Genomic DNA, 288,358 nt, shown 5'->3' with positions numbered 1-288,358 from the left:
GAGAAGGAAAACCTCTTTTCTTCTCTTTGTGAGATGCGCTTGGCTTATTTTCTTCTTCTTCTTCCCCCTTTGGAATGGGGGATGGGGGTGTTACTTAAAAAAAAAAAAAAATGATCCATGGAAGCCCCTGCCTTACCTTAAGAAATCGAGCCAGCCATCATGAATGATGGACGGATCCAGCTGCAGAGAGAGGAAGTTCTCATTGACTGTCCTGACTGGGTTCTTGGTGCTCACATCAAGTAGAATCAGGGTCTTTTCCTTCAAACCTGGAGCTCTGTCTACAGGCAAGGGTCTCCTGTCTCCAGCTTGGGAGGAAAGGGAGAGATGGAGCAACAGAGCCAAGAAGAGAGCCACCGGGGCTAGGCACGAGGGGGGGCGGGAGTTGCTAGAGGGCATGGCTTCAGGGAAGGCACAGAGCACCCTCATTAAATCCCTCTGATTTAAACCTCTCTTCCTACAGGGTCTCACTGGTGACTAATTGTCCTTATCTAAAGTGTGTGTCTGTCTGCCTCCCCCCCCCCCCGTTTTTTTTCCTTTCCTTTTTTCCCCCCTCTCTTGCTCTCTTTCTCTCTCTCTCTCTTTTTTTTTCAGTGTTTTGGTGCTGGTGGAGCGAACTCACGCCCCTAGCCAGCCTTCTCAGCGACTCGTGCCAAGAGTACTCGTTCACCAGCACCGCCCCTTTAAGAGATTTCAACTGCAGACATTTTTTAACTTTTTAAAGGTAAGGGGGTGGAGGGGGGAGGCGGGAAGTAGGAGGAAGGGGTGGCGTTGTACCCTCCTGATTTAACCCTCTAGGGTCAGGAAGCGGAGAGATGGATGGAAACTGTGTGGTTGTAACGTTTTGGGTACGGGGCGGGACGTCTTGGTTTTACTTCCCTCCCAGGGAGGCTCTGGGGAGGGCGGTTCTAGCTTCCATCCCGACAGGAAAGCCCCAGCGCCAGCCCTGGGCGCGCTGGAGTAAAGATTGCGCGCTCGCCGTGCGCCTGTTTCTCCGGACAGCATTTCATCCGCGCTGGGCCCTTTCCTTTTGGTTGAGGCAGCCACAGCTAGAGTGGTTAAGTTGCAAAGGGGGTCCTGCGGTAGCGATGGTGATTCCTGCCAGAGCATAGAGTGTACTTCATGGACACAAGTATGGACCTCTGCGACGTGCTGGGCAGCCACACAGAAGCATCCTCTGACCTCGTTAGGAAAAACAGTGGCCAGAAGGAATACAAAGAATGACCAGGTCAAAGGGCTTATCCGCCGGTAGGGGCAAAGGGCCCAGGCTGCGCATGGCTCCGTTCTGACTGCAGCCAAGGAGAAAGTGTCTTGGGGACTTCAATATACGCTGACTTAGTTCAAGTCAAAGCCACTTGGTCGGTGCTTGGATATTATGGGCGGGGCTTCGCCCATCTGAGCCAAGGCTTGGCCACTCCGCTGCACAAGCCCATTTAGACTTGCCCTTCCAGTCCCTCCAGTCCCTCGACCACGGGCATCCCTCCTGCATGGAAGTGCGCCTTTATGGTGTGGGAAAGGAACAGAGTAACACAGCAGGGTTTTCAAACTCGGCCAGGAGTCACAGTGTCCGACCAGACATATTCCCTGGATGCTCCAGAACAGCCAGGAGCCTCATGGTACACCACTGGCCCTAGCTCACAGACCCTGACCCACACCTCTCAGGCAGAGCCACGGGTCCCATACCCAAGCACAGGGTGAAAAGGCCCAGTTGGCTGTAGTGACATGGTTGGGCCCCACTTTCAACTTCTTTCTAGAACAAAATGGGCCTTCTACTTGGTAGATGAAGATCACTATTCTACCCACAATGGGTATTCATTAGCATCCCAGGGCCTCCAGACATCAAACAGGCAAAATTCTAAAATGCAGATTCCCCAAATGTGGATGTGCAAATGGCAGTCTCAGAGACCACAAAAACTGAAATGGCAACCTGTCTCCCCTTCTTTCCCCCCAGACAGGATTCAGGAATCTGAAAAGGGCTGGAATATATGACCTTCAGCTGAGGTTCCCTGAGGAGATTCTTTCAAACCAAGCAACAAAGAAATACAGAGGTTAGGTTGGGTTAAACTGGGAAGTGCCATGAAGACCTCATAGAAGTAGACCGGCATAAAATAAGGCCAAAGGAGAAAGAAAATCCAAGGCATATTATTTAAAGATGATTTTAAAAACCAAGATGTTACGCCGAACTATTACAAGTAGGCTTCGGCCCTTAAGGCCTGCCTGCTTCTTTTGGTTCCTGAAAATTTCTAACACAACTAAATCCTTTAAAATATGTATGGTTTTGGGGCGCCTTGGTGGCTCAGTCAGTTGAGTGTCCGACTTTGGCTCAGGTCGTGATCTCACAGTTGATGGCTTCAAGTCCCATGTCTGGCTCTATGCTGACAGCTCAGAGCCTGGAGCCTGCTTCAGATTCTGTGTCTCTCTATCTCTGCCCCTCCCCTGATCATGCTCTGTCTCTCTCTGTCTCAAAAATAAAATAAACATTAAAAAAAATTTTTTAAAGATATGTATGTGTTTCTTGTGTGTGGGTGTATGGTATGGTGTAAGTTCCAGTAAAAATTATTGTAATTTTAAGATGTGTACTGAGTACCTCCTTAAGATGGTGACAGCGTGGAGCAGATTTTTATTTATCTTTGTATCTCAAGACCCAGACATTTAGCAGGCACTCAATAAATGTCTATGAAATAAATTAATGGTAAATCAAATCATGCTCAACACACTAAAATCATGTACTGCTTTCAGGAAGAAATAAATAAGAAAATAATATGACTTTTACTTGTCACAGTACCTTTGTTTTAGGTTTCTGTTCAGTAATTTGTTTTCCCAGTTATTAGTATTTTCTGGTCAACTCCTTTAGGAAATACTTATCTTACAAATTCAGAAGCCATTAGTTTATTTGCTATACTCAGAATTAAAACCAATTCTTTATGTTTAACAAGGAGTCAGATTTTCCAAGGGCCAAAACACACCCTGGCTTACAAGTGAATGTACTTTTAGAAACCACATTCATTGGGACCAGAGGACAACCACATAAATGAAACAGATCACTCACCTACTAGATGTGTATAATTAACGTACCTTTCAAAAATATGTACTCTTGGGGCTCAGGATGAACTTGGGATCAATGAGAAACTGCTTAATTATTAACTTTATCCATGATTTTTGCTTACTTACCCAACTATTCTATAATTGTTTGGTGTCCTAGTTACTTTAACCACTATTTAACGTTCTCATCAGAACCTGTATGTAGTACAAAAATCAAAACCAACAAAACCGTGATTTTTTAAAAAAAATTCCTGATGAAAACCGTCTTCTTTAGCCATTGAAATTCTAGTCATATACAGCCTCAGGACATCAAGGCAAAGAAAGCAATTCAATAACATTTAAGGAGTTCCAGATAGCCCTGGTTGACTCCAAGATGACCTGATTGTTTGGTCCTTTGGTCTAGTGTGGATAAAGATCTTCACAGGGCTACACTTTCCAAAAAGCCTCCCTTCCCCATATCATGGTTTTTGTCTTACTTTCCATCTAATCCTAAATTATATGCTGTAAGTAGCTCATCATTAATCTGTATATTAGATTGGTTTCTACCTTAGTTTCTAGGTGCTGAGTGGCAACCACCTGTACCTCTGTTCTGTCTTAAATTGTAATTTCCTAGGGGACAAGAATTGGGCCTCAGTATAAAATATGAATTACTGTGAACTAGATGCATCTCCTTGGAAATGCTCTTCCTGATGTTACTGAATGGTCCTCATAGATAAATTCCTTTGATATCTAGGAGTCTAGGTTCCCAAACCTTTAAAAAAATCTTGAAGATTAATTTGTTCAGTGATTTCTAGACTGTTTCAAAATAAATATTAGTGGAGAAGAACTGACATATATTTGCCAACTTTTTATTTTGTCTAGCAAGGACCTAAAAAAATCTATCAACTATTTATCACTATTACTTCCCAAAAGAAAAAAAAAACATTTAACAGCCAAAAAAAAAGTTGAAATGGTATTTCAAAAATAAAAAGCAAGTGTTTAAACTGAATAAATTTAGCTTCATGAAAAATCACTACAGTATTTTTGTCATTTCATCTCAGACCAATAGAGATATGCCAGTGACCAATATGGTACCAGGACTAATGACTGGGACTAATGCTATACCCTGTGTTTATGGCCAAATTCTACTTTATAGTATACAGTATTGCTGCAAGATGTGCATGCTTTTTAATGATGGTCATCTTTACTACGGTAATTTCCACCCATTTTTCCTATGCTTTTTTCAGCCTCTCACAAACTCACTGACTCTAAATGCCACCTCCCTTTCTATTAAATATTCAGAGCTATAGTTATGTCTATACTCATTTTCCCCTTCTGGAAGAACTATACCTAGATTTCAAATAACGAAAAAATTCTTGCCACAGTAACTGCGACTGAGAAGCACTCTGAAGTTATAGCAGCCAATCTGCTGTCTCATCATTGCCTGTAGACTTGTTCATGATGACTTATTTATTCAGCTCTTGTGGTCACACCAGGGTACCCAGAATTATACACATGCTATCTTAATCTTCTCAAAAAACTCTGAGAGGCAGATATAATTCATTATTATACATAGTTTACATATGAGAAAATTGACTCAGAGATATTAAGCAACTTCTCATGACGCTGCCAGTAAGTAGTAGCAAGAATTGAAACCTAGGGCTACCTGACTTCAAAGCCTATGTCTGTGTTCCTAACCAACACATTCTACTGTAAGTGGCTAAAATGTTGCATACCCTTTAACAACTTGTTAATATACGGTGGAAAAAACCTTGGACTAAGAGTTGGAAGACCTGAGTTTAAGTCCTGACTTTGCCAGACCCTAGCTTTGTGACCTTGAGTAAAATTTTTAACTGTTATGTCAGCTGCCTACCCTGTAAAACTAATATAATACCCTAGAGTAAGAGGCAAATAAGGTTATATATGGAGAAAATGTTTTATGAATTCCAAAATATTATACAATTGTGCTATCGGTTTCTTGTTATCTCTTACTCCCTTTCCCCCATACTTGCCACAAATACATCCCCTTAATTGATCACTGAGGCAAGAATTAAGATATATATAAAGAACTTAGTGATAAAGTTGAAACAAAAGGTCAACTCTAATAATGATGTCAATAAATGCAGAAATAAAACAAGTACATACCACACAGTTTAACCACGCAGACACTTCTGCCTGTGACTAGCATCTGAAAAAGGAAAAAAAAGAAGTTTTACATGCCTTCTTCGTTTTTTCACCAGGACAGAAGAAAGCAAAGGAGTGGACAAAGAACAGTGCTAGGGAATAACAAAAGCTGTCTCTGTCATGCTTAGAGGAACAAGGGATAACAATACTTTCTCCACATGGAAAGTTGAAAAGGAATTTCAACACTATGATTGCTCTACCTCATTATATACATAAACTCATAACCATAAATGTAAATGACTCTAAAGAGTTCAGTTCAAAATCCCTTAGCATGTTTGGGGGTAGGGATGACAGTTATTTGAGGAACTGCTATAGGTGGAAAACCAAGTAACAGAAAAATAGATTAAGTTTATTCATGTCCTTAGTCACATTCACATGATGGTAAAACAACCATCCTAGGCCATTTTGCCTTTTGTACATTCAGATTAGTCCTGAAAAGCATCATGTTTTACTGGAAATTGCATGGGCTTTGGAGTTCAATAGACTTTGATTAAACCCAGTTTACAATTTACTCTCTGCTCTCACATGAGAGTAAATTGTGAACTGGGTTTCACAATTTATTGTAAACAAGTTGAACAAGTCATTTACTCTTGCTGAGCCCCAATTTCCCCATCTACAAAATATACTTCCCTCCACGTGTGCTCTGAGAATTAAATGAGGTAAATGTCTTTAGTTGTTGGCATATAGTTACTATTCAACTGTCATTTTCACTGGTTGGGTTTCATGGTAGAGATAAATATAATCTGCATATATAAGGTGGGAAGAAATTTATATACTGAAACCAAAGGTTTTGAAATAATTAATAACTTATAGGTATACCTTCTATTTTATGCTTATAGCACAAATAGGACAAGCTTTATCCTCATAACTCAGGTAAGGAAATACAGAGTCAAAAGGTTTAAAATGCTGTTTCTTGAAGAATCTGAGGTGAAAGCCAGTTCTACTGACTGATAATTAGACTATGCTTTTGGCATGTTTGTTACTGAAAATACCCGAGAACTTTACATATAATGTCCCAGGACAAAAATTCGGATTGCCTTTCACATATTCTGTGACTTCACTAACTATAAGTTGTTTATACATACCTTCAAACAACTATAATTTGCCTGCAGTTTCCACTATACCACTTTCCTAGTCAGACAATTCTAAGAATTAATGCGAAAGATAATTTCTAAGAAGCTGAAATATATAAATCTTATTTATTTATCTCAATATATCTCCTATTTTAGTATCTACATTGAGAAGTGGAAACTGTAATAAGACATTTGCATGGAACACAGGTGTGCTTGTTGACCCCCCAAAGAGCAACTAACCGCAATTGCATTATCTTCTGTTCTCTAGGCTAATGGCACACTTTGACCTTTTTAAATACCCTAATGTGTTTAGTTCATAATGAGAGTTAAACAAATACTGGCAATAGAAAGCCTACCACAGGTTCAGTCTACTCATCAATTATCAAAATCAGTTGATAGACTATTTATATATACAACTGAATATTTTACCTCTGCCCATATTAACATCTAGATCCCTAACTCTTTGAAGTAGTTTTGTTGCCATATAAGCAATCCAAGTTCTTCCTTGGTTCAAAATCAATTATGCTAAACCTTACCAACATTAACTCTCACCAAATTTTCTGATTCTTCTAGTTCTTTTGGTCACCTAGAGACAATGATGTGCTGTAACTTTTAGAAAGTATGCTTCATTTCCATCAGACATTTAAATGTTACATTTCTGTCTTGATTTTCTGAAGCCTAACCAACACAGTACTGTGTTTAAATACTTTTATGTTTTTCCTTTTGAGGAAGAAATAAAAATAATTTTATAGTCTAGGGTCAATGACATTCATCTGTGGCTGCACACTAAAATCACCTAGGAGCTTTTTAAAAATAATCATGCCTGGGTGCACTCACAGATATTCTGATAACTGATTTGGTGTGGGGGCCTCAGCATATCCTGGATCCATTGCTATACAACTCTATTTGGTTTCTAGTTTCAGCAAGCAAATTAATTAATTAATCTTAGGGAGAGAGGGGCAGAGGGAGAGGGAGAGAGAGGATCCCAAGCAGGCTCCATGCCCACCACAAGCATATAGGTCTCAATCTCATGACCCTGAGATCATGACCTAAGCTGAAATCTAGAGTTGGACGCCTAACCTACTGAGTCACCCAGGTGCCCCGAGAGAACAAATTTAGATGGCAAGGGATATCATGTTATTTCAATCTATTTGATTCTTAGGTTTCAGGTAATAAGGAGCAAGAGTTATCTCAAAAAAATTATCAGAATCTACTCTGTTCCAAGTTCAGACAATGAAAGTCAGATAGTGAGAGACCATCCTCAAAGGAGGAAAATTATGCAAGTAAACACCATTTATCCTATTAGCTTTAATAGATTCTCAAATAATTGTTCCTTTATTCAAGAAATGTTTTCCCTTAAAAAAATGTTTTCCCTTTACACCATCAGATTGGCAAAATGTAAATACTGGATAACACTAATTGTGGATGTGGGGAGATTTTGCAAGGAGAATGCAACCTTCTTGCACCCCAATGAGAGTTCAAATGGGTTGGGCCATTCTAAAGAGTGATCTGGCAATATTTAATGAAATTACATATGTATATTCCCTAAGACCCAGCAATCCCACGATGGGCATAAATTACCCAACCACCTCACAAAAGACTCACAAAGGACTTGAACAAGGGTGGTCAGTAAAGCACTGATTTTAATACAGAGGAATTAGAGGCACCTAGATGTCCATCACAAGGGAAACGGACAGATGAAATGATGAGGGTAGCAGTTATAAACAATGAACTGAATGTACACACAAGAACATGGATGGGCTTTAAAAAGAATGATAAGAACAAAAAACCCAGGATATAATAGCATAATAACATTAGTACAAATTAAACACACACACAAATATATGTTACAAGGATACAAAAATATCAAAGGACATACATCAAACACATTTGATGCCTATAAGGTAATCATTCAAAGGAACAAAATAAAACAAAAGGCTTTGCATGGACCAACGTTAAACACTTTCCTGCATTCAAGGTAATACTTAACCAATTTTCTGGGGAATGAAAGGGAGAAATATTGAGTGCTGACTATAGGCTAGGTAGTGTGTCTTTCCCCCACCTTTGGGGTCCAAAGAATATCCTTGCCCTTGGAAATCTCACAGTCTAGCTGGGAAAATCAACAGGTTAACAAAAATCCATTTGATAAGTGCTACGGTAGAATTTGGTGAAAACTGCTGTGGTGAAAACTGCCATATATATATATATATATATATATATATATATATATATATATATATGTCTGTTACTTGATACATATGTAATTTTCATCACAATGATGATAAATATATCATACTTTAATGAGTTAGTCTTTTTTTTTTTTTTTTTTTTTTTTTCTTATTTTTAACCTGTCTTCTAGGTTTTCTCCTATATTTCTGCTTTGGTAATGGCGAAGGGTTGCCAGTAGTAGAAATGTTGGAGTGCCATCTGCTGGTGGAAATGTTTTAAATTCCCCATCTATCTCCCAATCCATTTTCAAAAAACAAAACTATCACATATATCATAGGATATCTGGGCTTGAAGGAAACTTAGAGATCATCTATCTCAGGTGCCTGGTTTTAGAGAGGGGCAAATATCTCCTTACAAGATCGCATCTAATTTAAGGGAAATGCATACATATGTACAAACTCTCACACAACCTCTTCTGTCACCACTGCAACAGCTTCACAGAACTCTATAGTAAAGACTCACAAAGCTAAACTATCTAAAATTTCCCAGATAAACATATAAAAGAGGGGTCCATAGACATGTTTAGATATTCATACGAGCTCATTTCCCAGGAGAACAATCTTCAGAAGGCAGCTTACTGCAGTGCTAAACAAGCGATCTTAGCTTTACTATTTATTAAGAAGCTGTAAGAAAGTTCGTTAACTTCCCTGAATCTCAATCTCTTTATATGTAAAATAGGAATAGTGATCTAATTTACAGAGTTACCATAATAATTTGTGGGAGTACATGTAAAAATAAAATGCCTAGCAAAGTCACAGAAATATTTAATGGCTAAATAAGCCTCTAATACTAATTTAAACATGCTTTCTTAATCCATCCTCAATGATGTTAGCTCTTCCTCTGATTTATATTTGATATTTATATTTAATATAAATAATTTGCCAGCTCTAAGAAATTCCATACAATTAATTCCCATAAAAATGTAAACGGAAGGCAAAATGTGTTTTAATAGTTCATTGTACATCTGGTCAGATCATACTTCTGCTCTAAGGCCTTTCTATTCAAAGTGTGGTCCACAGATCCAGCAGCGTCAACATAACAAATGCAGAATCTCAGGCTCCCTCCCAATCTACATTTTAACAATTCTTCAAGTGATTACAATTCTGATTTAAAGTCTGAGAAGCATTACTTTAGGGGACAGCAGATAGAACCTGAGCTCCGTTATTTCAGAAGAGGTTTCCAGAACTAGCTGCTCTGCTCCTCTTGGCTAAATTTATCTATGTCTTAGTAATTAAGTACTGAAATGTTTTCAGTTCCTTAAAACTACTCTTTGCATAACACATAGCACTTAACATCACAACCCATGGAAAGAAGGGAGAAAGGAAAATGCAATATTACTGTGTCATTAAAATGATGTTCCAAAGCCAAAGAAGATAGAAATTGACAGGGTAAATACTACAAGGAATGAAGTTGCAGGGTTTCTGTTACTGATGATGAAAAAGCAATTGTAAAATATGGAACAGATCAGTCCGAAACATCATGCAAATTAATGTCCACAGATGTGTCTATGCATCTTTGTGAGAGTAATGATAGATGAAGCAGCAATGTCAAATCTAGCAACAGCCAGCACCAGCTAGGGAAACAACTCCCAGTTGCTGGGAAGTCTGGAAGTTCAGGTGATGGAAAAGCATTAACTTCATGAATACAAAATTGGGCATGGCCCACCTGAGCTTTTAATCAGATTCTCTTAAAAACAAGTACTGTGTTACTCTGTCCTGTGAGACAAAGCAGTTATCAAATATTTATTTAGTATCCACTCTGTGCAAGGCATGATGGAATCAAAACAAAGTCACACTATCAAAGGGAAAGAATAGGCACACAGTAGCATGCACAGAGGTAAACAGGCAAAAACTGTTTTTGCCAGATGAAGATTTAATATGAAAGACTCAATATGAAAATAAAGCTGATGTCAATGTAATCCCTTCATCATTTCAAGTCTGAAATCCATCTACCCACCCATGTAGATAAATAATAATATATAAAATAAGTAACTTTCTTGAGCACTTATTAAGTACCAGGAACTGTGCAAAGTGTTTTAATGCATTATCTCATTTCATCTTTACAATAAAACTAATAGGCAGGTTCTCCTAGCCTTATTTTAAGAGGGAAAAAACTGAAGTTTAGAGAGAGTAAACTGCTGGAAGTAACTAGTAAGATGTAGCTGGGGGATTCAAATCTAGGTCTGTCATTCCAGAAGCTAAACTTTTTTTTTTCCTAGAGAGAGAGAAAGAGCACACAAGCAAGTGGGGAAGAGGGGCAGAGAGAGAGAGAGAGAGAGAGAGAGAGAGAGAGAGAGAATCTCAAGCAGGCTCCACACCCAGCATGGAGCCCAATGTGGAGCTTGATCCCACAACCCTGGTTAATTACTCAGATATTCTAAACCAGTCTATGTCACATATAAGTAGGGTAGGACCATATATTTAGAGTTAATAAACACTTAAATCAATATAGTTTATCTTTTAACTTTCTCTCCTCAATCTAAATGGCACCCCCCCTTCTGTATCACGGAGGATACAGTCTGAAGAAAACATATTTTATTTTTCAGCAATATTGATCATTTGATTTTCTCTACAGAGTTTGAATTTGCTATACAATGTATAGTAATGTATAAAAACTAAATCTATGCCCATAATTATGTGTACGTTTACTGAGCATATTCTGAATAGAGAGTAAGGCATACAGAATATGGCTCCCAAAGCCACAGAAATCCCTTAATTCATATGCACACGTTCTGATTTATGTTCATTCATTCTCCCTCTTTCTCTCTCACACATGCACGCACGGACACACACACACACACATGAGCGCACATACACACACGGCAAAGAGTAGCAGGCATATTTAAAAACAGTACAGACAACCAGGAAGATTTTGTATAATCCAACTTGTGGGTAGGTTCAAGGATCCATGGGAAGTCTGAAGGGCCTGAAGCACTCTGGGCCCTGTGAACTCAAAAAACCGACTACCCAAAACTCCCTTCCATAAACAAACCCCATAATAAGGAGAAACGTTTGGGAAAAGAATCTACATGGTACAGCATATAGATAATTGAGGTAAAGGAAAAAGAAAACTCAGATAAAATTAGAGGAAGGGGAACAAAACCAGGATATCTCCAAAAGCAATAGGCCATACTTTTTAACCCTACACACACACACACACACACACACACACACACACACACAGGAGCTCTATGGCTATGAAGCTAGAAAAGCTCTCCTAATCCACCTCTCCTTTCTAAAAGTTCAGGCAAACTAATTATGCATAAAAATGAGCAAAAAAAAAAAAAAAAAAGAAGAATCACAATCAACATCATGCAAAAATATTGTAAGAAAAAAGAGAACAAAGGTTGAATAACCTCTTTAGAAATAATAAAATTATTCCAGAAAAGACATGCCCATAAAAACTACAACCTAATATTTCAAATCACAGTGAAGAGAATTAAGAAAATGGTAGAAGATATAGAAGAAAAGCATATATCACAAATAGAAAAACTCTATAAAATGGAATGACAGAACTCAGGAAAGAATCAAAAATAAAAGAAAAACATCATTTTATAAATAAAGAACAAGAGGGGCGCCTGGGTGGCGCAGTCGGTTAAGCGTCCGACTTCAGCCAGGTCACGATCTCGCGGTCCGTGAGTTCGAGCCCCGCGTCAGGCTCTGGGCTGATGGCTCAGAGCCTGGAGCCTGATTCCAATTCTGTGTCTCCCTCTCTCTCTGCCCCTCCCCCGTTCATGCTCTGTCTCTCTCTGTCCCAAAAATAAATAAAAACCATTGAAAAAAAAAAAATTTTTTTTTAAAAATAAATAAAGAACAAGAGAAATGAAAGGATAAATAAATATAAAAGATACTGCCTTAAGGAGGGAGGTGGATTGAGAGATGGGTGAAACAGATAAAGGGGATTAAAAGTACACTTATCATAGAGGTGCCTGGGTGGCTCAGTCAGTTAAGTGTCTGACTTTGGCTCAGGTCACGATCTCATGTTTCATGAGTTCAAGCCCCACATTGGGCTCTCTGCTGACAGCTCAGAGCCTGGAGCCTGCTTCAAATTCTGTGTCTCCCTCTCTCTGTTCCTCTTCTGCTCACACTCAGTTCGTCTCTCTCCTTCTCTCTCACTTTCTCTCTCAAAATAAACATTAAAAAAAATTTTAAGTACACTTATCTTTACGAACACTGAGAAATGTATAGAATTGTTGAATTATTACACTGTACACCTGAAACTAATACAACTCTATGTTAATTATACTTCAGTAAAAAAAATGTTTAAGGAAACATTCAATTTTAAAAGATAATGAGATAAAAAAAGAGAAAAAGATAAAAAATTTTTAAAAGAATTTCAGAGAAAGTGACAAACACAGAAATAGATACAGGGAGAAAAGATCTAACAAATGTATAATAGGAGATCCTGAAGAAGAAAACCAAAGCAGAACAAAATAAACATGAAAAACCATTATTCAATAAAACTTGCCTGGAAAAAAAAAAAACTACATATTGAAAGGACACTGTGTATCAAGAATGATCAATACCTAGACATACTCTAGTAAAATACTTGATAAAAAAGTAAAGAAAATATCTTGGCTCAATAAAGCTAGGAGAAAAAAAGATAATACTCTTTGGTCATAGGTAAAAAGATCAAATTACTAATAAGGGAAAGGAAATCAATTTTATTGTCAATTTTCAACAGCAACTCTTTATGCTGGGAGACAATAACAGTATAGGTAAGATCTTCAAGGATAGAAAATAGTAGCCAAAGATTCTATATCAAGCCAAACTGACTTTTAAGTGATGCACAGAAAAACTGTTAGGGACACATAAGAACTCAAGGAGTATTGTTCTCCTGAGGCCTTCCAGAGAAATCTATTAAAGATTTAGATTTTAGTTATCTAAATCTATTTAGATAACTCAAACAACTGGAGAGAAATCTACGTTAAGAACTATATTAACAATGTATTTATGTATAGAACTAAGACTAAATGATAGCTGTAAGGGAGAGAATATAGCAGGCAATGGCTATACGGTCTAACAATGTAGATTCAGTAAAACCATCCAAAACATGGGAAATGATGAAAAAAGTAGAATAACTTTGCTGATTAACTGGAAGTAAAAGTTATTACTTCTAATCAGATGCTGGGGGAGAAGAAATGGGGAAGGGAAGAAGTTATCTGGCTAATTTTAATACTGATTCACACAGAAAGCTGACAGACAAAAATCAAAGTACAAGTGGACTAAGATATTATGTGGAGATATTAAACTTATAATTAGCTTGTTTTACTGATCTGACTTGGAACCATATAGATATGTTAATTAATTATAAACGAAAAAATTTCTAAAGCAGCCCTTAAAAATTGAATATAAAAGGAAACAAATCAACCTGAATGTATACCCATGTGGGGGAATAATTATACACAGAGGAACCATTTTAAGTGACTTCAAAGCCTGGTAATTTATACATCTCTAATAGTAATAATTTTTGGTGGTAGTGTTGGTATTATTATTCTTAGATGGTTATGTGTGTAATGTGAAATAAAGCAAATTAACTTTTATGTAATATTCTATTTTATACTATCATATCTAGCATTCTTGAGAACCAACCAGAGCTCTCAGCATTGAAGGAAAGAAAACTGGAAAAACAGGTAAATAAGATGAGTTTAAGTTAAAATCCTATAGTAGCAAATTTGAATTGGAAGTATACTAAGAATTCAAAATGTATTTTATCCTTAAAAAAATTATATTTCCTGGTTCCACCCACTAGAAGTGGGTAGAAACATAGCCTAGAAACAATGACCAACCTAGCAGCAATGAGCACCCTTAATGCACAAATTTCTCTACCATGCAGAATCACAGACCCTTGGGAAAAGAACACTGCAAAAAGAGAAACGATCATATGTGATGTGCCTCCTGATGGAAGAACATAGCATCATCCATGAAGAAGTCTTGAAGGGAGAAAAAAGAACCTGGATTTCAAATGCCACTACCAGTTTACAGGAAATTACAAAGAGCAAAGGAATACATTAAACATCAAGGAAATGCAAACAGGAAAATCCAAACATGGAGAAGTTCTCAGGACAAATGATCTATTTTCTTCCACAAAAAAAAAAAAAAAAAAAAAACTGCAAGGGGTAAGAGGACCTCTTTAGATTAAGAGAGACTTAAAAAATATAGCACCTAATGACAACATGATTCAAATAAAATGAAAAAAATTCAGAGTATTTATCAGACAATTGGAAATTTGGTTATATAATGATATTAAGGACTCGATGTTAATTCTTTTATGTGATATGATTCTGTAAGTGATATAACTACATAGTTATAGTTATGTTTTTTAAAAAAAATTTTTTTAGTTTATTTTTGAGAGAGAGAGACAGAGACAGAGCATGAGCAGGGGAGGGGCAGAAAGAGGGAGACACAGAATCCAAAGCAGGTTCCAGGCTCTGGGCTATCAGCACAGAGCCCCCACATGCAGGGCTCAAACTCATGAGCCGTGAGATCATGACCTGAGCCAAAGTCAGACACAACCGACTGAGCCACCCAGGTGCCCCAATAGTTATGTTTTTTAAAAATGACCTTCTCTTTTAGAGATATGTGATGAAATATTTATGAAAATGTCCTCAAGCCCTGAGCCTGGGTGGAGAAGCCCTAGAAGAGCAAATGCTTACAAGTAAGATTAAATAATAACTATAACAAGGTGATATCAGGGGTAATCAGTTAGGGTTTGAATCATCTGATCACCTGTATCTGGTTTTAAAAGAATAATTAAAATTCCCTTTAACATCAATTCTAACCTTCACTGCTAGGCTCCCATACCCCCATATTCATACCCCAACTTGCCCTTCATTCTTTCCTTAAACTCTTCCCATTATGAAAGTTCCCTTTAAGCAAAAACTAGAGCATCAAAGATGAAACAGAACTCAGGTTGTCATGGTAATGTTTAAAAAGCAAGAAAAAGTCCTCAGTTAATGATGCATCCTAAAGTATTTATAAGTGGAATTACATGTTGGGATTTGCTTTAAAATACTCTATAAAAAAGCAGAGAGAGGGAAGATAGCTGAAAAAAAGTTCTCAAAATGTTGTAATTATTGTATCTAGATGATAATACATGGGGTTCATTATATAATCCTATTTATATATAGTCTTTTGGGAACTCTCCACGATAAAGGGGCTTTTTTTAAGTTAAAATATATATATATATGGCCTGAGAATGCTCCTTCTCCCTCTGTCTTTAGCCCAAATGTAATGACTGTAAAGCAAGTTAAAGATATATGTTTAACAAATTATAGACAAGGAAAACAGAACCTAAGAAAATAGTGCTCTAAATCTAGGCACTAAAATCTGGAAGAATCAGATGCAAGACATAAAGCCACCTCTAAGAAAAGGACTGATTTCCAAGAGAAACAAAGGATGTAAGTCTTCTCTCCTGAAGTCACATGATATAGATCTTTAGCAGGGCACATATAAAATGGGCAATAGGACAGATAGGGGGATGGATGGATGGATGAATGGATGGATGGATGGATGGATGGATGGATGGACAAACAGGGGGACTCATAGATAAATAAAGGATCCAGTAACTGATGGACCCTCTTAAAAAAATGAATGGTACAGAGAAAGGGAGTGGCCATTAGCAATGGTGACAAAAAAGGAAGCCATGACACCCTGGCTAGTGAGGATATGTGCACGATCTCTGATACCAGGAACATGATTTCTAAAATCCAATCTGAAGCAAGCCCATATAGAAAATAAAGGCTCTTAAATATGGAGAACAAACAGAGGGTTACTGGAGGGGTTGTGGGAGGGGGGATGGGCTAAATGGGTAAGGGGCATTAAGGAATCCACTCCTGAAATCATTGTTGCACTATATGCTAAGTTGGATGTAAATTTAAAAAAAAAAGGAAAATTTAGATTAAAATATCATTTTCACACCTCAAAAAAAAGATATATCCACATCCTAATCCCCAGAATTTATAACTCTTACCTTATATGGTAAAAGACTAAATGCTGCCTTATTTGAAAAAAAGATCTTTGCAGATATAATTAAGTTACTTAAATTACAGGGCCTGAAATGAGGATGTGATTCAGGATTATCTGGATGGACCCTAAATCCAAGGACAAGTATCCTTATAAGAAACAGAAGACAGAGACACAGAGGAAAAGACCATACAAAAACATAGGCAGAGATTGGAGTTCTGCAGCCACACACCAAGAAATACCTGGATCCACCTTCAGAAAGGAAAGATTCTCCCCTAAAGACTTCAGAAGAAGCACAGACCTGGGGTGCCTGAGTGGCTCAGTCGGTTGGGCGACAGACTTTGGCTCAGGTCATGATCTCGTAGTTTGTGAGTTTGAGCCCCACCTTGGGCTCTGTGCTGACAGCTCAGAGCCTGGAGCCTGCTTCAGATTCTGCGTCTCCCTCTCTCTCTGCCCCTCTCCTGCTCACATTCTGTCTCTCTCTGTCTCTCAATAACAAATAAATATTAAAAAAAAAAAAAAAAAAAAAAGAAGAAGAAGAAGCACAGACCTCATGACACTTGATTTTGGATTTATGGCCTCCAGAACCATGAGAGAATAAATTTCTATTATTTTTTTTTTTTAATTTTTTTTTTTCAACGTTTTTTTATTTATTTTTGGGACAGAGAGAGACAGAGCATGAACGGGGGAGGGTCAGAGAGAGAGGGAGACACAGAATCGGAAACAGGCTCCAGGTTCCGAGCCATCAGCCCAGAGCCTGACGCGGGGCTCGAACTCACGGACCGCGAGATCGTGACCTGGCTGAAGTCGGACGCTTAACCGACTGCGCCACCCAGGCGCCCCAGAAATTGTTTTTTTTTTTTTCAACGTTTTTTATTTTTATTTTTGGGACAGAGAGAGACAGAGCATGAACGGGGGAGGGTCAGAGAGAGAGGGAGACACAGAATCGGAAACAGGCTCCAGGCTCCGAGCCATCAGCCCAGAGCCTGACGCGGGGCTCGAACTCACGGACCGCGAGATCGTGACCTGGCTGAAGTCGGACGCTTAACCGACTGCGCCACCCAGGCGCCCCTAAATTTCTATTATTTAACAGAAAGAAAGAAAGAAAGAAAGAAAGGAAGAAAGGAAGAAAGGAAGGAAGGAAGGAAGGAAGGAAGGAAGGAAGGAAGGAAGGAAGGAAGAAAGGAAGGAAGGAAGGAAGGAAGGAAGGAAGGAAGGAAGGAAGAAAGAAAGAAAGAAAAGAAAGAAAAGAAAGAAAAGAAAGAAAAGAAAGGCAAATAAATCACTAACCAATTTGGGGTCTTGTATACAACTTCTCTGATACCATTCATATAAATAAGGAATAGCTAAATGTCTGTTAACAGTGTGAGGCAAGAAGTCCAAGGAGACAGAACAGAAACTAAGAACCTGGAGCTCCCAAACTATAATCTATCAATCAATGGACACAGAGACAAAAAGGGGCCTTTTAGCTCCTGCATCAGAATTGCCTTAGCAAGAGATAACATCTCTGGGGCAGCTCAATGTTTTCAGAGCTTCCCATTCTGTCTGAGATCACTTCTCAGGAGGCTAAATGCAGTTTAATGACATTCTCTAACAGGGATGGTACGACAGCTGTTTGAAAAACATTTTTTTTTCTCAATTTCCAGAGAGAAAACTGGAGAAAGTCCTTATGGAATATAAAGTCAAACCACACAACCCTCAGCTGGGAAACAGACTTCATAGAATCTCACTTACATGGATATAACTTTTTAAACTAGAACAAAATTCTGCAAGAGTACTCACTTCTGGTCTACTTCTCATTCAAAAAATAAATCATTTAATTATTAGAACTGCAGGGACCTTAGAAATAATTTAATTCAGTCCTTCATTTTCACAGATGTGGAAACTTAGGCTCTTGCAGGGCCAGAGGGGAAAAGTCATATAGCAAGTCGGTGACTGAGTTAGATCTAGAATCCAGTTCTTCTAAAACCCAGTATTATGGCTCTTGGAGAACTGGACTACTTTTGAGTTCAACTTCTAATTTTTCCTATCAGGATAAAGACAAGCTAAGGTGAAATCTTTAAAGTTTATCTTACTGTTTGCAGTGAACTCTTTTTGTTATCATTTCCCCTTAGTGTATCCTGTTCTCTCTATAAATGGTCATGTAGATGCCATGAGCCAAAGGGAACTTTCTGGATACCTATGCCTTAGTACCCTAAGGGTAGGTGACCATATAATTTATCATCCAACCTGGGATACTTCTGAGACCTACAGAGTTATTACTAATAAGTACACAATGACCAAGATATAAACTGGACTCCCCAGGACAACTGGAACATATGGTCACCCTACTGAAGTGTTACCTGCTTTGCTTGTCTAGGCCATAAAGGATCCAGAGTCAGCCCTCTACCTTCCTTCCTTATTTAATCCTGACTCATCTTACTGAATACTCCTTCCTCCCCACCTTCATTTCCCCACCTCCATTCCTAGGAGTCCTAGGAGTCCCCATCCTGGGGATATATAAAGCCCATTCACTTTGAATCATCCCTTTTTCCAGCTATAGTATCCTCTTCTTCATCCCCTCTTTCCCCCAAAAAGATGACTATAGTATAGCCCCTTGGACAGCCAACATCATCCCGGGCACTAGCCCAACCAGGTTCCTCAGGCCAGAATATCGAGGACATGGGACTATAAGAGAACCCTTCTAATGGGAGTGAAGGGAAGAGTCTGTTATAGGAGAGTATTTACGTGTATGTGTGTGATGTGAAATCCTGGTAATGATAATAATGATTAAAAGTGCATGGTATCATTGGGGCGCCTGGGTGGCTCAGTCAGTTAAGCATCTGACTTTGGTTCAGGTCATGATCTCACGGTTTGTGAGTTCGAGCCCCGCATCAGGCTCTGTGCTGACAGCTTGGAGCCTGCTTCGGACTCTGTTTCTTCCTCTCTCTCTGCCCCCCACCAGCTCGCTCTCTCGCTCTCTCTCTCTCTCTCTCTGTCAAAAATAAATAAACAGTAAAAAGAAAATTTTTTTAAAAGTGCATGGTATCATTGAACATATATATATATGAAAAAAACAGGAAACTGAGATACTAAAAATTTGATTTTATTATAATCTTTTGTGATGATAGTTTTTATCTCCAAAACAATAGCATCTAATTCATCTTATTATCACACTTAGTACTTTACCTACAATAAGTGCCCAATAAATGTTAGTTGCAAAATGAATAAAACTAAGTTTGTGCTATTTTATCACATATATATAACAATATTACTACTTATAATAATAATTATAGTAGCTTTATTGACTAACACCTATAATGAACCAGACACTATGCTGTGCTTCATATACATTTTCTCTACTAATGCCTACTTTCTCCACAACCCAAGAACTGTTCTATGTATCAATAAATGTCTTTATTTCATTAGCATATAAAACCCTACAGAAAAGTATTAAAATTTCATAGTTGGGTACTTGCTTAGTATGATTATCCAGTCATACTTTTTAAAGGAATTTTGCTTCCAGCCCAGGGTTTTTCACTACATATTAATCCCTTTAATATGTATCAGTCTCAAAGAGCGTATTAGCCCCTTCTCCTGTGCTCTCACCTGGGCATTCATAGCCTCATCCAAATTATATCTAATGCTCTTTTATGTATTCTAGAGTTTTTTTTAAAAATCTGTGTTTCTTTTTAATCTGTGCTTAGAGTCTTGAAAATCCCATAACCGGCAAGGAATATAACTATTAGTAACAGCAGACAAGAAACAATATTGAGTTCTATTCTCTGCAGGGGTTATTAAATCAGTGACAGTGACACATGTACACAGAGAGGCAACTTCATTCTTTTCAACCCACAGGGGTACCATTTAGTTCAAGGGAAGTGCCCTAGTACAACAAATCAAATGCCAGCAAATGACATGGGTACTGAAAAGAATACTGTAATATAAAAATATTATCCTACTATAACAGTGGGAAGTATTTATAACTTTAAAATAAAGCAAAACAATAATGACTGCAACCACCTGCATTATTTTCAGATTACATGTTAGGAACAGAAATACTAAAACACCCAAGTAATAACCTTTAAGTTACCCAAAGTCACAACCTTTAAGTTACCAGTCAAATTCTGAAAGCATGAGACAAAGAGTAGAAAATGGATAGTGACTGTCACCTGGTAGGATTTTTATCTAATTACACAGAAAATATTTAAAGCAAACATGGTAGAAAACTGCTGGGACTAAATTTATTCTCCATTCAAACCAAGATATTCCCCAGGGAGTGGAAAGAGAAATAGTATATAATTCCATGTTATGGAATTATAAAGTACACACACATTACAGACACTCAGGGCTTAGAAAGTAACTTGAATTAAAAAATAAGAAGAATATGTTGTGACTAAGAGAAAAACAATTTTACTAGGATCCTGCAAGAAAGCAAACCCCAACTTTACACCAGTGAAATGTTTCTATACTTCTCTTCAGATAATCTGCTGGTCTACTTTTAAAATCATGGGTGCACTAATCCAAACCTGCAAATATTAGGATTCGTTTTTCTTATTCCTACAGAGACAAAACCTACCTCTATGGGATGTCTTAATAAATATGTTTCCATTTACCTATTGTTGACCCAAAAAACTAAATCAAGGAAAAGGGTACTTAGCAAATAGCACAATAAACATTCAGAACAAATAATGTGCATACTAGACAGCATTCAGTACCATATAAATTAATTACAGAAAATAATTAGAACACTAAGAATCAAAGATATTAAAAATCAAACCATTTCATTTTGTCCATCTAATAGAGTAAAATAAAATATTAATACCCAGGATATAACTAATTTTTGCCAAATCTATGACAAGTGAATACTTTCATCTATTTCTAGTGGAATAATAAAATGATATAACCTTTCTAGGGAACAATTTGGCAATATATATCAAACGCCTTAAAAATATTGTTATTTATTGGGGCGCCTGGGTGGCGCAGTCGGTTAAGCGTCCGACTTCAGCCAGGTCACGATCTCGCGATCCGTGAGTTCGAGCCCCGCGTCAGGCTCTGGGCTGATGGCTCGGAGCCTGGAGCCTGTTTCCGATTCTGTGTCTCCCTCTCTCTCTGCCCCTCCCCCGTTCATGCTCTGTCTCTCTCTGTCCCAAAAATAAATAAAAAACGTTGAAAAAAAAAATTAAAAAAAAAAAAAAAAAAAAAAAAAAAATATTGTTATTTATTAAGGTAATATTTCCAGTTAGGAAGTCATGCTAAGGAAATAATTAGAATGATACACAAGAAGCTGTGTACAAATATTAGTGCAGAGCATTATTTAAAGTTGGTAAGGACCTAAATGTCTAACACTGTGTATAAACTGTTGTTCAAGTAACATTTTCTCTCATTAATATAAAACTGCTAACACCCTAGCCCCCTAACACTAACCCTTAACTCCAATCTTAATCTCTAACCTCTCATCCTAATCATAAACCCTAGTCCAAGCCCTAACCTTATCCCCTAACCTTAAATTGAAGCCTCTGGAGAGTTCTCTAAACTTACTAGGCACATACCCTCATCCTGGCCCAAATCCTAACCCTAACCTTGGCCATAAACATTCACCCTAAATATGAGAAGCAAACAATAAATAAATGTTTAACAATAAAAGTATAGTTAAATGACTCATGGTGCAATGTAATATTAGAGTCTATCCTCACAAAGTGTTCTGCCCAGGCAGGCCATATCTGGAGGGACAAGGATAAGTTAGAGAGCTTCTGAGGAGAGAATTCAGGTGGTAGACACCTAAATACAACACCTTTAAAAGTCAGTCAAAGAAAGGCCCTAAGGGACTTCTTTGCTGGAAAAGGACTACAAAAGAGAGGCTTCAGATATTGAAAGGATAGAAAAGTGGTCTCCAAACTTTTTGACTTTTGACTTTTAATAGATCAAACATATATTATTAACTTATTAATTATATATATTATATATATTTACTATGACACACTAAAAATACACACAAATATAAATCAAAAACATAGATCATCTCATTCATTCCCTTGAGACACTTGCATCCCACTTTGAGAAAAATCAAAAAGAAGCTGAAGTACTTTGTTGTGTTTTGCTATAGAGAGCAAAGACCAAAAGGTAAAAAGCATAGGAAAATACAATTTGGGCTCAATCTAAGAAAAATCTACCAAGGACAGCTGTTCAACAAAAATGGAATGGATGCCATATGTGGTAATAAGTTAAGCCTCACTGGATGAAACCATGAAAAGACAGAATAATGGAAGGGGGTTGATTATTCATCAAGTGAGATCTCTATAAGCCCTTCCACCACTGAGGGTACTCTAGACACCACCCTGCCCTCCATGTTTGTAAGAAGGCATTTAATAGAAATCCTTAGCATTTGTGCACCCTGGTAGTTTTTGGAATAGTTAGCTGACTCTTAATAGTAGAAATGCCATATGCACAAGATAATATAAATTCTTGAATTCCTAATAAGGGGATGAAAACTTCAAGATGTCTATTACATAATGCAATTTAATATGTGTACACCTCACTTTATGAAAAACTAATATGTAAAACTCAAAACTTATTAGGGACAGCAAAACCATAACACCTTGACAATGAATATATGTAAAGCAATATGTATCTCAGAAAAAAAAGTTTGAAAGGTATACTTGGCTATTTCTGGGTTTACTTTTCTTTTATTTTTTTCAATGTTTTATTTTTGAGAAAGAGAGAGAGTACAAGTGGTGAAGGGGCAGAGAGAGGAAGACACAGGATCCGAAGCAGGCTCCAGGCTCTGAGCTGTCAGCACAGAGCCCGAAATGGGGCTCAAACTCATGAACCATGAGATCATGACCTGAGCCAGAAGTTGGACAGTTACCAACTGAGCCACTCAGGCGCCCCTCTGGGTTTACTTTACTAAATTTCCAAAACATTCTATAATAAACACATGTTACTTATGTAATGAGAAAAAAACATTACTTGAAGAAATAAAATTTAAACTACAAGGTTAAAGAAGGGTAATTAGGAACTTCCAAAATGCAAATTTTATTAACATTATCATTATTACTTTATATAAGTTCAAATAAAAAGTCTAGCAGAAATAGTGCTGTCAATGCCAATAACAACTGATGTTTAATAAGTAACTTAGTATTATGGTTGTTTCCAAATGTATAAGTTAGGTGAAAATGCCACTACATTAGTAAAAATTATGAAAGTCAGTAACCCTCACTTATACCCCTTTGGGAGGTAAAGCCCTCAACAGAAAATAAAAGGCAATTACAAAATAAAATTGATGCATTCCTTTTCATCCACCTCTAAAATAAAATTAAATAAATAAATAAATAACTTTGTATTATTTCTTATACTTACTACTTTCAGTATATCAAAATCTGTGAGGAAAAAAGATTAGAGGTCATTTTATTTAAAAAGAGAGAGAGAGACATTACCAAAGATTACACCATGAGATTATTTTAAATGCTTCAGAATGCATTTAAAGGTTTTGGAATCTGACAGATTTAAATTCAAATCCCAGTTTTGCCATAAACTAGCTGTTTGAGAGTGTGCTCGTTACTTAAACTCTCTGATCTCTAGTTTCTTCACTTATAAATGGCTTCACTTCACTTATAAATGGCCATGGTTGGGGCGCCTGGGTGGCTCAGTCGGTTGAGCGGCCGACTTCGGCTCAGGTCATGATCTCGCGGTCCGTGAGTTCGAGCCCCGCGTCGGGCTCTGTGCTGACAGCTCAGAGCCTGAAGCCCGTTTCGGATTCTGTGTCTCCCTCTCTCTGACCCTCCCCCGTTCATGCTCTGTCTCTCTCTGTCTCAAAAATAAATAAACGTTAAAAAAAATTTTTTTTAAATAAATAAATAAAAAAAAAATAAATGGCAATGGTAAGGAGGACGAGAAAGTGAAGGAGGGTTACAACTATCTTCATGGGACTGTTTTAAGAAACTATCCAAGTAAAATGCTTAACAAAATTACTGGCATATAGTAGATGTTAGCCACAAAAATATTAATTTTTTTGTTGTTGTTGAGAGAGAGAGAAAAAGAGACAGGATCCAAAGCAGGCTTCACACTGACAGCAGAGGGCCCGATGCAGGAGTCGAACTCATGAACTGTGAGATCATGACCTGAGCTGAAGGCAGATGCTTAACCAACTGAACCACCCAGGTACCCCAGCCACAAAAAAAAGTTAAAAAACAATTGCTCCAATTATCCATCTGTTACATACCTGTAAGTATACTTTAAGGATACTTTGTAGAATTAATTTTCAGTTGAGAACCTCTTATAACTGACTATAAGACAACTAGTGTTTTTCAAACTTTAATAGGCATACAAATCACCTGGGGATCTTGTTAAACTACAGATTCTGATTCAATAGGTCTATAAGTGCCTAAGATGATGCAGTTCTTACAAATTACCAAGTGATGCTGATGGTGCTGGTCCACCCACTATAATTTAAATAGTAAGACAATGGATTATATTAAACTTGCAAAGCTATTCCCCCAGTTATTAAAAAGTTAGCAGGCGGATCAGCAGTACTGATCTAGTATAGTAAATGTAGAATGGTCCTTGAAGTCTGTTTTAACTAGGAACTGCATTCAGCTACTTCTGACATGTGGGTGTTCTCTCTCTCTTTCATTAAACATAAGGTCTGAAGGTAGGCAGTCCAGGACTGTTACAGTAGCACCACATTATCATTAGGGTCTCAGACTCCTACTTTTCTACTCCACTATCCTTAGCATTGGCATGTAGCTTCCATTCTCAAGGCTCCTTCATGTTCACAGAATAGGTGCTGGAATCCATGTGATAACATCTAATTTCTAGACAGGAACAAGGAAGATGAGAAGAGGAGCCCAGCTGAGTCATTCCTGGAAGGCTCATCCAACCATTTCCCATTTATTTCTCATGGCCACTCCTAGCTGAAAAGAAGATTGATAAATAGTCTTTTGCTGCCTCAAATAAAATTGGGATTCTGTTTATATGAAAGAGGAGAGGATGAATATTGAGTAGGCAAATTGGCATTCACCACCAGAGAATTCAACAAATCCAGGTTTAAATCCCAGATCTACCACACTAAGTCTGCGATCTTAGGCAAATTACTTGCACTTTCTGACCTTCTATATCTTCAGCAGTAAAAATTAGTATAAAAATAACTACTTCATAAAGTTGGTAAGGAGATTAAATGAGTTAAAGTATGGGGGTGCCTGGGTAGCTCAGTCAGTTGAGAGTCCAACTCTTGATTTCAGCTGAGGTCATGATCCCAGGGTAGTGGGATCAAGCCCCACATCAGGCTCCACACTGAGCATGGAGCCTGCTTAAGATTCTTTTTTCTTCTCTCTCTCTCTCTCTCTCTCTCCCCCCCCCCCCGCCCCTCTCCCCTGTTCATGTTCTCTCTCGCTCTCTAAAATAAAAATAATAATAAATGAGTTAAAGTATGTAAGTAAAAGTAGCTGTTACACAGAAGTGTTAAATAAATGAAAGATTCAAATTATTTCTTTACTGAAAGTACCAAGTGTATATTCTGCAGTGGAGGACACGAGTAGTAGTGAAATGTTTAAAAGGAGTTATATTCTAGACACATATTTCCCTTTTTAAAAATGCCTGTTTTGGGACACCTGGGGGGGTCAGACAGTTAAGCATCCAACTCTTGATTTCAGCTCAGGTCATGATCTTACCATCATTAGATCAAGCCAAGCATCCAGCTCTGCGCTGGGCATAGAGCCTGCTTGAGATTCTCTCTCTCCCTTTCTCTCTGCCTATCCCCAACTTGCACTCTCTCATGCACTATTTCTCTCTCAAAATAAATATTCTTTTAAATTCCTGTTTTGATTCTAGACTTCAAAATGCCAAAGGTAACTGATTACATCATCAAAATCACAATTTGTAAAAAACATTATTTCCCTCCTAGTCACTGAACTCACAAACTCCCTGGATCTTCATTTATCTTCAGAAAAAAAGAAGTCTCATTTCCAAAACCCTGTTGTTCTTTTTCGATAGATGACAGAAGCAATTAGGAAGAAGGAAAAAATGGCTTTTTTCATGAAAAGTTTGTATTGTTCTTTACTGATACCACAGAAAGTGATGGCATGTAAATGAGCTATCTCAGAGAAATGCTACAAGCAAATTACATACAGAAAGTCAGGATGAAGCTGGATTTTTAGACCAAGAACATCCTCTCTGATAAAGAACATGTTGGCACTGGAAAAACAGAGGTGAAAGAATTACAGTTTTCAATAAAAATTGAGGCTTTTATTCTTTACTGAAGGAGGAGTCCACTTAGGTAAAAGAGATTCCTAAATTGTAAATAAAACCCAGGTTCCAATGTCCTATACTGTAACTAAAAGACTAACTTTCCTTTGTCAAATACTATAGTTCATCAGAATACTCAATAAACCAATTTTTGAGTGATAGATTTTGGCAAGTTCTAAATTCAATGCATGAAGGAACTTCATAAGTAAATACGAATGCCCAATGTACACAAGACAGAAGCATTTAATAACTTCCATCTTTGTCCCATATGGGCCTTCCCAGGACTCCTTTCATTATGGAAAATCAAGCTATGACAAACAAAACCCATGAGAGACATAAAATGTCTTCCTCTCACCTCAGAGACTGGCAAGTCACCAGGGGAGGCAGACTATATAAATTCTGTATTTGCATATCGCTGTCAGGAACTCCACTGAGTAAATACAACATACGTGACTTTCTTGAAAAATCCCATACTCTACATATGAAAATTCACATTGCCACATATTTTTAAATTGATGTCAGAGGAGACCCAGAGGTCCTCTAAGCAGCATATCCTTTAGAGACTGCTTCCAGCAACCTAAAAATGAGGCAGACTGGGGTTATGCACAGAGCCTGTGACTACAAGTCCAGGAGAATTGGATTCTTGACTAGTTTTGCCATTAATTGTTGAATGACCCTGACAAGTCTCTTCAGCTTTCTAGATCAGAAGTTCTTCAAAGTCCCTTTTAATTCCTTGATAAGCAAGAAACAGATTGTGTAAGACCCTGTAGGTCATGGTAAAGAGTATGGACTTTATTCTCCATGTACCAGAAAGTCATTGAAGGATTTTTAACAGAAGAATTACAAAATCCTATACACATTTTTAATAAGTTTATGATGGCTGTGGTGTGGAGAGAGGATCGTAGTGAGATAAGAATGCAAGCAAGGAGATGAGTGGGACACATGATAAATTACTGGGCCTGGACTAAAGTAGTAGCAGTAAAGATGCCAAGAAGTGAACTGAAATGAGATCTATTTTGAAAGTAGAGCCAAGAATACTGGTTGATGGAGTGAGGAAACAAGAGAATAACACTACTTAACCTCATAAGGTTGTTATAAGGATTAATATTTTAAATGGCTTAACATTGTGCTTATCTTTGTTCAACAAACAGTGGCTGCCATTATTATTATTTTATTTTATATCTCTACAGAGCCAAGCATTGTAATTTGCAAATATTAAGTATCTAATAAATTGTTGCTTAAAAAATGAACACATGGGGCGCCTGGGTGGCTCAGTTGGTTAAGCTTCCGACTTCAGCTCAGGTCATGATCTCACAGTTCACAGGTTCGAGCCCCATGTCAGGCTCTATGCTCACAGCTTGGAGCCTAAAGCCTGCTTTGGATTCTGTGTCTCCCTCTCTCTCTCTCTCTCTGCCCCTCCCCTGCTCTCTCACTCTCTCTCTCTCTCAAAATAAATAAATATTTAAAAAAAATTTTTTTTAAATGAACACTTAAATGACTTCACCTTTTTCAAGAATGATCTACTTTCCTTGAAGACTATTTAATATGTGATAACCTAGCTCTCTCATCTTGGTACCGAATCATATAATGTGCATGCATTCAAAAAGTACATTTAACTATTAAGTATTAAAACCATGATTTCATTTCCTCCAAAATTTGAAGCCTGTGGAGGAACTAAGGAATCAAAAGCATGTATGATACACAGCAAACAAATAGCTAAATGGCAGAAGTAGGCCCTTCTTTAAATGTGAATGGACTAAACTTTTCCATTAAGAGGCAGAAACTGGCAGAATGGATTTTTTTAAATGACCCATTTCAATATTGTCCATTACAGACTAATTTTATTTTATTTTTTTCCTTTTTATTAATTTAGAGAAAGAGAGCGTGCATGAGTTGGGGAAGAGGAGCAGAGAGAGAGACAGACAGACAGACAGAGACAGAGACAGAGACAGAGAATCTTAAGCACACTGAGCATGGAGCCCAACATGGGGCTTGATCCCACCCTAGGATCATGACCTGAGCCGAAATCAAGAGTCAGACACTCAAATCGCTTCTCGGCCTTTTGGCTAAGGTCAAGTGAAGAGTCAGACACTCAAGTGACTGAGCCACTCAGGCACCCCAACAGACTCATTTTAGATACAAAGACATAAATGGTTGAAATAAAGGATGGAAAACTATATTCCATGCAAATAGTAACCAAAAGGAAACAGAAGTAGCTCTACCACTATTAGACAAAAATATACTTTAAACCAAAATATATTACAAAAGACAAAAAAATACACTATATATTAATAAAAGGTTCAATACAGCAAGAAGATATAACAATTATAAACTTACATGCACCTAATGACAGACCATCAAAATATATAAAGTGAAAACTATAGAACTGAAGGGAGAAATAAACAGTTTTATAATAACAGTTGCAAACTTTAATACTCCACTCACAATGATGGATAGAACAATCATACAAAAGTAAAGAAACAGGGGACTTAAATAATACAAAACCAACAACAACAGACACACACATGACACTCCACCAAACAACAGCATACACATTCTTCTAAGTACATATAGAACATTTCTAGGATAAACTATCTGTTAGGCCACATTTCAATAGATTAAAAAATATAAATGTAATACAAAGTTTCTTCTCTAACCACAAAAGGATGACATCAGAAATCAATAACATAAAGAAAACTGCAAAAATCACTTATTGTTGGAAATTAACAAACTATTAAACAACTGATGGAACAAAGAAGAAATCGCAAGGGAAAATAGAAAATATTTAGAAATGAATGAAAATGAAAACACATTTTACCAAAACTTAGGGAATACAGCAAAAGCAGTGCAAGGATGGAAATTTATAGCTACAAATGTTAACATTAAAAACAAGAAAGGTGGCACTGGAACAAAAATAGACACATAGATAAAAAATACAGAACAGAGATCCCAGAAATAAACTCACACTCATATGGTCAATTAAACTTCGACAAAGGAGGCAAGAATATGCAATGAGAAAAAGACAGTCTGTTCAACAAATGGTGTTGGGAAAACTGGACAGCTATATGCAAAAGAATGAAACTGGACCACTTTCTTACACCAGACACAAAAATAAACTCAAAATGCATTAAAGTGAGACCTTAATGTGAGACCTAAACGTGAGGCCTGAAACCATAAAATCTTAGAAGAAAGCACAGGCAGTAATTTGTCTGACATTGGCCATGGCAACATTTTTTTAGATATGTCTCCTAAGGTAAGGGAAACAAAAGTAAAAATAAACTATTGGGACTACATCAAAATAAAAAGTTTCTGCATAGCAAAGGAATCCATCAGCACAACTAAAAGACCACCTACTGAATGGGAGAAGATATTGGCAAATGACATATCTGATAAATGATTAATATCCAAAATACATGAAGAATTTATACAACTCAACACCAAAAAAACAAATAATCCAATTAAAAATGGGCAGAAGACATGAACAGATAGTTCTCCAAAGAAGACATACAAATGGCCAACAGACATGAAAACACGCTCAACATCAGTACTGATCAGGAGAATGCAAATCAGATCCACAATGACGTATCACCTCACATCTTCCAGAATGACTAGAATCAAAAACACAAGAAACAACAAATGTTAGCAAGGACATGGAGAAAAAGGAACCCTTGTGGCAGACAAAAAAGGAACTCCTGTGCATTGTTGGTGGGAATGTAAACTGGTGTGGCCACTGTGGAAAACAGTATAGAGATTCCTCAAAAAATTAAAAATAGAAACCACCATATTATCCAGTAATTCCACTATAGGGTATTTACCCAAAGAACAGGAAAACACTAATTCAAAAAGATGTATGCACACCTATGTTTATTGCAGCATTTATAATATTCAAATTATGGAAGTAGCCCAAGTCCATCAATAGATGAATGGATAAAGAAGATGTGGCACGCACACACACACACACACACCGCACGCACCCACATGCAATGGAATATTATTCAGCCATAAAAAAGAATGAAATCTTGCCATTTGCAACAACGTGAATGAATCTAGGAGTATAATGCTAAGTTAAATAAGTCAATCAGAGAAATACAAATAGCATATGATTTCATTCATATGAATGAATGTGCTTTACATATGGAATATAAAAAACAAAGCAAATGAACAAAGAAAAGAGACAAGAAAGAAAGAAAGAAAGAAAGAAAGAAAGAAAGGAAGGAAGAGACTCAACTATTACAGAGAAAAAACTGATGGTTATCAAAGAGGAGGTGGGTGGGGCAATGGCTGAAATAGGTGAAGGGGATTTAGAGTAAAGTTACCACAATTAGCACTGAGTAATTTATTCAATTGTTGAGTCACTATATTGTACACCTGAAACTAATATAACACTGTATGTTAATTATGCTAGAATTAAAAAAATTAAAACACAAATACAAAAAACAAGAAAGATCTCAAATCAACAACCTAACTTTACAACTTAAGGAAATAGAAAAAGAAGAAACTAAACTCAAAGCTACCAGAAAGAAAGACATTATAAAGGTTAGAGCAGATATAAATGAAACAGAGAACAGAAAAACAATAGAAAATATGAACGCAACAAAAAGTTAATTAGAAAAAAGAGATAAGAATGAAAGTGGGGACATTATTCTACAGAAATAATAAGGATTATAAAAGAGTACTATGAGCAACTGTGTGCCAAAAAATTGAATAACTTAGATGAAATGGCCAAATTCCTAGAAACACAAAACCTACCAAGACTAAATTACAAAGAAAAAGACAATCTAAATAGACCTATAACTAATTGAACTAATAAGAAAAAAAATCTTCAAAAAAATAAAAAGCCCTGGAACTGATAGTTTCACTGGATTCCACCAAACATTTAAAAAAAGAACTAATAAAAATCATTCTCAAGCTTTCCCAAAAAATTAAAAAAGAGGGAACACATTCTAACTCACTTGAAGTTATCATGATCTGATACCAAAGCCAGACAAAGATATTACAAGAAAACTACAGACTAATATCCCATATGAATAGTTATGTCAAAATCCTCAACAAAATACTAGCAAACAGAATTCAACAGCATATCAAAAAGATTATACACCATTACCAAGTGGTATTTTTTTTCCTGGAATGCAAGGATAGCTCAACATATGAAAATCAATGTAATATGATCAATGAAATGATGGCGAAAAAACAAAGAATTATCCCAATTGAAGCAGAAAAAGCATTTGAAAAATTCAATACCTTTTCATGATAAAAAAAAAAAAGTCAACAAAATAAAAATAGAAGGAAGCTACCTTCACATAATAAAAAGCCATAGATGAAAAACCCACAGCAAGCGTAATACTCAATAGTGAAAGACTGAAAGCTTTTCCTCTAAAATTAGGAAAAAGTCAAGGAGGCTCACCTTCACCACTTCTATTCAACATAATAATACAAGTTCTGGCCAAAGTTATTAGGCAAGAAAAAGAAATAAAAGGCATCCAAATTGGAAAAGAAGAAGTAAAATTATCGCTGCTTACAGATAACATGATCTTATATGTAGAAAATCCTAAAAACTCCACAAAAAAAATGTTAGAACTAATAAATTAATCCAGCAAACTAGCAGGATACAAAGTCAACACACAAAAATTAATTGCATCTCCAAACACAAACAATGAACGATCTGGAAAGGAAATTACAAAAACAATTACATTTACAAGAGCATCAAAAAGAATAAAATACTTAGGAATTAACTTAACCAAGGAGGTGAAAGTCTTGTACAACAAAAATTACAAAACACTGCTAAGAGATATTAAGGAAGACATGATAGAAACACATCCCATTTTCCCATGAATTGGAATACTTAATATTGTTAAAATGTGAATGTTCCCCAAAGCAATCAACAGATTCAATGAAATCTCTATCAAAAATACCAATGACGTTTTTTGCAAAACTAGACAACCTCATTCATAAATTTTTTTGGAATCTCAAAGGACCCCAAATAGCCAAACAATATTGAAAAAGAACAAATCTGGAGGATTCACATTTCCCGATTCCAAAACCTACTATAAAACTACAGTAATCATAACAGTGTTGTACTGGCATAGACAGATATATAAACCAAGGGAATAGAATAGACAGCCCAGAAATAAACCCTCATATGTAAGGTCAAATGATTTTTGACAATGGTGCCAAGACCATTCAATAGTGAAAGGGTCTAATAGTGAAAGGGTCTTTTCGTCTAATGGTGCTGGGAAAGCTGAACATCCACATGTAAAAGAATGAAGTTGGACATTTACCTAACACCATATACAAAAATTAACTTAAAATGGATCAAGGACCTAAATGCAAGACCTAAAACAAAACTCTTAAAAGAAAATATAGGATGAAAGCTTCCCAACACTAGATTTGGCAATAATTTCTTGTCTATGACAAGGCATAGCCAACCAAAGAAAAACAGACAAATTGAACTTCATGAAAATTTTAAAAATTTGTACATCAAGAGACATTATCCACAGAGTAAAAAGGCAACTCACACAGTGGGAGAAAATATTTGCAAATCACATGCAGATCTTCCTTGACTTACAATGCGGTTATGTCCTGATAAACCAATCATAAATTGAAAATGTCATAACTCAAAAATGCATTTAATACACCTCAACCTGCCACACATCATACCTTAGCCACCCTTCCTTAAACATGCTCAGAACACTTACATTAGCCTACAACTGGTAAAAATAATCTAATACAAAATCTATTTTATAATGAAGTGTTAACCATTTCATGTAATTTATTGAATACTATATACTGAAAGTGAAAAACAGAATGGTTATATGGGTACAGAATGGTTTTAAGTGTATCAGTTGTTTACCCTTATGACTGCATGGCTGACTGGGAGCTATAGTTCACTGTCAATGCCCAGCATCATGACAGAGTGTCACACGACATATCACTAGCCTGGGAAAAGATCCAAATTCAAAATTTAAAATATGGGTTCTCCTGAAAGTGTACAATTTTCACACTATAATAAAGTCCAAAAGTCATAAGTCAAACAATCATAAGTAGGGGATCATCTGTATCTAATAAGGGATTAATATCTAGAATATATAGACAATATCTAAAACTCAACAACAAAAAAAACAACCCAATTCAAAAATGGGCAAAGGAGTTGAACAAACATTTTCTCCAAAGAAGATATACATATGGCCAATAAGCACATGAAAATATGCTCAGCATCACTAGTCATTAGAGAAATACAAATCAAAAGTATAGTAAGATAGATATTGCCTCATAACCATTAGAAGAACTAATATCAAAAACCAGGAAACAAGTGTTGGTGAAGATGTAGAGAAATTGGAACTCTTTTGCACTATTGGAGGGAATTTTAAATGGCACAGGGAATTTAAAATGGTACAGTTATGGAAAACAGTTATGGAGTTTTGTCAAAAACTTAAAAATAGAATGGTCATATGACCCAACAATTCCACTTCTGGGTATACATACAAAATAATCAAAAGCAGGATCTCAAAGAGATATTTGTACACCCATGTTCATAGCAGCATCATTCACAATAGCTAAAATATGGGAGCAATCCTAGTGTCCATTGGTGAATGGCTAAGTAAAATGTGGTCTATATACACAATGGAATATTATTGAACCTTAAAAAGGAGGAAATTCTATAATATCTTTCAACACGGATGAATATTGAGGACATTATGCTAAGTGAAATAAGTCAGTCACAAAAGGACAAATATTGTATAAAGTACTAAAAGAAGTCAAAATCATCAAGACAGAAAGTTGAATGGTGGTTTCCAGGTGCAGGGAGAGGGGATAATGGGGAGTTATTGTCTAATAGGTATAGAGTTTCAGATTTACAAGATTAAAAAGTTATGGGCACGATGGTGGTGATGGCTATACAATAGGGTGAATGTATTTAATACCACTGAACTGTACACTTAAAAATAGTTAAGATGGTAAATTTTATGTTATGTATATTTTAACACAATAAAAAAATAAAGGAAAAGCAATTGGTGAACAACCAAAAATAATTAGAGCTAAAGCGAATCCCTGAGGAACTCCTTTCTTATCAGTATTCTGCTTCCAGAGGAAGAAAGAATAACAAGTAGGATTAAAGAGTAAGAGACTTTACAATGTTGATGTTAGACTAATAGACACAAAGTCACAAAGGGTGAGTGAACAAATAAAGGTCCCATCCTGAATTCACAATGGTGTGATCTTCATTTGTTTCTCATTTCTTCCCTCTCTTGTTAATGGTTGGAGAATTACTAAATGTTAGTGCCAAAAGGAACTCTAGAAATTATCCTATCTCCTTGGTTTTTTCAAATGAAGACCTGAGATTCTGAGAAGAGATTTCCCCCCAATTACATTCTTAGTAAGAACTAGGAATGGCACCATCATCCAGATCTTCAGACTCTCCGTGGCTTTGTGCTCACATTCTCTCTCTTTTCTCTCTTGTTCTCACTCCCATTCACTTATTTTGTTGTAATAGATAATGGCCTGTAGAGAGTTCCAATCTGCCAAGTAAAACACACTGTAGTGAGCCCCACTGAGAAAGGCCTGTGCAGGTGTCTGGGCAGAGAGAGAGGAAAGCTAGATCTTCCTCCCAGCCATTGGCAGGCTCCATTCCCCTCCAGTAAACTTTAATTGAAATTTGCAAAGATGAAAAACTAGCAAGAAACAAGAGGGAACCAACTAAATGGCTTTTGAGGGAATAAATAAAAGCTTGTCAGAACCACATACCATGTTGGTTTAAAGATGCCCAAGAATTTAGACAGACAGGGAGAGAGGAAAGAGAGAAGAAAGGAGAGAAAAGGAAAGGGAATAGCCAGACACATCACACTGGAAATGTTTGAAAACCAGCTGGGAACTGGCTAATAACAGAGGAAGTAAACATCTGGGACGTTTCCATCAGAAAGCATTATTGTGTTCATTCATCTAATAAACATGTTCCAAATGCCTACTATGCGTGTAACACTCTACTAAGCCTATGGGGAGGTACTCAAAACATTAAAATGCAGTGGTGAATCGTCAGAAGGTTTTAATCTAGTTGGAAGGGAAGACATGATTAAACAAGCATTCAAGGAGTGTTATCATGCGCTTGGCGCAGTGCTAGATGCTAGGCATTACAGAGATGAAAGAGGCATTTCCACACTCAGAATTTGCATTCTAGAGTGGTTTTGCCCAACAGAAGTATAACGAGGGCCACAAATATGAGTCACATATGTAATTTTAAATTCTCTAGTAGTCCTACTAAAAAAGGTAAAAAGAAAAAGGTAAAATTAATTTTACTATATTTCATAGAGCTCAATATATCTAAAATATCACTTAAACATATAATTAATACAAAATTAATGAGATATTTTATGTTTCATAATTTTTATACTAAGTCTGAAATCCAATGTTTATTTTACACTTACAGCACATCTTGATTCAATCTAGGCATATTTCAAGTGCTCAAAAGCAACATGTGGCTAGTAGCTACCTTATCGGAGAGTAGGGCTCTAGAGCAATACTTCTCAAACTTCTTTGATAAACCTAAATATCTCACACACCTCTTAAGTTTCTGATATATATCCGTCTGCTCCCACCTCACTCTAACCCCTTGTTCAAGGAGAAATTCCTTCTCCATTTTCACCTCTCCTTTTCTATCCCCACTCACTTGGTAATCTCTGCTTTGCCAGCTAGCACAGGGGGCCAGAAGTTTCATGCTTTTCCAAGGTACATGTGACCCACTATCTGTAAAGTATAATAAGCAGCTACCTGAAATGCAGCTACCGGTCTCCCTACCCCACCACCACACACACATACCATGCCTATTTGAGAATCACCATTAAATCTAAAGGGCACACAGATGTAAAATAGTGTCATTATATGAAGCAAATAGGAAAAAAAGCAAACGTGAATTCAGCAAAGTCATAGGATACAAAATCAATGTACAGAAATTGGTTGCATTTCTATACACCAACAATGAAGCAGCAGAAAGAGATATCAAGGAATTGATCCCATTTACAATTGCACCTGAACCATAAGATACCTAGGAATAAACCTAACCAAAGAGGTAAAAGACCTATATGCTGAAAACTATAGAACATTTATGCAAGAAATTGAAGACGCAAAGAAATGGGAAAATATTCCATGCTCATGTGTTGGAAGAATAAATCGTTACAATGTCTATACTACCCAAAGCAATCTACACATTTTTTGAAATCGCTATCAAAATATCATCCTTCACACCAGCATCAGCATCCTTCACAGAGGTAGAACAAACAATCCTAAAATTAGTATGGAATGAGAAAAGACCCAAAATAGCCAAAGTAGTGTTGAGAAAGAAAACCAAAGCTGGAGGCATCATAATTCCGGACTTTAAACTGTATTACGAAGCTGAAATTATCAAGACAGTATAGTACTGGCACAAAAACAGACACATAGATCAATGGAACAGATAGAGAACCCAGAAATGTATCCAACCCAAAATATGTGGCCAACTAATCTTCAACAAAGCAAGAAAGAGTTATCTAATGGGAAAAGGACAGTCTCTTCAGCAAACGGTGTTAGGAAAACTGGACAGAGACATGCAGAAGAATGAAACTGGGCCACTTTCTTACACCAGACACAAAAAAATTAAAAATGGATGAAAGACCTAAATGTGAGACAGGAAACCATCTAAATCCTAGAGGAGAATACAGGCAGCAACCTCTTTGACCTCAGCCATAGCAACTTCTTACTAGACACATCTCCAGAGGTAAAGAAAACAAAAGCAAAAATGAACTATTGGGACTTCATCAAGATAAAAAGCTTCTGAACAGCAAAGGAGACAATCAACAAAACTGAAAGGCAACCAACAAAATGGGAGAAGATATCTGCAAATGACATACCAGATAAAGGACTAGTATCCAAAATCTTATAAAGAACTTACCAAACTCAACACCCAAAAAATAAATAATCCAGTGAAGAAATGGGCAGAAGACACGAAGAGACATTTCTCCAAAGAAGACATCCAGATGGCTAACAAACACATGAAAAGATGCTCAACATCACTCACCATCAGGGAAATACAAATCAAAACCACAATGAGATATCACCTCACACCTGTCAAAATGGCTAAAATTAACAATCCAGGAAACAAAAGATGTTGGCAAGAATGCAGAGAAAGGGGAATCTTTATGCACTGTTGGTGGGAATGCAAACTGGTGCAGCCACTCTAGAAAATGGTATGGAGGTTCCTTAAAAAGTTAAAAATAGAACTACCCTACAACCCAGCAATTATACTACTAGGTATTTATCCAAAGGATCCAAAAATGCTGATTTGAAGGGGCACATATACTCCAGTGTTTATAGCAGTGCTATCAACTATAGCCAAACTATGGAAAGACTCCAAATTTCCATTGACTGATGAATGGATAAAGATTTGGTATATTTATACAATGGAATACTACTAGGCAATGAAAAAGAATGACGTTTTGCCATTTGCAACAATATGGATGGAACTGGAGGGTATTATGCTAAGTGAAATAAATCAGTCAGAGAAAGACAGGTATCATATGATTTCACTCACATGTGGAATTTGAGAAACTCAACAGATGAACATAGGGGAAGCAAAGGAAAAATAAGATAAAAACAGAGAGGGAGGCAAACCATGGAGACTCTTAAATACAAAGAACAAACTGAGGGTTGCTGGAAGGGAGATAAGTGTGGAGATGGGCTAAATGGGTGATAGGCATTAAGGCACTTGTTGGGTTGAGCGCTGGGTGTTATATGTAAGTGATGAATCACTAAATTCTATTCCTGAAACCAATACTACGCCATATGTTAACTAACTTGAATTTAAATGAAATCTTGGGGAAAAAAATAAAAAATAAAAACCATATGTTTAAGGGAAAACATAATAAAATAAGACAGTTTAAATCTATGGAAGATCTTCTCAACAAGTAGTTTCTGGGAACAGAACTCTAATAATCCTGCTTGAGTCAGTCTATTCAAACTCATAAATGACTGACAGCAGATAAAACTCATAAATAACTGACAGCAGATCAAACCATGATCTAAAAGAGTGCAAGGGGTGCCTGGGTGGTTCAGTCGTTTAAGTGTCTGACTCTTGATCTCAGTTCAAATCTTGATCTCAGGGGCATGAGTTCAAGTCTATGTTGGGCTCTGCACTGGGCATGAAGCCTACTTAAAAAAAAAATTAAGTAGTGAGAAATGCATTAAAAACACTGGACCACAGAATGGCAGAATAAGAAAAACTGTAATGAAATTAAATCTGTTCACAATAGGGTCTAATATATTCCAGACTCCACCAGACCATTTGAGCCCACTAAAGACACAAAGAAAAGCCCATCATCGTCCCTTACACAGTCCCTTACTTTCTCTGAGCTGTTTTTCACTGGTAAAATGCCAGACTGACCTCACAAGATGAGTATAAAGAAAGTGCACATGACATGAAAATGCTTTATAAGTGTTGGTGATCTGACTATAAAGACTGCTATTGTTCCTTTCTTTGATCTCCAAGGTGAAAGAGTAAAACTGAAAAAAAAAGGAGTATAGAGGGGAGGTTTATAACATCAAAGTTCCTAATAATTTCATAGCTTTACCTATGGCCATCCCAGATAATATTTAAGGATTAGAAGATAAACATGGGTGTCTGAAGACACAGAAAAGTCCAGTTTAGAATTCAACTTTCACAGGTACCACATTCTACTTCATAACTTCAAGGACTGTGAAAACATTTTTCACTTTCTCAACATCCTCTCTGACAGAGCACAGTAAAGAACCTTAGCAAATCTTTGCTCTCCTTTATCCTGGTGTCCCACCAAAGTTCATTTCTCCACTGAGAAGTTTGTTTAAAATAATGCTATCCTAGGCTGATGGAATTAAAACCCAAAGCTTAATCCAGATCCGATTTAAAATACTCTGCTTCCAAGAAGCTAACACCTAAATTTATATGGGGTAATAAGGATTTTCAAAAAGGTGGGTCAATTGAGAACAGCAGATAGGAAGTGTGGTATGAGCACATGCAAACTGCAGGACATCACAAAGCATGGTATACAGTTTCCAAGGGCTCATGACTACCTGGAAAGTCTGAGGTATAGGCCAGGTACCATCTGCTAGCTAAAGTGGGAAATTACAAGAAAATATCCAAAATATTTACCCTCAACCCTGCCTGATTAACTGCTACTTAATCTTTAGGTTATCATCTTAGACAACACTACTTAGAAAGTGTTCTCTGACTCCCCAAATCTAATTTCTTTAACCCTGGCTCAGGTAGCCCTTACTCCCCTAAACATGTCACAACACTTATCACACTGCCTGTTTAATCACTTTCTAGTTTACAGGACTTCAAAGGTTACTCACATAGCCCTCCAAAAGACTTTATAAAAATATGGATGTCTCAACACTTATGTTTTCATGTAGAATGGAGTAGTCTGAAGCATGTAAATGTTACTACTTAACAACTAAAACTTGGATAAATTTTTTAAAATGACATATTTAAAAGTATCATATTTAAAAGTATTTAAAAGTAAAAAGCTGATAAGGCAACAAGGAATATCAAGATCAAAATTCCAGAGAGCAAAGAACCATTCAGAGGTGATCTAAAGGTCTATGAAGTTTGGGGAGGCATTTCCCATTTTGGGGCACAGACTAATGGCTGAGATCTGAAATTGGGCCAAATACAGGAATATAGGACAAAGAAATGAGCAAAATTATTGACAGCTGCTTGGGCTGAGGTGATAAAAATGAAGATTTGAGAAATGCAAATACAAGGCCAGTTTCTTCTTCAAGGTATTTTCTGAATTCTGAATTCAGCCAAAACATTCAAAAAGCACAGTGTAATTTCCTAGACCACCCATGCTCTCAATGAAAAGCTATGAAGGACTATGTCTTAGGAACAAAGAAAACAAATGTAGGCTAGATCTGACCAAGGCTGCAAACCAGTCTTGACCTAAATAAGTTCACAACTGGATTAAGTTGATAAGACACCCATTCTATCTTCTTAGAATCTGACCTCTCTAATGAATGATACTGTCACTCTGAAACCTCTAAAGTTGTTGGTGTGTTGGGGTGTGTGTGTGTGTGTGTGTGTGTGTGTGTGTGAGCTGTAGGTGTATTTTTTAATTAAAACATCTGACATTTAAACAAAAATTACTAAGAATATGAAAACAGAACCACTTGACTGATAACCAATAAAAGCAGATATGAGAGCACACAAGGACTTTAAATGATTGATATATTAAAGAAAATTAGGTTAATTGTGGACAAAAGAGATGAAAGAGATAAAAAATTTCAACAAAGAAGTAGAATTTATATAAAAATCAAATGGACATTCTAAAATGGAAAATAAAAATCTGAAAATAAGATACATGAAATTAAGAACTCAACAGATGTGTTTAAAAATAGATTGAGCTATCAGAAGACAGGAAATGAACTCAAAGGGAAATCAATAGAAAATATCCAAACTGGAGCACAAACAAACAGACTGCTGGTGATGGTAGAGGAGAGAGAGAATGTGAAGAGAAAGAGAACAAACAGAGCGCAGGGACATGTGGGGCGCAGCCAAAAGATCTAACATACATGTAGAGTTCCAAAAGAAGGAGAGAAAAAGCAATATCTGAAGAGATAATGATGGAGGATTTTCTAAAATTGATCAAAGATCCACTGGAATAAAACATTTGACTCTGGGGCTGTTTTCAGGCGCTACCCCTCCCTTTTACCTTCTTGCTAGTCAGTAAGAGTGACAAGTCTTATGGGCGAGTCAGTAAGAGTTCTCCTTTGGCACTGGCAGGAAGTTCAAATCACACAAGCCCTGGCCCATGTGTAACTACTCTCACCCCATCCCTGCCTTATTTCAACAATAAAAGCTAAAGCCAGTGTCTCTTCATTCTCTCACGCCATTCTGGGACCTGCCTGCTCTGCTCTCTTCCAGAAAGCCTCATTATGAAAATAATAAATCGTTTTCTATCCTCGTATTCATGCACATAAAACCAGTCTCAACCTCTGAATGAAATTTTTGGTGGAGAGGGTTGACCCTGACCCCTAAAGGGTACTCATAACAAAATTGGTGTTGTGAGCAGGATGTTAAGATGATGACCACTGACGCTGGAGGCGGGGGGGGGGAGAGATTGGGGCAGCTTTCTTCTCTTGCTTTAGCTCTGCTGTTTGCTAGTGAACATGAACTTCAAGCTGCTGCCTGCTAGAGAACTTGCACTTAGAGTTCCGTTGTGCTGTTTTATACTGCATTTTCTGATGCCTACTAAGCTTCTATTTGATATTTAACTGACTTAAGTTGAGAGTTTCAATAATTGACATCTAGAAACATCTAGGAATAATAATTGACATCTAGGAATATGGGAGTGGGTCCCTCCTTAAAGTACCCCAGGATCATATGTCTTGACCAGGACCTATCACCGTGTCTCACACTGAATTGTATCTCAATTCTAGCATAAGCCATCATGAATACTAGACTCAGGAAAATGACTCTTACCCTATTGCCAATGGTTGTGTATCTCAAACAACTGTTAGTCACTACTCTATAGAACACTCAGAGGAAAAAAAAAAACGGTATACTGTGCAATACATAGCTGACATCATCACTTGTGTGAAAAGTCATAATTACCATGTAGCACGCTAAGGTCGACTCTCCTAAGAGCACCAGCACCCTATGCCTTAAATATCTCTGAGTCTGCTGGTGCCAGCTGCGCCTGTTTCCCACCCCCCCAAAAAATCCTGACCCTCAGATTTATGGAGAAAACACTCATAGGACCCCCATGGCACAGCCAAGGAGTTAATTCTAACTTGAGTTAAGCCCAGTATCCTTCAACCAACCAAACTACCATTGCCATGGGGTAGGCCCCTAATCCTGATGGTTACGGATTTGAGAATCTCCTGAAAAATAAAGTTACAAAGACAAGCTTAGTAAAGATAACTCCCACACCAGCAATATATCTGGCAAACCACACATACATGGTTACAGAGGGCAGAAACAAAATTCTGGAACAGAAGTTCACACTTTAATCCAAGTGAAAATTCAAAATTTGCTAAAAACAACAAAAAGAAAAACAGAGTGCCAATTGATGGAGTGTCTGGGTGGCTCAGTCAGTTAAGCCTCCAACTTCAGCTCAGGTCATGATCTCACAGTTCATGAATCCAGCCCTGCGTCAGGCTCTGTGCTGACAGCACAAAGCCTAGACCTGCTTCAAGTTCTGTGTCTCCCTCTCTCTCTCTCTCTCTCTCTCTCTCTCTCTGCCCTTCCCCCACTCACGCTCTGTCTCTCTGTCTCTCTGTCTCTCTGTCTCTCTCTCTCAAAAAAATAAACATTTAAAAAAAGGAGTGCCAATTGGCTTTTGTGCCTCTATAACACAGGTTCTGAATTAACATTAACATTTGCTGAAATATACCAATTGGCAAATCTGTGTGGTATAATTGATACTGAGGCTCAAATTACACTTAAACCTGCCAATCCCACTAAATTTAAATGGGATACTCCTAGGGGACTTATGAAAAATAAAATAGAAGACAAAAGGACAAACAAGTATGCCTTCCTTCCTGATACTGCCAAAAGCTATTAATCCTCTCAGCACCTACAGTGTTAAAAAAGCTTAACATTTTTTAGGCCTTTGGAGGTTCTAGAAGCAACATATTTCTCACTAACAAATTTTACTTAAGCCTACTTGCGCTATTGATCACACACTGGCTCACTTAAATAGAGCTCCCTCCAACAAAAGGCTCTAGAATCTGTCCAAATTCCAGTATAACAGAGCCTGTACTGTAGTGGTGTATTAGTTTTCTACTGCTGCTGTAATAAATTACCACAAACTTGGTGGCTTAAAATAACACAAATCTATTATCTTAGAATTCTGTAAGTCAGAAACTCAACACAGCTCTCACTAGGCTAAAACAAGCGGTAAGTATAGCTACATTTCTTTCTGGAGGCGCTGAGAAGTATTCATTTACTTCTCTTTTGCAGCTTCTGGAAGCTGCCTACATTCTTTAGCCCATGGAACCTTTCTCTGTATTCAAAATCAGCAATATTGCACCTCTTTGACCATTCTTCCACAATCAAGTCTCCCCTGAGACAGAGGACAGTCAAAAAGGTCCTCTACTTTTAAGGAGTCTTGTGATTAGACTGAACCTTGCCAGATAACCCAAGATAATCTCCCTATATCAATTAAGTCTCTAACTTAATTATACCTGCAAAGTCCCTTTTGCCATGTAAAGTATTCCAGAGATTAGAACATGGACATCTTTGGAGCCATTATTCTGCCTACCACAAAAATGCTTTAGCAACCTCCTCTCATAGATCCTAGAGCCCAGGACCAATCATGATAGCCATAAACTGTCCGTGAGTTTTCAATGCAAGAAACTGCTCTCCTCAACCCCACACTACACACTATTAGGCAATTATTGGCTCATTGCTGGGCTCTTCTGGAAACAGAGACTCTCACAGACCCTAACCTAGTTACTCCCCATACCCAGCTGCTCATTATGCCATTGGTCATGGAAGTAGCACCCACAAATTCAGCATGACCAGTGAGGCCCCCTTGCTAAAATGGAAATAGTACCTACAAGTTAGAAACAAATCTGAGCCCTGTGGCATACCCCATTTGCTGGAGTTGGTAGCCTCTCCTGTTCTAAGTCCCTTGACAATGCCACATTGCTGGAAAAGGTCACTTATCTCCCAGATGCCTGGGGAGCCCCTTGGGATCAAACAAGTGAACAGCGAAGAGAGCTCATATACTTTACAGACAGCAGACCACCATCACACATGATGGAGTTTAATGGACAACTACTGCTTTTCATCCCTTACTAGCACATCACTAATAAAAAGGATACAACCCAAAGGTCAGCAAACTTGGCCAAACTTCAGGCAATGTTATCACTGGATGCCCTAGTCACAATTTGCCCCTTTTACCCATTTTTACAGACTCTTGGTCACTGCAAATGGTACAAGAAAACAATTTCTTATCCAAGAGTGCCCCATTTGAGGTAAAGAACTCTCAGAATCTCATGCCTTACTGATACCCAAAATATGTATCAAAATCGCTCATATCTCTTCACATCCTAATGCCACACTGCAAGACACACTACAAGGTCTCACTAAGACACTTTTTATTCCCTTTGGTGTTCCAAACATTATTTACAGTGACTAGGACACACAATTCAATTCTCAAAATACACAATACTGGGCTCTTGAACTCAAGAACTGTAACTCCCTTACCAGCCACAGGCTGCAGGGCTCAAAAAAATGCCACACGGCTTAAACAAGTTCAAATTCAATCAAATGAAACATGGAACATCTCAGTTGTCAAATATCAGAGTTGAATTATAATAAAGAGTCTGACTCCAATTTTTGACATTTGACTACTAATGGCTTTCAAACCCCATATCTGAGAAAGCTGATAACAATGTAGATGAACTCCTTCCTTTGGTACAGATGGAAATTTAAAATACACAAGCCCGGGCCCACATATTAAAAAACCTTACTCTAGCTCAACCCCTAACCACAATAAAAGCCAAAGCCAGTCACCTCTCCTGGTTCTTACAAGTCATTTTTGGACCTATTGGGAGCCTAGCCCTGCTTTCCCTAAAAAGCCTCCTAGATCCCAATTAAAATCCTAGCCAGTTTTTTTTTTTAAATATAATAAACAAACTGATTCTAAAATGTATAAGAAAATGCAAAGGACCAACAACAGCCAAGGCAATCTTGAAAAAAATAAAATAAAATGATTGAATTACCAGAAAACAAGGCCCATTATAAAAGCTCCTGGGTGGCTCAGTCAGTTAAGCGGCCAACTTCAGCTCAGGTCTCATGGTTTGAGTCTGAGCCCCACATTGGGCTCTGTGCTGACAGCTCAGAGCCTGGAGTCTGCTTCAGATTCTGTGTCGCCCTCTCTCTCTGCCCTTCCCCCACTTGTGTTCATTCTCTCTCTCTCTCTCTCTCTCTCAAAAAAAAAAAATTTTTTTTTAATTTTTTTTTAAAAACTCTAAGAATTAAGACATTGGTGCAAGGATAAACAAAAACTAATATAACAATACATGCTACAATGTGGATAAAAGCAGAAAACATTTGCTAAGTGAAAGAAGCCAATCACAAAAAGTAACAGTCTATAATTCAATTTAGGGGCGCCTGGGTAGCTCTTGATTTCAGCTCAGATCATGATCTCATGGTTCATGGGATTGAGCCCCATGCTTGGGATATTCTCTCTATCTCTCTCTCTCTCTCTCTCTCTCTATCTCTTTTTCTCTCTCAAAATAAATAATTAAACTTTATTTTAAAAAAAGGAAAAGTGAATTGGATATCCATATAGAAATAAAAATAACCTTGACCTCTAACACCTAAAAATCAATTCCAGATGGATTATAGACCTAATTGTGAAAAGTCAAACAATAAAGCTTTCAAGAAAAAGAACACAGGAAAACATCTTCATAATCTTCGTGTAGACCAAGATTTCTTAAATAAGACACAAAAGTGTTAACCATAAAGAAAAAAATGGTAAACTGGATTATTTTAGGAATAAGAACTTGTGCTTATTAACAGACATCATTAAGAGTGCAATAACACAAAAAGAAGATATAACAAACTCTTACAAATAAAAAACAAAAACTCAACTTTAAAATAAACAAAAAGCAACATATAAAAAAAGGCTATCAACACATGGAAATCAATGTAATAAATCATATACACATAATAAAGGAGAGTAACCACATGACAATCTCAGTAAATACAGAGAAAACATATAACAAATTCCAACACTCTTGCATAATTAAAGCACTCAACAAACTAGAAATAAAAGGGGATTTCATCAACATGATAAAGGGCACCTACATAAAACCCACCGCTAACATAATATTTAATGGAGACAGTCTGAAAGTTTTCTCCCTAAACCAGAAACAAGACAAAAATATCTCTTCTCATCACTTCTATTCAACATTTTACTGGAGGTTTTAACCTACACAGAGCAATTATGAAAGAAAAAGAATTTAAAAGCATCCAGATTGGAAAAGAAATAAAATGATCTCCATTCATGATGACATTATCACACACACATACACATACACACACACACACACACACACACACACACACACACAGAGGAAATCCTAAGAAATCCACCAAAAACAATTAGAACTAATAAACAATTTCAGTAATGTTGCAGGATACAAGATCGACACATAAAAATAAATTGTGTTTCTATACATTTACAATGAGCCCCTAAAAATGAAATTAAGAAAACAATTCCATCTACAGTAGCATTAACAAGAATAATATGCCTAGGAATAAATTAACAAAAGAAGTACAAAATTTGTACACTGAAAACTATAAAACATTATTGAAGGAAACTGTAGAAGTCCTAAATAAATGGAAGAACATCACCTGTTCCACCATCTGTGGATTGAAAAACTTCATATTGTTAAGCTGGCAATACTCTCCAAATTGATCTACAGATTCAACACAACCTATACCAAAATCCCAGCTGTCTTTTTCTCAAAACTTGTTTTCAGTACCCAGACTGACCAAAACAACCTTGAAAAAGAACAAAGTTGGAAGACTAATGCTTCCAGACATTAAAATTTAATGCAAAGCTACAATAATAAAGTGTAATACTGGTGTAAGGACAGATACAGACCAACAAAACAGACTGAGAATCCAAAAATAAACCCTTACATAGATAGTCAGCTGATTTTCAACAATGGCGCCAAGACCATTCAATGGGGAAAAGTCTCTTAAACAAATGTTGGGACAACTGGATATCCACATGCAAAAGAGTGAAGTTGGGCCCTTACCTGATGCCCTATACAAAAATTATCTCAAAAAGGATCAAATACCTAAATGTAAGAATTGAAACTATAAAAGTCATAAGAGAAAACATTGGTAGAAACCTTCATAACTTTGAATTAGGCAATGGTTTCTTAGACATGACACTAAAAGCCCAAGTGACAAAAGAAAAATTAGATAAATCAGTTTTCATCAAAATAAAATACCTGTGCTTCAAAGAACACCACCAAGAAAGTGACAAGACAGGGGCTCCTGGGTGGCTCAGTCCGTTAAGCGTCCAACTTCAGCTCAGATCATGATCCCACAGTTCACAAGCTCCAGCTCTGCATCGGGCTCTGTGCTTCCAGCTCAGAGCCTGGAGCCTGCATTGGATTCTGTGTGTGTGTGTGTGTGTGTGTGTGTGTGTGTGTGTGTCCCTCCCCCGCTGTACTCGGTCTCCCAAAAATAAACTAAAAAAAAAAAAAAACATTAAAAAAAAGAGTATGGGAGAAAATATTGCAAATCACATATCAGATAAGGACTTGTATCTAGAATGTATAAAGAAATCTGACAATAAAAAGATGGACAAGGGTGCTTGGGTGGCTCAGTCAGTTAAGCAGCTGACTTCAGCTCAGGTCATGATCTCACTGTTCGTGAGTTTGAGTCCTGTGTCGGGCTCTGTGCTGACAGCTCAGATCCAGGTGGGATTCTGTGTCTCCCTCTCTCTCTGCCCCTTCCCTGCTCACACACTCTGTCTGTCTGTCTCTCTCTCTCTCTCAAAAATACATAAACATTTAAAAAATTGTTTTAAAGATGGACAATTCAAATAAAAAGTGGCCAGAGAATTTAAACAGACATTTCTCCAAGGAATATATACAATTGGCTAATAAGCCAAAAAGAAAAAATGCCCAACATCATTAGTCACTAAGGAAACATAAATCAAAATCTCAGTGAAACACCATTTCCCACCCACTAGGGTGGCCATAATGAAAAAAGACAGACAATAACAAACGATAGTGAGGATATGAAGAAATTGGAACCCTTATATATTCCTGGTAGGATTGTGGAATGATTCACCTGCTTTGGGAAACAGTCTGGCAGTCCCCTCAAAATGTTAAACATAAAGCTACCATATGATCCAGCAATTCTACTCCTAGGTATATATACCCAAGAGAATTAAAAGCATACATCCACACAAAAACTTATACATGAATGTTAATAGCAGCATTATTCATAATAGCCAAACTGGAATCAATCCAAATGCCCAATCCATTGACAAATGGGTAAACAAAATGGAATATTAGCTGGCCATAAAAAGGAATGAAGAAGTGACATGTTACAACATGGATGAACTTTGAGAACATTATCTTAAGTGAAAGAAGCCAGACACAAAAGAACGCATATTCTATGATTCCACCTATATGAAATGTTAAGAAAAGGCAGATCTGTAGAGACAGAAAGTAGATTAGTGGTTGCCAGAGTCTAGGAGCAGAAGGAATGGAGAGTAATTGTTAATGGGTATGGTTTGTTTTTTTGGTGTTGGGGGGGGGTGATAAAATGTTATGAAATTAGGTAGTGGTGACGGTTACACAACTCTGTGAATACACTAATGACACAGAACTGTTACTTTAATTTTTTTAAATTTTATTTTCAAGAGAAAAAGTGCAAGCAGGGGAGAGGGACAGAAAGAGAATCTTAAAAAGACTCCATGCCCAGTGTGAAGCCCGACAATGGGCTCAATCTCACAACCCTGGGATCATAACCTGAGCCAAAATCAAAGTCAGCAAACCAACTGAGCCACCCAGGTGCCCCTGAATTCTTATTTTAAAAGGATGAATTTTATGGTATATGGATTATATCTCAAATTGTTATTTTTAAAATGAGCAAAGTACTTTAAAAGGCATTTCACCAAAGAGTACATTTAAATGGGCAACACCTGAAAAGATGCTCAACTTCAGCCATCAAGGATATGTGATTTAAAACCACAATGAAATATTACTACACATTGACTGGAATGGCTAAAATGAAAAGAACAGAAAATACCCAGTGTTGGTAAGGATACAGAGTAAGGATCAGTATTTTGTAACCTATTTTTGTAAATAAAGTTTTTTTGGAAAGCAGCCATGCTTATTCTTTTATGTATTGCCTGCAGCTTTTTTCATGCTACAATGACAGAGCTGAGTATTTGTCACAAGTCCATATGGCCTATAAACCCTAAAATATTTACTAGCTGACTCTTTCATACCTGGCCCCAAACCTTGATGCAGAGCAACCAGAACACTCTTACATTTCTACTGGGAGTGTAAATCAGTGCAATCACTCTGGAAAACTGTTTGGCATTATCTACTAAAATTAAACATTTGCATATATTATATACCCTATGTATTCGTTTTCTGTTGCTGCTGTTACAAATTATCATACCCTTGATTGTTTAAAACAGAAATTAATTCTCTCACAGTTCTGGAGGCCAGAAGTCCAAAATCAAGGTATCACCTACTGTGACCCTAAGACTCAAAGTATTAAAAAATTTATTTTTAATGACACTGTCATTACAATTACTAGTGGTACCCAATTGAGCAAAACAGCATAAACAAAATTTATACAGCTATTAAGCTTAAGAAAATTTTTACTGGCATGATATATCTTAGATGAAATGTGGCTTTTGCTTTATAAATCTAAGCACTTACTGATAGTCAATGTACAAAATCAATTACCTTCCTTTTTTAAATTTATTTTTAAATATGAGCTCTGAGAAAGCTTGTTCACATAAATAATAGGAATAGTAATCATTTTCTTATGACAACATCACATAACTCTTTGATCTCCTCTAGAGTTATATGCCAAATCCCAGTGATCTCTTATTAAAAATTACTTTTAATTATCTATCAATTAACAAGTATAGAAGGTGCTCCTTCAATTGTGTTTTAAGAAAGAACTGGAATGGCACAAAAACAGATACATAGACCAATGGAATAGAATAGAAACTCCAGAACTAGACCCACAAACGTATGGCCAACTAATCTTTGACAAAGCAGGAAAGAACATCCAATGGAAAAAAGACAGTCTCTTTAACAAATGGTGCTGGGAGAACTGGGCAGCAACATGCAGAAGAATGAAACTAGACCACTTTCTTACACCATTCACAAAAATAAACTCAAAATGGATAAAGGACCTGAATGTGAGACAGGAAACCATCAAAACCCTAGAGGAGAAAGCAGGAAAAGACCTCTCTGACCTCAGCCGTAGCAATCTCTTACTCCACACATCCCCAAAGTCAAGGGAATTAAAAGCAAAAATGAATTACTGGGACCTTATGAAGATAAAAAGCTTCTGCACAGCAAAGGAAACAACCAACAAAACTAAAAGGCAACCAACGGAATGGGAAAAGATATTTGCAAATGACATATCGGACAAAAGGCTAGTATCCAAAATCTATAAAGAGCTCACCAAACTCCACACCTGAAAAACAAATAACCCAGTGAAGAAATGGGCAGAAAACATGAATAGACACTTCTCTAAAGAAGACATCCGGATGGCCAACAGGCACATGAAAAGATGCTCAACGTCGCTCCTCATCAGGGAAATACAAATCAAAACCACACTCAGATATCACCTCACGCCAGTCAGAGTGGCCAAAATGAACAAATCAGGAGACTATAGATGCTGGAGAGGATGTGGAGAAACGGGAACCCTCTTGCACTGTTGTTGGGAATGCAAATTGGTGCAGCCACTCTGGAAAACAGTGTGCAGGTTCCTCAGAAAATTAAAAATAGACCTACCCTATGACCCAGCAATAGCACTGATAGGAATTTACCCAAGGGATACAGGAGTATTGATGCATAGAGGCACTTGTACCCCAATGTTTATAGCAGCACTCTCAACAATAGCCAAATTATGGAAAGAACCTCAATGTCCATCAACTGATGAATGGATAAAGAAATTGTGGTTTATATACACAATGGAGTACTACAGGGCAATGAGAAAGAACGAAATATGGCCCTTTGTAGCAACGTGGATGGAACTGGAGAGTGTGATGCTAAGTGAAATAAGCCATACAGAGAAAGACAGATACCCTATGTTTTCACTTTTATGTGGATCCTGAGAAACTTAACAGAAACCCATGGGGGAGGGGAAGGGAAAAAAAAAAAAAAAAGAGGTTAGAGTGGGAGAGAGCCAAAGCATAACTCTTAAAAACTGAGAACAAACTGAAGGTTGATGGGGTTGGGAGGGAGGGAAGGGTGGGTGATGGGTATTGAGGAGGGCACCTTTTGGGATGAGCACTGGGTGTTGTATGGAAACCATTTTGACAATAAATTTCATATATTAAAAAAAAAAAGAAAGAACTGGAAACCACCTAAATTGTAAAAGTACAATGGTTTGGGTCATTCATTTCCTAAAGATCAGCACCAATTTTCCTTCTATGCACTATAGTAAGATTAGGAATGGATGAGAAATATGCAAAGGAAACCAATTATATTGAATTATATTTATCAAAACATTTTTTAAATTAGTGGCATAGTATTAAATGTTTCAATGTTAATGCAATGAATAAAAGGTCAGGTTGCCAGTCAAATAACTCATATAACTTCACTGTAATAAGCAAAAATATTTCTCAGTACCCACAATGTGAAGGACAACATCTGTGATTTCTATGGTCAAATGTACAAGTACCGTTACTACCATGGGATTTCTACTAATGACATAGTCACAGGCACTGCTAATACTTCTGTGGTTTACAATTTCATAATTGATGAAAATGCAAAAGTTGATTTAGATTGATGTTAAACAAAATAAAGATGTGATTTTCTTTTCATCCTAGTTCACGAATCACCAAAATTCTGGGCTAACGCCTGGGAAAATGTAAGTGATGGAAGTGGGAGCGATGAGGCAACCAAGCAAGGGAAGGAGTGACAAGTGAGGAGGGGAAGAGAAGGAGGGCAAGCAAGAAAAATATATACCTAAATCTCTGGACTCAGGCTAAGCAAATAAGCTTGGATATTCACTCCCAGTGCTATAGTTATTTCTCTGGTGATTTCATATCAACATCGTAAGACAGAATTAGGTTGTTCAGTGGAGTCCTACCTACTCACCTCTTCCTCAGTTCCACAGTCACCCAAATGCAGCAACTTTAAGTCCAAATACAACCAGTATTTTCTGCGGTCTTCCTTTAAGGTGACTATAAATCTGATCCGGTTAAGGCCACACCCCAAATCTTGTGCTTTCAGTCCCCACCCGCCTTATTAACAGGGACTCCATATGTTGACGGGATACACGCTTCTCTCCTAGTCCCTCTAGAGTCCTCTAAAGCGGGCGGTGCTCACCTGTCCACTGGTCACCACCTGCCGCTCCCTGACCTCGGGTCCCTCGGCCGCGTCCGGGGGTCAGGTCCGTCAGCCTCTTGCGTCCACCGGCCCCGGGGCTCTTCTCCACTGTTGGTCTCCTGGGTCCCTCTTGTTTGGAAAGCAGAGCTTTCCCGCGCTTGCCAATCCTGATTTCCAGCTTAATGCCCTCCCCTCCGCCCTCGCGGGGCACACGACGACCTCCACCGAGGGCAGACCCGCTCTTCTTCCCTGGAAGGGATTTTTCCTGTCAGGGACTCCAGTCAGGCGGCCACCATTCTTCCGCAGGCTCTGTCGGGTCCAGTCCGGTGTCCTCGGCCCCACGAAAGACAAGCGCAGAGGTGAACACGTGTTGGGAGGTCACTGCACATTCGAAGACCTAAGAAAAGTTCCCGAACTTTCTATGACCCCGGGGAAGCTGCCAACAGGATCATTCAGGGCTGCGGAGGAGGTATTGCGGGCGCTTCTTCGTTGGTGACAAGGTATCGCGATGTTACGGGCCGGGCCGTGAGGTGGGTCCTGGCTGAGAAGTAGCCGTCCTCCCGGGGCTCACAGACGCCCCCTAGGGAAGGTGTGGCCGCACCTAGCCAAAATACCTTTACAGCGGCAAAAAAGGCCGTTGAGGGGAAGCACTAGGAGCAAAGCGGTGCCGCTTCCACCCACCCCAGGCCTCCGTTTGTCTCTGTCTCACCTGAGCATCTCTGCTGCCTTTGAGTTCTTTCCAGGTTGTGCTTTGATTCACCCCCACAAGAGAGCCTAACAGGAAAATAACTCTAGTATTACCTTACCGACCCCCAGTGTTAAGCATATAAAAATGTCCACAATAAGAGAATACCCTTTACAGGAATTGTAAACCTTCTGTTCATTATACAAGTATGTTCCCAGTGCTTACTATGTGGTAGGCCTTGGGGATGTAATGACCCATAAGATAATCACAGTCCTTGAAATCACAGAAACTAAATTCTTGTCAAGGAAGTAAATACACTAGCCATTATAATATAATGAACAAATTGTATGTCAAGGGAAGAAAGGGGATTTAAAGGAATGTAAGGCAGGGACTTCTGACCCAGACTTCAGGAATTATGTAAAGCTGTATGTAAGATAGGGAAACTTCTAAGCTGAGATCTGAAGGGTAAATAAAGGAGGAGTTTTCCAAGTCAAGAAAAGTAGAGAAGATTCCAAGCAGAGGCAACAGAATGTAGCAAAATATAAAGATAAGAAAATTAGTTCATGGGAGATGATAAAAGAGGTTCATTATGGTTGACTGTTGGGACAATGCAAGGAAACAATTAGGAATATTGGTCCTGGGAAGTCAGTTATCTGGGTTCAAATTCCAGTTCTGTCACTTAGCACTACTGAGAAGTAGAATGATGAAACAAAGAGAAAGCTGTCCACAGAGGACTTTGATAAGCCATGTTAAAGGCTCTGTATTTTATCCTAAAACCAATAGAGAACCATTGGAGGCAGGAGTTGATGTAATCATATTTCTGTTTTATACATACACACATACATCTCTTCCCAAACAAAAGCTGAAAGAATTTATCACTACTAGACTTTCCTTACAAGAACTGGAGGGAGAACTCCATAAAAAGAAAGGAGTTCTTCAAGCTGAAGCAAAAATATACTAATTAGTAACCAGAAAACATATGAAAGCTTGAAATTCATGGTAAAGGTAAATATATAGTCAAATTTACAATACTCTAATGCTGGAATGATGGTGTAAAAATTGCTTTGTATTCTAGTGTAAAGACGAAAAGACTAAAGTGTTAAAAATAACTATAGCTGAATATTCTTGTAGTGGATATCCAACATAAAAAGTTGTATTGTGACATTTACAATATACAATATGTGTGTGGGAGGACAAGTAAATATGTAGAGCTTTTTTATGCAATTTATCTTAAGATGATGGATTAAAATAGACCATTATAAGATGTATTATGAAAGTCTCATAGTAAGCACAAAGCAAAACCTACAGTAACTACACTAGATATAAAGAGAAAAGAATCAAAGCATACTACTACAAAAAAAAAAAAATTACCAATCACAAAGGAAAACAGCAAAGGAGGAAGAAAGGAACAGGTGGACTACAAAACAAACAGGAAGCAACTGACAAAATGGCAATAATAAGTCTTTATCTAGCAGTAATTTTTCCAAATGTAAATGGATTAAATTCTCCAATCAAAAGACACAGAAAGAGGCTGAATGGATTAAACAAACAGACCAAACTATATGCTGCCTACAAAAGACTCACTTTAACTTTAAGGACAAACATAGGCTGAAGGTGAAGTAGTGGAAAAAGATATGCCATGGAATTTAAGAAAGAAAACAGAAGAACATATGGGAAAGGGGGGAATAGAAGAGAGAGACACAAACTACAAGAGACTCTTAATGATAGAGAACAAACTGAGGGTTGATGGAGGGAGGTTGGTGGGAGATGGGCTAGATGGGGCATGGTATTTAGAAGGGCACTTGTTGTGATGAGCTCTGGGGTTGTATGTCACTGATGAATCACTGAATTCTACTTCTGATACGAATATTGCACTGTATATTAACTAATGAAAATAATTTTTTAAAAATCAAAAAAAGAAAAAGAAAAAGATATGCCATGCAAACAGAAACTAAAAGAGAAAAGGGGCGGCTATACAAAAGCTGGAGAGGGGATGGAGGAATTGAAGTAAGGTGATAAAAAGGTATAAATTTCCAGTTACAAGATAAATACTAGGGATGTAATGTACAGCATGATGACTACAGTCAATACTGTTATATGACATATATAAAAGTTGTTAAGAGAGCACATCCTAAGAGATCTCATCACAAGGAAAAAAATTCTTTTTTTTCTTTTCCTCCCTACTTTTTTAAATTTCTCTTTTTATTGTGTCTATATGAGATGATGGATGTGAACTAAGCTTACTGCAGTCATCATTTCACAATATATGTAAATCAAACCATTATTCTGTTATACCCTACACTTACAGTGATGTATGTCAATTATATCTGAGATAGAATTTATTTATTTAATAATATTTCAAATATATTTTTCATGGAAATATAAAAACAATCAACAAATTCATATGGAACCACAAAATACCCATATAACCAAACTATCTTGAAAAAAAACAAAGCTGAAGTCATCACACTCCCTGATTTCAAAGAATATTACAAAGATACAGTAATTAAAACAGTAAGGTACTAGCATAAACAAAGGCACATGCACAAATGGAACAGGATGGAGAGTCCAGAAATAAACCTACACATCGACAGTCAACTATTCTTTGACAAGAACACACAATGGGGAAAGGATAGTGTCTTCAATAAATGGTGTTGGGAAAACTGCACAGCCACATGCAAAAGAATGAAACTTACCCCCTATCTTACACCACTTAGCAAAACACAAGCAAACAAAAAACAAAACAAAAAAACCTCAAAGTGGATTAAAGGCTTAAATGTAAGACCTGAAACCTTAAATTTCCTAGAAGAAAATGTATTGGGATAGCTTCTTGATACTGGTATTAGCAATGATTTTTTGGGATGTGATACCAAAAGCATATGCAACAAAAGCTAAAATAAACAAGTGAAACAATGTCAAACTGAAAAGTTTCTGTACAGCAAAGGAAATTATAAAATTAAAAGGCAACCTACATAATGAGAGAAAATATTTATAAACTATATATCTGATAAAGGGTTAATATTCAAAATATATAAGGAACTCATACAACTCAATAGCAGAAAAACTATCCAATTTTTAAATGGGCAAAGAATCTGAATGAACATTTTTCCAAAGAAGATGTACAAATGGACAATAGATACATGAGAAGTTGCTCAGCATCACTAATCATTAGGAAAATGAAAATCAAAACCACAAGACATCACCTCATACCTGTTAGGATGGCAATTATCAAAAAGAGAAGAGATAACAAGTGTCAGTGAAGATGTAGAGAAAGGGAACCCTTATGCACTGTTGGTGGAATAGTCATTATGGAAAGTGGTATGGTGGCGCCTGGGTGGATCAGTCAGTTAAGCCTCCAACTTCAGCTCATGACAGGATCTCATGGTTCCTGAGTTTAAGCCCTGTGTTGAGCTCTGTGCTGACAGCTCAGAGTCTGGAGCCTGCTTCAGATTCTGTGTCTCCCTCTGTCTCTGCCCTTCTACTGCTCATGTTCTCTCTCTCTCAAAAATAAACAAACATTAAATAAATAAATAAATAAATAAATAAATAAATAATTTTTTAAAAAGTAAATTGTATGAAGACTCCTCAAAAAAAAAAAAAAAAAAAAAAAGAGCAAGAGAGAGAATGACTGTATGATCCAGCAATCCTACTTTCAGATATTTATCTGAAGAGAACAAAAAAATTTATTTGAAAAGATATATGCACCCCTATGCTCATTGCAGCATTATTCATAATAGCCAATTTATGGAAACAACCTGAGTGTCCAGGTAAACGGATAAAGAAAATGTGATATACACACACACAATGGATTCCACCTTTTTTATTATTCCACCTTTAAAAAACAAGGAAGGAAACCCTTCCATTTGCAACAGCATGGATGAACCTGGAATACATTATGCTAAGTGAAATAAGCCAGATGGAGAAAGACAAATACTGTATGATCTCACTTATATGTGAAATTAAAAAAAAAAGTCAATCTCATAGAAACAGAATAGAATTGTGGCTTCCAGGGATTGGGAAAAGGGAGGAACGGGGAGACGTAGATCAAACTTTCAGTTATAAAATGAATAAGTTCTGAGTATCTAACATACAACATGGTCTCTATAGTTAATAATACAGTATTTTATACTTGAAATTTGCTGAGAATAAATTTTCAGTGTTCTCATTGCACACACACAAAAAGAGTTAACTGTGTGAGATGACAGATATGTTAATTAACTTGTTCCTGGTCATCATTCCACAATGTATATGTATATCAAACCATCACATTGTACATTTAAATGTATACAATTTTATCTGTCAGTCTTATCTTAACAGTAAGAAAACGAGATTTTAAAAAGACTTAAATAGGTCCCTCACCACAGAAAATACACAGTTGACAAACAAGCATATGAAAAGATGCTCCACATCATATATGTTTAGGGAAATGCAGATTAAAGCTACAAAGAGACACTACCACATACCTATCAGAATGACCAAAATCCAAAACACTGACAGCACCAAATGCTAGAAAGGATGTGTAGCAACAGGAAATCTCATCCATTGCTGGGTGGGGAGGTAAAGTGGTACTGCCACCTCAGAAGACAGTTTTGGTAGTTTCTTACAAAGCTTACCCCTTATCATATGACCCAACAATTGCTCTTCTTAGTGTTTACTAGGTTGTCCTAATAGGGGGGAAAGATGATAAACGAGTAAGTAAAGAAATATAATTACAGATTGAGATAGTGCTATAAACTGGATGGTGGTGTGGGGACGGAGACTTTAGATAACATGTTTATGAAAGGAAGAAAGATGAGAAGGAATCAATAGTGCAAGAAGCTGGAGGAATGAACAGCAAATGCAAAGAACATGATCTTGGAAAGTTCTAGAAACAGCAAGGACGCCAGTGTGGCTGAAGATTGGTAAGCTCAAGGGAGAGTGGTAGAAGCCAAGATTTAGGCAAACGTCATATTCAGCAGAACAATGTGGGCCCTGTTAAAAAGTTAGGTTTATTCTAAATGCCATGGGAATCCACTGAAGGGTTTTCATCAAGAGAATAATAATCAGATCTATGTTTTGAGAGGACCCTTTCTAGACCTCTGTGAAATGCATAACCCAAGAGCAACCTGCCCAGCCAACAAAATTTTAGCACAGCCCAGGAACTTAAATGTCACCGAAAGTCATCTCCAAATTTCCTCCCTGCTCCAATGATCAACGGTTCTATGCTGAAATTACAGTGAAAAGAACTTCTGATTTCTCAGCAACACAATTTAAGTATAGAGTTTCATTATTCCTCTTTCCCTCTGTGACGTTGTGTCATGTCAAATAAATGCTTTTAATTGTTCCTGTCTCTTGCCTCCAAATTCCCAAATGCTAACCAACAATTTTCCACTAATGAAGTGTCCAAAACTAAAAACAGCATCCCAGGTGCTATCTCACCAGGGCCAAACAGAAAGAAGCATTATCTCCCTGCTTTGTAACAAGAGGCCAGTGTCATATTTTTCTCGCAATATTATACAACAGACATATATCTAATTTGCCATTTAGCATCACCCTTGGGCCTATTACAGCCATTACTACTTTCCAGGTGTTGCCCTCCCCATGAAAAATTTTCTTTCCAATTACTTCTCCCCAGATGCCTCTACCTGAAATTTTTCCAAGTTGAGTGTCATTCTCTTTGCCATATTGCTAATGTTTTACATAATTTCTTTGGCTTTCCTGGTGTTTGCAGCATATCCTCTTTTAGGGTCATCTGCAAATTTCATTAACATGTTTGTGGACAGGATGTAGCTAGAAGGAATTGTTGAGGGATCCATCTTCTGTTCCTTTATTAGTCAGGAACTACTTCTAGAAATGGAGAAGGACCCCCTTCATCAAAAGTAGAAATCACTTCTGTTCTTGTCTTATACACACACACAGGTCACCTGCGTACACACAGACATACACACACGCATATACACACACTTAAAATTGTTCTCAAGTCTCTAAACTTCTTATAAAAATAACTTTTTGCCAAGGTATAGAACAATACCTCTGTATTGGGGTCCCTACATGAGGATCATGGACATGATGCTGCTGAGGTTCCCATGAACCCTCTATAACTGTAATCACAACATATTCACATTATTGTGTCTTTGAGTACATGTGCAGTTTTCTAGGGAAAAGGCCCATAGCTTTCATTAAAAATTCACAGGAATGCGTAAATCCAAAAAAGATTAAGAACCACTTCTTTGTATCACTTTTTCTCCAGAAGTGAGCCAACAGATCAGCTGTGTTGGAATCACATGAGATGCTTGTTAAAATGCAGATTCTTGATCCACAGAATCAAAATGGAAATAGGAGGGGTGCCTGGGTGGGTGGTTCAGTTGGTTGGGCATCTGACTTTGGCTCAGGTCATGATCTCCCAGTTTGTGGGTTCGAGCCCCGCATCAGGCTCTGTGCTGACAGCTTAGAGCCTGGAGCCTGCTTCGGATTCTGTATCTCCCTCTCTCTCTCTCTCTGTCCCTCCCCCACTCGTGCTCTGTCTCTCTCTGTCTCTCAAAAATAAATAAATGTAAAAAAAATAAAAAATTCAAAATGGAAATAGGAATGTGCATTTTTATTAAATATAAATAATTTTGAATCAAAAATGGATGTTAATAGTACTAAATTTAAAAGATCAAAAGGAAAAAGTCTCTCTCCTGTCCATTTCCCAGCTAACCAGTTTCTCTTGAGAGAGGCAACCACAGTTACCAGTTTCCTATGTATTCTTCTAGAATCTGTTTAAACAAAAACAAACCTCCCAGGTGATTTTTACGATTATTATGCCAAATAAAATTAGAGAAACATTGCTCTATAAAAAATTATGTTTTCAGGGGCACCTGGGTGGTTCAGTCGGTTAAGCATCCCACTTGGGCTCAGGTCATGATCTTGCAGTCCGTGAGTTCGAGCTCCACGTCAGGTTCTGTGCTGACAGCTCAGGGCCTGGAGCCTGCTTCTGATTCTATGTCTCCCTCTCTCTCTCTGCCCCTTCCCCACTCATGCTCTGTCTATGTCTCTCTCTAAAAAATGAATAAATGTTAAAAAAAAATTTTAAATAAAAAATTAAAAAAATATGTTTTCCTGCATTAAAGACTGTCTCAATGAGATTGATTTTTTCCCTACCCATCTGAGAACATATTATCCTGAAAAACAATACTCAGGCTGATCACATCTGAGAAACATTCCATCTTCCCCATTTCTTCTCAGTAAAGAAAACATCTTCAATCTTCTTTTCTGCTTACCTAGAGTTTCCCTCTGTTTCCAGATCTTTGTGACCCACTCTAGTACCCCACACTGAATTACCTGATTTCAGTGTTAAATAAATTGATTAGCTGATGATCATGTGGGGTTGACCTTCTGACTGCCCAGATACTGGAGATTAATCATTTCCAAAAAAAAACCCTTGACCTTTTTTTTTTTTTTGGGGGGGGGGGGGGCGGGGGGAGCCCTCCCTTCCCTAGGCAAAAGCTTTTCTTATTAACAATAGAAATGCCTGTATCTCAGAAATGCTGTGCACACAAGTCTGGACATTAACAAATCCAGACTGCCTTACCCCTGCTATACTGGGAAGCTACATATTATGCTTCTGTCTGAGTAGGGTCCACAGCTTTAAGCAGAGTAAAGCTGGGTTAGTGTTTTCAGATACAAACCAAGGTTGAATGTATGTCCTACAAAAGAGCGGATATACTTTAAATGCAAACCCAAAACTTTAGCCCCATTCCACCCAAGTTCACACCCAAAAGCCAACAAATATATGAAGAGATGCTCAAAATTGTTAGGAAGCAAAGACATTCATATTTTTAAAATGAGGTAGCACTCCACACCCATCATCTTGGCCACATTTGAAGAGTGAATAATACTAAGTTTTAGCTAGGAGGTAGGAAAACAGGAAACTACAGACACTATCGGTGGAGGATAATCTAGCTATACTGAGTGAAATTAAGTGTATATATACACTGTGACCCAACAGTGCCACAGCAGTGACATCCCAGAGGAATCTCCTATATGTCCAGTAGTGAATGGCCATGGTTTTCACTGTGGTTTTGTGCATGGTAGTGGGAAGTTGATAGTAATCTAAGTGTCCACCACCAAGGGAATGGCTATCCACTGTGGAAGACACCCAGCATTTAGGAACATTAAACCAGGCATACATTCAGCAACATGGACAGATTTTACAAATATAGTGTTGAGTGAAAATGTAGGAAACACAAGTTCCATAGCACATTTAATGAAAATGAAAAGCACATACACAGACAAATGTATATCAGCAGATGCTAGACCCTGGGGCAAGAGAAGGAGAGTGATTGCTAACAGGTACAGGATATCTTTTGGGGGTGATGAAAACATTCTGGAATTAGATAGCGATGGTAGTTGCAGAACTTCATGAACATGCTAAAAAACACTGACTTGTTTGGTTTAAAAGGGTGAATTTTATGATATGTTAATCATATCTCAATAAAAAACACCAAAAAACCCCAATACTATATATTTCACAAGGATACATATGTTTAAGGACATATCAAAATATTGGAGTAGCTACCTAAAGGGGGAGGTATTGGGATTGGGGATTAGGATGAAGTCAAGAAGGACTCTTTACAGCCCATGAACTGAGGCAAGTGATTAACTCAATCCTCTGGGCCTATGGTAAAACCAACAAATCAACAACAACCACAATAACAATAGAGGTTGAGGAGAGGGTAGTAAAAAGGAAAAAACATGCTTATAAATACTTTTATTGAAGGAAATATGCTATAATGATAAATGAAAAGAAAAGGACAATTATAATTATAGGAACACTATAAGTGCAAGCTGTATAAAACAATGTACGTAAACAGGCAAAAATGTGACACGTAGAAATACTATGTGCAGAGTAAAATAGTGTAGTATAGGGCTTATGCCACTGGTTGTATAATCTTGGCTACTAAAATACTTAATCTGTCTGTAGCTTAATTTCCTCACATAAAGTGGAAATGATAATAATACCTACTTCCAAAGGTTCTTTTGAGAATTAAAGGAGTTTATTTATGCCTGATATATAAACCTTATGTAAGGGTTCCCTGGTATTACTGTTTTCCTGGTTTTTTAACCTGTAGACTCCAGACTCAGACTGTGTAGCCGATTGGACCCCACTACCCATTAATGACATGACTTTCACAGTTACCCATTCAGAGCCTCAGTTTTTTTTTTTTTATCTATTCTGAGGATTAAAAAGGATAATGTACTTAGCATATATTAGGCTCTCAATAAATGTTAATATCATTAGGAATGGCATTAATACATTGTAATATTTTTAAAGTAGTACAAAAAGGGATAGAAGGTACAAAATATATTTTTCTTCCTCATGTATAAATTCTTCCATTTTCATTAAATTCTATTTTGGGGTTTAATCTTTACAAAACTTCCTCTTTAAATGAATTCCCAGATTATATACTTACATGGCACTTTGACCATCTCCTTCATAGGAGTAATTAATTAATTAATTAGGGAGGTAAGCAATTTCTGGTTCATGTCTGTCACCTTCAGTAGAATCTTAGCTCCATGATGGCAACCATGGTATCTGTCTATGCACAGTATCTAACACAGGGCTTGGTACTTTGTTGACTAACAAAAATTTACTGAATGAATGAACAAGTAATGAAATAACAAAAAGCATTTTAACATGAACATTCTGAAATAGCATAGTCATGAGATTAAAAGCAAGTATCATTTCCTCCATCTCTCTGGAAAGTGAGGAATTTCTTATAAACTATGAAGTGCCCATTTTATAAGCTAGGAAGAGAGTCAACATTCAGATTTCATGGAGCTATTTTTGACAGATCTTCCTTACCAGAATCATACTGCCTAAACCTGTCTCCAGGTGTCCTTTTAGTTATAGTAGAGCTCTGGAAACCCAGTACTTTTCCAGACTCTCCTGTTCAGTAAAGGAAAAGTATTCAGTCTCTCTAGATTATCTTCACCCAGTGTGCATTAGCCCTTACTCACTGACTCATGAAAGGGTAGGGGCCTTAAAACTGTCTTTCATTTCACAGATGAGGAAATGGGCCCAGAAGGGTGGATTCACCTTCCTACACCTAACACTTGTGAGTAATAGAGCTGATGCCCCTGGAAATAGTTTCATTCTTACAGTTCTCTCTCTCCCAATATAATAGATACAGATATAGTAATAGTATCATTCATTAAAAATTATGTTTATGAAAGAATTTTTTATTATATTCAGGAAAATGCTCTTGTTATATTAAGTGACAGAAGCAGAGTAGAATTGTATGTATAATATGCGTTCAATTATAAAATATACAAACATACTAGGGCGTGTGTGTGTGTATGTGTGTGTATATTTCTGTTATCTATGTAGGAAATAAAAAAGGAAATGTGCCAAAATATTAACAATGCTTACCTTTGGATGGTGAGGTTATAGTTTATTTTTATTAATGCTCTTCTGAATTAAAATTTTATTTTCAATGAGCATGTCATACTTTATAATCAGAAATTTAAGTTTTTAAATTCCTGATCTAATTTTTGAAAGGTTTTATTCTGGTACTGGTAAACACTGAGAGGTGAGGGAGCATCAATCTAGAGTCCAAAGAAGTTTTACCCAGTCATTTAACCTGATCTGTAAAATGGGTGGAATTATATCTACTTCACAGGACTATTGGTGTGTGTGAGTGTGTGTATGAAATAATATATATGAAATTCCTTTGTAGCACTAAAACTTGATAAAGCTGTTAAGTGGTATTATAATGATGGTAAAGTCCTATGGCTTAAATGAGGTGGGAGAACCCTTAGGATAGCAGGGACCTCTGTGCTGAGGAGCTTAGGTTGGGAGAAGAGAGAGATCTAAGTGTCAGGAGAAAAATGAGAGCAGTTCTTGCCAATACTTAAGAGAAACGATCACATGCTTGACCCCTCTTCTCCCTTTCCCTTATACTTCCCATACATGCTTCAATGTTCTCTCTTCAGATTAAATCTTCCTTCTGTCTCTTAAGCAGCCCATGCAAAAGGCAGCTTGTGGTATACAGGATCTAGTGCATTTTGAGGCAATGGCAGGTTTGTTTTCCAGTCCCTACATCCTATTTCACATTCTCTGTCCAGTCCCAAACTGGGAAGGGGCTACGTCCACTCTGGATAAGAGTTTGTAATGAAAACAAGGTAACTTTTAGTCAGAACCATTTGTATTGAGCTTTACCCTTTGTAAATCTTTCTGAATATCTTTGGGGTCTCACAAATCCTAGGGAAAATAAAATGTACATACAGCAATGATTTTTAAATGAGTCAAAGGTACCAAAAGTAGTATGTCAAATTACTGTTACTTTTACATATTAAAAAGTGATATAGGGGCACCTGGGTGGCTCAGTCATTTGAGTGACTTGATTTCAGCTCAATTCATGATCCCAGAGTCGTGAGATTGTGCCCCATGTCAGGGTCTGTGCTGAGCTTGGAGCCTGCTTAAGATTCTCTCTCCCTCTCTCTCTTTCTCTCTCTCTCCTTCTGCCCCTCCCCCCCACATGTACTCTCTCTCAAATTAAAATTAATTAATTAATAGTAATACAGATCTATGATAAATTTGCCCAAGAAAAATGAAAACATATGTTCACACAAAACCCTGTACACAAACATTGATAGTTGCTTTATTCATAATTGCCAAAAACTATAAATAACTCAAATGTTCTTTAACTGGTAAATGGATAAACAAACTGTGGTGCATCCATGTAATAGTGTATTACCCAACCATAAAAAGAAATGAACTACTGATAAGCACAACAACATGGATGATTCTCAAATGTGCTATGCTAAATAAGGGAAGCCAGATCCAAAAGGCTTTAATTGTATTATTCCACTTATGTGACATTCTGGAAAAGGAAAACTACAGGGGGAGAACAAATCATTGGTTGCCAAAGGATGGGATTGAGGGAGGGGTTCCACAAAGAGAGGCTCAGAGTGAATACTGGAAGATGATGGCACTATTCTTTCTTAAATGTTTACTTATTTATTTTTGAGAGGCAGGGGACAGAGAGAGAGGGAGACAGAAAATTCCAGTACAGGGTTCCAACTCACCAACTGTGAGATCATGACCTGAGCCGAAATCAAGTGTCAGAGGCTTAACAGACTGAGCCACCCAGGGGCTCCAAGATGGCACTATTCTTGAGTATGATACATGAATATGTATTTGTCAAAACTCAGAACAGCACATCAAAAAGTGAATTTTACTATATAAATTTTAAAAATAAATTTATAAGAGTAAAAATAAAGTAACAGGCCCTAGTAAATTCAAACAATGCAAAGAATTCAGTTTAAAAAAAAAAAAAAAAGTTTCCCTCCCAGAGCTTTATGGTGATAGAGAAAATTCTGCATTTTGATTTGCAGTGATGGCTATGGAAATCTACACACGTGATAAAATGAGATAGAACTATACATATACATTACACCAATGGCAATTTCCTGCTTTTGGTATTATACTATAGTTAAGGTGTAACCACTGGGGAAAACAGGATGAAGATTACTAGGATCTCTGTATTTTCTTTGCAACTTCCTGTTTATATATATTTAGAAGTATCTCTCAACCAAACTTCCACTCTAGTCCTGCTCCCCAGAAGTTAACACTTAGAAATTTCTTATGTATTTTCTGCATATAATATTTTATATGTGTATATATGCACATATAAATTTAACTTTTTTTGAGAGAGAGCATGAGTTGGGGAGAGGGAAAGAGAGAGAGAGAGAGAGAGAGAGAGAGAGAGAGAGAGAGAGAGACTCTCAAGCAGGCTCCACGTTCAGCACTCAGCCCAAAACCTGGATCAATCCCACCACCCCGGGATCATGACCTGAGCCAAAATCAAGTGTGGGACGCTCCACCGACTGAGCAACCCAGGCGCCCCTAAATTTAACTTGTAATACAAACTAGCATGTTATACATATTGTTTTGCATCTCGCTATTTTTCAACGATTACTTTGGGGATACTTCCATATCACAAACACATGGATCCACGTCATTCTTTTTTCCTGCTGCATAGTATTCCTTCACATAGTAGTGTCACAATTTATTTCAACAGCTTCTTATGGATGGACATTTGGATCTTAACAAAGAGTTGAATTTACGTAATCTGGAAATTTTTTAAACATAGAAGGTCAGCCGGAGTTGAGACCAAACGCACAATTTTTACAGATTCAAAACTTATCTCCCTAATATCTTTTGACCAGAAGGGGGAACGCAAGAGGCAGGAGAAGAAGCGAAACGCTGGGAAATATCCCTGGCCAATCGGGAAGCACTGGGGCAGACAGAGAATTACTGCCGGGTAGGAGTTCGCGGAGGGGCGCCCTACTGCTGGAGCAGGAGGCCGTGCTCCAAGATGAGCTTTCCTTAGACTGTAGCTCAGATATACCGAAGTGCGTCGGGAGTTATGCATGGTGCAGTGATGCGTGGCCATCTCTCGCCTCCCGCGGGGACCCCGGGCGGGGGCAGAGTCTGAACCCCGACCACCTCCAGCCCACATACGCAGGGGGCGTACACGTGGTGACCTGCCCGCGCCCGGGTTCTCGGCTCCGGCTCCTCCTCCCGATCTCGCTCCGTTCTCTGCAGTATCACGTGCAACCACGCCGGGTGCAGGATGGCGGCTGCGGCAACAGCGGTGGGTTTCAGGCTCCGGGACTGCTGCAGCCGAGGCGCTGTGCTCCTGCTCTTCTTCTCCCTGTCCCCTCAGCCCCCGGCTGCCGCCGCTTGGCTGCTGGGCCTGCGGCCCGAGGATACCGCTGGAGGCCGCGTGTCCCTGGAGGGGGGCACCCTGCGCGCGGCGGAAGGCACCAGCTTCCTCCTGCGCGTCTATTTCCAGCCCGGGCCCGCTGCGCCCGCGGCGCCGATGCCCGCACCTACCCTTTCCCCGGGAGAGAACGGCACCGGCGACTGGGCTCCGCGGCTCGTGTTTATCGAGGAGCCCCCGGGAGCGAGCGGCGTGGCGCCCAGCGCTGTCCCCACGCGCCCGCCGGGGCCGCAGCGCTGCCGCGAGCAGAGCGACTGGGCGTCGGATGTGGAGGTCCTAGGGCCCCTGCGACCCGGAGGCGTGGCGGGCTCGGCTTTAGTCCAGGTGCGGGTGCGGGAGCTGCGTAAGGGCGAGGCAGAGCGGGGCGGTGCAGGCGGTGGCGGGAAGCTCTTCTCGCTGTGCGCCTGGGATGGGCGCGCCTGGCACCACCACGGCGCCGCCGGCGGCTTCCTGCTGCGCGTCCGCCCTCGGTTGTACGGCCCCGGCGGGGACCTGCTGCCCCCCGCGTGGCTGCGAGCGCTCGGGGCGCTCCTGCTGCTCGCCCTGTCTGCCCTCTTCAGCGGCCTTCGCCTGAGCCTGCTCTCGCTGGACCCGGTGGAGTTACGGGTGCTGCGGAATAGCGGCTCCGCCGCAGAGCAGGAACAGGCGCGCCGCGTGCAGGCCGTGCGCGGCAGGGGGACCCATCTGCTCTGCACCCTGCTCCTGGGCCAAGCCGGAGCCAACGCTGCCCTGGCTGGCTGGCTGTACGCCTCGCTGCCGCCGGGCGTCGGGGGCACCGGGGAAGATTACAGCGAGGCAGGGATCCACTTCCCGTGGCTGCCGGCGCTCGTGTGCACCGGAGCCGTGTTTCTGGGCGCCGAGATCTGCCCCTACTCGGTGTGTTCGCGCCACGGGCTGGCCATCGCCTCGCACAGCGTGTGCCTGACTCGGCTCCTGATGGCGGCCGCCTTCCCCGTGTGCTACCCGTTGGGCCGTCTACTGGACTGGGCGCTGCGTCAGGAGATCAGCACCTTCTACACTCGGGAGAAGCTGCTGGAGACGCTACGGGCCGCGGACCCCTACAGCGACCTGGTGAAGGAGGAGCTCAACATCATCCAGGGCGCCTTGGAGCTACGCACCAAGGTGGTAGAAGAGGTGCTGACCCCCCTCGGGGACTGCTTCATGCTGCGCTCTGACGCGGTGCTAGACTTTGCCACGGTCTCGGAGATCCTGCGCAGCGGCTACACTCGCATCCCCGTGTATGAGGGCGATCAGCGGCACAACATTGTGGACATTCTGTTTGTCAAGGACTTGGCCTTCGTGGACCCCGACGACTGCACGCCTCTCCTCACCGTCACCCGCTTCTACAACCGGCCTCTTCACTGCGTCTTCAATGATACTCGGCTGGACACCGTGCTGGAGGAGTTTAAGAAGGGTGAGCAGTGGTCTATCTCCTCTCTCAACTGCTTCCCCCTTCAAAAGTAATACCCTTTCATAAACATGTGAAGTTTCAGGTAGAGTTGCAAAGCAACTCTCCTATGGTAGCAAAAACCCAAGGAAGGCCTGACCCACCTCACGGCAGCTATTTTCGTTTCACTTCTCCCTACCTTCCTTGCAGCTGACTGAGCCCCAGCCTCTAACATTTTACTTGGCTCTTAAGATGCCCCATATTCCTCATTCATTCCCTCTCAGTATTTTTCAGGATCTAACAATTGGCAGGTATTATTGTGCAGATTGGACTCTGGGGATAGTCCTTGGAGGTCTTTGGGTAGCTCCCACCCAATACAGGAGGAACCTTCACAGCCTCCCATAGCTAGCAGCCTTCCTTTTAAACTCTTCCCAGGGCTGGAAACTCACAATCTCCAGGGCAAACTAACTCTGTTGTTGGACAGCTCCAGCTGCTGATAATGCCCTTCTTACATGGAACAGAAAGCTATGTCTTAGGAACCGCTCTCTGGGTCCTAGTTGTGCCCTTTGAATCACACAGACACCTTAGTTTTTTTTGTTTTTTTTGTTTTTTTTTTTGTTTTTTTGTCTTATTTAACTTTCCATCAGCTGTTCATTTGATATATGTCAGGTAACCAGGTTGGAGATTAAAGGTTGACTAAGATGGTGAGGTCCTTGTACTTCTGGGAATTGGGGTCCCATGTGATAGGGTAAATGTAGGTGTAAGGAAATATTCTGGTAAAGGGAACCACCAGAAAATTTGCATATGTAAATGAATGGGGTTTCCTTCAGAGCAGTCACCACCCTGCCAGTGTCATGTGTTTAACATGCATGTCTGGGGTTTGTCTTTAGAAACTGTCTTCTGGAGTTGAGTACGATTCACTCAAGAAAAATCAGCTTGGATTCTTTAGGGTTTTCTTGGAATTGCACAGTTTGACTGGTTCTCCTAGTTAACCAGAAAGACACTTGATTGTTTTTGAAAATCAAATCTACCTTCAAGAGTCACCATTGAGTTCAGAAGTCTATCTCACAGACCCTGAAAACAATTCCAGAAATGAGTTGAGAACAGTGACATGGTTAGAATAAGTGTAGAACCTTCTAGAATGACCATTTTGAAGGAGGCTTTCATCTGTACATATGAATTAGCATGTTTATTAAAAACAAAACAAAAAAATCAATCCCCTGACTTTAGAATCAAGCTTCAAATGTAGCTTCCTTATGGCTAGCAGGAATCCCATTTGGCACATCTTGACACATCTTTCTGTTTATCAAAAATTCAATCTCATTACTTTATCATTTGCACTCTTTAGAACTTTCATTCAGAGAGAAATCTTGGATCTTCCTCCTGCCACAATTTTTTTAGAGAACTAAAATTGTCTTAAGTATCCAAGTGTAGCCTGAAAAGCAGGGGAAAGTTGAAAACTGACTTTCTATCCAAGCTGTAAACTTTGTGTTGGTATCATGAGAAGGGAAGGAAAATGTATATACATTATAGCTGTTTTAGCCCAATCTGGCCTACTCTTTCCCCCTCTTCTGTCTCCCCTAAGTCCCTGTATGACTTGTTCCCACTGTAACCTAAGGTTCATCCATCCACTCTTAGAATTAGTCTTACATTTTGTAAGACTCCTGCAGAAGGGAGTCTTGGATCTGGGCATAAAAACTGTAAAAATCTGTATATTAATTTGTAAGGACGGCCATAAAAAATACCATAAACTGAGTGGACTAAATTATGGAAATTTATTTCCTTACAGTTTTGGAAGCTGGAAGTCCAAGATCAAGGTGTTGGCAGGTTTGGTTTCTCCCGAGGACTCTCTTTTTGGCTTGCAGAGGGCTGGCTTCTCTCGGTGTCCTTTCATGGTCTTCCTTCAGTGTGTGTGAGCTCATTCTTAGAATCTCTATGGTTCTAATAATTTCTTCTTATAAAGACACCAGTCGGATTGGATTAAGGCCTAGCCTATCAGCCTGATTATAACTTATCTATCCCTTACATGTGATAGTTAGGACAGAGTGCAGTTAAGATAGTGTCTCATTGTCATGTGCTATTGGAGGACATTTTTCAGGAAACTATAAACTCATTCATTCATTCACTATTTATTGAGCTTCTGCATTATAGGCAATAATGCGAGACAACAACACAGCCCTTAGAAAGTTAACAGTCTACAAAGGGGTAGTGTCAGAGTAAGGACAGTCTTCAGAAGCAGGAATTGTGTCTCACTAACCTTTGGATCCCTAGCACCTTGCACAGTGCCTTGCACAAGGTAGGCTGCTCAAAAAAGTCAATATTGATCTGAAATGAGTCCTGCTGAAGAATTTTGAAATCTGGTCTGAAAAAGGCTTGTCAGTGTTGTATCATTAGTTTGTAATTAGGCAGATCACTAAAGAGAAGCAGGGAATTATGGTGAACACGATTTGGAAATGTTGGGGCTCAGAGCCGACAGCCAGGAAAGAATTCTTGAGACATCTTTGGTGCAAAAAGGTGCTTTTATTAAAGCCCGGAGACAGGACTGTGGGCCCAAAGAGCTGCACTGGGGTCATAAAAATGGCCGATTATATACTTTTAAGTTGGGAGGGAGTTTGGGATAACAAGCCTCAAGGTATTTTTGGAAACAAGGTTTCCAGGACCCTGAGGGGGGCTAGCTGTTAATAGGAAAAGGTCATTTATTACTGTTTAGTAAATCCTCAGTCATGAGACCCTTCCAGTGTACAGCAGTGGGCCATTTGCCTAGAGGATGTTTGCTAACATATCTTGGTGGGTAGAGAGTAAGGAAGTTTCCAAAGGAATTTTTATGTGTTAAAGTAGACTTACAGCATCCTGGGGGGATCAGGATAATGTTAAGCTAAGATTGCCTTTTGCCCTTAGCAAAGTGTCATCATCGAGGCAGCTGAACTCCCAGAGGAAGGTCACTCTATCTGTTTCAAGGACTTGTCAAGGGGTTGTAGGTAGTAAGGAAATTTAATTTTTTTCTTTTGCCTTTGTTTCCCACATCAAACACCATGCCAAGAAAGAGATTTCCACATCCCTTCAGAGCATTTCTCCTTCCTCAAAGTGCGGTCCAAAAACTAGCAACATGGGCCTTACCTGGGAACATGTTAGAAATGCAGAACTTCATACATCATTCTAAATCCACTGAATGAAAATCTGCATTTTAACAATCCCCCAGGCGACTCATGTACATTAAAGTCTGAGAAGCACTGCCTTCAGAGAACCCTTATTAACAGTGATTGGTAGACTTACTTAGAATAAATACCAGAAATAAGCATCAAGCTGAGTGTTCTCTGGCTTCATGCCATGTAACACAGTGGTCATTTTCCAAAAACATTATGTTTGCACCATAGGTTAGTAAAGGAAAAGAGTTGAACGACTTCTCCTTACCTTTAAAAATAACTTTTAAAGTAAGTCATAAAAGCCCTTCTGTTTCCCTCACTTCTTTGCATCTCAAGTAACTTAACTACCTAAACAAACCCATTAGGAGGTAGGGGAGGAAAATGACAAATAGGAACAACAATTACCATTAATTGAGCGACTTGCTCTGCATGGCACCCTGCCAAGCCCTTTACACACTCAGAACAACCCTCCTGGGTAGATATTATCAACTCCATTTTACAGATGAAGAAACTAAAGCTCAGACCCCTTACATGACTTACTCAACTTTCCACAGTTGATAACTGAATTGTGATTTGAACTAGATCTGTGGACACCAGAATCTGTTCTTTTCCCCACTACACCAGTCTTAATCCATCCTCCATCCCAGAACTCCTGCCACCCGCAGGATTCAAAGCTGGCCTTTCACCTCTGACTTGCTGCCCATGTCTGATTTACCTCTAGTTTTCAAAGGTTAGAAATGGAGCTTTTATAATTACAATACTTGCTAACATATATATTGCATTTTACAAAACATTTCTACCCATCTTATCTGATCCTTAAAATAACTCTGCAGTTACAGGTGAGGCCCATAAGACCCAGAAAGGTTACTTGGCCTACCCAGGACCTTCACTGAGCTAGTATTCCAAGACCCAGATTCAAATCCAGGTCATGTGACTCAAAGCTCTTGTCCATATGGGGTTTCACCTCTATACTTCTTGTGAGCTCCAGGTCTTTAGAAGTGGGGAAAAGGAGAAAGGTCTTTCTAGCTAGCGTGGTAGTTTTACAAAAGGTAACAGTATTTCTCCCCAACTGGACCGTGAGTTCCTTAAGGGCAGAGAATGAATCTTACTTTACATTCTCAGGACAAACACAGTGGCAACCGTGGCAAAGAGATGAGTAGGTATTTGTTGAATGAATGGTTTTAAGTAGCTAATTTCTACTATATTTTTATGTTTGAGTGAGGTGAACCCAAAGTATAGAATAATTAGTGTTGTTCCATTGACCACAACCAACCTTTCCTCTTCATCTTCCCAGATTCTCTACCCCAGTCAGTGGCACTGCTCCTCCAGTCTCCCAGGCTAAAAACCCCCCTTTTACCCTTCACCCTCATGCTACTAACCACTGTCTTACTCTGCTTCAGCTGCCATAACAAAATACCATGGACTAGTTGGCTTAAACAACAGGAATTTATTTTCTCAGAGTTTTGGAGACCAGAAGTCCAAGATCAAGGTTCCACCTGATTTTTTTTCTGGTGAGGGCTCATTTCCTGGCTTGTAGAGGGCCAGCTTCTCTCTATATCTTTACATGGCCTTTCCTTGGTGCATGTATACAGAGAGAGCCAGTTCTTGTCTCTCTTCCTCTTATAAAGATACCAATCCTGCTGGTTTAGGGCCCCACCCATATGATCTTATTTAACCTTAATTATCTCCTCTGAGGCCCCATCTGAGTGGGTAGGGGGTGTTAGTACTTCAACATATGAATTTGGGTGGTGGGGAGAGAGACATATTCAGTCCATAACAATCACCAAAGTCTGCCAAAAATTGGCCAAGATTGCATCTAAAATATTTCTTGTCTATATATAATATAGTCCACTATTTCTTTCGCTTAGGTGAGTCATTGAGTTTATTCAAGAAATAGTTACTGTGTACCGTTTAGGCACAGTGGAGGACATACAGTTCCTGTCTGCACAGAGCTTTCATCCAAAGTGAGAGACTGAAGTTAAGCACATGAGGTAGTGATGAAGAGCATAAGCTTTGATGCCAGACTGCCTGAGGTTTGGGACAGTTACTTAATTACCTATTCTGTTAGCTGTCAAATGAGGATAATAATGGCATTTACTCATAGAGTTGTTTGAAATAGTAATACAGTATTGCTTTATAATGCATATTTAGTAATTGTCATTGTAAATGTTAGCTAAGATTCTTAAATACAAACACAAACCTGTTACTCCTCTGTGCAAATGCCTCCTAAAAAATTTTGTGTCTTCCAATTTTTGTCTCCCTCAAATCCGTCCTCTGCAGTGCCACCAAAATAATCTCTGGTGACGTCATCCCCTTCTTAAAACCCTGCTGCACTCCCCACTGCCTGCAGGATAAAGTCTAAGCTGTGCTCTCCTGACCTCCTCCTGCCCTCCCCTCCAGGCCCATCCCTCACCACTCCTGCCACAGCTTTGTGCTCCAGCAACTGAATTTCATGGCCCCACTGCTGTCGCTTGCCTTTGTCTCTTTCCTCACGATATGCATTGCCTGATTAATCCCTATTCCAGCTCCTCCTTTAACACTCAGCACAGGGTCCACATCCTCTGGAAAGCTTCTCCTGTAAACCCCAGTTTGAGCCAAGTTAATTGTCCCATATCTCTCTTATTGAACTAACAAGTTGTATTATTGGTTTTTTGTTTATTAATGCTGCTCACCCCCAAGATGAGCAAAGACTATCTTATCTGTCTTTGTAGCTGTAGTACCTAACAATGGATAGGAAACATGCTAAGTTTTCAGTAAATGTTTGTTGAATGAATGAATAACTGAAGGAGTTAAACTTTAATATAATAGAAAGGCTCTGCAGAGCTCTAGTAAATGAATCATTAATGATCTCCAGCCAATCATTTTGGACGATGCAGGACAAAGGCAAATTTTAAGTCTTAGAAGAAATGTGCTGCGTGTATGTTTCCTCCACATTTTTAGGTAAATCTATATTGTAATAATTATTTATCCTTGTTCATGTTCAAAGCACTATGCTCAGAGTTGGATGTATGAGATATAGTCCCTGCTCCCAAAGAGCCGACAGCCTGAAAGAATAGTGTTCTCCTGTGGAAAGGTAGGAGGCAGGTTGGACTCCCCTTTCCTCCAACTTTAACAACGTTACAATTTACAAGTCATGGACCTATATGGATAAGACAGACCTGTGTATAAATCATTAAAATAAAAGTGATAGAATAGAAATATAAAAATTCAATGAGAACATGGAGAAGAGAATGACTATGGTTAAGTTATAAAATTTTTATAAAATTTCACTTTTATAAAAATTTTACTTAAGTTTATAAGTTTCTATACTGCATGTTCGTTACAGAAAACTGAAAATTTTAGAAAGCATGAAAATCACCTGAAGGTAATCATCCCACTATCCTGAAATAATAACTCCTAATATTTTGTCATGTTAAAAGTGTAGCACCCCGGGCGCCTGGGTGGCTCAGTCTGTTGAGCATCCGGCTTCAGCTCAGGTCGTGACCTCGTGGTTCCTGAGTTCGAGCCCCACGTCGGGCTCTGTGCTGACAGCTCAGAGCCTGGAGCCTGCTTCAGATTCTGTGTCCCCCTCTCTGCCCCACCCCTGCTTGTGCTCTGTCTCTCTCTGTCTTTCAAAAATGAATAACATTAAAAAAATTTTTTTTTAAGTGTAGCACCCAAACTAACAACCTTAATTCTTAAAAAGACAATGAAGAGGAAAACCCATGATCTTGCCTTCTTCCACTAATAAAATATCCTGTTCTAATCCTAAAAGTGATTTTTTTATATGATGATATTATTTTCACTGTAGCCTCCTTGGGAGTAAGTCCTATAATTTGGGAAGACAAATTTATGAAATAGATCCTTAAAGATTTGTTGAACTTAATTTCTAAAGTTCACTACTCTGCTTATCGGATTGTTATTAGGAGAAAATCAACCCTATGCAGAAAACAGGGAGAAGGAATAAAGCTTTGTTCTGAAGTCAGAGGCCTCTAGGTGCAATTGCTGTAATATTTAACAGTTAGACAATTTCGCTCTGCTGGGTTAGTAGCACCATCTTCCTAAACAAAAGATGGCACAGTACGCATACTGTTGGGTTATTCTATCTATGGACTAATGTGGCTGTAAAGCAGCTTATTGCAGTTTTCATACTCAGTCTTTGTTCATTTGTTGATTCATTCTTTCATTTATTCAGTAAATATTGAACTGCTTTGGACCAGGCACTGTACTAGGCCTTGGGAATACAATGGTGAACAAGACAGACACTGTGGAGCTGAAAGGTATCTTCTTCAAGCTTTGGTTCTACCGCATGTGATCTGGTGTTCAAAAGACATCCAGCCAGCTAGTAAGTGCTGCTGGCATAGATATGCCATGTAACATTTTCACTGAGGAATAATCTGGTTGGAAAGTCAGTGTTTTGCTTTATCACTCCCAATTCAGGTGTGATATTTTAGCAGGAAGAATAATCCTTCAGGGCACCTCGGTGGTTCAGTTGGTTAAGGGCCTGACTCTTGGTTTTGGCTCAGGTCATGATCTCATGGTTCCTGGGATCAAGCCGGCATCGGGCTCTGTGCTGACAGTGTGGAGCCTGCTTGGGATTCTGTCTCTCCCTTTCTCTCTCTCTGCCCCTCCCCCAGTTATACATGTGCTGTCTCTCTCTCTCAAAATAAATAAATAAACTTTTAAAAAGTTTTAAAAAAGAATAATTATCCCATTGTTTTATTCTATAAAAAGCTGCTAAAACATTAGCGCTACATTTTTTGTCTTTCATAAAAGAAAATAAAAAATTCTTTTCACTCAAAGTTATATTTTGCTGATATAATTAAGTGTAATATGTTTAAAAATGTGTTAGACATTGCTAGATAATAATTAGTGAAATTTAGAATGTTTACCTTCTAAACAATAATTAGAGCAAGCAGTAAACAAAGCATAGTCCATCATGTAGAGGGAGGCAGAACAAAAAGGAACAAGAAAAAGTAGGAATAATTAAATATACAAAGTGTTAAATTGTTGATTTATATTTTTCTTTTCTTTAAAAATTTTTATTATGATTGCTGTAATATGGTTCTGAAATAATTTTTTTTTTCTCAGCCTGGCAAAAGAAATACCAGGTAACAGTAGAATTTAGCTGTAAGGGGCACTGAAAAACCTGACAGAGAATCTAATTCACGCATTCATTTTTAGATTTAGTTATCTTTTCCAGAATATAACAGCCTTCATTGTCAGACTTTTTATCTAATCTAAATCCCACAGGCTGCAGTTAAATTCCATTTCCTTGTTTTATCATCCTTGTTGAGTCCTCTCTTATCTGAAGAGTATAGTAGCTCACCTCAATTCCATTTTTTAACAGTCAAATACATTTGGTTGTGTTTCTGGAGCCCTTAAAGCATTTGGGTATCACGGTGGGGGGTGGGGGGGGTCTGTAAATGTTCCTAGTACTTTCTTCAACTGGTTTGCCTCTAGGCCCACATTTGGGGACCCTTGGACCTTCCATAACAACTCTTCAATTCCCTTTTTATTTTCTGCTGTCTGTTCCTTTCCAAATTGGGATTCTTCTCAATTCATTCTTTCCTCTCTTTCTCCCTTCCCTCCTTCCCCTCTTTCTCCCTTCCTTCTTTCCTTCTTTCCTTCTTTCCTTCCTTCCTTCCATATGACATCATTCTATATCAGGCCTCCTGCCCTCCTGGCACTTGCCATGCAGTTGGAAAATATACACTAACCAGTAACTGATTACAAGTGGTAACAAGTAATTTGAAGAACAAATAGAGCCATGAGAGCATATAATAGGGGCTCTGACCTGGTCTTGTGGCTAAGGATAGACTCCTCCCTATCCCCAAGTGATATTTGAGCTGAATCCTAAGAGGGTGGCAAGAAGAAGTTCACTAGAGGAAGAGCTTCCCAGGAGAAGGGAGCAGACGTGTAAAGGATCCAAGGAAAGGGGGCCAGTGTGGGTGCCATGTGGGTTCCTGAGCCATTTAATATCCATTAGGGAAAGTGCTACCTTCCCAGCCAACCTTCCCTCTACCCCTCGGGATTGTGTAGACAGTTGAGTTCACAAATATTCACTGAGTGCCTGGCTGCCAGGGCTCTGGGAGATGGCTATGGATATGAATATGGGAAAGAGCCTGGCCTCCAGGAGCGTGAAAGTAGGAAGAGCCTTGATGGAAATGATATCAAACAGCCTGGCAGACAGGCAAGGGCATCCAGACCTCTGTGGGGGAAGGGAGAAGGCAGAAATTCTGGGAAAACTCTGAGGAAGTCAATGGAGAGGGATTCTGATAAGCATTTATGAAGGGAAAAGGCATTCCAGCTGAGGCAGGAGCTTGAACTAGAAAAATAAAAGCAGAAAGGGAGCCAACCCTGTATTTGAATGCTGGTAAAGCAATGATCTTAATGCTGCTTTTCTCCCAGCAAAGTGGGGAACTAGGAAGAATGGGATATTCATCAAACATAATTTCTGTTCTCTCCAAAGGCCAAAACTGTATATTTTAACCATTTTTGGTGGTGATATTTCTAAAATGTTTTATGCCCATTCCTGCCTTCCTTAGGAAAGGATCCTAAATATAACTTAATCTTTTCTTGATGACGCAGGATCATGGTCATGAGAATCTAGTTATTTTATGCTGTATTATAAAGCAGTCCACTGTCTACTTTTTCTCTTTTTCTCTGTCCTCTGGCTCTGGCTATCAGCTGCTATTTCTCTCTGAGTCAGCCTCAAGTAAATCCATCCCCCAACCTCACCCATCACAAAACCACTCTTTCTGTGTCTATTTCAGAGCTTCTGTTTAACTGAGAAATCAAGTAAATACACGTGTTGGGAATTATGTGTCTGGTATACAGTAAGCTTCAATAAGTATTTGTTGAATAAATGACTAATTAGGCCTTGACTGGGAGCCTAGTAGTGCATGAGGTTGGTGTATGGACCTGGGGTAGATCCTTCTGGGCAGGTTCAAAGCTGTGCAAAGTCATATCTCCAGATAATGGGTTGTTACACTGCTATTTTTGAGTGTTGCTTAGCAAGCCAAACTGCCAACCAGCTTAGATCCTAGTGACTAACGACTATGTTTTCATGCCCTGGTGATGCTGGTTACCATGGTGTTCTACACTGTTGGCTTTTTTATAATTGCCTTTTAGTGGCTCGAGAAAATTTTTTGTGATAAATGTATTGATTATTCTATTTTAGATGAAGTAGACTAAGATAATTGCTACAAAGTACAGCCTTTTTATTTTAATAAACTAGGGAAAGGAACTGTTTTGTTTTTCCAAATCAAGGTGGTTGCTACAAGGCTGGTAGGTAAGGTAACATTTTTGTGCTTCTCTTCCTGATTTGATAGAAAGTGATTTGATTTGATTCTGTAGATTTTTTTAAAAAATCTATCATGTGTCAAAGCATCTTTTTCTCATCTTACTCCAATGGAATTCTTCAATATTAAGATATAAACGTTAGATAAACATTAGGAGTTCACAACGCTTTGTAAACACAAGACACTGTAACTATTGGCACTATTAGAATTCCCGTGTTATCATATATTATCACAAAGAAGCATCCTGTAAAACCAAACTGTTTTTGTAGCCCCAGGACTGTTTAGACTAATAAAAGTAGAGAATTTTAGAGCCAAAAAAGGCACCTTGGAGGTCACCTGCTCTCATCCTTTAATTTTAAGGTGGAGGAAACTGAGGCCCAGAAAAGACAAATAATACAAATAGTGATGATAATCCCTTATAGTTAGTCTTTACATTTGCAAAGATCTTTCCAAAACAGTAACTCATTTTGTACCCACCGTGCAGGTGAAGTCAATAGAATTTTTTCCCTTTTTGTATATGAGGCACCTGGGATCTGGAGACAGGAGTGTCCTGCTCAGTGTTAGTGACTGAGGCGGAATCAGAAGCCACATCTATGACTTAACTACCTCAGACCACGGAGCCACAGACATAGATTCCTAAACACCTGGGCTTAGATCCTGGCTTCTATGTTTCCTGGCTGTGTGACTAGGGAAGGTCACTCTACGACTCTGAATGAGGCTTATCTCCCTTCTTAAAATGGGAATGATGATACTATATTGTAAGTTTACTGCAAAGGCTGAAGATAATGCCTGTACCACATTCAAAACACTCCACCATTTGCCTTCTACCTCCCTGATCTAATTACATGAATTGTATCTAGTTAGTCATTTAGTGTAACAAGTGCTTTCTCTGATCCAACCCATGTAAATGTGACTGTACATAATGAACAGAAGTGAGAGCTGCTTAGAGACAAGTCACTATTTCTCTAAGTCTCCATTTTCTCATCCATATAGTAGTAGTAACAATCCCTATTTGGCAGAGATACTGTAAAGATTAGGGTTTAATAGGTATGGCAGTTACCACTAGGGCAAAAACTGGAAAATGGGGTGTGCTCTTGGGAGTCAGCTTGATTTAAATCAGAAACAGTGGAGGAGAATGTTGGAGTAGCTGTAGACTGTCTTTACCTGGAATGAGAACCTTCAAAAGGGTGGGTTTTAAGGTTACCTCTGGAGTCTGGCTTACTCCGAATAGAACCCCTGAGAGCCACATCTCTCTCCTCCCTAGGACCAGCCTAGTTGAGTCATAGCCCCTGGGCTGGCCCAGAACTGTATGATCTCTAGGCAACTTAGGCAGGCCTATTTGCCTTTCGGTGTCTTTCTTCATGTCTGAGGTTGGTTCATGGCCTGAGAATGTCACCATTAGTCAAAGCTTAGCCAGGTCACTTAGGGTCATCATGGTGATTTTTAAGCTAAGGACTCTGGTTATGTTTAGCCTGAACCTGGAGAGAGACAAACTGGCCCCATAGGCTGCCTCCAAGATAGGCTCTGGGTCTGAGAGGCTTGAAGTTCAAGTATCCAGTCTCATTTACTTGTCTTGAAGCTTTTCACAAACCCCAGCTAGGTGAGTCCTGTTCACTTCCCTGAGCTCAATATTGGCTCTACCACTTATTAGCTGAGTATCCTTGGACCAGTTATTTTCTGAATGGGGAATAAACACAATCCATTTTGATAGAGTAGTGCGAAAGAAGGCAAGGTATATACCAAAAACGAAAAAACCAAAAAAACAAAAAACCTCACACATGGAGGCCATTAATGGCAGCAAGAAGACTTCAGGAATAATCCTCCCTGGTAACTTGTACATGTTACTGAAGCGGGGAGTAAGCTCATAAATGCTTTGTGGGGGCAGTCAATCTTGTTTTGGTGGATAGAATGGATTGGAACTGGAGAAACCACAAGGAGGATCGGTTAGGAAATTAATGCAGTTGTCCAGGATCCAATGCAGAGGTGGAAACTAAGGACTGTGCACTTGCAATTGTAATGGAGAAAATCTCTTAGACTTCATTACCTTCAGGATGCTCCTTCTCAGGCTCCTTTACTGATTCCTCCTACATCACATTCACTGAGCAGGGCCTTCTCATATCAGATACTCAAATATTTGTTGCATGAATGTTGCATCTGTGACCTCTAAATGTTAGAACACCTCAGCTCAGAAATGGATCTTTGTCTAGTCTCACTTCCATGACTATTTCATTCATTCTCCCAAAGCTATCATAAGTTCCAGATTTATGGTTCCAGCTACTACTTGACATTCCACTTAGAGGTCTGAAAGGCATCCCAAACTTAAACTGTTCAAAACTGAGCTCCTGCTGCCTCTTCCAAGCTGACTCCTTGCACAATATTCCCAAACTCTGGAAATTGCAGTTCCATTCTTGTCATTCAGGCCCAAACTTCTCTTTCACTGTTGCTCCACATCCAGTGCCTCATGTAGGCTCTGCTTTCAGCATATCTGGAGAATCTGCTTACATCTCACCACCTCCCCTACTGCCTCCCAGCCAAGCCACCACCCATCTCTCACTTGGTTGACGGCCAGAACTTCCTATGATGTGTCTCTGCTTCTACCCCCACCCACTTTGTGTCCATTCTTAACACAACAGCTAAAAAGAGTCTTATAAACATAAGTCAGGGCTCCTGGGTGGCTCAGTCGGTTGTGCATCTGACTCTTGATTTTGGCTCAGATCATGATCCCAGAGTCATGGGATTGAGCCCTGTGTCAAGCTCCACACTGATCATGGAGTCTGTTTAAGATTCTGTCTCTACCCCTCCCACCTCCGCCCCCCTCCCCTCTCCTGCGCATGTATGCACATACAGATGCATGCTCGCTCTCTCTCTCTCTAAAAAAAACAACATAAGTCAGATCATATCACTCTTTTGTCAAAAAACAAAAACACACCAACACGGAACTCTACAATGACTATGTCACTTGAAGAGCCAAGTCCTTACAAAGGCCGTCCTGGCTTTATCACAGGTGTACCTACCCTATCCCTTACCTCCCTGACCTTGGCTCCTACTACTGTCCTTTCCCACATTCAGCAGCCACCCCACTGACATCTTTGCCATTCCTTAAGCACATCAGTTGTACTTCCATTTACTACAGGCCTTTGCTTTTTGTTCTACTGCAAAGGTATCCCCCAGATATCCACAGGGCTCCCCACCTCACCACCTTCAGATCTTTACTGAAGTACTACCTTCTTGGGGAGTTAATCCCTGCCCTCTGCTACCTAAAATTGTAACACCTATACACTTCCCCATTGCTCTTCCCTGCTTTGCTTTTCATCTTAGTGCTGTGATACTGACTTTACGTAACACTATTTATCTGGCTTATTATCTCTCACCCCCAATTACTAAAATGTAAGCTACAGAAGGAAAATGATTTTGTTAGTTGTGTTCATTGCTGCATTTCTAGTGCCTAGAATAATGATTGGTACATAGTAGTAGTCATTTATCAACAATACTTATTGGTAAAATGAAGGAAGAAAAGGTGAATTGCAAGAATGTGGGGATTTTTTTTCCTAATAGGAAACAAAGAAAAAGAAGGTAAAAAATGACTCCTCAGTTATGACCCTGGGTAACTAGAAGGTTAATGGTACCATTTACTATAGTGAAGCGGCAGGAAGATCGGGGATAATGGCTCTTGAAGATCACGTGTTCCTGTTGAGATAAGCGATTTTGACAAGACAAGGAGAGAGCTCAGGCAAATGTGTAAAGCAGGATAGGAGTTCAAAATAGACACTGATGTTAAGATATAAGTTTAGTCCTCAGGAAAGAGGTGGTGGTGATATTTAAGGTGATGGGCTCTGCTGGGATCTGTAATCAGGAAGAGAGAGGAACAGAAGATCAAGGACCAGAGCAAAGGCTCTTGACTGCAAATGCCCAGTAGAGTCACCTGAAGAAGTTTGAAACATAACGTCCCAATGCCTGCACTGTACCCTAGGCCAGTTAGATCAGGACTTCTGTGAGTGGCACCCAGGTAATCAATAGGTTTTAAAGCTCCTCAGGTGGCTCCTACATGCAGCCAGGGTTGAGATTCACTGAGCTAGAGACTTTGACATGTATTTATCTTTAGATGAAGATAAAGGAATCCTCAGTGGAAACAGAAAAATGTCAGCCATAAAGTTGGGAAGCAACCAGGGTCTTAACCAATTCTTCTCGTACTTCAATGTATGAGAGCCCGTAAGAATTATCTGGAGGTCTGAGGACATGCAGACCCTGACTCAGACCGCGCTGAGCTGGAGGCTGAATGGCTGCCTCCAAGGGCTTCTCAGCAATGCCAGTGCTGCTGGTCCAAGGGCCACACTTTGAGTGGCAAGTGTCAGAAGCAGAGCTTCTCAACCTTCAGTGTGCATGAGCCTCACCGGGGATATCACTGAAATGGCTGTCTGGACGCCACCTCACCACCTGAATCCTGATTCTGTAAGTCAGTGGTAGGACCTGAGAACCTGCATTTTGAAGAAGTGCCCAGGTGATGGTCAGTGCTGCTGCTTCAAGGAACACGCTTCAAGTTCAATGTAACCCCAAGGTAGAATGATATACCAAGATCAAGGTAAGAAAAAAGAGTCAGTACTGTCTACTAAATGAATGAAAGATGCTGCAGTGACACCAGGGAGGATAAAAATGTAGCAAATGTCAGTGTGTTTTACAAGGTGAAGGTCATAAGTGAGGCAGGAACCATGAAAGCATAAAATGATTTCTGCTTTCCTTTGTTCTCTATTTCGAAGCAATTATGCTTTTGTCCTAGCTTCTATATTTTATCTTGGGAACAGTTACCTTACCAAAGTGTTGTAGCTATTTTTAAAAGAGAGAGGAAGCAAATCAATTCTTCGCTTTTTTTTTTCAAGGCGTATGCTAACAGGGGCCTTAGGCGCTCTTCTCTGTGATGTGCCGAAACCATCTAGAGACTATATCTATTAAAGACCCTTGGAGAATGTTTCAGCTTCTTCAAATACTGAAATATAGTTGTGATGTTGCTGCCACTTGCTAACTTTCTGTCTCTTTAAAGCAAGGTTTCCAACCTCAGCACGATCGATATTCTTTATTGTAGGGCTGTCCTGGGCATTGCAGGATGTTTAGCTGCATCCCTGCCCTCTACTTTAAAAGCAATGCCTGAGAGGCACCTGGGTGGCTCAGTTGGTTAAGCATCCAGCTTCCATTCAGGACATGATCTTACAGTTCGTGGGTTTGAGCCCCATATTGGGCTCTGTGCTGACAGCTTAGAGCCTGGAGCCTGCTTCAGATTCTGTGTCTCCCTCTCTCTCTGCCCCTCTCTGCCCCTCCCCCACTCACACTCTCTCTCTCTCTCTCTCTCTCTCTCTCTCTCTCAAAAATAAATAAACATTAAAAAAAAATTTAAAGCCAATGCCTGAAAACCTAGTTGCCCTTCTAAGAAATCTGACGTGTGGTTTGGGTATGTTGATGCAGTTGGTGTTGAGATAGACTACTACCAGCAACCTGTACTAGCACTCACCCTTTGGATTTGGGGGACAACAGAAATGACTAATTTGATTTTCAGTAGTGGGAAATTTTATTGACCCGGGATACATCAGAAGCCTAATAGATAGTGCAGCACCTCAAGCTTGTTTCAGAGGTGATCGATACAAAAACTATGAGAAACCCATTTTCAAACTCAGCATTAAACAGCCAACACATACTCCCTGCCCAATGTCAGCAAAATACCATAACCACCACATCGTATGAGAGAGAGCACTCATCAGCTGGCTACTACAACTACCCTTTGTTCCAGGCAGTTCTTTTCTGTCTTTTAGTAAGTTCTTAGCATCTGGTGACTTAAACCAGGTACACCAAAGAGACTAGGATTTTACTAGACATCTCAGTGCTTATTTTTTTTCCTCATTAGTAAGTCATCAGGCAAAAAACCAGAGTGCCATGGAGCCTAACCATAAACCAGTGGTTTACAAACTTCAGCCTGCATCAGAATCAGCTGTAAAGTTTGTTAAAATCACAGATCACTGGGCACAACCCCTGAGACTCTGATTTACTAGGTGTGGGGTGGGTGTTGAGAATTTGCATTCCTTTTTTTTTTTTTTTAATTTTTTTTTTAACGTTTATTTATTTTTGAGACAGAGAGAGACAGAGCATGAACAGGGGAGGGGCAGAGAGAGAGGGAGACACGGAATCTGAAACAGGCTCCAGGCTCTGAGCTGTCAGCACGGAGCCTGACGAGGGGCTCGAACTCACGGACCGTGAGATCATGACCTGAGCTGAAGTCAGACGCTTAACCGACCAAGCCACCCAGGCGCCCCGAGAATTTGCATTTCTAACTCGGTTCTCAAGTGATGCTGATCCTGCTGGTCCAGGGAGCACACTTTGAGAACCGACTATTAGTTCTCAGCCTTGACTGAACATTAACATCACCTAAGGAACATTTTAAATTATTGATGGCATGGCCCCACCCCAAACTGTTGAAACCAGAATCTCAGAGTGTGAGATCCAGTCTTTAGAATGTATTTATAGCTTCTCAGATGATTTAGGTTTTTTTTTTATTTTGGAGAGAGAGTGCAAGTGGAGGAGAGAGGCAGAGGGAGCCCCTCCACACTAAGCCTGGAGCCCGATACCTGAGTCAAAGTCAAGAGTCAGAGACTCAACCAACTGAGCCACCCAGGTGTCTCTTCTCAGATGATTCTCATGTACAGCTAGCATTGGGAAGCACTGAACCAGTGACGTGTACTCCAAAGCATTCGGCTTGGAGGGTCTCTCCAGATAGCCCTGTTTAAGATCCCAGAAAGTTATGACTGACCCCTTATGTTTCATTGAGGATAGAGTTCCAAACAAAACCATCCTAACGCTGTGGTCCAATCAAGGCTCAGGCCATAGACATGTATTCTCTAGTTTGTGTTTCATCAGGATGTGGACAGCATTGAAACTAGAGGCTGTAAATCCAAAGCTGGGAGAAAGTAGCCAGGCTGGAGGGAAACAAACCAAGGCTTAAGGAGCTCACAGCTGCTAGAAGCTAGGAAAGGTATGCTGGCAAGTCAAACCATCAGGACAGAGCTGGGGATTCTGCTGAGGCTGGACACTAGGAACATGTTAGGGATTCAAGCCAGAGGCCAGAGACTCTATAGTTACCAGTCCAGGAGTAGAACACCAGTAATCTGAATAAAATATACTCTTTTTAAAAAATATTTATTATTTATCTTTTTAAATATACTCTTTACAACAGAGGCAAATGTAGCCTTAAGTTTTAGAAAAGTGCATTGCATAAAATCCACTGTGTCTATATCTTTCAACTCAGCTCACAGATTTCCCATCTGTTGGTGTTCAGTGCTGCAATAATACGGTCCAGGGACACGGACCTCATAATACCTCATAAAGCAGTAGCGTTCATGAGTTTTCCATTTAAAACATTACCTTACCTTTTGCCTCATTATATCTTAATGATATCTTTGTTCTTAGATTTCCTTCCTCTCAGCTGTGACAAGCCCTCATCCCTGCTCAGCTTTTCCACAGCCACCGAAATTTATAAGGTGGTGCCCTCTTCCCCATTCCTATTCCCCTGATGGCCTTGCCTGTGCCCACTTTTGGTCTTTGCCATGTCCTAGAGCACAAAATGACAGCAAGTACTCTAAACTAGCATTTTACCAGCAGCATCACCACCTGTGTCCAAACCAGTGTTGCCCTTATATTTCAGCCTATTCTCTTTTTGTGAAACAGTTCCTATTTTTACTCACCCACTGACTTCCTGTTCATTCAAGCACTGGTTCTTTCTTTTCCAATTCGCTTTAATAAGAGCTTTATTGAGGGGCACCTGGGTGGCTCAGTTGGTTAAGCATCTGACTTTGGCTCAAGTCATGATCTCATGGTTCGTGAGTTTGAGCCACGCATCGGGCTCTCTGGAGCTGTCAGCACAGAGCCCGCTTTGGATCCTCTGTCCCACTCTCTCTCTGCCCCTCCCCCACTCGGTCTCTCTCTCTTATCTCTCTCAAAATAAATAAACATTAAAAAATTAAGAGCTTTATTGAGATAAAATTCACATACCATAAAATCCACCCTTTTAAGGTATACAATTCAGTGGACCATCAGTTGTGCAACCATCACTGTATACTTCTAGAACGTTTCATCACCCTAAAAGAAACCCCACAGTTTCTCCCCACCTCCTTCTTCCCCTAGCTCCTGGACATTACTAGTCGACTTCCTTTCTCTCTAGATTTAACCTATTCATAGGATATTTCATACAAATGGGATCATACAAGGTGTGGCTCCCTTGGGTCTAGCTTCTTTCATTCAGCATAATGTTTTCAAAGTTTGTCCATGTTGTAGCATGTATCAGTACTGCGTTCCCTTTTTATGGCCAGATAATATTCTATTGTCTGGATATACCACATTATTTATCCATTTAGCAGTTGATGCACGTTTGGGTTGTTTCAACCGCTTAGCTATTAGGAATAATAGGAACCTTTGTGTACATATTTTTGTGAGGACGTATGTTTGCAGTTTACTTGGGTGGTGTATGCTTAAGATTGGAATTGCTGAATCATATGATAATTTATGTTTAATATTTTGAGAAACTGCCAAGCTGTTTTCCAAAGCAGGTGATTCTTTTACAATCCCACCAGCAGTGTCTAAGGGTTCCAGTTTATCCGCATCCACATTTGCTGTTATCTTTTTTATTCTAACCATTCTGGTGGGTGTGAAGTCTTGTCTCTTTAGGGTTTTGATTTGCATTTCCCTAATGATGAAGATGCTGAGCATCCTTTCATGTGCTTATTGGCCAGTTGTATATCTTCCTCAGGTAACTATCTAATTACATCCTTTGCCCCCTTTTTAATTGAGTTGTGTTTTTATGTGTCGTACACTTTATATATTCTGGATACAAGCTCTCTATCAGATATATGATTTGCTGGTAGTCATTAAATACATCCTAAAAGTATTCTAAAGTCCAGCTTATCTATTTTTTTCTTGTTTTCTTGTATTTATGGTGTCTTATCTAAAAAACATTTTCTATTCTAAGGTCACAAAGATTTACTCCTATGTTTTCTTCTGAGAGTTTTGTAGTTTACACTGTTACATTTAGGCATTTGATCCATTTTGAGTTAACTTTTGAGTCATAATGTGAGGTAGGCATCCAACTTCATTCTTCTGCATATGGATATCCATTTGTCACCTGCTAGTTACGGAGTTCTTATGCTGTGCCAGGTGCTATTCTTCAATTCTGGGGAAATGGAGATTAAGTAGAACATAGCTGTTGCCCTTCAGAAAGCTTATCATCATAGTAGGGGGAATCACTTGTAGAGAACAACAGCATGGTGAAATTATGTCTCGCCCCTAGAGTGGATATAGCAGATGGTAGCTGCTATAATAATAATAGCTATTATTGTTGTTAGTATAAATGTCAAAAGAGAGATTTATACAAAGTACTATGGCAGGACGAAGTGACTACATTTTCCATGTTTCAAGATTGGCTTCACTGGTAGCCACCCCCAACCCTTCTGGGGCCCAGGAAACAGGAGTACAGGGAGATAGGTCTCTTAAAGGGCAACCTTTTTGAGAGAGGGTGGACCTCAGGTATGTGTGTTATGGACATAGCTGGTCTCTTGAATAGAGGTTATGTGAACAAGGCTATGTGATTTCTGATTCCTTTTCAGTCTCTTCCCAAGAAAGAATGACTTCCTTCATTTGTGTATAGATCTCTATAGGTATTTGAGGGAATCAGAAAGGCCAATTGTGAATTACAAAGTATTTCTAATCAAGTACATAAGAGTATTGTCTTGAATATTACATAATTAGGACTTAAAATCTCTATTCTCTGGCAATCACATGGTGTGTCCTCAAATCAGCCTTATAAAGTGTAGACCAGTGGCTGATTTTCAGATGGAAGTTATGGTACTCTTTGTGAAACATCATAAAATGTTAATTTATTTAATCCCATTATATGATCTAATCTCTTAGCGGCCAGAAGTATGGCTGTATGGCTGCATTATATATATTCTGCGCTCCACAGTATAAAAATTATACAGTTTTACAGAAAATAGTTTTAAGAAATCACTTTTCCGAGTTCTTCATTGTACTAGCCATTTGTTCTGTCATCTGTTAGCACGTGTTAGCAGAAAAGTGAGAACAGGTGCCATAAGTTTAAGAACAATGTGTTGAGGAAAAAAATCCTTTAAATTGATCACATTCTAACAATTAACATAAGCTAATTTAAGCTATAAAATGCAGTTGCAGTTGTTTCAAAGAAGGATAATTTTAGAACCACTGATGTAGAGTTTAAATTTTAATTTAAATACATTGTATTTTATTTAGAAAATAAAGGTTTTAGTGTCTGGTTTTAATATCATCTATTGTATCAACTATGGATTTTCATTCAGTCTCAGTTCCATTCATCAGGCATTTATTTGCCTGCCTGTTATATGGAAGGTACCCTGTCTTGGTGTACATCCTGAAGGATCTTATGGCCTGAGGAAGAAACATGGTCCAGTAGAGAACACATACATTGCTAGTTATGAGAAGCAGCAAACTGACAAATGCTCTAACAGAGTTATCAAGGGCTTCAAAAACAGGCCAGGAGAGATGCGTTCAGATTCAGAATGGGGCAGATCTTTCTTGAGGACTTTCTTGAGGAGCTGGCCCCTGAGCTGGATCTTGAAGGGCCAGTGGAGACAGAATGGGAGGAGACCATGTGCACGAAGACTTTGAAAATACACATAGACAGGGTTGAGAGAGTGAAGTTAACATGGTGCACCTGGAGTATAGAATGAGTAGGGAATGTAGCAGGGCATTTTGCTGTCTTGATAATACCAAACCAATGAGTCTGGATTTGATTCTGTGCATATTAAGGAGATTTGGAGGGTTTTTGAGCAGGGTAGTGGCATGATCAGACCAGTTTGGGGATAGTTGAAGGATAGGTTGAAGGCGGAGAAGAAATTAAAGACCATTCTTGAGCGATACAAAACCCATCTCATAATTAAAAACCCCAAAAGGTAGCTATCTTGTGATTTGAGGTATCTGATACAGAAGTTCATGTGTTTAGATTTCAATGGTTAATTATGCCTTCAGCGAACTGACTACTCCTCTTATCTGATATTTTTAGCATTGGCCAAGCTTATAAAGGATAACACTGATAAAGCATGAACTTCCTTTTTTTTTTTTTTTTGGCAAGAGTATCTTCTAAGTCAGTACCCTAGATTTTCTCCTTAAATGTCTCTTAGCCAAGGAAAAGAACCACCCAGGTTTGCATTTTAAAAACAGGACCAGGAAATGTGTTTATCAGCAGATAAAAACAAACCAAGGTGAGGCAGTATTGCAGGACTGTTAGGTAAGACTCAGTCCTTGGGTTAGGACTAAATCCAGTTACCTGGGTTTGCAGTCCAGCTCTGCCACTTATAGGCTGTGTAACTTTAGGCATGTCACTTAACCAATCTGTGCCTCAGTTCTTTCATCTATAAAATGGAGATAGTGATAGTACTTGTCTCAGGGATTGTTAGGAGGATCAGATGAATCAGTACACACAAAGTGCTCCAAATAGTGCCTGACACATAATTAGAGCTCCATACATGTTGACTCTTATTATTCATTGTTGGGCAATAAAAATTAACTGCCTGTGACACATTATAGTTTCCAGAGCACTTTCACACACCCACTAAGTCACCCGAGCTCCGTGATCACCTTATGGCTACTGGTTATCCTAGCTGCCATGACTGCTAACAAACCACCCTGAAACTTAGAAACGTAAAACGACAACCATTTTATTAAGCTCACAGGTTCTCTGAGTTGGGAATTTGGACAAGATACAGCAGGACTTGCTCACTTCGGCGTCACAGTGTCTGTACCTGCAGCTGGAGAAGACTCTCAAATGGCTGGCAGGGGTGGGGGTGGGGAAACCCAGCAGCTGGGGCTGGATCAGCTGGGATGGCAGATCCACTGGACACAGCTTTGCTCACCTATCTGGCACTTTTGGTGGGATGGCTGGAAGACCAGGCTCAGCTCGAACAGTCACCTAAGCGTCCACATGTGCCCTCTCCACCATGGTGGCCTCAGCCTTCTTAGACCATTTCTGCAGCAGAAGCCATGTGCCTTTTATGACCTAGCCTCAGAGGTCACATTGCAGACATGTGCCTGTCCTCTGTTGGTTGACTCAGTCACAGGCCCACCCAGATTCAAGGGAAGGGGACAGAGACCACACCTTTCGTTAAGAGATGTATCAAAGAATTTGGGATCATGTTTTAAAATCACCATACTGGTAGGGCGCCTGGGTGGCCCAGGTGGTTAAGCGTCTGACTCCAGCTATGGTCATGATCTCACATGTGAGATTGAGCCTCACATTGGGTTCTGCACTGACAGTATGGAGCCTTCTTCGGATCTTCTGTCTCCCTCTCTCTCTCTGCCCCTCCCCTGCTTGTGCTTTTCCTCTGTGTCAAAAATAAATAAACATTTTTTTTAAAAATCACTGTACTGGTATTATTCCCTAATTCTAGATGAGAAAATTAAGACTCAGCAGAGGTTAAATGATTTGCCTAGGGTCAGTTGCACATACAGTAACCAGAATAGTTAGGGAGAAGGGATAGGGGAAGTTTGGAGGAGGAGAACGGCTTCAAACCCAATTCTTTTGATTCCAAATTTTCGTTCTTTCAATTAGATTATTCATCCTTAGATGAACTTAGATACACTTACCAATACACTTAGATACACTTAGATACACTTACTAATCTGTGAAAGTTCAAAGAAAAAAAAGGTAACTGCCTTTATGTATATTAGGTAACTTTCCTAAAAAAGAGACAGATCCAAAAGTACAAGGTTTGCATTTATAAGAGCTTGTATACAAACTTCATATTTCAAGGAGGTCCTAAGATGAGTTCAGTCCCAAGATTGGTCACAGAGCAACTTTGTGTAATTTCTCATCAGGAAAGATTTCTAAAAATGTACCAGAGCTTAACTGGGACTTCATTTGTTCTCTAGGAAAATCTCACCTGGCCATTGTCCAGCGGGTGAATAATGAGGGAGAAGGGGACCCCTTCTATGAGGTGATGGGCATTGTCACTCTGGAGGACATCATAGAGGAGATCATTAAGTCGGAGATCCTGGATGAAACTGACCTCTACAGTAAGTGCATGGCCTTGGCTGTTGTCTAAGGTCATCCTATTTCTTCTGAGACTGTCAGAGCTGGCTTAGTTTGATATAGGCTGTGAGAGGGTGTCAGGACAAGCCTATCATTGCTGTGTGTCATCCCCCAAATGCCAGGTGCTGGCATGGCAAGATACCCTGGCTTGAATCACCCTGAGTCACTGAGAACATGCTAGCTAGATGTTTATCAGGAGAGAACCTTCAGGAACCGAGCCAAGATTAAGAAGGGGACCTCCTGGCCTTTGGATGGAAAAAGAACTAGAGGAAACCAAGTGTGCCTCAGGTGGCCACTCTGCCCTTGTTTTTGTCCCCGGTGTTGTTTTGTTTTGTCTCTTCATCCACCTAGACGCAGAACCTAGCACTCCCTGGAACTGTTCCCACAGTCGGCTCACACCGCAGCGTCAGCATGCGTGGAGACTGCCATGAGATTGCCCACACACAACCTAAGCCAAAACCTTAAATACCCCTTCTTCGATACTGCTCTTCTCCCTCATGCTTTTTCAGCCCTACAGCCTGGTTTCTCATTCTCCCTTCCCATCCCCAGCACCCGCCCTATCTCCTTTCTCCTCACCCTCCCACCCCCTGAGCCCTGAGGAACAATATGGACTCTATGTAGACAGTGACACTGCTTTTGGTTACTGAGCCTTGTCAAAGCTTTGGTTGCAAACACTACAAAGGCTTGCTGTGTCTGTGGGATGGGAGTGTTATCTAAATCTGTGGGATCCCTAGGCCAGGAAGTATTTCCTCCTCCAAATTTCACTTCATGGGACAGCAGTCCCTTTTCCTTGCCTTGGATAGCCCATTCCATCCAGACCCCTGCCCTTATTTGCTAGAAGCAGCCATCCAGAAACTAGCTCCCAGTAGAAAAAGCTTTCATGCTGTAAGGCAGTGAGTGGTGCAGAAAGATTACCTTCCCTTTAGACTTAGAAGAGATCAAAGTTAAAAGGTGGACCAGGCCTTGACAAAACATAGCAAGAGTGTCACAGTATCTGGTTTTATTGTGATACCATGGCCAGGCCCAACTTCTTCCAATAGGGATTAACCTCTACACCCCCCACCCCCATTCCCTTCTCCCTTCACCTCTGCCCACCACTCTTGATTAAAAATTCCCAAGTGTCTCAGGAGATATATTGAAGAAGGCATTCACACTAAAGTGTTAGTGGCTAATAGTAATGATAGTAGTCTAAATGAGTACATTCCTTCCTCCAGCATTTAACAACCTCAGCATTTAACAACTTTAATGCTCCCAATACTCACTGTTAAAATAATGGGAACAAAGAGGAAGATCAGATGAATGATTCTCCAGTGATGAAATGTTAAGTGGCATTCTGATGGAGAAGGGAGAGGGGATAGTTACGCAAGCATGTCATATAAATCCGAAGGTTGCTCACCAGTGAGAACAAAAGAATTGATCCGATACATGTATTTGCTGCTCTCTTGCTAAGCAATCCTCTATCTAAAGGAGAAGGCGAGGGTTTTCCTGCCCTTATAAATAAGCTTCTGGCATGATTCCTTAAAGCTGTGAGAAGGCCAAGGAACCAGGAATACAGTGTTTCTACTCACTTGACCCCGACCCACAGGACAGCCGGGTCTGCTTCTTGCCACTGTTGGTACCCAAGCAAAAGGAGCATTCAAGCAGTAGCCCAGAGTCCAAGATAGGCCCACGAGACAGCAGCACGATAGGAGGGCACTTTCTGACTTCTAAAAGGAAACCCAAACAGTGGGGCTGAAGTGAGCTCCAAAAGGAGAAGGAAAATACCAGGGAGCCAGATTCTGGGGCCCTGGTTCTTTTCCTTGGGGTTCATTCCCTTTAATTTACACTGCATCCACTCAGCCTGCACTGAAAGTTCCCTGCAGCCCTTTTTGTCTCCAGGCCAAGTTTGGAGAAAACCCAAAATCCCTTTCTCTGCCCCCCCTTAGCGCTATGAAATAGGTGAGACAGTTCAAAATTTTACCCAAAACCTAAGGGAAAGCAAAAGACACATGACCAAAGAAAACATTCTCCCTACCCCTAAAAAAATATCTTTTAACACAAGTTTTAAAAAATAAGGGAGAAAAAATTAAATTGGAAAAAGCAGATATTCTCAATCAATATCACAGACTGTCTAGGGTCCCTCTAGGTCGTCTGAGAGCCCTGCCTAGAGAACCCCCTTTGTAAGTTATAGGGCTCTCCCCATTCCTTCTCCTTTCTTCTTCCCTTGATTTTTTCTCAAGTCTCTCCTAGGGGAGAGGCTAGGGTTGGAGCAGGAGAACTGTCAGTGGGAAGAGGTGACCACCTATGTCCTTTGGGTGACATGCCTCGGGTGCTCAGGGCGTGGTTTAAATCAGCAGGAAGAGACCTGGTGAGCCCAGCTCTGGGGACAAGAGAAGGGCAGAGGCAGAAACCTCCTGGGCTCTGCCAATCCCCTTTATGCTGAGAATGCTAGTCCCTAATGTATGAATGCCATTTTGTAATAATTTCACAGGTAGGTTCTGATTGGAGTCTCATAATAACTGCATGGCACGCGTAGAAGTGTTATTGCTGATTATTAACCTCATTGTATTGATTAAAACACACACACTCTGATGCTTAGAGAGGTTGCACAGCTTGTAAGGAAGGGAGCTGGCACTAGAGCCCCAGCCTTGGGGGTGCCAGGCCAGCCTGTCCCCTTTTCCACTCTACACCACCTAAGTGTAAATAATACTGAGACATGGCAGCGTCTGTCTCCCACCTTCAATCAACATCCTTCTGCTTCCTGGGAAAGAAGTTGTGATGTCACCTACAGTTGACACTTTGCAGAAATTCATGTGATCCCAAAGGATCTATTTGTTCCATGTGACTCTGGGGAAACTTCCAAAAATCACCAGCGATTCTGAGATAGTCGCCATCTGTCTCCTGTGATCCTACAGCCGACAATCGGAAAAAGCAGAGGGTCCCACACCGGGAGAGGAAGCGGCATGACTTCTCCTTGTTTAAGCTTTCCGACTCGGAGATGAGGGTGAAGATCTCCCCACAGCTTCTGCTGGCCACGCACCGCTTCATGGCCACAGGTATGACTCTGCCCACCTGTGTCTCCTCCCCAGGCAAGTAAAGCAGAATCTAGAAGGTGAAACCCACATACCAATCATTCTTAACCTAACCAGTGTGCAGCACAGACTGAGAACCACTGTCCTAGGGGATGGGGTGCCTTAGGTAGGGCCACAGGATGCCACATACTTTTCTTTTTCAGCCCCAGGCCTGATCTTGGGTGGAAGTGAGTACAACTCAACTCTGCTTTTCTCTCCTTTACTCTAGAAAAGAGCTAAAGGAACGACTGCTGCTCTTTTCCCTTCCTCCACCTGCTTCCTGGCAGGAGCCGAGCTCCATCCTGTTGAAGCTGGGGTGCCCCCAAGGATCTTCCTGTTGAAGAGGGAAAGGCCCTGTGCCACCTAGCCACAAGGCCTGGGGTCCCATAACCTCCTAGGACCAGATAGGCTTGTGACCTTCAAATTCTTAAAATACAGAAGTCAATTGTGAATCTTGAAATCTCTAGAAAGAAAAAAAAAGCGAGAGGATCCAAATACAAATTTCTCCTTCTTGTAAAGCAGCTAAAATGTGTCTCTGATCCAGGCCTAATTAGGGTGCTGACTTAGAATGATCACACCCATGACTAAGTTCTGTTGTCAGTTAATCCAACATAGATTTATTGAGAATATAATGAGTGCTAATACTGTTCCGGGTGCCAACAAGTAGAAAAGTTTAAATTGGAGCTTCTTTAAAGTAGTTTTCAACATGTTTTCTGGTTCTGAATACAGATTTCACTACTGCCTGCCTGTTTTCCATCACATCACATCACATCCCATATAATATTTGGGGTACAACAGTGCTTCACATTTTTGATAACTTATCCAGTAATTAACTCTCTGTATTATTAACTTGGAATTTCATTTCTTTGTTTTTAAATTTTTTGTTTATTTATTTATTTTTGAGAGAGAGAGAGAGAGAGAGAGAGAGAGAGCGAGCACAGGTTGGGGAGGGGCAGAGAGAGAAAGAGAGAGAGAGAGAGAGAGGGAGACATAGAATCCAAAGCAGGCTCCAGGCTCTGAGCTGTCAGCCCAGATCCCCACACAGGGCTCAAACCCAGGAACTGTGAGATGGTGACCTGAGCAGAAGTCGGACACTTAACTGACTGAGCCACCCAGGCGCCCTGGAATTTCATTTCACTCAACAAATACATGTCCTACAAATAAGCCAGATTGAATTTTCTATATTTCATTTGATCACAGCATTAAAGCCTTTGTTGTTCACATGGCTTACTTATCTGTGCTCTTTTTATCATTACTCTTTCTTCTTAAACCACTTTATTGAGGTATGATTGACATACAAAAAGTGGTTCATATTTAACACAAACAACTTGAGTTTGGAGATAAGTATACACCTGTAAAACTATTACCACAGTCTATGCCATAAACATATCCACTACCTCCAAAAGTTTCCTCCCACCCTTTTTATTTATTATTATTTTTTATATGTTAGCATCAGATCCTATGCTTTTAGCACAATTTTAAGTATACAGTATAGTATTGCTAATTATAGGCACTAAGCTATGCAGGAGATCTCTAGGACTTATTCATCCTGCATAAAAAATTTTGCACCCTTTGACCAATACTTCCCCCAAGTCGCCCTCCCACTAGGCCTGGGCAACCATGCTGTTACTCTCTGCTTCTGTGAGTTTGACTATTTTAGATTCATCATGTAAGTGGTATCATACATAGTTGTCCTTATGTGTCTGACTTATTTCATTTAGCATAATGCCGTCCAGGTTCAACCATGTTGTTGCAAATGGCGAAATTGCCTTCTTTTTTAAATCCACGTACAACTGTAAATAAAATCAAGAAAAAAATAAGTAGCAAAACTGACATTTCCAAAATGGTGACCTGGTTCTCCAGTGTGCCAGCACAGAGATACACTCCCCAGAGGGCATGGCGAAAACCTGAGGCACACACTCAGGTTTAAGAACCACCCTCACCCCTTCCACCTGAGAGAATCACAAGAGCCCTGCCAGCTTGGTGCCCAGGAACATGAATGGAGGTGGCCCTAGATACATGCCCTGGTTTTGCCCATCCTGATTCCTCCACCTGCGATTCTTCCTCCCTCCCTATCTCCCCTAGAGGTGGAACCCTTTAAATCTCTGTACCTTTCGGAGAAGATCCTGCTCCGGCTCCTGAAACATCCCAATGTGATCCAGGAGCTAAAGTTTGACGAGAAGAACAAGAAGGCCCCAGAACACTACCTCTACCAGCGCAACCGCCCCGTGGACTACTTTGTGCTGCTTCTCCAGGTGAGTGGGAAATTTGGAGACCCTCTCAGGGCAGGACAAGGGCATCTCCAGGCTGGAGAGGAATGGCTGTGCCTCCCCAGTGCCAGGTTCGAAGACTGAGCTTGCTGCTTCAGGGCAAGGCCAGTTGGGGAGGACGTTTGTTCACGACCCACAGAAGGGGCCAAGTATGATTGACTGGTGTCCTGGGAGTGGTGGGATCTTGATGGCATTTAGTCTAACCAGTCAGCAGTGTCGGTGGTAGGGTGGGGTGGGTACTTTTCCAGCAGAGGGGTTCTGTGGCTGAACTTCCAAAACCATTGTCCTATAGAATCCCAAATGCCTCCTTGTCTGCTTAGAAATCCCCAGAAATGGAACTGTCCATTGCCCCCTCCCCCCAAACTGTAGATGATTCTTGTTTAAAGCCCTTCCCTCTGTCACACTGAAATCTCACCATATCGGACTCCCACCCACTCCTTGCTCCACTCCCTGGAGGCATTGTGGAACACATCCATTCTCTCTGCCACATGTCAGTCTTTGCACTCTCTCAGATCTTCTCCTCCTTAATAGGACCAGGAAGGGAACTGAAGACCAGATGAAAGAGGTGCGGCATCTTTCTGGTGCTCACATAGGTATCATCGCCTTCTGTCTGAGTGCCTGAATAGGCCTGGCATAAATACACGTCATGTGTGGTTCCAGCTTGTGACGCTGCTGGCTCTCTGGCCTGGCTCCACCCTTAGTGCTATCACTGTTTCCCATCTCTCCTCAACAGAATCTTATGGACCCTAAATATAGTGATTGCCTTAAAATCTTAATTAAACTCAATCGACTTAGACATGGCCTCTCTTTGTTACAGTCCACCTACGGCCTGTCTGCTCTGACCCTGTGATGGGCCTCACACGCATCCTTCCAAATAACCTCAATAACATGACCTCCCTTCTCCAAAAGTAGAGATTTTCACTGCTGGAAATCAAGGAGGGTCTTGTTAAATTGTTGATATAACATAATGAACTCATATAATCTATTTTATGCTTAATGTAAACTTAACCATTTTCAAATAAAAGCTGGAGGGAGTAAAATGTAGTGGCAAGAGTATTGCTTCAGAAATTGGAAAGATCTGGCTTTAAGATTCCAGTATTGCCACTTCCTAACTAACCTTGACCAAGTCACTTAATCTCTCTGAGACTTTAATTGATTCTTCCATAAACTGGGGATAAAAGCAGTATGGGCCTCATAAGGTTGTGGGACTGAGTGAACAAGAATCTATGCGTGTGCATAACACTGTACTGGGCCCATAGACACACACTACATGCTACCCATTAGCTGTCATTATCACTGGTAACAAACAAGCTCCACACAGAATCAGATTTTGTCTCAACCAGACTTAGACATGGTCTACTCAGACCCCACTAAACCAGTGGGTCAGTTTACAGAGCCCAGAGCTAGCTGGTGCCTGGCCATTCATCATGAAAGGGCCATCATAGCATGCAAAGAGAGCTTGGTTATTCAGGACTGGATGCTCCTTTATGGACTAAGCAGTTAATTTACTGCAAAGGGCTACTGAGGTTGGAGGCACTATTTTTGAAATGAGTCTGGACAGACTTCACATCTCCCTGGGATAAGAACGTAAGTCCACTTGTTATCCAGACAAAAGTGCTTAGGGTCATAGTCAGTAATAGGAGTGGAGGTGCTCGTACATGTACACCCTTAGCACAGTTCCTTCTTTCTCCAGGGTAAAGTAGAAGTGGAGGTTGGTAAGGAAGGCCTTCGCTTCGAGAATGGAGCCTTCACCTACTATGGTGTCCCAGCCATCATGACCACTGCTTGCTCAGGTATTCCTGTTCCCAAGTCTCAGGTTATTGGGGAAGCAATGGAATATTATAGGAAAGAACATCTGGGTTCAAGTCCGGACTCCTCTTAGGGACCCTGAACAAGCCATTTAACTTCCTAGGCTTTAGTTGCCCCCTCTGTAAAATGGGTATAAGAGTCATTTTTTATTAAGAGAGTTTGTTTGTAGAAGTACATGGTAGACTGTAACATTATCAAGTGTTAGGAGTGGATAGTGGATATTTTTCCATCCGAAAAGACAAGTTTCTTTTGCTTTTTACACTTCCATCTGATCGCCTGGTTTTTGCAGGGTTAATTGGTGCTGGGGGTGGGGTGGAAGAGGGGGCATTCCCACAAGAAGGTGTGTTTTCTGAACTGCCTCTGAAACACACTGCATCCTTCTGTCCTTAGATAACGATGTGCGGAAGGTTGGAAGTCTGGCTGGATCCTCTGTCTTTCGTATGTATCTCTCAAACCCCTCCCTCATCTGCCCCCATCGTAGTCCTGCCTCAGCCCACTCTGGGGACCTGGACTGAGCAGTTTGAGCCTGGGCTGGGGCTAACACAAATGTTGGCAGCCTGTTTGTAATGCTCTGCCAAGAACACTGCCTCCTGCCAGGTACCCACAGACCACAGGTGCTTAGTTTCTGCATTTGCAATGTTTTCTGCTGCTTCTCTGCTCATGGGCAAGTGATGAGTGACGGGGAGCAAAGTATGGGGGGGGGAGGGGGTGGGGCGGGACACCATGTGTTGTCACATGCTGGGGAATGAAGGCAGGTGTTTGGCGTGCTCTGGTGGAGGTTCAGCCTTTCCTTCTCTGCTGTGATATAATTCACCCACTGGCCTTTATTTGAAAACCCTAGTAAGTCATTGCTGTGTCTGTGGGGTCAGTAGGAAGTGACTGCAAGATCTTAGGATGTAAGTCCCAGGCTGGTACAATATGTTGCTTATCTACATCTCTTTCCTTGTCACCACATCTTAGCTGGTAGAGAGCTGGCTGCCAGCTGGCTGTGCATGTGAATGGTGGGGGCTGGCCCAGGGCTGATGGCTGGTCTGTTCTGCCCCTTCTGTGCTCTACCTTCTTGCTGTTTCATGTGTGTAGTTATTGCCCTTGCGTTTAGAAGGCATGGCATTTATTGGAATGTAAGTGTGATCCAGAAAGAATTATTTGTCTAGATTGCCTATTAATTCACTGGTCTGAATTTTGCATTGCTTTCAGCTGTTGGTGTTTACAAAGGTGGCTATTTTAATGCCAAATGGGGTGTTTTCTCTTATTACAAAAGATACTTTACAAAGTGCACTATATCAGTATTTATCAGAGGGTTCCAAAGTTTTATATCACAATCCCTGGGATATGAAAGGTAGATACCATTTTAACACAGAGATACTGAAGAATTGCTCCAAATTACCCAGTGAGTTGATGACACCCAGATACATTCCAGTGTCCAAACTAGTTCACATAGCACAATGAAATACACATTTGAGACCCATCATGTTCCAGAATGCAACTTCTGTGTGGAAAGATTGGAACACTTTACAGTGTAATTCACAACCTAGCCCAGCAGGAGGCTGAAATCAAGTTGAAGTACCTGCCCATACCTAAGACATAGCCCAACATGAGCTGAAGATCTGTAAAATGTAAGATTATATACTTATATAAGCCAACAAATCTCAAGTTTGATGAAGGAAGCTCATCATCTTAGAACAAGAACTCTGGATGGGTGAGGGATGGGCTAGAGGACCAGGTAAATCTTGGTTCTTTAAAGATTTCCATCCATCATATTAGGGATTGCTCAAAGTGGAGTAATTCCTAGGATTCTAAATGTTACTTACCTCTGTTGGCCTTGTTCTGGCTCTTTCAGAAGACCAAAGGAGGTGGAAACAAAGAGCTACATGAGACTTCCCAGCCCACCTAATTTGAATGGCTTTTCTTAAAAAATATATGTGTGTATATATATATACACATGTATATATTAGAAGTAGTAGAAAGATGTTATCTGGTTTCCTCCCTCCCTTTCTTCCTGTCTCTAGTTCTTTCTATCAAAATCCTTCCATTTTATAAGTGAGACAGGAGTAAACTTGCAACACTGACCTCTCCTTCAAAACTGGTTAACTAAAAAGTAGCATTAAACTCTTTCCCTCGCCTCACTTCTGAACATCTTTATAAATCTTCAGAAGGAAAAAGAAATCGAATTAGCAGTATGGGTATGGAAATATTTTCTGTTGTCCACCCCCCCAAGCCCTCCCCAGTGTGAAATATCTGCCAGGGCCTCCACACCTCACAGTTGTCCCAGATGCGTCCTCAGCCCAGGGATCCAGCCACCTGGCATCTTTCACTGGCCAAGAACGTCAACCTGAAATCAAAGGAGAGCTTAAGGCAGTAAATTCTTCTAGGGTCTTGGTCTAGCAAACTACCCCTGTCCTCAAAGCCAGCCTGTAGCTTTATTAGCCTTTGAAGGAGATAAATGGGATTACAGATTTGCCAGAGCACTTGTCCTGGGACCTATGCCTCGGAATTGAACTTGAGGTTATGAGTAAGTCCCCCTGGTTTTCCTGTGTAGGGCAAAGGGAACACAGCCAGCACTGTCTCGTCTATCTTGGGTCTGATTGCCAAGAACCCAGGAGGACCACAGTGAGCCTAGAACTCTGAAGGAACCAGGCTTGAGCTCAGGGTAGAGGGAACGGCTGCCCACAGGGTGAGGTAGGCAGGGATAGACTGTCTCCCACCTGTTTGGTGGAGTATACATTTAATTTGCAGCCCAGGAAGCTCTAGGATGCTTCTTGAGACTATGGAGTTTCTTATTCCAGTATGTCTCACTACATTAGGAGCCAATATTCTTCGACATCTGGTGTTAGAGTAAATGATTATTAGGTAGGTATAAAGCTCTCCCACTCCCCTGCGTATATGGGTAATTTCAGTAAAATCATCTGGTGCAGCAGATAAGGCTACAGAAGTTGCATGTTTCGGTGTGCTGTTACCTGCAGACTGATTTCATTTAGTCCCCAAGGAAGGGGGCTCTCAGAATAATCGTGTAAGAACATGAAGACAGATTCCCAGACAGAAACACCCCTAGACCTAGCAATGCACCATTCTTCCCCAGTGCTGTGACCACCGAGGAGCTCCTAGGAGCCTGAGGCAGGAGGATTCCGCTTCCTTAAGGCCGCCCCTTGTAGGAGTGTGCACTTTGCTTTTAGCCTTCCCACAGGTCTGGCAGTTGGGAGAGCCTGGTGCTGATGCGGTGCTGGACGCCCAGTGCATTTGCTGGCTCAGAGAGAATGCCGCATACACACAGTCCCTGCCAGGACACTGCCTGTTCTTGACAGGTCTCATTCCCTCTAAGATTACTGCACATCTTTTCAGAAGACTTTCAACAAACTCTGTTTTATGTTCCTCCTTCTGGAGAGTGACTTTGTGAGAGGATGCAATTTCCCTGTTTTCAGAAGCGGAGAAATGTAACGTTGTGAAGATTCAAGAACAGCATGACTTACACACTTTGCTCTTTGTCTTTCTTTTATGTTTATCTTCCCTTTTGCATCTCACAAATCCTTGGCCCTTGACTCTTTAGTGCCTGTCTCTGTGTCTCGTACCTTCGCCTTCAGCAGAGGGGACTCTCTGGCGGGCTCCCCAGGTAAACATGCATGGGTGTTTCGGGTATCCGTAGATCCTGTAGGGTTCGCAGGAGGCCTTTGGTCTCTGTCACCATCCTGTGAGAGAACTAGTCTCTCCCAGCAGGCACGGCCATGACTAAGGCATAGCACGCCACACAGGTAACACTCATTTGCACATACAGCCCAGGGATTGCTGGTTCAATGGTGACACTTGGGTTCAGCTCCCCGGGATGTCTTTGTGTGTGTACAGGGAGAAATGATGGGCTGAGAGATGGTGTGAGCTTTCCTGTCATTTGTCTGACTGCAAAATGGAAGATGAGGAGTGCAGCAGGAGCGAAATAGAGACAATGGAATACTGTTCTTTATTACTACCTGTTTTTCCTCCACCTTTTGTTCTATGTGGTCTCTGCCTTTAGCTAACCCATCCTCCTCCTCCTCCTCATAATGTTACCCAGTAGTGACCATATTCTCTCTGGCCTTACTCATACAAAGAATATGTGTAAAACTTTCAAAACAACTTTTCATTAGGTTTAACCTCTGTTGTTAATTAAATAAAAGATGCTGGGTTTCTTTTTAACTGGGTCAAGCAGCTCCTCACAGAACTATATAGTAACTCAAGGACTGAGTAGAATGTAATACATCTAAATAAGCAATTAAGTGTTTGTATTGTTTTCATCTCGAGAGGTTGCTCTCTTAGGCTCATGGAGTAAGTAATGACGAAACCAAGAATTTACTTGTTAAAAGTTAGAATGTGAAAACACAGTCCAGTTCCCTGTATCCTCCACATCTGTCTCCCTTATCCCAATGCTACAGTATGATTCTGAGGCCTTATCATAACCTCAGTCATCAAGAATCCAGTTATGTTTTGCTATCTGTACAGTAGACCCTCAACTTTCAAAAAGGCTATGCCCTGACACCCCAAGCCCCCAAGTTTGCAATTTCAGAAATATTTATGTTGACTCCTGCTTTCTCCCAAATCACATTTTTCCCATCAAAAATCATCTGGTTCCCATGTTTATCTGTACAAGACAAGTCAGTCACCTTCTCAGATTTCACCAAGGTTTCCTCTCTCACTTAATGGTGATCTTCCACCAAGAAATAAAATTTTTCTCACTTTGTGAGAGCTCATGCCTTCATGATGACCATAGGCCAGCTCAGTCGATGTGGGATGCCGGGCTGGTGCCTTCACCAGCTAACTGGTCTGCTTCTGCCTGCCGGCACAATTAGAAATGACCACATCATGGACCTTCAAGATCCTTCACACTCAGGGAGTCTCAGCAAATGAAGAGTGTGTTATGAAGTTTCAGCTGAAACGGAAGATGCACATTTTTCAACCAAATAGGATCAAAGCAACATTGTAGTCTCCTTTTAAATAACCCTCAGTTAACCAGACAAGCCAGTTCATTTTAACTTTCCGGTTAAAGGAAGGTTCACTCTAGTTCATTGATATTTATTATGAAAAACTTGATGGTAACCCAGTTGTCAGACCAAGATGAGGGTGATTCGTTCCTGCTGTGTGACACACACCCCCTCAGGAGCTGTTGCTACTTCTAATGCAACCCTCGTTCGTGCCATCTGCCCCTGAGAGCTCTTTTAACCATCCCGCCTCATTTTCCATGACTGGCTGTTCAACCCAAAGGAAACTGGCAGGCCACACAGCATGGCCAGCTTCTTCCAACCTTCGGTTTACCTCTGCAGAGTGGAGCAGTGACAGTGCAGGAAGAGGAAAGAAAAGTCATGGGTGCCTTGCTTCTCCTTTGATTCTTTCCTCCTCACCTCCTTTCATCCAGTCCCCTTTTGCCTGGCCCCATACTTGATTTATGATCCAGATACAGTTATTTACATATATTACGTCTTACCCCCATCTTACACAGAGGAGTTGAGAAATCGTGGAAATCAATAGGGCCTTTAAGTTTAAAAAGAACTCTATCATTTTATTTGATCCCCACAACCACCGTAGGAGATGCGAAGGAATTATTGTTGGAAAACAACAGATAAGGAAACAGGCTCCGAAAACTTTAAGCCATCGATCAGTATCACAGGTGTGGTGACGAGGTGGAAGGGTGAGGACTGGAATCCAAATCTCTCTCTATTTTTTAATTTTACATTTATTTTTTTCAAATTTTTCCAATTGTTTTTTATTCTTAACCAAAGTTTCCAATTGGAAAGAATAAGTTACAGGAATCAAAGGCAGAGCATACTCACATGCAGTCAGTGATAGTGTGATACTGATGTAATGAGACAGATGGTGGCTACCCTTGTGAACACAGCATCAGATATAAACTTGTCATCAGATATAAACTGAGTTGTACACCTGAAACCAGTATAACCGTGTGTCAGCTATACTCAAAAAAAGAAAAAAGTTTCCAGTTTTATTGAGACATAATTGACATACAACATTGTGTAAGTTTAAGATGTATGTGATATATACGGGTATGTATTGCAAAATTCTTTCTTATTTTAAATCCCAGTGTAGTTAATGCACAGTGCTATATTAGTTTCAGGCGTACAATATGGTGACACGTGGCATTTAAGAAACAACAAATGAGCAAAGGGAAAAGAGACAAATCAAGAAACAGACTCTTAACTATAGAGAACAGTTCAGCTGATGGTTAACAGAGGGGAAGGGGTGAAGGAAAGAGGGAAATAGGTGATGGGGATCAAGGAATGCACTTGTCTTGATGAGCACCCAGTGATGTATGGAATCCAAGTCTTCTAGGTCCCGCTCTCTTATTGTCTGGACCTGGCTGCCCCTCTGAACATGGGCATTTTGTGCCGCCTAGAGGGCTGTGACTTATTAGCATTTTGAAAGCAGTTGTGCTAATGAATTATGGTGCTCACAGTGGATGGAGGCCACCAGTCCCTGTGCCAAATATTGCCACCATTGTCCATAGCAGTTTCTTTCTATTTGAACTTTAGGTTTGAAATAAGGAGAGCGGAGTGGTTTTGTACATTGCTTCTAGTGCGTGATGTAGTTAGCCAGCTTTGCAGGTGCTTTCATTTAAAAAGTAAACTTCTGATCAACCCACTGAGAGTACACGGCTCCATTGCAGTTACCATTCCCTCTCCCCAGAGTCATCCATTTTTTATTTCCCCAGGGGAGATGATTTTGAGTTCCCCATGACAATCCTTCCAAATCCACAAAAGCACAGAGGCAGGAGAGAGGTCAGAAGCAAGGAGTCTTTTTCAGTGTTCAACTGACCATCTGAAATGCGCTTTGAGATCGATGGGGACAGTTTCCTCCCAGAATATATAGGGAGTCTCTAAAAATAATCCTTTTACTTTGTGAAATGTGGTAAGTGGAAATATTCCTTTGGTTTGGCTTTTGTGTAGTAAACATTTGGGAACCATTAAAGCTCCATGTAATGTGAGCGAGTTCATCTGGGCTCCTAACTCGGGCTGATTTGCAGAGTTCACATTATAGCTCTGACAGAGAGCTTTTGGCATTTGGTTGTCTGATGTTGAATATTACCCCAGAATGATGAATTTTAATATTCCTAGTTTGTACTATTCTAGGTCTATGTAATTAAGCTCCCCATCCAGTCTGGGGAACACAGATGGCCCATGGCACAGTGACCATGACCAAAGAGGGCTGTTCCCCCTTGCCCCTCACTGATGCTCCAAAAGATAGAAGCAGGAAGCCACTGAAGCCTACTTTCCCCTTGGATCCCCAGACTGAAAAGGGAAGTGGGGTATTCTTCTGTATCATGGGTTCTGCTCCAGGTACAGGTGTCATGAGTGAGGCAAGTGTCCCAGAGCTGTGTATAGAGTCATGGGGCCCCATCTATCGGTGCAGAGGAGATTCCATCCAGCCCCAGTTACAGTGTAAAGTCCTCTTCTGCCCCCTCTCCAACCCCACACCCAATTTTACCCCAGGGCCTTCTCCACCCAACCTCAATAACTCTAGCTTACTATCTAGGACAGATATCCCTTGTAGACTTACCATGAAAGGGCTGTAGGAATGAGGTCTATCACACTTCTCCCCAGCACTTAGGAGTCTAGAGCAGAAAACCCTGCTCCCCACCGCCCAGTCTCTCCAGGGCCAGCTCGAGGGTGTAATATAATAGCAACAGTGAACAAGGGATATGTTGGCTGTTCCCTCCTGTTGAGGGATTCTGTGGTCAGTTTTATGATCACTGTTTGATCAGTCCCCTCTTAGACCTCTCTGACTGTAGTTAGGATTTTCCTCTTTACTCCCCCAACTGGGCCCCTGCTCTTAGGAAATGCCAAGGGGAATTATACAACTTGAACTAGTTTGCCATGCTGCTGGGACACTCGTCTGTTACTGATTTCTTCTCTTTTTTTTTATTAAAAGCATTTCCATTCCCCTTGCTCAGAAACCTCTGAGTGTATGTGCACAATTACCAAGATGCCGAGTCATCAGCATCCTACCTATTGAGGAATGTCAGGCTCTGGGACATGAAAACATTGATCTTGCACAACACTCAGATGAGCTGGGACTTTCTTTGTCATGAAATGAGGGCTCTTTTCCTTTTAAAAATTGCTTTTATAGGCCTGACCCTTGTAAGACAGTTGTATCTTTTGGTGTTGGGAATCCTTTGGGATTTTGAATAAACCTTCAATAGCATTGTTCTGACTTTAAAAAACAAAACAAAACATGTTTCTCCTCCTAGCCCAACTGCGATCTTGCTTGCATGTGACATGTGGTCCCTGTGAGTGACAGCAGAGTGGCAGTGAGGACAAGAGCCCTGGGGGGAACGGGGATATAGTGGTGGCCCCTGTGTCCAACAGTGTGAATGTGGTTCAGGCAGAGCCTTCTATGGATGGAAGTGGTCTAGTACATAGATGGGCCTGTGTTTCTCTGCCATCCTTCTGGAATGTGCCTGGGATTGTGATATAAGGGATGAGGCTGTGGAACAGCAAATGTGGGGTATGTCAAGCCTGTGTCCCACCAGGCAAAGTGGATGGTTATCGGGGAGAGATGGTTATTTCTCAGGGAAGCTGCATGCACAGCCCTGCTCACACTCTGTCCCCTTGTTCCAAATGGACTTGAGGTAAGGTAGGGTAGGGTACTTGACCACCAGGTCAGGGTAGGGTTTTCCACACTCCACGCACACGACAAAGAAGCCCCCCTCCTGCAGGACTGCTGGCTCTGCTTTTCCACAGCAGCTCCCCTGAGGAAGCACCATCGACTTACTTAGCAGCCACCACCCCAGAAAAGCCACAGAGGGTCTGGCCACACCAGAACCCATCAGCTTGTTTTCAAGAGGCCAGAACGAGAAATGAAATGCATACTTTTCTGCCCAATCACCTGGGTGCTTTGCTCTGTTCTTTGTGGCACCACCACTGTCCTTCTCAGTCCTTGGTCACTGTGGAGGGGGGTCTGGCCTGCCATCAGCCAGTGGATAGGTAGGGCCCTAGAGACCTGAGTCCAGGATTCCTGGTTTTACATGCTTTTATTAAACAGACAAAGTCCTCATTTTCCCTGTGACCTCTTCCTCGAGTTACTGGGCCAAAGCCTGAGGCCTCTTGGTACCCTGGATTCTCACTGCCCACTCTCTGACTCTCTCCAGCTACAGTTTTGGAGTGTCCTTCTATCCACCCCTAGCTTCTTGGAGAAGTCAACTTCCCCAGAATGGCTTTAAGTTGCAAAGGAAAGGCTTTCTAATCCAGGATGATTTGAGAGCTCTGAAATCTTTTTTTAAACAAAATTTAGATTCTAAATAAAACCTCTTCAGTGGACCCTTAGGTGCTGATTCATTTATTCTGTACATTTTTATTGAGCACCTACTCTAGGCCAGGCACAGTGCTAGGTACTGGGTGTACAACAATGACCAGAAAAGACCAGGTCTTTGCCTTCATGGAATTTAGCACTGAACTGCGTAGACGTAACAAGTACAAACACATAATGAATTAAAATGTGTGAAAAGTACTTTGAAGGAATGAACAAGGGACAGTGATAGAAGAAAACGGGAAACCTCAGTTCAGCCAAAGTCTTCAGAGAAGTTGGCTTTCAGCTGAGACCTAATGACTGAGAGCCAAGCAGTGGGGGTGGGGGTGAAAGGGGCAGGGTGGGCAGTAGAAATGCCATCCTCTGAGGTGGTGAGGAAAGGGGAACACTTGCATGGTTGAGAGGAGCAGAGCAAGCAGGGGAGGGGAAGAGAGTTCCCAAGATGAGACCAGACAGGAAATCGGGAGTCAGGTCATGGGGGACATTAGGGATGAAGCAAGGAATTCAGATTTTATTCAGACTAAATAAAAGAAAGCTTATTTAATGTGCTTCTGGCAGCTGAGGTGATCATAAGCTTATAAGCAGAGAGATGGGACTGCAGTCCAGGTAAATGGGACTTGAGTGGGGACAGACATAGATGCCCAAGGGCTTATTATGTCAGAAGTAGTAGAGGTGAGAGGGCCTGGTGTGGGACTGGGGAGCGGCAGGAGTCAAGGGCACCCCCCAGGTTCCTGGTATAAGTGACAGAATATATGTAAAGGGCACTTACTGAGAAGGGGAGGCTGGAAATAAAATCCTCAATTCTATAATCCTATCAAGGCAGCGATTGTTATGGCTCTAATGAGAAAAAATGATTCAGCCTATTGTTATTTTACCCTTTGCACTAGTTTGCCAGACAACAATAACAGCTTGCAGCTAAACAGACCATCAACCCTCAAGGACTCAGCTCCAAATACATGCTAATCAATTATCTTGATTGATGGCACCATTATCTCAGGAGACAGAATTAAATTCCCGAGGTCCTGCCCTAGAAGAACAAGGAGCGGAATCTCTGAGGAAGTGGACTCTGCATTTGAGCCCCTGAACTAAATCTGTGTCAGGAGAGGCTGACGGCACACCCTCCCCTTTCTGGGAAGAAATGCAGAGTGGCATTTGTTGGGAAGCAGAGGGGTGGAGGGGGCTTGACAGTCTCTCCTTCAGGTTTATTCTGCGGTTGAGATTCTGCTAGGGTCACCACAAGACCCTCTCTTCCATTGATCTGGGGAAGATAGTTCACACAATCCATTTTGAAACCAAGTGATGTGGTCTTAATTGAACTTTCCCTGGGAATGTTTCTTGAAAGTGGTTAAAAAAAACAAAAAAGCAAAACAAAACAAAACAAAACTGACTCTGAACATTGAGATGCCTTTGACAGAAGTCCTGGGGGTTATTCCAGTATTCTGTTCCCCCACCCCCACTTAGGCCTAGAGGGAATCCTGCCCTAGACACACTTCAGAGGACCCCCGTTTAGTCCTTCTTAGTCCCAGCCCTCCATGTAGGTGAGGAGTTCATAGGACCAAAGAGATGTGCCCACTGAGAGCCCTTGTTCTTCCTTCGGGACCACATTTCAGATACAGAATCCTGAAATTCCTCACCTAAACCTCCCGGTGGGGGCACGGGGGGGCAGATAAGGAGGCTGGGAAGCCCCTAGGGTAGGGGCCATTTGTCTCCATACAACCCTGTTTTATGTTTTATATTTTAGCAGAAAACTCTAAGGAGTTGGAGTTGGCCTTCCAGGTTATGTTATGTTATGTTATGTTATGTTATGTTATGTTATGTTATGTTATGTTACATTGCGTTACGTTACGTTACGTTATGTTATATTATGAAGGTATAGTTGTCAAGGACAAGGATAGAACAGATTTTAACAGTTTATTCATGTGATTTGAATAGGTACCCATGTGATTGAATAGGTCTGTGGGTCTCCATTTGTCCAGTGTCCTGCCAGTGTTAGGGCAGACCTGAGTTATCCCTGCCAAAATGGCTCACCGTGGCAAGGGTTGGTTCTATGTGCTGTCAAACCCAAGGCCTTTGCCTTTGTAAAATAAGGTTCGTGAACAGATATTATATCCTGATAGAGGATCTCATGCTTTGGAGTAGCTAACCACGCTCACAGCTCGGTCCTCATCTCCAGCACTTAACCCAAAGACCAGAACTGAGAAAGGCTGTGGACCCCTCTGCCCCAGCCCCTCCCTGGTGGACGTTGTGGGGAGCAGGAGAAGCCTGCGCAGAGTGGAGCCGTGAGTTCCTGTAACAAACTGAGCATCTGGGCTCTGACGGGAAGGGTGAGGGCCTGGTTCTACCACCACCTAGAAGTCCTGTGGGCCCTTAGTAAACAACACCTCTCTCTCTCTCTCTTTCTCTCTCTCTCTCCCCCTCCCTCTCCCCATCGCTCTTTCTGTTCTCCTGTCTTTTCTCCCCACCCGCCTCTCCTTGCCTTTTCTCCCTCACCTCTCCCTCACTGTCTGCAGTAAACCGGTCCCCTTCTCGCTGCAGCGGGTTGAACCGCTCTGAGTCTCCAAACCGCGAGCGCAGTGACTTTGGGGGGAGCAACACCCAGCTGTGCAGCAGCAGCAACAACCTCTACACTCCCGACTACTCAGTGCACATCCTCAGCGATGTGCAATTTGTGAAGGTAACTGTCCGGGGAGGGCCATCCTCGGCTTGCCAGCCGGCTGGGGAAGCAGGACAGGATGTGCAATCCAATGCGCCAAGATAACGCTGGGTGCTAATTGTTCCCTGGCTTTACAAGGACCCTGTTTTCGGTTAGCTTGATTACTAATTTGTCACTCTTTTAAGATCTCCTGATCCCCATTTTTTGTGTGGGGAAACTGAGGCATAAACCAGTGCGGAATTAGGTTGCCTGAGACAAGTTGCCAGTGAACTGTTTCTTTTGAACCCCCTGCCATTGCCACCAGGTTGATTTGTTTTTCCGAGATAAATTTGCAGGTGATTAATAAACCAAGTATATGGAAGAAACCATGCTGTGATTTTCCATAAGATAGTATATTTTTATGTCTTTCTGTTTCAAGTCTAAAATGCAGTTTGGCAGGTATGTTAAGCAAAAACCCTTTGTGTAACCATTACACCCTTAGCAATCACTGAGCTCAGTGGAGCTCGGAACATCCATCACTTTGCACATGCAGGAGAGAGAGGCCACAGTGCTCATTGCCTTGTAGTTAAAGGGTAGGGGGGCCATTGCTTCATACCTCACATTAAGATTGGTATTGCACAGAACCCTTCTAAAATGTCCTCCTTCTCGTGCTTTGATAGGTTTTATTTGCTAGCATTCTGCAAACTGTTACATGCCTGGAGTGAGCCCCATTTATCCAAGTCCAACAAAACACCCAATGAGTTGAGTTGGTATATCTTGTCCAGTCGCAGGCTGGATTATGAGAGATATATTTATCACAAAGGAGGGAGGAGGTTCTCTCCTTCTGTCCAGAACACAAGCTCTGATAATTTGAGAGCAGTGTGCACTGCCTGGCTTTCTGTGTTCCAGAACTCTGCAGATACCCTGAGGTGAAGATAGAAACATAAAGATAGAAAGTTACCAAAGGGAGGGGCTGAGCCTGGAAGGTGGGGTGGGATAATAACTGTTTGTGGGGTGCTCTGTGCATGCGCTTTGGGACTCCTTTGTCTGAATGATCCAGGTGGTCTGATCACCACCCTGTCAGGTAGATACTACTGTCATAACCATTTTAGACATGAAGACATTGGAGCTTGAGGAGTCTAAGGTCATATGGCTGGTGAGTGGCAGAGCCAAGCTTTGGAATTCAGTCTCTCTGTCTCCAGAGTCCAAACCCTCAAAACCCCAGTCTTTAGGAAGAGTTGTGGGAAATCAGAGTTGAAGGAGCCCCAGGAAGAAATAACTTGTGGCAACTAACCCAGCAATACTCATGGGTGTCTGTGACTGGGGACACTTAACAAATCTAATGTGACACTAAAGTTAAACCTCAGAAAACTGAAGTCCATGATTCTCCTCCCTGCCTCCTTGTCCTGAAGCCTTCTCATTGCAGGCCTTTCTCAGAAGTGGAGGTAGGAAAAAAATGAGAACAGAGAAACTCTTCTGGGCTAGCTCTTCCTGGTTTGTAGTACTGCTCACATGGTTTGTGGAAAAAGAACTTGAAAGTCACAATATGAGTAAGCGGTTCAACAAATATTGACTGAATACCTACTCTGTGCTTGATATTGACAAGATACTATGGTGAACAAGACCATAAGCTCCTGCCTTCCTAGAGTTTCTGTGCTAGGAGGGGGACAGAGAGAATAAACAAGTAACCGCATCATGAAGAACCTAATTTCAGGTAGTGATAAAGGCTAGGAAGGTAACAAACAAGGTAGCGGGATAAACAGTGATTGGGCAGAGCTGGCAAGGGGTTTCCTTTAGGAATGGTTATCAGAGCAGACTGACAAAACAACATTTTTTCTGGGACCTGAAAGGGGAGGGGAGGAGAATGTTCAAGAGAGAAACCACGGAGGCAGGAAAGAGCTCGGTGGTTCGTGGATCTGAGTGCTGGTACGCAGCGTGCAAAGACAGAGGCCGGCATGAAATGACAGTGGACGGTCAGCAGCAATGTTGTCTGGCATCTTTAAGCCAGAGGAAGGCACTTCATTCTATAAGTGCACTGGGAATTTTCAATTAAGTTTGTTTCTTAGGTCTTCCCATTTGTCTTAGTTCAGGCTGCCATAACAAATAGTCATAGACTGGGTGGCTTAAACAACAAACACTTCTTTCCCACAGTCCTGGAGGCTGGAAGTCCAAGTTCAAGGAACCAGCAGATCCAGTGTCTGGTGAGAGCCCACATTCTGGTTTGCAGATAACCATCTTCTCCTTGTATCCTTACATGGGGGAAGAGACAGAGACAGGAAGCAAGCTGTCTTCCTATTAGGACACTAATTCCGTTCGCGTGCGCTCCACCCTCAGGACCTAACTTCTTCCAAAGGCGCCCCCTCCACATGTCATCTCGCTGGGGGTTAACATTTCAGCATAGGAATTTGGGGCGGGGAGCGACATAGACTTTCAGTGCCTAATGTTATATATATCCTAAGTTTAGGAAATCAATATGAAGATTTTGCTTGCTGGTTTGGGGAGGAGAATGAATGAGAATTTGAGGCATCCTATTTAATGACAACTGGTGAGCCCAGAGTTTTCTGGAACGTGTCTAGGTGTGCCTGGATTGGGGAGCACTCTCAGGGGATGTATTGGACAGCTCCACAAAGAGGAATGTGTTAAGATGAATACCTGGAATGGAGTTTGTAAGGATTTTCTTGAAACTTACAGACGAGCTCATGGATATCCATGCCTAGAACATAAGGAAAGGGGACATTCTACAGCTAATGAGGAACATAAAAGGGAAGTGTCTTTCCTGATGTTGAGAACCCCAAACCCGAGGTCAGTTCTCAGGTGCAGGTGTCATCCTTTTGGTCAGGCCAGAGGACTTTGCTGTGACCCAGGGCGGCTAAGTGGCACAGAACATGGTCCCTTTTCCCACCTCGACATGTTGACATTGAGAAGACTAAATGTCAAAAGTAGAAGTTGAGGGGAGGTTAGAAACCAATTAAAGTATTATTCAGAAACCTCCTTCAAATCCTTGCCGCAGTCTCTTAAAAACTTCAATTGTAACAATTCTATAGAAGGGAACTTTGGGAGTTCAAGCTCTTGTTTGAACGTGCACTTGTTTGTTTTATTTTGGTACTGGTTTTCTCTTTAAAAAAAAAAATATATATATATACATATATATATATATATATATGTATATATATATATGTATGTATATATAAGTTAAGTTGATGCCTTAGACTAAAGTTGAAAATTCCCTTCTGCTGATGTAATAGACTTGTTAGGGCTGCCCTTTTATTCCCCTCACCCACCTGCCCCCCTACCTTTTTAACAGAGGGGATGGTTTTGAGGAAGCTAAAGACTGTCGAAAAGAGGTGTCCTCATGGCCCAGGCTCCTGTGATTGGCTGCATGGAGAGCTTGCAAGGGGTTTTCATGTCCAACAAAAGTTCCAGAATGTTATTAAGTCCGGAAGTAATTTGACTTTAAGATAAGCTTCAAAATTAGAAAGTTGTATCTAACGATTATCTGGGAGAGATATTAAAGCCACTATTAGTCATAGTTAGTAAATTATGAATGAAGGTACCAAAGAATCCTTATAAATTTTTTAACAATGCTTTTGGTAAATATCATCATTAAACTAAGACTATTTGGCAGATGTCTTATAGTCTAGATTGTGTAACCGTGACCAAAATGCCCCATCACCATCTGGTGGCAGAATCCCTAAATTGCAAGATGGTGTTGTGAGAGATGAACTTCATTAAATGATAGGAGTCATCACACTGGTTGAAGGTTAACTTCTGGACATGTTGGCTGCCAACTCAAAATGTCCAAAAGTGTACAGTTACTTCGGTTAGTTTCAAGATAAACAGGTCTCCATTCCTTTGTAATTTAGAGGATGCTTGAGTTCCTAACTGGCTACCGTGTAAGAGAAGACAATTTGAACTCAAGCTGCACTAAGAAATGCCTGTATCTACAGCAATAAAGAGAGAATAAAAACATGTTGGCTTTTGAGCAGTGGTTTGACTTCCTCAATGAGCCAATCAGTAGGTTGAGCATTAACGAGGGATCTAGACACCAGTGGCTATACTAAGAAATGTAAAACATATCCTCTGCCTAATGAGTTTAAAATCTAGTAAGAGAGAAGAAATGTAGGTTAAGCAATAGTGACCAAAGCAGGGTAGTATCTAATTGATTAAGAGTTTGTGTGACACTTATTTTAAGCACTGTATTGCTGCAAATGGACCAGACCTTTAAGAATTAGGAAAGAACAGGAGGAGGGATACCAATAAACAGGCGTATGGAAGATGAGTAAGCACAGTGCATTCAAGGGAGTGTGAAGAGAGAAGCTGGGCTGGCCCAGTGGTTCTGCGTGCACGAGCAGTGGGAGCACCATTGGGCACAAGGCCGGATTATCAGAACCGGGCAGAGAGATTCAGGTTGATCTGGTAGACCTCTGCTGCCCAACACAGTAGCCAGTAGCCACATGGGGCTGCCAAACACACTGAATGTGGTTCGTCCAAATTAATGTGCCGTGCATGTAAAGTACACGTTGGATTCCAAGGACTTAGTACAAACACAGAATGCAAAATTCCTCATTAATACTTTTATATTGATTCCATGTTGAAGTGAAATTGTTTTGGATATGTTGGGTTAAACGAAACACTATTAAAATTAATTCCCTCTATTTGTTTTTACTTATTTTTAATGTGACAAGAGAGTTTTCAATTACTTATGCAACTCATTATATTTCTATTGGACAGTACTGTTTTAGATAGTAAGAAATTCTCAGATGGTTGAACAAGAGAAGCAAGGTGATGAAAAGTGATGCTTGAATCAAAAATGTGAAAAAATAGTAACAATAAAAGAACTGAATTTAAAAAAAATAGTAATGCTTGAATCTAGAAAATGCAGCTGGTGAGAGGTTGTTTCCTGAACACATTTTCTAGAGTGGTGCCTTATCAACAATTTCTTTCAAGGTGACAGATTGACATGTCGGTAGTTTATGATTATGGGTTTTTTTAATATATATATTTAAAAAGAGGAAGCATTGTGAAAACAAGGCTGTGAGACTTAGGGAGAAGGTAACTAGTGGGTAGTGCCTTTCCTTCTATACAACCATCCACCAACAGTATAGGCCCGTCCCCAACCTCTGCCCCTACCCCTGTACTGGGCAACCACCCTGCTCCCCCTACGCAGAACCATGCTTCTTCCCTCTAATGTTAGGTCCTGGCCGTAGCTGTCTGAATCTTCCCTCTAACATCATTGACAAGTGGTTATTTAACATCTGTGTGAATGCCTCCACGACACGGAACTCAGTACCTTATAAGGAAGGAGTACATTTACTCAGGATTGTTACCAGATGTAATGCTTTATTCCCAGCTCGTTCTTTTGCTCCAGAACAATGCTTAAAGAGGGTTAGAGTTCCCGGATCCTTGCTCCCAGGTTCCTGAAGGGACATATCACTTTTTCTTAAGAACAAAGAGAGAATGGTACAGCTCACTGTGCATGTGGCCTGGACAGAACCTGTCCAGAAATAAACTAAATACAGCACTTTGCAACACTCCTGAGAGGCTTCTAGCTTGGGCAGATCAGCTAATGTCCCAACTGAGCCCATAAATCCATCTCACAGTCAAACAAGAACACACCCCCTTCCTTCTCCCTTCCTCCCGTCTTCCCCTCACTCATCATCTCTGCCTCTCCATCTTCCTTTTGTCATTGTCCCTACTTGGAATCTCCTTCCTTCCCCTACTTTGTCTTTCACTTTATTTTCTTAGTTACGGATTTACTTCCCTAAGACCTCATCCTGCCTTGACAGCACCTCCACTCACTCCTACTCCGGGGGCAGAGGGACCATTGCTCCTGCCCCTCCCCCACCTCATGATGTGCCATGCACAGTTTAGATGAAATGAGATGATGATAGAGTTGATGCCTTTCTTCGAAATGTATGCCCATTATAGAGTTAACTTGTGAGAGATCGATGTGGACGTGTTTTAAACAGTCATTTCTAACAGTTGGATGGCAGGTTCAGTGGCGTTATCTCATTTTCACTGGGCCTCTGTTACAGGCCAGCTTGAAAGTGGCAACACTGGGACTAAACTAGAAGCCAAATCTAAACTAACTAGTTAACCCAAAAAGAGTAATATCAAGTACTCTGGTGAGCTTATCGAGTCGTTTAGGAAATGTTTCTGTCCTTTAAGCCAGAAGAACCTGTAAGACTCTAAAGAAAGCTCCACCTTTGGGAAGCCCATGGACACATTAGAGAATTGGGTTTGATGGTGACACTGGTTCCAGTTGTGTGCCAGCTGGTTTTCGGTCATCAGATGCCTATAGACCCCAAGCTACAAAGCAGTTATTGGGACACCTCCTCTAAAGGATTGTGAAAGACAGCCTAGTGCAGCCAGGCACACCCACTCACAGTGCAGAGCCCAGGCTGAGATCGTTGTCCCTGAAGAGCAAGACTAAAGGCCTTTAAACTACAATATCCAGGCTACAGGGGCACCATTGTTAGGCTCTGGAGTTTCTCCCTCTGAAAACTTGGAGCTTCATAGTCTCACTTCCCCTGCCACCTCCCTGGCTCCCATGAGTGAATAGCACTTTCCCAGGCAAAAACCCATACAGTGGGGACAGTGCCCTGGCTAGGACTCTGAAAGCTTGCTAACTGTCAAACTTGAGGCAATCCCTCAACATTTCTGGACCTCATTTTCTTATTTGTAAAATGGGGATCAAAAGAGCCCTCATGCCTACCCAACACAGTCACTATGAAGAGCAAAGGGGTAACACATACCCAAGTGCTCTGTAAGCCATAATATACCCTATGGATGGAAGGTTCCACCCTCCTATCCCAACCTCTACCTGCAAGAGCAAGCTCTTATGGGTTAGTAACACTAGCACTAGACCTCCCACCCACATCCTAAAACCTAATATCAGTTCCATCTCTTTTATGAAATTGATAGCACTTCCAGTAATATATATGATTTCCAAAAATGATATATAATACTTTAAATAAGAAATTAAAAAGAAATTGCAAACCAATTCGGTGAAAAAGCAATAAGGCATGAGTTTGTTACCGTAAGTAAATAATAAATTTATCTGTGAGCTTCCTGGTCATAAAAGCAAAGAGGGCAAACGTAGTGGACATTTGTGTTCTCATCAAGTATATCATTTTTCTAGAGAAAGGAACTTTTTCCTGGCAGTAATTTCTTGAAGTATTTATCAAATGGATTACTATAGGACTATGGAAGACATCAGAAAAAAATAGTACATATTGGCCTCATCTGCAAGTTTTGCCAGTTTATGTTCTTCATATGGAGCTTTTTTTTTTAGTTCAGCCCTGTATGCAAGCTGGGGGTCCACTATGAAAATCAAACATCAGTGAAGGCAACTATTAAGGGGAGTGTAGATAATAATTGGTTACAGGGGCATTTCCAAGAGTCCAGAGCATTGGACTCACCCGTGGTGTGAATTGGGATCACCTGGGGAGCTTTAAATAATCCAGATGTCTGTGCCCCACTCTCAGAGATTTGGATATAATTGCTTAAGGGTGTTGCCTGGGTATCAGGATATCTTAAAGCTTCCCAAGTGATTCAAATGTGCTGCCAAGGTTGAGAACCACTGTCCCGGGAGGCATGAATAATTAGCGTGTCACTTTGATCCTTTCTCTGAAACACTGCAAGTCCCTGAACCATCAGTATGGGCAGCATCACTGTCAATTGATGGTGAAATCTCTAATACACGCCTGATGTTCTGTGATTGACTCAACGTAAGGTTTTAGTCTGAGGGTAGGCTCCAGAGTTGACATCTCTTGGGGAAATTTTGGAACCTGATTTCTCACTTCCCAACAAAGGGGGCTGTAAAAGTCTACAGTAACATTGAATCTATTGAAGACTTTAGGCAAATGCTAAGTTGAGACCCCCATCGTTGCATGCCATAAAGCAGAGAACATGCCATTTGGGCCTGAAAAATATCAAAGCCAGTTAACACTTTGCCACTTTATCCATTTGAATCCTTTAAAGGATTCAAAACCTGAGTAGGAGGACTGTGTTTGATTTTAACTAGGTCTTAAGTCAGTGGTGCTCAGAGTGCAGTCTCCAAACCAGCTGCATCAGCATCACCTGAGCACTCGTTAGACCTGCAAACTCTCAGGCCCTACTCCAGACCTAGCAAATTAGAAACTCTGAGAATGGGGCCCAGTGATCTTGTTTTTCACGAGGCCTCTGGGTAATTCCGATGCTGAAGTTTGAGAATAACGGTTTTAAACTATCAAGAGAACTATCTTTGTCCCCTCTAATGGGCAGTAGTATAGCTAGAAGCTTGGGATCTCTGCATGTGGGTCTCCCATACAAAATGCAAAAGGACATACATTCTTAATTGGTGTTTTGTGATTAGATTAGTTGTGCTTGGAATTAGCTCGATCCTCATGCGAGACATCCTGAAGTTTGTTAGAGAAGAAAAGATTGATAATGTCCAACAAAGTAATGAGTTCCCAACTTGAGGGGAAATAGAAGATTTCTCTTTATGATGAGAAAACATTGCCTGAATGGTTGTCGTGGCTAGATATTTTGGTGAAGATTATAACCTAACATTCAGGATGAGTGCTAAATTTTTAAACATTTTGGGGTAGAGGACCATAGGATCTAGAAAATGTAGAAAGAACATCAGAGGATAATAAAGCAGAATAAAATACTCAATAAAAGTGACCAGAGCAACAGCCTGTACAGAAAGGAAAGGAGAAACGTAGGTGTATGAGGAAAGCAGAAGTGGGATGAGCCAGAAGTGATGGAGAGTCACCCCCCTGAGAATGTGAGTACTGAGCTGTCTAGGATTGACTCCAGGACTTCAGTTTGAGCATCACCCACAGCCCCCAGGGAGGCCAGGCATCCAAGCCACCAGGGAAGGGAGGGTCTAGAGGGCAGGTGCTGGAGAGTGGGCAGTTGACAAGGGGCCACTGTTAAAAGAGCCCTTGCCAGAAACCAAACCAGCTTCAAGCCGCCTCCGTTCCAACGTGGAAATCTTAACCATTCCCTCTCCTATTACCAGCCACGCATCCTTACTGTTCCAACATGTAATACCAATCCTGCCCCGAAAGGAAAGGGAAGGAACATGAGCAGTGTGTGGTTTTGCCTGTTCTCTAGCTAAATGCAGTGAAGAAGGGAGGAAAACATTTGAGGTGACCATAGTGCTTGAGAAGACATGGTGTGGCACTATGTGCCATTGTCACTTTTCACCCCGTGCCATTCATGGATTCATGGTAGCACATTTCTATCCTGGGTGGCACAAAAACTAGCTAGTTTTTACTGGACACAAGGATGCGAGGCATGAGTCTGCAACATACACCCAGAGAACAGAGATGACAGATAAACCTTTCTGTATTCCAGAAAAGACATTTGATCCATGTTGTTTCCTTCCTGGAATTATGGGAATTCCTTTCTGGTCTGGCTAAGCCTGATTCTCCAGATGCTTTTACTTGTGGGTGAGGCTTGACACATCAGGAAAGTCGCTAGGAAGACTCCCATGATCTCATGAAGGAGCTTGGAGAACTCTGCTGTGGACTTTTCCCACATAGGAGCATGATCCCACATCCGGTGGCGGGCCAAGTCCAAATGAGAAATGACTGTGCGCTCTCAGGCCTCAGCATCCAGCTTCCTGACAGCAGGACGTGGAGCAGCAAAGCTTCCCTCACTACACTCCCTGTGGACCCTTAGGAAGAGGTCCCTTGACAATAGTGGAAGCACGTACTTAAAACTTCTCTGTGGGCAAGTACTCTGCTACCTGAAGGTGCCCTCCAACATCCTCCGAGGCTCAGGAGAAGGCTTGGCTCCTCCAGGGGCACTGTGGAAGTCCAGAGCCAATAAAAATGACAGTGGGGATTCATTGTCCCACAACTGCTAGGCTGGTACAGCTTGGGAAAGGACCCGGTTCATGGATCCTCGCCCACAGAGGTCAGGGGTTCCAATGCACCCTAGCAGGGCTGCTTCTGAGCTCGGAGAGGCTGACCACATCCAAGGAGGGCTCTGTCCAGCCCCTCTTGAGCTTCCTCCCCTCTCTGCCTCTTCTTTCTAGATCACTCGGCAGCAGTACCAGAATGCACTCACTGCCTGCCACATGGACAGCTCACCCCAGTCCCCCGACATGGAGGCCTTTGCTGACGGAGACTCCACCAAAGCCCCTACGACCCAGGGTACACCCCAGACCCCCAAGGATGACCCTGCCATCACCCTCCTGAGCAACAGAAACAGCCTGCCGTGTAAGTCCGTTGGGTGGATGGGCTGGGCTGCCGCGGGGTGAGGGCAGCCCCACCTTCCTCCTTCAACCCTGCCCAGAGCTGCCATCCTGTAGCAGTTGGAGCCGCAGGTCTTCTCCAGAGCAGATGGGCACACGCTTGCTATCCTCCCCAGGCAGCCGCTCAGATGGGCTGAGAAGCCCCGGCGAGGTCGTGTACCTGAGGATGGAGGAGATGGCCTTCACCCAGGAAGAAATGACGGACCTCGAGGAACAGAGCACACAGCAGCTCTCACTGTCTTCTGCAGCTATTCCTACGACAGCAGGTCGGGCAGGGAAATTGGGGTCATCACCGTCGGGCACTGGGATGCCCCGGGGGAAAATCAAGGAGGGACCCCAGCCCCCATGTAATATTACCACCTCCTCACACAGTGAGCGAGGAAGGGAAACACACTTTTCTAAGTGCCAACCCCTCACCAGGCCTGTCGATCCATTCTCCCAGGAAGACCATATGTAGGGTGGTGTTAGGAGCTAGGTTTCCATCTGGATTCAGATCTTGGCTCCTTCATTTAGGAGCTATGCGATTTTCAGCAAGTTACTTTAACCTAAGATGCTGTTTCCTTATCTTAACAGATAAGTTTCTTCCTTGTGTTAATAGATGTAAACCGTGGTGGCTAGGTCATGAAGTAGCTTGGGGCATAAATGAAATAGCTTATACAGAGGGTGTATCGCAGTGCGTGGTACCATGCTCTGTATTAGGTAGTTCTTAGAGACCTGCCTTACAGATGAGGAACCTGAAGTCAGCCAGCACTCTTACTGGCAGCACTCTTCCCCTCTTTTGGGCCAGAGGAGGTAATCTGTAGAACTTGTCCTGAGTTCTGAGAGCATATCATCACTGAGTCTCTCAACGCTTCTGTCTTGGCAGTGGTGTTGCTCTGAGCTCCCAATGTCCCACCTGTCCTGAGATCCTCCTGTCCTTGCCCCACTGAGATCTACTTCCCCAGGCCTTCAGCAGTGCCTGTGCCCCCACACCTGCCCTCCCAGACCTGCCCCAGTCCATAGTCTGAGACCCCTTGAGTCCAGAGCAATGACCCAACAAGTGCTCATCAATTTTTGCAGTCAGTACAATAACATATTTGAACTTGTGGCTAACTCAGAATATCTGGGACATACATAAACACCATGCAAGGACCGGAATTTAGAACTGGTGTTCTTTTTCTCCCTCACACACTGAATTCAGTAGCTAAATCATGTAGCAAGAAATTGTATCAAAGGAGTAAGAATGGAGAAAATAGTCTTTGGAGTTCATCTAGTCCATCCTCCTTGTATGACCTTGCATGCGGACCCTGAGGCCCCGAGAAAAGACTTGTCTGGTCTATATACTGCACTAAAAGCAGGATCAGCCTCATAGCTTTGCGTGCAGTGCTGTTTCCACCACCCCACTCTGCCTCCCAGGTCAGGTTCTTACCTCACTGGCATAAAGGGCCTGGGCCTCTTCCTGGCTTTGAGATTCTGTGCCTCTCTAAATCCCCACTGGGTTCGGTGGGAAAGATAACAGATGTGTGCTTAATTGTTACTGAGTCCTGTGATTTCCCAGGGTCTGAGTAAGTATCCCCACCTCAAGGTCCTCAAATGTGCTTTCTGTCTGGCAAAGATACTGAACAGAGAACATCTTGTCCTCTTCATCTCTCTCCTGCCAAATAACGTTTATATTGTTAGATTCTCGCTCCTGGTCTCTTTGTTCCTTTTGTGGCACTAAACTGCCCTTTGCTAACTAATGAGAGCCAACAGCTTCCTGGACATCCCCTCCTGTTACAGCCACCACTGCCTTGGCTCTGGTTTTGAACTTTCACCTGCTGAGGAACATCACTCACAATCACCCTTCCTACATCCCTGGGTGTGTAGGTTGGGAAGACTTGAGTTCTTTCTTCTTTCCTTTCTCTCAGCATCAGATAGTGAATGTTGTAATATCAACCTGGACACAGAGACCAGCCCCTGCAGTAGCGACTTTGAGGAAACCGTGGGCAAGAAGCTGCTGAGAACCTTGAGTGAGTAGCTCTTCGCCTAGATGAAAGCCTCCCACCAGCTAGTTAGTAGAAAAATTATGTTAGGATATTACCCCTGGAGGAAGAACCATTGACTCCTTGTGGGAACCTAATGAGGTATAATCATGGAAATCTGTAACAGGGCTTGGGCCAGTACTGTGCCCTTGATAATGGGGAGGGGGGGGATGCATCCCATTCAGTTGGCTGTCATCTAGGACAGGAGTCTGCAAGCCATGGCCATGGCCAAATCCTGGCCTCCCTCTCCTGCCTGTACTTGTAAATAAAGACTTACTGGATCGTAGACCCATTTGTTATCTATGGCCACAATAGCAGAGTTGAGCAGTTGCAACAGGGACCAAATGGCCTGCAAAACCTGTAAGATTTACTGTCTGGTCCTTTAAAGAAAGAATTTGTGTCCTGGAGACTCAGTAGAAAGGAAAGCAGTATCTTTCATGGAAGGAAGTCAATAGCAGAAAAATACTCCTCCCTAAAAACAACAGAGCTGGGAACACATTGCCCTTCCATCCTTGAGGACAATTGTATGATTACCCCACCTGCCCCAATGCAGAAAGAAGGTTGTTTCCAAGCTACAGAACGCAGGTGTGTGGGAATGGCCCCCAGCTACACCCACCAAAACCCTGGCTCATGGAACACCAAAGGCTGTGAGACCAGCCTTCTCACAGGAGGTGTCTGCCAGGCAGTTGGGCCTGGTTCTGAGGAGATGGAAAGACCTGGTTCTGAGGCATTACCTGCGCTTTACTCAATCCTCTTGGGAAATCTCCATTCCACTGGCACTAGCCTGGCTTTTTGGAGATGTCATCCCAGGTAGATGTAAATATGCTGATATCAACACCAGGATGCAATGCAGATTACTTTCTGCAAAACTGTCAAGGGCTTTGCCACCATTTCCGCATCTGTTTTGGAGAGAGTCCATATCAAGGAATGTCCTCCCAGCCAGAGATTGATCCTTACAAATTGTTTTTCAGGTGGTCGAAAAAGGAAGAGGTCACCTGACGGAGAGAGAGCCTCTGAAGAGAACTCCAATTTAATGCCTCTGATCACATGACAGGGCAGACAGTGTTTGCTGGGTGTATGAGATTCAAGAGCTTTGAGGGAGAACCCACCCTCCCATCTTCTGTGTCTCCCGAGGCCTCCCACAGGTGACAGAGCATTCTGCTTTCCTTACCACCTCTTCACCCCTAGCAGTCAGTTTGGCAGATTTCCCCTTGTTGCCTCCAGTTTGACTCAGAGCCTTGCTGTGCCCATCATGGATGGAGGGGCCTCCGGTGGAACATGCTAGAAATGATCTTCTCCATGGCACAGTCTGGGACTGGAGAAGAAATGACCCCAAGCTGACAATGCCACTCTGGGACCCGACTCCCTTTTTGTTCTTTGGGATCCCCCCATGCCATATTTCATGCTTAGCTTAGCTCAGAAGGCGCCACCGACAGACAGGCATATAGGCGGCTGGAGCAGCAGGTATGAAGGTCAGTTCAGGAGATACACCAAGAGTTTCTCCAGGACTTTAGAGCTGTGGGACTCGGCAACGGTGGCATGTGATGTTACAGAACAGAAAACTGTCGGTGACCAGTTTCCTGTTAGATAAGGATTCTAGCAGCCTGGGAAGTGTGTCTCAGCTGGAATGGAAAGACAATGAGATGGAACATCAAGTCACCGTCTTGCCCAGGGACACATCTTTTTGGCTCCCTATCAGCAGTTATCAATCCATCAATAAATCTGCTCTGGAAGAGAAGGAGCAGAGAACAGAGACCCAGTTGGGAGCCAGAGATGGAATTTCAGGTTTTAAGTTCAAATCAAAGCAAACAAACAAAAACTTATGTAGAAAAATTCTAAGCTGTTAAAGCAAGTATAGCCATGACAAACCAAAGAGTGCCCAGGTCAGCCAAGAAGGATGCAAGCTCTCATGGGACTTCAATGTGCATTAAACAGGAACATTGAAGAATCGCTGTCCTTTTTCATCTGTTCCCCCCACTCCACCCCTTACTCCTCCCCAGCAGGTCAGCTAAGTGTACTTCACTCCAAGAATTTACTAGATCTCTTTTCACCCGGATGATGGGGCATAGTCAATTCCAAGTATGGCCACTAGATGGCGAAATAACTCCACATTCCTAGTTCAAGAATAAAATCACTAATCACACAGATCACTAATCACACAGCCAACCAACCTTTGGGAAAATGTAGAAATAAGTGAAGGTTGTCTTTGGGACACCTGTCTCCCTTTCTGTCTCCCATTCCCTGAGTTCCCTCAATCAGGGATCCAGGGATCCAGTGATCCCGTGGTGCCTGCTCAATCTCCAAACCTTCCCCTGGGGTATACTATCCAGGCTTACCCCCTCTTTCCCCCCAAACTGTCACTCCCACACCCCCATACCCATTCAATCAGTAATCACACGGAGAGGGAGGGAGACTGATAATTCATTCCTCTGGGTTATTTGCATCTCAAAAGAAAATGCTTACCCATAGGAATCTTTAACTCAGGGGTTCTTAATTTAGGGGTCAGTCACCCCAGGGGTTCCATTACTGGACTTCAGAGGGTCTATGAAGCCCGTAAGACTGTCAGAATTTAGTGTATGTGTTCTTATGTGTGTTTTCCAGAGGGCTAAAGCTTTCATGAGATTCTCAAATGTCTCAGACCCACAGAGTTAAAAACCACTATTTGAACTCCGTGGAACTTTCAGCCCAAAGTTTCTGCAATGCAGAGTGAAGTGAACAGTGGGCAGTTCGAGACAGATACAAGTGGTCTTCTCTAGTGTCTAGCAAATCAATGGGGAAAGCTAGGACCTGCCAAGAAGTGGAAGTCTTCAGAGATCCTTGGCACAACCTGGGGTATTATACCACACCCCCACACGTTTGTCCCTACTTCCCCACCAAACTAGAGCAGATGTTGCAGACAAGAGGGCCACAGCATTTGGAAGCAAAGATTTTCCCACTGGAGATGCTCTTTCCAGCAGTGTATGCCTGACTTCTCACCCCTTGCTCAGTTCTGCCTGAGGCCCAGCAGTGCATGACTCCTAGGTGATTCCACAGCTGCCACCTACTCCCAACACCTACTCTTGCCTAATAGGAACTGGCAAAGTGTCAGCCCTCAGTGCCGGGCACCTCAAACCCAAACCGGTGAACACCGAGTTTCAACAAGAACTGTCATTGTGCAATTTTCCTGCCCAGCTGGCCACTGGCCCAAGGGGGCCTGCCTGGCTAGTCTTCCTGTCATTATTGCTTAGGCCATGGGGCTCAGGCCACTGCTGTTGCATACACCCATCCCTTTGCAAATTCCCAAAGGAGCCTGTCACCACTCCCCTCCCTATTCCCCACTCTATTCCCCAAGATTTCCTTCAGGTTAAAAAAAAAAAAAAAAAAAAAAGGATTTTAAAATAAAGCATTCATGAAGGCTTAATTGTAAATAATTTTTAAATAAAATGAAAATGCTTTTCCTGGAATGTTTTTCTTGCCCCTGAAATAGCTCAGTTATCAAGTGGTTTCACATTTGAGATGCTGGTTGGGTCGGAGCACACATGGAATGGTCTCACCTGAGGCCCACCTGCCTCAAGAGGCAAGACTCTCAAGGCCAGGTGCAAAGCTGTACTTAAGGTTACAGGAAAGCGCGGGTGCTCTACTTTGGAGGCCAGATGGGTAAGATTTTGCTGGAACAAATGCCAGCAATGGAAAGTAAAACCCAAATGAGAAGCCCAAGTGTGAATGAGGACAGGAAGTACAGAGCAGATAATGAGAAGGGGCTGGCATTTGTTGAACCCACGTGATGGGTGAGGCACTGGGCTGGGCACCTTCCAACTTCAAGGTCTTGGGGGCCAGACCCGGGAAAGCCCCTGAAACAATGTGTTGGTCCACACTGGCTCCCTTCTGCAGACCCTCTGGAGAGGAACCAAAGTGGCACAAATCCAGTGTTTTCCAACCAAAGGCTGAGAAAAGGAACAGGGGAGAGCTAGGCATATTGATCAATTTTCAACCAACTAACACAAGGAGGGAGCAGCCAGACAGGTAAGAGGGTGTGTTTGGGCATTTAACATCTTTGTGGAAGGAAGGTTGGGATTTGAGACTTAGGTCAGTTAGTGGCCTATGGACAATTTGAGACTCTCCAGTCTGTTAACCCTACTAGCAATAATAAATGAAAACACCAGCTATTTTGGTGAAGTCTTTATGTGCCAGGTATTGTGCTAGGTATACATTTACTCATTTCTGTCTCAAAACCCCCCTGTGAAGGTTTTAGTCTGTGAAACAGGCTCTGAGCCATCAAGTGGCTTACTCAAGGTTACGCAGCCAGGAAGTGGCAGGCCCTGGAGGTAAGTGTCCTCCTCTTGAGCAAAGGAAACGGAAAAAAAAAAAACAGTCCTACCTCTGAACTTCGCAGGGCACACCTGCAGAAGAGGCCCTGAGAAGCCCTACCGCAAAATCTATGGAACTCACTAAGCCCAGCTTTTGCCAAACTTTAACACAAAACCCTTTTTCGGGTGAGCATGGGGACAATGGAACACACTGAGAGAAACACTAGCCTATATGCCAGGGTAGAATGAGAGCCAAATTCCCATTGATTGGGGCTTTCTTTTATGCAAAAAAATATTTCAGCATTTTGGTAGGGACGTTCTGGTTTAAAGAAGTGTTTTTTTTTTGTTTTGTTTTGTTTTGTTTTGTTTTTTGAAGAGAAACATTTTAAATTTTTTTTAACGTTTTTATTTTATTTTTGAGAGAGAGAGAGACAGAGCATGAATGGAGGAGGGTCACAGAGAGAAGGAGACACAGAATCCGAAACAGGCTCCAGGCTCTGAGCTGTCAGCACAGAGCCTGACGCGGGGCTCAAACCCACGGACCGTGAGATCATGACCCGAGCCGAAGTCGGACGCGTAACCGACTGAGCCACCCAGGCGCCCCTAAAGAAGTGTTTTTAACCAGTTTTTGCACTAGTGTCTTCCCCCAAGAGAAAAATTGGATTTAAATTCTCCCTAACAAGAGAAATGAAATACTAAGAACTAAGACTTTGTGGGGTAGGACTGTGCTTTGGAGGGCCACACACCATTTTACTCTCAGACTTCTTTTGCTCCCTTGAGGTACTGTACCCTGTTGAGAATTCCTGGATTAAAGCTGTGCTTAGAGAAGATGACAGAAGAGTGACAGCAGGTAGGATTACTGATCCCGGTTTTGTGTCTTCCCTTACAAATGACCAGCATCTTTAAATAGGAAGAACAAACACTGATGGAAAGGAAAATAGGACAGGAGGTAATGAAGAAATGAGTGTGAGGTCATCTCTTCAAATCTGTCCACACCCACCAGACCCAATCACACAGTGTTCTCTGAACGACTGCCTGGGATCTAGCTGGATCCTGAAGGATCTGGAAACCGTATCCTGTACAGAAACACTGAAAAATGGGGCCCACCACAAGCCCACCAAACTACCAGAGATGTGGTAGGTGAGGTCACTAAGGGGAGGCATACTTCAAGAATGCAGTTTAGTTTTTTTCTTTAGCAACTAGCAAATCCCTCTAGAGCATTCATTTTAAACTATGAGTTACAACCCATTAGTGGATCACAAAATCAATTCCATGGGTCTCAATCAACTTTTATTTCTTTAGTTAGAACACAATAGAATGGAAAACATCAGAACGCACTGCTCCCAGCAAGGGTAAATACTGTTTTCTTAAACTTTTGTGTCAGTTGTGTGTGTGTGTGTGTGTGTGTGTGTGTGTGTAAGAGAGAGGTAAATCTATTTCTTACCTTGATCACCCTAGAGAACTAGAGCTTAGGGCTAGGGACACAACCATGCAGAAAGAGCAGGAGACAGACACTCTGAGTAGAGATGACGAGTTTTAATGACACAGCCAACACTCACAATCACAGCTGGCTCTTCAGACACCTTGATCTTTGGGACAAGACTTTGTGCAGAGTCAAGTGATACACAGAAGCACATGAGCAACAGAGGCAACATTCTGGCTTCTAGTGAGGGGGCAAGATATCTACGTGTCATGATCAAAGTACCTTTTTATTCTTCGTAAATTAAAACCTTAATATGCTCTGGCCTCCTAAGGGGCTCTAATCCCTGGCCCCCATTTCTTTACAAGGGACATTCTCTTCACGTGGGGCTGCCTCACCAGACCAGCCTTCCAGCCCTCCGTAGTCTCTATCCATGACACGTACAGCTAGGCTTGCACAGGCAGGGAACACACGTGACAGGACTGCTTTGGTGGTGCTGGTTGGGGAGGTGTTTCTTCACTGGATTTTGGTGACTGCTTCATGAATGGAGGTGGCCACATAATCTAGATTTTTAGTAGTTAAGCCACACATGTTGATCCGACCACTTGGCAGCAGATAGATGTGCTTTTCGTTAACCAGATATTCAACCTGCTTGGCTGTTGAAAACCAAAAGAGATATAATGAGAGTAGTAGGAACCCTCTCAGCCATTGAGGGTCAAAGATTCCACAACAGTTTCAGGTTTCCTTCTTTCCCCCAACACAGAGAAGCAAAATAAAAGGAGCTATTTTGTCCAATTAAAACAGGGAAGTATGCTGAATTGATTCTGGAAACCACTTATTAGCTAACTTTCTAACCCCCAGGAAGTTTAATACAGCTCCTCCTGATAGGAATTTTCACCTGGGACTACCTCCCGACCAAAGCTTGCGTGTTACATTCACCAGAACAACCTATTAAAACAACCCTCAGACTTAAGAACATCCCATTGATACGAAACGCTGGTATGAAGTGCTTCTTCTTCCTTAACCTGTACCCCAGCACACAGCAGCAAACTCCCTTTAACATTTCCTTTTCACAGCACATTGTACAGACCCCGTGCTAGAGGGACTGGGCAAATGCTGTGTGCATGAACCAACAGGCTGAAAAACTGGTAAGACGCTTGTGATCTGGCACTTCTCAGGTCCCCTGTTCAAACACACAGGAGGGCTTTCCCGTATTTGTAGAAATGCTTGTGTAGGAAATAGGAAGGAACGGCCTATTCTTCCCTTATGCCACAATCTCTAGAGATTTCTGGTTTATTGCAAAGCCAAGAGACAATTTTATTTGATTTTTCCCTAAATAAATAGCACCCTTAATTAGCACCATTAATTTGAGGGAATGGGATAATTGTTATGGACTGAATATTCATGTCCCTCCAAAACTCATATGTTGAAACCCTAACCCCTAATGTGATAGAATTAGGAGCTGGGGCCTCTGTCAGATAATGAGGTTTGGATGATGCCATGAGGGTAGAGTCCCTGTGTTGGCAGGTATGCCCTTAGAAGAGACAAGCTGGTGCAAGCATGCATGCACACTCTCTCTCTTCCCTTCAGCCCCACACAGCAAGAAGGCAGCCATCTGCAAACTAGGAAGAGAGCCCCCACCATAACTAACCATGCTGGTGTCCCGATCTCAAGCTACCTGGCCTCCAGCACTGTGAGAAATAAATAAATAGCCTATGCTATTCTGTTATAGCAGCCCCAATGAAGATAGTGATAAAATCATAATAATCACAGAAGCAAACACTATGTGCCAGGCAGTATTCTAAGCACCTTATATTAACTCAGTCAATCTTGATAACCTTATCATTCCCATTGTATAGAGTTAAAAGACTTTCCCAAGGTCATATAGTTAGTCAGTGGTAGAGCTGGGATGTTAAGGCAAGCCATGTAACTCCCGAGTCTGAGCTCTTAGCCAGGACGCTGAGTTGCCTCTGTATGGAAATGGAAAATCTGGACCCTGTAGTCAGTGCTACTCTGGACCCCTGCAAACAAAGTGACCTTCAGAAGTAGCCTTGACCAGGGGCGCCTGGTCAGTTAACTGTCTGATTTCAGCTCGGGTCATGATCTCACGGTTTGTGGGTTCGAGCCCTGCGTTGGGCTCTGTGCTGACAGCTCAGAGCCTGGAGACTGGTTCAGATTCAGTGTCTCCCGTTCTCTGCCACTTCCCCACTCGCACTCTGTCTCTCTCAAGAATAAACATTAAAAAAAAAAAGAAGTAGCCTTGACCAGCTTTAACTGTGTGAATTACAGTCACCCAAGGAGATAAAGACTAACCTCAACCACCCACAGAGCCACAGGCACACCACCACCTGTAAAGATGTAGTTATAGGGCTCCAACCTTGGGTTTTTTGTTTGTCTATTTATAAGATTTTATTTTTGAGTAATCTCTACATTCAATGTTGGGCTTAAACTCACAACCCCAAGATCAAGAGTTGCACTCTCTTGGGGCACCTGAGTGGCTCAGTCAGTTGGGCATCTGACTTCAGTTCAAGTCATGATCTCACAGTTCGTGAGTTCGAGCCCCACATCAGGCTCTCTGCTGATAGCTCAGAGCCTGGAGCCTGCTTCAGATTCTGTGTCTCGCTCTCTCTCTCTGCCCCTCCCCTGCTCACACTCTGTCTCTCTCTCTCCTTCAAAAATAAATAAACATTAAAAAAAAAAAAAACTTAGGGGCCCCTGGGTGGCTCAGTCGGTTAAGCGGCCGACTTCAGCTCAGGTCATGATCTCACGGTCCGTGAGTTCATACCCCGCGTCGGGCTCTGTGCTGACAGCTCAGAGCCTGGAGCCTGTTTCGGATTCTGTGTCTCCCTCTCTCTGACCCTCCCCCATTCATGCTCTGTTCTGTCTCTCTCTGTCTCAAAAATAAATAAACGTTAAAAAAAAAAAAAATTAAAAAAAAAAAACAAAACTTAAAAGAGGTGCACACTCGACCAACTGAGCCAGCCAGGCACCCCAACCCTGTTTTGTTTTTTTTTTTAAATAAAGATGAAACCTCTCCACTTTTGTCAGGAAAGGAAGCATCATAACTGAGAAAGTAAAGTTATGAACTCTTTCCCTAGAAAAAAGCCAATACACACATACACAATGTTTAAAATATCATTTCAGGGGCTTCAGAGATCTCCTAGAGTACACCACAAATGGCAGGCTGCAATCCCCTGTTCTGATGGACAGAATATCATAAAGGAGGCACTGTGGCATGAGCCCTATAGAACCCAGGTGGTGGTATATGTGGTTCACTGTCACAATTCCTCCAACTGTTCTGTTTTAAAAGTTTTCCTTGATAAAATGTTGGGAGGGAAAAAAAATGCTTTTAAACACAGTAAGTAGTGCCAAGTGCTAAAAATATGACTTACGTGTTATGAGCACCCGTCTATTCTCACTGTTTTCTAATTCATAATAAAACAAATTTCCTACCCTGGAGAGTGGGGTAATATATACATCTTATGGGGAGACACACCCACCTTCTGAGCCTTTAGAATACTGCTACTAAATACCACTTCCATTATACCTAATATTTTTTAAAATTGCAAAGGATGATTTTACTAAGTGAACTAATGCCCCATTCCAGAATCAGGAGGACACCTATGGCTAACTAAGACATCCCTTTACTTTTTGCGTAGTCTCATTCTCCCCCAAAGTATTTCCGGGGGTCTACCATATACAGTACCATCTTTCTTGTTTATATTTCCTTTGGCTTTTTCTGAGCCCATTTCACACAGGCACTCTGAAGGCCCTGGTTTACAGTGCTTCCTAGCACCTCTGATGTTCCACTCGCTACCCAAGTCAGGCATACAACTGTCCCCAGAGCCACTCAGACACAAGCTCCACACACAGTGGGCAGCCACATCTGTACCATATGACCCGTGGCTTGGCTGGCAGGGGTTCCGTAATCACACATTAAATGAATGAATCCTCTATCATCAGAAGGGACAGCCAATGGCTGATAGGCCCTACTGACCGCTGACCAAGATCACACACGGCTGCCCGCTAGACTTCCAATCGGCTCTCAACTCCAGCTACCAACCTAAGTTCTTATTTGTGAAATGGAGAGAGAACTTTGTAACCTCTTTTTTGAGGGCAATGCTTGGAGACTAGGAAAGCCTTGTTAAGAAATCAGGTCCCTGAATAATCATGTATGATATTTATACTTAGGATTAAAGAAAAACCAGAAGGTACCCAAGCATTTATGAGAGACCTTTCATAAAGCAAGTCTCCAAGCTATAAATCCTGTTACTTCCCAGTCCACAAAAATGAAACTAACTTAGTTATGGCTCTGCAGATGAGTGGGACACACTGAGAAAACCTAACTTGTTCTGGCCCACAGTTTTATGGCTGACCAAATAGGTAAAGGGGCCAAACCCAACACTGAGAGGAGGGAGCATTCCAGGTAGCTGGGGGGACACTTACGGTTCAAGCCGGTGAAGCTGAACATTCCAATTTGCTCAGTGATGTGGTTCCAGGTTCCTGGAGTCTTGAGGGCTTCTAAGCGTGCCCTGAGTTCAGATCTCATGGTCAGAATCCGGTCAGCCATTGTCTTCACATTACCTGTCCTGAGTGGACAGCAGTATAAATATCAGTCCAGACAAGACAGATGGCACACAGAAACACATAAGTTTAAAAAATATAATTTAGTCTATAAACTGCAGATGAGATCACGACCTGGCTATGACAGTACGTGGAGGCCTAGATGGGTAGATAAACCCACAGATAAAGACCACAGAGAGACTTACCAGGCAGAAGGAAATAACTGAGCTTCTGATGGGAGTTTAGCACTAGTCGTGGGTATACTGGCTGTGATACCACTCATGTTTTAACCCAGAATTCACCTAGGGACTGACCCAGACAGGCTAATGTATTTTATCAGGCCTAATTAAGTAGACTGTAGATAGCTACCACATAAAAATTGTTTCAAAATAAGGCAAAATATATGCAAACTAGATACGAATGAAGAGTCCCCAAGTTGTCCCACTAACTTGCAGTTGGATATTCTAGACTATCAGGAATTCCTTCCTGTGTTTCCCAACTTTTAGGGGGGAAGCCTGGGTGGTGGGAGAATGGAGAAAACGCCCCATTCACTGAGTGCTTCCTCCTATGTTCCTGGTTCTGTGTTATTCACGTGTGTTGTATTACGCTCATGTGAGCAGGTGCCAGCCTTATTCTACAGAAATATCTGCGACTCAAAGAGTTCAAAGTAATTTTGTCCTGCCTCTGCCAAAATAAAAGGAAGAGCCAGTTAAATGTGATGGGACAATTACTGTCCTATGTTCCCACAACTCACCCATCAGGCTTTGCGCCCCTTACCATTCTTTAAAGAGCTCAGGGTTAGAGAGGGTACAGGCCACGATTCGCGCTCCCTGAGCAGGGGGATTGGACCAAGTAATTCGCACTATCTTCTCCATCTGGGAAAGGACCCGCAGGATGCTGTCAGGTTCTTTTGCAACCACGGTCAGATTGCCCACTCGCTCATCTAAAGGGAGGGATGAGAGTCAGCTTGGGAGCTGTGATGGGGGTGGGGTGGGGCGGGACAGGGCTGTAACTCAGGAGAGCACTCACTGTAGAGCCCGAAGTTCTTGGAAAAGGACTGAGCACAGAAGAGCTCAAATCCTTCAGACACAAAATAGCGAACAGCCCAGGCGTCTTTCTCAAGGTCTCCAGATGCAAAGCCCTGATAGGCTGAGTCAAAGAAGGGGAACAGAAACCGGCGCTGTGAGGAAGGAAAGTGAGTCAGGCCAGGAGATCCTTCTGGAAACAACCTCAGACACCAGCCTTCCTTCCCCAGCTGGTGCCTGCACAAAATTTCTAACACTACCCATTTCTCCTATCTCTCCCCTTTCTGCATTCAACCGCCACTTATATCTGCTCCTCTGTTCAGCTAAATACCAGTATGCAGTTGGATATTCTAGACTATCAAGCTAAGAATAAGTCTAACAATTTCAGTAAACCTTATTCTTTTAAAGTACACTCTCCTAGAGTATCATGATGCTGCTTTGCCAAACAGGGCTTATTTGTGAGGCGTGGACGTAGTGTCCCATGTTGGTGGAGGATTCTTTCCTCAGAATTCCTGGTGTGATAAGCTTAGTCAGCTTGGTCTCCCCAGGGGTCCCTGACAACCCCAGCCCTCATCTACTGGGCACTGAAGACAAAGCAGACCGTGTAGTCCCTACTCTCACCCCTCCAACCTCCTCAAAGAACTCCCCACAACTGAATTTGCCCCTTCTACTACGCTTATTGTCTGAGAGGACACCACTTCTATGCCCCCAACTGTCCACGCCAGAGGCCAGGGTGCATCCTCCACTCCTACCCCAGCAGCTCATCCCTCACATCCAATCACATCCCGATTCCCATCACCCCTATCTCCTGGGGGCTTGAGAATCCTTTCAGGTCTGCCCCTGCCACTGACTTCATTCAGATCCCCAACAGCTCCCATCTGGATCATGACAACAGCCTCCTAACTGCTCTCTCAGCCTGACTAACCTTGCCTCCCTTGGATCCACTCCCTGCTATGTAGCCTGAAGACAACGCAAATCTGCTCACAACACAGCATGACATAAATGTTCTCCAGTGGCTCCCCACTGCCCTCCAAATAAAGTCCAATGGCTCAGCACAGGATCTTGCCCCCATTTACCTTTAACTCACTTGCAACCCCTTAGAACTCTTGCTGTACTGAGACTTATTCTCAGTTCCTTAAATGGGCCATGACTTCTACCTTGGGCTTTGACCACACTCCTCCCTCTGTAGGGAACATTCCTTCCCTGCCAGCCCCCACCTGTCCTCATCCTTCAAGTCTCAACATGGCTTCTTCTGCCACTACTGCCCTCCACACACACACACACACACACACACACACACACCAAAGTCTGGGCTACGTGCCTCTACATAACCCCATCAACACTGCTGTCCCACAGTATTTGGCTGTCTGCCCAAACAGGCTGCATGCTCTTTGAGAGCAGAGATGGTCTCTGCTGTGCTCACTATTATATCCTCCAGATGCCTGCTGCGTAGCAGTTTCTCAATGAGTATTCTTTAAACACATTAATGAAGAATATATACCCTTTGAGATAGAAATTCCAATCTAGAAAGTCATCCCAAAGAAATAATAACAAGGAGTCTTATACACAACTGTTCAGAACAAGAAACCTGAGATCTAAATGTCCATGAATTGATTTAATCAATCCCTAATGGCACGTAGCCATGCATGGAAAATGGCGCTATAAAACATTCCATGGCACATAAAGGAATCCAAATGAAAGACAAAGTATGTTACGAAACAGCATAAAGAAAATGACCCCATCTTTGTGAAATAAATATATTTACATGTGTAACATATTAACAATGGCTTTCTTTGGGCAATAGGATTTACAGTTAATATTTATCTTCTTCTTTGGGCTTTTCTCCATTTTCCAAACTCTTCTGTGAACAGATATTGCTTTTGAATACATAAAATAATAATACATACTATGTTTCAAGAGATGCTCTGGAAAGGCAGTTACCTTCATAACGGCGGCGATCTGCTTCCACTGCTCCGGAGTTGGGTCAGTCCCAGTTGGGTTGTGTGCACAGGCATGGAGGACAAAGATGGAGAACTCGGGGGCATTCTGAGGGGAAGGAAGCTATGTCAGCTGCCACACTAGCAGGAATATGGTGGGGGTGCTGTCAGAGTCAGTGGCACACTGGGCAAGGGGCAGCATATTTCTTCCTTATGTGCTAACTCAGAAACCACCATCTGGTTTGGGTAGGATGTTTCAGACTCTCTCCCTTATCAACTGATACAAAGACCTTTCCCTGCTCCTCCTGACACCATGGGGGTCTGTTTACTTTTCATCTAATCGCCCACCTCCAGATCATTCAGGAAACCCTGGAGATCGAGTCCTCTCTTCGCTGCATCCCAATAGTGATAGGACCGAATGTCTTTAAATCCAGCGGCAGAAAATACACCATTATGATTCTCTGTAAACAAAGAGGTAAAAAGTTAAATGGTTTACAAACACAGAAGGTTAATTGGAAAGCACACAAGTCAGCTTCTAGGGCCCTCACAGGTTCAACATTCCCTGGGCAACATCGAGGTAAGGAGTTAAGACTTAGAAGAATGAGGGGCGCCTGGGTGGCTCAGTCAGTTTAAGCCTCCCACTTTAGCTCAGGTCATCATCTCACGGTTCGTGGGTTCAAGCCCCCCGCCTCGGGCTCTGTGCTGACAGCTCAGAGCCTAGAGCCTGCTTTGGATTCTGTGTCTCCCTTTCTCTCTGCCCCTCACCTGCTTGTACTTTTTCTCTCTCTCTCAAAAATAAACAAACATTAAAAAAAAGACTTAGAAAAATGATTGTAACCAAGAACAAGTTCAACTGGTCAGTCATGCTAAATTTATATCCTACACCACAATGGGACTTCCTGTGTCTACATTTTATACCTCCTCTGGGAAATTTCAACATATGCCAAAACACAAGTCTACCAAGAAACCTGAGAATGAGTATTGCTATTCTGAACTGGAGCATCAGGTTACTCATGTACTGCCATAATCCACTGCTCGAGCCATCCACAAATGTCAGTTGATCCAGGCTGGGTTACATCTTCTGCATAAGTGGTGACATTCATGAGGGTAATCCCCCCGGGCTCCTCTGTTTCTCCTCTCGCTACAGCTAAAGGACTCACCCCAGGTTGGTGAGGACACATAGACGGGCGTGTCCTTGTTGTTTGTTCCATTGTACCATCGTGCTAGGAACTCAGCTCCGATTCGAAGTGCACCTGTCCCCCCCAAAGACTGGACACCTCCCACCTGAAAGAGAAGCAAGGTCACTGGTTGATAATAGTGAAGTCAGATGATTATTAGGAAACAACGAGCACTTGTTATTAGTACCAAGGAGCACTTACTTTGTGCCTGCTCTGTGCTAAGCCCTTTAAATGTATTATCTTATCAAAACCTCACAACTACATTTGCCCATGTTTACAAATGAGGAAACTGAGGCTACGGGAAGTGAAGCACTTTGCTCGGTTACCAGCCTCTCAAGACAACTTTCCTTAACTTCCTTGCATCTTAAAATGACCCCACATGGGCAATAATAGAGTCCTATGTTGTCCCATTTACAAAATACCTTCACACACATTCTTGTTCAATCCTTGCACAACTCTATGAAGTAAGCTATAGATCCCCAACTCATACATGAGGAAATCGATGCAGAGAAGGGGTCTCCCAAAGGGCTGTGCAGCTGTGAGAGGCAGAGCTGGAAATGATTCCAGGCCTTCTTGCTTCAGATCTAGTCACCTGCCCTGCTTCTGCTGTTCTGCCTACATGCCTTCCGTTCCACCCTCTCACAATTCTTAGTAGGCTTTGGCATGACTCAGTAGAGAAATGTCATAAATTGCTCAATGTGTCTAAAGGATTAAGGAGAAAGAAAAAGATCACCTGAGAAAATCTATCTAAATAAAAGGAAGGGCACAGCAATCTAACAACACTGGCAACCTCTGGGGAGGGGCCTGGGACGGGGGGAATAGTGATCAAGGGGACTTTGTTTGGCCTAATGTGTAAGTGATTTCCTAAAAAAAGGAGAACATGTTCATGTATTATTTGCAAAATTTTAAAATAATTTTTAAAATATATTTAGATGTCTGGGATTTGCTGTACAATAACTTACCTTTGGCACGGGGGTGGGAGGGTATACAAAATTGACCAAATACAGACCATTGTTGAAGCTCGGTGATGGATACATGGGGTTTTTTCATCACACTGCATTATCTATTTATGTAAATATTTGGAATTTTCCACAATAGAAAGGTTAAAAAAATCTCCCTAGACAAAGTAGAAAAACTCCTAAAATCTTTTTTAAAACAATAACAAAACTTTGATGCTAAAAGATAACAAAGGAAAAAAAACAGAAAAAAGGGAGACCAAACTCATTCATGAACACTGATACTCACTTTCCAGATAAACATTAATGAACAGCATGAACCCAACAGTACACTAAAAAATACCCCCTTTCTCAAGTGACAGTCATCCCATGAATGCAAGATTGTTAAGAGATATAAAATGTGTCATGCCACTAAGGTACAGAAAACCCAAATGATCTTTATGACAGATAAGAAAATCATAGACATCCCTGATTTTGATGCTCAGTAAAACAGGAAATAATGGATACTTCTCGAAAGTAACAGGAAAAATTCATTCAGCCATGATGAATAAGTCAGCTTTTTGATGAACAATGAGTCATTAGCAGAAATCCTCTTTGAGCCAGGAACGAGGCAGTGATACCAATTATCACCACTTGTTATTATTCCCCAGTGTTCTATTTGTATTCAGAGGTCTGAGCATCTGTGAAAGAATACGGTCTGAAATGTGAAACAGAAGCCAAGTGGACGTTCAAGCAAACGAGGAAGTGAGCATGGTTGTGCGCTGTAGGAAAGCAAGGGCAGTGGACTGGGTGAAAACGGTCAGTGCCGGTCAGATGGGGCACACCAACTTCTCTGTTCTCCACAGTGATCCCCACTGAGCACCAGACCCCTCCCATTACTTTATAAAGGTTTTGCGGGCTGCCTGGGTGGCTAAGTCGGTTAGACAGTTAGTCAGTGATGTTAAGCCATATGTGCATTTATTTTTCATGGACTTGGCATGAGCTAAGTTGAATGTCAACTTTATTCATTACCTTACATTTCAAACACCTAGGCAATTCTGGAATGTTGACACTTTCTATACAGATGAGCAAGGCTTCCCTTGAACCTGGTTTTAAGTTATCATGGGTATGTGACGGGTGTACGTGGACATCAGTGAAAATGTTCTCAGGTGTAATTTTTTATTTCCTTTCTCTCCCACTCCAAGATGCAAATTCATTAACTAAAAGAAGTCAAAAAGCCAGTAGATTAGATTGAAAACATGTTCGGAAGAGATACATCCACTGTGACCTAATCCTTTTATGTAACACTTGACATCAAATTCTCAAGAAATTATCATTCCCTAAAAGCACACTGAATACTGGACAGCTTCAGTGAAACACAAACTGTATCAGCAATTAAAAGAAAGAAATTGGGGGCAAATCAATAATGTATCAATTTGGTCATTCTGTGAACTGAATTTTGGCAAACTGTTCTAAAGTCCAGGGAAACCCTACATTTGGGATGAAGGAAACAAGTGCGAAGTTCAAAACGAACAGGCAACCAACCCTGGCGGCTAAACTGGGGTGTCCAGAACTAGAAAAATCCAGTAACATGTGGTGTGAATGATGCCAGTAGGTAATCTGTGATCTTGATTTAGCTACATGGCCTGAAGAAATCCCTGCCAGACTCGACAACATTTGCCTGAGATCACAGTTTGCTGATGTAATGAGGAGCAGGAAAGCTGAGCAGAAGCTGCTTGCAACCAAAGCCATGATGCATGAACCTGGGCACTGCTAGCAGTTCACACAGGTCTCTGGCACAGGGTGCTAAGGATGGGCAAACTGGATGAAGAAGACAACGGTGACAAGATAAGCCACAGTGAAAGCCTAAGCCTCCTAGAGGTGACAGTCAAAGCGAGAAACTGGGATAGCATCACATGGCCTACGAGCCCTCCTACCGATGGTGGCTTGGGAATTCCCAAAGCTGAAACATTACAGTGCTAGAGATGAAAACTGGACATATGGTACAAGGTCTGAAAATAGAAAGCAGTAAGAGGCAGTGACGAGTATAGAAAATAGGTCTCCTCAAAATGGTTGATGGACCTGGTAACATTGAATCTTGAGAAGAAAAATCTAGGGGAAGACATGATTATTATTTGTTTTCTGGTTTACTCATTCACGGCTCATTTCCTTCAAGTTCTGGCTGAAATGCCATTTCTATTTCTATCATGACCACCCCAGTGAAAACCAATTCTACCCCTACTCCACCCTCAGCTCTCCTAATGTGCCTCTCCTACTTTCTTTTTACAACATTTATTTTCTTTTAACATACTCTATCATGTTCTTATTTATTATGTTTATAGTTCCTTCTCCCCACATAACAGTAAACCAGGGCAGAATATTTTGGGTCTTTTGGTCACCGCTGTGCTCCAGCTTCTAGAACAGTGCCTACCCTTAATGGTGACCACTCATCTGTTGACTGAATGAATGAGGGAATTCAAACATCTGAGAATCGCTGATGTGTCAGACTGGGAGCTAAATGCTGAAAATTTACAACATAAATTAGCAAGCCATCATCCCTGCCCTGAGGGAAGTCATGGTCTTGTGGGAGACAGACTTATAAAATTATACATTATAGTAAGCATAATAAGTACAATTATTCCTGAGGTGTGAACAAAGTCCTGTGATAACTCAGCCCTGCCCGAGAAAGCTAAGGACTCAGCATGGAAGTGACCCTTGGCAAGGCCTTGCAGGACTTACAGGTCTGTGGAATGGCAGGGACCCCAAGGGGAATGGGCGGGGGGTGGGGTGTGGGGGGGCTGTGAGTCACTGGAGAACAGGATGAAATATGCCACATGCCAAGTTCAAAGTCTGGATTTGCCCTGTAGATAATGGAAGGGTGTGTGTTTGTGTGTGTGTGTGTGTGTGTGTGTGTGTGTGTGTGTGTGTGTGTGTGGCAGGGAGCAGGTGACATGATTATCAGCTTTTTTTGCTAAGGAAGATCATCCTAGCTGCACTGTGCAGAATGTAATAGAATGGGGAAGGGACTAGAGACAAGAGGCTATTATAAGAATCCAAATGAGAGAACAGTGGGCTGAACTTGGGGATGGTGAAGACGTCCAGGGAGAAAGGACAGACTCAGAGCTCAGAACCAGCCAGTACCTATGGTGATGCAGATGCCAAGAGAGCATCCCAAACCATCCTCCACACCACTCAAAAAAGAAAAGCCTTCAAATATTTATGGACTGCCATCTAAATTTGTTCTCTGATCAAAAACACAACACAGGATGAACCAGACAAAGAGGGAGGGCCATGTTCCACACGTCTTACAGAATGAAATCAAAACGGGAGCACTGGGCAGAGAAACAAGCATCCACCCGACACAGTTATTAAGTGTACAAGAAATGTACAGTCTCAGAGGAAGAAGGTCCCCAACACAGAAACTCGGTTTCCCTTTGTCAAAAACAGAATTCCATCCATCTATCAACAGCGTCTCACAAGATAACCCCCAGCTGCCAAAGTCCTCCACTCTCAAACTTCATCAGGACTCTCCTCAACGTTCCAGTGTCAGTCACCAAAATCCCTCATGACTTGCCTGATCACTGACCTGAGTTCCAGGACGTTCACTCAGAGCCTCCCCGCCACCTGATACACAAAAGACTGTGCCTGTGTCCAGCCCTCAATTTTCACCCTGCCATTCTGCATATGGAGGCAACTGGGTAACTGCAGGTGGAGAATAAATCAGATGATTCCAAGAATTGGTCCATTCCGTGCACAAAGGCTGCACTACAACACCGGCCCAGGGGAGCAGTAGGGCAGCTGGTTTAAACTGCACAATACCTAACTGGACTATTGCAAAAACCTGAGCCCTTCCCCATGCAGCCAGGTTTATCTTCTTCAAACACTCTGATTGGGTAACTTCTCTGTTCAAACCTTCAGATGATTTCCCCTGCCCAGGGTGCGAAATCAGCCTGCCCGATCTATGTGACATGTTCCCAGCTCCAATCAGGTAGGTGTCTCTACAACCTAGACCCACTTACCTCCTATCTCTGTCCCTGCATTCCTTCTACTCCAAAAAAAGGACCCTTCCTTTTTCCTTCCTCTCTACTTTGAGGTTCCCAACCCTGGTTGTACTTTGGAATCAGCTGGGGAGCTTTTAAAACTATGCCCAAGCAGGGAAGGAGTTAGGGGTGGGTGGGGCAGGGAGTGAAAGGGCAGGGAAGGGTGGTACCCTCTAAGATTCTGACTTAACTGGTCTGGACTGGGGTCCGCCCACCTATATGTATGTAAAATTCCCTAGGTGATGCTAACGTGTAGCCAGTGTCCTGGCCTCATTCCCCAAAGTTCAGCTCACATCCCAATTCCATCCATACCACCATCCCTGTCCTCTGAGTCCCTACAACACCGAGAATCTCTACCAAACCACTTCCAGCCACATACAGCCTATTTCGCTATATCTGCTTCCAAATATGTTCTTCCATATATCTCCAGCTATACACAGAATACCTACTAGGAAGCACTTAAATGGGAGAAGACGAAGTCAAGGCTAGAAGAATTAAAGAACATTAGAACTGGCAGGAACTTCAGAAAGCATCTAGACTAGTGGCTCTTGAACTTTTGGGGACACAGACTCCTTTTGAAAGTCCAATAAAAGAAGGGCGCCTGGCTGGCTCGGCTGGTCCACCAGCTGGTCCACCATCATGCCACTCTTGATGTTGGGGGTTGTGAGTTCAAGCCCCACATTGGGCATAGCATAGATATTCCTTAAAAACCTTAAAAAAAAATCCAATAAAAGCTAAAACCTTCTCCTCAGAAATACACGTACACACAGAATTCTGCATAAAATTTCAGGGGGTCAGAGACCTCTTAAATGATCCCCTCTATGTAAGTGCTCCTAATGGGATCATGAACCACAAACTAGTCTTTCGTAACATGTAGATGAGATGCCGGGGTCAGAGGGGTAAATGACTTGCCCGTGGCCAAAGGGGCAGATCTGGGTCCAGACCCTGATCGCTTCATCATTTCATTAAATTCCCTGACTGCTTCAAACCCAGCAGCTAAAATCTGATCATCTATGGCATAAAACAAAACAATCAAAGAAGCCATGCTTGATATACAGCCACACCGTTTGCACTACCAGTCAGGAGACAGTTCAACAGACATAACACCTGACACTTTTAACCAAACTGAGTTTTCAACCTCCTCTCCCCTGCGTAGCATCTAAAGAAAATACGGTCTACCCCTAATGACACAGGTTTGAAATGCATGGGTCCACATATACCTGGATTTTTTAAAATAAATACAGTACCGTGTTGTAAATGCATTTTCTCTTCCTTATGATTTTTTTAAGTTTACTTATTTATTTTGAGAGAGAAAGAGAGAGCACAAGTGCATGTGCAAGTCGGGGAGGGGCAGAGAGAGACAGAGAATCCCAAGCAGGCTCTGCACTGTCAGCACAGAGCCAGACTCCAGGCTCAAACTCACAAACTGTGAGATTGTGACCTTAGCCAAAGTCAGAGGCTTAACTGACTGAGCCACCCAGGTGCCCCCTTATGATTTTCTTAATAACATTTTCTTTTCTCTAGCTTACTTTGTTGTAAGAATACAGTATAGAATACACACAACATACATGAATTGACTTTATGTTATCCATAAGGCTTCTAGTAGACTGTTAAGTTTTGGGGGAGTCAAAAGTTATATAAGGATTGTTGACTCAGTGTGGCATGGAGTCAGCACCCTTAACCCCGACACTGTTCAAGGGTCAACTGTACACCCTCACCCAAAACTCACCCGCTTCTCCTGGAGAGCTGGGCTGTTATCCCCAAGGGCAAGGCGGGACGCACAGGTCCGGAACTCCGCCAGGCCCAGGATCGGCAGGTACTCGTGATTTAGGCTATTGTCGTTAGCAATCTTCTGCTCCACCTTCCTCACGACTGGCAAAACCCAGGGCTGGCAGTCATCTGTGCGATAAGCTGGAAGACAGGGAAGAGTTAGTAACAGAGGAGGAGTCAGGTTTCATCCAAGAAAGAGCTAGCCCTGCCAACAGGGAGCACTCCACCATCTTTCAACCAAACAGAACTGTGAGGGAAATTAAAGGTCATTCGCTGACTGCCTGCCTGCTTTGGGTCAGCCACTGGACTATATGCTGGGCAGGCAGGACAGACATAGTTCCTACCCTTATGGAAGTTAGAGCCCTTAAACGCATGACCTCTAAAAGACAGAATGCTGAAACACAACTGGGGCGCCAGAGAGCCTGACTGAGAGAAAGAGTGCACGTGAAAGCACTCTGCACACTAAGCTACACCTTATAGATGCTGTGTCGATACGACTGGCGCGCTGAGGTCTGTATAGCCATGGGCCCCGAATCTCCCTCCTTCTGCATCTCCCCAAGAGATTTCCAGAAACTGCAAGGTGCCACTTCACACGAATGCTGCACCTTCTAACATAAAATGTGGAGAGGGGCATGGCAGAAGGCCCACCTCCTCCTCTTGTCCTGTAAGAACAGAAACGGGACAAGTGGCAAGCAAGTGCCCCGGGGCTGAAGATTCCAGCAAATGGTTACACAATCACTCAACAACCTATTTGATATTTGCACACGTTTTTGTCCTCTCTCCGCCAGCACTGGCCATTTTCACTGCCCCTCCTACTTCATGTTTCACACGTTTATTGATCTAAATGTATCTATTTCATAATATTTACAGTCTTGCCTACAGCAAATTTCTAAGCACCTCTACACTAAAAGTATTTTTAGTCCAGTTATCCTATCGCTGACTTTTTCCCCACTACTAACGTATGATTATCTTAGGATTATAGCTTTAGAGGGCAGCTGCTGTGGCTTGCAGCCAAGCCAACAATCTGCGCAGATTCCTGACAGGGGTCATTTGACTTTGCTGGAATGTTTATGTCTCCAACAGACCCACACTTTGGAAGTGATTTTGGAACTGAAAATTTTATTTTATTTTTTTAAATGTTTATTTTATTTATTTTGAGGGGGGAGGGGCAGAGAGAAAGAGACAGAGAGAGAGAGAGAGAGAGAGAGAGAGAGAATCTCAAGCAGGCTCCACGCTCAGCACAGACCCCTACATGGTGCTCGATCGCACAACCATGAGATCGTGACCTGAGCCAAAATCAAGAGTTGGACACTAAACCAACTGGTTTAGCCTGGAGCCACCCAGGCACCCTTAAACTGAAATATTCAGAGTAATTCTGATTGTTTTATCTTGCTCATTTCTGTCCAACATTAATCCCTGACTTTTTTTTTAAATCACTTTTTAGAAAGGTTATTGATATTATTTACTGAACAATACATGTTGACTGTAGAAATTTTCTAAAAACCCAGAAAGCAAATGATAAACATTATGATTAATATATAATCCTGGCACTCAGAGATAGAGTATGGACATTTTGGTGTACAACCCTCTTAAGCTTTATTTTACATTAGTATATTCTTTTATAAAACATGCATCACACTGTATATAAAATTTTCAACATGCTTTTTTCCACTTAACAAATATGAGTATTTTCACTGTCATTAACTATTCTTATAATAGGTAATATATTCACATGTCTCCAACCCATCCTTATCCTCCATCTACCTAGTTCCAACTCCTCACCCCGCAATAAATAACAGCTGCATTCTTTTGTATCCTTCCAGAATTTCCCTATAAAACTGCAAGCAAGTACAGCTTATGTTCCCCCTTGTTATATAAAAGGTAACATACAACATACTATACACTGTTTTGTTCCTTGCTTTTTCTACTTAAAGATCTCTTCTTTTTCTGTTTGTACACAAAATGTCTTTGTTCTTTTTTACAGCTGCATAACTGATGAATGTCCCATAATTTGTTTTGCCAGTGTCTTGCTGATGGACATTTGAGTTGTTTCCAATCTTTGGCTATTACAAAACAATACTTCAATGAACAACCTCATACATATGTCATCATACATGTACGCAAATATATCTGTAGGATGCAGGTTGAAAATGGAAGAAGTGGATAAGAAGTATGTGTATCTGGAGTTTTTTTTTTTTTTTTTTTTTTGTTTTTTTCAACGTTTTTTTTTTTTTATTTATTTTTGGGACAGAGAGAGACAGAGCATGAACGGGGGAGGGGCAGAGAGAGAGGGAGACACAGAATCGGAAACAGGCTCCAGGCTCCGAGCCGTCAGCCCAGAGCCTGACGCGGGGCTCGAACTCACGGACCGCGAGATCGTGACCTGGCTGAAGTCGGACGCTTAACCGACTGCGCCACCCAGGCGCCCCTGTATCTGGAGTTTTGACAGATATACTCAAACTAGCCTCCACAGGGATTTTTATCAGTTAACACAGTCTCCACCAGAGTAAATTTTTGCCAGTGTAAGGATGCAAATGGTACCTCAGAGTAGCTTTAATTTGCATTTCTCTTATTATAAATGCAATTGGGCATTTTTCATATTTATGATCCCTTTACAACACAATTTGTAACACATTGGCTAGACAACATTCCTTTCCATGATTGATTTATTAAATATTTGTGTTGCTTTGGATTATTTGATATTATAAGTACTGTGATAAATGTTCTTGTATCTTCACACATATTCATGAGTGTTCCCTTAGAAAAATGTTTCTAGATGTAAAATTACAGGTCAAAAGCTATACAACAAATCAGTCAAGACTTTATAAGATCATTTTGATTTGGGGTTGGTCTTCTATCAACTAACTCTACCCTCTAGGAATGTGTCATTTGCAGATCTGATAAGCACATCAAACTGGCAATAAGAATGTAGACAGAGCTCAGACTGACACAGCCACTAACCAACCAATAGTCTCTGGATAGGAGGCTGTAACACTGTCACAATGCTCACATACTATCCTCTGACCCACTAAATTCCCTCCAAAAAGTTAAAAAGCCTATTTTTATCAGGTGCGATTTGGTCTGGGGTTTTTTTAATTCCTTTTTTTAAATGTTTATTTATTTTGAGAGGGAGAGAGAGAAAGAGTTCAAGTGAGCATGAGCGGGGTAGGGGCAGAGAGACAGAGAGGGAGAGAGAATCCCAAGCAAGCTCCATGCTGTCAGCACAAAGCCCAGCAATGGGCTCAATCTTACAAATGGTGAGATCATGACCTGAGCCGAAATCAAGAGTCTGATGCTTAACTGACTGAGGCACCCAGGTGGTCTGGTTTTTTAATTTTTTTTTAATGTTTATTTATTTTTGGAAGAGAGAGAGAGACAGAGCATGAATGGGGGAGTGGCAGAGAGAGAGGGAGACACAGAATCCGAAGCAGGCTCCAGGCTCTGAGCTGTCAGCACAGAGCCCAATGTGGGGCTCGAACTCATGAACAGTGAGATTATGGTCTGAACCAAAGTCAGACGCTTAACCACTGAGCCACCCAGGTGCCCCTGGTTTTTTAAAGAGATGTCAAAATAACGACTTTTAAGTTAAGAGTTGTCCCTGAAGGGAATCACGCTATCTATAATCACAATGCTATCACTGTCCATCTTATTCTTGGAATTCTTCTTTTGGAATTAGAGAAATCTCATTATTTTGAATATCCTCAACTGGTGCCAAATCTTTGTCCTTTGAAAGCAAATCTGATTGCTGGAAATGATACTTGTAGCAACAGCAAACACATCTTTGACTACGCACACAGAGGGGATGCTATTTAGATGTACAAGAGTGTGGGTATTCATAGAAAAACTAGTTCTATTATGCTTCACGTCTGTGTTGGGATGCTATATATCTATTACATAATTAGGCCATATATATTACATTTATGATAATAATGTTATTTATAAACCACATATTATAAATAAAATAGGGAGGCGTTGCCTGGCTGGCTCAGTCAGTGGAGCATGTGATTCTTGATCTCAGAGTTGTGAGTTCAAGCCCCATGTTGAGTGTAGAGATTACTTAAAAATAAAATCCTTTAAAAAATAACAGTTAAATAAATAAATAAATAAAATAGGAAGATGAAAAGTTGCGGTACTGCTGTTCTTACCCATACTGCATATTCTGTACTACTCTAAAAAATCCTGTACATGACTGGAGGCACAGAGGCATCTATATTGGGACAAAAGAGAAACTGGCCAACTGATACCTCCCCTCCCTTCTTCACCACCCAGTTTCTCCCAGGTTCAGTTCCAGATTTATTTCCAATGCCTTGCCTAACTGTCCTAATGAAGCAGAACAGCAGACTGCTCTTGTGATTAGAGCAATGAAGTCAAACATGATTAACAACTATGATTCCTGCTTTCCAGGGGATTTTTATTCCTATTTGTTGGAGCCAGGAGTTTCTCACTCATTCTTTCATTCACTCATTCATTACTCATTACTGAATCTACCAAGAACAAGGCACTGGCTACAGGCAGCTACACAGAAATAGGTAGGATACTGTTTGCCCTCGAGGAAACAGAACATGGAGCCCTTAATTCTCCTGTAAGGAGTCAGGAAAGATTTCACAGAGAATGAAGTCTGAAAGTTGAATACAAGTTTAAAAGGTAGACAAGGAAAGGGCATTCCAGTGTAGAGGCAGAGAAGTTTTCCCTTCCACCCTTTTAGGTTCTTTGGCTGGTCTAATAATTAAATTGACATAAGACAGGTTAACAGGAGAAGAAAGTTTAATAACCTGTACCTCCTGTATACATGGGAGTTACTCAGTTTTCCCTGTATATCAACTGAGTAACTCCCCAAAATGGCCAAAGCCATCACATTAAATATCACCTTCAGCTAGAGACAAAAAGGGTGGGGAGTCAGTTATGGGAGATGATCAGTAAAAGCACAGTGAACAAGAGTAAGATTGTTACGTAGACTTAAGCCCAGCCCTCTCCACTGGTAAGTTTCTAGATATTTAGAGTCATCTGAGAGGCACTCTTACAAATGGATATTTCCCCTATAAATGTCTCTTACTAAAGGGCAACTTCTACATGGTTTTCAGAGCTTCTCCTCTATCTGCAGTTTCTTAAAAATAACCAGCTTAAGCCATACTTCAGTGTGGAAAATTTTGCTCCCCTTCACCAGACTGCGGGAACACCTGTGCAGGGTCCAAGAGGCCTGGAGACCTGAGGTTTCTGAGGACGTGCATTTTCATGGCTCGAACATTAAGATCCAAGGAGGAATAGCAAGGAGGGGCTAAAAAAGTCTTTGGAGTCTCTTCTGAGTCTCTCCTAAGGAACGTTGTTTCAATGGGGGAACCACTGGAAGCATTTAAACAGGGTGATGTTGACAGCTGTACATCAAGGATCTTTTGAGTGACACTGTAGAAAATAAACTGGAAAGGAGAACACAGGCAGTTAAATCAGGAGGCTACTGCAATAATCCAGAAAGGGAAAAATGACATCTTGAATTAAGGTAGTGATGGCAAGGATAAAGAAAAGAGGAGACAGTCATAAGATTCATGAGATAGATAGATAATACAGAACCCAGTGACCAAATAAACTGACATGGGCTCAAGGGAAGGATGGCAAATGACTCAAAAGTCTCTCTAGTCTGGATAAAGACTGGTGGTGATGGGGGGCAGGGAGGGTCAACCAAGATATAAAACATAAGCAGAAAAAAAAAGAAAAGATTGAAGGGAAGGTAAAACTGACCAGTTGTGTTCCAAACATGCTGAATTTGGTGTGTCTAGCAAACTGTATTAAGTATGGGTCTGGCATTCAGGGAAGAGGTTCTGGATAGAAAGAAAGACTTCACAATTAATAGACATCGACGGTACCTGAGCCACAGTAATAACAAGGACTTACTGAATGCTTAGTACACACAAGGCACTGTCCTAAATGCTTCACCTTTTTTTTTTTTTAACCCCTGTTTAATTCCTATAAACAACTCACAAAATAGATATTATGATCTGGAAACTGAGACCAGAAAAGTTGAATAATTTGTCCAAGATCAAAGAATTGTAAGAGCTAGGCTGTCATACTATATTACGCTCATGGATCCATGTACTTTTTTTAAGGACAAGAGATGTCTAGGGAAAGCCCGAAGCAAGCAGGCCCCAGAGCACTGTGTGAGGGGCCTCTGCCAGCAGGCTTCCCAGCCCCAGGCACCCCTCTTTTAGAGGAGGCACCCAAGTTTCAGGGCAGTGCAGCAGTGCTGCTTTCCAGAAGAAAGGAAGAACATGGAGAATGCAATGATCAGACCGCCCCCCTCCTCTCCTCTGAACATCCCCACTTCCCTCACCCACCGCTACCCAAGAGCCCGGGCACATATGCACACCTCTTAAAGCCCTTCTCCATCTAGGCTCCTGGGAAGAGGGCCAGCGAGTACTCAGAAACACCTAATACAGCACATCTATCCAACTGTTTTATGTGAAGATGCTAGAAATCCACATTAAAAAACAGCAACAGACCTTAAAATAAGAGCAGTTTATCTGGAACAAAAGAAATCTAAGTTTATGTGATAAACAGACTGAATGAAGCCTATGAAGAAATGTCTTGCTTCAGCTACATCGGGATGGACCTGTGTCTCTTGCGCCCTTAAAGCCACTTGTCTGAAACTTTGACAAGCACTAAAATGATCAACTCAGAGCATATCATACTTACATGTGATGCTCTGCTTTAACTAAAAGGAAATTATGGAAACAGCAAGAAGAATATCTCTGGAGAAACTATCAGCAAGTAGGAACTAGGTAGTAAAATTATAGTTGTAGTTTATTTTATTTTATTTTTCAACGTGTTTTTTTTTTTTTTTTTTTTTTTTTAATTTTTGGGACAGAGAGAGACAGAGCATGAACGGGGGAGGGGCAGAGAGAGAGGGAGACACAGAATCGGAAACAGGCACCAGGCTCCGAGCCATCAGCCCAGAGCCTGACGCGGGGCTCGAACTCACGGACCGCGAGATCGTGACCTGGCTGAAGTCGGACGCTTAACCGACTGCGCCACCCAGGCGCCCCAGTTGTAGTTTATTTTAAACACATCCAACATCACTAGAACTTGAGCTGGTTAATTCCCACTGAGCTTTATCTTAACATGGGGCGGGGGGGGGGGGGGGGGGGGGAAGTACCTTCCCCAAAGTCAGTGATTAATTACATTTCCTTCACAAAAGATATACTTGGTGATGTGTATAACTACAGACAGGACATACAAAAGATGAAGGAGACCCTCACCTGAGCCCCTGCCATCCACACAAAAAAACAAAACAACAACAACAAAAACTGGTCAAGGTGATCATAAAAAGAAAAATAATATTTATATCACACTTTTCACTTATATATCACATTTCATACATAATTATTCATTTCATCCTCAGTCAACTGATGAGGCCAGTAACATCATTATCTTACATATAATATGTTAGTGAATCTTAGAGTACAATTTTAGAGAGAGGTCATTCCATCCCTGCTCCTCATTTAACAGACTGAGTCCTAGGATGTTTAACTAGCCCTCCCAAGGTCACGTCACTAAACCGCAGGGCTGACCTGTATGCAAAGCACCTGCCACTACAGTGCACTGGCAGCCTCTGGACCATCTGAAGGACCCAAAATAGAGGACAGTTCCCTTACCAATGGCCATATGACTTGGGGCAAACTGCTTCATCCATCTCAGCTTCAACTTCCTTATGTCTGAAACAACCCTCAGAGTCGTTGTAAGCATTAAATGCAGGGGCGCCTGGGTGGCTCAGTCGGTTAAGCTTCCGACTCTTGATCAAGAGTTTGAGCCCCACATCAGGCTCTGCTCTGACAGTGCAGAGCCTGCTTGGGATTCTCTCTCTCTCCCTGTGTCTCTGCCCCTCCCCAACTTGAGCCCGCTCTCTCGCTCTCTCTCAAAAATAAATAAATAAACTTTTAAAAAAGATTAAATGCATAAATCATTTGTTCATGGTAAGGAGGTAAAGTTCCTGGGTTCCTGGAAACCACGAAAAAGGCACTGTCACGGGTGAAGTGACCACCTGAACTACAAACCATACTTCTGAGCCAATCATTTCTGGCCTGGGCTGGCAGGGCACTTTTTCTCTGCATGAGCAGTTTATTTCTTAAGGGATGTCAGAAATGATTTCATTTTGCAGTTCTTAAGCTGAAAAATTTATTCAACATCTTCTATGCAACCTAAGAGCTGCCAAAACAATAATAGTAACAAAAGTAACAGAAATGCCAAAACGACTAATACTTACATAACTCCTACTTATTTGCCAGCCACTATTCTAAGTACTTTAAATGTATTTAACTCTCACAAAAATTCTGTAAGATAGTTTAAAGGTAACTGAGTCAAAAAATTTTAAAAGATGTATTTAAATCAACATCAACGTATATATCTGGCCCTAAATAAGTACTTGGAGGCTTTAAATTGGATTTAAATTAAGAGCTTGAATACTGCCCGATTCCAATTCAATTCAAGGCATTCTTTCAATATTTCTTCCACTCAGCTGCCTGTTGAAAACATCGCTTTCTCTCCATGAGTTAAACTACATACTATTTACTTTTTAAAAAATGCTTTATTACGGGAAATTTCAAACATATACAGAAGTTGCAAGAATAATATGATGGATGTTCCATTTACCCATTACCTAGCTTCAACAAATCATACTTTTTAATGGCTTTTTTCTCACTCCTCTCCCATGCTCCTTGGTAAAGACTTTTTTTTAACAGGTCCTATGTACACTCACTGTGGGAAGCCTGATTCTGAACCTCCTTCTCGCCACCCTTGATTTTCTCTTTCCAAAATTTCTAGTCCTCTACGTGTGTTCCTTAGCACAGAACATCATACTCATTTTCTTCAACGTGGCTGGCCTCTGTATGTGGTCGAGTGTCTGTGGGGCTTCAAACGTTCAAATGACAGTGACAGAAACAACAAATTCACCAAAGGTTGGAGTTATTCTAAGGCACTCTGGTCTAAACCCTTTTCTTGCAGAAGGGAAAACTGAGGCCCATGTTCTGAGCTGTCAAAGGTCCAAGAAATACAAACAAGAAATGAGGACAAGAATGTGGGAAAAGCGAGCTCCTACCTCCACACTCTTTCCACTCCTTCCCACCATCTCTACCCATTCCTACCACATCTGTGAAGGCCGGAATATTCTTCCCAGATCCTCCCAGGCAGCATTAACCTGTCTCAGAAGTATTCTAAATTTCTATTATATCACATCTTGACTTTAACATCCTTGAGGCCAAAACCAACCCTCAGTCTCCTCTCCTCGCCCCCACAAGGCTTGGTAAAGTACTGATTGTTACCTGGTAGTCACTCAAATATTTATTGACCCAGACCAGAGCTCCCTAAGGCTTAGAGTTCTCCCTCATCCATTCCCCAGCAGCCAGAATTTCGAGCCTATCAGGCTTCCTAGCTTCCTCCTTCTCCTTCCAATCTCTGGACGTCCCATTTACTAACAGGAGAAAGGATGCGGTATAAAGAACATAGAATGAGGAATCGTAAAAACTGGGTTTGTGTCCTGGCTGCTAGACCTGTACTGTGGACGGACCTTGGGCACATCTCCTTTTCCCAGAGACTCCATATGCTCATCTGTAAAACGGGCAGGTTGAAAAAGCTTCGCAGATCTTGCCTTCTCTCCGGGGCTCCCCTCTGAGGCCATGCTGGGCCTCAGCCTGTCCCACTCCCCGCGGCGCGGATTAGGTCCGCTCCACTCCCCAGGATGCTCCTACTCCCTAAGCACAGCATCTTTACCTCCCACTCCCAGGTTGACCTTGCGGGGGTCCGGATCCTCCCGGAAATCGGCAGTGAGCTTAAAGACAAGGACGGGCTGCGCCTGAGGAACCTCGGCGAACACAGAAGGAGGCGCCATTGCAGAAGAACTGGAGACAACAGAGAGTTTCCAGTCTACGTCCAGAGCCACCGGTCCGGTCTAGCCCGGGCGACTGGAGACTTTCACCTTCACCCAGCCGGCAGGGGCGGGCCCGCGGCCTCCAATGGCCTAGCTGCGTCCAGAACTTGGCAACGCGGTGAACCAATCGCGAGCTTCTGACGCAGCAGGGACGGGAGGGAGGGTATGCTATTAGCCAATCCAAGAAAAGAATCTTATCGGAGGCCAGCGATGATGCAACCAATGCACTGCACGCCAGCTAAGATGGGGGCGGGGGCTAGGATTGATTGGCAGAGCGGACTCCTATGGTTGAGGACGACATTCCTTGGGTCTCAGGTGCTGAGGGGAGGAGCCGAGCAGCCCGGGTGCGCTGGAAGTGGCCTCCATGACCTTCGAGGGCCAAGAGAGGAGCTAGGAGGCCGGCGAGAGTCCCGGAGGACCGGCCTTCCCCATGAAGCAGGCGTTCTCGCTGCCAGGCCCGACAGCGTTCACGTACCTGACCGCGGCTGGCAGCCAAATCCCCGGCGTCTGCGCTCGGGAACGAGAGTCCTTGGCCAGGACGTGCAGCTCCGGAGCCCTCGCGGGCGACCTTGACCTTCCAGGTCGGCTGTTCCCCCTGAGGGAAATGTGGGTGGGCCTCCTGCCTGAGTGTCAGGCAAGGGACAGCCTGCTAAAAGTGGAGGAGTGACCAGGAATTCCCTTCGCAGCTCTTTTTTGAGGTTTTTGCTCCCCTTTCCTTACAGAGGAGGCCTGGTCTTCAAGGTCCTTCAGGATCTGGGCACAGCGTCCCTCTCCAGCTTTCCTCCCACGCACGCACTCAACCAGATCCCGCTGTCAGCAGCTGGCTGATACCCCAACTGCCTCTTCTTTTAGTCGGGCTGTACCTCCCCACCTCCCGTCTTCACCTGGTGATCTTCAAGACCCAAAGTAAATGCCTCCTTCATGAAGACTTTCCTTAATCCTCATTCTGGTCAAAATCCGTCTCTCATTTCCTGTGCTTCTGTACCTTGTTGACAATATCACCATTTCAGAAAATGCCCTAGTTAAGAACCTAGCTCTAGAGCCAGACCACATAGGTTTAGATTGTGACTCTGTCATTTACTGACTTGGGCAGGTTTAGGCAAGTTACTTAACCTCTCTGTTCCTGCTCTGGAGTGGAGATAATAGTATTGTCCTCAGGGTTGTTGTGGGAATTATATGAGTTAATACATATAAAGTGTTTGGCTGCATATAGGAAGTACTCCCTAAATGTTAGCTATTGTTGTCATTGCACATCTGCCACACCCCGTGTAGATGGTAAGCTTCTTTGGGCTAGAGATCATACTCTATATAGTATCCCCCAGTTTTTTGCACTTAGTAAGTGTTCAATAAATGGTGGAAGGAAGAATCCATTCCCTTGGTATTACAGAAGAAAACAATACCTCAGCCTCTGTTCACTGGATAATACGACAAATCTCAAAATGAATTTTCCATTCAAAGTAATGAACACAAGCCAAGAAATCTCTGTGCAACACCAGCCAACCTTTGTATCACCTGCTTTTTTCCAGAAGCTTTGCCTCTGCTTTTAAAGGTAAACTGCCCGTAGTGTTTCATTAACAATGCTTCCCTCTAAGATTCCAAGTTCAACACCAAAGGTGAAATGACAATGAACTTTTAGTGGTGCCAAAAGCAGAGGCAAAGGGCAACTGCCAAGACTGGTGTCCTATAGCCCAACCTCCGCAGAGTTTGAAAAGCATGAGTTTCACAGCATTGGCCAACAATATCATGGTCATTTCTTACGTCATTCCCTGGAGGAAAAAAACAACCCATGGCCACCTAAACATCAACTTAGCTAAGTCCAAATAAATATTTATTGGCAATCTAAGCAGCTCCATAACCAAGTCAACGCTTATAGGGGCAAAGAAAGTGGCATATGCAGTTTTTCTTCATGTCTTCATAATATCTGTTCCAAATTTTGGAAAGGAGCAAACAGTTAACTGGTGTAGCAAGGAGGGGAACTACATATTATGTGGGATCCAAGTCTCAAACTTTTTCCTTGGCAATCTTAGGTTCTTTTAGATTATGTTCAGTATCCTTCTGTCTTGAGTCCTGCAGGCTACCCCTCTACACAAAATGCCGATCTTGAAATAAACAAAATGCTTTCCAGGCCATTGCTAATTTTAACACTTTGACTTGGAATTGAGCAACACTGCCTCCCTGCTGAATGGATAGATCAAGCAAAAGACTCTTTAGAGGCGAACATTGCCCAGACAAGCAGGCAGCCAGGTAAAGTGAGTGTCCAGGGAGAAGGCAATAGGGTCAAAAGAAAGAAGGACTAGTATTCTTCCTGCCTTATGAGTTTGCTATGACGTCTATTCAAGCATCCTCACTACCATCTTCCTCCTGGATGCTTTCCTCTTCCTTTTTTTCTTCAAAAGAATTGGGAGGGAGGAACTTGGAACCCACACATCTGGGTTCCAATTATTCATCTGGAATAAATTTCTTTAGAATATACTCTCTGGGAAATCTGAAGCCTTCAGGGCTGAGCAGCGTGCCCCATAGCGTAATAGACAGGCCAGGCTGGGCCAGCCATGGCCACTCCATGAACCTCTAAGCAAGTCCGCACTTGCTTGTTGTACTCAATCTTGCCCCTGATACCCAGGAGGTCTAAACTTAGGAACAAATCAGATAAGGGAGGAGTTTTTCACACTTTGGACTTCAAGTGCAAAGTGCTTTGGAATAGTTACATTTAGGTGTATGCTGTTACTAAGGGTAGGATGTTATTTAGAAGCTGACTTGTGTGCTGAACAAGCATTTCTTTAAGAACCAAAGCTGCAAGAGGAGATCTGTTCAAGTATCGCTGTGTGGCAGGGACACCTGGGTGGCTCTCCATTAAGCGTCCAACTTCGGCTCAGGACATGATCTCACGGTTTGTGAGTTCGATCGCAGCATCAGGCTCTGCACTGGCAGTGTGGAGTCTGCTTGGGATTCTCTTTCCCTTTCTCTCTTTGCCCCTCCCCATCTTGTGCGCTCGCGTTCTCTCTCTCTCTCTCTCTCTCTCTCTCTCTCTCTCTCTCTCTCTGTCTCTCTCTCTCTCAAAATAAATAAACTTGAAAAAAAGCCACTGTGTGGCTAAATAGTGGGCAATAAGATAAGCTTAGAGACCCTAAGGCTGTGCTGTTCTCTCACTGTATTGAGTTCACTGTTGTTAAGGAAAGTGATTGCTTATCAACCTCTTCCTTCAAATTAGCTGGCTTGTTTCCTGGGCATGACTTAGTGGAACTATCATCTACTTTTGCTTCTCATCCCTCATTTCTCTCCTCCCTCCCATATGTATGACTCGTCTCCCCACCAGCATACAAGGATTGGACCAAGTGAAGTTCTGTTGTTGCTTCCTAATTCATAGAAGGGTATGTCCAGTAAGGCCTGAGGGTCTAATATTAGCATCTGAACCAGGCACCTCCATGAGCAGAACTTTTTTTAAAGCTGCTGAGATTTGTATAACAGAGACATCAATAGGGTGACAACTATTGATGATTTTATCCACTTGGTGAACATAATTAAGTTCCAGGCCACAATGTAGAAATTGTTGTGCTATATAGTTTTTGTACTTAAGAAGCAGTATAGCGTATGGTTAAAAGCATGGCCTCCAGGGGCGCCTGGGTGGCTCAGTTGGTTAAGCGCCCGACTTTGGCTCAGGTCACGATCTCGCGGTCCGTGAGTTCGAGCCCCGCGTCGGGCTCTGGGCTGATGGCTCAGAGCCTGGAGCCTATTTCCGATTCTGTGTCTCCCTCTCTCTCTGCCCCTCCCCCGTTCATGCTCTGTCTCTCTCTGTCTCAAAAATAAATAAACGTTAAAAAAAAAAATTTAAAAAAATAAAAATAAAAAAATAAAAGCATGGCCTCTGGAACTAGATTTCCTCTGTATGCCTCAGTTTCCTCATTTGTAACATGGAAATAATAATAGTTCTACCTCACAAGGTGAAGATTAGATGATTTAATGTAATTAAATGAATTTAAAACACTGACGTGCAAGACAGTAAGTACTCAGTATGTTCGCTCTCACCATCATCATCGTCACAGATGTTGTTTACAAGCACTTGTCTTTGAGATTTGAATGAGGAGCTGCATAGTAGAACAATGCATAGGCTTTGCACCCACAATCAAAATCTAATTTTGCCTCTTAATAGTTTTGAAACTTGGGAGTAAATCTCTTAACATAGCTGAGTGTAAATTGGGACAAAAAGATTTTTGCTTAGTGCTGACACACACACACTTTTAACACAGTTGTAGAAGTTGTTGTTGTTGTTGTTATTGTTGTTGTTGTTGTTGTTATATAGTTATACTTTGGTCCCTGTGTAGCTCTAGGGTAATGGTTAGGCTAATTCTGAAATCTCTCTGCCCTGGCCTCTTGCAGACATACACTCTGAAATTTTTTAAAGATGGAAAAGAAAGCAGAGAACACAAGTTTTTAAATATTTAGAGTCCTCCAAAAAGTCTCTGTAGATATCTGTAAAATCTCAAAGCAACTTAAAGGTAACAAGACAGCATACTTAATATTTAATTAAAATATAACAATGTTAATAATAACTCTTTGTGTTTCCATATTATCTCTTTCTGAAGAATACAAAGTGTCTTAGAAACACTGTTCCACTATTCCCTCTACATTTCAAGGTGACTATTGTCTCCTGTCAAAAAACACAAAGGAAATTGATAGACTTAACAAAAAGGAAATGGATAGACTTAGCAAAAAGCAAATGAAGACACTTCAAATAACAGAAGAGTGGGAAGACTGTAGACCTTAAGTCATAAGAAAATTTCCTCTTCTTGTCCTGTTTCTCCCTAAATGCATGACAAATACAGCCTCTTACTTCTAGAGAAGGTCTTAAGCTTCCCTCACCCAGGTTGGGATATCCTTTTTTTTAATTTTTGTTTTTTTAGCATTTATTCATTTTTGAAAGAGAGAGAGCATGAGCAGGGGAGGGGCAAAGAGAGAGGGAGACACAGGATCCGAAGCAAGCTCCAGACTCTGAGCTGTCAGCACAGAGCCCGACGCAGGGCTTGAACCCACAAGACCAAGAGATCATGACCTGAGCTGAAGTTGGACGCCCAACCGACTGAGCCACCCAGGAGCCTCTCCTTTTCTTTTTTAAATTGGGTCATGTTCAAACGTCCTATGCTTGATACAAGATGAAGGTAGATGAAGAGATAATGAAGGAAACATTAAATGGGCTTTCCAAGAACATATTTCTTTTTAAACAATTCCTAAAGAGATCAAAAGCAGTGTAATGTACTGTCCTAATCTATTCCACGCAGCTAGTGAGGTATATAGAAGCGTATTGCTGACATTTCAACATCCAGCAGTAGAGGGCAGCACTGCCCTTCTTTTGCAAAAGGCTGAGTGCTCATAAGAAGGAAAATAAAAGACACTCTTGACTACAGTGTCTGTGTGTTTACTTTTACCTAATACTTTAGAGGAAAAAAAAATTAGAGTCTTTTTCTTATTGTTTAGGTGGTTAGGTAGAAAGAACGTCAGAGCCTGTATTGCCTTGAAGTAACTGGTGAAAAACATAGAGTATGCTCAGGATATGGGTTCTGCCTAGGAAAGATAAACAGTAGCTTGACCCTGTGCAATCAGATAGGGTTATTGTATGAACAGACCTAATTCTCCTGCACTTTCTGGATAGAAATCAATCTACTGAACTAGCAGGATGTGGTTTTAAAAATGTGTGTAACTCATATGGGCTTAGCCCTGATAACTGCTTTTGAATCCTGATTCACTGACTTTATTCTGCTGTCTGAGTTAGCTTTCCTCTCTGTCACACTTGGATCAGATCAGACCTACCTCAGTTATACCACTTGTATTATGACCTTAAAGTATGATGTCAGACATGATGGTAAGGAATGTCTTTCATGAGACTGTAGCTGTCTAAGGGACTATGTATATCTGGCGGGGAAACTGAAAGCTCGTATGCTGGTCCTCATTCTATTGGACTATGATTTGAGTTTCTCTATCCTGTAAGTAGCAAGAAAAAAAAAAAAACTTATTTTGTACTAAAAGTTACTTCACGCTCCTTGGCAGGATGACAGAGGAGAGAATAATCTTTAATTTCAGCAAATATATAACCATAGTGTCCATAGCACACTTGGATTCTGCTCTAACCCTCAAAACGTTTGTGGCAGCAAATCTTCAGTGCCTATTTAAATAAATTCTGCCAGGAGTAAGAGCTGGAAGACGGGGTCTAGTTCCCAGCTCCCTGTGTGAACTTGGAAAAATTACAACCTCTGAGCCTTTGTTTCCTCATCTGTTAAACAGAGATAATGTCTTCTAGATCTAGCAGTAAAAGGGTCACTTTAGAAACTACATATTAGGGGCGCCTGGGTGGCGCAGTCGGTTAAGCGTCCGACTTCAGCCAGGTCACGATCTCGCGGTCCGTGAGTTCGAGCCCCGCGTCAGGCTCTGGGCTGATGGCTCGGAGCCTGGAGCCTGTTTCAGATTCTGTGTCTCCCTCTCTCTCTGCCCCTCCCCCGTTCATGCTCTGTCTCTCTCTGTCCCAAAAATAAATAAAAAACGTTGAAAAAAAAAAAAGAAACTACATATTAAAGCCCTTTGAAAGGCATTTAAGTACCTAACGAATATTTCTATAACTGTAGCCCAAAGAGATTCCTGCCTTTTCTAAAAATAAGACTGTGTGTCTTTTCTCCTCCTGTGGTATCATTATATTACCTGAGATGGTTCATCTTCATGGGTACTTAACTTTCTCCTCCAACTCAATTGCTTGTTAGTTCCTTGAGAACTGAAACTATCAACTATACTTCCTGGTATCCTCTATAAGAATATATTTAGTACATAATAGGTACTCAAATAAGTGTTGGTTGATGAAAAACAAAAACTAAAAGGCAGAATTGACTTTTTATTTAGTTGTGGTAAAAAGAAAACACATAACATTTACTATCTCAACCATTTTAAAATGTACGTATAGTACAGTGGTGTTAACTGTGTGCACATTGTTGAGCAACAGATTTCTCGAACTTTTTCATCCAGAATTCTTCAAAACGATCTTCCACATCTCATGGTGTCCAAAGTGCTTCTTTATCGATTGACTGGACAAAAACAGGAAACTGATATAGGACTATGGCCCTGTGGCTAGGGATGTGTGGAACAAGGAAAGCAAAAGATGTCCTCTCTTTTTAATCTTTCCTGCCCTCATAGAGGTTCTGTCCCAGTGGCTCTCTAGCCCACAGATGAGTCATTTTCTATAAACTTGGGAACATATGCCAGAAAGGGCAGTGCCTCTATAAAGTGCATTCACAAGTCATTTGCATCTAACATATAATTAAACATTTATATGAAGGAAACTATTACATTAAAATATAAACACTTGCCAATTGATTTTCAGAATCTTGACTTCTATTAATTACTGAAAATAAAGTACTATTTTAAATCATTAATGGTACCACAGTAGCATTTTTATTTAGCTAGTATGGGTGAGGACTGGCATATTGAGGGAAACTGTCCTCCCCAAAGACCCTGCTCTGGCTATAGATATGTGTGCTTCTAGGACTCTTTCAGGGTAGCATGTGCTTTTAGAAACTGCATCTTTTCAAGCACAGAGCTTCATCTAAAGTAACTTAATTATCTTGTCACATTCATTTAAGATAAAAAAAATTTGGCTTTTTCTTTTGTACCAAGTGAAAACAAAAATAAACTCTAGATGGATTTAAGATTTAAATATTTTAGGGATGCCTGGGTGGATCAGTCAGCTAAGCGTCCAACTTTGGCTCAGGTCATGATCTCACAGTTCATGGGTTCTGCATCATGCTCTGTGCTGACAGCTCAGAGCCTGGAGCCTGTTTCAGATTCAGAGCTCACACTCTGTCTCTGTCTCTGTCTCTCTTAAAAATAAACATTAAATTTTTTAAAAAAAGATTTAAATATTTTAAACTACTAGCAAAATATGGAAACTAAAGGAGATTTTTATTTTTTTAAGTTTATTTTTGCGAGAGAGACAGAGCGAGTGGGGTAGGAGCAGAGAGAGAGAGAATCCCAAGCAGGCTCTGTGCTGACAGCAAGGAGCCCAACGCAGGTCTCAAACCCACGACTGTGATACCGTGACCTGAGATGAAACCAAGAGTTGGACGCTTAACTGATTGAGCCACCCAAGTGCCCCAGAAAATAAAGGAGATTTTTAAAAACAGAATTAGAGTAGAAGAGACTTTCCCAATCATGACACAATCTCAGAAGCCATAAAGAAAAACAAAACTGACTTTGTATGGTGATGGACACCATAAACAGAAATATGATGACTTGGAAAAAATATTTGGAGCATGCTTATCAGTCATATCTATTATATGCTCAGAGCTTCATTGTACCAATAGAAAAATGAATTAAGGATATAAAAAATGAATCAAGAAAGAATAAATACAAATGGCAAACAAACATAACCCAAATCATCCTTATTATTAAATTGAAACCATACCAATTTACCCATTTTTGTCCACCAGACTGACAAAAATTTTTACATATTGATAAATGACATTGTTGAGAGTGCAGGAGAGAAGGCACTTTCATGCACTATTGGTAAGGATGTTGATTCATGAAAGTTTTTCCTGGCAATATTGGTGAAAATTAAAATAGGCATACCATTTTACCAAGCAATTTCTTCTCTAGGGATCTATCCTAAAGACACTTATACAAGTTTGACAAGATAGGTAGGTACAGAGGTGTATACAGCTGTGCATTGCAGTGTTGCTTTAACAGAAAAATAGTGAACAGTGACACTTTCCAACAAATGCATCATTTTATAATGTAAAAAATCAAGTTTTTATTGAAAAAAAAAACATATTTGAAAGAGATTTCACAAGAATACAGAGACGTTAATGGAGTTAGAATGTATTATGCTAAGTGAAATAAGTCAATCACAGGACAAATATATGATTTCAGTCATGTGGAATTTGAGAAACAAAACCTGAACATATGGGAAGAGGAAGGAAAAAGAGAAGAACGAGAAACAAATCACAAGAGACTCTTAACCAAAGAGAACAAACTGTGGGTTGACAGAGGGAGGTAAGTGGGAGATGGGTGATGGGTATTAAGGAGGGTACTTGTGACGAGCACCGGGTGTTGGATATGTCATGAGACACTGAATTCTACTTCTGAAACCATTTCACTGTATGTTATCTAGCTAAAGTATAAAAATAAATGAATTTTTTTAATGTTTATTTATTCTTGAGAGAGAAACAGACAGAGCATGAGCAGGGGAGGGGCAGAGCGAGAGAGGGACACAGAATCCAAAGCTCACTCTCTGTCTCTCTCTCTCCTTCAGAAATAAAGCTCACGAGCTGTGAGACCATGACCTGAGCTGAAGTCGGATGCTTAGCCAACTGAGCCACCCAGGTGCCCCTAAATAAATTATTTTTTAAAAAAGATAGTCTCTAACAATAAATAAGTAGAACCGGAAAAAAATAGTTCTCCAAAGCACGACAGATATAGTCAGTTAAAACTTCAGAAGTTAGGAGAAACTACTTTTAATAAAGAATAATGTGGTGGTTTAGAGCTAACCTGGAAATCAAGAGAACTATTAAAAATCACTTGTTGATAAAATAGTGATTTTTAAAAATGTAAATCCCGGACTCTATATCCCAGGATGTAAATAAAACAGTTCCCGACAATAAATATTGGCTGAATGAATGAATGAGAACAATACTTCCATGAGGGTTGTCATAAGACTTGATGCAAGATTGCCTAAGGATCAGTGCTTGATACATAACAAGTGTTTAGTAGGTACTAGTTCACTACTTTCCTGGAGGCCAGTTTGAGCTTCATACCTGCCTGGCACATTACAGGGGGTTGTTTATTTAAAACCGTGCATATAGTGCTTACTATATGCCAGGTACTGTCCTAAGTGCTTTACAAACACTAACAAACACTAACAAACTGCAGTAACAGCTGAAGTAGCTAGTCTTATTATCCCACTTAACAGGTGAGGCAATTGAAGCAAAAAGCATTTGAGCAATTTGCCCAAGCTAGCACAGCTAGACAATGGTGGGGATGTGAATACAGACAGTCTAGCTTCAGGGCCCCTGCTCCACTGTGCCATGTTGCCAGTCACGTGATAAAAATTTATCCAATGAAAGAATTAATTAGATGTTATGCTTATTAGAAATTACATTGTGCTTTTATTCTAGAGAATATGTTATGTTAAATCATACCTGAAAATTAATCCTGCAGTATCCCTTTGAGGTAGAGCATATTTTTTAAATGTTTAAAATGTATTACTGGGGCACCTGGGTGACTCGGTTAGGCATCTGATTCTTGATTTTGACTCAGGTCATGATCTCATGGTTGGTGAGATTGAGCCCTGCATTGGGCTCTGCGCTGACAGCATGGAACCCACTTGGGATTCTCTCTCTCCCTCTCTATCTCTGCCCCTCCCCCACTAGCTCTCACATGTGCTCCCTCTCTCTCTCTCAAAACAAATAAAACTAAGATAAAATTTAATTTAATTTACTTTAATTTAAAAATGTATTATTAGTTCTTGAATTGTGTTTTAAAAGACCACAGGCAGTCCTTGTTCCTTCAATGAAGTCATTGTATTTGTTTTCTGACATCATAAACTTTCCATACAACGGTTCCAAGTTCTAAACAGAAAGACATCTGCTCTAGAAATGGAAGAGGCATAAGGGCTTACAGAGAAGAATTACATAACAAGATCAAAATTATTTAGAGGGGAAAGATTGTGTGAGTTTTAATCTTCCATGTGGCTAACGCAATGGACCTATAGACTTCTTGAGAGTTTTGGTTTTTTTTAGTTTTAACCCTAATTTAACTTCAAATCATAACATAATACTACCTTTTCTTTTTCATGATTTATTCATTCATGCATTTAATTCATTCAGTTAATAATTATTGACCATCTACTATCCGTCAGGCATTGCACTAGGTGTTAAGGATAACATGGTGAACAAAAAGGCTAAGTCCTTGTCCTCATGGCTTCTCTAATCTGATGGAGAAGACACATAATAACACTGCATAAATGAAATTATGAACATCACAGCCTTGGTAAGTGCTATGTGGCTTAGTGGAAAAGGGACATGAAAGTATATAATAGAGGGAATGAATGTAGTTGAGGCTGATTCTTCCCCTCTCAGAACATTCCCTCCAGCATGGGTAGAATCCATCTTCTAATTCCTGCCCCAGCAGCACCTCTTAGATCCTACAACTTGCACATATTAAGCTTACATTTCTGGAATCCGTTTAGGCAGCCAATGTATTCAAGAAAAAATGGCCCATTAAAAGTAATATCTTTAATTTATTACTTTCTTATTGCTTCTAGTTCTTTTTTTCCAAGAGACAAAAACACCAAAACATCAATTGAAAAATCTAATTTCCATTAGTAATATATATATATATATATATATATATATATATATATATATACACACATACACACACACACACACATATATGTTTTAATTTAAAGATCTAATTGGTTTTATTAAATGATTTACAAATGTGCCCCTGTTTAGGGCTTGGGATTCTAGGATGTAGGAGAAGGGATCCTTTGCCCTCCATCCTTGCCCACCCTGCATCCCTTCTCCTTACACTCTTTTCTTTGTTGTGTCATGTGTTCATTGTTTTGATGACACCCCATGTCTGCTATTGGATTGGGTTCCCCATTGTATTCAGCTCATTACCTTTTATCTAGGTGTTTACTAATCAGAGTGTGGTCCTGGACCAATGGCATCAGCATCACCTAGCTAGATGCTTTGTTAGAAATGCAAAATCTCAGCTCCCCACCCCCAGGCCTACTAAGTCAGCATTTGCACATTGAGAAGATCCTCAGATTTTTTTCTGAGCACATTAAAATTGAGGAGCATCATTTTACCCCCATCAGCTTCCAGGAATGTAAAATGGACAAGGTCATTCCTGCCCAGCCCACCTTGCTCACAGCTTTGAATTGAAGATGCTCTGAGATTTAAAACAATAATAACAAAAGACATTTTCAGGAGATAAAAATGCAATACAACTATTAAACATCAGATTTAATATTATTTATTTTCACCTAGATAACTTGATTTACTAAAGCTGTTTTCAGAGGTAAACAAAGATTACTCCTATTTGACTGACTCTGTTTCTGTAATAATTGGTTGTTCTATCTTAAAATACCCTAGAGTTCTGTTTTATTTTGTTTAATGTATAGGTCAACAATTCTTTCATCCTTATTGCACGTGAGAATTTTCAGATTTTTTTCTGAAAATCCAAATCCCGAGTCCTACTCCCAAAGATTCTGATTCAGTGGGTCTAGAGTGCCGCTTGGGCTTATGTAATTTGTTTTAAGTGTTTATTTATTTTTGAGGGGGGGGGCAGAGAGAGAGGGAGGTGGAGGACCCGAAGCAGGCTCTGAGCTGACAGCAGAGAGCCCAATGTGGGGCTCAAACCCACGAACTGTGAGATCATGACCTGAGCCGAAGTCAGACGCTTAGCCAAATGAGCCACCCAGGTGCCCTAACTTTTTAAAGTTCCCTAGGTAAATCTAATGTACTGGTAGGGTTAAGAATCATTGATGGAAATAAATAAGAGATGAGGAGAGTTAGATATAGGGTATAATAAACACATGTAAAAATAGCTGTAGTTCTGTTTTCAGGAATCCATTCTACCAGAATATGTATACAAAGATGTATGTGCACAAAGGCTCATTGCGGCATTATTTGTAAGAGCAAACATGTTGGAAACAATTTTAGTGTCCGCCAATTAGTGAATGATCACATAAGCAGGGCACATCCATATAATGCAATACTGTGCCAACGAATAAAGCAAATGAGGAAGACTTATATCTACTGCCACGAGAATATCTCCAAGGTATGGATTGTTAAATTCTTTAAAGTTACCTAACAATATGTGATGTATGATCTCATTTATCTGAAAAGATAGGTGTGCATATATACATCCATGGGTATGTAAATGTTTAGAAAGATCACTGAGGGATACTAACCAAACTGTTGACAGTGGTTACCTCTGGGAAGAAGAATGGGCGGGTAAGGGGCTTTTCGCTGTGTAAGCTTCCAAATATTTTACAAGAATGTATCCATGCGCTACTTGTGTAAGTATTCAAAATACATTCCAGGGCTGCTGGCTGTCATACCATTTGTAATCCTGGATAATAGGCTATTTAAACTAATTATTATTTTAATATTATAATCTTGAATGCATAATTTTATAATAAATATTATAGTGGCTGACAAAAATAAAACATATCTATAATACCTACACAAAACAAAAACTGCTAGGGCACCTGGCATTTTTGTTATTCAACCTGTCACTTCTCGACTCCGGGATTACTGGAATTATGTTGTTCTGACTTCTCTAGATACCATCCAATCCAATGATATACTTGGCATTGACACTAACAACCTCCCTAGTTCCTTGGATAACTCACCCATGTAAGTAGATCCTACTTCTAGAAGAGTCTCTATATTAGCACTATGTAAATTCTCCCTTGTCCAGCTCTAGAAGTCACTAAGGACAGAAGGGCCCTACAACTGAGCCTTGCTGAGAGCCAGGTCTCCTCCATTTTAGGTAATTGCAAAAAGCATGCCGATTAAGCCTTTGTAGGAGGGATGTGCATCCTGTCTAGGGAAAAATTCTCAAGAGTCGGCTGGGATAGCTCTTCCTCTTTGAAATGGTGAGTAAGCACTGCAAGTGTATAATGAGAGAAATTACTTATGAATCTGTCCCTCTCAGCCCCAGGCCACTTTCTCTGAGAAAGACTCAAGGATCTTACCCTAATAGCATTGGAATAAAGTCAGTGCAGAGGCAGACTGACACAGAGCAAGGCTTCCAGCCCACAGGGGGGCCCTGCTGACAGCTCGTTAGAAACTGTCTCTCTCCTGAACCCCCTTTCATTTCTTCAAGTTACAAATCCTGACAGACTTTGATGGGAAAAGCAAGGCGGTAAGATCCCCTGTGGCAACCAAGTCCCTGCTCATCTATCTGTGTTTGACAGATAAGGAGAGTAGATGTCATCTACAAAACGTTTTGCTCACCTGAGCCAAGTGAGCCAGGACGGCCGTGCCGCCCTTTGCAGGGCCCTCCCTCAAGAGTGATCCAGACAAGACCCACCGACCACAACTGAGATTTCTCTCAAAAGAAAATCATTGTAACCAGACAGCTCCTGGAAACTGAATGCCCACTCTAGTCCTCAGAGAAGTGCATAACACTTAATAACTCCAAGGAAGTTATGCTTTGATTAGCAAAAACCTTTTCCGAGTTACACCCTCTTGGTCTTTGAGGGATGGTGACCAGTTAAGATCTGAGAAGTCTGTCTGAGATTCTGAGCAGAGTGTCTGGGCCTCCAACTTTGCCAAATTACTGGGAAAGGGAGTGTGATAAAAGGAAACGAAACGCCACTGTGCTCCAGACTTCAGAGACTGAACACGCTGGTATCTCAAGGTCTCTTCAACCATCTGTCAGTGGCTCTCCCACTTTAACATGCCTTGGAAAAATCTGTGACGTTCATTTAAAATGCAGATCTTGATTCAGTAGGTCTGGAGTGAGTGGGTCCAAGGAATCTGCATTTTAACAAACTCTCTAGGTGATTCTGGATGCAGGTGATCCTGGGGCCCCACTTTGAGAAGCACTGCTGCTCCCTGTTGCTACCTGCACCAGCACCTCCAGCAAGGGCTCCTAACAGTGTTCCCAGCACTTTTGGGGGGGAGTTCCTCTCCCCCTTGGCCAACAGGCCCAGAGCCGGTTCTCAGCAGCCGTTTCAATTGGAAGTGGAGCCAGCTGGCTCCAGGATTCTTCTTCAGGTAACAGTAGTCCTCAGAGGCCACTCCCTGCAGAGAGACATCTCCCAGAGACCAGCCATTCAGAGCCCCTAGAAGGCAACTCCCAACAAAGACTTGAAACAAAGAGCCCCCTGCTCTTATGCCACAAGGCATAAGGGTTGATTTTAACCTGTTGATTTTTATTAGATCACAGGTTCTTAAACTTCAGCGTGCATCAGAATTACCAGGGCAGCTTGGTTCAAGTCCATGGACCCAGGCCCCATCCCAGAACCACCCACAGGATAGAGCTGATTGATCAGTAGTTTAACGAGCTACCAGTAGATGCAGATACTCACCAGAGTTTGAGAACCATCATTTAGAACAAAGGCCTCGTAAAACTCCAACCATTGTACTGCAAAACTTGAGATCCGAAACATTATTACCACTGAACACAATTGGTTTTCCTTCCTCACTCTCTTAATGTCCCTAATAATTTTCTATCCAAGAAGTCAAATACTTTCCTAGAGGAAAATAGCTGCTAGACATTCTGACTTGCTAAGTGCCAATATGCTGCGGTTTGAGAAAATCTATACTCAAAAATCTAAACTTTTAAAACTAATTAGAGATTATTTTTATCATTACAAAAAATACAGTAATAATAACTTTTATTAAGTTCTTATTATGTGCCACGTACTGCTCTAAGTATTTCTAAGTGTTAAAATAACCAGTATTTATTGAGCACTTGCTTTGTAACAAAAAACATTATTTCATTTAGTCTGTCATTTCACCTAAGTATTTTTAAAAAATTTTTTTAATGTTTGTTTATTTTTGAGAGAGAGAGACAGAGACAGAGCATCAGCAGGGGAGGGGCAGAGAGAGAGGGAGACACAGAATCCGAAGCAAGGTCCAGGCTCTGAGCTGTTAGCACAGAGCCCAATGTGGGGCTCGAACTCATGAACTGTGAGATAGTGACCTGAGCTAAAGTTGGATGCTCAACCGACAAAGCCACACAGGTGCCCCACACCTAAGCATTTTAGATGGAGTGACAGATGAGGAAACTGAGACACATACAAACTAATTTACTTGCCAAACATTGCACAACTGTTAAGCAGTAGGGCTATGTTTGAATCCAGAGACCAATTCTCAACCATTATTTCACCTTGCTGATATTATCATAGCAATGGTAACAGTGCTTTATTCAACAAGTATCTATCATAATGCTATTGAGTGCCAGGATTGGGGGTTATATATTATATTCTAAGTATACAGTGACAAACAAGACAAACACAGCCCTTGCTTTCACTGTGTGCATGATCTGTTGAACAATCTGAATGTGTCAATAAGTTATTCAGTGAAGCATGAGGAGTGCGGTACCAGGAAATCACTGGGTTGGGTGATAAGACACAGCCTAGACCAGGAGGATTAAGGAGGGTTTCTCGAAAAAAGTGAGGCATGAGTGAAGATCTAAAGAATGATGAATTAGCCAAGAGAAGAGGAGAGAGGAGAGCTGGGGCTGAGGAGACAGTAGTTATAAAGGCCCAGGGTTAAGAGAACACATACAATGGTGAGTCTAGGAAATGAAAAGTGATTGGTACAATTGGAGCAGGGAGGGAAGAGGGCAATGTGTGAACAGTGAGACTGGAGAGAGAAACCAGAACCAGATTTTGAGGTGCCATGTATTGCATGTTAAAGGATGTTAGTGTGTGGGAAATGGAGATCCATTGAAAGGTGTCAGTCAGAGCACATAGCTGAAGGGTGAGGTGTGGCCTGATTTGTTGATGTGCATGTCACAGGGAGATACTATCACCCAGGGAAGGGGGAAGACCAGGGCTTTGGGACCACCAACATTCCAGGGCTGGAAAGAGGAGGAAGAGCCCCCAGAAGAGACTCAGGAGATGTAAGAGGAAGACAATGAGAAGTGACTCAATTTACCCCAGATCACAAAGCTAGTAAGTGGCAAACTCAGAATTCAAAATGTCTCTATCTTTCTAAAGCCATGTTCTTGACCCCTACATCTCTTAAATATTGTTTTCCCTTACTACCTAAAATTATGGTTGATATAAAAACTTTATTTAGGGGCACCTGGGTGGCTCAGTCAGTTGAGAGTACAACTCGATTTCAGCTGAGGTCATGATCTCACAGTAGTGGGATGGAGCCCCTCTGGGTGCAGAGCCTGCTTGCGATTCTCTCTCTCCCTCTCTCTCTGCCTCTCCCCCACTTGCACTCTCGTGCTCTCTCTCTCTCAAAAAAAAAAAAATCCTAAAAAAATTTTATTTGTACATATTTTTCCAGTAGCTCATTCATTTAAAAACAAAACAAAACAAAACAAAAACTTGTCAAGGAATCAGTTCAGTGGATCCTTGAATTGCATTCAGGAAGCAAACTCATGAAACAGGCTTCTAGCTGCCCCCTCGTCTCTCTGCTGTGTGCCCCACCATATCTTTGGCTTGGATATGCTTTTGTTCTGCTTAAGAATGTCTTCTAGGGCATAGCCATGTACAGCCTGTGGGCAAATGCTTAGGTTTTCTCTTCAGAGGTCCTTCCATGTGCTATCAGGGCACCGGTACAAATCCAGGAACCACTCTGAGTATCTATAATTCTCCAGGGGGCAAACCAAACATAGTAATAATCTAGTTCTCTACAACATGTGTGTCTTCTCCAAAAGACAGATTAATGAAAACTCTGGCTGCTTTTGTTAACTGTTTATTATTTTACTAAAGCAATAGATGCTCATGCTAAGAAAATATATATATATATATATATATATATATATATATATATATATATATATATAATGTACAAGAGCTCAGAAGTTATAAAAATCCTTTTTTTAAGGAAAGAATTTGAAAGATATTTTAATGGTGTCACTTAATTTAACAAACATTCTTCTGTGTCTATTACATGCAAAACACGGTACTAACCACTGGGATAGGCCAGGGGCACAAGGAAAGCTAAATAACACAATTCAATATGGCAGTGGAAGGAAGAGCTTCATCTGTGGGTCATTCATGTGTAATATCTTTTATTTTTAGCTTAACAAAAAAAATTTTATTGGCTCATGTAACTGGACAATTAATTGGAATGCTGGCTTTAGACATGCTTCAGCTCAAGGAGTATGGTCTCAGGGCTTAAGTTTTCTCTTCATCTTAACACTGCTTTTCTTTCTGTTGGCTTTGCTCTGGGGCAGTCTTTCCTCACATGGCATCCCTAGGTTTGTTTCATCTTCATAATTAGCAATCCTAGAGAAGAGAGCTGGTACCTTCCCCCACCCACACACACTTCCACCTAGATCAGTCCTGGGGTCATGCTCAAGTCTTTGGTTCAGTCCTGTTCTGTTGCATTTTCAGGAGTTTTTATGAATTTTGGATATTAAACCCTTTACAGAAATATTTTTCCCCCTTTCTTTTTATTTATTTGTTTTTTCTTAATTTACATAAAAGTTAGTTATCATATAGTATTCAGGAGTAGATTCCTTAATGCCCCTTACCCATTTAGCCCATCCCCCCTCCCACAACCCCTCCAGTAACCCTCTGTTTGTTCTCCATATTTAAGAGTCTCTTATGTTTTGTCCCCCTCCCTGTTTTTATATGATTTTTGCTTCCTTTCCCTTATGTTCATCTGTTTTGTCTCAAAGTCCTCATATGAGTGGAGTCATATATTTGTCTTTCTCTGACTAATTTCGCTTAGCATAATACCTACCCTCTAGTTTCATCCACATAGTTGCAAATGGCAAGATTTCATTCTTTTTGATTGCCAACTAATACTTTGTTGTATATATATATTCATCCACATAGTTGCAAATGGCAAGATTTCATTCTTTTTGATTGCCAACTAATACTTTGTTGTATATATATATACCACATCTTCTTAATCCATTTATCCATCAATGGACATTTGGGCTCTTTCCATACTTTGGCTATTGTTGATAGTGCTGCTATACACACTGGGACACATGTGCCCCTTCAAAACAGCATACCTGTATCCCTTGGATAAATACCTAGTAGTGCAATTACTGGGTTATAGGGTTTTTCTATTTTTAGTTTTTGGAGGAAACTCCATACTGTTTTCCAGAGTGGCTGCACCAGTTTGCAGTCCCACAAGCAGTGCAAAAGAGATCCTCTTTCTCTGCATCCTCACCAACATCTGTCATTGCCTGAGTTGTTAACGTTAGCCATTCTGACAGGTGTGAGGTGGTATCTTATTGTGGTTTTGATTTGTGTTTCCCTGATGATGAGTGATGTTGAGCATTTTTTCATGGCCATCTGGATTCTTCTTTGGAGAAGTGTCTATTCATGTCTTTTGCCCATTTCTTCATTGGATTCTTTGTGTTTTGGTTGTTGAGTTCAATAAGTTCTTTATAGATTTTGGATACTAACCCTTTATCTGATATGTCGTTTGCAAATATCTTCTCCTATTCCATCGGTTGCCTCTTAGTTTTGCTGATTGTTTCCTTCACTGTGCAGAAGCTTTTTATTTTGATGAGGTCCCAATAGTTCATTTTTGCTTTTGTGTCAATTGCCTCTGGAGACGTGTTGAGTAAGCAGTTGCGGGGGCCAAGGTAAAAGAGGTTTTTGCCTGCTTTCTCCTCTAGCATTTTGATGGCTTCATGTCTTACATTTAGGTCTTTCATCCATTTTGAGTTTCTTTTTGTGTATGGTGTAAGAAAGTGGTCCAGGTTCATTCTTCTGCATGTCACTGTCCAGTTCTCCCAGCACCACTTGCTGAAAAGACTGTCTTTATTCCATTGGATATTCTTTCCTGCTTTGTCAAAGATTAGTTGGCCATATGTTTGTGGGTCCATTTCTGGGTTCTATATTCTGTTCCATTGATCTGAGTGTCTGGTTTTGTGCTAGTACCATACTGTCATGATGATTACAGTTTGTAATGCAGCTTAAAATCTGAGATTGTGTGGGGCGGCTGGGTGGCTCAGTCGGTTAAGCGTCCGACTTCGGCTCAGGTCACGATCTTGCGGTCCGTGAGTTCGAGCCCCGCGTCGGGCTCTAGGCTGATGGCTCAGAGCCTGGAGCCTGCTTCTGATTCTGTGTCTCTCTCTCTCTGCCCCTCCCCCGTTCATGCTCTGTCTCTCTCTGTCTCAAAAATAAATTAAAAAAAAAAAAAAAGAAAAAAAAAATCTGAGATTGTGATGCCTCCAGCTTTGGTTTTCTTTTTCAATATTGTTTTGGGTATTTGGGGTCTTTTCTGGTTCTATACAAATTTTAGGAGTGTTTGTTCTCTGTGAAGAATGCTAGTGTTATTTTGATAGGTATTGCATTGAATATGTAAATTGCTTTGGGTAGTATTGACATTTTAGCAATATTTATTTTTCCTATCCAGGAGCATGGAATCTTTTTCCATTTTTTTTTTTTTTTTGTGTGTGTGTCTTCTTCAATTTCTTTCATAAGCTTTCTATAGTTTTCAGTGTATAGATTTTTCACCTCTTTGGTTAGATTTATTCCTAGGTATTTTATGGTTTTTGGTGCAATTGTAAATGGGATCGATTCCTTGATTCCTCTTTCTGTTACTTCATTGTTGGTGTATAGGAATGCAATCGATTTCTGTGCATTGATTTTATATCCTGCGACTTTGCTGAATTCATGGATCAGTTCTAGAAGTTTTTTGGTGGAATTTTTTGAGGTTTCCATATAGACTATCACGTCATCTGTGAAGAGTGAAAGTTTGACCTCCTCCTGGCTGATTTGGATGCCTTTTATTTATTTGTGTTGTCTGATTGCTGAGGCTAAGATTTCCAACACTATGTTGAATAACAGTGGTGAGAGTGAATATCCCTGTCTTGTTTCCCCTTAGTGGGAAAGCTCTCAGTTTTTCCCCATTGAGGATGATATTAGCGTTGGGTCTTTCATATATGGCTTTTATGATCTTGAGGTATGATCCTTCTATCCCTGCTTTCTTGAGGGTTTTTTATCAGGAAAGGGTGCTGTATTTTGTCAATAGATGCTTTCTCTGCATCTATTGAGAGGATCATGTGGTTCTTGTCCTTTTATTGATGTGATGAATCACATTTTGCAGATACTGAACCAGCCCTGCATCCCAGGTATAAATCCCACTTGGTCCTGGTGAATAATTTTTTTAATGCATTATTGGATCCAGTTGGCTAATATCTTGTTGAGGATTTTTTCTTCTATGTTCATTAGGGAAATTGGTCTATAGTTCTCCTTTTTAGTGGGGTTTTGGAATCAAGGTAATGCTGGCTTCATAGAAAGAGTTTGGAACAGCTTCAAGACAATTTCTATTTTTGGAACAGCTTCAAGAGAATAGGTGTTAACTCTTCTTTAAATGTTTGATAGAATTCCTCTGGAAAGCCATTTGGCCCTGGACTCTTGTTTTTGGGGAGATTTTTGATTACTACTATGTTGCCTGTAGAGTTAGAGTTTCTAGTGGTGTTCTCTGGTCCTTTCTTGTCTTTGTTGCTTTTTTTTTCTTCATCTTTTCTCCCCTCAGAGACTCCCCCTTAAAATTTCTTGCAGGGTGGTTTAGTAGTCATGAACGCCTTTAATTTTTGTTTGTCTAGGAAACTTTTTACCTCTCCTTCTATTTTGAGTGACAGCCTTGCTGGATAAAGAATTCCTGGCTGCATATTTTTCTGATTCAGCACATGGAATATATCCTGCCACTCCTTTCTGGCCTGACAAGTTTCTGTGGATAGGTCTGCAGCAAACCTGACCTGTCTTCCCTTGTAGGTTAAGGACTTTTTTCCCTTGATGCTTTCATGATTCTTTCCTTGCCTGAGTGTTTTGTGAATTTGACTATGATATGCCTTACTGATGGTCGGTTTTTGTTGAATCTAATGGGAGTCTTCTGTGCTTCCTGTATTTTTATGTCTGTGTCTTCCCCCAGGTTAGGAAAGTTTTCCCCTATGATTTGCTCACATAACACTTCTACCCCTTTCCCTCTGTCTTCATCTTCTGGGACCCCTATGATTCTGATATTGTTCCTTTTTAATGAGTCACTGATTTCTCTAATTCTTAAATCGTGATCTTTTGCCTTAGTCTCCCTCTTCTTTTCTGCTTCATTATTCTCCACAAGTTTCTCCCCTATATTGCTGAATCACTGCTCTGCCTCATCCATTCTTGCTGCCGTGGCATCATTTCAAGATTGTAGCTCAGTTATAGCATTTTTTTTTCATCCTGACTAGATTTTACTTCTTTTATCTCCATAGAAAGGGATTCTAATCTATTTTCAACCCCAACTAGTATTCCTATTATCGTGACTCTAAATTCTGATTCAGACATCTTGCTCGTATCTGTGTTGGTTAAGTCCGTGGCTGTCATTTCTTCCTGCTCTTTCTTTTGGGGTGAATTCCTTCATTTTGCCATTTTGAAGGAAGAAAAGGAATGAATAAAGTAAAAAAAAAATTAAATTAAAAAATTAAAAACAACACACACACACACAAAATTCAAATAAATGACTTTAGATCCTAGGTGTGCTTTGGTCTGGTTGTTGAAAGGAGCTTGATAGATTAGAGAAAAAAGGAAAAAAGAAAAAGAAAAAAAAGGAAAACATTTGAAAATTTTAAAAAATGAATACAATGAAATAGAATAATATGAAATGTTGGAAGTAAAATAGAGTTTGAAAGATTTACAAGAAAGTAAAAAATATAGTAGAAAAAAATTAAAGAAAAATATTTTTGGGAGAGAACCAAAGCATAAGAGACTCTTAAAAACTGAGAACAAACCGAGGGTTGATGGGGGGTGGGAAGGAGGGGAGGGTGGGTGATGGGTATTGAAGAGGGCATCTTTTGGGATAAGCACTGGGTGTTGTATGGAAACCAATTTGACAATAAATTTCATATATTAAAAAAAAAAGAAAAATATTTTTAATAAAAATTGAAAATAAAAATGATTTTTTTCTCTTTGTGTGCTTACGAAAAAAAAAAGAAATGAAATGGAAAAAAAAGAGAGAAAATTGAATAGATGGACCAACGCACAGACTGAAATACGATTGAAATTACATTGTTTTCCCCGAGAAGTCAAACTGTGAAGCACTTTATAGTCCACAAACTAAGCAGGCAGAGAGAGTTGTGGTGTTCATGAAGAGCGAGGTTGACCCAGCTGGGCACGGCTTAGTGTGATGATTCCGTTCTCCACTAGATGGCGCTGCTTATCTTACTGGGGTGGTTTTGTTGTCGCGCTTGTAGGTGTCTATGCGCATGCGCCGGAGGGATGAAAATGGCGACATCCAGCTACCCAGTCTCTAGTATCTCTGTCCTCCCCGATCGGTGATCATACACCTGTCTTTTGTCTCCGGCTTCCAGTCACTCCCCACTTTTACACTCTCCGCGACCAAGCCATCAGGTTGCCAGGCAGCACCTCCCTCCTGAGTTTTATCTCAGATGCGGCTGTGTTTCCCAACCCCTTACTTCTGAGGGACCGCGGCTTTGAAACACTCAGACCTTCTGGGGGAGGGTCTCACCGAGCAAAGGCCAGGTGCAGGCTGCACTCAGGAACATTTACGGGACCATGCTGCTGCCGACGCCCAGAGACTAAGGCTGGGTGCCAGCCTGCCCCAGAAAAAGTTCATGCGATTGTGTAGCAGCAGCATTTCAGGGATTATGGAAAATCACAACACACATCTGGCACCAGTCTTCACCCTTAACAACCTTCTTCCAGCACCAGCGAATGCGGCCATTCTCTGGGGTCTGCTGGGACCGGGTGGCCACACAGCTTCTACCAAATGTCCTTCCAGCAGGGGAACCTTGTCTCCCATGTGGCCCAAAGACCTCCGGACTTCACTCTGCTCCTGGGGATTCACCCTTCTCACCAGAGCACTGCCAGGTATTGAGCTGTGGTGTTTTGGACTCTGGACTCCCCCTATTTATAGAGTCTTCATGGAACTTAAACCCTCTGCTTTCTCTTTTCTCCCTTTTTTGTTCAGTCCCTGCGGCTGTTTCCACTTTTCCACTTTCTCTCCAGCTGCTTTTGGGGGGTGCTTTTCCCATACTCTCCCCTCCGTCTCCGTCCTCTGTCCGCAAGCAAAAACAGCTTCCTGCCCTCCGCCGCTTCTCTCTTCGTCAGTTCACCTCTCCTTGCCGCATACCTGCTGAGTTCTGTGGTTCAGGTTGTACAGATTGTTGTGTTAATCCTCAAATCAGTTTTCTAGGTGTGCAGGATGGTTTAGTATTGATCTGGCTGTATTTCACGGACATGAGATGCAAAAAAGACTTCCATGCTGTTCTGCCATCTTGGCCCCTCCCCAGAAGTTATAAAAATTCTTAAATTCCCCTGCCTGTCTCTCTCCTCCACTCCATTGCCTATGACCCCATCCCCAGAAATACCATTGTTAACAGTTTGGTATATATTTCTATGTGCATTTTTCTACACATATATAAACATAGTTCTTAAATGAAAAGGATCATATTATCTGCATTGTTCTGAGATCTGCTTCTTAAAGCAAGTAGTAGTGGCCATCTCTTCATGTCAGTGTATGTAGCTTCACCTACTTTTACTCCTCCCACATGCCGGCCCACCATATGAAGGTGCCACTATTTCTTTGCGGTCCTCCGTTGATGGCCATTTGTATTGTTTCAGTAGGGGGCAGTTTGGCGCTTTTATTCTATAGAACATGAGAGCCCCAAAGAATGTTGTTTGGCCTCAGCTTTGGATTGAACATTTTTCTGAGTTTGCCATTGTTTGCCCTTATGTTTCCTCCCTTTTTGAGCTTGGTGGATGCTTCTCTCCTGCTGTTCCCTCTAATCCGACAACTACTCCATGTAAGTTATGTTTGTTGCCTTAAGGATCTCCTTACAGAGTCTAGGACTCTTTGGAGGAGGTAGGTTCAGCAAATAAACAAACTATTGTTCTAACTTTACATTCTTATTCTAGAGGAATTTAGAGACACTGGAAGTTCTCTTGTTATCTGGGAATCAGCTTTAAAACCTCCTTGTGTTTTAACTGTGCTTTGCATTTCCCTTTAAAGAGCACTCTAGACAGAGATGAACTGAATATATTTAAATTGAAGGTATATCCTATAACTTCAAAGAGCTTATGTCTCCTACAGTCTATTGGGAGGCAAAATTAGCTGGGGAAACAATTAGAGACCAGTTGAGTGTTAATTATGTGTTACAAGCCCCTGGGCACCAGAAGTTCAGGGAAGACAGAGCTGGGGCAGTTTTCTGCTTTCAAGGGAAAAGCACTTGAGCTGGATTAGGAGGCAGGAGGTGACATTCAGAGAAGTCTAGGCAAGTGGAAGGCTTTTCAAGTACCTGGTAACTTTTCATACCTTTTTTTTTTTAATCTTTTTTTTTAGTTTTTGTTTAGGATTTGCCTACCCACATGAGAACATTAGCTTGATGAGGGCAGGGACCGTGCCTTGTTCATTACTGAACACCCAGTTCCTGCAACAGTGCCTAGCACATAGTGGCTGGCCAAGGGGTACAGGAAAAAATGAATGAAAGAGCAAATGGCCATAGCGTGTGTGCAGAGCCATAAGAAGACTGGCCTATTTGGAAAGAAGGATGTCTCCTTGAGGACTGGGGGGCTCTCCAACAGATGAGCAGAGGAGCACCTACAAGGGCCTGCAGGAGATTCAAACCATGTGGCGAGTGAACCTAGCTGAACAAGGTATGGAAGCCACTGACAACTGCAAAGTAGACCCTGTAGAGATTGCGATAGGGGACTTGAATTTGAAATTAAACTAAAGCGCAGACAAATAAAATTGTTCCCCACTGTGCTTGGTCAGCCAACAGTTATACTTAAAAAAGAAAAAGGAGGGTCGCCTGGGTGGTTCAGTTGGTTAAGCATCCGACTCTTGATTTCAGCTCTGGCCATGATCTCACGTTTCATGGGATTGAGCACCATGTTGGATTCTGTGCTGACAGCACAGAGCATGCTTGGAATTCTCTCTCCTGTCTCTCTGCCCCTCTTCCCACTCACACATGCATTCGCTCTCTCTCTCTCTCTCAAAATAAATAAATAAATAAACATTTTTAAAAAAAGAAAAAAAAATTTGTTCAGTCTTTGTTAAGAACCCAGTAAAATGTTAATGTGATCACAATACTTCTATTAATACTTACTTTTTAAGCAAATATGCTCATCTCATATTGAACCAGTTATTGGCCACAACATGTTTTGCTTTGTTGTTGTTGTTGTTTTTACATAAACTATTGTTTTCTAGGTCTTTCCATCTCATACTTGTACAGTTGATTATTGGACCTAATGCAGTGCGTCACATTCTTGGCACATCCTATCTTATTGATTTTAGACCATCTTTCACCTTATGGAATTCACTTTAAACCTTGATCCTATCATCAATCACAGTTATTCCTCTTAGCTGGGTGTAATCCATATAGTGATCTGCAATCCCCCAAGCATTTGGATGCCTCACCATAATTTGGAGAGCTCAAAGTGGCCAGGAAGCATTTACCGGCTGACACACCATCAGCCAAGTGTAAGAAAGAAATGATGAGGGTGGAGTTGGGAAGGAGTAACTGCTGGAATTCCAGACTGAAGCCACACCAGCCCCTCCCGTTTAAGCAACCCAGAAAGGTTTCTTCTAGGAACCAGCATTTAGAAGTAAAAGGGGGGGAAATAGTTTGACATGTTTTGAAGCCGGCAGAATTTGAAGCCAAATTTTGGGGGTGAGAAAAGGATGAGCCCCTCACTCCCTGGTGGGCAGATGTCAACTTGACTTAGAATCGGGCTGTTTTGAATATTCCTCGCCTCTAGCTGTCAGGAATAGATCCTCAGGTGCCTGGGTGGCTCAGTGGGTTAAGGCTCAATTTCAGCTGGGGTCATGATCTCATGGTTCATGGATTTGAACCCCAAATCGGGCTCTGTGCTGACAGCTCAGAGCCTGGACCCTGCTTTGGATTCTGTGCCTCCCCCGCTCTCTCATGCACGCTCTCTCTCCCTCTCTCTCTCTCAAAAATAAATAAACACTAAAAACATTTTTTAATAAAAAAAAAATAGACCCCATTTTGGTGTTGTAGGACGCTTCTCCCCACTTAGCCACTTTCCAGGTTTTTCACTAGAATTCTGAATCGCTGAGTCTCCTATGTACCTCTCCCTGCACTCTGCCTCTGCTGTAAAAATCAATTACAATTGGCTTATAGCTCCAGTTATGGGTACATGTTCCATCTGCTCCCAGCCTGCACACCCTCCCACTGCACCACTGCCCACTCCTCCGCCTCCCCCACTGAACCCCCTCCCCATTAACGCTATCTTCCCAAGCAGCTCAGGAACACAGATGTTTTCACCCCTCGCTCCAGCACAGGGGTATTTTCCCAGTGTCTCTGTGTGTACGCTCCAGGCACCGTCTCTCTGAGGAGGGAGAGAGTAAATGTTTTCATTCCAAACCCTCAGGGTCAGGTCTTGTTTGTCTAAACTGTGTTTGTTGCTGTAATTATCAGATTAGCTGATCTCTGGCAGCAAGTTGGGGGCCAGGGGAGGGGGAGTATTAACCCTTTGTAGGATGGTTGCTGTGCTCCATCCTGGGAATCCCTTCGGGGGCAGCTGTCATTTCTCTTCTAACCTGGAAGATTTGGCTAGAATTCTTTTTGCCAGCCTAATAAGCCTCAGTAATAGTCTCTGAGTTAGTCCAGTCATCCAATGGGCTCCACTGCTTAGATCCAAAAGGCATTTAGCAGAGACACGGGGTTGAAAGGACATCTCTCCCGGGATCTGCTGGGAAAAAAGAAAGGGAGCTTAAGGAGGATCCGGATAAGTAACTCAACAAAGGGTATGGGTATCTCTCAGTCCCAGTAAGGAAGCCAGGAGTGTGCACTGTATGGCTTCAGCTTGTCCACCCACCACCACTCCCTTAGCATAAATGCAGTGAGACTATCCAGCCCCATTTAGGCTTGTTTGGGATTTTCTGTTGTTCAAAAAAATATCAAGATCATTTTTCACCACTGCTATTTAAACAACAACAGCAACTCAGTTGTCTCACCTTGTTCAGCCATTCCCAAGCCTTAGTCATAAGACTCAAAAGGCTGGTCATGTCAAGGTTTTCTCATCTGCCCTTGCCTCCCACCCTCAGCACCACTGAACTTCTCTCTTGTCTCCAAAGATGCCATAAGCACAGAGATTGCTCTCTCCTCTCAACTCCAGGAGGAACAACTTCTTTGCATTTTCATTATCTATTTTACAAATGAATAAATCTTATCTCTTCAAACGAGTGTATCCTTGAGTCCCACGTGTTGGTCACCTGGTAAAGGACCTAAACATATAAATAGTTTAGTAAATACCTGTTGATAGCATTTTTCTAAATGTTTTTGCCATTTCTCAGCCCTCAGTTCCTTTCTGTTTTGTGTTTGACTTTTTTTGTTAGTTTGATTGTTTATTTCTGGAATGGTCCTCCAATTTTTACTCGTCAACTTAGTTTCCCTTCTTCACTCCAAACACACACACACACAAACAGGGAAGCTAACATTTACTGAGTGTCTATATACCTAGCACTATGCAAACTTATTCCATGTGCTTTCCAAATATCTTGTTTGACACTCAGGTTGGCTTGTGAGAGAAGTGCTATTACACAGAAGGAAGTCGAAGTTCAAAGGACTAAATCACACACACACACACACACACACACACACACTCTTCCACAACTGTAAGTGGTAGAATGAAGATTCAGCCCCAGGTATGTGTGACCCTAAAATGCACACAAACCCCATCTTTCTAGCTAGGAAGTGGAGAAAAGTTCGTACAACTGAGGAAAACACACTTTTGCCCAAAACCTAACTAAAAACCAACCAATCTCTCAAGTACTTTTTCCCAACAAATACAACTATAATTATATCTATATTAAAAATAAGGGGTGCCTAGATGACTCGGTTGAGTGTCCAACTCTTGACTTCAGCTCAGATCATGATCCCAGGGTCGTGGGATCAAACCCCAGGTCGGGCTCCACGCTGAATGTGGAGCCTGCTTAAGATTCTCTTTTCCTCTGCTCCTCTCCCCCAATTGCATTCTATCTCTGAAAATAATAATAATAATAATAATAATAAATAAATAAAAGTAAATAATAAAAAACAAGAGAAACTTAAACCCAACAAACATTCTGAATAATATTCTGTACAATAAAATCGTTTGGGAATTACCTTAGCATTAGTTATAAATTGAATTTGATTTATCTGTCCATGTCCATACTGTTTATAAAGTTGTCAACATTTGAAGGCAAGTATGATTTTAAAATAACCGATGCACCAAACTCATATTGAGAAAAAGGCAGCTGCTGACATAGAATATTCCTGTGTTCTGAGAGGACAAAATCTTTCCTCTTTATGAATATTGCCAGACCTAGTTCCAAATGTAGATTGGAAACAGATAGAGCTTCTTGGGAAGAAATGTTCACAGTCAGAGTTGGGCAGGAGTTTCATACTGTGCTCCTGGGTTGTACCAGAAGCAAAATTTAGATGGATTTCCATCAAAGCAAACAGGGAGGCAGCTTGCTTTTCTCCCTCCAGAGAGATGTTCTGTTCAACATGTAACCAGAAAAGATACTATCCATCTCCTTTTCTACCCAAAGGTCTCCTCTCCATGACACCTGCCCTCCCACTGTTTCTTATATCCTTTACTACAGGCCACCAAAGGAAAAAGATCCAACAGATCTTGAATTAGTCAACCAAACTGTGTTTGGCAATTGTTCTGATAAGAGTCAATGGCAATGAAGTTGAAATGATTGTTTTGTTCCAAAACCAGAAATCTCACTTTAACCTGGAGAGAAACTCACTTGGCTACATTCGAAAAGTTTTTAAGTATACTGGGAAATGAAAGGACAGATGATACAAGTGCTGAAAGGAGATTCAAATAAGGGCTTATTTTAAAAGATAAGAAGGTAGGAAAAATAGAAGGGTGATTTTGGCACCTTTATGGCTGAGTACTACCCACAGGTAAAGCAGAATGAGGCAGAGTATTCCAGAAAAAGAATCTCAGGTTCCCTACATACCTTCCTTGATCCTGGCTCTAAATAGTGAGCTTGTTATTAAAACACTTGAGGTCCCATTCTACCACTATAGCTGGGTGACCTAAGGTAAGGCAGATAACCTCTCTGGGATTTATCGGCAAAGCTGGGGATTGGACCAGATGACATTTAGGTTCCTTCTCTTGTTGATGTGTCATTATATTCAAACCCCTTTAGGGAAGGAAATAGGAAAGTTATTTAGAGAAATCATATTTTCTTGATTTAACATATACAAATGGCTAGAATAATGTCTTGTGCCTAGTAAGTCTACAGAAGTGTTAGACATTATTATGCCTGATGATGAGGCTGACGAGGACGGATCCCTGCACGACAAACACATTTTTATCTCTACATCTGTAAATTTCAGGAAGACAAACAATCCAGTATTCTGATAATTTTAGAGCCCTTTCTCTTGCAAAGCACTTGATTGGAGGGGAATGACCTGTAGCTGCTGAGAATTGAGAATAACTGTCATTCATGGACGGATAGTTTGCTAAGCAAACCACCACCATGACCAAACATGAGAATGTTTTCTTTGAAAATTCAGCTTTCTTACTTGGCCATGAAATGGACTGGGCTGCCTTGGGAAATAGTGAGTGTCCCCTTCCCTGGATTCAGGGATGCAGACATCAGGGGACAGGGTAGACTACATTGACTTTGAAAGAACTTTCTGCCAAAGTCTCCATAATTCCAAAGCAAAGTGTACCAAATATTACAAAGTGTCCCAATGCCTGTAGGCTGCAGAGTAGCTGAGGCTGGGTTTCCACCAGAATATCTCATCCCATAAAAGCATAACATCAGTGGCATAACATTGGCTGGAACATCTTGCATCTTAAACAATGAAGCTGTGTCTTCTAAGCCTTTAGTTGAAATGTAATTCATGGAGAGCAGTACTGAGCAGTACCCTAGCTCATTCTCTCTTTTCAATGCTGAGACTGAGAATTAAAAACACTAAAGGAATAACAGAGCTGCACAATAAGAGAAGGGCCAGAACCCAGAGCTCTGGATTTTTCCTAGATCTTCCTCTCCATGAAGGGATGGAGTTATCTTGGGCTGAGGATGAATAAAAACTCATATGTGGCATTAGAGCAAGATGGATGGCAAGTAAGACAGAAAAGGAAATAAGCAACCAGAACAGAAGGGCAAAAGGGCAGGAGATAGAGAGTTGGAGAGGCAGAGGGAGAGAAAACAAGGAAGTGAAGGGACTTTTCTAAAAAAAAAAAAAAAAAGTTTATGCTCAGAATAAAAGAGATGTAGAGAGACATTTCAAAAGGAAAAAGATTGCAAAGAAAGATGGAAAGATGCATCAAGTACTAAGAAATTTAAGTGGGAGAAGATAGGGAGAAGAGACCTCCTGTCTACTCCCCGAGGATCTCAGCCTATCCAGCATGACACCAATCAGTTGTTAACATTGTAATTAGGAGCAAAGCTTCTGTCCAGCCACTTTATATCCTTTACCCCTGCCTCTCTCTGGAGGGCTCCCTCCCTCCTTCCACTTCTCTCCATTTCCTTCTTGACATCACTGTTATCACTCTTTGTTGACTGTGAGGTGGTTTGTCTGGAGAACCTTCAATGCCTTCCAACCCTCTGAGTCAAAAACTATTTTTGCTTTCATATTTCTTTCTTCTTTCTATCTATGCTATCTCCTTTATTGGGATCTGGGGTTCAGGGAATAAAGTGAAGACAAGCAATGGGAGTGGGGAAAACTCACATGACAGCTTAACTGTATGGCTATTCTTCAGCCATCTATTTTTTCTGGTTGAAAAAACCCTGGAAGAGTTGATTCCAGAGAGCTTGCTTGTTATCAGGTATTAGTCACCACTAGAGGCAGAAGCCATGTTTCAGGAAAGCTAAATGTTATTTTATTAGCAACAATAACAATGATCAACTAAGTAATTTAATAGTACTTAAAGATAAAACCATAGAACCTGCCCTTGCGGGGCTTACAAACCAAAAGTGATAGCCCTAGGTCTCTCCAGTGCAATAATAATCATCACTGCCTGGTATGGAGCACCAAGGTGCTGGGGACAATGGTGAGCTTGTGACATTCATCAAGTTCTTTAATCCTCGTAACCCCAGTGAGGCAGATACTGTTGTCATCCCCACTTTATGGATGAGGAAGTAGAAGCCTAAAGATTAAGTGATTCACCAAGATTCTTCAACCTGTGACAGATTGGGATTCAAATATGCTTGGAGGCACTTTACTAGACTTCCTCCGAGAGTCCCCTTTCTGCAACAACCAGAATCCATTTAGTGACTCAAGATTGGCTGCAAGAGGAGTGAGGTCTCCAGATTCATCTCACTTCTATTTCAACACTTATTTCAAGGATTCATGCTTGAGAGCCACTCCCAAGGGCCCTTTCTTCCTGTGTCACCTGTGATCTAACCTGCTTCAACCTGTCTGTTCCCTCACCTGTCTGAACCTGCAGATGCCCACACTGAGGGATCTGTGGCCCAGGTTCCTCTCTCTCTTCCCCCCTCTCCACCAATCTACCCACAACCCTAACTACATCAAGCCTTCCCAGCTATGGTGGTGTTACCCCCAACTAACTGCACATGCCTCTGACCTTTGAGGTTCCTATTTGCTGCCTGTCCTCTTCATAAATCTAATGAATGATTGAATCAAGGAACATAAACCTCCTTCAAGACATGAGATTCTGGGGCACCTGGGTGGCTCAGTTGGTTAAGTGGCCAACTTCAGCTCAGGTCATTATCTCATGGTTTGTGAGTTCAAGCCCCATGTTGGGATCTGTGCTGACAGCTCAGAGCCTGCAGTCTGCTTCAGATTCTGTGCCTCCCTCTCTCTCTGCCCCTTCTCCATTCACACTCTGTCTCTCTCTTTCTCTCTCAAAAATAATAAACAGTTAAAAAAAATTAAAAATAAGTTAATGAAAAATATTTAAAAGACACAAAGTCCTGCTCTCTAGAATCTTGTCCTTCAATCCAAGGCATGGTGTCTTTTTTATAAGTACTTTCTGCCCATAGCAGCAATCCAATAAAAACCTTCACCTGGGGTCTGTGCTAATTTGGAATTTAAAATCACTAGCTTTGAGAGATTATACAAAGCATTCATGTAACCAGGATTTGGGGATAGAAGAGGACATAAATATTTTTATATAACAACTATTAATACAGTTATTATAAGTCACATTATCAGTTTTTACTTTCTCTAACACTTTTTTTTTAGCTCAGTTTGAGGATTACAATTGCCTGAAGACTATAAAGTAATATTAATATTAAATATTATAATTCAGACTTTTATTTTTTTAGACCAACTTTCCCCATGCCTCCAATCCTCTGCCCCCTCCCCACCTGCCCCACTTCCTCCAGGCATCCCCAATGGTATAACCTATATGAATAGGGCCAGGTATCCTATGAATACTCTGTAAATATTAACCAACTGACTGTCTAAATGAATTAATCTATTTGCTTCTGATATAAATGCTTTTTCTGTCTCTCAAATTCAAATCATTTCCTCTCCTTTCACTAACATGGGCATTCATGCATTCAATTCAAACAGCTATTTACTTAGGGCTGTTAAGGACTCCACAAATGCGCAGCTTGGTAATGGTGCAAGGCAGTATGAGAACAAGTCCTCATACTAGGGCCACTGCAATAGGGAAATGGAAAGAATGTGAGCCCTGACCACAGCAGACCTGCGTTCAAAGGCTGCCTCATTGGTGCAGTTGGAGTACTGACACCTAATGCATAGGGTCATTGATAAAAGTGAACACTTTGGGATGTTGTTGAGTGCTGTGTGCATTTACCTCTTCAATCCTCTCAGATACCCAACATAAGACGGAAATGGGACACAGAGGGGTGGGATGATTTGCCCAGCCTGAGATCTCACCACTAGTGGTGGATGCTGCTGGAAATCTGAACACACTCTTAACTCTTCCTTGCAACGCCTTGTTTGTGGGCATGTCTTCACATCCCATGTTCTTCTCACACTAATGCTCAATATGTTAGTTTCCTTTACCAGTTCCCCTCCAAGAGAGGGCAGTAGGTTCCAGGTATCACGTCACTTTGATGTTGGAGAGATGTGAGGGTTCTGGCTCTAGGAGCAATGGTCCATTTGGCCCCCAGACCCACTGTTGGCCCAGGAAGGATGAAGGAGTCAAAATTTGGCTTCTTTCCCCTTGAGGAGATCTGGAGGGCAGATGGGGAATAGAGCTGCAGCCAGATCAATCCTCAGCCACTCTGGAAGGACTGCAGTTCAATTATGAAAAAGATCCCCCTTTTGTCTTTCCTGGTTGCAATTTGATTTGGTTTCATCTTACATTCACAGTAAATGTGCCTTTACTTTTGATATGTTCTCTCCTTGCTTCTGCTCAAAACAGGGAAGATGGGAATTTGTCTCCACCCAGGCTGGCTCAAGGAGAGGATCGAAGTGTCCACTGGGTTAGGTGTGGTGATGGCTGCTGGAGAATTGGGGTGAGAGCAAGACCTGGGCAGCTGGACAGGGGAGACAGAAGGGGTGAGTCCGAAAGCTCTGATGACCCATCTCTACAGCAGAGGACTCTACTGCCAGCTCTCACTAGCAGGCTTTTTCAATCCCCACAAAGGGATTCAGTGCTCCAAGGGGTCGGAAATAGAGATATCCTAATGCCTTGGAGTAGAAGGAAAAGACAGGGTGCAGGCAGTGTAGTACAGAAAGAAAGACATTACAAAGCTTTGGAGCCAAAGACACCACCTGAGAGATTTGAATAAGTTACCTAACTCCCTCTGAGTGTCCCCGTGTATAATGGTGGTGATATACAGACCTCTTAGGGAAGCTGGGTAACCCAGTGAAATTATGTTCATAAAGGGCCTGGCAGAGGAAGTAACCCTTGAGAAAGCACCCGGGGAGGGGGGCATGGAACATTCAGGCTACAGCCCCAATAAGTGGTAGAATTTGGCTTTTGCTAAATCCTACCCAAAATGTGGTTAGGCTAAAATTAACTAAAGTTAGCTTATTTGGGAAAGAAAAAAGAAAAAAAGCTGCAAAAGAACTCCACTGTCACGGAGGGTAAAAATGGAAAGGCACGTTTTAGGGGAAGAAAAAAAAAAACATTGTAAATCTAGAAAGAAATATAGAGTACCTCAATAGAAAGTCTAAATTTAACCATTAAAAAAAAAAAAAAAAGTCCAGATGCCTGAGGTGGGAAAAAATTTTGCTGGCCATTCAAGTAAGATGTTTATAATGGAAATAGAAAAGAGGCTATTAAAGAATGATGGCGGGCTCCTGGGTGGCTCAGTCAGTTAAGCACCCAACTTCACCTCAGGTCATGATCTCACGGTTCATGGGTTCAAGCCCTGTGTCGGGCTCTGTGTTGACAGCTCAGAGCCTGCAACCTGCTTTGGATTCTGTGTCTCCCTCTCTCTGCCCCTCCCCCGCTCATACGATGTGTGTGTCTCTCTCAAAAATAAACATTAAAAAAAAAAAAAAGAATGATGGTGACAGTAAGGTAAAAGAAAGCGAAGCCCACATATGACTCCTGACTTTTTTTTTTTAACTGTGGCAAAATACATATAACATAAAACTTGCCACCTTAACCATTTTTAAGTATACAGTTCAGCAGTAGTTATTGTTGTGAAACCGTTACCACCACACATCTCCAAACCTCTTCCATCTTGCAAAACTGAAACTCTGTCCCCACTAAACAGTAGCTCCCCATCTGTCTTCCTCCAGCCTCTGACAACCAGTGTTCTACTTTCTGTCTCTATGAATGTGACCACTCCAGATACCTCATAGGTGGAATCGCACAGTATTTTTCCTTTTGTGACTGGCTTATTACACTTAGTATCATGAATTCCCAACATACATATATTTATTTTATTATTATATTAATGATATATAAATATCTATTTATATTCATATTTATATTTTCATATATATATTCTGAAATCATTTGCAAAGTGATTTAAATAAAAACTCAGATCCTAGAAAGCTGACATGATATGATGCCAATTTCTGTGTGGAAGAAATATAAATATGGCTCTTCCCAGACCTGGAGAAAGGAGTGGATGCAAATGAAGTGTGAACCCAGTGAAACCCCAAATGCAGTCTTCAGGACCAGAGATCTCCATCCCTTTCTTGAATTCTTTTGTGTTGCCACAAGATAAGAGTCCAGAGGGGTGTTGACCTTAATATTCATAGCCTTTCCCTTCATGTTTTCTGTAGGGTCCATCCCGTTATTACCCTTCCCAGGATCTTCACTCTAGCTCATAATAAACAGGCAGATAGTCAGTTAGACAGATCATACTTACTTAGAACTTGCCATGTACCAGCTACAGTCAACAGTTTAAGTGGAGAGTTGTTAAGAGGAACTTGTAGTGGACACCATAGTCACCTCCCAGATTGGCTCCTTTCTCTCCTAGATTATGAAGCAGCTGTGGAATTCAGAATCTTCCTTCAGCTCTTGGAGTGAACTTTGGTTTAAGTGAATCAGTAAAGTCCATCACACTGGCCACAGTGACTGGTTTGGGAATCACTCCATACCATAATTCTGGTTAATGAGACATGTTCACAGAGGTGAACCAGGAAGCCCAAAGTTTCAGACATCCCACATTGAGAGAATAAACAGTGTTAGTATGAAGGCAACACTATGGCCATCAAAGTCCTTGATGATATGGTTCACCTAATTCTGGATCTGTATCACCTAATCCTGGGGCTCACCCTAATTTCCCTCCAGTTATCTGGGCCAACAAATGCCTCTTATTGTTTAAGCCTCTTGAGTTGGATCTTCTATTATTTACAATTGAAATCATCCTAACTGATCACTATAGACTGAATTGTGTTCCCTCCAAATTCATTTATTGAATCCCTAACCCCAATGCAATGGTATTTGAAGATGAGGTCTTTGGGAGAAAATTAGGTTCAGACAAGGCCATGAGGGCAGAGCCTCCACGATGAAATTAGTGTGCTTATAAGAAGATACAGCAGAGAGCCTTTCTCTCTCTCTCTCTGCCCTATAAGGACATAGCAGGAAGGCAGCTGTCTGTAATCCAGGGATAGACCCTCACCAGAGCCTGACCATGGCAGCCCCAGGCCTCTGAGATGAATTACAAGCAAGCTACCTTTGGGGGTCTCTGAGAATGGCAACATCACTTACGTAAATAAAAATGACAAAGAAGAGCAAGGAGGAGGAGGGAAAAAGAGGTGAGAGGTAGTGTGGTGAAGGATAATCCATTTCCCTTGTTACCACCAGAAGGGAACAGTGAAAGCATCATCAGAAGTCTGGGAAAGGGCCACAATGGGTCCACATAGAGCCAATAGCTTCAAAATCTTGTATTTTTATCATAAAAAATTTGCAAATTCTGTGTTCTACTTCATAATGTGCCTTTACACTTTTTATATCAAGATGTGAGAAAATCTTGAGAAGTGCCATTTCATCCCAAATCTTTTAAATAATCGCCTGGCCCTACCCTGCCTATCCTGGCCCATTATACCCCAATGTGAGTAACACAAATGCATCAGAAAGAGCGTTGACCTCGAAATGTTCAAATCTGAGTTCTTTTTCCAATTCCATCCCTTCCTAGCCATGTGACTTTGCAAAACCACTCACCTTCTTTAATCTTCTCTTGCCTCATGAATAAAAAGAGAACATGATATCTTTTCTGCATTTCTCACAGGGCTGGCAAGCTCCAAGGAATTAATGTGAGAGAAAGGACTTGGGAGACCAGGAAACTCTGATTGCCATGGCCCTGCAGGGTGGTACCAGTATTATTCCAAGACCATTTTGGAAGTTTCCCCAGCCTAGACTAACCCATTCTTGAACTAACCTTTCCTGTTTATTTCCATACCTGTTTATCCAATCCTTGCACCTATGTTAGGAAGAGGAGTACAGAAAGCAAAAAGAATGATAAAGGGCTATTTATAATCAGCTGCCAATGGAGATAAAAGTCATCTTACTCTCTGTGACTTGGCATCCCTTAGTTCCCCCCATTTCTACATCTTCCACCCTTATTATGGAATCTCAAGTATCCCTGTTCAGAGGAATTCTGAGCCTGTATCCCCTGCACTTGCCTTATGAACAAATCACCTAAGACATGGGGTAGAGCAGGAAAGACAAGCTGGTTTCATCTTCAGCACCAGCTCTGATTCACTGGTTGCTTGAAACACTGTATTAAGAAGTAACAACAACAACAACAACAACAACAACAACAAAGTCATTCAATGGGAAAGTTTATAGAGATGGATTAGAGACGCCTGCGACAGGCACAGAAAGTGAGAACAGGAACACATGTGCTGTCACTGGCCACCCCTGGTTTAGAGGCCTAAGATGAGTCAACTCTTAAGTATGCACCAAATATTGAAAGCTGGAAGGTTTCCAGAAAAATCTCAAATGCAAGGATTTTCACCCTTGGGGTCTTGGATTGGTGGGGTATTTATAAAATCAGTAATAATGGTTTATGTCTTATTTTTAATAGTATGAAGGGCCAACTCCTTGCCTCTGATGGGGTTGACTAGGTTAACTAAATGCCAAGTTTCTTTTCTATTGGATAGAATAGTATCAACTGTATTCACTGACCCTAGGTGTATCACAGTAGTCACTATAACTTACATTTTTGAAATTACAGAAATTTTTGGAATATCATTGGCCAACCAGACAGTCCAGCATGGAACTCATGAATAACTGTGGAATTGAATAGAGCAAAGACCTAAGATAAATGCCTGGCTTCAAAGAACAATCCTAAAAAAAAAAAAAAAGTCACAGTGATTAAGAGGTTGGGAATCACTGTTCTAATGAAATCTGATGTTAAATTTACTGAGAACTCTAGAGGCTTTCAATTTGGATGACTCTATGAGTTTATTTCAAAATGCCTACTTCTATCTTAGCATGTGTTACGTGAGATTTTTTTTTAATAGCAAATAGCTTTCATTAAATAAGTAAATATCTTTTTGTTGGGGAATTCTAAAGGATTCAGCACTGTGTACATGCACTGCACTTAAGCTTTTAGGAATTTATTTTACCACTTTGGTACTTTCAGTTTGTTTGAAAGCAGGCTCTCTTGGGTGAAAGGCTCAGCTGGCATTTAAAAGCTGTCAGTTTCTTTAGGCAACTAGACTTCCTGGCTGAGTAGAGAATGTTTGTTTAGTTTTGGTCACATCCTATTGTGCTACAAGAAGCTACACGACATCAATAAGAGAAGTAGTAATTTTTGGATTTTCTTATTCTATGTATTATTTTTTTTCTAGGTTTTTTTAGGAGCCACCATTTATTTCTATATTCTGAGTTTCCCTTGCTAATGAATTCTTGCATTTTAAGTACCAACCATTGAACAAGGGGCTGCAAGATGGGTAACAATGGCAGAGAGAACCCTCCATAGAGAGTGACACGCTGGGGGCTGGGGTGGCCTGAACAGGAGTTGAGCATGGAGGAGATTACAGGCACCTGGGTCTCTCCTAAAAGCAGTGGGGATGTGGTTCTAGTCCCAGGGGGCCTCTCTACTGGTACTTCCTGTTCCACTCTTTCTTTTCCTCATTCTCTTAAATTTTCCCCTTCTCTCTCTACATCCTGTTCTCCTTTCCTTTCCCCTTTGTGTTTCTGTTCTGTCCCTTTTTTCTCATTTTCCTTCCATTCTCCTGCTTCCTCGTTTTCTTCATTGTCTCTTCCCCCATCCCCTCTTTCTTGTCCCATCTCCCATTCTCTGCCCTTTGTGTGAAAACTATTTTCCACTTACAGCATCAATCTGTGGTTCCTAAAGGATGTTCCACCAAGTGCTAGATTCATGAGATGTACTGTGGAAAATAAAAAAGATGCAAGGTGGGTCTGGATCTGTGCTTAAATAAGCTCAGGAACCAGGAACCATTGTATACAACCACCCCTCCACGCTTGGGGCTTCCGCATCCCTCATTAGCATTTTACAGGCGAAATCCTGTTATGAAAAAATAGGTCTAGACTGATTTATACCAACGTTCCCCAAACCTCCTTGACCTCAGTGTCTTTTCCCTCCAAATAAATGAAATTCATTGAGAATGCATTTTGGGAATCCTCTCATGGTAGAGCCTCTTGTCTTGACTCACCCTGGAACTTCAGAGAACTGACTTCATCCAGTATTGCTTGATGTTAAAGAGTCTTCTCACCTGTCTGAGCCTTCCTCAAGGCCATCACAGCCAGTCCTTTTCTGTCTGTCCCCTTCACTGTCCAACATTGCAGCCACCCACAAGGACCCACCTCCTAGACTTAAAAAGTTCCATACAGTTCACCTCTCATGTTAAATATTTAAGGTTGATCAGTTTTTGTTTTTTGGTTTCTTTGCCGAACAAATTGTCAAAGATTGTTTTTAAAGAATAATATGCAGGGGTACCTGGGTGGCCCAGTCGGTTAAGCATCTGACTTCAGCTCAGGTCATGATCTCTTGGTTTGTGAGCTCGAGCCCCAGGTTGGGCTCTGTGCTGACAGCTCAGAGCATGGAACCTGCTTTGGATTCTGTGTCTCCCTTTCTTTCTGCCTCTCCCCTGCTCGCACTCTGTCTCTCTCTCTCTGTCTCTCAAAAATAAATAAACATTAAAAAAAAGAAGAAGAATATGCAGCATGACAACAAGCAGGGGAAGGTTTGGAGTTCCTGCTAGTTGGCACTGTAAGTTGGTATAATCATTCCAGAGGGGAAATTTGACAGTATGTACCCAAAGTCTCAAAATGCTACTTTGGGGACTTTATCCTAAGAAAATAATTAAGGATGTAAGCAAAGATTTAGGCAAGGATTTGTTTACTGGAGTTTGTTTGTATTGCAAAAACTTGGAAACAAGCTTAATATACAACAGCGGGAGTCTGGTTGAGCATCCTGTGGCATATGCAAACGGTGGGGCGTTGTGCAGTCCTTACAAGTAGAGTTTTAGGGGACTATGAAATAGAAGCCCCAAATTAATTGTGTGTAAAAATTACACACACACACACACACACACACACACACACACACACACACAATGTGAGCCCATTTTTTGTGAAATCAACATTCATGAGTGGGATATATACATATAAAAATGTAAGAGTATTCACCAAAATTTAGCAGTAATTATCTCTTCGTGGATAGTGGGATTTCAGCAGCCTCTTATTGATCTGTGCCTTCTGATTTTTATATAAAGAACATGTGCTTTCTGTTTATTGGAAGGAAACAGTAAGTGAGAAAAATGAACAAAAATAGTTGGTGATCCTATGCAAGCTTTGCTATAATTTAAAGTCCCAGCTGACTCCAAATAGGGTCCTGTCAACACCAACTGGGTCTTTTCTGTCTCCTGGGGTGGGGGGAAAGGCTCCATGAAGAAGGTCAAAGACAATGTCAACCTTCTTTCTGCTCTCTGAGGAAATCTGGATACAAGAGCCAGTTTCTATGTTGTGTGATGCTGCAACTTACAGGGAAAAAAAAAGATCAACACATCCCACCATCTATTTATTTAATATTAAAAATAATATTTCACTGAGTTTGGCTGGCGTCAGCTTGAGCAGTTACTCATACAGGAATTCAAACAAAAGCAGCATTGGCCCTAAGCCAGTGGGCTGGTGCTGGGTGGTCCATGTCCGTTCTTAGCTCGGAGGAGCTCCTAGTAGCTTTCAGACCTGCTTCGGGTTGGGAAGATGATGTATTCATTTATTTATTAGAAATGTTTTAACAGGAAATGCTAATAGTTTGTGTTTGGGGAGAATCGCCCAGGACAGCTGGAGGCACCCAGCAGACATGGCAGGGAAGGAGACTGCTGCTTTTAGTCTTGGAGTCAGATCAGAGCTATTGTAAGAGTCTACACTGCAGCCCAGCACACCAAATTAGCCCAAAAGATCCTGGTTGCTTTGCTTTAGGACAGAAGAGGAAGGAGCAGAGCCATTCTTTCAGATGCCCTGTTTCCCTTCTCTATTGCCATTTGTTTCCTAGAAACCCAAAGATGTGTTTTTGATGTGGCTGTGAACACAGATGTTGGCTCTACTGGGAATGAACAGGCCCTGTGTACATAAGCCTCCAGGTGGGAGTGTGTGAGCTGAGGTGTAAGAAAGCACATGTGTAACTCGAACCCACTTTTAGTGTGGCTGTGGACTGGTGGAGTCATGTGTGAGTTCAGGGGTTATATGGGCACATCCTTTCTGTGTATGAGGATGGGTGAAAGACAAGTGTTTGCAGGGTATCTCGGGCGTGTCCTCAAACTCCAGAGTGCATTCCAACGTTGGATCACATTCATGGGGACTTCTGAAGCGCCCAGAGAGAAAAGGAGAGGGGAGTATAAATCAAGCTCAAATATATGTGTAGGAGAGGAATATGAGCAGGTTTGAGTCTTTTTAAAAATCTCTTCCCGCTGTTTTGGAAGAGGGTAGAACTTTACTCGTGGGGGAAGGGCGTGATTACAGAGCCGTGAGGAACAGGGTCCAATGTGTAACCCAGTCTAGCCCGACAAAAAGGCTGTTCCTGTGTTTCCAGATAACAATGGAGGTGAAGCCTGACCCTGGAAACCAGTCAAGATTCCCAGAGATAAACCCTCGGGCAGCAAGAACACTGTCAATGAAAAGAAACTGACCTTTTGCCTTCTGGAGTCACAGAATTCCCACAAATGCTATGGCCTCATCAGCTCTGGCAGGCTCACCACCACAGCCCCAGACTTTGACGCCAATTCATAAACAGCACAGAGGGTGCTGCTGGGAGCTCTGAGGAGGGGGCTGTACTAGAAGTCAGGCAGCTCCACCTCCGGCACCTCAGAAAAGAGCATGTCCCCTACTTAGATTTTCTTCTAGAGGTTTATCTTCCCTCCAGGCTCACAAAACGATGAGAGAGCTCCTTAAAGGGTTTTCCTCTGCCCTGTGTGGTCTGGTCTGCAGAAGGTACCTCAGGTGAGTCTTTTACCTGACAGAACTATAGGTGTTCTCAGTCTGAACTGAGAGCCTTCCAAAGGAATGCACAGTTGTGGAACAAGGGACAGAAAGTCTCAGGACAGGGGCAGTAGGGAACTGGAGCTGAAAGTGACGAGGAGACAGGAGAGAACATGAGGGAGATGAGTTTGTGTCTATGACAGTAAGAGGAAAGCACGAGGTTGGAAATTAAGTTTCTTGTTTAAGGTCACAAAATTAATGTCTTTTAGCCTCAGGTTCCTCAGAAAAATGGGAATATTAGAGTTTCTGGTTTTTAAATCCAATAAAACAGGATTTTATTCCTGTATAACTGCTTTCCTGCCCAACCTTAAAATGCATCAAGCATCACATAAGCCTCTAGAACAATGGTTTTCCATGTTGGCTGCCCAGGAACTGTTTGGGAAGCTGCCGACAATGTTAGTGCATGAATCCCACCTCCAGAGAGTCTGATGGAATTGGTCTGGGTGAGGCCCAGGGTTTCTCCGGGTTTCTCTCTCCTTTTCTGAATCCTCTTGCCAACTCCTACCCTGACTGACATGTAAGTGTTTCCTAAAGTTCTGTTTTTTGTTCTCATCTTTCTCTTTATTTCCTCTATATATCCCTTCCCATTCACTTTTACTTCTTTAACTATCACATTTTGGGGGATGATGCCCAAATCTAAGTCCCTGATCTTTCTTTTCTTTCTTTTTCTATCTCCACCCGGAGCGATGTTGAAGCTCCAGTAGGTGCCCAGTTCTAAACTCAACATGTTGCCCCAGTGCTATTTCATCCCTTGGCTTCCCCATTTCTGTGATGATATGCCTTTCACTGTCCTACCACCAAGGCTCGAAACTTTAGTGTTCTCTTTGTGTGATGATTTTTTAAATGTATTGACACAAGAATGTTAATACATAACTTCTCTGCCCTCGCATAAACCTCTCTGCCATCTACTCATGAAGAGAATATTGTCTTTGATGGCTTTGCTAAGCCTTCCCTGTAAGGAGAGTTCTGCCTTTCTCAGGATGGCCCCTAGGCCTCATGACTCAAAATTGGGAGAGTGGATAAACAGAGACAAGACAGAAGGAAAGGATGAGGAGAATAGAAGACAGAGTCTCATGAGCTGACACTGTTGAGTGTTTCAGGACAGGAGAAATGGAAAGTGAAGGGTTAAGAGAATGAGACACTCCAGAGCTAATGAAATGTAAGAATTACTGAGAAGACAAAAGTGATGTTTAAGAATTGTTCTTAAAGCTTATGAATGGTATGCTTTTTAATGTTCTCAGAGAATGGCAAGCAAAATTCTTGGTTAGTTTTAAAACAATTTTGTTTGGTAGGCTTTTTTCAGATGATAGTTGCTTTGAGACTGGGTCATGTGGATGTCCAGCTTGTACCTGGGTTATACACGACACCCCCTTCCTCCCCACTTGTCATATCTAAACGGTTGCCAAACCTTGTAAATTTTTTCCCTTCTAGGCTTACCACTCTTCAACTGCCCAGCAACACCATACGTGCCAGCTCAACTTCCTCATATCTCAAACATTTTTTCCTTTGGACTTCAGCTCATTCTGTTTCCTGCACCCAGAATCACTGCCCATTCCCATTGTTTTAAGTTCTTTCCATGCTTCAAAGCCCAGCTCAGATTCTACCTTCTCAAGGAGACCTTCCCTCTCAATGCTCCATAGTCTACATTCCTTCCTGCTCTTGCATACATCATTCTGAAATCAACAATAATAATGATGATGATACCAACAGCTAACATTATACTGAGCTTATTATGTGCAGACACCATTGTAAATGCTTTGCACATATGATTTCATTTCATTCTTACAAAAACCCTCTGAGATAGTACGGTAGGAACTGAGACAGGATGGGTAAGTGACTTTTCCCACTTAAAAAACCTATCATTGATTCAGATAGGATCTGAATCCCTACAGTCTGCATCATTGCTATAGAGCACTGACACTTTAACACTTCAGTACATGCCTGAAATGTCCTTGTCATTCCTCTATGTCTACAGGCATAGACGTTTTCATTTGTTACTACTTTGCGTTTTGCACCTCCCCCCATTCAACACTGTCAGATGAGTGCTTGTGCTTCACTATCGTCAGATTTACATAGTTACTTAGCAATTCCCACTGGCATCCAAATAGAAGACATCAGCATGTGCATGATCAAGACTTTGACTTACAGAGATCCACTTTAGGTTGAAGTCTTAAGGGACACTTAATCTAAGAGCAGGGAGCCTATGTTTATAAATCTTACCTTTGAGTTTCATCTTCTTCCTCATAATGTCTTTGACATGTCAGCTGTAAAGCAAACCACAGAATGGCCATACTTGAGTGAGGCAAAGATTTAATGCTGCTGCTCTACTTCAAGTGGCTGTACCTAGAACTACAGTTGTGTTTTGCCAGTCATTGTGAAGTACACACACAGTGATTTAATGCAGCTTGGTTTATATTCAGAGGCAGCTCTATTCTAACATCTTGGAGTGAGCAATGGGATTGCTATGAGAGCGGAGGGCAATTCACTTGGTCAGGAATCATTTTCAGGTGAAGAAAACAAAAGTTTTAGTTGAGAAATACAAATATCAATTCTTTTTAATTATTTTAAACATATAAAGAACTTTCAGAATAAAAGCTTTCTTTGAAACTTAAATACAGACATCCCATTCCGGAAGTCCCAAGATAGAGGACTGGTTTCCCCCATCTGAAACAACCAAAAAAGTTGACAGAATAGCTGAAATGCAGTTTGAAAGGCACCATATATTAAGTGAGAGGATAGTGATCCCTGAAAGATGCGAAACAAATGAAGTAAGCACCACAGTTGCCTCAGCTTACTGAGGGAGTTTCCAGGTCCCAGTGCAAAGAGGGGGACCCAGGCAGAGCCAGGGAAACTCAGTCACTTGAGATTACAAAGCTAAGAGTCTGAGGAGATCAGGGCTGCTAGCAGAGTATAAGAAAGGAGAGAATGGCAGACAGAGAGCAAGTTCTGGAGGTTTGCAGAGGGTTCCCACTTGAGGATTCAGCTGAGGACTGACCAGCACATACATGTAAGGAAAATATCTGAGGCCAGAGAAAGAACCATCCAAAAAGATTACAGGTAACTGATTGGCACTCACACAGGTGTGGGAATAGGATCTGTCCTCACCAGTTGGACTTGAAAACCTCAAGATTCATGTATGGCTGGGGGGTGGGGGTGGCTGGGGGGGTAGGGGTGGAGGGGTGGAAGAGGCATAGAGTATCTAGAAGGGTATTGCCTCAGTAGTAAGGATTAATTAGTCCTAGACTGAACACTGCTCCAGTCCTGATTAACAAATCTTTAAAACAAGACCCAAAGGATCAAACTATTTCCAAGTGATTTAACCAAATCTTAGAACAAAGATCCAGAATATTTATAGGAATACAGAAATATTCAGCACTCAACAAAATAAAATTCAAATGCCTAGAATCCAATAAAAATTACTAGCCATGCAAAAAAAGCAGGAAAGTACAATCCACAGTGAGAAGATGAAACAATCAATTAAAACCGATACAAAACAGATATAGATGTTAGATTTAGCAGAGAAGGATATTAAAACAGTTATAACTGTGTTACCCATGTTTCAAAAATTAAATAAAGACATGAAAGATATATTTATTAAAAAAAACCAAGTACCATTTGTTGTATTTTTAATTATATGCTTATAAAGAGCATGTTTTTAATTTTTTTTCGATGTTTATTTATTTTTGAGAGACAGATACAGAGCGTGGGTGGGGGAAGGGCAGAGAGAGAGGGGAAACACACAATCTGAAGCAAGCTCCAGGCTCCCAGCTGTCAGCACAGAGCCTGACATGGAGCTCGAACCCACAAACTGTGAAATCATGACCTGAGCCAAAGTCAGATGCTTAACTGACTGAGCCACCCAGGCGCCCCAGAACATGTTTTTAAAATAGACTACAGGGATGAAAAATATTTTACTTTTTCCAAAAATATTTTGGCATTATGTTAATAGACTCCTTGTTTATTATCTTTTTGCTTTATAATCTATTTTGTGTTTTGCTGTGGATTTTTTATTGTGGTAAAAAATGCATAACATAAAATTTACCATGTTAACAATTTCTAAGTGTACAGTTCAGCAGTGTTAAATATATTCACATTGTTTTAGAACCAAGATCCAGAACTTTTTCATCTTGCAAAACTAAAACTCTATACTGATTAAACAACAATTCCCCATTTCTCCCTCCCTCCTGTTCCTGGCAACCACTATTCTACTTTATGTTTCTTTAAATCTGACTACTCAAGATACCTCATATAAGTGAAACCAAATAGTATTTGTCTCTTTGTGATTTATTTTACTTAGCATAAGTTCTACAAGTTTCATCCATGTTGTAGCATGTGTCAAAATTTCCTTCCTTTTTAAGGTTGAATAATATTCCACTTATGTATTTACTACATTTTGTTTATCCATTCATCCATTGATAGACACGTGGGTTTCTTCCACCTCTTGGCTCTTATGAATAGTGCTGCCATGAACATGGGTGTGCAAACATCTCTTTGAGGTCCTGCTCTCAATTCTTTTGGATATATACCCAAAAGTGCAATTGCTATATCACATGCTAAATCTATTTTTAATTTTTTGAAGAACTTTCTTACTATTTTCCATAGTGGTTGCACCATTTTACATTCCCACCAAGAGCACATAAGTGTTTCAGTTTCTCCAGATCTTTACCAACACTTATTTTCTATTGTTGCATTTTTATAATATGTATCCCAATGGGTATGAGGTGATATTTCATTGTGGTTTTGATTCACAATGATTAATAGTGGTGGGCATTTTTCATATGCTTATTGGCTATTTGTATATCATCTCTGGAGAAATGTTCATTTAAATCCTTTGACCACTCTTTGATTGGGTTATTTAGTTCTTTGTTGTTGAGTTGTAGGAGGAACATATATTTTGAAAAGAAAAAGATCCAAATCACATTTGTAGACATGTAAACAGCAATGTGTGAGATGAAAAAATACACTATATGAGCTTAATGGCATGTTAGACATGAGAAAAAAGATTAGGGACCTTGAAGATACAGCAATAGAACTATACAAAATAAAACAGAAAGAAATATGGTAATTAAAAAAAATACAGAGGGGCACCTGGGTGGCTCAGTCGGTTAAGCGTCCAACTTTGGTTCAGGTCATGATTTTGCAGTTCGTGAGTTTGAGTCCTGGGTCAAGCTCTCTGCTGACAGCTCGGAGCCTGAAGCCTGCTTCAGATTCTGTGTCTCCCTCTCTCTCTGCCCCTCCCCTGCTCATACTCTCTCTCTCTCTTTCTTTCAAAAATAAACATTAAAAAAATTTTTTTATATAAAAAAAACAGGGTGCCTGGGTGGCTCAGTCAAGCATCTGCCTTCGGGTCATGATCTCACAGTTCATGAGTTGGAGCCCTTCATCGGGCTCTGTGCTGACAGCCCAGAGCCTGGGGCCTGTTTCGGATTCTGTCTCTCTCTCTCTCTCTCTCTCTCTCTCTCTCTCGCTCTCTGCCCCTCCCCCACTTGCACTCTGTCTCTGCCTCTCTCAAAAACAAATAAACATTAAAAAACATTTTTTTTAAAAAGTAGCAGTGATCCCTGGAACAACTTCAAGGAGTCTAAAATACATGTCATTAGAATTGTCTAAGGAAAGGAGAGAGGGAGAGATGAAAATATGTTTAATAAATAATGGCAAAAAAAAAATTCCAAACATTAGGAAAACTTATGGATCCAAGAAGCTCAGTGAACTCTTAGCACAAGACACATGAAAAACTATACCAAGGCACATCATAAACAAGTTGCTCAAAAGCAATGATGAAGAGAATATATTATAAGTAGCCAGAAAAAGAGAAAAAGGACACTGCTGTACAGAGGAACAAAGACAGGTCAACAGTAGATTTCTCTTTGGAAATAATGTAAACAAAGAGACAATGGAGCAACATCATTAAAGTATTAAAAAATACTGTCAACCAAGAATTTCATCTCTGGTGAAAATATCCTTCTAAAATAAAAGCTGAAAGAATCGCCAGCAGATCCATACTAAGAGAATTATTAAAGAAAGTCCTTCAGATAGAGGAAAAATGATAACAGATGGAAGTACAGATCTATACAATGTAATAAAGAAAGCTGAAAATGGTTAACTCATGGCTAATTATATAAATTTTCTTTTTATTATTTAAGACTTTTTGAAAGCTAATTAATTGAATTTCTAAACAAAAATAATAATATAGTACAGGTTTATAACATACATAAAATTAAATATATGGCAACAATAGCACAAAGGTTAGGTGGGGAGAAATGAAAGTATACTATTGTAAGGATCTTATACCATTTGTGAAGTGGTATAATATCATTTTAAGGTACACTTTGATGTATTAGAGATGTATATTGTAAACCCTAAAGCAAATGCTAAACTAAAACATAATTATAGGTAATGAGTCAACAAAGACAAAATAGAGTCATTTAAAAATTTACTTAATCCCAAAGAAGGTGGAAAAAAAGGAAAGAGGTACAAAGAGCAGATGAAACAAATAGAAAACACATAGCAAGATGGTAGACTTAAACTTAACCATGTAAATAACAACAGTCTAAATAGCTCAATTAAAAATCACAGATTGTTAGATTGGATATTTTTAAAGCAAGACCCAATTATATGTTCTATAAAAAATGCAGTTCAAAACTAAACTAAATAGATTAAAAATAAAAAGATAGGAAAAGATACACCATACTAACACTTGGCAAAAGAAATCTGGACTGGTTATGTTAATTTAAGATAGGACAGATTTCAGAGCAAAGAACATTACTGGATAAAAGTGTCGAGTCATCAAAAGAATATAACAAGCCTAAATATTGATATACCTAATAACAGAGCTTCAAAACATACGAAGCAAACACTGATAGAACTGTAAGAAGAAATGGACAAACCTAAATTATAATTTGACATTTAAGTACTCCTTTCTCACCATTGATTTTATCAATTCTATCAAAAGTAGAAAGAAAATCAGGATAGAGAAGAGTTAAACAATGTTATCAATCAACTTGACCTAATTGACATTTGTAGAACATTCCACCCAACAGCAGCAGAATCCACATTCTTGTCATGTGTAAATAGAGCATTCACCAAAATAAATCATACACTTAGTTACAAACCAGTCTAAATAAATTCAAAAGAACTCAAATTATACAAAGTATATTCTCTGACCACAATGAATTATGATATAAATAAAAACCAAAAGATCTCTGGAAAATCCCCAAGTATTTAGAAATTAAATGACAACTTGTAAATAACCCATGAATCAAAGGAGAAATCAAAACGGGTATTAAAAAATATTTTTAACTGGAAGAAAATGAAAACTTAGTTTGAAAGAGTTGCTTCTAAAATTCATTTGGAAATACAAAGAAATGAAGAAGAACAAAAGAAGTGGGAGGACTGACATTATTTTATTGTAAAGCTACAGTAATTAAGACAATGAGAGTAAAACAATTAGATCAATGAAACGGAATACAGTCCAGACATAGACCCACACATTTATAGACAACTGATTTTCAACAAAGGGAAGGCAATTCAGTAGATTGTCTTTTCAACATAGGATCATGAAAAAATAAAATATCTACATATAAAAAATGAATTATAGATTTAAATGTAAGACCTAAAACCATAACATTTCTAGAAGAAAACCTAGGAGAAAATCTTTGTGACCCTGGGTTAGGTAAAGATGTCTTAGACACACCCCAAAAACACATTCCATTAAAAAATACATTGATAAGTTGGACATCATCAAAATTGAAAACTTCTACTCTTTGAAAGACATTGCTGAGAGAATGAAAAGACAATCCATGGATGACTGGAAGGAAATACTTATAAATTACAAATATGGTAAAGGACTTATATCCAGAATAAAGAACTCTCAAAACTTAATAAGAAAAGTACTCGTTGATAAGCAATTAACCCACCCAATAAGGAAAGAGCAAAAGATTTGAACACACACTTCACCAAAGAGTACATATGGATGGCAATAAGTATATGGAAATATGGTGAACTTTATTAATCATTAAGGAAATGCAAATTAAAATCACAATAAAATACCACCATGCACCTATCAGAATGGCTAAAGTTAAAATACAGACCATACCAAGGGCTGGTGAAGATGTGAAGGAACGAGAACTCTCATCCAATGTTGGTAGAAGTGTAAAATGGTCCAACAACTACCGAAAATAGTTTGGCAGTTTCTTAAAAATTGCACATATAATTCACATGATCTAGCAATTCCACTCCAAAGTATTTACCCAAAAGAAGAGAAAAAATATGTATCTGTACAAAGATTTATACATGAATGGTCATAGCAACCTTATTTGTAAGCAGCCAAAAAGTTGTCTCTGAGCCAGCAGCATGAACATCACCAGGAACTTGTTAGAAATGAAAATTCTCCTACCCTACCCTAGACCTACCGAATGAAGTGGTTTATGGGTTTACCAGTTTCCCTTTGGACTGTGAGTTGTCCCTACAATCTGAGATTAGAAAGCAGTTGGGTAATTCTGATGCAAACTAAAGTGTGAGAAACACAAGTCCCACCACAACCCCTTTCCCAGATGATGCTGGTATACCACACTTTGAGAACAACTACTTCCAAACAATCTCAAACTTGAATGAGCGTATGCTCACTGGGGGAACTTGCGTAACTACAGATTCTCATTCAGTAGGTTTGGGAGTGTTGGGGCTTGAGATTGTGCATTTCTAATAAGCTTCCGGGTGGTACTGATTCTGGGAATTATGGTGAAGACCATTCTTGGAAACATCCTTATATTTTTTATTCATTTTTGAAAGAGAAAGCATGAGTGGGGGAGGGGCAGAGAGATGGGGATAGAGGATCCAAAGCAGGCTCTACCCTGACAGCAGTGAGCCCAATGTGGGGCTCGAACTGACAAACTGTGAGATCATGCTGAGCCAAAGTCAAATGCTCAACCAACTGAGCCACTCAGGTGCCCCAGAAACATCCTAACTTCTTAAAAGCAGAGCAAATTAGCTACCTCAGTTCTCCCAGAGAAAATCCATCGAGTGATAAGATGGAATCTTCTGCTCTAGTACTTAAACAGTTTTGCAAGGAAACTAGAGCCCTTCCCTCTCCAGCAGAAAGAGACTCTTTTCTGGAATGTTCCCTTATTCTCTTGTAGCCTAGATTCCTACACTCCTTTAGAGCCTAGCCCAGGGTTTCCAACATTAGAGTCTTCTATGGAGCTTTAAAAAAATACTGATGCTTGGGCCCCACTTGAAAGACTCTGTTTTAATTAGTCTGATGTGGGGTATAGGTATCAGTATTTTTAAAGTTCTCTGGTGCTCTTTCTGTGAACCAGAGCTTAGAATCTCAGACTAGCCTCATGTGTACTCCCAGATGGCCCCTGCCCCCTCTAATATCCATTCAACAAATATTGATAAGCCATCTTCTATTTCCCATACTCTGTGATAATGTGCTGGTGATACAGAGATGAGTAAGCCAGGTCCCTGTTCTCATGAAGCTCATATTCTAGCAGAAGAGTCAGAGAAGCCTATATACATTTTCATTACATAGGATAACTGCTACAACAGAGATATTCCTTTAAGTAAATAGGTATTTATTGAGAATTTAGAAGTTTTAGGCACCAGGAATGTTACAATAAGCAAGACAGACACAATCCCAACTTCATGATATTCATGTTCAATGAAAACCCAAAACCACAAGGGACACAGAAAAGGGGTCCCTAATCCAAATTGAGAATGATCAGAAAAGGTCCCCCAAAGGTCCTGAAGCTTCCACTGCATTTAAAAACCTTATATCATTCAGGCCCAAGAAGAAGGGAGAGTACTCAAGGCAGAAAAAGCCACAGGGAAAAGGCATGGAGGTATGAAGGAGCATGGCACATTCAGAGAACTGGCAATCCCAGGCCAAGGGGCTTCCCATAGCCCAACCCATGGAATTTGTCTAACAGCTTCTCCCTGGCCTCCACCTCCATGCTTAAGGCAGCCTTTCCCGCTTACACTTAATAACACTCTTCATTGTTCAGTAAGACATGCACAATTTTCTTCCAGTCCGTTCTGTCAACTCAGAACTCCACAATTCTGCCACTCCTTACCAGAGAGTTGGAAGAGCTCTTCAGGTGAAGAACCCTCCTCCTCTCTTCTTCAAGACCCAAGACCACTGTCCAGACACACCCGATTTCACTTTTCTGCTACCACCAGGTGGAGCCCTTACATTCAATTCTTCTACTATTGTCAGACACACCCATTTTAGATTCCCAACTAATTTCCTCTTCACTGAATTTCCTCCCCACAACCCCAGGACTGGAAGTGTAATCATCTTTAATCTGAGGAAGAGGATCACAGGAAGCGTGCTCAATACACAAACCAAGTTGAGCTGTTCAGTTTGCGCCTTTCCCTTAATTCAGGCGACTCAGGGGTTCATTCTTAGCTCTCCCCTTGCTTCACCAGCTTCCGTTAAAGTCCATTGTGCTCCTACCTAAAAGACTTCCCCCTACATGAGTTGGGTGTTCCCCATCCCCTGGTGAAGATTTCTTTCCACCCAGCCAGTGCGTGCACAAAGAATTGTCCTCTGGGTAATTTGACATCCGGATATGAAAGAGGGTACATTTTTTAGGAAAAAAGTCAAGATCCAACTTGCCAGCCCCCATTCCTACTCTCTAAGGCTGATGCTGAGATGCAACCTGCTCACTCCTTCATGGAATAACCATGATAACCTGTTTAACCATCACAACAATTGTGGCAATTATACCCCCAACCATCTCCCCTCACCACCCAGGTCCTCTCCATTTTTCCAGTCATGCTTAACACCTAGGCTGGAAAGTAAGACCCCAATAGAAAGGTAGGGAGGACTTGTTATTAACATTCCTGAGATCAGGAGCCATGCCTAAGCCATGTTGGTGTCCCACATAGCACCTAGTACAGTGCCTTAACTAATCCAGGCAGATTATAACAGACACAGATATAGCAAAAAATGTCTGATAAATTCCAGTCTATTTGGAGAATGGAAGCTATACCAGGACAAGGCCAATCACAGGATTTACCCAAAAGTCCACAGAGATATTCACTACTTCTCAATTTATTTCTGCTTACTATATATGGGTTTAGAAGATGGTTCAATTGCTCTGTGAGACAACATTTATTGAGCATATACTGCCTACTGGTGCTGTGATACTATGACTGGATGAAAATTCTCATACATAGGACTTATCCTTCCAATGACATAAATAACATTTCTAATGAGCTCTTCCTTAGCATGATTGTCCACTTGGAGATCACCACAACTGCCCTGCAGTTAAAGATTAAAGATAGCTATCCTTTTTTTTTTTTTTTTTTTTTTTTTTTTTGTTACTTCTGTTGTGATGTAGAGTCTGATTCCTATTTCCTCGAATCTGGCTGGCCTGAGTGACTTGCTTGTCCAATAGAATGATATGGAAGTGATATTCTGGGACTTTCAAGATTAAATCTTAAGAACCCTTGCAACTCCCACGGGCATTTGGGTGGTTCAGTCGGTTAAGCATCTGACTCTTGATTTCAGCTCAGGCATGATCCCAGGGTGGTGAGGTTGAGCCCCGCATCGGACTCCACACAGAGCATCAAGCCTTCCTGATATCCTCTCTCCCTCTGCCCCTCTCCCCTACTCAAGATCTCTCTCTCTCTCAAATAAAAAAAAATTTTTTTTAAAAGAAGCCTTGCAACTTCCACCCAGACCTCTTGGAACAATTGCTCTGGAACTAGCCAGACATCATATAAAAATCTGATTACCCTGAGACTGCCTTGTGCTAAAAAGTTGGAGCTACCCACTTGGAGTGACCATGTGTAGAAAGAGATGCCTTACAAACCCAGCTTCACATAAGTGAAGAAACCTTCAGATGGCTCTAGCCTCAGCTGCCATTTGATGGCAACTAAAAGAATCCATATGAGAACTACCAACGGAACTCATTGATAATAATAAATTATTTGTTCTTAGATGCTACATCAAAAACAACTATGGTTAAGTGAGATATTATCATTGGGGGAAGCTGGGTGAAGGGTACACAGGAATTCTTTGCACAATTTTGCAATTTTGAGTCCTAAAGTATTATTTTTTAAGTCGTTAAAAACTAAAACGCTAGTCCACATGATCTGGAAAAGGTCAATTTCAAAAGAACTAAAGACAGCCGAGGGTTTTCTCTGAGCCATGTCCCAGATGCTGATAATACTAGCACTGGCTATAGCCAACAGGTGTGTGTAACTACATCCCTAAGTACATTTGCTGGCTTTAAAAGCTCAGGAGAAGGCTCTGACCACCACCCCCACCCTCCCAATGCCTCCCAGTGACTCAGCCTCAATCCTAGTGCCTCACTCATCACATTTGGCTCTCCTACCAGGGTAACACCCAGTTCTTCCTTTTGTCTAGTGAGGAAAGAGACTGCTTTAGCTCTTCATGTTTCAAAGACTGACATAACGATATGAACAGGCATGAAATGTCACTCAGCCAAAGGAGAGAGATTTTCTCTGCTAGTGTTTTTTAAAGACCTCTTTTCTTTGGTTCAAAAAAAAAATCTTATACAAACAAGTGAAATCATGTCCTCATTCTGCTATGCTTTAGAGATATCCCCCCATCTCTAGCTCTTCAGGGAGACCACGCCCCTCACAGATGGCATCTCTGAAGAAGAAACCCCAGCCCCACTCCCCAGAGACAGATCCCATCACAGATGAAATATGGAAAGAGAACTTCCACTTCTGGTGCTTTGTAGACTCATGGCTCATGAAAAGTGGAAGCAGTCATTTGGGGTTGGGAGCAATTGGACTATAGGAAGAAAGATTTATATTTGACAAGATCAATAGAATAATCTACAAATAGTTACTAGAGTGTCTAACTTTTCTCAACTCTGAACCAGGTACCTTTGGGGTATAGAAGTGTGAGAGAGAGCCAAAAGATTGTAGTGGAAAAGCTTTGGACTTCCAGGATCTGAGCTGACATTCCAGTTTTGCCACTTGCAGTATGGTCTTGGGATGGTTTTTCATTCTCTCTGAAGGGTCAAGAAAGTTCTCCTTACCAACCTCAGGGGCTGGTGAAAATCACAAGTTAGTGCAGTGCTTTGTCAACCACTGGGCCAGTGAGGGCTATTATTATCCCACGCCATTGTGTACTAAGAGGTCAGAGAAGGAAGAGGGAACTGGGCAGGAGCTGTCAGGGAGGACTTTGATGGAGGACATTGGTCTAAAGTGGACCTTGGAGGAAGGAAAGGATTGGGAAGCAGAAAAGGCATTCCTCCCTAGGGGAACTGAGGGAGGGATTTGTATCCTGTGGGGGAGGGATGAAAGTAAGGAAACTTGACTTAACCTGTGAGAGGGGTTTTAATTGAGGAACCATATGGAAAATAAGTTAAAGGAGATAAGGGAGCCTCTGATTATGAAGAATCTAGAAAAACAAAGAGATAAGAAACGGTAAAGAAATGAGGTGAAGGATGCTCACCAGTTTCTTACCTGCATGTACCACAGAATATATCCAATACTTCAGTATTCTGAAATATTTACTGCTCTGATCTATACTGCAAAACCTCCATAGTGAACTATGTCAGACAGTGATAATTATGGCAATAATGATAATATAATCAAACAGTGACATTGACGGATGCTATATGTAGGGAAGAGACACTTCAAAATTTATTTTTTAAGCTCTCAAAATCAAAATGACGTTGATCTAGTTGGACGTCTTCTAAAAGATGCAACAATACAGCTTCCTAATTAGAAAGTTCTAGGAAAGGGAAACCTGTACTTCTCTTTTCTTTCATACACTGACCTACTCCAGTATTAAATTGGCACACTGAGAAGAAAAGGCAGCACATGTCACTACACATCCTTCACCAAGATTCTATGGGGTTAGAATCACACAATTCCAGTCTGTCATATTCCCTGACCGTGGGGGCATCTTGCAACTATTTGTAGATGGAGGTATCCTAAGGTAGTAAATAAATATCATGAATCATGAAGAGATCTCTCCCCCCACATCTCTCTCTCATTCTCTCTCTCTCTCACTTGGTACAGTTGTTCCTAATGTTTCTTTGGAATCTTACTGCTTAGTACTTTTGGGGATCCCCTTTTATCCTAAGCTTTAACCTTCAGCCATATTATTTATTATTTCAATTCAGCCATATTATTTATTAGTGGATACCTTGGGACTTGAAGTCTAAGACCGTCTTGCTGTGTTTTGTTTTTTTTTATTCCTGTTACCTAGCAAATAAGTGTTTGTTGAATGAAAAAATGAGGACATTTAATAAAATCTAATGGTAGTAGTAACAACGTTTAATGAAAATAAAAGGAGTGATGAACTTTTGGAATCAATGCAAAAAGCAAATGAAAATGATCGGTGAGGAAATCTTGTGCACCCAGTGTAAGTATAATCACATCATCATCAGGAGCAAGTGTACATTAACTTCCCACCATGCAAAAATAACTATGCTATCTTCTTAGTCTAGAGAGCAAAGAATAGCCATAATTCCTGTCCTGAGGGAGCTTACAAATTAATGGAGAAAACAATATACGAGCTTACTCAATAGAAATATTTGAAAACAGTTATCTACAGACTGGCGTGAGAAAGAGGGCATGTCAGAAATTATGCTGGCAGGTTGGAGACTAGGTGGGGCTACTCAGGAAAATGAAATTCCTTATCATCAACTACTAATCACTGAGACTGATTCTCCCTGATCTTGGGAAGAAGAAGTTAAGACTGAAAATTAGTTTGCAATTGAGAAGAAATGAAGTGAAAATGAAGATCAATAATGAGGGTGGAGGCTAAGAAGGAAGTAGAAGCTGAGACTGAGGAATGACTAGGGCGTAGTCACCTCTACCTTCTGGGATATTTTTATAAAAGGGATGGTGAATGGATTTCCTTCTAGTACTTGAGTGCATTGAGCATATCACTCATCCTGTGATAAAAAACCTTGTCCCCTCCCCCCGACCTAATCTACAACCTCCCATATTCTATGACCTTGAATGTGGTAATATACATAAAACATCTCTCGCAATGCCTGGCACATAGTAGGTACTCAGCAAATTGTGGCTGCCTTCCTCATATATTTGTCTGATGAATGCTTTTATGATAGCTCTACAGGTTTTCTTTTCTGTCTTTGTCTTTGTTAATTGTCCATGACTGTTGGTCCTTGTTCCAACTCTGCCGATGATTCACCATATGACCTTAGGCAAATCTCATGTTCTCTCCGAGCAATAAAATGGGGATAATGTCTGCCCAATATATCCCCAGGCTGGTTAGGAGGATAGTGCATGTGAAAGTACCATGAAATGCATCAAGTGCCCAGCAAATCTAAGGTATTAGGACTAAGCCCTATTTGTATCACTCCCTAAAATAGTATGTCCATCACCCAGAGGTTGAGGTAAGGCTGGAGAAGACTGAGTTACTTAGGTGAACTAATTATTGCACACACACTCTGGGATGATTTCATCAGCTCTGTGGTGCTTCCATGGGGGAGATTTGCACACCAAGGATGTTTAACAGATCCCTTTAAATAAAATTTAAGTAAAATTAACCTGCAGTTACAATTTGAAGTTAAAAAAGCAGAGGGAATCAAATGGTTCACAAGTATTTATCAAGTAATCACAGACACCATTGTAAATAATCATATTATTATAAAAATGAACATAACCTCTCACTTCCAGGAGTTTGGAGGTGATCCCAAGTTGGTATAAAAGACAAGGCCACCAGTTATTAGCGCACATGCACACAGACACCCATAGTCAGAGACACAGAAAGGGTCATGCTTATTTTCAGTTTGAAAACTGATTCAAGACCTCAGGAAAATATTCTGTCAAATACCTCAAGGGGCTGGGGGAATAGACTGCGATAGACATAGAATTCAGTTTCTGTTCTTTACTCCCAAGCATGCTGAGAAAAAATTAATGGAGTTGATTTTTCCATGGGATAGTTACAGTCTGTTCATTTTGTTTTGTTTAACACCTTTATGCCACAAATTCATAGGGAATGGATACCAGCAACTCAGGTCCTTTCTGCTGGTTCTCATAAAAGTGAGCATCTCTCGGTGGAGCAGATTGGTACTTCACTGAATCCAGGTACCTTCCTCTTCGGCTTCCTTCTCTTTCTGAGCATTTTCCTTCACATGCCTCAGGAAGCTATCTCAGCACATGGAGTGCTTAATATGCTCAGCACATACATTAATTGTCTTGGCAAGAATCATGCCCTTAATGTGTTTGTTTATGATGATGCCAACAGCAAGCTGGGTAACACTGTAGGCTCTTCCAGTTTTGTCATGGTAACATTTGTGGGACGAGTGCCCATTCCCTGGATGTTGACAATATCACCTTTCTTGTAGATTCCCACGTATGTGACCCAAGAAACAACTCCATGCTTCCTTAAAAGCCTTAAGAACATATCATTGGTTCCTATCCTCTTTCCCTTTGTGTTGGTCATTGTGGCAAATTACTGGAAGATGGTGGTTCTGGCCAAAAAAAAAAAAAAAAAAGCAGATAAGGTTTCTACTTAGCTCATATGGTGAAAAAAAATCACATATGATTAAAAAACTATGCTTGAAAAGTCCTTAAATCAGCCATCAGGTAGAACAGCTGTGCCCGTACTTACACGCTTCTCTAAAGACATAGTTGGCCTCACCGGTTGAGGTATCTTTAAACCCCAGGATCACACTCACTGCACCACAGTGCTCACCTATGACAGGCACCTGGCAAATGAGACCACAGGCTCCAAGAGCAGACTCACCGCCCCGGCCTCACTTCCTCCAGGGCAGAATCATCCACACCAGCTAGCTGTTGCATTTTTAGTCCCAGCCCTCTACTCTGGCAGATCCTATCTGCCTCTTTGCAGACAGGCAAGCCTGTTTCCAAAAAATCCCTTTGTAACAAATTGACATTATGGACATAGAGTCTACAAACAATAAAATACATCCATCTTAAGTACACAGTTTGATGAACTTGACAAATGTATACACTTATGTGACCACTGCCATATTAAAAGGACAGAACATTGCCATCACCCCAGAAATCTCTGTCGTGCCCTTTGTAGTGAATCCCCACTGCTGACACTAGGCAACTATCGATACACTTCTCCTTTCTACAATTTTCTAGAATTTCATATAAATGGAATCATACAATATGTACTCTTCTTGAAAATGACCCGTTTAAACAAGAGTTTAAGTCTTTCATAGAAATATAATAATTGGGGCACTCCTTGGTGGCTCAGTTGGTTGAGCATCCAACTTTGGCTCAGATCATGATCTCACACATCAAGTGAGCTTGAGCCCTGCATCAGGTAAGCTCAGGCCCTGCTCTAGGCTCCACACTCTCTCTCCCTCTCTCTCATCCTCTTTCTCTCTCTCTGCACTTTGGGGGATTCTCTCTCTCTCTCTCTCTCTCTCTCTCTCTCTCCCCCCTGCTCACTCGCACTCTCTCATTCTCAAAAATAAACACATTAGATTAAAATTAAAAAATAAAAGAAATACAATAATTGTTATAGGTGGTGAAGCCTTTGAATGTAACTTAAAGGGAAAAGGAACAAAGTCTGGAAATAAATGAGGGAATCTGCTCTATAAATATGGGCTGAATCCTTTAAGATATGGAATCAACTAATAATTAAACTCAGGGGACCTCAATAAGACCAACTTCAGAAGAAGGATGGTTTGGGATGGACTTTGGGGAAGATGAAGGCAGATGAAAAACATTTGGAAGGATGTGGAGGAAGAAAGGAGGTAAAGTAGAAAATGCCTGGAAATCAGTGTCAGACCTTATTTTCAGTCCTGATTTTGTCACTAAGAAGCCACACGACTTTAGGCAGTCCAAGTGCCCACTCCATTATCCTGATGTCCTTGTCTGTATAATAAAGGCATCAGACTACAGACATGATTTCTGAGTAGCTACATTATTCGATGTAAGTTTCATGAAGGCAGGGACTTTGTCTTTTACTGCGGTGACCCCAGCACCTAGCAAAATACTAGAACTTGATAAATATTTTTTGAATGAATGAATAATCTCAGGTCTTTTCTAGCTCTGACATCCTGCCACTTTGGGCAGAATCGCCTGATACGGTGTTTGTTCCTCAGCCCCTGCCAGCCCCTGATAGCAACTGAGTCCCAGTCTTGGCCCAAACTACCTCTTTGCCACACAACCCATGTACATGCAAAACCTAAAGATTAATCCTGCCCATCCATTAAAAGCCATTGCGACAAACACTTCCCATTTACTCAAAGGGGAAAATGGCCTCCAGCCTCTCAGGAGAGCCAATGGTAGAGGACAAAATGAGGAAAGATCTGACCCTATAATTTCTAGCAGTAAAATTCTTGACTTATGAGTCTTCTAATGGAGTACACTTAGTGGACAAATGAGGCTGAAAGGTCAGGTGTGAGACCTTCCAGAGTTAAGATGATTGTAAGCATAGTTTTCTTTGGCTTAACAGCTTTCATTCTAAAAGTTCAGTGGCCTCTGTCACAGGGCAAACTGCCTTATCCCAAAGGTTGTAAACTCAAGTGCCTTCAGCGACTGGATGATTACTCGCTGAAGGGGGCTGGGACTGTGCCAATACTGAATGTGAGAAGTAAGAGTGGTGACCTGGACAGGGCATGCTCAAACTTAAAAAAAAAAAATTCCAATTCAATTTTTTATATGTTGTTTGGCAAAAATATTTCTTCCAGTGGACACCTGGGTGGTTCAGTCAGTTAAGCACTGGATTCTTGACACTGTTCAGGTCATGATCTCACAGTTTGTGGGTTCGAGCCCCATGTTGAGCTCCATGGTGATAGTGAGGAGCCTGCTTGGGATTCTCTCTCTCCTCTCTCTCTGCTCCTCCCCAGCTCACTCTCTCTCTCTCTATCTCTCTCTCTCTCTCTCTCAAAATAAATAAACTTTAAAAAGTATTTATTTATTTTGAGAGAGACAAAGACAGTGCCAGCAGGGAGGGACAGAGAGAGAGGGAGAGAGAGAATCCCAAACAGGATCTGTGCTGCCAGCACAGAGCCAGATGTGGGGCTCGAACCCACGAAACTGAGATCATGACCTGAGCCGAAACCAAGAGTCAGATGCTCAACCAACTGAGCTACCCAGGTCCCCCTCAAAATAAATAAATAAACATTTAAAAAAAGACTTTAAAAAATATATTGCTTCCACAATTAGGCCTCTGGGTTGCCAATTTGCAGTCCAGGTGTTACCTCATGATTATACTCATAATAGAGTTGAATGAACACTTCTTGAAGTACTAAACTGTAGTGATAGACCAGGATTTTATTGGGCTGAAAAATATGATGGACTGAGTCCCTTTTATCATCTCTTCTCTCCACCTTGCTTCCCAGTAAAGTGCCTGTTCCAATGTTGGCTCTTCATTCATTTCCACACTTTCAGCCTGGCTGTCTTGAAGCAAACCTGGCTTCAGTGGGTTCAAACCCCTCCAGCTCTCATCTGCCATGCTCTCTCACATCCTCCCTCCCTCCTCAGCAGGGCGGAAGCTGGGCCATTTTATTCTCCATTCCTTCATCGCTTCCATGATTCTTGACCCCAGCATCCCATCTCTCTCTTCTGTAACATTCCAAGTTCATGCTTCTCTTTCTACTAGAAAAACTACCCAGTAGACCTATTCACATAGATATTAATGACTCAGTATCTTACTCCTCTAAGAATGTTTAATTTCAAAGGGGGCATTGGGGCAATATCAAATGCAAAGGAATATTCCCAGGCAATAAAGAAAAAAAAAAACCTAATATTTGGCCAGTTGACCTTCCAGGTGACCCTCAGATCACATTACCACTTTCACCTCAACAGTGGAGTAAAGACCATGAAGAGTCAAGTAAACCTTCTGTGAGGAAGTATGAAGAACAAAGCTGAATTGGCAGAAGGTTTAGTAGCTCTTTGCTTAGGTTCACATTCCCGTTTTGCTCCTAATACTAGAAGATCTTGGGCAAATTACTTAATCTATCTATGCCTCAGTTTCCCCATCTCTAAGATGGCGATAATAACAGCACCTACCTCATAGGTTGCTGTGAGAGTTAAAAGAGTTAATACATCCAAAGTCCAAGAAAGCTTGTACATATTAAGAATCCAATGACCATTAGCTATTATTGTCTGCAAATTGGGAGCAGTACATACTTTATAGATCTGGAGAATTAGAAGGGAACCTGCATTAAGACAGGTAACATCATACTTAGCACACAGTAAATGCTCCATAAATTCCTATGGTTGTTACAAGTTGTGATAGGCTGAATTATGGCCATCAAAAATATCCAGGGCCTAATCTCTGAAACCTGTGAATGTTACTTTATATGACAAAAGAGACTTTGTAGGATCTTGAAATGGGGAGATTATTCTGGATTACCCAGATGGGCCTTCAATGTAATCACAAGTGTCCTGTAAGAACCCAATTCAAAAATGAGGAAAGGACTTGAATAGACATTTTCCCAAAGAAGATATTTAAATGGCCCATAAGCACCTTGCTCAATAGCATTGATCATTTATGGAAATGCAAATCAAAACTGCGGCGGTGAGATACCACCTCACTCACACCCATCAAAACAATAGAAAGAAACAAGTGTTGGCAAGGATGTGGGAAAAAGGAATCTCTTGTACACTGTTGGTGAGAATGTAAAATGGTATAGCTGCTATGGAAAACAGTCTGATTGTTCCTCAAAAAAAAAATAAGAACAGAGGGGTGCCTGGGTGGCTCAGTTGGTTAAGTGATCGACCCTTGCTTTCGGCTCAGGTCATGATCTAGGAATCGTGGGATCTGCGCTCGCCATGGAGCCTGCTTACGATTCTCTCCCTCTCCCTCTGCCTGTCCCCTGCTTGCGTGTGTACTCTCTCTCATTCAAAAATTAATTAATTAATTAATTAATTAAAGTAAAATAGCATCACCATATGATCCAAGCCCACTTCTAGATATATACTCAAAAGAACTGAAAGCAGAGTGTCAAAGAGATACCTGCACACCCATGTTCACAGCAGCGTCATTCACAGTAACTAAAACGTGGAAGCAACCCAAGTGTCCATTGACAGATGAATGGATAAGCCAAATGTGGTTTACACATACAATGGAATATTATTCAGCCTTTAAAGGAAGGAAATTTTGACACATACTATAACACGGATGAACCTTGAGGACATTACGCGGAGTGAAATAAGCCAGTCACAGAACGATAAATACCGTATGATTCTCCTTCCATAAGCTACTTGGAGTAGTTGAATTCATACAGACAGAAAGTAGAATGGTGGTTGCCAGGGGCTGGGAGAAGCAGGAAATGGAGAGTTCGTGTTTAATGAGTATGGAGTTTTATGAGATGAAAAGAGATATAGAGATGGATGGTGGTGATGGTTTCACAGCATTATAAATGTATTTAATCCCACTGAACTCTACACTTAAAATGATTAAGATGGCAAACTATATTATGTGTATTTTACCACGATAAAAAAAATGAGGGAAAAGAAGGAGGCAGAGGGAGATTTGACCACGGAGCAAAGGCAAAGGCAAGCAGATGGAGAGAGAGAGAAGATGCCATACCTGCTGGCTTTGAGGATGGAGAAAGGGGCTGCGAGCCAAGAAAGGCCTCCCACCCAGCACCAGAGCTGCAAGACACAAGGACTGGGTTATCCTCTGGGGCCTCCAGAAGGCACCAGCCCTCCTGGAATTTTGGTTTTAGCTCCATAAGACTCAGTTCAGACTTCTGGTTTCCAGAAATCTAAAAGAATACATTTCTATTGTTTAAAGCCACTAACTTTGTAGTTTGTTAAGTAGCTATAGGAAATTAATACAGAGTGCTTATTTTATCCTGAGTCTTTCTTATAGCCTAGCATGATCTTCAGGGAAGTCAGAGGGATACAAATCCATAGAGATAAACAGAAATATTAGCACTCTTTAAGGGAAACTCATTCTCATACCTCTCTTGACCACTGGGGGTACCCCATTAAACCTTCTTTTGCCCTGGGTTTGGAAGGAGGGAAAGGAGCTAATAATCTATTTGTAGCAGTATGAGAGTCAACAGCCAAAATTATCATTTTTGTAGTTAAGAAAAAAAAAACAATAGAGTTTGTTACTTCTTTTTTAAATGCATCAGCAGGGCCAGTAGAGAAGGTCTGGAAAATGACAGCTAAGATTAGCTTCCAACCTCCCCACTGAGACCTTGAGTGGCTGTCAGCTCTGCAGGGAACAGCAGCAAACCCTCACGCAAATGGCCTATAAAAAAGGCCTTGTCAGAGGCACCTTGACCTGCCAGGGTTTCTGTGGTACTCGGATTCCCAGTGGCCCTCCCAGGGTTACGCTCCCTCGCATGATGTATTTCCCCTGCCTTTTTTAGAGCTGCATTATGCTTGCTTCAGGAAACAGCCTCTTCCTTCTCATAAACACAGCCTTGGGTTCCTGACCAAGCACCCTGCCACTCCACAGCTCCTTTTCCATCCATCACACTTTGCTGTCACCCTGGCCGCGATTGTGGAGAACTGGTCTAATTCCAGAGGTGAGCCCAGGGTGGGGAGAAGGAAGGGGAAAGCCCTGGGAGCAGCTAAGGGTCACACACACCCCAGTTCCAGCCTGTTGATGACTTCCCTGGAAGCTGACTAGCCGGCACAGTGAGCAAGCCTTTCCGATGACACAGTGGGTATGATGGAAAATTCTTGATAAGGTCACCACCAGAGCCTGGCTTGGCGTCTCTACTCCCTCAGCTGTGTGTGCAGTGCCCAGGCATAGGACAAAACAGAAACCTTATGGAGAGACTGGGGAGACACAGTGGAAAGCCCTGGCTCCTTGTCAAGTGGAAATGGCTAAGCGTGGGATTTGAAGGGTCAACATGCCCCCCCCCCCGCCAAATATATGCTCCATTGGCTCTGGCAGTGTGTGTGGAATTCCCACCAAGGGCTTAAAAAGTGCTTACATTTATTAAGTGCTTATTATCTGCCAGACCGTATTCTCAGTGCCTCATTTCATTTCACCACCACCCTTTAAGTGGGTACCATTATTGCCTCATTTTACAGGGGAAATCAGGGCTCAGAAATGTTAAGTAAGTTGCCAAAGGTCACAGAGCTGGTAAGTCATGGAACTGAGATTCAAGCCGGTATAGCCCAGTGTCCACACTTTCCAACATTTTGCCATCCTGCTCTTCAGGGGCAGTTAAACATTGAAGTCAGGACTTCTCCCTACCATGATTTCACCCCTGGAGTTGGGCCAGCTCTCTGCAATCACAGCCAAGGGCATTGAGGGCACCCCTAGAGTGCTGAAAATGTTCTATATCAGGATGTAGATAGTGGCTACCCAGGCACATCCTGCACAAAAATTCATTAAGTTGTACACTTGTATGCACTGTCCTATGTGAATGTCATACCTTATTTAAACACACACACACACACATTATCTTTCTCTCCTCTCTCTCCTATCTCTTCTCTTTCTCTTCTTTCCCTCTCTTCTCCCTCTCCCTATTTCCCTCTCTCATTCCCTCCCTTTCATTATTACCAGGACTATGGTAGTATAAATATTTTGAAGCATACAAACTATGTAGGACATAGGGGGTGAGGGGCAAAGAACTTTGTTTTATAACCTCTTGCCAGTACTTTTATTTAGGAGGAAGGTAGTTTAAATGAACAACGATAGCAGATTTGAATGTAATATGTACTTGCAAGAGAACAGAAGCTGAGACTTGGCACTGGAGGGAGACAGAAAGGAGTGTCCCATTACTTTGTCCTGGTTTGAGCCAGTGACCCCTTATGTATCCAGAGGAGCATAAGGTGATGGAGTGATACATGTTTATTTTATCCATACTTCAATCCATTCACAACCCTTTAACCTGATGCTTCCTTTCCCTAAACTACTCAACTCAGTAATGAACGCTCAGCTCTCAACACATCCTATGACCTTTCTCAGTTCTCATCCTCCTCCACCATCCTATAACCTTTGATCTGTTCATAAGCCCTGCCTTCCTTGGTGGGACTCTTCATCAGACTTTGGTGACATTACACCATCTCGCTATCATTCTCTTCTTTGATGCTTCTTCTCTGTCTCCTTCATTTGTTGTTGGTTTTCTCCTTCCTTCTCCTGATGACCCTATATTTGACCTCATCCTTGGCACTCTCCTCTTCTCACTCTCCACTGTCTCTATCCATCTCCTGCCATGACCTCTACCTACCATTATCTCTACTTCAGTGATTCCTAACTTTACAGGCTAATAGTTTCCTTTCCTGACCTGCAACCCTGAATCTCCAAATGACCACTCGACACCTTTATCTAGATGTTTTCCAAAGGTAATATGTCAAAGTCAACGGTACTGTCATCCTTTCTCCAAAATCAACTCCAAACACAAATTCTTCCTTTCATCCAAGCTCAAGCCTTGGCATCTTCTCTGATGCCTCTTCCTCTTCCCCAGCATCCAGTAAATCCCCAAAACCATTTAGCTGTCCCTTTGCATAATCTCCCCAAACTGCTTCCTCCCCTAAGAACCTCATGCGTTTGCCCCCCACTCCAGATGGAACAGGGAGAAACTGATCTTTGGAAAGGTGGTTCTTTCCCCAAATATCTTCCTCCAGAGCCCAGAATCCCACACTACCGACTCATCACTGTGTGTAAAGCCATCACTCCTCTTAGGGTCCTTTTTTAAGATACAAAACTCCTGGGGGGGAGAACATTTGATTTTGAAGTAAAAAGATGAGTTTGAATTCCTGTGCATTAGTGTGTAGCCTCTAGCAAGTTCTCAACTTCATGGAACCTTGGTTTTATGGTCTATGAAATAAGAAGATTAAGGTTTTCCCTAGGTACTTTGCAGAGAATGTTCCCTTGAGAAAAAATCTTACATGCTTTTCATTATTTATTGTTTCTTTTTAGGTTCCCAGCCACTTTGTGTGAATGGTTTTGTAGGATCCCTAGAAAAAGGACAAAAGTGCTGTGTACCTCAGGACAATGAGCTTGCTTGTGTCTACCATTTTGCTTCAGGGAAGCCCTATAATTCTGTTGTGTAGATTATAGATAAATAATGTAACATCACGTAATTACACATATAACATCACATAATTATTTATATATATGTATGTTTGTGTGTGTGTGTGTATGTGTGTGTGTATATACACACACACACACATACATATAAAACCACCTAGAATAATAACAGATTAAGGAGAGAACTGAGGAAGAATGGTTTTACTAAAATCTAGAAAAACGAGGGTCCCTGGGTGGCTCAGTTGGTTGAACCATTGACTCTTGATTTTGGCTCAGGTCATGATCTCATGGTTCATGGGATCAAGCCCCATGTCAGGCTCTGTACTGACAGCGCAGAGCCTGTTTGGGATTCTCTCTTTCCCTCTCTATCTGTCCCTCCCCTGCACGCACACACTCTCTCTCAAAGTAAATAAACACTTTTTAAAAATCAGAAAAACATATATGGGGTAAAATTTCATAATGGCCAAGAAGTATGTTTAAATACTTAGCAAAGAAAAAGAAACAAATGGAGTGAAATGGGAAAATGTTAATAATTTGTAAATCTAGGCAGTGTGTATGTGTATGTTCATTATGATATTCTACTTTTACATGTTTCAAATTTTTATTAAAAAGTGTTAATGTGTTGGGGCACCCAGGAGGCTCAGTTGGTTAAGTGTCCGACTTCAGCTCAGGTCATGATCTCATGGTTAGTGAGTTCGAGCCCCACATCGGGCTCTGTGCTGTCAGCATGGAGCCTGGAGCCTGCTTCAGATTCTGTGTCTCCCTGTCTCTCTGCTCCTCCCCTACTCACACTCTGTCTCTGTCTCTGTCTCTCTCTCAAAAATAAACATTTAAAAATTTTTTAATTGTTAATGCATTAAAGACAGAGAAGGAAGTAATAATACAGAAAGTTCATCATATGATACTAACTTTAAAAAGTGAGTTAAGAAACAGAGTGTATGTTACCATATTTATTCCAAAAAAAAAAGAAAAAGAAGAAGATAAAGGAGTATAAATTATAACATTGGCAGTAAATTTCCCCCAAGATTGTAGCTTGGTTGTTGCTGGGTGAGATTATGATTATTTCTTTTAATTGTCTAATTTTGTTTTTCCGTACTTTGCAAATTGTATTTAGCGATCATTTATTCTTTGTATAATTATACTGTGGAAAACATTATTTAAAAATAAACAAATAAGGGGGCACCTGGGTGGCTCAGTCAGTTGTGTCCACCTCTTGATTTAGGCTTAGGTCATGATCTCCCAGTTCATGGGATCAAGCCCCACATGGAGCTCTGCACTGACAGCACAGACCCTGGTTGAGATTCTCTCTCCCCCTCTCTCTCTGCCCTTCCCCCACTCGCACGAGTGTGCTCTCTCTCCAAAATAAATAAATAAACATTTTTAAAAAATAAAAAATAATTGGGGAACCTGGCTGGCTCAGATAGTAGAGCATGTGACTCTTGATCTCAGTATTGTGAGTTCGAGCCCCATGCTGGGCATAGCATTTACTTTAAAAAAGAAAAAAATAATGAAAGGAAAAAAGAAAGAAAGAAAGAAAGAAAGAAAGAAAGAAAGAAAGAAAGCCGGTCTTCTTTTTTTTTTTTTAAGGTGGAATAACATTCCATTGTATGTATATACTATATTATCTTTATCCATTCGTAACTGCTGATAGACATTTGGGATGTTTCCATATTTTGGCTGTTGTGAACAAAGCAAAGTAGCCATTTTCATATATTTGGTTAGAGTTATTTTTACCTTTTTAATGTATAATTTGGCAATTAAAATTCTAAATGTTTATAGCCTATTTTAAAAAATAAAAAAAACCCAGAAATTTAAAAGAAGGTGAGGAAAAGACCAGCAAATAAAACCTTCAAAAGAAAAAGTAGAGATGAAATATTCCGCCTCAATAATGAGTTGACAGAAAGCACTATGGTTTATTCACACAATGGAATACTATGTTAAACTGTAGAATGCTACCACCTGTGCAACAGGCAAAAAGGAAGAAAAAAGAATGTGTATGTACACAAAATATTTCTGAAAGATACTTTTTTTTTTAAATGTTTATTTATTTTTGAGACAGAGAGAGACAGAGCATGAACGGGGGAGGGTCAGAGAGAGGGAGACACAGAATCTGAAACAGGCTCCAGGCTCTGAGCTGTCAGCACAGAGCCCGACGCGGGGCTCCAACTCACAGACCGCGAGATCATGACCTGAGCCGAAGTCGGCCGCCCAACCGACTAAGCCACCCAGGCGCCCCAAGATACTTTTTTTTTTTAAAGGTACATTTTAAAAGCATGTAGCACTGGTTGCTGCTAGACAAGGACACTAGGAGCTGGGGCACACTGCAGAAGAAGAGACTCGTACATCTTGAAATTTGAAAAATGTGAATTTAATACCCGTTCATAATATAATGAAACAGAGAGAGAGGGAGACAGAGAGAGAGAGAGAGAGAGAGAGAGAGAGAGAATGTGGCACCAAGTCAGTACATTACCAGGTAAGGGAAATTATTAAAGAAAGAACAACCACAATAGCATCAAAAATAATTTTAGAAGCTTCTGATTCCTATTTTTTACTATGATTTTACCAATGGAGGCTACTGGGAATAACAACACTCTGTACTGACTTACTGTATGGCATGGGTTTTAATGATGGGTTTGGAAATTGGGGTTCTAGCTTTGAATTGTCCCTGGTGAGGCAACAGGAGGTAAGATGTTCCTCCACCATTTTTTCTTGTAATCGCACTATCATCTGCTCCTCCAGGACCAAGTCCTTCCCAAATGTTCAGAACTTTACCGCAGAGGCAAAACCTAATGAGGCAACTTGTGTACAGCTTGCTTTGATGCCCTGATCACCTCTGAAATCCCTCAAGATCCAGACTTCTGGGAGTTCTCTCTTCCCCTGGGAGATGTGTGCTCAAGGATCCAAGCTATCCATGCATTAGGTCAAGCAAACATGGCTCAGAGAATGTTTACTGGATCAAATACAGGGTGACTGGCTCAGCACATGTCAGGCTTGAATTAGTTCTAAAGTGACTTCCAATTTTGACCTTCTGCTGTTATGGTAATCTAGGAGTCTCTTCATTACACCCAGGTGATTAAAGAGTTAGCTGAACATTTAGGATGTAGATAATTTTAATTTTAATTGATTTTTTTGCATCCTTTTTTCATGTCTGACTCCTTTCTGAAATGAAAATTAGATGTCAAATACAGAATTTAACCTCCCACCATAGTACTACCTTTGTTTGTGCTTTAGTTTTTTGTTTTTTGTTTTTTGTTTTTTTACCTCCCAATTGGAAGAGTAGGGACAGATAACAGAATCAAGAAAACTGAATCCCAAGCTAGCAGTGGAGGAAGATGAGAACCAATCCAGTTTATACCACAGAATCCCTCAAAATCTCAGAATGGGCAGCATTAGGTAGGACACTGGAAGATTCTTCCCTGAGAATTTGACCAGCCCAAGAGGAAATACCTCAAGATTTTTACACGGGACCTCTGTAACAGACAGCTCACCCAGATCACTGCGATGATGAAGCTCACTGTCCAAAACTCCACTCCTCTCAGAAGCTCCGATCAGCATCTTAGGTGCCCATTCCTAATCACCACCATTTAAGCATGACCAGACATCTGAGGAAAGCCATTGTTGTGAAATGCAAAGACCAAAACATAAACCAAAGAGCCAAACAAACAAACCTAAAGCAGAAAAAAAAAAAATGTAACTTGGTAGAAACAGCAGTTATGCAGACAAAAGAAAACACAACAAAACAAGATTATCAATATTACCTTCAGAGAAATAAGAAAATAGATTGCAATCATGAAATAAGAATGGATGTGTGTTTCAACAAAGAATATTCAGAGTACAAAATTAAAAGGAACTCTTGAGAATTAAAAGCATAAATAAAAGCAATGATGAAAAGCCAAGCTATTTCAAGAAAATTCACAGAAATGTAAACTGGTGCAGCCACTCAGGAAAACAGTGTGGAGTTCCTCAAAAAATTAAAAATAGAATTACCCTACAACCCAGCAACAGTGCTACTAGGAATTCTTCCAAAGGGTACAGGAGTGCTGATCATAGGGGCACCCGTACCCCAATGTCTATATCAGTGCTATCAACAATAGGCAAATCATGGAAAAAGCCCAAATGTCCATCAACTGATGAAAAGATAAAGATGTGGTGTATATATATATATATATATATATATATATATATATATATATATGTGTGTGATGGAATACTACTTGGCAATGAAAAAGAATGAAATCTTGCCATTTGCAACAATGTGAATGGAACTGGAGAGTCTTATACTAAGTGAAATAAGTCAGTCATAGCAAGACAGATATCATATGTTTTCACTCATATATGGAATTTGAGAAACTTAACAGAGGACCATGGGGCAAAGGAAAGGAAAAAATAGTTACAGAGAGGGAGGCAAACCATAAAAGACTCTTAAATACAGATAAAAAACTGAGGATTGATGGGAGTGGGGGGGAAATGGGTGATGGGAATTGAGGATGGCACTTGTTGGGATGAGCACTGGGTGTTGAATGTAAGTGAGGAATCATGGGAATCTACTCCCGAAGCCAAGAGCACACTCTATGGTAGCTAACTTGACAATAAATTACATATATTAAAAAAAGTCCCAGAAAGTTGAGCAAAAAGTCAGAGATTAAAAAGAGGAATGAAAAGAAAAATAAAATAGAGGATCAATCCGAAAGTCTCAATATTCAAATAATATACGAGGAAAAAATGGAGAAGATAATAATCAGTAAAATAATCCAAGAAAATTTCCCAAACCAAAGGACACAAATTGATATACTTAAAGGGTCTACCAACTGCTTAACACAATAGATGAAGACAGACCCACATTAGGCACATTATTGTGGAATTTCACAACACTGGGTGAAAAGAAAAGTTTCTACAAGGTTCCAGAGAGAAAATACAGGTGACTAAGATGAGAACTTCTCAACACTAACAAGGAAATTAGAAGACAATGAAGCATTGTTTTCCAAATTCTGAAGAAAAAATATTTTCCAAAAAGAATTCTAGTTTCAGATAGAAACTAGTTGCAGATAGAAACAGTTTGAGCAATGAATCAAATATGAATGTAAGAGTCATTTTAAGATATTCAATGTCTTAAATTGTTGACTTCCTTCCTTGTACCCTTTTTTCAAAAGCTCTTTGAAACAGGGCTCCTACAAAATAAAGCAGTAACATGGGATAAAGTAAACCAGTAAGTCAACCTAGGACAGGGTGAATGGAATGTCTAAGAGGTCCCCAATTGTTGGCGATCCCAAGAGAACGGTTTTCCCCCAATGAAGAAGGAATCCTCGTTCAGGCTGAGCAATGAGATCCAAGGACCAGACATTCTTAGCACAGGCATCGCCAGGATTTCCTCTGCCGTTATATCATCTTTTTAACCTGAGGAGAGAGCACCCAGGTAAGCCTGGTCCAGATTCTGCACTGGTCATGTGTGGATCAAATCTTAGTTCTCTCTTCCATGCTAGCCAAACGCGCCAACAGAAGACATTCGTTTCACCCCATGGACGTCTTCTGGGATCCAGAGCATTAGAAAGAAACTGTTGGTGCTTAGAAGCAAAACATACAGAGCATGTTTATCTACTGGACATCCTCTCCCTATCTCATACTACAGCCCTTAGATTCCCTGGTTCCAGAGCCCTTAGAGTTCAGGACTCCTTTGTGGTCTTGCCCACTGACTTCTTCCAGGTGGTTCAGGTAAACTTTTAAGAGAGCTATAGGAGGGGGCACATGGGTGATTCAGTCAGTTAAGCATCCAACTCTGGCTCAAGTGATGATCTCAGGGTTCACGAGTTTGAGCCCTACATTGAGTCCTGCACTGTGTTTACATGCTCATTCTCTCTCTCTCTCTCTCTCTCTCTCAAAAATAAGAAAGCCATAGGAGGACTATGACCCAGAGACTGTTCACCTTCCCTCCTGGGAGCCTTCATAAATAGTGGCAACGTTGTCCTTTTCTCACACAGCTAGATTTGTTAGACACTTGGTTTTTCCCCCAAATTAAGCAATATTGTGTTTCAGGATACACACATAGGCTGAATAACTCTAAGGAAATAGTTAATACTATCCAAGGGGAAAGGAAGGCATACATTTGGGGATGAGCACACAGGAGACTTTGTGACACCTATAATTTTTTTGGTGGTGAGCTCATAAATTTTTATATTATTGTTATTAATACATGTGTGTTTTGCACACTCCTTTCTGGGTACTTAGTACACATACACACTAATAACTATATAGAAGGGGAGGGGAAATCCATAATTCCAACACCTAGATTCAATAAATATTAACATTTTTAAGTATTTCCCATCATCTTTTTTTCTGTGCATTTTACATCATTGAGATCATTTTGTGAATACATTTTTGATACACGTCTTTTTTGAGAGGCTGTATAATACAAGCATCTCATGTTATTAAGTTCTTTGTGTATTTATCACTTTAGGAACTATTATAATAGTATATCGAAACTCTGCCCTGTTTCAAAAACCATAGCTCTTGGGAATGACATGCTCGTAATCTTTGCGCTGGTGAAAGCTTGTACCCTGAAAGCTTGTACCCTGAAAAGGTTGGCAGGATAACCCAGACTGTCCTCCTACCACCAAATCACCTCGTCAAAACCCACCTTCTTCAAGGCCCTGCTCAAATCTCTCCACCCTCCAGGGAAACCTCCTTCTTTAACCTTCCAGGCTACCTGTTATCTATTCTACCTCTTTCTGTAGCTATCTGTGTTCATTTCTTCTCTCTCTTTGTACACTATAAATTATTGGGACAGAGGCATGCCTCCAGAGAGCCTGTAAAATATTAAGGGCTCCATAAATAATAAGTGAATAAATTTGAAATACTATTTTTTTATTCTTTGCGTTAATATCCTGCATTACCAATAGGATTCGTCTATATAATTAAGTCACTTATGGGCTTTTCACCCAAATTGAAGGTTCTCAAATGGAAACACATTCTGTTTACCCATAATTGCCACATTCAGAAATTGTGAACATGACCACCCCCACTGTCTCTAATATTAAATTTGCTATTTGCTTTGAGGGCTGGATTAAGGAATGTTCGAGCTCTAAAGGCAACAATTCATGTTTATTGAAAGCCTGGTATGTGCCAGGCACACCAGCCTAAGTGGTTTGTATACAGTTTTGCAATTTAATTCTCACAGAAACACCATGAGGTAAAAGCTATTCAGTTTCCTCATTTTACACCTGAAGAAACTGAGTCCCTTGTACAAGGTCCACTAGGTTGTACATTGGAGGAATTAGGACTCCAACCCAGACTTCACACTCCTCACTTCTGGGCAAAGCTGTCTCCTCAGAAATAAAAGTATAAAATCTAAATCTTGCTCTCCAACTCTCAATTCCATATTGCAAAGTGAGATCTCCATCAAATGGCTAACACTTGTGAACATACCTTTATATTGATTGATAAAAAGAACAGTAGACAACGTTTAAAAGAGAAATAAGAAGGAAATCCACGATCTTACCACCTAACAAATACTATCATTTTGGAGTACTCTTTCCAGCCTTTTTTCCATATATGTACCTCTAAAAAGGGGGGGAAATCCTCAGACAGTTGCATATAGGCTTTTAAGCAGAGGAGTCTGTTTAATGGTAAAGACAAGAGTGGCACCAATGACAAACATCACCTCTCCTGCAGCTTTGCCTGGGGTTCATCTTGTATCACATGGAAACCTGGAAATATGACACAGATAAAGCGTAATTAACAAGGAGTTGATTTCCTGCACACTCAAAGGTAGCCCGCATGTAGCACAGTACTCCTGAAGGAGAAGAGGGGTAGAAGCACTGGCTTGTGCTTTGAGTATCATACGTTATGTCTACAGCCGCTGAATGTGTAGCAAAAGTAAACTATGATCTACTAGAAAATGTTGAATGTTAGATGCATTCTTAATTCTTTGAGAAATTTGTTTTGAGTAGGGTTGACACACAATGTTATATTAATTTCAGGTGATTAGATCACAACACAGTGATTCAACTTCTGTATATGTTATGCTATGCTCAGGACACACGTCACCATACAACACTATTACAATAGCATTGACTATATTCCCTTTGCTACACCTTTTATTTCCATGACTTATTCATTCCATAACTGGAAGCCTGTATCTCCCACTCTCCTCACTCGTTTTGCCCATACCTCACCCCCCCTTCCCTCTAGCAATCATCAGTTTGTTCTCTGTATTTATAGGTTTGATTCTGCTTTTTGTTTATTTGTTTATTTTGTTTTTTTATGTTCCACATATAAGTGAAATCATATGGCATTTGTCTTTCTTAGTATGACTTATTTCACTTAGCATAATACCCTCTAGATTCATTCATGTTGTCACAAATGGAATGATCTCATCCTTTTATATGACTGCATAATATTCCTGTGTGTGTGTGTGTGTGTGTGTGTGTGTGTGTGTGTGTGTGTGACATCTTTTTATGTGCATTTGTCTACTGATAGACACTTAGGTTGCTCCCATATCTTGGCTATTGTAAATAATGCTGTAATAAACATAGGGATGCATATATCTGTGTGAATTAGTGTTTTTGTTCTCTTGGAGTAAATACCCAGTAGTGGAATTATTGGATTCTACAATATTTATATTTTTAATTTTTTGAGGAACCTCCATACTATTTTCCACAATGGCTGTACCAGTTTACATTCTTGACCAAAAGTGCACAAGGGTTCTTTTTTTCTTCACATCCTCACCTCACCAACACTTGTTATGTCTTGTCTTTTTGATGCATTCTTAATTCTTCATCTTTCAGTTACAGAAAAAGTCCATTTTTCTGTAAAAGACACCAGGCAAATGTTTCTTGCCCCCCTCTTTCTCCCCTCCCCCACCCCCTGCACCTGCTCTCTCTGTCTCTCTCTTTCCCTCCCTCTCTGATAGGCAGACTAATGGTCTCTAAAGATGCCCACACCCTAATCCTTGGAGCCTGCGAATATGTACCTCACATGGCAACTTTGCACTGTGATTAAGGGTACATACCTTGATATGGGGAGATTGTCTTGGATTATCCAGGTGAACCCAGCCTAATCACATGAAACCTTAATAGGAGTGAGACCTTACCAAGTGTGGTCAGAGTGAGACTTGACTAAGGAAGAAGGGTCAGGAGAGAACCGGTGAGGTGGCAGCTGAGGAGGACATAACCTGTCATTGCTGGCTTTGAAGATGGAGGAAAGAGGCTATTAATCAATAAATGGGGGTAGCCTCTAGAATCTGGAAAAGACAAGGAAATTGATTCTCCCCCAGAACGTCTAGAAGAGCTAACACTGATGTTAGCCTGGGGGAGACCCATGTCAAATTTCTAATCTATAGAACTGTAAGGTAATACATTTGTGTTGTTTTAAATCCTTAAGTTTGTGGTAATTTGTTACAGAAACAATAGAAAATGAATTCAATTTTCCCTCTGCCCTCTCTCCCTCTTCCTCTTTTTCCCTCTGTTAATTGTGTCCTAATTGACTAGTGTGTGTGACAGCATTATGCTTGATTCGCCAGTCCTTTGTATATCCTTGAATTCCTCAAAGACCACCCTTCCTGGCACAGTCACTACAGCAACTTTCCTGCGCTTCAACCTCCAGATTCTCAAGTGCACTCATCTCAAAAAGAAAGTCAGTAAAGAGACAGCAACTCTAGGTGTTACTCTTTGTACTGGATAAAAGGATTGATGACAGAAAATTTGTCTGTCTTATTTATTGCTGAATGCCCAGCATTTAGAGCAGCATTAGTACACAGGAGTAACTCAATAAACATTTCTTGCTTGACTGCTTGATTGATGAATTTAATTTAGAAACTTGTATCTTTTTCCCAAGCCACGTGCGGGAACCATTTGCTACTACTGACTCTCTGAGTATCATCATGACCCATCTTCCTCCAGGGAGAGGGGTGAATGCAATGGGCCAACTAGGGTGAAACTGAGGTTGAAATTGACCCAGAAGTAACTCTGCTTGGTCAATGAGGACTTTGTGTAAGTATAGCTGATGCTGTGCCTGATGACAGATATACAAAGCTTCCTTAATCATTCATTCAACCAAAGTTAAGAGTCTACTGTTTGCAGTACTCTGCTACATTCTAAGGACACAAAGATAAATAGGACACAGTCACTGCCATCTCAGTGCTAACAACCTGGGAATGGCTGTTGACTGCTTTACAATATGATGGATACTCTTTTTTTTTTTTTTTTTTAGATTTTATTTTTAAGTAATCTCTACACCCAACATGGGGCTCAAACTCACAACCCTGAAATCAAGGGTCACACATTCCACCAACTGAGCCAGCCAGGCGTCCCTGATGGATACTCTTTCACACACAATGATCTCATTTAACTCTTAGAAGAATGATCCAGAGAAATGGGTATTATGAGCCTCATTTAATGGATGAGGAAACTCAGCCTGCAAAGTTCGATAACTTCTACAAATGGCAAGTAAGTGGTCCATGCCAGGCTTGGAATCCAGGTCTGTCTGGCTCCAAAAGCATATAATAAACTATTCACATTGTAGAGTGGCTTACAGTTTACAAAGCACCTTTAGCATACATTATCTGACTACTTCCAACAAGTTTCTGAAATAGGCATTGTTCTACTCATTTTAGCAGAGAAAACTCATATTCAACTTATTTGCCCAAGTCAGAAATTTTCTAAGTGACAGAACAAAACTGAACCCAAATCTTCTGACTCTAGACCCTATTCCCTTTCCACTCTTTCCTGTTTTTATTAAACTCTAAATTCTGCACACAGACCCACCTGCTATCTCTGAGAGTGTGATGTGAGACCCTGATGAAGACATGTGTGAGAATACAGAGTGAGGCAAACAGTACTGTTACTGTTGAAACTCGCGCCAGGTGAAAATTGGTTAGGTAGAGTTGTGTTCACTCTTGCACTGTCTGTTATAATCACTTGCTTGATCTGGGGCCAGCAATGTCATAACTATCCTCAAGTGTCATGTTTGGGTATATCTTGCACATTTATTACATTCAGAACCACTTGGTTCAACATTTTGACATTATACCGGTGCTCATCAAACCTCATGGTCTAACTAGTCACCTTTTACAATAGAAAAGACAGGTCCCCAACCAATCACTATATTGCAAGCTTTTCCTCCCTTCCAGTAAGACCTCTTTTGTCTCTGGTGGTTGCAGACCTGGGTCAAAAGAGGTTTGCTGCTTATCAGGGTTACTTAAGATTGGTGGTGATAAGAGCAGGTGTCTGTGAAAATCTCTTAAGGATAGTAGTCATCTATTTACTCATTTATGTATCTTTTATAGTTACCTGGGACCAGGCCTGGTCTGTAGCATTCATTGAGTGAGTGAATGAATGAAACCTCCAAATATGCTAACGTGGTAAGACACTGTAAAGGAGCTCAGAACTCAGGAGCACTGGAAGCAAAAAGGAAACCAGTGAAGAGAGCTGATGGAGAAGTTTATATAGGGCCACAGGGATGTGGTTTGCCACTGACCATGTGTTGTGCCCTGAACTCAACACCAGCAGTTGTGAGGACTAAACTTGGCCTTTCAGTAGAGTGGACTAATAGACCTACTTCTGCTACTAGCAATGTGGCCTTTGGCAAGTTTCTATTCTGATGTGGAATACGGGGGACCATTTAATATCTGGATTTTTTCCAGAGCCTCTGCCATCACGTTGGAACCCTTCACCAAAATGTCTTATTCCAGCTTCTTTCCCTGGTGTCCTCCTGTGCCCCAGCTTGCTGTACCCCCTAAGTTGATGAGCACCACCTCAAAGTTGTCTCCATGGAAGAGCTTCCACCCAGAATCCCCACTTTGCTGTCCCACCCCTCATCATGGGACCTTCCTCTCACCATCCGAGCAGCCAACCAAAGTGAGGCCCTGATGCAGCTCTTCTTATACTTTGCATGAAAACAGTCCTCTGATTATTAAGTTTAAAACACACTTTTCTGGGTCTACCCAGATCTCAGGAGGGGCCCCAGAATTTTCTAACACCCCTAGAAGATTCTGTTGCAGGTGATCCAAAGACCACTTCTTGAGATTAAGTGGTCTAAACTTTGACCCTAGACCAGTGGTTCTTACCCTGGGAGTTTATTGATTCCCAAGGGACCTGAGGATTGCACTCAGGAGATCCACGAACTTGAAGGGGGAAAAATACATCTTTATGTTTTATTAGTTCTTTTTTTAATGTTAATTTATTTTTGAAAGAGAGAGATAGACACAGAGACAGAGAGCGAGCAGGAGAGGGACAGAGAGAGAGGGGGACACAGAATCTGAAGCAGGCTCCAGGTTCTGAGCTGTCAGCACAGAGTCCCATGCAGGGCTCGAACTCACAAACTGCAAGATCATGAGCTGAGCCAAAGTCAGACACTTAACCGACTGAGCCACCCAGGCACCCCTATGTTTTGTTAGCTCTAACTGTAATTTAGCATTTCCGTTACTTTCGAACGTAGGCAACAAACTCAGTAGTATTAGTAGCACCTGTGACTTTGTCACCAATAGAAATCCTTAATATTGTCCGCACGTTACTGCTGCTGCAGACCTTGAAGGCAATTTGTATTTATCACTACTTTGAAATTATGGTTGTTTTAGACCTGCCACTAGCTTTTGTTATTTAATCAATTAATAAAGAAGCACAGGGGTGACTGGGTGGCTTAACTGGTTAAGCAGTTAAGCGTCAGACTATTGATTTTGGCTCAGGTCATGATCTCAGGGTTGTGAGATCCAGCACCACATCAGGTTCCGCACTGGGAGTGGAGCTTGTCTGAAATTCTCTCTCCCTCTCTCTCTCTCTCTCTCTCTGCCCCTCCTCTGCTTGCTCTCTTTCTCTCTCTCTCTCTCAAAAAAAAAAAAATGCACATATAATACTATACCACTAGTTTTTTAATTAATTTATTTATTTTGAGAGAGACAGAGAGAGCACCAGCAGGGGAGGGGCAGACAGAGAGGGAGAGATTGAATACCAAGTGGGTTCTGTACTATCAGCGCAGAGCCCGACATGGGGCTCAATGTCACAAACCATGAGATCATGACCTGAGCTGAAATCAAGAGTCCGGCACTTAACCAACTGAGCTATCCAGGTGCCCAATATACCACCATTTAAAAAAAAAAAAAAGATTCTGATAACTGTATTTTAATATTATTGTGTGTATTTCATTTTATGCATTTAAAATATTATTCGGGGGGGGGGGGTCTCATAGGCTTCACCAGACCAACTTTTGTCAAAGTTGTCAAAGAGGTCCTTGGCACAGAAAAAGAAATGGTTAAAAGCTCCTTTAGATAGAGCTAGTTATGCCAAAGACCAAAAACAATTTCTGGCACCTTCTGCTCCCTGCTTTTCCTCATTGCCCTTTCTTCCCAAAAGCCAACTCATTAGCCAGGTGGAGGATCTCACAAGAATTACTGAGCTGCCTCCCGGCATGGACTGTGTCCTGAAAATGACCTTGGCAAAGATTAGGAGAGTCTGGGTTCTACTGAAGCTTCCCTTGGCCTGGAGAATTTGTCCCTTTGTTTTCTCAATCAACCAGAGCTACCTCTCCTAGTTCAAAGTCCTCTGTTTTGTCAGTATAAATATTGACCTGAGTGGGTAAGAAAATCATAATCATACGCTCGATGAACAGAAACTTCCTGGAACAGGTTACTAGACAGTCATCAGAAAGAGAAACTGAGGCAGAGAGCAAGGACTGTCTACTCTGCTGTGTGCCAGCACCATCATCCTTACTTGATTTCCTATACAGACTGGCCCAAGAGTGAATAAGGAGGGCATTCCCTTTTGGAAAGAGAAGCAAAAGCAAGACCATACAAACTGGCAAAATGACTGCCAGGTGACAGGGTGTTTGGGCAGTGCCCACCAGTTATAACTCTCCTGTGCTTTATAGACTCCTAAGTAGCTGGTGAAAGCACTATCCGGTTTACAAATGAGAAAGGAGCCTGAAACACAAGCATCCTGGCCCCTGGCACCATCCACACTGGTTGCTCTCTAGGAGCTCCTGGGGAGCTGCGGAGTTTATCCATGCATCCACAGCCAGAAAGGAATCAGCATTCCTGGGTTTGTGACTTACAGGAAATTAATGACTGGGTTAGACACGACCTGGGGACTCCCTATCCTTGAAGTCCTAACACCCAGGGAGGGATTCCTAGGTTGGGGGAATGCCCTACCTTCTGGCTTTGTCCAAGACTGGGATTTCTTAGGAGGTTGGGGTGCCAATCAGCGACCATAAATCTTGGAGAACCTTTACCGTTTTACAAGGGAGTTCGCGGGGGCTGCTCTTCTCCCTCTCACAGTCTATTTACAACGCCAAAACCTCCGTGTTAATGGACCTGGGATAATGGTGTTTACTTTACCGCGATAAAGCGCTCAGCTCCCTGGGGGAGCGGCTGTAAAATGTCCTGGAGGTAAAGGTGAAGGGGGGCGCCATAAAAGCGGGCGCTGGAAGGGGAAGAGGCACCGGCTTCTTTTCCAGGCGGGCCCTCGCCCTCCACCCCTAGGCCCGGCTGAGCAGCCCAGGCCTCGCGGGTGAGGACGGTTCCCACATAAATCACCAGCGCCAGAGTCTCGGGAAAAGGCGCATTTTTCATTGCTGGCTGCAGGGCAACTCCCGACAGCGAACGAGAAACAGAAGTTCTCTTTAGATAAACCGTTTACCGGAGCGCGCGTCCTGGCAGCGCGGCCCACAGAGCACAGGGCAACGGGGTCCTGGCGCTGCGCCCCCACCAGCGGAGTACCTTGCAGAGGCCCCCAAGAAACCCAGATCCTCCGGGCGGAGGAGAAAAAGTGAGAGCCAAGCGAGAAGGGAAAGGAGAACCTCAGGGTCTGGGGAGACTGTCTGGGGAAACTGGAGAAGCAGCGCACCGGAAGACGCTACGGAGTCCAAAGACCTGAGAGGTCAACTCGTCATTTACCCAGATCTGTGTGACCTGAGCTCCAAGAATCCTCAGTTATAAAACGTATATAAAAAGTACTACCTTCGTAGTCTATGTTCACTGTTAAGAAATTATATCAAAAGCAATTTGTAAAGCCTGTAAAGCCAAAATTATCAAATGGCCATGAGCGGGCCTGGGGGATTTTGAGAAGCCCCTGAAATGGCTGCACGAGCCCAGGAGCATTCTCCCAAGGAGAGGGTCCATGGCTTACATCAGGTCCCAAACAGGTGCTCCAACCCCCAAATGTTGAGAACTGGCACACTAGTTCTGTGGCTGGATTGAATGTTAGGGTTCTAACCCCCACACTAGCTGTGAGGCCTTGCCCAAATTACCTAAACTGCCTGTTTCCTCCTCTGTAAAATGAGATCATAATTCCCAGGATTGTTGGGGACGGCACAAATCTTTGGCATGGTGTCTGACGCATAGTAAATGCTAACCAAATGCTAGATATTTTTACGCTTCAGCCCTAGTCCTGTAGCAAAGACATTTGGCTCTAAAGCCAGGAACTCCAGGCTTAGTCTTTTCAAGCTGAAGGTTGCCAGATCCCCCAAACCTTCACTGGCCCTTGGCCCCGAAGCATGCCCCTTGCCCGCTTTGCGATGGCGACCTTTCCACTGCGCTTGGTGGGGGCGCAGGCCTCGGTTTGCCCCCAGAGTGTTCATTAGACATGGGGTGCGCACCTAGGACTCAGTTTGGGGAGCTGTGCGCTTGCTGGGCGGCCCCCTTTGAAGGCAGCTCTAACCCTGCCGGCCGCCAGGCGCCCAGGGCTCAGCCATAATCCGGATTTGGAGGCCAGAGCACTAAGCTGGCTGCCACCGACAGGAGGGAATCAAAGCGGCCGCCGTCCTGGTAGCTCCAAGTCTTGTTTACTTGTTGACGTGTGCGCACCCAAGCGGGACGACCTCGAGTTTTGAGTAGCCTTGAAAGAAGAGAGGTCCCCCCTCCCCCCACACATACAACCCAGGAGCAGGCACCTCCAGCCTCCACCTCACCGGAGGCCAAAGCTTCCTATCGCTAGCAGACACGTTTCCTTCCCTCCTAAGGTCAGAGGTCGAGCCCCGGAGAGGCCTGGTGCCTCTTCCCTCGAGGCCCACCCCGCTCGGCGGCCCGGAGCGCCTTTCCAGCCTCGCCTTCTTACCCCCCTCCCGGCTCGCCATCCATTAGTGTAATCCGCTGTCCAAACACTGCGGCCGGGACGGCCAGACGTTGGTGTAAACAGACCCGGGGGGACAATTCTAACGATATAAATAAAATAACCATTAATAGCGAAAATTGTTCGATGAGCAGGAGGCGGAACACCCGGGACTCCAGTCTCGCTCGGGTTTGTGTACACAGCGTGGACACCACGCATCTGTCAGGTAAACCGGAGGTCCTTGTCCCCGCTGAAATCTAAATCCAGCGCAGGTGAGGTCCCCGCAGGCGCGTCAAGGGCCACCCAGCTCCTGACACGCACAGGCCTGGACATGCACACGGCTCGGGACAGACGCTCACGCCCAGAACGCCATGTCACCAGGGGCTCCAGTTAACGTCACCGCCTGAGCCCGGCCCCAAACACAGCGCGAAGGGAGTCAACCCGGCTCTTCTCCAAAATTTCACGCGCCTAAGTGTCCAGTCCCCGGGTGCCACCAGGCTCCCCACCTTGCCCCATCGAGACCTCGGTGCGCTCAGGGGCGCAGAGCTCACACCTAGAAACAGGAAAAATCAACCTCCACTAGTCCCGGGGTCAATAAAAACTAACATTTAGTGAGCTGGGCACCGCGCTAAGTGCTTCACAAAGGCGATCTCTAATCCTCTATGAGGTAGGTACTTCTAGTACTCCCAGGTCTACAAACCAGGAAAGCAGAGCTCAGCATTAATGAGTTCACCCAGGGACAGAGTGGAGACAGGATTTGAACCCACCACTCTCCGCCAGGAAGCGCACGGTGCACACCCGAAGTGCAGGCACTGGCTCAGATTAGGACGTGCCTGGCTCCAGCGAGTCCCTGGCCCCGCCGGGCTGTGGTGATTTTCCAGTGGGAAGTTCCTACTTCTGTGGAGGGCGTGGGCAGAGTGGCCTGGGATGTCGGGACAAAGAAGGAGGGGAGACGCCTAAAGAAGCCCTTGGCCTGTTCTGGGAGCCCAGGAGCTGGTGGTTCAAAGTGCTCCCAGAGGCCTCAGCGGCCCTGCTCTGGCTTCGGAGCTGCAGACACTGGACGCCCGGGCCAAGCCAGGAGGAGCTGCTCCCAGACCCACGTTGTGGGGGAAGATCTGCTCAAGGGAAGTTCTCCTTGAGGTCAGGTGGCCATGGAGTCCAGGTTCCTGGAGTTGGGCTGGAGTAAGGTGTTCTCTCCAGCCCACCCAGGCCTTGGAGTCTTGCCATGGCATCTAGCACACAGGCCTGGAAGTCTCGCAACCACCTCTTACTTGCTCTGTGACCTTGGACAAGTCATTTTATTTTTGTGGGCCTCGATATCCATGACTCTAAAATGAGGGGGAGAAAGCAATAATGTCTGTACCATGGGGATCTCGTAACAATAGGGAAGAGATGATGCATGTGGAATGCGTTGTTCACCGGCAGAAGGTTTATTATCAAGATTAATATTAACTTCATGGCATGTGCCCAGAAGGCAGAACAGAGGGCAGGCAGGCCCTCTTCTTTGTGAAGAGAAAGCGAAAAAGGACAGAGATGGGGAGAAAGGAAGCAGCTATGAAGGCATGCTGATAGGGAGAAGAGGAGAGGGGCTACACGAAGCTCAGCCCTACCGCCAAAGCATGTTTATCTTCAAGGCAGCTTCAAGGAAATCCCAGAGCCTGTAGACTACTGCCTAGGCCTTGGAAAATTTGTGGTGGGGATGAGCTATCCAGTACCCAGCAGGAATTCACAAAATGCTCAGCCTGGTAACACTGGGGCTGGCCAGGGAAGGGAGAGGAACAAAGACAGAGAGCTCAGTGTGGAAGGCAAGGAACTTAACCTTGGGCGAGTTAGTCGCCTTACCTTCTCCAAAGCCTCAGTTTCCTCCTCTATATAGGGGTTACACTAATAGGGCTCTAGATAAGACCTGTTGCAGGAAGCAGAAACAATAACAACGGTGGACACTTAGAAGAGTTTACAATAGGCCTGGTACCATTCTCCGATCTTCATACCCAGGACTCTCCCAAGCCCACCAAGGCAGCTTGCCCACAGTCTGACTGTTTCTGTTTGAGTTGGTGAGTGGGGAGGCTCTTGGTCACTGAGCCTTATGGTGTGCTTGTAGGAAAGCCCTGAATGGTAGGCAGTGTTATCCACATGCCCGATGGGAGGATTATTGTTGTGACTGTTATCAGCAGTATTATTTCTATGATTACCGCTGCTCCTTCCCAATCCTGAGAGGCAGTAATCATTAACTCCTCTTTACAGAAAAGGAAACAGGCTCAGAGAGGATAAGGGATTTGCCTGAAGTCACACAGCAGATCTGCGACAGAGCGAAGAGATTAGAAACCATGCGATTTCGAAGACCAGATGTTCTCCCACACCAGAAGAGAAAAGGAGAGGCGTGCAGGGCAGTGGGCTGAGGCAGGGTAGGAGAGGGACACCCACCCCCCCACTGGGGTAGGTCCAGGGCAGCTGATTTATTTACATTCCAGCGTGGACACCAATTGGCCAGATCTTTATCTAAACATGATAACAATGACATGAGTCTTTGGGGATTTGTTTACTGTTGCTAAAAAATGATGCATTTGTGGGAGCGGGAAGCTCAGGCTGGGTGTGGGATTTGTTTGCTGTGGCTCCAGAGGGTGGGGAGTGGGTAGGGGGGAAGCCAAGAAGAGGCTGTTGGTGCTTCCAAGAGTATATCCTAAAACTCCAATGATTAAGAGAACTGGTCTCCTTGTTTGGGGACAAAAAACCACACACACACACACACACACACACACACACACACACACACACACACTTTGATAGTTTAATAATGCTCTCCCCCCCACACACACCCCAAGTAAGGAAAAGGAGTGCCTGGGAGTCCAACTCCCTGATCTCTGCTCAGTGGAGGAGAGGTTCAGAGCTTCCCTCCTTGAGTTTAACAATCACCCCTTGAGTCCACCTTCACAACATTTACTACGTCCCTCTCTAAGCTCAGAGGTCTGTAAGCACTTTCCTTCCATCATTTCTTTAATCCTACAGCAGGCTTATAAAGTCCAAACCACTTTTGTGGGTGAGAAAGCTGCCACCTACCGAGGCTGAGGGACGGCTCAAGGTTACACAAGACTACAAAAGTGGCCGAACTGGGCTCCAAACCTCTGCTGGACTCTAGGGTCACTGCTTTGGCCCAAGAGACAGGAGGTGTGATCCTGATTTAGAGAAAGCCACATCTCCCCCCTTGCCCCAAACCCAGCCTCCTCCACTCTGTGGGCTCTCCCTGCGGAAGAAGGTGTCATACCTGCTACCTCTTACACTTGCATGCTTGTGACGTTTGCGTGCATCCATTCACATTCACACTTACTGGATTACTGGTTGTGAGTGCTGTGAACATTCATCTGTGCCCACATCTGTGCTCACTCAGTGCAGGGGTGGGGGGCACAAACATACACCAGGCCACTCATCTACTATCCTAATGGGGGAGGAGCATGTAAAGTTTTTAAAAGTCTAAATTACAGAATAATTTCAATGTGGTTTTATTACTTTCAAGAACACACACAGTGATTACAACCCTAGTAATAAAACCTATCCCCTCTTCTCTGACTGCAGCTTAAATAGGTCCCTGTGGAACCACTTTGTACTAGACTAATTGTAATGATCCCATAAATTGCCTGTATGGAAATAGTGCATCTCATAGTCATGGAAGCTGGTTTTATTCTTGGACCATATAAACATTTCTCTCCAAACCTCATGTCACTACCAGCAATCACATTATTGTGAGGAAAAAAGGAGGGAGAGGGATTCAGAATGAGTGTTGGCCCAGCCCCCGTTTTGACCACACTCTCTGAAAGAGCAGAGCCCTAATGTGGAGTCTACACTTATGGGCACAGTCCTGAAAGCCTTCTTCCCCATGCCTTTGCACATGTGCACGCACTGATGTGTTCACACAGGAAAACACCTTCCTTTTCATTCAAGGAGAAAGAGAAGTCCATAGAAACGTATATATCAGGCCTGTGTCCATCTGTTGGAAACCCGTATTTATCAGAGTGATACAGCTGTCATCAACCTCAGAAACATGGTGGTTGCAGATGGAATGGGAAAGGGTAGAGGTCGCTGGCTGCTTTCCATGCAGCATGGGAGCCTGACTCACAGGGGAGAGCGCCCCAGACCCCGTCTCCTCTCTGGAGGCCAGTGACTCAGTGGCCCCACTGGCCCCATACCCAGTAGCTGGGGGAGGGTAAGAGAGTATAGGTGGGCCTAGAACAGCTACAGAATGCTCAGTCCTTGCAACTGCTGGCTAGGATGAGCCAGGATCCTACTCTCTTCTCCCAGATTTGGCCCCTGCATTTTAAGGCAGTCCCTGAAACACTTCCCAGCTGGGGTGATCTCAAGGCCCCGAATCTAAAGTGGGGCTGGCAGGAAAGAAACAGAAAGAAAGATCAGTTCAGCTGGATCTTGCTCATGTGGGGTGGGGGAGGGGGTAGTCCTGATCTGGGAGCCCCCATCTGTGCTCTCAAGGGATGCCTGGGGCCCAGGCCTTATGGTCGCCTTCAGCTCTGCTGTGATCCTCTCCAGACTGCCACAATAGTAGGAAACGGAGGCTCCGCAGGATCTGCCTGGAGCGGGGATTTCCACAGGGAGGGTGGCCAAGCCTGCCACCTGGAGCCCCACACACCCACCAGGGCCCTCAGCAGAGATTGCTGGGGGTTGGGGGACTGGGGAGTGGGAGAGGTCCTACAAGCTGAAGCAGGGTGCAGAGTAGTGTCCCTATCACAAACTCCAAAGTGCTTGGGCATCATTAGGAGCAGCTCCTGAAATAAGAGTAGTACAGGATAGAATGGGGGAGATGGTCCGGGACTCAGAAGTGAGGCCGTGATCCACTGGTTTAACTCCGCCCTATGCAGCATCAAACACCTGCAGGGGCCACGACAAAAATGCAGGAGAGCTTCTGAGTGGAGAGGGGGGCCAGGGTGTGGTGAGATAAGATAAGGGGGAAAGGAAGAGAGAGTGAAAAAATAAGGAAGAATGGAACAGGTAGGGAGGAGTGGAGACCCAGTGAGAAAGGAGACCCATGACAGGAGGAGGTGAGGAAGAAAGGGGGAGTGAGGAAAGGAAGGGGTGGAGATGTAGATGGTCCCAGTGCAAGAGGAAGGAGCAGAAAGGGGGAAAGGGTGGCTGCAAGGGGTAAGAGGCCGCCAGGGAAGTTCTGGGGTCCCAGACTCGGAGGCTCTGCCAAGACTGGATGCCGGGAGCCAAGAGAGGTAAGAAGGTAATTCTCTCCCATTGGCGGGAGTGCTGAGACCTTGAGAGGAGTTCCAGAACCTTTGGCAAGTTCAAGGACGGAGGCCCAGCGTACGTCTCCCGCGGACCTGCTGGGTCCGGACTCTTGGCCGGCGGCTGGGGAGCAGCGCTCCAGGGACAAAGCCCAGCACTCCCGGCCCCGTCCCGCGCGGACACAGTGCGCCGACTTGGCGACGCGGCGCCCACGCTGGCAGGGCGGAGTCAGGCCTGGCAGCCTTACATTCCCCGCAGCCTCGGTGCCGCCCAAATCTTGACCTCCGACCTGACACACCGGCGTCTCTAAGGGCGAGACTTCGAAACCCAGAGACCCAGAGATGTGGACCTGGGCCTGGCTCCTCAGGCGAGTCAAGCCTTCCGTCCATGTGGCTGTACGCCCTCGCGCACCTCGGTCCTTTCCAGGTCGGGTCCTTGATCGGTTCCGAGCAAGGCCAGCTGCCCACCCCCCAACATTCCTGCTGAGTCAGACAAGCTGAGACTGTCGCCAGAGTAGTGGGAATTGGTGGGTACCCCCAGAGCTTCAGGAAACCAAGGGCAGGTGGGCGGCTAGGCCAGCAGACCCGGATGCCCACTGACGGAGCAAAGGTTCCCCCTGGATCTTGGCCATTGCTCTCCCGGTGCGGACCAAAGACCAGGAACGCCAGGCTGGACGCAGCGAGGGCAGGATAAGACGCTACTGAAGCGACAAGACTGTGGCAAACTTTTCTTTCCAAAAGAAAAACGTCTTTTTCGTTCTCAAACGGTTTGAAGTTATTCGCTTCAACGTGACCCCCAGTGAGACTTGGGAAAAGATTTCTACGTTCTAGGAAGCTGGAGTCCCGTGGCTTGTGGTTGAGAGCAGATAGGGTTGGAAAGATCGAGCTAGAAAGGGTTAGGAAGAACCTCTGCTTCTTGGAACGTGATAACCACATCCCCCCCGCCCTTCCACACTCCGTGCTCAGAGATCCGCACGAGCAGGCAGGCGCTCTGGTTTAACAGAATTAATCTGCCAAAGACTGCAGCCGCTCTTCTGAAGTTAGATTATATTTTAAAAGGTCTATAGACATTGAAATTTCGCTAAAGGAAGTTAAACTCACACACACACACACACACACACACACTCTCTCTCTCTCTCTCTCTCTCTCTCTCTCTCTCACACACACACACACACACACACACAAATAATAAAACGTAAGGAATGCCTCCAGAATTCCAATTTAATCCCCAAGTTAAATTGCTCACTGCACTTCCAAATAGCACATGCAAATAGCATAAATAAATGTCTGTATAGGCATCCTTTATGTAGGTATTTTGTTTTTTAAAATATTGAATTTTCATTCAACAAAGTTGGCTTTTTTCCTTGTGTTTTATCAGCAGAACAGAACTGCTTTTGTTGACAAAAGCTGTATTTACATTGTATTTACATTATTTAAAAACTTTTTGGAGTGGGGCAGATACACATAAGATAGATGTAGAAGGTCCTCTCCCTGAGAAATCGAAACTCACATCCTCAGTAAGGGCCTGCAATTTATGAAGAACTACTTGGATTATTGAACTCGGACTGATTTTCTCCCAGGGAAGGGAAGTGGTGGGTTGCTTAGAAAACTCCATTCCAAACACATTCTGGGGAAATCTGGCATTTATACAAACACATGAGAAAAAAAAAAAACTAAAATGCTCAAAACTCCATTTTAAAATCTTACAAAATTACAGGAACTTGGGGAAAATTCCTCTCAAGGGATTAGATCAGTTTAATGCTTTCTGGGACTCACCTATGTAGGTGGCATTTCTTTAAAAGTGGAAAAAGTATTTATTCTTCTCACAAAACACGAGTGCCTCTAGATTGCTCAAAAAAAGAAAGAACGAAAAGGATAGCTTTCTAACATCCTTCAACCAAAACACATACTTACATGCCACCATCAACAACGAAAACAAAATAACAGGAATATATTTAGTGCTACAGGAAAAGAAGAAATGGCTTTCTTCTTTCTCTTTCTTTCTTTTTTTCTTTCTTTCCTTCTTTCTTTCATAAGTCAAGGAAAATGAAATTTCTGGGAAAGCAGTAAAAAATGAAACAGTAAATTTAAAAAAACCTACCTGAAATGTTATATAGTTTTGACTAGCTGTGTACATCATGGGATTGTTTCTCATGCTTTAATAGAGCTTCTGACTATGGTGCTACATTTAGAGTAGAAAGCCGTGATAACTTTAAACTTTTTTGTGACTGTGGTTACATTAAATGGTTATTTGAATAGCTGAAAGGAAATAACATAAGCAGTGGCATATATAATTAAAATGATTGGTTATCTGCCTCTATTTCTATGTATATTAATTAAGCAATTTTTGTGTAGAGAATAGTAACTTATGGGAACACTTTACAGTTTCAAAGAATCATCACATTTTAATTTGATAATATATTTATTGTGATGGCTAGCATATGGCTTTTCTCCAGAAAACGAATAATATTATACATCGCTTATGCGTCTATACAGCCCTTCCCCTTCATTGATTTTGCCATCATTTTACTATGAGGAGGAGGGAGATATTCAAAAATGTGTAATGTGACAAAAGCCGAGGGTAAGTAGGCAGACACACTCGATTAAAACAACATCAAATGTGTCCTTGGTTGCAGCTATATTTACTTTATCTGACAGTAATTAGCTAAACTGACTGGAACGAAAACCTATTATTACTGGAGCACAACTCCAGGATTTCAAAGATCCTCTTTTCAGACCAGAGAACGCAAATGCCCCAGAATGCGATCGTAACTAAATACCCGCGTTGGACCCAGATTCCACATTCTGATAAGTAACTCCCAAGAACCCACCGCTGCGGTAATGTAACTTAGTGTAACTACTGCCTGGCATTTTCTTCCAGGACACCAGCTCGAAGCGGGCGGCTCACACGCTCACAGTCGCCCAGGCTGCGGGCGCAGGAAAGGCAGGCTGCCTAGACGGGATTGGCCTGGTGGGGATCCCTGGTACGTAGCTCTGCTGCAGGGGAACCAGACCGACCAAAGGGAGCCTGAACAACCAGGAGAGCAGAGCTGGAAACGTCCTAAATGCAAGCCGAGGTTTAAGGCCAAAACCAGCTCTAGGTAGCGGGTAGAAGTCTTCCTCCCGCCAGCTAGATCAGCCCTGAGCCGATTAGAGAGGAGAAGAGAAAGGGGGGGGACAGGGCACCGAAACCACTGGCTAGGCCCCTTCCCCTGGGCTGCCCACGCTCTGGATCCTCACCCCCCTCCAGCCGGGCAGAACTGAACTATGTCCCTGGGCGGCCGGGACAGGAACAAAGCGGTCAGAAGCTGCAGGAGAGAACCACTCAGGCCTAGCACAAGGGCACCTGGCCGGAGAGGGGTGGCAGTGGCTTTGGGGGAGAGCCGACCGCGTGGACCTGCGAGTGGGGAGGAGACAGCCTTCTTCGTGCTCAGTGAGGGGGCAACCGGGTGGCCTCCGGGCAGCAGCAGCGGGCGTATGAACTTGTTCCCAGCACCCCCGGCCATGGGTTCTAAGATGGGGGTTCTTAGGAATGGACTTAGGGAAGGCCTAAGAACGAAGTGCTGCAGAGAAGCAAGAGAAGGTAGGAAGGAGAAATGCAACGGGTAGCTTTCTTCTTTTTCTTTCTTTCTTTCTCTCTTTTTTTCTTTCTTTTCCTGACTCAAAATCACTCAAACAAAACAAAACCAACGCTCAAAGAGGCGGAAAAATTTGGGAACCAGAAATGTTGTCGGAGATGGTCTAGCTCCGGGGAATGGGAGTGGAGGAGTGGGGCTGGAGCGCAGCTTCCTTCTTTTAGGCTTGACTGCCAACGCGACGCACACCCTCAAGGACCCCCACCCCACAGTGCCGCGCACTCACCCCCACCTCTCTCTCTTGATCTTTGCGCCCGAGCGGTTGCGATCCGCAGCAATACCAGGTGCATTCTTCTCCCTGCAGCCCCTGGCCTGGTTTGGAGAAGCCGGCCCCGCCTGGGACGTCAATAGTCTCAATTCTGAGAAGAGAGGCACCGGCAAGGCTCTTCCCACAGAGGGTCTCCCCCACGACCCGCGGGCCGCCGCCACCCTAAGTACTCCCGGGTGCACGTGGCCCGCGCCGCATCCCAGCTCTCCGGGCGGCCCCAGGGGCTGACTCCCCGCACCATTTCCGCTGGCTGCCGAACAGCCCCGCCTCTCTCCCCTCCCGCCTTTCTCTTCTTGGCCTTGGGCACCCACAACTCCCAACGCAGCGGGACCCGCAGGACAGCTCTCCACGGCTCGCCCCAACTCTAGCCGTGTGTGCCGCGCCCGGGGGCGTTGTCCACAGTCCCTGCACCTTCCACCTGCCCCTTCCAGCTAAGACCGGTCTCCCACCATCTTGGCGGAGAAAAAAAAAAAAAATGCTTGGGGCGGCCAGGGCCGGATATGGGGCGCCTCGGTTGGGCTGGAACCGGTCTCTGTTTTTTCCAAGGCCAGTGCTGAGCCAGGTCTTTCTGTGGGCCTCACAGTAGCTCCCGCTGCTCCTCACTGGGCGAGGCGTGGTGGCTGGCGAGCGCCTATTGTGCAGAAGATGATCCCCACCGGCGCGGAGTTTCCAGACCTTCAGGGGACCCCACAGATTCGCCCAGAAAACAACCAGGGCCACACGAGGGCGCCAGAAGGCGTATGGGTTGGAGAAATTAGAAAGCCGCCTCCGAGGGTAAGGGCCTAGATCCAAGTTCCCGGTTTGAATATGCAGAAAAGAAGGCCTCCATGGCTGGGTCACAGATACTGCTCTCAAGATCGTAAGAAGCCACCCAGTGTGTGCAGCAATCCAGCCACGCCATCACCAATGCAGTCAACAAACACTGCTTGATCTCTGATGCAGAATAGTGGTAGTTGAGGTGTACCGAGCACTTAATATGTGTGGGGCCCTGCACTAAACTCCTGGCATGTTTTGTCTTTTATCCCTGGCAACAACCTCTGAATAAGTATTACTACCTCCTCTTTGTAGGCAAAGACACTGAGGCTTAGAAACGCCCAAGGCCACTGACTACTTCAGGACTGGAACCAAGAGCGGTCAGACAACCAAGTTTACTAACAACTCCATCCTCCTGTCTCTCACATACCTGCTTCGCGCGGCAGCTGCAAGGGCTACAAGGGCAAATACAACGGAGACCTTTCCTTCGGGGGCTCATAGTTTACCCAGGGCCACCAGGCAGGCAATATATACTACTGGGTGAGAAGTGATAAGTGACACGAACGTCCTTTACTAACACGCGCTGCGAGTTCAGATGCGGGAGGGATGACTTCCGGCTAGGCGATCAGGGAGCTCTTCCTCGGAGAGGTAGTATTTGAGCAGAGCCTTGGAGAACAGCTTTCCATTCATGGAAACAAGGGCAAGGAAGACGTCCCAAGTGGAGGGAACAGCTTAAGCAAAGTCAACAAGTCGGGAACAGACACGTTGCCCATCCATAGATATACAAAACAATCCGTCTTCTTGGGAATCCTGTGGCCGGCATTTACGGGCCAGGAAGTTTTCTTGCCCCATAGCAGCTGGGAAAAGCCACGCTCCTGGGCCATTCTTCCTGGCAGTTGGCTCATGGACAGGAAGCCTCCCAGAACTGGCCCCGGCCGGGAAGGTACAGCCAGGCGGGGCGGGAATCGGTAGTTCGGGCACCCGGGGCATTGCAGCCTTACCCACAACGACTTGGACTTCACGACTCTATACTAGTCCTTTATTTCTGGTAGCGCCACAGCACCCCACACAGTGGATGCGGGGGGCGTGGTCCACATGAGCCGGAGCCAATGGGGAGGGAGGCCGAGGCGAGAGCCCCGCCCCCGACGTGACGCACGACCCCCGGACACAGGCTTCGCAGCCCCGGCTCCAGTCCCTGCAGTGGCTGTAACAAAACCCAGACCCCCAGGTCCGGGCCAATGGAGGCGATTTAGACTGGAGCCGGACCGCGTCTGTCAAAAACCCGACTCGGCAGCAGCGGCAGAGTCCAGAAGGAGAGCTGGAGCCGCTGCACTACTTCCCCGCCCCCGCCGGGATTTATTGAGTATTTGGACTGGACAATTAAGTGGCCCTGATGATGTTACCAAGCCCGGTCACCTCCACCCCTTTCTCAGTCAAAGACATTTTGAATCTGGAGCAGCAGCAGCAACAGCACTTCCACGGCGCGCACTTGCAGGCGGACTTGGAGCACCACTTCCACTCCGCACCGTGCATGCTGGCCGCCACCGAGGGGACTCAATTTTCTGACGGAGGGGAAGAAGACGAGGAAGAAGAGGGCGACAAACTGTCCTATTTGAACTCACTAGCCACAGCCGATGGCCACGGGGGCTCGGGGCTCTGTCCCCAGAGCTACGTCCACACAGTCCTGCGAGACTCGTGTAGCGGGCCTAAGGAACATGAAGAGGAGCCCGAGGTCGTGAGGGACCGGAGCCAAAGTGAGTAGAGGGGGAAAGAAAAGCCCCCGCACATCTGGAGCAATGGCGGAGCGCCCGCAAACAGCCCACAAACCTTGTCAGCAGTGCTTCCCGCCCCTTTAACCTTTGGCTGGGGTCATGCCTCGCCCTGGTCAACGACAGCTCCGCAAAGCGCAGGTGCCTGCGAGCGAGCCGGGTCAGAGGGAGAAGGACGAGGTGACCCCGACAACTACGCCTCCCGCCTCCCGGAGAGGAGAGGCAAGCCCCCAAGGGAAGGAAGGGAAAGTAATTGCTGCCCTGAGGCCGATAAGCAACACGGGTTCAGTAGTCAGGATCCAGCAGCTAGAGAGACAGCTTGAGCCTCTTCCTCTTTTCCCCCTAGCATGAGACGAGTTCTTTGAGGCCGGGACAGAGGTCCCCTCTTCTCCAAAAAAGATGATCCAAGCAGGTTGTGTTGGCAGGGCGCAGGAACTTTGGTAGAGACCAGCCAAGTGATTTCCTCACTTCTCTGCTTGGGAGTTCAGTGTCCTGGACCCCAAGGCACCGGGCAGAGAGGGAAGGGACAGTCCGGGCGAGTGCGTGGGAACCCAGTGCATTTCCGTGTGCAGTATGTTCACACGGGAGAGTTTTTTGAAGATTCATAAGGTTATGCTTTGTGTCCCAGGCTGTGGGGCTGCAGGGTGAGTGAAAAACGCGCCGAACGTAGTCCTAGATCCCAGCTGCTCACATCTGATGGGAGGTGAATTGGGTAGGGAAGACAGGATACCTGAATATAGCTTCCAAGGAAGTGTCTGCTTCTGAGGGGAGAGAATCAAAGAACGTCTTTCCCAAGAGGAGGTCTGATGTGGCAGCAGCCAAGGCCTATACTCCTGACAGTTCCCCTGGGCCTAAAATCCACATAATACAGTCTAAATCAGTTAATCAAATTTCTTTTTTTTCTCTCAAAGGTAACACACTCATCGTCACGCAGACATTTAGCCGGGGGCATGTTGTCTTTTAAAAGAAAAAAAAAAGTTCCTAGGCAATATAGGAGCGTTACACTCAAGCATTTTCTAACAGAAAGATTTTTCAGGCAACTCACACCAGCCCCCAAATACCAACATGCTTCACACCTTTGACTATCCTTAACATAGTGGAAGACTAACAAGCTTGCAAATACTCTATAGTTATGATATAGTTGCAAGCTTTCATCCTGAAGACAGTCATTAGCACGCCGAGCCGCATATTTAATACAGAGTAATCTCTTTCTCGCTGATGCTCAAGTTCTAAATAAAGGCGAACTACCCCTCCCCATGGAACGTGCCTCCACCCTCTAAGGGCGTTCTGAGGGTGCTTGGGATGTCGCGGGGTCCCATGGCGCCAGCAGCCACAAACTTTCCAGAAAGTCCAGGCATTTACTACCGCACGCACCGCGCTGCCGCCCAAAGGGCCACAGTGCGCTGGGATAGGAACCGCGGTTAGGCTGGGAACTGCTAAGGGACGCTGTTGTTTTGCTTCTTCCGCAGAAAGCTGCCAGCTGAAGAAGCCTCTGGAGGTGGCCGGGGATTGTAAGGCGGCGGAGGAGAGCGAGAGACCCAAGCCACGCAGCCGCCGGAAGCCCCGGGTCCTCTTCTCGCAAGCCCAGGTCTTCGAGCTGGAACGCAGGTTCAAGCAGCAGAGGTACTTGTCGGCGCCCGAGCGCGAGCACCTCGCCAGCAGCTTGAAGCTCACGTCCACGCAGGTGAAGATCTGGTTCCAGAACCGCAGGTACAAGTGCAAGAGACAGCGGCAGGACAAGTCTCTGGAGCTGGGCGCGCACGCACCTCCGCCGCCACCGCGCCGCGTGGCAGTGCCTGTGCTGGTGCGGGACGGCAAGCCGTGCGTCACGCCGGGCGCGCAAGCCTACGGCGCGCCCTACAGCGTGGGTGCGGGCGCCTACTCCTACAACAGTTTCCCCGCCTATGGCTATGGGAACTCGGCCGCCGCCGCCGCCGCTGCCGCTGCCGCCGCCGCCGCAGCGGCGGCCTACAGCGGCAGCTACGGCTGTGCGTACCCGGCAGGCGGCGGCGGCGGCGGCGGCGGCGGCGGCGGCGGGGCCTCCGCGGCGGCCGCGGCCATGCAGCCCGCCTGCAGCGCTGCCGGAGGCGGCCCCTTTGTGAACGTGAGCAACCTAGGCGGCTTTGGCGGCGGTGGCGGCGCGCAGCCGTTGCACCAGGGTGCGGCGACCGGGGCTGCTTGCGCGCAGGGCACCTTGCAGGGCATCCGGGCCTGGTAGGCACGCGGCTGGTCACGCGGCAGTCGCCCCACTGCAGCCTGGCACCGCGGGACTGAAGCGCGAGAAAGGTTGGACCTTAGGGCCAGGTCCCCTCGTTAAAAAAAAAAAAAAAAAAAAAAGCCACACAAAACAACAACAACAACAAAAGACACGTCTCGATCCCCAGGGCCCCGGAGCACAGCTCGCGCGAAGCCTGGGGAAGGGGGATGAGGGGCGAGGAGGATGCCCGAGACCGGTCGCGGAGACTGTCTCTGAGGCAGAAACTCCGGATGGGTGCCGGGGAGGACAATGGCCCCGACTCTGGCCCCGAAGTGAGTGCGAGAGGCTGGGACTCTGGCTTCCGTTTGGTTCTCCCAAACCAAGAAGGCCTTCTTTCCCCTTGGCCTTCCCGCGGCTTCCGCGAAATGTCGGCAGAAAACCCAAGGACAAAAAAAAAAAAAAAAAAAAAAGGCATGAAGGAGAGAAAAATGGGTGTCGTGGCTTGAGAAATCCCCAAGCCTTACCCACCCCTCTGCCCCTTTTGCGGCCCGGAGCGCCACACCACAGTCAATTTTCCTTTTCCCAACCGCCTGCCTTCCGCAGCAGATACCTCGGCCTGGATCTCCGGATTGTCAGGGGGTAGAACTCTGCGAGATAAACAAGCGAGGCATGATCAAACATTAGGGGGTCTGAACAAATCCGGGAGCTGGTGGCCCACCGGAGGTGTTACCAGGTTTCCTTTCTGTTTCATATTCTGTATTCAGCACATATAATATATCTATAACTATATCCACACGCCGTGTACACACCCGCTGCCATACACTACAGGAGTCAATAAACAAGGTGCAATATTTCCAAACCGTTGGTTGCAGACTTTGTTTCGCTCCCCAAAGTGGAGAGGGATCCTTTAAACGGGGGGAGAAGGATAGGCAATGAAAAGGTGCATAAGGGAAAGCAATCTTTCCTGGGCGATCGCAGGCCTGGCCTCTCCTGGGCCAGCCCCTGGGCTGCAAGTCTGTGTCCTCTTGGTTTTATTCATTAATTTCTCTTTTCTCTTGTGGGAGGACAGGTCGGAGACTCAGGGCCTTTTGAGGTCCCGGCTTTGTAATCCCCACAAGTTTTACCCAAATGCTTGGGCTAGTGTTTGGGCCTGCGTTAGACCAAGACTTAGACTCTGCCCCACCTCGAAGGTCGCCAGGGAAAAGGAAACCTCGCCCCCTGGCCCAGCTGTAGGCGGCGGGAAGGCGGTTCCTTCAGCGGCCGCCGCCGGGGCCTCTAGCGCGCCCAGGGGCGCTGCGCCCCGCCGCGGCCGAGTTCTCCCCCTCGGCCGCCCTCCCTTCTCCCCCGGCGGCCGCGGCTTTATGCGGCTCCTTGTCACTTGCGGAGAATGCCTGTGCGAGGTCTGTGCTGCCACACGGCCGATTGTGAGCGTGCCAAGGCGGGTGAATGGGGAGGCCTCAGAGCGCCGCGCCATTGTGGGGCCGGGCCTCGCTGAAAGACGGCTCCGGGCCGGGAAGGTGCGGAAAGAATGGCTTTTTATTGGAGTCCCGAACAAAAGGTGTGGTAGGAAGGCGAAGTCCCCTGCGCGAACAAAAACCCCAGCGCGTCGGGATTGACGTCCCCCCCGAGCTCCCCATTGCTTCTCAGAGCGGGGGCTTTGTGTAGCAGTCTGCTCAACAGAGGGACGGAGAAATGCGCGGGGGTTTTGTTCCCCACTTTTTGTGCGCTGGGGGAGGGAGCGGCAAGGGGGGACGGGGGCTGGGCGGGCAGCAGGGAGGGGCGCACTGATTAGGCCGGCCGGCCGCGGCGCGGAGACGTTCAGCGGGAGTCGGCGGCCTGAATGCAGGGTCATTATTGCTACAAGTTTAGCAATTTCGCCCTTACAGGAGGGGGCGGGGGCTGCTTGGCTGCTGCGGGGCCGCCGGGTTGGGGAATCTGCAGAGACCTGGTGGAGGAAGAAAAAGGAGGGGAAGAAAGGAGGGAAAGGAGGGAGGCAGGCAAGGGAATCCTCCAAAACTCGCTGACCGCCCAGGATGAGGCTTGGACAAGTCCAAAGAGGCCTAGCGGGAGGCTGGAAAGGCGGCGCCTAGGGGCGAAGACCCTCCCTCCCTTCACCTCTTCCGAGGCAGAAAAACCCTGGAGTTGAGCGTGAGTTATAGTGCACCAGTTTGGCGGTCCCTCACCTCCTTGCCGCCAGTTCCCTCCTCTCCTACGCCTCCCTGGAGCTAGGGCAACTCCTCCCACCACCCCTGTAGCCGCCGGGACGCCCCCAACCCCCTTCCTAGGGAGCCCTCTCTTCTGAAGCTGTTACATTCCCATGAGTTGCTTAGGGTAAAGGCTGGGGAGGGAATTCTCACTTCCTAACACGTTTCTCGCTACCTGTAGCCTGGAACCACTGACCCATCCATCCATCCAACAGTATTTACTGAGCACCTGTTAATATGTGTTCACTTGCACTGTTCTGAATGCTGGGGATGGTGAAAAAAAATACAATGTCTGCAGGCCTGTGGAGTTTTTAATTTAATTTAATTTAATTTTATATTTGTGGAGTTTATTTTAAAGAGTGTGCATGGGGGGGATGGAGTTAGACAACAAACAAGTAAATGGAAAAATAGTAGATAAATTCTTAAAAAGGAAATAAAACCAAATGCTGAAGGGAGTGGGTTTTTTTGGAGTAGATGATCAGAGCAAGCCAAGTTGAGATTACATTTAAGTTAATACCTGAATGACAAAAGGGAAGCCAGTCTTAGTAGTGCTTTGCCATTGTAACCTCCACCTCTCTGCACTCGCCCTCCTGGTGGTAAGGAATGGAATGACCTTCCACCCTGTCTTTCTGGTGAACTCTTGCTCCTCCTTCAAGGCCAAGCTTCTTTCCTGAACCACCCAAGTGGGGGTAATCACTCCCTCATATATGCCACCAGAGTCTTAGGTACTTTCCAATATCACAACATAGTGTCCTGCAAAGAGTTATTTGTTTCTCTCCTTCCTCATGAGGTCCTAGTGAGGTCATGGGGGACCAGGTTGACATCTTTTTTCTCTGGGACAAATAACACAGTAAGTAGGGGATCAGGGGGCCAGTGTCCTTAAGCACCACCTTCCCCAGCACATGCAGTGGCCCCAGTGATGTGGAGCTGCGACCTTGAGTCCTGGCTGCAAGGGAAATGATGAGCTGGACTCTTGACCCACCTGGGCAGGGCCAAGACACCTGAAATTGCCTGCAGAGGACACACAACCCATGCAGATCCCAGAGATATGTCCTGCCTTTGTACCCTGCAATGCTGCCTGGGGACCCAGCTTCCTGCAAGAGATTCTCACCCCTCACCCTACAGTTTAAACCATAGGAAAGGAAGCTGAGAACTTGGTGATGACCTGACACACCAGGGCACAAAGTTTAGGGCATGAGAGGGACACGGAGATAGGGAAGAGAGCGAGGACTCAGGCAGAGAGGGGTGGAAAGCCGAGATGTGTGTGATGAATCTGGGACCTGCATCTGGGACCCAATCCGCTTCTCTAATATTTGCAAGGCAAAGGGTATGGTAGGTGATCAAGATGCTGCCCTGTACTCTAGGCGTGTTCACTTCCGAGGCTGGATCTCGTCGCCTGCGCTCTAGGAACCCAAGGCTCCAGGAGCAGTTGACCTCACTCCGCGGGGGGTTTCCTAGGTAAGCAGCTCCTTTTTCTCCCACCTAGTCTGTATCCTGCAGGCCATGGCCTCTAGATGCTCCCAGCGCCAGATCCCCACCTTCCTTGCCCGGTTTCCTCCTGGCCCGAGTTAATCTTCCTCTACTCTGCATCCTCCCTGTTTGGAAAAGAGGCGTGTGACTGTGGTAGAGGAAACAGAGTTGGTTCTATGGATTGGCTTCCACAAAGATTGCGTGTCTCGAGATACTTAAGTCAGACTGAACCACCTCCCTCCCTACTCCCTACTCTTCTCCAGAGCCTGAAGTCCCCGCGTATAAATAGCTCCCATCTCTTCGCTGAAGGATTTCCTTACTGCTAGTTGCTAGGGTTCTAGGGCCCTGGCCATCAAAGGGTGACAACCCTTGACCAACACAGCTACCTCCCTCTGAGCTCCCTCTCCCTCTGCAGGGAAAAGACATATCCTCTCCCAGCCCAAATTGCTGCTTCTTTCAATTGTTTTGTGAGACTCTGAGCAGGTGAAGTGAGTCATCCCTTGGGGTTCTGGTTTCTGAGCTCTAAGGAAGAGAAGGATAGATCATATGATTTTAGAAGTCACTTCTGGCTCAAACTCTCCTTACTTCCCTGAATGTACCGATAATCCCTCCCTACCCATGACTGGTACCACACTGGGCTCAAGAAGCGGGTAGGTACTACTGGTGAGAGAGTTGGAATAGGTTAAGGCCAGCAACTTTTTTCTGCAAAGCCTCATCTTGAAGGGGTGTAAGAGCTAGGCTCCGGAGCCAGGTTTTCTCCATTCTAATTTCAGTGCCACCACAACCAGTCGTAGAGACTTGAATAAGTTAAGAGCACTATGAACCTTAGATTCCCCCCCCCCCCATAAAGTGGGTACACTTGTAACACTTCTCTCCTAGGTTTTTCTTTTACCGAAGCACAACACACAAATAAGTGTGCAATCAAATGAATGTTTATATATGTAAACACTTATGTGCCAATCACCTTGGCTTTGAAAATTAAATGAAGTGATCCTTGTAAAAGCAACTTAGCACAGTGTCTGGTATGCATCAACGGCGTAGGCCAGGCCGGCGCTAGCTGTTGTGCATGCTTAGAAGCCCAGGACTCTGTTCTGCCTTTGCGGCATTCGCAGGTCCTCAGGGGGAGCGCGGCAGGCGGGAGGATTTGCCACCCCAACACCGCAGGCGCGCGTCACCACGGGCAGGCGGAGCCCGGCGGGGCCTGCAGGGCTTGGAGAGCTTCGAAGAGGCTTGGACCTTGGCTGGGTTTGGGGAATTTGGCTGAAGGGGAAGGTGAAAGGAGGTTGCGGCCGAGCGGCTACCCCCCTCTAGCTCCTCAGTGCGTGGCAGGAAGAGTCGGGAGGGGAAACCCGGCTCCTCTCGGCAGGGCAGGGCTTCCCCCGGGGTCCCGCGCCCCGCTGTTCCCGGGCGCCGCCAGCAGGACGCGGGGCCGCGCCACCCCGCAAGGGTGGGGCAGTGTGGGCGGGCGCTTCCCGGGAGAAAGGCGCGTGCGGGGCCCGGGTTGGTTCGGGGCCTCTCTCGCAGCCTCCGCCTCCGGCGTTTAGGGCTCAGGGCCCCGCAGCGGACTTCCCGGGCGCCTTCTCCCGACTCGAGGGCCCGAGCGCTGGGAGGCCGGCGGATTCTCCGCCACCGGAGTTCAGCGCTCGTCCGCGGCAGGTCCGGGCGCGAAGGGGGAGGATCCTCCGACCGGCGGCGGGCAGCGCAGGTGCCGCGGGGCCGGGCACCGCCTCCCGGACCGGCCTGGCGCGGGAGCGCACCCGCGAGCCCCGGGAGAGCCTGGCCGCCCCTCGCGGTGACCGCCCAAGCCTGCGCAGCCGGCCGTCCCGACCATGCGCCCTGGGCGCCCAGGTAGGATACCCCGGGGAGGGTGCGGCGGATCCAGAAGGCCTCGGGAGGGAGTCCGGGGAGGTCTGTGCGGGAGGGGGCACTGAGCCCAAAGCCACATTTGCTTTGCGGACAGGACGCGCTTTTTTTTTTTTTTTTTTTTTTTAACCCAGACTGTCGGTAACATTAATAACAGCAAAGTTTTCTGACAAGGCGTTTAGAAAAATGTATGCAAGTATGAAACGCATGCAGAAAAGACGTGTTACTGCTCCCTGACTCTTCACGAGGCGAACATTGCCAAGAGACCATTCCCGGGATGAAGCAACAGAACGTTACGGGTCCCCACCCCCTCCTCCTTCCGCCTGGGTCCCCACAGACTCCTTTCTTGGCACTATCCCCACCGCCAAGGGCAACCACTGTTGTGGCTTCTAACAGTATAGATTAGTTGTGCCTGATATGGAACATTCTATAAACGAAATCCTGTAGTATGTAGTCTTACGTTCCTGGCTTCTTTCGTTCGTGAGATGTATCTATCTTGCTGAGTGCACTTGTAGATCTTGGAGTATCCCATTGTATGAAAACACCAGAAATAATTTATACTTTCTGCTGCTGATAAGCCTTTGGGTGGTTTCTGGTGTTTGTTGTGAATAGCGCTACTACAGACATTCTCGAACAGGATCCAATAGAACTTTCTGCAGAACTGTCTGCACAGACATTCTCCAACAGCATCTAATAGAACTTTGTGAACATGGAAATGTTCTCAATCTGTGCTGTCCAGTAGGATAGCCACAAGTCACATTTGGCTCTTGAGCAAATGTGGTTGGCTGAGGAATTAGATTTTTAGTTTCATTAAAATTGTAATTAATTTAAATATAAAGAGCCATATGTATTGGACAACGCGGTTCTAGTATGTCTTTTGATGACTGTGGTAAATGTTTCTATTCAGTATATACCTAGGAGTGCAAACGTTTTGTCATAGGGAAAGAATACCAGCTTTCAGATTGTACCAAGCAGTTTTCTAAGGTTGGCAGCATCTATTTTCTCTCCCACGGGCAGTAGCACCACATGCTCCTCAATTCTTAATTTTTTCATTTTAGCCATTGTGCTGAGCATGTAGTTAAAAGGGGGCTTTTGTTCACTTTCAAGTAAGATTATGAAAATTGCCACTTCCCCATAGTAAAGGTGATGATGCTGATTGGAGGGGTTCTTGTGGACTGAGAGTTGTTATAAGGGTCTTAAATTTACCCTTTACCCCACCCCACCCTTGCCAGCAGACTTCCCACACAATCAGCCTTCTCCCCTAGAAACTGGACCAGGGTTAGCAGGGCATTACGAAGGGGCCATGTGTTTGGAGGTGATCCATTTCCCATAATTCTTTGTTACGTTATGCCTTCTTAAAATCAGTGCCCCTCTTCCTTTACTGTTATTTATTGGAATATCACACCAGAAGAGATGATGAGATTGTTAGGCAGGCTACAGCCATGGCAGAGAAGCCAGGTTTTATGCTGGCTCAGTTTTAGTTTGCAACTTGGCTCTGCCTTGTATAAAATGGCATTAACAACCTTTGGGTGTGCTACCTCACCGGTTTGCTGAGAAGCAAAGTAAGTCCTGAGGAGCCAGTGAGAAACTGCCTACTATGTGTCAGTGTGTGTGTGTGTGTATGACTTTCTAATCCTCAGAATAACCATGTGAGTTAGGTATTCCTTGTTTACACATGCAGAAACTGAGGCTGAGAGACATTGAACCACTCTTCTCTAGGCCACTCGGCTGGTAAGCAGCAGTAACCCCAATAGGACTTTCTGCCTGTGCCACTGAGACCATTTCTGATGTTTTTTTATCTCCCTTCCCTGGGTAAACAGAGCCCTGGCTGGTGCAGATCTTGAAATTCTGAATCAAATTAGATGTTCTCTGTGAAGACTCCCTTTGGACAGAACCAAATTGATCATTAACCACTTGTCTGTTGCTAGTTAAGCAGAGGAAGTGTTTGTTATGTTGTAATAACAGTGGAATTCACTTTGTGTGACACACAAATTCTTGGAAAGTTGTGTACAAAGAGCCTTTTGCTTGTGGGGAGGGAGAAAAATTGAATACATTTTTAAGTTTATTCCTGGAATTTGTTGCCTAAAAGTATCCCAAAATGAATTATTTTGTAAAGTGAAGGATCCTTTTGAAATATGAATAATAACACAGGGTTTTCACATAATAAACAAGAGCCACTCAAAATTATGTATAAGATTCATCAACATTTTGCATGTACTTCTTATTAAGAAGGGCTCTCATGAAAGTTTCACCTGGACCATCTTGACATCTCGAGTTCTCTGAGAGGTCTACAGATTAGTTCTCTATCCAGATGCGAGAAGTAACTAGAAACCCAGTACCCCCAGTGGCTACTGGTGGATTCAGGCTTAGTTTGGGTGGGATTTACAGTCCCTGATCATGCAGTGAGCCTCTAAAAAAGGGGCTCAAGAGTCAAATGGGTTATTGGATTAGATGACCTTTAAGCTTTGAGATTCTTTCAGCCATGAGATTCTTTAAATTTGTTACATACCTATAGATCCAGCATAGATTTCTGCTGTCCTGGTAGGAAGGGCCTTAGAAATTGCCAGAGTCCATCTCTTTTCTGATGCTGAATCCTGATGTGATCCTGGGCACGTAACTGTCCATGTCTCCTGGACAGCACCCATGGGGGAACCACTCGCCTCTCTACTCCCTATGTGTGAGGGAGTTCTGCCTTCTGTTCACGTGAAATCCTCCTCCTGCAGCTTCCCTCAGCTGCTCCTCCAATTCCCACAGATGTCCGCTCCTTCTGCGTGTCAGTTCTTCAAATATGTGAAGCCAGCCATTGACTTTGCTTCTTTCTCCGGGTGAAATAGCCTCAGTTTCTTTGACTATTCTCTGCCTCCTGGCCATTCTTCAGTGGATGGTCTCTAGCTCTCCCATTTCTTCTGTGCTGGGCTATTCTGGTGTATTCCTCAAGGTGGTCCCCTCCTCCTAAGCCTTTGAACACTTAAATCTTCACCTTCCCCTACTCTTCTGAGAAGGCTGAGGCCCACTGGGAGGCTGTCCTGCATGGGTGCCACTCTCCTCAATTTATGTTTTTATTCATCTTCAGAGGAATAAGCATCTGTTCTTTTTTTTTAATTTTATTTTTTAAATTTACATCCAACTTAGCATATAGTGCAACAATGATTTCAGGATAGATTCCTTAATGCCCCTTACCCATTTAGCCCATCCCCCCTCCCACAACCCCTCCAGTAACCCTCAGTCTGTTCTCCATATTTATGAGTGTCTTATGCTTTGTCCCCCTCCCTGTTTTTGTATTATTTTTGTTTCCCTTCCCTTATGTTCATCTGTTTGTCTCTTAAAGTCCTCATATGAGTGAAGTTATATGATATTTGTCTTTCTCTGACTATTTTCTCTTAGCAAAATACCGTCCAGTTCCATCCATGTAGTTGCAAATGGCAAGATTTCATTCTTTTTGATTGCCGACTAATACTCCATTGTATGTTTATACCACATCTTCTTTATCCATTCACCCATCAATGGACATTTGGGCTCTTTCTGTACTTTGGCTATTGTTGATAGTGCTGCTGTAAACATGGGGGTGCGTGTGCCCCTTTGAAACAGCACACCTGTATCCCTTGGATAAATGCCTAGTAGTGCAATTGCTGGGTCATAGGGTAGTTCTATTTTTAGTTCTTTGAGGAACCTCCATCCTGTTTTCCAGAGTGGCTGCCCCAGCTTGCATTCCCACCAACAGTGCAAAAAAGATCCTCTTTCTCCACATCCTCGCCAACATCTGTTGTTGCCTGAGTTGTTAATGTGAGCCATTCTGACAGGTGTAAGGGGGTATCTCATGGTGGTTTTGAATTGTATTTCCCTGATGAGCATCCATTCTTTATAAAGTAACACTACCCCTTAAAGCTTTGATATATTTTCTTTCCTACTTCTAGAAACAATGCTTCTTCTTCTGCGTTCTCAGGGCTCCCCTCCCCCACCTTACAATTCAGTATTCTCCGTCTTCTTTCCTTTCACCCTGAAACATGTTGCAATCTTGCCATATTGTCTTCTCTTGACACTGGTACCCCTTCCTCAAATATCTTTCCTCCCCATTTTGGGTCAGATTTGTGAATACGTGTCTTCACCATCTCCTTCCCTTTCCTTCCGCCTGCATGATGCTTACCTCCCATGTGGGGGGTACTGATGCTCAGTTGGAAGTTACCTTTGTGGTCAACTGGTTCAACTCTTTCCCTGATACCTGATTACCTTTTCTAGTACTCTCGAGGAGTTAAGTCCTGTCATTTCCTCCTTAACTATCTAAGACTCATTCTTTGAGATCAAATGACTTCTCCTCAGGTTTGTGCTTTATTACCTCTCTTTAGTGTTTTGCATAGTGACTTTTTTTCTGGAAAGTCTGATTGTGGTTTTGACACCCTGTACTTTCCTGATCGCTTTTTTTTCTCATTGAGTAGTCATTCTTCTTCCTTCTCTAGCTCCACTTAATGGAACCTTCCAAGTCTCTTCTACACTCTTGCTGTCCTAAAGCTTGTCAGCACATCCAGCGTCAATGATCACTTTTATACTTAGGAGCCCCGAATTTACAGCTTTAGCTTGGTCTCCCTCTGATGTTCTATTTTCACATGCTTTGGGAATAATTCTACTTGTACCTGTGCCATTGTCATCTCCAGTTTATTACCATGTCCCCAGACTACTCACATCTCAACTTCTGCCAATGGCATCACCTTTACTTTTTCTCGTCTCTTTGGTTGGAATCAGTCAACGAGTGATTTCCCTAAACATCTTCACGTAGAGCAGAAGGAGCGGGAGAACCTAATACATTTCAGGCACTGGGCTCTGCATATCCTGACCCATTTAATATGGTAACCAGCATGCAAAGTAAGTACCATGGTCTCCATTTTATGGGTTAAGAAATCAAAAGTTGAGAGTATAAATGCCTTGCTCAAGGACTTTCCAAGTTCTTAAAAAAAAAAACAACACACAGTTTATTTATTTTTGAGAGGGGTGGGAGGAGCAGAGAGAGAGAGGGACAGAAGATCCAAAGTGGGCCGTGTGCTGACAGCAGACAGCCTAATATGGGGCTTCAACTCACGAATCATAATATCATGACCTGAGCCAGTCAGACACTTAACAACTGAGCCACCCAGGTGCCCCAAGGACTTGCCCAGTTCTTAAGTGACAGACTCCAGGGTTCAAATCAAAGTCTGATTCTAAAGCCTAAATACTACAACAGCCTCCTAATTTGTCAACATGGCGTGGGCGGATTGCTGATAAAACTCATCCTCACACTAGCATCAGATTCTTTTTCTTCACATGCCTCTTAATTAAAGGTCCCTTTGTTTTCTCGATCATGCTGTGTCTCCTCATTGCATGTAGGATCAAATGTACTCTCAAGACGACTGGTGAACCCTCATTACCATGCCTAATCAACCAAATGTCTCATTATTTTTAGATGATGTATACAGTCTTCTTACTGTCCCTCTTCCCAACCCATTTATCTGCCGTGCTCATTCTTGGGGAACCTCTGAGTTCTCACCCTTCTTAATCCCAAGTCCACTGTCTCCTGACTATGAAGTCTTTTCCAGTTCCCACGTCTCATAGCAATTACGTATCACATTCTCTTAACATAGATTAAATGGTTTCTGCTGCAAAACTTAGTTTTGATGATCCAAGTAGTTTTATTTATTGTCTCATTATCTCCATCCTCAGTGATAAAGTAAGCTCTCTGAGGACACTTGGGTGGCTCAGTTGGTTAAGTGTCAGATGCTTGGTTTCAGCTCAGGTCATGATCTCACGTTTGTGGGATGGAGCCCTCCATGGGGCTCTGTGCTGACAGCAGGGAGCCTGCTTGGGATTCTCTCTCTCCCTTTTTCTCTACCCTTCCACCCCACTCTCAAAATAAATAAACTTAAAAAAAAATAAACTAAGCTCCCTGAGGATAAGGATCATATCTTATGCTTTTTTTTTTTTTTGTATTGCCTACAGAAGTACATATAAATGAAATAAATAAATATAAATGAAATTTAGGAGAAAATGCTTAGAAAGTTTTAAAGGGTAATATAAGTTAAGTATATACTTCTTTACAATACTAGCATCACAGACATTGGCACAATTTATTACCTGATTGATATTGGGTGCATGTTCAGCAAACCGCATAAACTTGAGGGACTCAATAAATAAAAGCCAGACCCAGAGTACCTTCTCTTCCTCCTCCTACTTAATCTTTAACAACTCTTTCCTGCCCTCTCATCATGAACGTATAAGAGGAGAGGCACCTATACAATGGCGTATTACTCAGCCATCAAAAAGAATGAAATTTGCCATTTGCAACAATACGGATGGACTAGAGTGTGTCATGCTAAGTGAAACAAGTCAGTCAGAGAAAGACAAATATCCTATGATTTCATTCATTCGTGGAATTTAAGAAACAAAACAGATGAACATAGGGGAAGGGAAGCAAAAATAAGATAAAAACAGAGAGGGAGGCAAAGCATAAGAGACACTTAAATACAGAGAGCAAACTGAGGGTTGCTGGAGGGGAGGTTGGTGGGGGGATGGGCTAAAAGGGTGATGGGCATTAAGGAGGGCACTTGTTGGGATGAGCACTGGGTATTACATATAAGTGATGAATCACTAAATTCTGCTCCTGAAACCAAAACTACACTGTATGTTAACTAACTGGGTTTAAATTAAAAAAAAAAAAAAAAAGAGGGAGAGACACCTACCTTGTTCATTAGATCATTGGCTTCAAGGACAAGGAGCACTTGTCTGTTCAGTTTTTTTTTTTTTTCAGCACCTTAGTACAGCACCCAGAACATGCTGGATGTTTGGTACACATTTGACAATGAACTGGAGATATAAGTAGGAGCAGATGCTGGCATTGTCCCATATTTCCACTTCCCTTGGGATTCTCTTTCTGCTTCCCATGTGAAATGAGAAAATGTCAGAGCTCGAAGGATATCAGCCCAACCTCCCCATTTTAAGGATGAGAAAATGATCCCAGAGGGGAGAATGTCTTACAGTGTCCCAGGTCACCCCTCCTCTTTGTGGCCTTCTGACAGTGTCCAATCCAGCGTTCCCCCCACTGTATTTCACGGACTCCCTTTTTTCAATGTTCTGTCCCCACAGCCATCCCAGCCCTTTTTCCTCTCTGGCTGGTTTCCTTCCCCACATCCCCTCTCCCAGCTCTGCACTCTGCATACCCCCAATTTGTGTTTAATGCTGTACAAGAGTGTCTCTTGGGAATGTAAACAAAAAATACCTCCGAGGTTGTGAGCACACACACTTTAATAACGTGTGACTGCTTGGGAGGAGCACAACCTCCTGCAGGAAGTTACAGTTTGGAATCTCTTCAGGGGCTCTCTCTAGGGCTCAAAAATCTTTTCAGAATTCCTGGGAGTCTAGAAACATAGTGGGATTTTTATTATAATGATCCATAGTCCAGCTGCCCAAGTGCCAGTGTCTAGACTAGACAGTCTAGAAGGCTCATGGCAATTCTGCAACCCCAAGTCATAGTAGGTCCATTTTACAGATGAGTAAACTGAGGTTCAGTTTAACTTGCTTAAGGTTACTCAGCTAGTATCAGAGCAGGAGATTGAATGGATTTATTTGCCTTCTCCAGAAACACTGGCTTTGAGACACACCGGGTAAGTGTTGGCTGCTTCATTTGGATACCCACCGGCTCCTCCACAACTGCTCTTGGTGAAGTCTCTCCTCTAAGAACTGCCTCCCTACCCTGGCTCTCGCTCTGATTCCCGTCTGTTTAGCAGCTTGATCCCATGATGCAGTGCACTGCCTGCGCCCTCTAGTGGTCACAGGGAAATGCACAGCCCTTTCAGGCACTCCAAGGACCTGTCTGCAGGATCTGGTGTTGGCTAGGGACCCAAGGCCATGTGGAATCAGGCTTCAGAGGTGCATAAGTCTCCCAGGCTTCCCTGGACTGAGAAAAGAGCTGGATTCTCTGGGTCCTCCACCCCTTCTAGTCCTTTAAGCAAGACCCACCCATGCTTGACAGTGACCAAAATTAGAGTAGGAGAGGGACTTGGCATCAGCCCCAAATTCCTCTTCAGAGAGTCAGCAAGAGCATCTGACTCAGAGTCTATAAAACTGATGTCTATTCTTAGCGTCCACGGTTCTTTGTTCATTGATGCTCCTATGCCTGGTATTGTGCTAAGTTCCCAGATGTACTTATCTTGTGTGCTGTTGAGTAGGTCTCGGTCTCTCTGAGCAACAGTGGCCATGTGACAGTGGGAAACATCTGCCTCATCTCCTCCACAGGAATGTGATGAGGATCAAGCCATAGAGCAAACATAAAATGGGGGTGAAGGTTGAGGCAGTCCACCCTCCTCTCCCACTGCCATCTTGGTGGTATTGGAGCCCATGTGCATATCCAGCCTCCAGAGCGGCTCACAGTCTCTCAGAATTTTTTCAGATAAATAACAGATTTTCTCTGAATGGATTCAGGGTCACACGGGACCATTGAAGCCTTTGGGCAAATTGGAAAAAGCCATTGCTTCCTCCAAGTGTACATGGCTTTGCCAGGTGCTTGGCCTGGTTGGTAGATGTGGGTGTCTCTTAGACTGAGCACCCTTGTTCAGTGAACAACCCACACAACCAAACCTGTAGGTACCACAGACATCTACAAATCCCTGTACTCCCCGAGTAACACGGCACTGAATGGACATGCTGGCCACCTTTACAGGACATCCAGACAATCACTGTTTCAGGAAAAATTAAGCAATAACTAAGTGACTTGGCCTCTGTCAAGCTCTCTCCAGCTCTCTTACTGGGTTTGTTGACATCCTCAGGCACTGGTACAGAGGTTGTTCTTGTCACTGCCCCTATAAGCCTGGAGAATTCGTCCCTTAACTGACTGAAATTCCCATAGAGGATTTAATTCTTAAGTTACTAGAAGCTAGACTTAACTAGCTAGCTTAACTAACTAGGCTTAACTAGCTAGCTTCATGACTAGATGAAAACTTGGCTTGCGGACAGTGATGAGTTAGAGACTTACCCTTGTGGGCAAGCAAGAACAAGTAACCCCATGGTGACATGGCAGCCCTGGTGAGCAGCAGGCCTATCATGGGCATTTTAGAATATATTCTTCTCTCTCTCCTTCCACCTTCCTCTTCCCTCCTCTCCCCATCTCTCCTCTTCCTCTGCCCATCTGCCTCTCTCCCTCTCTGCCTCTTCCTCTCTAAACCTTTGCAGGTTGTTCAGCCTTCCCCTCTCTCCCTTTCCCTTCCTCTTTCTTCCCTCACTTCCCCTTTTATCCACTAACTGACTTATAATATGGAACTAAAGAGTACTCCATAGCCTTATGTATTCTATTATTTGTATTTAAAGATGAGACAACCTGAACCAGTCATAATTCTCTCATAGAAATAGCAACTGTGTTAAATTGTATATAAACCATAGTACTTTTTCTGTGCATCAGTGATCTCTGATAAAGAAAAGCTCCTTCCTGCGGTGCCTGGGTGGCTCAGTTGGTTGAGCGTCTGACTTCAGCTCAGGTCATGATCTCACAGTCCGTGAGTTCAAGCCCCGCATCGGGCTCTGTGCTGACAGCTCAGAGCCTGGAGCCTGCTTCAGATGCTGTGTCTCCCTCTCTCTCTGCTCTTCCCCTGCTCATGCTCTGTCTCTCTCTGTCTCAAAAATAAATAAAAACATTTAAAAAAATTTAAAAAAAAGAAAAGCTTCCCCCTAACACACACACACACACACACACACACACACACACACACACAGAGTTCCTACAGTACCAGGGAGGGAGGGCGGGAAGGAAGCCAGCAAGGAGGCACTCATCTGATTAGCATCAAGGGGAAATCCTCAGACCAGCAGCAGGGAAGGTTTCGGATTGTAGAGTGTTGAAAGTGGATCCTCTACTCCACACTCCTTGCTTTGTTTCCAGGCTCTCCCTCCCCGACCTCGAGTTTTCTGGAGAAGACGAATAGATCGTGTCAATGCCCCCCCAGACAGAAAATGGAGGGCCAGAGAAGTTACACGATTTCTCCAAAGTCACACTAGCCAGTTCATGGGAAAACCTTGAGTAGAACCTATTTGTTGAACACAAGTATATAACACAGGGCATATAATGTGAGGATGCTACAGGAGCTCCAAGGATTCTAAGAGCTTAATAAGACACAGTTACCACTTAAATGGAATTATGAGCTCCAGGGAGAAGAGAGATCATTAAACCAACACTCACTTACCAGGTGGACAAAATCAGATTCAACCCCAAAGTCTATAGATTACATGTCAAATTCACATTCACACACAATATGTCACTCTAATGGAGGGATCAGAGATATGGGCTGTGGACACACAAAATGATCTGTTTTCCTTTCAGCACTCAGCACACACCCAGCGCTTCCTTGCTGACATGTTAGACAACAGCTCCTGTTACTGTCCGCCCTTCTGCCTCCTCTAAGTACCTTCTGCAATAAGCCATGTGCCTCCTCTTCCCCCGGTAGGCTATGACATGCAATTAGCAGGCTATATTGCTGACTGGCTTTGAGTTTATTAAGTTCTGAATTTCCAGAGCACTTAGTTCTCTTTCTTTTTCCAACGGCACCAATCACTTTCTGTACAGTCAAAACGAATTTTATGGAGTATTTACTGCAGCCAAGCGCTGTGCTGGGCACTAGGAATACAGGTATAATAAGGCAGGTGCCTTCTCTCCAGTGGGTTATAGTGTCATGGAGGGTGGGGGGAGTGCATTCATACAGGACATTTCCCTCCCTCTAGGTGGGAAGTGATAACCTGTGTGCTGCACAGGATGCTGTTAGCCCAAGCAGGAGGGATCAGGACTAGGAGGAGATGAGCCAAGTTTTGAGGCATGAATAGGAGTTAGTCAGTGTAAGTGAAGTAAAACTATTTCTGTGGAAGGAGAAGTGGGAAGTTGGTAGGAGAGGGGGTTAAGAGAGCTGGAGACAAGTGATGCTCACCTGTATCACTATGAAGTTTTCCCTCTCTCTGTGTTCCAGAGACATAAGTAGACATGCACAGGTTTTGTTTTGACTCTAGGAAGTTTCCTTTAGCTTTAAAACTTACGTTGGAATAGTAAGGGAAACTGTGCAGAGGAGACGGGTACAGGGGAACTCTGTACAGTCTGTTCAGTTTTTCTGCAAATCTAAAAATGTTCTAAAAACTAAAGCCTATTAAATTTTTTGGGGGGGGGCACAGGGGAGGGACAGAGAGAGTGAGAGAGAAATCCTAAGCAGGCTCCACGCCCCACCTGGAGCCCAACATGGGGTTCGATCCCATGAGGTCGTGAGGTCATGACCTGAGCTGAAATCACTCGTCAGACGCTTAACCAACTGAGCCACCCAGGTGCCCCTAAAGTCTATTAATGTTTTACAAACCCCATGTTAGATTACTTACTTTGTTTGGGAGGGCCAGGACAGCTGGACAGTGTTACCTTCATCGTCACCAAAAACATGGAACTCCATGTTCCATGGAGGTCTGACAAGGAGCCTTGCTTCTTTCCTACCCCTGTTTCTCCCTAGTCCTTTCCCACCTCTGCCAAGGGCACCGCCCTCCCCTGCTCAGGCCACCTGATTTGATCATCCTTTGTCCCTCCGTCTCCCTCACCCCACATCTAGGCCATCACCAAGGTCTTCAGATTGTGTTGTAAGCTCTCTCTGCAATCATCCCGCTTGCTCATGTCCTTCTTCTCTGGAACGAGCCACCATCCTCTTTCTCCCAGTCTGGCTTCTTCAGTGGCCTCTTAAGGACACATCCCACCTGCAGTCTGCTCAAGCTGCCCTAACGAAAGTACCACAGATCTGTGGCTTAAACAATAAAAATGTATTTTCTCACAATTCCAGAGGCTGGAAGTCTAAGATCATAGCATTGGCAGGAGTGGCTTCTTCTGAGGCCTCCCTCCCTGTGTAGAAGACCGTCTTCTCCCCGTGTCTTCACATGGTCTTCCCTCCCATGCATGTGTATCTGTGACCTAATTGCCTCTTCTGATAAGGATACCAGTCACAGTGGCATAGAGCCCACCCTGAGGAACTGACTTTAACTTAATAAAGCTCTTTCAGGGGCGCCTGGGTGGCTCAGTTGGTTGAGCGGCCGACTTCGGCTCAGGTCATGATGTCACGGTCCGTGAGTTCGAGCCCCTCGTTGGGCTCTGTGCTGACCACTCGGAGCCTGGAGCCTGTTTCAGATTCTGTGTCTCCCTCTCTCTCTGACCCTCCCCTGTTCATGCTCTGTCTCTGTCTCAAAAATAAATAAACGTTAAAAAAAATTTTTTTAAATAAAGCTCTTTCAGACCTCTCTCTCCAAATAAAGTCACATTCTGAGGTATTGGGGATTAGCACTTCAACATATGAATTTGAGGGGGGGATGCAAATCAGCACATAACACTACTTCTATCCCTGTGTCCCTCTGGCCATTCTTCAAGCAGCCACCAGAGTCATCTTCCGAAAATGTAAGTCAGACCGAGTTACGTACTGCTTAAAAGCCTTCAGTGGCTTTCCAGTGTACTTGGAGTGAAACCCAAACCCTTCCCCATGGCCTACAAGGCATGATCTGCCCCTGCAACCTCCCCAAATTCTCTGTGCATCTGCCCCTAGCTCATCACTGTACAGCCACACGACCTTCCTTCAGTTTCTAAAACCCAGTATGCTCTTTTACACTCTGCCCACTCTTGACTGCCTCCTACTCAGCCTTCAGTTTTCAGAGATGCCTTCCCTGCATGCCTGGTCTCCAGTAGGTGCCCACTGTGATTCTGTCTTCTAGCCCTCAGTTCCTTCACTGGGTAGCTCTTTATCACAATTTGATGTTATATTGTGTTCTTGTGTGTTTCTTTTGTTTGTCCCTGCTACTCGTTTGCAAGCTTCCTGAGGACGAAGACCATTTCTGTTTTATTCATGCCTATATACTCGTTCCTAGCATAGTGCCACAGAGAGTGCCCATCAAGCATCCACTGAAAGAGTGACAGAATGCATGGGGAGCTTAGACTTTATTCCGCAGGCATGGGAAGCTGCCAAAGGATTTCTAGCAGGGAAACAACATGGTCAGATGCACATTTTATAGAGATCACTTTGGCTACAGTGAGGAGGGGGTGGGTTGTGGGGCTGACCCTGGAGTCAGGGAAACTAGTGGAGGCGGGGAGGGGACTACTGCAGTGGTCCAAGTGAGGAATGATGAGCTAGGATCATGGAAATGGGACAGAAAAGGAGATTGCACATGTACAATGTGACAGTTTATCGGATGTAAGAGGTGAAGGAAGGCGGGGAGACTCCAGGGTGACTCCCGGTTCTTGGACTAGGGGAGAAGGTGAATGGGAGTATGTTTCATGAAGACTGGAGAGGCTGATTGAGGGTGTGGGGGGGGGGCCGGCGGTAAATTAGGAGGACACTTAATCTCCCTGTTGTAGGGCTCCCTTAAAGACCAAAAGTGTGTCGACGTTCCCATTTAAAAATGCCTTACACATAGTAGGCTCTCAGTAATCCCAGTTGGGCACAATACATACAGGCCCTTAGTCACATGCACAGTGTCAGTTGTGGAGACACTCACACCTGCCCACAAGCCCTTACACCCTGGGGATGTTGGATCTCTGAATTCCCATGTCACTCAGATCCTCCAGCCCTGCTCTGCCTGTTCCATTCCTGATGGCCACTCACCCTTTGCTTGTTTTCAGCCCTGATAGAAACAAAGCAAGCCCAAAATACACCAGCCAACTGGCAAGTGATGAGTGATTAGCTGCCTGGCTCTAAAAGGCTGGAATGAGGCAGCCTTTCAGTGCTAAGTGCAGTAACCCTAGCCGTTGGCTTGCTGTAATTCTAGATGGAGGTGGTCTGGGATTGGGTGTGGACAGGGCAGCAAGAGTAGACCATCGAGGTCCCAAGTCAGGCAGCAGGAAGAGAGTGCATCTTCTGCAGTCAATTGAAAGCATGAAATTAACACTCAAATGGAGATAAAGGAAATGTGCTAGATTATGTGACAGGTTGGGCGGTTCTTTTTACTATGGGAAGGCTCTCTGCCAGGCTTGGTGGATATACTTAATCTCTTTCTTGCTCCTCATCTAAGGTAAGGACCATGTTTATAGCAGAAAGATTCCTATTTCTTATTTCTTCACTTTATTTCTGCCAAATATACTATAGCCCCCTGACTTGAACCTCAGTTTCCTCTTTGATGAAATGGGAGTCCTGGCCAACATCTCAAAGGGTTGTTTTGAGAATCTAAATGAGCTAAAGGATTGAAAGGGATGACTAGCGTATAGGAGGCATTCCATAACCTAGGTGGTTAGTTCCTACTAAAACAAGTCTCTATTTTAGAGGTACCGGGGCACTGGAGAAATGCAGTCAGCTCCCGGATGTCTGTGGTCTATAATGTGATTTAGTATATATGTGCTCATTTAAACTGTGCTCCAGGGAAGGTCGGTGCCTTAATCAAGAATATACAGGACAGGAGTGCTTAGCTAGTTTTTGATCAAATGTTCACTGCTACTGTAAGGACATCAGCCATTAATATCTCCCATTAGTTAGTACCAGAGCATTGTAATTAGGTCAATAAGTGTATTAGATAGGTATCCACAGGGAGGAAAATGTGACTTGTTAATAAACCCAGTTAGAAATGAGCTTTCATCATTAAAATCAGTGGTATGGAACATATGCACATTGACAAAGATAGTTTACAGTCACTCCCCACCTCGCGTGGTAGGAAAAAAGAATTTTCTGAGCCCTGTACATTTCAGCTTTCTGGATGGTACCTGAGGCTACATTCTGACATGGTCCTGTGTCCAGCTATGATGTCAAAGAATTTAATTTGCCTGAAGCCTTAGCGTTAACTTAATTCTGCTTCTAGATCATGGGGTTTCCTAGAACAAACCATAAGAGGTCTGGTTAGAGCTCCTGGAAGGAAAGAGTTATGATTATCTCTCAGGACAGATTTTGTGTCTACTTGCTGATAAAAGTGTGTCTAATAAATGCCCAAGATGTGGTGGAATTTGATCTAAAACTTGTGTGAAGCTGTGGGGTGAGCAGCTAGCTGTCAAGATCCCATAATGTCTACCAAAAACAACCTAATAATTTGTTCACAATTAAATGTGTTTAGGTCAGTTTGCAGCAGTTCCTGTTAATATATATTTGGGTTTAGGATTTTATTTACCTTATTTAAGCCTCAGAGCAAAGTCGTGAGGTAAAAAGTAAAAAAAGCCAGTCCAGGGATCTTAATGTATTGCCCAAGGTCACATAACTAGTGAGTAATGGATTAGGATTTGAATCTAGGACCAGCTGAACCCAGACACCTGGCACTTAATCACTACACGGGACTTCCCAGTAGTATTTGAGGGTTTGAGCTTGAACCACTTTTCTCCTCAAACAGGGTCAGTCTGTAGTCTGGCTCTGCTAATGGCTATGCTTTCCTCATCTCTGTGCCCACCTGCTAAGAAACAGCCACCTTCAACTAAGAGGGAGCTGCCTCACAGTGATGTCTCTGTCATAAATTCTGGCAACAGCCCCCTCCTGACCCTCTCTTTCACAGCTTCTTTTTTTCCGGTTTTCCTCCCTCATCCTTCATATACACTCCTACAATGTCAGCATTGGATCGTCGAGTCCCCTGCTGGGAGAATGCATGAGTACACCAGGTCCCGGCGCTCGTTCAGCCTTGCTTGAATGCAGCCGACATCGGGCAGTCGAGCCACGTTCAGAAGGCCCCAGTCCCTCGGGAGTCTTTCTTCTTGTTGACCAGACTGTGCCTTCTTGTCACTCCATCCACTGGTCCTGACTGCCCACTGGAGTCACTGAGAAGCCCAGTCCCTGTGTCACGTGAGAACCCTTAAGCTACATTAGGGTACGTTCATGTGTCACTAAGTGTGTTCTCTTGGAAGGACCTAGGGATGTCAGATACCTTGAGATATAATGTGGGATCTTTCCAGATACTGCAGGTCACCCCACTAGAAGCTTTGGAACCTGAGAGACTTTGGCTTTATTGGAATTTGTTCTGTCCTCTGGGCAAAGAGGTACTCCCTGACCAACTTTCCAGAGTCAAAAGGGGAAGCTGCTAAGACCCTCTCCCCTTTACTATTATTTTTTTTAAGTTTATTTATTTATTTTAAGAGTGGGGAAGGGGCATAGACAGAGGGAGAGAGAGAGTCCCAAGCAGGCTCTGTGCAGGGCTCAAACTCACAGACCGTGAGATCATGACCTGAGCCAAAGTTGGATGCTTAACCAACTGAGCCACCCAGACACCCCACTGTCATTTTCAATTAAGCTATAACCTATACAGTTATTTACAGAACTCTTTTTTGCCTTTTAAAAATTTTTTGTTGAGGTTTTATTTACCATAAAATTCACTATTTTAAATGTACAATTCAGTATGTACAATTTTTAGTATATTCCCAGAGGTATGCAACCGTTGCTACTGTCTAATTCCAGAATATTTTCATCACACCCCCCCAAAAGAAACCCATACCCATTTGCAGTGACTACCACTCCCTGTCCCCCCAGCTCCTGCAAACACTAATCTACTTTCTGTTTCTATGGATTTGCCTATTACGGAATCATGCAATATGCCATCTTATGTGACTGACTTCCTTTACTTTGTATATTGTTTTCAAAGTTCATTAATATTGTAGCATGAATCAGAATTTACTTCCTTTTTTATGGCCAAATGATATTCCATTCTATGGATATGCCACATTTTGTTTATCCATTCATCAGTTGGTAGACATTTAGGCTGTTTCCACTTTGGGGCTGTTATGAATAATGTTGCTGTGAACATTTGTGAACAAACTTGTGTGTGAACATGTTTTCAGGTCTCTCATGTCTGTATCTGGGAGTGGGATGGCCCTTGCACAGCTAGCTCTTTTTTAAAATTAATTTATTTAAATTCAAGTTGGTTTGGGGCGCCTGAGTGGCTCAGTCCGTTAAGTGTCCAACTTAGGCTCAGGTCGTGATCTCACGGTTCAGGAGTTCGAGCCCCGCGTCAGGCTCTGTGCTGACAGCTCGGAGCCTGGAGCCTGCTTTGGATTCTGTGTCTTCCCTCTCTCTCTGCTTGTCCCTCGCTCATACTCTCTCTCTCTCTCTCTCTCTCTCTCTCTCTCTCTCAAAAGTAAATAAACACTAAAAAAAATTAAAAAAATAAATTCAAGGTGGTTAGAATACAGTGTAGTGTTGGTTTCAGGAGTAGAACTTAGTGATTCATCACTTACATATAATATCCAGTGGTCATCGCAACAAGTGCCCTCCTTAATTCCCATCACCCATTTGGCCCATCCCCCCCCACCCCCCTCCAGCAACCCTCAGTTTGTTGTCTGTATTTAAGAATTTCTTATTGGTTGCCCCATCTCTGTTTTTATTTTATTTTTATTTTATTTTATTTTATTTTATTTTTGCTCCCCTATGTGCATCTGTTTTGTATCTTAAATTCCACATATGAGTGAAATCATATTTGTCTTTCTCTGACTGATTTATTTTGCTTAGCATAATAGACTCTAGTTCCATCCATGTTGTTGTGAATGGGAAGATTTCATTCTTTTTCATCACCAGGTGGTATTCCATTGTACATATACCACATTTTCTTTATCCACTCATGAATCAATGGACATTTAGGCTCTTTCTGTAATTTGGCCATTGTTGATAGCACTGCTGTGAACATTGGGCTGCATGTACCCCTTCGAATCAGCATTTTTGTATCCTTTGGATAAATACCTAGTAGTACAATTGCTGAGTCGTAGGGTAGTTCTTTTCTTTCTTTTTTTTTTTTAATGTTTTTATTTTATTTTTGAGAGAAAGATAGAGTATGAGAATGGGGAGGGGCAGAGAGAGGGAGACACAGAATCTGAAGCAGTCTCCGGGCTCTGAGCTGTCAGCACAGAGCCTGACAATGGGGCTCGAACTCACGAGCTATGAGATCATGACCTGAGCCGAAGTCGGACTCTTAACCGACTGAGCCACCCAGGTGCCCCCTGTAGGGTAGTTCTATTTTTAACTTTTTGAGAAACCTCCATACTGTTTTTCCAGAATGGCTGCACCAGTTTGCATTCCCACCAACAGTGTAAGAGGGTTCCCTTTCTCCACATTCTCACCAACATCTATCTGTTATTGCCTGAGTTGTTAATTTTAGCCATTCTGACAGGTGTGAGGTGGTACCTCATTGTGGTGGCACAGCTAGTTCTTCAAGCCCTTTTTACATACAAAGGTTTCAGCCTGGCTTGGGACTTAGGCAAGCAGTCAGGAATCTATCTCACCAAAGACGGGTGGTGGGATCCAAGTTCTGGAAAGCCCAGCCAGAATCCCACCAGCAGGGGAAGTGGTGGCAGGGAAGTTTCTTTTGACATTGATTGTAAGATAACCCCTGATTTAAAAATGTTAAACTGTTTTAAGGAGAGATTATCAGACTTGGGGAGATGAATTATAGCCTTAAATTTAAAGGTTACCCGCAGAGTCCAACCTAGCATTTTTATAGAGGAGGAAAAGAAGGGGTCGCTCCATAGTTTTGACAACAGCCAGAGGCAAACCTTTACCGCTGAGGCTGCAGGGGGAAGTGTTGTGGACACAGAAGTGGCCTTCAGGACTGGGCCGAGGTCCATCTGTTGAGCTTCTCTGACATGGCCTCTAGGGACACCCAGTGGAGGAAGTTACTCTGTGCTACTACATCAGACACTAACGGTTAGGGTCTGCCCCTCAATTCTCCATACCACGGTGTCACAGGGCTGCAGGTGGCAGAGCCCAGACAGAGAACTCTGGCCTCTGAGTCCAACTCTGTTCCCTCCACAATGCCACAAATCACTTCGCCTTCCTGGGTCTTGGTTTCCTGATCTGTGCAGTCAGGAGAGGGATCCCTTCCCTGCCTGACTCACTTGGTTGTTATCAGGACCAAACCAAATAAGGAACTGAGGATGAACACACTGTTTAAAATGGAGAATATGTGGTGGGTGATGATTTATTATGGGCCTGGATACATTTAAACTCATTCATCTATTGGTGCCACAGACATGAACGAGTACCTAGTTAAAGTTTAACCTCAGCTACCTCTTAAGGTAACTACCACTACATTTTTATTACCCATTGTATACTTTTGTTTGTCATAATCGCTCTAACTTGAAAAGACGTTCCTTCAGGCTTCCTCCTAATACTCATGCCTTCCTGGAACTTTGGTTTTTCCAGTAGTCACCTTCTCAGGACTGTTTCAACTCATTTGTGCTTCACTGAGGTCTCAAGGTCAGAACTTCATGCAACACGCACCGTACTCTGCTATAGATCAACAGAACACTCTCCAGTTTACTTCTAATGGTTTTTCCAACAATGCCCAGCAGGCGCCTTCTAAGATAGGAAGGATTCTTTCAACCTGCAGTAAAGATTTAAGAGGTAACTTCCTCAAAGCACTCACTTAATGTTGTCTTTCCACCACCATATAGCAGGTTTACAAATGAGGTACACATCACTCCTTGATGTTCTAATGGCTTTGTAATTATATAAGTGGCAAGAAAAGAAACTTGAAAAGTTAAAGGCACAACCCAAATGTCCATCAGTGGGTGAATAGATACACAAAAGTGTAGTATATACATACGATGGAATATTATTCCACCTTAAAAAGGAATGAAATGCTGATATACACTATAACATAAGCGAACCTTGAAGGCATTATGCTAAGTGAAATAAGTTAGTCACGGAAAGAGCAGTGCTGTATAACCTAACTTATACGTGGTACTAAGAATAGGCACGTTCATAGAGAAAGAAAATAGAAATAATGGTTACCAAAAGCTGAAAGGAGGAGAAGATAGACATTTATTGTTTAATGGGTACAGAGTTAAAGTTAGGATGATGAAAAGTTGTATAGATGGTGATGGTTGCACAACAGTGTGAATGTACTTCATGCCATTGAATTGTACACTCAAAATGGCTGGCTTAGTAAACACTAGATTTTATCTTATATCATAAATTATTCGTTCAACTGGTTGGTGGACGTTTGGGTATTTGGCTTCTTTCCAGTGTTTGACTATTATGAATAAACCCACTGCAAAAAAGTTTAAGGCAGCCTTCAGAAAGAATGTTGTGATATGTTAAGGGCATAGTAGGGTATAAAAAACTGTCATGTTCTTTCTACTGTCTTTCCGTGCTACCATAATGATGTGCATGAACGTCCTGGCCAATGCTCTGCTCTCAAAGGCATCAGTGCTGCTAAGAGAGGCAAACACCAGGCTCTTACTAGACTGTACTCCAAAGGCATTTCTAACTGATGCTGAAGTGTGCTTACATTGGTCGGTGTGAAACCATTAATGATCACAGAGCTGGGGGGATTGTCGTGAATCTATAGTCAGGTTAAACCAGTGTGGAGTGATCAACCCCAGATTTGGTATGCAATTCAGTGATGTAGAAAAATGACAGAACAATCTGCTCTCATCCCATAAGTTTGGTTTCATTGTGCTAAGGACCTCAGATGGCATCATAGACCAAGAGGAAGCAACACTAAAACCCACAGGCCAGAAAATCCTGGGATTCCTTTATAAGGATGTAATACATCCATACCAATACAATGCCTTAATGAACAACAACAACAACAACAAAAGACTATTATTTCTCTACTGCTATATATATGCATGGTAAAAAGTCTTAGGTAGTCATCACCAAAATGCAAATAGTGAATAGCTCTGCGTGGTGGGATTATGAATAATTTTCCTTTTCTTTTATTTTCTTACTTGTATCTTTGAATTTTTCTACAAATTATTTTATTATTTGTGTGGTACAAAAATTACATAAGATTGTTTTCTAGTCTGTATCTCTGCTTCCCCTTTGCCATGGTAGAGAACTCAAATAAGGAGATATGGATTTTCCTTCTACTGATCTTACAGTTTCTTTTCCATTATGTTCTTTTGTGCTTCTATGTTGAGAGGAGCTGTGGCTCAAGAGTGGAGCCCATGCCCTTGGAAGAGTCACTTAATCTCCCCGAGACTCTGTTCCCTTATCCTTTACATGGGAAGAGTAATAATAATAAAAACAATCATAAGACCTACCTTTCGCTGCTGTACAGAGGAGCGCGGTAGGATATGGAAGCACTCAAAATGCAGCTGATGTCAGTCACTCTCCACCATAGAAAGCACTGCCAGCATCCAGATTACCACTGGAAGTAGGGTTGAGGGGAGTATTTTCAAAATCGTCCCCATTCCAGCCAACCATAATGAATTAAGTTAAAACTGTTACTTGCACCACCTTTCATTCCTCACCTTCGCCTGCAAACCCTGAATGACTCGAGTGTCCTAGAGAACAACCACTAGGGGGCACAGTTTAATCACTGGACAGCCTCGTCCAACTTGTTAACCTGTGCATTTTTCATCCCAAAATTAGGTTGAGTATGAACCTAAGTATTAAGGAAGCTTTCAGGTGGAGCAAAAGCCAAGGTCACAGGCTCATCGTTCCACCATTTTATGGATTTCTTCTCCCCTGCCTCCTTTCGTCCTATCATAAATGGCCTCAGTTTCCCTCGTCTGTGGTGTCTCACTATACTTACTCAGCCACGTGTTGCCAGAAAGGAACTTTTTTCCCCTTCGTGGACTGGATGGCTGAATGTAATACGTTATTTCCGAGCACTGCTCGAGGCTGCTGTGGAACACTCTTTGGTTTGAAGGACTTCTTTTCTTTGCTTTGAAAACAGCCAGCTCAGCATGGCTACCACAGAAACCACCTCCCTGTTTTTCTTCAACCCTCCAACTTCTTAGCCAGTGGTTTCACACCATTCCTTTAAAAGGTGTTATTTTTTTTTTTTTCATTTGGGAATTGGTCAAGCTTTCCTGATCAATCTACTATTGATGATGACATTTGTAGCCAAATCCCTTCTTTGCTTCTCAGATTTAGAAGGCTCACTGCCCCTTCCCTTTCTGCTGCTAAGATTTCTAAAGACTGTTTAGCAATTCTCAGATTTCGGTAGGATTAGGGATCATGTGGACGATCATGTTTCAAAAAGTACAGATTCCACCACTTCACACCCCTGAGGATGGCTAGTATCACATTAAAAAAACAACAACAACAACAAAACAAACCAGAAAATAGCAAGTGTTGGGGCACCTGGGGGGCTCAGTCAGTTAAGTGTCTGAATTCAGCTCAGGTCACCATCTCACAGTTCATGAATTTGAGCCCCACCTCGGGCTCTGTGCTGGCAGCTCAGAGCCTAGAGCCTGATTTGGATTCTGTGTCTCCCTCTCTCTCTCTGCCCCTGCCCTGCTCATGCTCTGTTTGTTTCACCCTGTCTCTCAAAAAATAAGTAAACATTAAAATTTTTTTAAAATTAAAAAACGGAGGGTTTGGAGAAATTAGAACCCTTGTGCCTTGTTGGGAATGTAAAATGGCGCAGCTGCTGATGAAAAGAGTTATGATTCCTTAAAAAATTAAACATAGAATTACCATTTAGTCCAGCAAGTCCACTTCTGGGTTTACATCCCAAAGAATTGAAAGCAGGATCTTGAAGAGATATTTGCACACCCATGTTCATAACAGCATCATTCACAATAGCCAAAAGGTGGAGTCAGCCCAAGTGTCCATCACTAGATGAACTGATATGCAAACTGTGGTATATCCATACAGGGGAATATTATTGCACCCTAAAAAGGAATGAAATTATGACACATGCTACAACATAGATGAACCTTGAGGACATTATGCCATATGATAATAAGGCAGATGCAAAAGGACAAATATTGTTTGATTCCAATCACATGAGATATCTAGAATAGGTAAATTCATAGAGACAGAAAGTAGAATGGTGGTTATAAGGGGCTGGGGGGGAGGGCAATGGGGAGCTGCTTAATGGGTACCGAGTTTTAGTTTGGGATGACGAAAAGGTTCTGGAGATGGATGGTGGTGATAGTTAAGTACATTCACAATAGTGTGAATTCGCATTATTGTGAATGTACTTAATGCCACTGACCTGTACACTTGGAAATGACTAAAATGGTAAGTTTTTATGTTATGTTTATGTTAGTACAATGAAAAACTGTCTTTAAAAAAGTTTTAGGAGCTCCTAGGTAGGTCAGTCGGTTTAGTGTCCAACTTTGGCTCAGGTCATGATCTTGCAGTCTGTGAGTTCGAGCCCTGTGTCAGGCTCTGTGCTGACAGCTCAGAGTTCGGAGCCTGCTTCAGATTCTGTCCCTCTCTCTCTCTGCCATACCCCCTCCTCACTGACTCTCTCTCTCTCAAAAATAAACATTTAAAAATTTTTTTAAAAGTTTTAAAGCGCAGCATTTCACACTACTGATTCCATGGGTGTGGACTGAAGCCCAGGAATCTGCCTTTTTAAAGTCCCTGGGGGTTTTGATGCAGGTGACCTTGGAGAAACATTGGCTTCTGTACCTCGGGCTGTGTTCATGCTTCCCCAAAGCCCAGCATGAGGATCATCCACCACTGGGCTTTAAGGTACAGACTGCCACTTACTCGTGTGTGAGAAGCCACTGGATCTCTCTGTGCTTCAGATTTTTCATCTTAAAAATGGGACCAATAATCCTACCTACCTTAGAGGGTCTTTGTAAAAAAAAAAAAAAAAATGGAAGAGTTGATATATATGCAAAGTAATTTTTTAAATGGTTCTAACACTTAATGGCAGGATCTACTTTTTACATGACTGTGAATATTCTCAAGGGCCAGGAAGCAGTTGCAACTTCATTATTGAGTTTAATTAATGAAGCAGGGTTAGGAGTTAGAGTCATCTACGCTTCTGTGGAGAGTTTAATGGTAAGGATCTTATCCCCTGAGAAGCAACGAACATTCTGTAAGGTGAGGGAGGGGGTTGTGATACATCTTACAAAGTGCTAGTGGGTTTATTTTAAATTATTCACATGCATTAAAAAAATCTCCTGGGGACACCAGGGTGGTTCAGTCGGTTAAGAATCCAACTTCACCTCGGGTCATGATCTCATAGTTTGTGGGTTCAGGCCCCACATAGGCTATTGTGGTGATGGTGCAGAGCCTGCTTGGGATTCTCTCTCTCTCTCTCTCTCTCTCTCTCTCTCTCTGCCCTTGTCTGCCTTGTGCTCTCTCTCTCTCTCTCTCTCTCTCTCTCTGCCCTTGTCTGCCTTGTGCTCTCTCTCTCTCTCAAAATAAGTAATAAAATAAACTTAAAAAAATCTCCTGGAAGCATTCATACTGTGTTAACAGAGGAGTAAGATTTGTGGCAGAAGGGTGAAGGGGAACTTTCACTTGTCACCCAATTTCCTTCCGGGTTGTTGTGTTTATTTTATACTGTAGGGCCCTGTATTACTTTTGTACTTAGGGAGAAAAAGGGTTTTTTTTTTTAAATGTTTATTTATTTTGAGAGAGAGAGAGAGAGAGAGAGAGCAAGCAGAGGAGGGTCAGAAAGAGAGGGAGAGAGAGAAACTCGACATGGGGCTCGATCTCATGAACCATGAGATCATGACCTGAGCCAAAATCAAGAGTGGGTTGCTCAACTGACTGAGCCACCCAGGTGCCCCGAGAAAAAGGGTATTTTTAGTTAGTGTTGTGGATGTGAAGTGTGGCTGCCCTTGCCCATTCCAAACAGGACTGGCAGTAAAAACACAAATACCCACTCAACATAATACGCTTACATAATAATATGGATGATGATACCTTCTAATTAGCGATTTGCAAAGCATGTTCACATCCATTCTTTCATTGGACCCGTGGCATGGTTTGGTGAAGTAGGTAATATCGCACCCATTTTACAGCTGAGACACGAAATGCGTAGTAGATGCACTTCTCGGTTGCCCAAGCTCCAGTTTCCTCCCTCCTTATCCTTTGAGTTTTGTCCTTGCTTCACTTTGCTTTAGTGCTTCTGGCACTTATTCTAGTCCTACACAAAAATATATTTGAAACCCATTCACTTGTGGATAACATCCTTCACTGCAACCGCCCAGATTGAAAAGACTGTTTCAACTTGAGATGGGCAGACATGGCAACACTGGCCAGGTAGGAGCTAAGGCTGTGGTGTGTGTTTGCCTCAGAGGTTGTCATAACAGAATTCCTAGAAGCAAAATACCTCGCACCTCCGTGTTTTAACAGAACCACCATCTTGTTTGGTCTGCTCGGCAGGCAGAAACCACATGAGGTTTTTATCATGCAGACCTTTCTTTCCCAAAATGCTGAATTGTCAGGTAGCCTTTGAAGAGTTACAGATAGCATTTCCGGTTCGGTTCGGGCAGAGCGAACCTCAGCTTTTGAGAGTAGGTATTCCTGCTGACAAACGTGTGGCTCTCAGTGGTCAGGAAAATACTGAGGATTCTGGTTGTTGGCATTGAAGTTGCAAAGATTTATTTGGACACCGATTGCTTAACGATGGGCATTAGTGGCCGCACAAAGATGAAAATGTCTTTGAGTTGCCTCAGATAGCACTTGTAAACCAAGGATCTCTCCAGGACTGGCTAAATAATTTGCACAGCCCAGTTAAGATGAAAGTGAAGAGCTCCTTGCTCAAAAATTATTAAAAATTTCAAGATGGCAACATCAGAGCATTAAACCAAGTTCAGGGCCCTTTGCAAGTGCACAGGTTGTACCTCTGTGAAGACAGGCCTGGAGCTGTCTTACATTTAAAAAGTGTTTACTTATTTATAGCTAAGACATTAAAATATAAGATTTAGGGGCACCTGGGTAGCTCAGTCGGTTAAGCCTCCAACTCTCCATCTTGGCTCAAGTCATGATCTTATGGTTCATGAGATCGAGCCCCGCGTTGGGCTCTGCGCTAACAGCTGGGAGCCTGCTTGGGATTCTCTGTCTCCCTCTCTCTCTGCCGCCCCCCCACCCCACTTGCGTGCACTCTCTCTCTCTCTCTCAGAATAAGTAAATAAATACTAAAAAAAATAAATATTATAAAATTTAAAAGATAAAAAAAGTAAGTCTTTAGGGAAGGCCAGTCTCTCTTAGTCATTTCTTGTGTGTCTTTCCAGTGATTTCATTCATTTGCAAACATACATATACACAATGTATTATCTGCCCTCCTTCAAGACACATTCATACAAACAGTAGCATTCTTTACACAATTTTCTGAATTTTTTGTTTTCTTAATAATACATCTTATAGATGATTCCTTATCACCACATAGTTCTTTTCTATGGTAGCCTAATGTTCCACCCTGTATATGTAACACAATTATTTAACCAGTTCCTTTCGGTGGATGTAGAAGTTGCTCTCAGTAACCAAAAATGCTGTAACAAAAATCTTTGCAGGTCATTTCTTTACAAATGTGAGTGTTTCGGTGGAATTGTCAAATCAAAGGTATGGTATGGTTTATTTTCAACTGTGATGATCTTGCTAATCGCCCCTTAAAGAGATTGTACCAAGATATACCCTCAGCAATACAGAATTACCAGATTTTTGGATCTTCGCCAGTCCCATGGGTGGGACACAGTATATTGTAGCCTTGATTTTCATTTCTCTTATTATTAGTGAAACTGAATATATTTCCAAATGGTTGGGAGTCCATCTATTCTGTGACCTGTTTGTCCTTGTCATTTCTCTATTGTTCATTAATTTTTTTTCTTTTTTTTTAAAGTTTATTTATTTATTTTGAGAAAGAGAGAGCAAGCGGGGGAGGGACAGAGAGAGTTGGAGAGAGAATCCCAACAGGCTCTGCAATGTCAGCACAGAGCCCAACGTGGAGCTCGGACCATGAACTGTGAAATCATGGCTGAGCTGAAATCAAGAGTCAGACACTTAACTGACTGACCCCGCAAAGTACCCCCATTAATTTTTTTTTCTTATGATTTGTTCAAATGGCTTTATACGTCGGAGAAAATTGTTCTTGGTTTGTGATGCATTGAAAATATTTCCCTTGGTTGGTTTTATCTTTTTGACTTTGTTTTGCCATGCAGAATATTTTTTAAATGTAGTTGAATTTGTCAATTTTTCTGTTATGGCTTCTGAATTTTGTATCATACTCAGAACACCTTTACTCCCATACTTCCTACAAGTATTCCTTTGATTTCTTCGTTCCTTCACTTAAACATTTACTCCATTTGAAATTTACTTCAGTATGAAGTGTGAAATAAGGATCCAGCTTTATTTTGTTTCCAGATGGCTACCTAATTGTCCCATTTCTGAACATTTTATTTGATTTACAAGAATTGGGTTTTTTTTGTTTTTGTTTTTTGTCTTTTGTTTTTTTTTAGAGAGAGAGAGGGAGGGAGAGAGAGAAAAGTGGGGCTCACCTGGAGCTCGTGTTTTTACATGAAGCAGGGCTCGTGCTCATCCAAAGGGGGCTGGTGAAGTGGGACTCGTGCTCACTTGATGTGGGACCAACTGTGAGATCATGACCTTAGCCAAAGTCAGATGCTTAATGACTGAGCCACCCAGGCACCCTTTTTACAAGAATTGTTCAGTATAATGTGTTAAAAAATTTTTTTTATAAACCTTTTCCTAGTTTGAGGAATGGTCATAGAGAGATGTGGCTTGTCTAGAACCTCCTAATTCAACATAATAATCCCTAAAAGGCTAATATATGTTTACTTTCATAAGTATTTGAAGGAACACAACCATTATGATGGTTAAGAGCATGGGTTTGGGCATCAGATAGACCAGGGTTTCAATCCCAGTTCCATACTTACTTAGCTGTGTGACCTTAGCTGAGTTACTTGCCTTAGCTGATCCTCAATTTCCTCATTTGTAAAACAGAAATAAATATAGTAGCTGTCTCATTGAGTTGGTTGAGACATAAATGAATGTAAAATGTTTAGAACAGTGCCTGACACAGTAAATTGTTGTTACTGTTTACCCGTAGGGTGACTGTTTCTCTGGTTTTATCACTGAAAGTCCCAAGTCTTGGAAGATCCCTTAGTCCTGAGAAAACTGCAATGTTTGGTCACCCTTAACCTATTGCCATGTGCAGTGTGTGGTTTTTTTTTCCTCCATCAAAACCACACTACTCAGCACCTACATTGATAAGCTCAACTTTTATAGATATATCACAATATGCAATTTTTTTTTCATATACATAAAATCCATGCTCTTATCTCATTCCAGTTGATTTCCCCCCTGCCAGGGCTTGTAGACATTCTTTGTCCATCAGAGCCTAATCTAGGATTTCCTCTGGTTTCCACCTGATCCAAGATCAAAGAACCCCCCTCCCACTGCCAAGAAGGGGAAGGTGTAAGGAGAGGAGAAGTGGGGGTGGTGGTCATAATAGAGCTAGACAGAAACACAAGGTAGGATGACTCCAGGACATTGGAGACTGGGAACGCTTTGCTTCTAGAATAAAGAAGCACAGAACAGGCTCCCCAGGTGTGACTTGCTTCTAAGCACCACACTGGAAAAAATGGGATCCTGGCATACACAGTTCATTCAGTAAGTGCTGATTGAAAAAAACACTGTATTCTGGGTTTCTTCGACTCTCCCTAGAGAGTAAAGTGGTAGAAACTAACAGATAGATACCTGTTATTCCAGCTTTGCCTGCATCCATTCACCCTTCTTCTGGTGACTGTTCTTAATTTTGCATTGGGGAATCACCCCTCCTAATTGAACAAAGTCTAGCCAGTGAAGGCACGCCCTCTCCCCTGGCCAAAGAATGAGCAAGTGACCCAAGTTCTGCTCTCAGATGATGCTCTCTCCCTTGAATTTGAATCTTGAGCTAAGTGATGTAAAGATTGAAAATAGAGAAGATCCACATCAAAGGTATATCCTAAAGAAGGAGTTGGCAAACTATATCCATGGACCAAACTGGCTCTCTAGAAAGTTTCATAAAGTTTTATTGGGACGCAGACAAAATCATTTATTTGTTGTCTATGACTTTCATGCTACAGTGACAAGATTGAGTAGTTATGATACAGACTGTCTCACAAAGCCTAAAATACTCACTACTTAGACCTTTGCAGAAAACGTTTGCTAATCTCTGCCCTAAAGTTGTTTCCCATTAATTCCTGCTACCTAAATCCCATGGGCTATTCTGGTTCCTGTGCATTCCAAACCCTTATTCTTCAGGTTTTCTTGGATTCTATGAGCTACTTCACAGTATTCAAAGAAATTTTTTTGTCTTCTTCTTCTTCTTTTTACTTAAGTTGGAGAGAGTTGGTTTCTGATGCTTACAACCAATGAAGACAAGCATTCTGGCATTTAAATTAATTATAAAAATCATTTAGAGAAATGAATATTTGATCAAATTTTTCTATCTGGCTAAATGTGACCATTTAGTGTAGCACTGGTGGGGTGGGACCACATCTCTGTGGAGCAGCACAGGTGTGGCAATGAAAGCAAGTAGTATAAGAATATAATGAGTAGAAATAAGAGTGGTATTTAAAAAAAATAAAATAGAGTATTTATTTTAAAAATCCCCATTGCTTTGATTTGTTTTAGCCACAATATTTTAAGTATTTTAAATCTTCAAATAATATTAAAGAAAAGCATACGATTTTCATGTTTAGCTAAGGAGAACACAAGTTTATTGCTACATAACAGAAATAATAATCACTGAATCGTGGCATCATGGAATGAACATTGGGTTAGGAATCCGGAATTCTAGGTCCACATCCTGCCTCTGGGATAACAGTACTCTGTACATGAACATCACTCTGAGACCCATAAGTTGCCACACAATTACAATATGTTATAATTATTAGTGGAAGGAAAAGAAAGTACAATTGCAGATCATTTCTGAAACCCGGTGGCGGTGATTTCAAAAATGAATCCAGTGCTGATGCTTGTGTGAAGGAAGGAGACTGATCCTCTGGATTTGCAGAGTCCTGGAACATACCTTCGGTGATGAAAAACATCTCTTTGGATTAGGCAGCCTCCAATAAGTAGGCAGATTATCCAGCTTCCTTCGTTCAGAAGTGACTGGACTTGTTTGACGACTTCTTAACTGTCAGGAAGGAAGAGGGAGGGATGTACGTGTTAAATCTAGTGCAAATATGAAGCATGTCGAGTTGGAAGACGAGCTTCTTTCTGTGTATGTGCAGAGGATGACCAGGGAGGGGAAGTGGCTGGGGGCTGGGCTGATGGCTAGAGATGAGAGAAACCCCTAAACTAATTCTGAATGATTGCATAGTCAGGGGAGCAGGAGCAGCTGGTGGTATGGGTACAACGGATAGAAAAAAAAAAATGAAAAGGGAAAGATTTGGAAATAATTTCTTCCCTTCACCTTTCCTAGGCTACTAAACGTAGAAATTCTGTGGAGCAGATATCCATTGAGGTAGAACCTACTATTCCTTGTAGAATTCAGGACATCTTTATTTTTTGCCAACATAAAATGAAATGCAGCATTTCCTTCAATTACAGAATGTACACAACAGACCAGCTATATTGGTGAAGCCGAGACTTGTCACTGATAGAAATCACAGATGTTTTCAAATCACATTATTGTGTTGTAGATCTCATGAAATGTTTGTGCCCATCGTTACTTTGAAATTACGATAGAAATTAGACTCACCGATTAGACGTCCTTAATACACAAGGAAGTATTTTATTGATATATTACGTATTTTTATTTTGCTAATTGTATTTCAGTATAATTGGTTTCTTTGGCAATCCTATATATTTTATTTTGTACATTGGAAAGTATTATTCTGAGAAGGGGTCCTGAGGCTTCACCTGATTGTTAAGGGCTCTGTCCCTGGAGCTGTGTTCTAGATAGTCCACTGTAGAATAGCCCAACACCTTCCACCACCCCCATGCCCTCCACCCCTTGATACAAGTGTTTAAGGAAGCTCCGTAGAAACATGGACAAATGTTTCAGACAACATGCTAACGGAGTATTTCAGCATGGCTATATCTAGGAAAAAATACTTGCTCTGGTTCTTGTAAGCAGACAAGGACTAGAAAATAATTACCAAAAATGAAAGTCACTGTGTTCACTTTTAAAGTATGGTTACATTATCTTTTCAATACTATTTGTAAAAAGTGTGTGATTTCTTTTTTACATAAGTAATATATCTTCATGGTTGAAAAATTATCAAATGTAGATGAGTAAAAAGAAAAAATGTTCAATCTTCCTTAACCAGTTTTTAAAAAGCATGTTGCATTCTATGTAGCATTAAAAAAAAGGATATGGGGCACCTGCATGGCTCAGTCAGTTAAGCATCTGACTCTTGATTTCAGCTCAGGTTCGGTTCTCACAGTTCGGTTCATGGATTTGAGCCCTGCATCAGGGTCTGTGCTGACAGTATGGAGCCTGCGTGGGATTCTCTCTCACTTCTCTCTCTGTCATTCTCGCTCGCTT

General features: G+C 42.3%; 4 protein-coding genes and 4 long non-coding RNA genes across 9 annotated transcripts in view; 5 read left to right on the top strand and 3 right to left on the bottom strand.

Moving 5' to 3' along the window:
- The window catches only part of HPSE2 (heparanase 2 (inactive)), a 674,568-nt gene extending 674,142 nt beyond the window's left edge, over positions 1–426 (bottom strand). Inside the window, exon 1 of the mRNA XM_060641812.3 lies at positions 137–426. Coding sequence (XP_060497795.1) covers positions 137–426 — 290 coding nt within the window. The remainder of the gene's footprint in view (positions 1–136) is intronic.
- Positions 427–66,932: 66,506 nt separating this feature from the next.
- On the top strand, positions 66,933–125,350 carry CNNM1 (cyclin and CBS domain divalent metal cation transport mediator 1). Of its 2 annotated transcripts, XM_060641793.3 has the most exons (12): positions 66,933–68,609; positions 91,954–92,097; positions 95,008–95,148; positions 97,249–97,418; positions 99,127–99,226; positions 99,633–99,680; positions 102,787–102,849; positions 111,032–111,195; positions 121,184–121,367; positions 121,519–121,668; positions 123,289–123,390; positions 124,374–125,350. In XM_060641793.3, the coding sequence occupies exons 1-12, from the start codon at positions 67,046–67,048 to the stop codon at positions 124,451–124,453; spliced, it is 2,910 nt and encodes a 969-aa protein (XP_060497776.2). In that variant the 5' UTR covers positions 66,933–67,045; the 3' UTR covers positions 124,454–125,350. The 2 variants fall into 2 exon arrangements, with proteins under 2 accessions (XP_060497776.2, XP_060497777.2); XM_060641794.3 differs by lacking the exon at positions 102,787–102,849.
- A 3,859-nt stretch (positions 125,351–129,209) lies between these two features.
- GOT1 (glutamic-oxaloacetic transaminase 1) lies at positions 129,210–154,536 on the bottom strand. The gene is made up of 9 exons (XM_060641791.2): positions 154,310–154,536; positions 144,516–144,697; positions 137,794–137,917; positions 136,982–137,094; positions 136,638–136,742; positions 134,701–134,851; positions 134,449–134,614; positions 133,555–133,697; positions 129,210–129,764 (listed from the first exon to the last, which is right to left on the bottom strand). The coding sequence occupies exons 1-9, from the start codon at positions 154,425–154,427 to the stop codon at positions 129,625–129,627; spliced, it is 1,242 nt and encodes a 413-aa protein (XP_060497774.1). The 5' UTR covers positions 154,428–154,536; the 3' UTR covers positions 129,210–129,624.
- A 61-nt stretch (positions 154,537–154,597) lies between these two features.
- Positions 154,598–155,410, top strand: LOC144613189 (uncharacterized). Its single transcript, XR_013550550.2, has 2 exons — positions 154,598–155,047; positions 155,189–155,410. It is a non-coding gene; the product is annotated as an uncharacterized LOC144613189 (long non-coding RNA).
- Positions 155,411–158,320: 2,910 nt separating this feature from the next.
- Positions 158,321–192,787, top strand: LOC144613187 (uncharacterized). Its single transcript, XR_013550547.2, has 4 exons — positions 158,321–160,441; positions 163,368–163,490; positions 188,449–188,585; positions 191,723–192,787. It is a non-coding gene; the product is annotated as an uncharacterized LOC144613187 (long non-coding RNA).
- LOC132685036 (uncharacterized) lies at positions 165,869–171,141 on the top strand. Its single transcript, XR_013550549.2, has 2 exons — positions 165,869–167,866; positions 168,003–171,141. It is a non-coding gene; the product is annotated as an uncharacterized LOC132685036 (long non-coding RNA).
- On the bottom strand, positions 180,414–247,067 carry LOC144613188 (uncharacterized). Its single transcript, XR_013550548.2, has 3 exons — positions 246,966–247,067; positions 199,165–199,208; positions 180,414–181,827 (listed from the first exon to the last, which is right to left on the bottom strand). It is a non-coding gene; the product is annotated as an uncharacterized LOC144613188 (long non-coding RNA).
- Positions 247,068–248,960: 1,893 nt separating this feature from the next.
- NKX2-3 (NK2 homeobox 3) lies at positions 248,961–252,603 on the top strand. The gene is made up of 2 exons (XM_060641792.3): positions 248,961–249,514; positions 250,999–252,603. The coding sequence occupies exons 1-2, from the start codon at positions 249,154–249,156 to the stop codon at positions 251,745–251,747; spliced, it is 1,110 nt and encodes a 369-aa protein (XP_060497775.2). The 5' UTR covers positions 248,961–249,153; the 3' UTR covers positions 251,748–252,603.
- The last annotated feature ends 35,755 nt before the right edge of the window (positions 252,604–288,358 follow it).

The sequence above is a fragment of the Panthera onca genome, chromosome D2 (genome assembly GCF_046562875.1).
Source record: "Panthera onca isolate mPanOnc1 chromosome D2, mPanOnc1 haplotype 2, whole genome shotgun sequence".
NCBI classification, from domain to species: domain Eukaryota; kingdom Metazoa; phylum Chordata; class Mammalia; order Carnivora; family Felidae; genus Panthera; species Panthera onca.
Note: the sequence above shows the minus strand (reverse complement) of the source record. Positions and strands in the feature narration are given on the sequence as shown.

Excerpts from the sequence above, each read along its gene's own strand:
- GOT1 (XM_060641791.2), bottom strand. The coding sequence starts at position 154,427 with ATGGCGCCTCCTTCTGTGTTCGCCGAGGTTCCTCAGGCGCAGCCCGTC. Across the intron at positions 137,095-137,793 it reads TGTGTCCTCACCAACCTGGG|AGAATCATAATGGTGTATTT; the intron begins GTGAGTCCTTTA and ends CTTTGTTTACAG. Across the intron at positions 129,765-133,554 it reads CAGCTTCACCGGCTTGAACC|CCAAGCAGGTTGAATATCTG; the intron begins GTAAGTGTCCCC and ends GGTTTTCAACAG.
- CNNM1 (XM_060641793.3), top strand. The coding sequence starts at position 67,046 with ATGGCGGCTGCGGCAACAGCGGTGGGTTTCAGGCTCCGGGACTGCTGC. Across the intron at positions 95,149-97,248 it reads GCACCGCTTCATGGCCACAG|AGGTGGAACCCTTTAAATCT; the intron begins GTATGACTCTGC and ends TATCTCCCCTAG. Across the intron at positions 121,669-123,288 it reads AGCTATTCCTACGACAGCAG|CATCAGATAGTGAATGTTGT; the intron begins GTCGGGCAGGGA and ends CCTTTCTCTCAG.
- NKX2-3 (XM_060641792.3), top strand. The coding sequence starts at position 249,154 with ATGATGTTACCAAGCCCGGTCACCTCCACCCCTTTCTCAGTCAAAGAC. Across the intron at positions 249,515-250,998 it reads CGTGAGGGACCGGAGCCAAA|AAAGCTGCCAGCTGAAGAAG; the intron begins GTGAGTAGAGGG and ends CTTCTTCCGCAG.